The 288358-nt window shown below is 41.4% G+C and overlaps 3 protein-coding genes, 1 long non-coding RNA gene and 1 other non-coding gene across 5 annotated transcripts; 2 read left to right on the top strand and 3 right to left on the bottom strand.

Annotated features, from left to right (window-relative positions):
* Nucleotides 1–988: 988 nt before the first annotated feature.
* Nucleotides 989–11863, bottom strand: FAM8A1 (family with sequence similarity 8 member A1). The gene is made up of 5 exons (XM_027524823.1): nucleotides 11008–11863; nucleotides 9883–10003; nucleotides 7709–7832; nucleotides 7096–7235; nucleotides 989–4373 (listed from the first exon to the last, which is right to left on the bottom strand). Exons 1-5 carry the CDS (start codon nucleotides 11741–11743, stop codon nucleotides 4229–4231), a joined length of 1266 nt encoding a protein of 421 aa, XP_027380624.1. The 5' UTR covers nucleotides 11744–11863; the 3' UTR covers nucleotides 989–4228.
* A 22472-nt stretch (nucleotides 11864–34335) lies between these two features.
* On the bottom strand, nucleotides 34336–174493 carry CAP2 (cyclase associated actin cytoskeleton regulatory protein 2). The gene is made up of 13 exons (XM_027524018.1): nucleotides 174293–174493; nucleotides 150994–151115; nucleotides 146942–147042; nucleotides 120132–120209; nucleotides 82706–82849; nucleotides 82295–82380; nucleotides 75377–75482; nucleotides 52257–52446; nucleotides 50069–50244; nucleotides 48387–48510; nucleotides 48209–48291; nucleotides 43218–43358; nucleotides 34336–39181 (listed from the first exon to the last, which is right to left on the bottom strand). Exons 2-13 carry the CDS (start codon nucleotides 151112–151114, stop codon nucleotides 39071–39073), a joined length of 1461 nt encoding a protein of 486 aa, XP_027379819.1. The 5' UTR covers nucleotide 151115; nucleotides 174293–174493; the 3' UTR covers nucleotides 34336–39070.
* Nucleotides 174494–199983: 25490 nt separating this feature from the next.
* On the top strand, nucleotides 199984–200056 carry TRNAE-UUC. Its single transcript has one exon. It is a non-coding gene; the product is annotated as a tRNA-Glu (tRNA).
* A 27314-nt stretch (nucleotides 200057–227370) lies between these two features.
* RBM24 (RNA binding motif protein 24) lies at nucleotides 227371–239899 on the bottom strand. Its single transcript, XM_027524424.1, has 4 exons — nucleotides 239096–239899; nucleotides 237805–237928; nucleotides 236318–236372; nucleotides 227371–229526 (listed from the first exon to the last, which is right to left on the bottom strand). Exons 1-4 carry the CDS (start codon nucleotides 239261–239263, stop codon nucleotides 229163–229165), a joined length of 711 nt encoding a protein of 236 aa, XP_027380225.1. The 5' UTR covers nucleotides 239264–239899; the 3' UTR covers nucleotides 227371–229162.
* A 42893-nt stretch (nucleotides 239900–282792) lies between these two features.
* LOC113881932 lies at nucleotides 282793–285914 on the top strand. Its single transcript, XR_003508218.1, has 2 exons — nucleotides 282793–283218; nucleotides 284987–285914. It is a non-coding gene; the product is annotated as an uncharacterized LOC113881932 (long non-coding RNA).
* The last annotated feature ends 2444 nt before the right edge of the window (nucleotides 285915–288358 follow it).

The raw sequence follows: 288358 nt of genomic DNA on the forward strand, positions 1-288358 counted from the left end.
TCATGTCCAAAAATCATTCAATAAGTGCCTGGAAGACTTGCAATGCCTGAGGTCCAGGCCTGCCACTTCTAAGGGGTAGGGTTTTTTTTGTTTTTTGGTTTTAGTATTTTACAGTTTGAGGCGTTAAGAAAAAGTACAGTTCAGACAACTGAAGTTTTAGCTAATATGTTATGAATTTCTAATTATTCATGTAATTAGGATTTTATTACTTGAGATAAAAGTGTTGGACTAATGTTAGCAATTTATAACCAGTCCATGAACTTCCTGGTTTAACCTGGGGAAGAACTTATGGTTTCTTTAATATTAGGGTGTCAGGTGCTGGCCCTGTCTAATGGAAACTGACAAACTTGGTATAGTAAAATCGAGAAAAATGGAATGTGTTGGGTCTAGCTACACAACAGCTTTATGTCAGAGCTTTCATTTCCTTTTCATGTGGGGCGACTTTTAGAGACATCTCTGACCTCCACTGTAGTTCAGAGTGGAGTGGCTGGGTGCCTAACAGCACACTGCCTACAGGACTCAGACCACACTGTAGTTTAACTCCATTTAAGTTTACCTTTTATTATCTTTTTCTTTCTTGAGGAACCTGTTTTGTATCCTGTCGATCTAGTTTTGTTGTAATTGTTTGAATAGGGAATGCTCCTAAGACCGGAATAAGATTAAATCGCCCGGCTCTTTGACTAGCTGTGACTGAATTCTTGTTCCTCATGTGTCATGTGGGTCTTTAATACCTTGCATGGTGGCTGGAATGGTTAACAGCTTTTACGGAATGGACAGGATTAGTTTAACATCAAAAGCTTAGTCATCTACAGCTAACTTGAGTGACTTGCTAAAAGAATATACCTCAAAGTGGATGATCGTTTTTTTTTTTGGATAGACTTCTATTTCTGAAAGCACTCATCTCTTGAAGGCAGAGAATGCTAGAGCAGCTGTATTTGGAAGCAAGAGATTCTAGAGCAAACCTCAAAGAAACAGGCAAAACACAAAGCATTGTTGACCAGGTATTTATTGAGACAGTACAAAGTGGTGGCATATAAATTATTAAAAATAGAATGCTGAATTTTTATTTAGTAGGCAGGCCATCAGATTACTGCTTGTGGGTCACACCATACTATAAATGAAACTGCAAGGAAGTACATATACAATTTGAGATGAATTTTACCCAGGCAAGTACATACTGATAAATTCTGGCCTTTGGCATAGAGGGGTGAGAAGTGGCAAGTAAGTGAAATACTTGCCAGATTTTAGGAATACTGCCATTATTTAGGAATATTTTTTAAAAGGAAGAATAGCCTATTTTCATAGAGATAAGTATAGAAGGAAAATATTTAATACCCATGCTCCCATCAAAAAGCCCTTTATCCCCAAGTAGCAACAATTTTTCAACTCCTGTCTTTGTTTTGCGGGAACTATTTATGTCTCCATGCACCCAAGCAAGTTACATAAGGGAAAAAGTCCTTTTTTAAGAGTTGAAACAATTTTTACTGTCATTTGAAACAAACATGAAGACTTTTATAAATTGAAACAAAACTCTGAAATATAATGCATTTTTTTTCAATCCTAAATATTTGGGGGGAGATGCGGTGACAATTTAGGTAGAAAGCATTAGCTTCTGAACAAGTGCCATATGAGTATCGCAGCAAGTACTGGCCTTCTCTCTAGTCACAGATTTAAAAGCACAGCTTGCTCGCCACCACTCACTCTCACTTGCCTCAGCCCAGCATACACTTAGTGTGTCTGACTTTTCTCAAGGTCCTGGGGCCACTCAGGCTGCTTTAGTTAATGGGTAGATTTTCTAGATGCCTAAATTATCTGCCTGTTTTGTGGTTTTATGTATGGTATGTTCATTGAAATCGTATTCTCAGCATGACTTCTAATTTTTGTTCCTTTATTATCTTGTAAAAGTGATGAATAATATTTATACTATGAGACAGCTTTCTTTTTGCCTTTTTAGGCTGTGGAGCTTCAGTATGAGGCTGTACACAGAAAAGTCAGCATTTCTAAAAATGAAATATAATAAAGTATACAGAAAATAAAGAGGGCTCCACCCCAAAAAACCTTCCCTATTTTGTCATTTATTTCCCCTCAAATTTGGGAATCCAAAATCTCCCTAAGTGCTACATTCATAATCAGACTTGGGTTTTCATGTAAAGGCAGACAGAGTAATAATAATGTTTATTTTATAGGGCTACATAGTTTAACTTGAATCCTAAGATAGCTCTCAATGCATCTACATAGATATTAATCTGAATCACTTGTGTATAGCAGATGTGCAATATTTTAATGTATAAATCAAACTGGGTATTTACTTTTGTTTCACTGTATAAGTAAAAATAGCCCAGGTAGTTAACCATCCAATTATCTTAGAGGAAAGTATACATTAAAGATAAATTCCACAGCGATATGTAAGAGTACATTTCAACTTGAATTCCCAATCCAGGGCAAAGAGGTGTGTATATGTCAATAAAGTATACACTACTAATCAGTTAAGTATGTAACCATTTATGTAACATTTCCTAATAATCTACTCTGAAAAAGTTAGTGGATGGTTTTGGTTTGTTTACTGCGAAGGGCCGTAACACTTTATCTTCCCAGAAACGACAAGTGAATGATCTGTTCAGTATCTTAACACATTTAACTAACAGGCTTTCTGTGATGTTTTTCAAAATAATTTTATATTAAATCCATGGTTTATGAAATTTTACAATCAAAAGTATTAAGGACATTGTTAAGGTTTCTATAAACTGAAAATACATTTTAAATGTCAAAAAGACCCACTTTAAAAACTGATACAGTAATATAGCAATGTATTTATTATGACCAAAATAAAGCCTAGATTGATCCTGTAAGCACCTGAGATATGAACTGTTCAGTACAGCTTAGTGTTTTGGGGGGAGAAAATACAGCAAATGCAGAAAATGCCTAAGAAAACTTTTAGTTTAGCTATATCTCAACACAGCTAACTGGGCCATCTAACAAAAGCACACACACACACACAATTCAGCGACAGAATAAAATAGCAGCGCACACAGTATTACACATTTCCCTCAAAACATCATCCCTGACAGACTCCAAATGAGCTGGCGGCCTCAGAGCCAAAGAACTTCGAACACTGTCTGGACATGCTGCTCTTCCTTGCTAGAGAACAGTCCCTAAAGGGAAAATTGCTAAGTATCTCATAGGCTACTATTTATTTAATCATGAAATGCTAGGATGACTGAACTCCTTGATGTTTCAAAAGTTATGGAGTATAATAAAACTAAAACTAGTATGTGAATATCCTGTATATAAAGAGAAGGTATACTCAGAACACTGAAAAGCACTAATACTTCATGCTGCGCACATACTGGGAATATTGTTTTAGAGTAAATATGCCACAGTTTGATGGAACTAATTTCCCCCCACATATTTATAGTTTGATTTAGGGCACAGAAAACATCTGCACATGAATTTCAATTTACAGTGAAAATTTACCCCCCCCCACACACACACATAACACCCCACCCCATTTAAAGCAATCACTAACTTACCTTTTTCTTAAAAAAAAAAAAAAAAAAGCAATATGACTTAATACTTTTTCATCATGCAATACTTATCCTGAAATACATGTGTAGGCATTAAGAATAGCTGTGAAGTCATCACTCCTGCGGTAAACTGCAGTACAGGTGTTAACATTTCAGATCAGGGAACTGCTTGGCTGGCCTCAACCTTCCCCTTGTAGTTAACTCACCACCCCCTGGGATGGGAGCTAAGTGGATTATAAAGTGTGTGTCCCCACTCCCTCCCCACAAAAAGCAAAGACGAACATTTCCTCAAGACGTGTTAACTAAAAGAATAATGTGTTTACAAAACACAACTGGACGTTTTCCATCATTTTGGGATAAACCAAAATAACTTTTTAAAGTTTCATTTGGAGATTTCAAAGCTGAAAGTGCATTCAGCAAATTCTAACACCTTAGATGTATATACTGTCTGTTGATGATGACACCACTTGCCTTCTGTTCGATATACAAATTTTAACACTTGGACTCAACAGGTTTTTCTTCTGGAAAAGTTCTTTGGCATTCAGGTAACATCAATACTTTGAGCACAGTCACCTGCATCACACTGGATCGACTGCTTTAATTTCTAAATGAATTAAGGTAACCCAGGGACACTGATGGCCTTGACACATAATTTAGTCTTGTCATTATTCCAGAGAATATGGAATTCATGGCTTTTTGGGGCATCATCTGACCCCATTTCTTTTTACTACAATGGTTCCTGCTACAATGTCATAGGCTGTTCGATTATGCTGAAAAAACAGCAGTGTGATGAAAGCAGGGAAAAAAGAAGCAATAGAAAAATTCTTGATCAAAGCTCGTATAGCGGACCTAAAGAAATGGAAAAAAAAAGTTATATACCAACTACATATAGATTAGTAGACTATCAAGCTCAAAATGTATTTAAAACATTCAAAGTACAATTGAGAGTTTTAACCTTTTGTATCTAAATTACTTTCAAGTAGCATTATATTGGAGAAGGAAATGGCAACCCACGCCAGTATTCTTGCCTGGAGAATCCCAGGGACAGAGGAGCCTAGTGGGCTGCCGTCTACAGGGTCGCACAGAGTCGGACACAACTAAAGTGACTTAGCAGCAGCAGCAGCATTATATTATGATCAAACCACCTGGGCCAGTTCTAAAGACTTCATAACATAAAATTAGACTTTAGAACTTTCACGTGAAAAGCAATAATGTCTTAGAATGTGAGCTAAAAGCTTAGTATTTCCTAGTATTTTGCCAAAAGAACAGAGTAACTTCCCTTTACTTACCTTTTCTATGGTCACTCACTACTTTTAATATCTTTATTTTCTGTATGTTTTCACTGTCTTCTAAACTGAGTAGGTTTAGTACAGTACCATTTTCTACCTTCTGTGAAGAGCACCAGCATTTCAAATTACTGCTTTATCAGCTCTCTCTCTTTGCAGGGTCCTGTGGTTTATTTTTGGCTGTGCTGTGGGATCTTAGTCCCCTGACCAGGAATTCTACCTGCACCCACACCCTGCAGTGGAAGTGTGAAGTCTCAACCACTGGACCACCACAGAAGTCCCTGTCATCCTGTGATTAAGGAAAGCTTCAAAAAGCTTTCAACAGGAGCTTAGAATGGGGAATTATTCTAATTAGATTTTTGCCTTTTAGTGCACTGAACAGTTACAGAATAGCACAGCAGCTGAATGTGGGCTCTGAATCCAGACTGACTTGGTTTTAGGTTCACTTTCTACCATTAGTTGTGTCCAAACAGTGCCTGGTTTACAACGTGTTCAACAAATATTAGCCAACATTGATTCTCAGTAAAAGTAGTAGCCCAAGATTATTAGAATCACAAAAATAAGCAAATTTTGAAGATGTAAGCAAACCCCAGGCTTCTTCTAAAATCTCTTGTTTATATTTCTTTATATAACCATCTAACTCTGAATCATGCTGGCAGCAATTCCAGTCAGAACCTTGTTTTGCTCAGCTAATTACCATCTACTCACCTCCACAACTTCTATTATCCACTTCCATTATCCATTATTCCACTATCTGTACACTACCCTAATGGCAGAAAGTGAAGACAAACTAAAAAGCCTCTTGAAGAAAGTGAAAGAGAGTGAAAAATTTGGCTTAAAGCTTAACATTCAGAAAACTAAGATCATGGCATCTGGTTCCATCACTTCATGGGAAATAGATGTGGAAACAGTGTCAGACTTTATTTTGGGGGGCTCCAAAATCACTGCAGGTGGTGACTGCAGCCATGAAATCAAAAGATGCTTACTCCTTGGAAGGAAAGTTATGACCAACCTCAGTCCAGTTCAGTCGCTCAGTCATGTCCGACTCGGAAAAACCACAGCCTTGACTACCAGATCTCCTGACCGGCCTCTTGAGAAACCTATATGCAGGTCAGGAAGCAACAGAACTGGACATGGAACAACAGACTGGTTCCAAATAGGAAAAGGAATACGTCAAGGCTGTATATTGTCACCCTGCTTATTTAACATATGCAGAGTACATCATGAGAAATGCTGGGCTGGAAGAAGCACAAGCTGGAATCAAGATTGCTGGGAGAAATATCAATAACCTCAGACGACCAACCTAGATAGCATATTCAAAAGCAGGGATATTACTTTGCCAACAAAGGTCCTTCTAGTCAAGGCTATGGTTTTCCAGTGGTCATGTATGGATGTGAGAGTTGGACTGTGAAGAAAGCTGAGCACTGAAGAATTGATGCTTTTGAACTGTGGTGTTGGAGAAGACTCTTCAGAGTCCCTTGGACTGCAAGGAGATCAACCAGTCCATTCTAACGGAGACCAGTCCTGGGTGTTCACTGGAAGGACTGATGCTGAGGCTGAAACTCCAATACTTTGGCCACCTCACACGAAGAGTTGACTCACTGGAAAAAGACTCTGATGCTGGGAGGGATTGGGGGCAGGAGGAGAAGGGGATGACAGAGGATGAGATGGCTGGATGGCATCACCAACTCGATGCACATGAGTTTGGGTGAATTCTGGGAGTTGGTGATGGACAGGGAGGCCTGGCGTGCTGCAATTCATGGGGTGGCAAAGAGTCGGACATGACTGAGTGACTGAACTGACACCTTCCCCCAGCGCCAGATGCCAACAGCTAGCCATGAATACTGTGAGTATTACAACCTCTTTCACTTTAGAGCAGGAGCATGTCAAAACTCCTATTGCCTATTTAAGATGGGGGTACTGACAAGTGTTACCAGAAGGAAGCTTCAACGCAGAATAGTAACTAAACTCCATAACTACAGATCTAGAGAATATAAACAAAGCTAGGCCTGGAGCACTGATACAGACAGCACCACACCCCAATCCTCTCATTATTGTGGCCTCCAGTTCATAAAATGCTTACCCTTGAAGATGTGTATACTGAAAAGGAGTCAATAAATGTTACTGAAAAACATTCAAACTTTGTTTTAAACTTATTAAATGTAAGCCTATTATATGCCAAGAAAAACCAACATCCTAAAAGCACTTTTTTGTAAGTACCATCATTTGATAACGTTTAAGTACAGTAATTCATAAGTACGTAGTAGATTAAGAAAAGAACTTACGTTGTAATGCTAACATTTGAGGATGGAATCACTAAAACCCGACTCGGTGCAATAAGCACTGATGTATCACAGGTCACAACTCGAAGTCCTAGCAGGAACTTCCCTGGGGTAGCTCCACCTGCTCCCCAAATGCAAATTATCTAAGGAGAGAAGGATAATTGTAAAATAATTTACTGGCTCAACTATACCAATATTTTCCTGCCATATGATTCATGGTTTAACATTTTCAAGTTGGAAGAATTCCATAGAAATACTTTGTTTAATCTTTTAATGCATTTCTGCAGGTCTCTAACATCCTCAAGTACCACAAGATGTCTATTGCAGTTATTTCTCTATGAGCCATTATATTTTTTAGCAAGTTGGTTCTATGGAAAAACATTACATGTTCCACAACCAACTTAAAACATTTTTGGACAAATGACTGAAATGTATTACCAAGAAATTGTAAAATTTCTCTGCTCAGAAAATTTTAACTTGAAAAGGTACTATGTTAAAATTTAGAAAAAAAGACACCTGACAAATACAAGATTATAAATCTCTATTACAATATTTCTGTCTTGGGCTGATAATCTAAAATTATATTGTTAAATATTTGCTGAAGTCAGTGGCTTACCTCATAGAAACAAACTAATAACCTGTATATAAGTGCCACAACCATCATCTTCTGCAAGTCTTCCATTGATGTGTCTTCATCTATTTCTTCTATTATATAATGCATAGCAAACTTAGAGATATCCCTATAAAAAACAGTTTTGGGTTATAGAGAATGTGTTACCAGAGCAGTTGAACTGGTATTTTTTCATCAGTGTAAGCCATAAACTCTAATTGAAATCACAAACTAATGTTTTCTAATTATCTAGTTTCACAAAACATTATCTTATTCAACAAATAAGTAGCAGTACCATGAGTAAGCATTGTACTAGCTCTGGGGATAAAATGGCAAGTGAATGAAGTGGGCAAAGGGTAAAATAGAGAAGCACTGGGTACTTGGAAACACCTAACAGGAACACAACTTACTGGAGGCTTCGAAAAAATGACATTTAAGTTGAGATCTGAAGGGTGGAAAGAAGTTGGCCCCGCCTAAGGGAAACGTATGCAAGAGCGGGACTAATGAGAGGAGGACTTGGAGAGTATGATGGCAGCTACAGGCATTTCTGTGTGGCTCAAGTATTGTGTGAGGAGAGAGTGAGTAGAAAATAAAGCATTCGTGCTCAGTCATGTGTGACTCTGACCCTTCAGACTGCAGCCCGCCCGGCTCCTCTGTCCATGGGATTTTTCAGGCAAGAATACTGGAGTGGGCTGCCATGTCCTCCTCCAGGGGATCTTCCCCACCCAGGGATGGAACCCGCATGTCCTGCATTACAGGCAGATTCTTTACTGCTGAGCCATCGGGGAAGGGAGTTTAAGAAACAAGGGTATCTGTTAAAACATATGAAGACATTAAGACTTATGATGGCAATGAGAAACTACTGAACGATTTTAAGGCAGCAGAGTGGCAGAATCAGAATTTATGAGATTAGATGTAAGACAGGACATGGTAAACTGAGATATCGGTTAGAAGACTTGTTACAGTCCAAGCAAGTGATGATGTGACTGGGACTGCTAAGTCACTTCAGTCGTGTCCGACTCTGTGCGACCCCATAGACGGCAGCCCACCAGGCTCCCCCGTGCCTGGGATTCTCCAGGCAAGAACACTGGAGCGGGTTACCATTTCCTTCTCCAATGCGTGAAAGTGAAAAGTCAAAGTGAAGTTGCTCAGTCGTGTCCGACTCTTTGCAACCCCATGGACTGCAGCCAACCAGGCTCCTCCATCCGTGGGATTTTCCAGGCAAGAGTACTGGAGTGGGGTGCCATTGCCTTCTCCAGTGACTGGGACTAGGGAGAAGCAATAATGATGAAAACTGAAATTTTGACACAAACGAGTTGGTACTTGACTGGATGTGTAGGGACTAAGGGAGGGAGAGATATAATCATGGTAACCATTCAGGTTCCTGACAAAGGCCCTGAAATTGAACCACCAGGGTCTGAACTTAACTCTATTTTTGTAAATTTACCTTTGTAAATTCTGGGCTTAACCTTTTGTAAGTCTAAATTTCAATCTCTATAAAATGGAGGCATTAATCTCTACTTAATAGTGGTAGCAAGATTATGAATCCATACAGGGACCCCCCTTGTGTCCAGCGGAGCCCACGCTTTCCCTGGAGTCTGCCCTTTCACTGCAGGTGGTGCGGGTTACCCCACATGCTGTGTGGTGTGGCCAAAAAAAAATCCATACAAAGCCCAGCACGTAGAAAGTGCTTACCGAGTGATAACTGCTATTATGACTATTATTCTGAAAGAAAGACTATTCAAATAAATGGCTCACTTTGCAATTCATTTAGAACTTGCCTGATGTATATAGGCAGCCCCATTTGGAAATGGCATCTAGCTGATTATTAACAGTTTATGCCTTTGTCTTTAGGTACTCCGCTCTGAAAACAATTATAAGAGAAAAATTTGTACCTAGCCTAAGAAAATAGTGAATAAAATCAAAGCAGGGTTGGAGATAGCTTTTACCTACTTTTATAGGTGAAATTCTCCCCCATCTTGCAGAATTTATTGTTTCTCTCTTTTGTAGTTATTTCTTAAAACCAATAAGAAAGTAAACCTGACAAAGTTCCTATAAAGAAATTGTTGACCTTGGCAAACAAGTTATCCATACAATCACTGGCAAGCATGGAAAAAAACTTAAAACAAGACCTCTACACAGTAGATATTAAAACCTTTCTGCAAGTGGCCTTAACTTACTTTATTCCACTCAGGTGCATAATGCTTAAGACAATGGTCGCTTTTATAAAGAAGAGAATAAAGAAATCCACCATCTCTGCCATAAATCTGTGGGCCAAGGATGGAATAACATACTCTCTGCCTGTAAATTTAAAAAAAAAAAAAAAAGTTAAGAAAACTAATCGTTCCCTTGGAACCCAAGCTAGGCAATGAATGGGGAATGTAAAGTCAAGGTACAACTTACTGATAAAAAATTTTTATAACCTTGAAACAATTGACTTCAATAGGGCATGTTATTAAAACACAGCAATGCTACTTCGTAACAATTTAAAGCTATTTTTACCCCCTTAATGTTTAAAAATTATTTCACAGGTAAATTTCATTATTTAAAGTACTCAGTACATTTCACCAGGGATTCAATCGAGAACCGGGGTAATTACAAGCCTATGACAGAAACTTAAACCCTGTGTGGCTCATCTTACCCCTATTCATTTGTCTCGCTTTCTATGTATTTAACAAATTCAGTGATTAATAAGCTGCCATCCTAAATTCTGGATCAAATTCAGGCAACTAGGTCTTGTCCCATATTACCTGAATAAAATAAAAATAAACTAAAAGGTGTCAATAATTCAAAACATTCTAATATCCATACAGAAGTAAAGAGACAATACAGACAATATACAGGATTAAGCCAAGGTTCATAACTGCATTTGAATTCATGAAAATCTCTAATATCCGTCAGTTCCATTGTCGCTAATTCATAAAAGTTACCATATAAACTATAAATCCATGTCTGGATTATTACCAGCATTACCGGCCAACACCTCCCCTCCCCACAAACCGGCTTTGCCATCTGAGAATTAAGCCCTGGGTCTCACTCCAGAAAGTGGAGAGCAAGGTAACAGCAAGTGGTTTGAGGAGCAAATATTTCTTTACATTTGGAAGCGACTAGTCCGGGGAGTAAGGGAATGGATCCGGAGCGCCAGGTCTAAAGGAAGAGGAAAGTAGGGCCTCGCCGGACACCCTGGGAACTGAGACGCGGAGAAACAACGGCGAATGGCAGCAGCGGCGACAAGCGCAGGGCAGAGCCTGCGGGCTCCCGCCCCCCACCTCCCACCCCAGCACGTGCCCCGAAGAGCCTCTCACCTGCCTGCCGCCCGGTGTCGCTCGGGGCTCGCGAAGCGGCTGCCGGTCCCACCCTCGTGGCCGCGGCTGCGCGGACCGGCGGCTGCAGGTGAGGGGCGCGGGCTGCCGGGCCGGCGACCGGAGCCGAGGTGGTGATGCCTGCGGACGCCCCCGGCTCGGGCCCGGCTGTCGCGGCGCTTAGGAAGTAGAAGGGGTTGTAATAGCCCAGCTGCAGGGGCGGCAGGGCGGCTGCCGGGGGAGCGGCGGCGGCTCCGGCAGCCGGGAGGTAGCTGGGCGCGGGCGGCTGGGGGCTGCAGTAGGCGGGGAAGGCGGCCAGGCCGCTGTGCCAGGTGAGGTAGCCGCAGTAGGACTGCCACAGCCACTCGTGCACCTGCCGGGAGTACTCTCGGGCGCTCAGCCGCGCCGGCTTCTCCGGCGGGGCCGCGGCCTCGGACGCCTCACAGCTTGCCGGCTCCTGCAGCCCCGCGCTGGAGCCAGAGTCGGAGCCGGAGGCCGCCTCCCCGCGATTCTCGGGCTCGCGCGGCGGCTCCGATTCCTCAACCGCGGCCGCGAGGCCCAAGGCTGGGGGCCGGCCCAGGGCCTGGGGTTCGGCCTGCGGGCAGTCCCGGGACAGTGGGGCGGCGGCGGCGGCGGCGGCGGCAGGAAGGCCTCTTAGGGAAGGAACGGACTCCTGGTTCCCTCCGCCGTCGTCCTGCCCGGGAGGGCGGCCTCTGGCTTCCTCTGGCCCCTCCGCCATCGTGGCCTCAGCGGCACCCTCGGCGGTCCTGTCACTGCGCCGTCTCCCTTCCCTACTGGCCCCTCCCCAACAGCCCGGTGGCCACCGCAGCAGCCGCAGGCGTCAACAATCCGCCACCGGAAGCGGAAACCCCGCCCCGTGGACGTCGCCGGGGCGGGGCGGAGCTAGGAGGCGGGGCGTGGGATGGTGCTTGGAGCCGCCGAGCCGGTTATGGTTATCGAGGCGCTTCTCAGCTGGGCGTCCTGGGATTATCGCTAGTTCCGCTCAACTATCACCCCTCCGCGCCCCCCACTCCCCCCCGCCCCCACACACACCTCTTGCGGATTTTAACGAAGTTGAAGGCCCAAGGCTTCTCCAGATAGTCTCACGGGTTGTAGACTCCGGCTGCTCCTGGAGGAACAGCTGATGGAGGAGGAGTATTTCAGACAGAGGTCCGGGGGTCAGCGCTGCCTTTTCTGTTTGCAGCCGCGACAGTTTTGGTCTCTAAGCACAGGACCTGTTATTTATTTCCGCCTGCATTCATTCCAGTTAACTGGTCCCCTCACCCATTTGTACTCAAGGTGATACAAGGCATATCCTCAAAGGTTAAGAAATTAATAACCAAACTGGGACCTAGCAAGGTAGTATGGCTCAGCTGCAGCGATCTTGATTGTAAAAGAAAAGGGGTTTTGTTGATTTAAGAGCTAGATTCTGTCCTTGTCCTGGAGCTAACCTGAGTCTGCAATATCTTACTTTCCACTGCTGCAGACACAACCCTACCTCAGCAAAACTGTGCCTTTCCTCAGGCACGTTGTTTCAAACCTTTGGCGCCTGCCTTTCATTTTATGTTCAGGAAAGGCCTTGTTCATATCTCGGGGCTTTGGAACCTCCTCTGAGTACCGTAGCCCAGGCATGATTTCCCCTTCCTCCGAACTATATATGGCACCTTAACGTATTTATATTTTAGTATGCCTTCCGAAGTCCTTAAGTTGGTTAAGTGATAGGCATATATCTTTGTTTCCCCTGTCCCACACAGGAAGGAGATCCACAGGGGCCAGGTACTGTGGGTACAGTTGTCAGCATGATGAATCCCAGAATCATTCTTGACTCTGCTCTGGGAAATGAAAGTAAAAGGCTTAACTTTTCCCCTTAAGAAGCTAATGGATAGGTTAAAGGGAAAGACTTTGATGAAGCACTGGAAGACCTATTTAAGACAATACCAATATAGTATGTATCCAAAACAAGGGGAAGATCGTGGTGGCCTATAGCTAGGTTTATTCTTACAAATGTGGTTTTAAAAATCAGCTTTCCTGGTGGTCCAGTGGTTTAGAATCCACCTGCCAATGGAGAGGACACAGGTTTGATCCCTGCTCTGGGAAGATACGCCATGCCTTGGGGCAACTATGCCTGTAAACCCCAAATGCTGCCGCCTACGCCTAGAGCTGGTGCTCCACAAGTGAGCCACTGCAATGAGAAGGCTATGCACCGCAAGGAAGGCCCCGGCTCCCCCGTGCTGGCCGCAGCTAGAGAAAGCCCAAGTGTAGCGATGAAGACACAGTGCAGCCAAAAGTTAAATAATAAGTGAATAATATTTAAAAAGTCAACTGTGAAGAAACTGTAACGTTTAAACTTGCATTCCAAGTTTGGGTAGGGAAGGAAAGGGAAGAAAGAACAAATAAATGAAGAGAAAATGGAATGAGTGTAAATATCGTGATTATTGGAGACACAGACTTCGTTTTGAATACCACTGGTTAGTAGCACCTGGCATAGTGCTGCTCACATAGACATTTGTTATTAATCAGGACTCCGCTGCAGTTGTCAGGAATCCAACTGTAATTGATTTAAGGGATAAAAAGTAAATGAATTTATTGACTTGCATAGAAAGTTCTGAAATAGTTTAGATTTCAAGGATACCTAGTTATAGTTAATCAAATAGCTTCAGGGACCACCTTTTTCTTTGCTTTTGAGAAAGTAAGAGTGTTCCTGTTTCAGTAATAAACCTAATTCTAATTGGCTTAAGCCAAGAATAAAATTATTGCCTTTTGTAACCAACAAATTCAGAGGTTTTATATATTATAAGAAGGTTCAACAGTACATCTAATAGGCATTCCAAAAGACGGAAAAAGCAATAATGGCCAGTAATTTTCTAGAATTGAAGAAAGATGACTCTTTACATTGAAGCATCACATCAAGTCTTGGGAAAATAACATATACATACAACACATACATGATGAATTTAAACAAAGAGAAAAATAATAATCTTAAATAGGAGCAGTTAAAATATAACCTAACTAGAAAGAAATGGCATTTACAATGGAAGCCATATTGTCAAAAGTAAAAATATCCTGAAGATAGCGAAACATTTATAGTACAGAGGGGAAACTGTGGACAATCTAAAATGTTATAACCAAGTAAGTCATCAGTCAAGAATGAGGATGTGATGTAACACACCATTGCCAATCCAGACAACACCCTGAACAACCTTAGTACCTTCCTGTCATACTCAGCTAAGGACTGATGTCTCAGGGACATAAAAAAGGAAGTATTCATGAGTCTGTAAAATATAAACAGATTCTGGGAAGGAGGCAGTACATGAATCTCAAATCTCCATGAACCACCAATTCAAAACAAACTGTGTAGTGAAACCAAAAATGCATGGATGGGGCAATGTTTACAAAACTAGATAATAGATAACGCCACAGACCCCCAAATACAAGAGTATGAGATCAAACCGCAAATGCAAAATTGCATAGTGTCAATGCCAGAAAAAATCAGATCAAAACTGTGAAGATACTAAGAAAATTATATAAAATGTGAAAGAGAAATTGGAATTTAAAAACTTTCAGAAAGTAACAATTGGGGAAAGAATTACAAATAAGAGGAAAAAGTGGTTTCAGATAAATACTGAACTAGAAGGAACACCAGAGAAGGCGATGGCACCCCACTCCAGTACTCTTGCCTGGAAAATCCCATGGACGGAGGAGCCTCGTAGGCTGCAGTCCACCAGGTTTCGAAGAGTCAGACATGACTAAGCAACTTAACTTTCACTTTTCACTTCCATGCATTGGAGAAGGAAATGACAACCCACTCCAGTGTTCTTGCCTGGAGAATCCCAGGGACGGGGGAGCCTGGTGGGCTGCCGTCTATGGGGTCACACAGAGTCGGACACAACTGACGTGACTTGCAGCAGCAGAAGGAACACAGAAGTAAATACAGGTGATGCTCAAGAAAACTGGACTTTGAAGATGAGATTTTAAGTAAAACAGGTAGTAATGATTTTAGAGAAAAGATAAATATTGAGGACAAGTAAAGAAAATCCAACATATGGATTAAAAGTTCTTCATAAAACCATAGCTAGCTAACAGAACAAAACACATTATAATTCAAGAGAATCTTCCCTGAAATAGAACATATGTACATATATTCTATTTATATATATATTCACACATATATTCATATATGTATTTGAAGTCTCATGCTGAAAGAGTGTACTATGTACCTGAAAACACTCAGAATAAACAAGATATATTCTACGTAGTAAAATTACTGTACGTTTCTTAAAATGGTCATTTAGGTAAAAAAATATTTCTGAAAGAAAATTGGATTACCATAATACTTCAAAATTACTGCTTCATGTAGTAATACTTCATGTGAGGAGAAAATGGTGAAATATTTAAAATACTCAAAGAAAATGAGAACCAAGAGCTCTGTGTCCAGCAAAACTGACTTTCAAATATAAAAGTGTATTTGTTATCAAAACGAAAGAACTCAGACTATCATTTATTTGAGTTTTTCCTGAGGAGTGAAGCTCAGTAACCAAAATTACTCACAGTGACTTGAAATATTACATTTAGAACCAAGACTAAAAGAAGATTTGTCTCAGTCAGGGTCTAGTCAAGAGATAGAAACTACATAGTAATTTGAACCGAGGACTATGTTCAATACTATGAAGAATTATTAATAGAACTGGAATAAAAGGAGGCTGACTGCTAACAGGCAAAGAGAACACTTAGTGTATAGGAGGAAGAGTAGATACAGAGAGAAGCCACCACTCAAACTGAAATAGAGTGGCCAAGAAACACCCTGGCCCTGGCCCTGGCCCCTGACCCCACACCCCAGCCACCTCCTACTTGAAGAGGGCATAATTGTGGCTCACTGCTGTGGCCCCCATCGGTCAGTCAGTCGGTCAGTTCAGTTGCTTTGTTGTGTCCGACTCTTTGTGACTCCGTGGACTGCAGCACACCAGGCCTCCCTGTCCATCAGCAACTTCCGGAGTTTACCCAAACTCATGTCCATCGAGTCCGTGATGCCATCCAGCCATCTCATCCTCTGTCATCCACTTCTCCTCCCGCCTTCAATCTTTCCCAGTGCCAGGGTCTTTTCAAATGAGTCAGTTCTTCTCATCAGGTGGCCATATTATTGGAGCTTCAGCTTCAACATCAGTCCTTCCAATGAACACTCAGGACTGATCTCCTTTAGGCTGGACTAGTTGGATCTCCTTGCAGCCCAAGGGACTCTCAAGGGTCTTCTCCAACACTACAATTCAAAAGCATCAGTTCTTCTGTGGCCCCAATGGAACCCATTAAATCCTCCCTGGAGTTCTTGGAGAAGCTATCCAGAGAGAAATGACTTTATCAGAGTTCACTGCAAAGTGCCCAGAGCAGCCACTTTCAGGAAGGTGATATGCCAGCAGCATACCACTCCATGAAGCCATCTAAAACATGGTGTTTTTGGGGAAACTGCCCTGGGAAGCTGCTGCTTGTTGTGGGCAATGCTGGAAGGAACCACCGGCTCTGCAGGGGAGCCCAAAGAGATAAGCACACAAGAATCAGAAAGAGAAGCCTCTTCCTTCTCCAGTACCTCCATGCCTCCACTCCCAAGAGCACCCTCCATTAACAAAGCCTAACATTAAACCAGCTGATATTGGAGAAGTATTTGCAGAGTTCAGCTCCATTATTGCACAGCAAACAAAGATCTGGAGCTGAGAGCCACAAAGAGTATAATCTGAGATGGATTTATAATCTGAAATATTGGTACAAAATTACTGTAAAACTGGGAAGGAGTTTGGGAAGAGCATTAGCAAAAATTTAACTTTTCAGTGTATTGATGATGGCAATATTAGAGGAAATGGCAACCCAGTCCAGTATTCTTGCCTGGGAAATCCCATGGACAGAGGAGTCTGGCAGGCTACAGTCCATGGGGTTGCAAAGGGTCAGACATGACTGAGCACACACACACACATATATATACACATACGTATGTAATATGGGGTGAAATGAGTAATTATCATGAGTATCAAATATCTAGTTTCCTGCATTATTTTCACTAGCAGTGTTCACTGTTACCAGCTGGACTGCAGTTTGAAATACCAACTCCCACTTAAAGAAGCAAAGATTACTTGGAGAATTGGATGATTCTAGATCTGGGGCAGGAAATGTATAGAATCAACATAATATATCTTATACCAGAGAGCAGAGGAACTATTAAAGACTTCTAGGGTCACGTCCAGAGGACCCAGGAAGGCTAACTTGAAGAAGTTCTCCATCGGTCAAAGATGGGATAATTTGAGTTTCAATAAGGGTGATAATTGGAGAAGGCAATGGCAACCCACTCCAGTACTCTTGCCTGGCAAATCCCATGGATGGAGGAGCCTGGTAGGCTGCAGTCCATGGGGTCGTTAAGAGTCGGACACGACTGAGCAACTTCACTTTCACTTTTCACTTTCATGCATTGGAGAAGGAAATGGCAACCCACTCCAGTGTTCTTGCCTGGAGAATCCCAGGGACCGAGGAGCCTGGTGGGCTGCTGTCTACATGGTCTCGCAGAGTTGGACACGACTGAAGTGACTTAGCAGCAGTAGCAAGGGTGATAATTAGAATGGATTGACACCGTATAAATAAGTTTACATACATAAATTCATAATAATGTATAGTCTTACCAAAGAGATCAAACCTGAATCTAATCAATCCGACTTTTCCAACACCACTTTTCCAACACTCTGGATTCAACTGCCAATTTACAGGAAATAGAGGACAAAGACATACTGAAATACACCATTAGTGTGAAAATTGCTCAGTCATGTCCAACTGTTTGCAACCCCATGGACTGTAGTCCATGTAATTCTCCAGGTCAGAATACTGGGGTGGGTAGCCTTTCCATTCTCCAGGGGATCTTCCCAACCCAGGGATCGAACCCAGGTCTCCTGCATTGCAGGCGGATTCTTTACCAGCTGAGCCACCAGGGAAGTACATTAGTGTACAGTCTGCAAAATCCGGACTGTGGGGAACCCAAGTCAGACAGCTGAGTTCAGTAGATAAATTGTATGAAAAAGAGTGAGGAGAACCACTGGATTAAAGGAAATAAAAGACATTAGATTAAAAGGCATCAAATTATCCTAAATGATACATTAGAACAGTTAGACTAATTGATAGTTTCAGGACATTACATTAACAAAACCTAGAATACACATGCTTTTCAAGTGCACATGGAATATCCTCATGTTATTGTTGCTCAGTTGCCAAGTCGTGTCCAACTCTTCACAACCCCGTGGATTGCAGGCCTCCCTGTCCCTCACCATCTCCCAGATTTGCCCAAGTTCATGTGCATAGCATCTGTGGAACATCCTCATACCACATACTAAGACACAAAGTAAGCCTCAACAAGTCTGAGACTATATAAATTATTTCAGTCATCTTTTCTGACCACAAAAGCATTACTGCTACTGCTAAGTCGCTTCAGTCGTGTCCGACTCTGTGCGACCCATAGACGGCAGCCCACCAGGCTTCCCCGTCCCTGGGGTTCTCCAGGCAAGAACATTGGAGTGGGTTGCCATTTCCTTCTCCAGTGCATGAAAGTGAAAAATGAAAGTGAAGTTGCTCAGTCGTGTCCGACTCCTAGCGACCCCATGGACTGCAGCCTACCAGGCTCCTCCATCCATGGGATTTTCCAGGCAAGAGTACTGGAGTGGGGTGCCATTGCCTTCTCCGAAAAAGGCATTAAACAGTATGAAACTAGAAATCAACCACAGAAAAAGAAATGAGAAGAAAAAGATTACATTGCGACTAAACAACGTACTACTAAGAACCCAATGGGTCAATGATGAAATCAAAGAGGAAATTTTAAAATACCTTGAGACAAATGACAATGAAAACACAACCATACAAAATCTATGAGATGTAGCAAAAGCAGTTCTTGGAAGGAAATTCATAGCAATACAGGCCTTCCTCATAAAATAAGAAAGATCTCAAATAAACAACCTTACCTACTACCTAAAAGAATTACAGAACGTAGAACAAACACAGACAAAAGTCAACAGAAGAGAGGAAATAATAAAGATCAAAGATGAAATAAATAAAATAGAGATTAAAAAACAATAGAAAAAAATCAATAAAACCAAGAGCTGGTTCTTTAAAAGGGTAAATAAGATTGACAAACAGGGGTGTCAAAATTGACAAACAGAGGCCAGGCTTACAGTGAAGAGAGGACCCAACTAAACAAAATAAATGAGAAAGGAGAAATAACAACCAATACTGCAGAAATACAAAAAACCCTAATTGAATATTACAAACAATTGCATGTCAACAAATTTGACAACCCAGAAGAAATGTACCAGTTTCTAGAAACATACAGCTCACCAAAACTGAACCAAGAAGAAATAGATAATTTTAACAGACTGAAAGTGAAATGGAATCTGTAATTCCAAAAAAAAAAAGAAAACCCTCTCCACAAACAAAAGTCCAAGACCAGATGGCTTCACAGGCAAATTCTACCAAAAATACCTTTTCAAACTCTTCTAAAAGACTGAAGAGGAACGAATACTGCCAAAGACATTCTATGAAGCCACCATCACCCTGATATAAAACTAGACAAAGACACTACCAAAAAAGAAAGTTATAAACCAATATCCTTGATGAATAAAGATGCAAAAATTTTCAACAAAATATTAGCAAACCAAATCCAACAACACATAAAAAAGATCATATCCCATGACCAAGTTGGATTCATCCCGATGTCACGGGATGGTTCAACACACACAAATCAATCAGTGTGATACATCACTTCAACAAAGGAAAAGAAAAAAACCAATGATCATCTCAATAGATGCAGGAAAAAAATTTGGCAAAATTCAACATCCATTCATGATGAAAACTTTTTGCCAAATCGGGTATAGAGGGAACACATCTCATAATAAAAGCTATTTATGACAAACATACACCCAATATAATACCCAATGGTGCAGAGCTGAAAGCCTTCCTGCTAAAATCCAGAACAAGATATGAATGCCCACTCTCACCACTTCCTTCACATAGAATTGGAAATCCTAGTCATAGCAATCAGACAAGAAATAAAAGGTATCCAAATTGGAAGGGAAGAGGTAACATTGTCATTATATGCAGATGACACAATACTCTGTAGAAAACCCTAAAGACTCCACACAAAAACTTCGGGAACTGATAAACAAATTCAGCAAGGTAGCCAAATACAAGATTAACATATGGAAATCGGTTGCATTTCCTTACACTAACAATGAGATATCAGAAAGCGAATGTTAAAAAACAAAACCTTTTAAAATCATGTCAAAACAATAAAATATTTAGGAGTAAACCTGACCAAGGAGGTGAAAGACCTATATGCTGGGAATTAAAAAACATTAATAAAGGAAACTGAAGATGATTCAAAGAAATGGAAAGATATCCTATGCTCTGGGAATGGAAGAATTAATATTGTTGAAGTGGCCATACTATCCAAAGCAATCTACAGATTTAATGTGCTCCCCATCAAATTACTCATAACATTTTTCACAGAACTAAAACAAATAATCCTAAAACTTATGTGGAACTGTAAAAGACTCAAGTTTGCCAAAGCAATCCTGAGGAAAAAGAACAAAGCAGGAAGCATAACCCTCCCAGGATTCAGCCAATACTACAAAGCTAGGGTAACCAAAACAGGTTTTGTATTGGCGCAAAAACAGACATATGGATAAATGGGACAGAATAGAGAGCCCAGAAATTAACCCACACACCTATAGTCAATTAATCTTCAACAAACGAGGCAAAATACACAATGGAGAAAAGACAGTCTCTTCAGCAAGTGGTGCTGGAAAAGTCGGAGACAGCTGCAGGTGGATCAATGACGAGCAGGCCCTCCCATTGAAACAGCGGGACACCAGGGCCTTGCCCCTCCCCCACCATGCCCTCTGCCTGCCCTTTGTCTGTGGAAAACTTCAGTCAAAGAATAAGTTTCATCACAGAAGAGAGAAGTGTGGAAACAAAGGAAAACCGTCAAAGGAGACCAAATAATAACAATGTAGTCATTAAGCATAGTCAAGAACCTTTAGTTCTTTCTCAAGGGCTGTAGATAAAATTCTGAACCATATCTTGTGACGGGTCTTCTAAATGCTAAAACATCAGGTGCAGAAGTTAACTACATGATGACCAGACTGCATCCAGACATAAGCTGCCACAGTTCCAAAAACTGACCACGAAGAATCGGGAACAAATGAACCCTGGAACTGAAGATTGCTATGCTATGCTATGCTAAGTCACTTCAGTCGTGTCCAACTCTGTGTGATCCCATAGACAGCAGCCCACCAGGCTCCCCCGTCCCTGGGATTCTCCAGGCAAGAACACTGGAGTGGGTTGTCATTTCCTTCCCCAATGCATGAAAGTGAAAAGTGAAAGTGAAGTCGCTCAGTCGTGTCCGACTCTTAGCGACCCCATGGACTGCAGCCCACTAGGGTCCTCTGTCCATGGGATTCTCCAGGCAAGAGTACTGGAGTGGGGTGCCATTGCCTTCTCCAAGGAACTGAAGATTAACTGTACCTAAAATCACCAAGCAGGGGGGGCAAAAGATGTTATGGATAGAAGTGGGGGTGGCTACACGCAGAAATAGCACAGTCATCCCTAACAGTCATCTTCAAATTGATTAGTCAGACCACTATTGGTCAATTTGAAGATGACTGTTAGGGATGACGGTGCTATTTCTGCATGTAGCCACCCCCGCTTCTATCCATAAAATCTTTTGCCCCGCTGCTTGTCGGGGGGTGGGGGGAGTTGGCCTTTGGACAGATGTCTGCCATCTTCCTCCTGTCCCTCCAGTGACTGGCATCTGAAATAAAGCAAACTTTTCTCTTCACCAACCTAGCCTCTTTATTGGCTTTTAAGCAGTGATCAGACCCCACACACACTCTTTCAGTAACAGATTTTGGTGGCCCAACCTGGGGCTGGCTGCTGCTGGCTCCTGCTTTCATGGCACCTGACTGTCCTGGGTTTTTCAGGGGAGAACTGTGGCCATGACAGTGTATTAGCCTGTTGTTTATGGCTGGCCAGCCCCAAGTAGGGAACTGGGGGGACGTTCCTAGCTGCTGCAAAAACCATTTGTTTTGAGGATCCTCCCTGTTTCTCCCCTGCTCGGCACTGGTTGCCAACTTATGCTTTTCTTTTGTGGAATGGGAACTTGCACTTGGGACAAGCTGACGAGCTCCAAAACCAGGTAAATCCACCGGTGTGCACATGGGCAGCCTTCCCGTTTGTGAGTACTAGTGCTGTTTGGGCATTCTTGCCAATTGGTTCTGACTGCCGCTGAAGACTGTGAGCACTGCCTGCTATTTGGACATTTTTCCCAATTGCTTCTGATGTCTGTCTGCCTTTGAGGACCATTTTGAAGCATGAAGTGCTATTTGGGCATTCTGGCCAATTGAGTCTGACATCTGACTACTGTTGAGGACTGTTTATGTTGGGGAAGTGTTTGTTTGGGATTTCGTACGGGTCACCTTCAAAGAGTGTTTGTAATAGCTGTGTGAGTGTGTCCTCCATCTGTATGACTGGTACTCTTGTTGACATATATAATGGTCCATTCAGGTCCAATTCATTAAGAAAAATTTTACCCATGAAATTATGACTAAAAAGAAGTGATTTTTTTTGGGACAATGTATGTTTGGCAACAGTATCCTTTAAAGTCTGGAGAAGATACGTTAAGATGAAACTCTTGAAATTAAAACAAAAACAAAAACGGTTCATTTTGCATATGCCGTTAGGGAAAGCCAGCTTGATAAAACTTTTTTCAGACTCTGAGGAAACAAAAATATGCCTAGCAGAAAATCTGAAGTTAACACTTATCACGTCCTTGAAATATAAATACAGTCCACTTTGCCTGGATCTTCAGCCTTGGGTTAATAGTAAAAATTCAAATCAAAAAGAAAAAAGAAAAGGAGGGAAGCCTTTTAAAATTGAGTGTGTAAATTTGGCTATTCTGACTGATAAGTTTAATTGCAATGCCTAATTCATGAAATGTAAAAAAAAATGAAACAATGAGATCTCTGTTTATCTGGATGTTTGTATGTCTCAATATGTGTTTTTGTCCTTGGATAATATTGCTGAGGTTTATTTGTAAAAGAGCTGTATATAATTGGCCTTAAACAGAAATAAACACTTATAAATCAAACAAATCTAAATTTACCTGCTTTTGTCTTCTTGTAAGACCAAGAGGGAAACTAAAGATGTTTTGGTTTATTAAACATGCATGTTGTAACACTGAAGAAAAATTATGCTATGAAAAAAAGTTTTTTTTTTTTTAAGATTATAGAATATATTCTTAAGTTTGCCAAATAGAAAATGCTGGTGTAACATTTTAATCACTTGTTTCTTGGTTTTGTTAATGTATTCAAGGATTAAAAATTGTGATATATCAAAACGATAAGGGAACCATTTTAGTATGTAAAGCAAGTCGGATACGTGCTGTGTGTGAAGAAAAGGTATAAAAAATAGAGATGTTTTTGGTTAGAAAAAAACGATAATAATTTTGTCCTACAGTTGTTTGTTTCTGGATGAGGAAATACAGGACAAATTTCTTTGGATCCAGAAGATGATAAAAGGTTTATTAAAAAGGAACTCTGAGAAAAGAATTTTGTATGTTGTCAGGATTAAGATTAGACTGAATTTAATTAGGTAAATGAATTTTGTTATTAACAGTAAACTGATGCAAGACTGAATTTGGTTTTGTCTCTCTGTTAAGAAAGCAAAGTTCTCCTGGAATATTGATCTGATTTTGGTTAACACAGACTTCTAACGGAAAATAATTGCTTTGTTTCTAAGCATACTTTTGACCCTAATATTCAAGATGGAAAAATCGTCCAGTAAAGATGTTACAGAGTGTAACTACGCATGGTCTGTAGCACTGCTGCCTTTAAGGGTGTAGGTGATAAACTGTGCGGCCTACAAAGCATTTCCCTGTTAATCTCTGGGCCTGTTCATGGCATCTGATTAGTTTCCCCAGCATGGACAACTAGGCAAACACATAAATAAAAAGAAGGCCTAGCAATGAGGGGCGTGGGTGGGCCAGAGCAAGCGAAAGAACCACTCTGGCAACACTGGAAAAATATATTGATTATCAGTGCTTCCTATGAAAGGAGTTACAGTTAAAAGGGGAAAATGATGGAAGAAATTTTCACACACTGAGGTGTGGGGAAGTCATTCTGACTTTACTTTGAACTTTAGGCTAGCCAAAGCAGCCTGTTTGTGGCCTATGAAATATATATGTACATCTGCTTTAACCATTAAGAGAAAAATATATTCAGAGAAAAATACAAAGATGCATTTTTATTATTATCCTCATTGTAATGTGTCTAGTCATTTTCAAACATTTGTCCAGGTGCTATGAAAGTTTATTCCCAGTCTTGTTCTGTAGCTGTCCTTCCTCAAGATTGAGGAGGGTCAAAGAACAGTGGGGACTGAAATGGAGCAGGACCATATGGTCCTTGCCCCCCATCCCCCAGCCCCGACCATGTCTTCTGCCTGCCTTCTGCCTGTGGAAAAGTTTAGTCAAAGAAGCTTAATCAGAGAAGAGAGAAATGTGGAAACAAAGGATAACAGCCAAAGGAGACTAAATAACAAGAATGTAGTTATTAAGCATGGTCAAGGACCTTTAGTTCTTTCTCAAGGGCCCTAGATTTTATTCTGAGCCATATCCTGTGAGCTGTCTTATAGATACTAAAACACCATGTGGAAAAGCTAACTACATGATGACCAGACTGTACCCAGGACGTGAGCTGCTACAATTCCAAGAACTGGCCACAAAGAAACGGGAACCAGTGAACCCTGGAACTGAAGATTAACTGTACCTAAAACCACCAAGATGACGCTGGTCGGACCACTGATGATCAATCTGAAGATGACTGTTAGCGATGACTGTGCTATTTCTGCATGTGGCCGCCCCCCCACTTCTGTTTATAAAATTTCTTGCCCCACTGCTTGTTGAGGAGGGAGGAGTTGGCTTTTGGACAGATGTCCACTACCCTCGCCCACCCTCAGTTGCTGGCATCTGAAAGAAAGCAAATTTTCCTTTCCACCAACTTGTCCTGTTTACTGGTTTTTGAGTAACAAGCAGCTGGACCCACCACACTCTTTCAGTAACACCACCACACACAAAAATAAACTCAAAATAGCTTAAAGACTTAAATATAAGACACAACACCATAAAACTCCTAGAAGAGAACATAGGTAAATTATTCTCAGACACAGACCTAAGAAAACATTGATATGATCTAACTCCCAAGGCAATAGAAACAGAGACAAAATTTTAAAATGGGACCTAATCAAACACGAGCAAAGGAAACCATAAACAAAATGAGAAGAAAACCTACAGACTGGGAGAACATATTTGCAAATGAAGTGACTGACAAAGGCTTAATTTCCAAAATGTTAAAACAGCTCATACAACTCAATATTAAAAAGCAAATAACCCAATCAAAAAGTGGGCAGAAGACATAGACGTTTTTCCAAAGAAGACGCACAGATGCCCAAAAGACACATGAAAAGATGCTCAACGTAACTATTTGAGAAACACAAATCAAAACTACCAGGAGGTGCCACCTCACACCAGTCAGAACAGCCGTCCTTAAAAAGCCTACATATAAGAAATTCTAGAAAGGGTGTAGAGAAAAGGAAACCCTCTTACACTGTTGGGAGGAAAGTAAACTGGTGCAGTCATTATGGAAAACAGTATGAAGCTTTCTCGAAAAGCTAAAAAGAGAGCTACCTTATGACCCAGCAATTCCACCCCTGGGTATGTATCTGGACAAAATTATAATTCAAAGAGAAACATGCCTCCCCAGTGTCCATAGCAGCACTGTTCACAACAGCCAAGACATGGACACAATCTAAATGTCCATCGAGAGATGAATGGATAAAGAAGACGTGATATATATACATCTTTGTTATCATACACACATATATACATACAACGGAATACTATTTCCCTCTGTACACTCCCAAGGGGTGAAGGAGTGGGAGAAGTAAGGGTTGGGAGCTTGGGATTAGCAGATACGAATTATTATAATAGGATAAACAATAATGTCTGACTGTATAGCACAGGGATTCAATACACTGTGATAAACTATAATGGAAATGAAAATGAAAAATAATACGATATGTCTAATAGAATCACTTTGCGGTATAGCAGAAATTAAGACAACACTGTAAATCAACTATACTTCAATAAAATATTTTTTTAAAGACATCAAATTAAAAAATAAGAGTAAGATGATAGAGTCTAAATATATACTTAAAGAGTTTTAAAAATTGTGACTGTCCTAGTTAGGATAGTGACTACTTTTGGGTCAGTGAGGGGTTTGTGATTGGAATGGAGAACACAGGCTTATGGTGTGGCTGACAAAACTCTGATTTGGGAAGCGAATACACATACGTTCACCTGGTAAAAACCCATCAAGCTGTTAGTGAAAGTGGTAAAAGATGGAGAATTTTTCACTCACATACCTAAAATCTAAAGGACATACGTTAGTGAGAGGGAAATGGAACTCAAAAGCAAGGGATGAAAGGCAAAAAAGAAATGACTTTGAGAAAATAAGATCCTAAGGGTCTAATTCCTGAGCTAAATAAATTTGGGAGTCTGGAAAAGCATGGGGAATTGACCACATTCACTCCTTTTCTTTCCAAAGCACCTACTGAAGTGAAATAGAGGAATAAAATTACAGAATTAACAAGGTGGCTGCAGTTTTGCAAGACAGAAGGTCACTGACTTGAGGACAGGCTCAGAACTTGGAGGTACATATGGGTTCTTTGGGAACTGGAAGTGGAGTACAGTGCTCACAGGGAAATGATAAGTGAGTCTGTATGCTGAATGTGTGTATTTGTGTATTCATTAGCCCAGTTGTATCCAACACTTTTCGACCCCATGGACTATATGGACTTTAGCCCCCCAGGCTCCTCTGTCCATGGAATTTTCCAGGCAAGAATACTGGAGTAGGTTGCCATTTCCTACTCCAGGGAATCTTCCCGACTCAGGGATCAAAGCCCTGTCTCTTGCATCTCCTGCATTGGCAGGAGGATTCTTTACCACTGCACCATCTGGAAAGCTGAATATGTGACTCCTCACACCCCAATTTTTTCCTGTTCCTTTTTTTGAAATCCCATCAGCCAAACCCATGCCTCCCAAACTGAATATTGGAGTGTTCTTTGGAGAAACCAAATGGTGGCAGAGAAAGCCTTCTATATGTTGCCATTTGGAGTTCCAAGAGCAAAAGTTTGGTTTACCAGCTTATCACTCCACCCTGAAGCCTATTAAGAGTAGAAAAGCTTATGGAAAGAAGTCCCCTACACAAAAGTGAAATCTATAAATCTCAATCTATGAGTTGTGGAGCATAATAATTGATGAGTATTTGACAATTAAAAAGATAATTGGATAGATGATATACAGAAAACCTGGGGGGCTCCCCAGGCGGCACTAGGGGTAAAGAACACACCTGCCAATGAAGGAGGCATGGGAACCTGGGTCTCCTGCATCACAGGCGGGTTTATTACTGTCTGTACTACCAGGGAAGACTGAACTCTACTTCTAAAAAAGATCCTGCTGCAACTGCTGCTAAGTCGCTTCAGTCGTGTCCGACTCTGTGCGACCCCATAGATGGCAGCCCACCAGGCTCCCCCGTCCCTGGGATTCTCCAGGCAAGAACACTGGAATGGGTTGCCATTTCCTTCCCCAATGCATGAAAGTGAAAAGTGAAAGTGAAGTCACTCAGTCGTGTCCGACTCTTAGCGACCCCATGGACTGCAGCCTACCAGGCTCCTCCGTCCATGGGATTTTCCAGGCAAGAGTACTGGAGTGGGGTGCCATCGCCTTCTCTGAAAAAAGATCCTGAGGAGGCTGCAAAGGAAGAGCAGGCTGCTGCTGAGAAAGGCTGTCACCTAGGGAGAATTTCAGGGTGAATGGACTGCTCCAGCTCCTGGGCTGACGGCTACTCAGCCTGAGGGCACAGACTGGTCTCAAGGCGCACAGGTGCCCCCTGTGGACACAGACCAGCAGTTCCCTGCTGAGGACTGGAGCGCTCATCCGGCCACTGGAGTCTCATCCGCAGCTTCCACCACTCAGGACCCTGAATGAGGAAGAGCCACCTCCGAGTGGGGCTTAAGCTGTCCTCCTACAGACTCTTCAACAGAGAGAGGAAATAAGGATGACAGAAAAGAAACTGTGAAAAAAATAACAAGAAAAAAAAAAAAAAGACCCAGGACAGGAAACATTAATCACAGTTACTACTCAGCCCATCACCGAATAATATTTAGAGTCATAATAATATCAACACAGTTATTTTAACCAGAACTTGTGATGTATTTACTATGAGAGAACAGGAAATAGAGGAAGTGGGGGAAGGGATGTCAGCTCAGGGCTGATCTCGTTAAGTCAGTCAGTTGTTGACATCTCAAACTGGAACTTCTGTTCTGTTATTCTGAGTCATGGGATGAGCGTGTGACCTGAGCTCAGCAAGTTGGACGGGCTCACCTGGGACTTGGAAACTTGAACCAGTGACCCAGGGATGGCACAAATGTAATGCCAGCAGAGATCCCTGATAAGACTTTTGATTAGCTCTTGCTGCCTGCATGTCTTCCTTTAAGTCCAGAGACTGATGTTCTTCTAGTAAATTCCTCTTACATGTTAAGTTAGCAAGGGCTGGTTTGTGATCCTTCTACTAAAGAAACTTGATTGGATCCAGCTATTAAAAAGTCATCGATGGCTTTACCTGAGTAGTTCCTTGGGGTGAAGGGCGAAAGGCTGATTGAAGGTGAGGAAGTAGACACAGTACTTGCATTCTCATCTTCCAGGAGTTTATTTTGGAAGAGGAGGCATTAGGAAAGTAGCTAATAATTGTAAGCCATGTTTGAATCCATGAAGGAAATGGCAACTCACTCCAGGATTCCTGCCTGGAGAATTCCGTGGACAGAGGAGCCTGGAAGGCTACAGTCCATGGGGTCATAAAGAGTCGGACATGACTGAGCGACTAACATTTTCACTTTTTCTGTGTTAGGGTAACTGAAGAGTTCCTAAAAATTGGGCAGCTGTGCAGCTGTTGTTTCAGAATTGATTTCTCTAATCTTTAGTGATATTTAGTTTATCAACATATTTCAACTATTCTTTTTAGTAATATTGACAAACCCACTGCCTGATGGCAAATTGCTTTTGTCTGAGCTGATATGCTGGTGGAAAATAATTTGAAAAAAAGTATATAACCACTACCAGAAGTTTCATCTGAAAAGACGTTCCATGCACCAAATAAAAGATTAAATATTAAGATAATTTGATCTCTAACTTTTAGAAATACACATAAAACAAGGTATCTTTTCCTTCTCTAGCCAAACTTGGAGCAAGTCACTATATGATGCTTTTCTGCCCTCCAGCGGTTGTCACACAGCATTAAGAAATTTATCATCTGCTCTATAATATTGTTTAAGAATACATTCTCTTCATAACAGAATTTTAGGAATTCAAAGTGATTTATAAATGTGTCAGCATCCATAGAGGCACACGATATTCTTGAAAATGGGCAGACTCATAAAGCAACACTCTCAGTGCAAACTGACTTCAGACAACCAGTAGGTGGAGGAATTTCCAAAGCTAAGAACCACCACACTCTCCAAACCCGATTTCAGAACCTGAGATCTTAAAAATCATGCCTCCAATTTTGTCCATTTTATACGGACAGAAACCAAGAACTGTTGACTAGCTCTGAGTTGTGTATACATATACGCTGCTGTTGTTGCCTTGCTAAGTCGTGTGCAACTCTTTTGCAGCCCCATGGACTGCAACTCTTCTGCGGCCCCATGGATTGTAGTCTGCCAGGCTCAGGCTCTTCTGTCCATGGGATTCTACAGGCAAGAAAACTGGAGTGGGTTGCCATTTCCTTCTCCAGGTTATCTTCCCGACTCAAGGATTGAACGCATGTCTCCTGCTTGACGGGCATGTTCTTTACCATTGTGCCACCTGGGAAGCCCATATATATATACACAGTGCCCAGGAAATTCCAGTAAAAGGAAAGACTGTTTTAGGTTAGGATTAGATTTTACTTGTGAGATATGAGAACTGGGGGTGAGGTGAGAGCTTTTTAGGTATGAATGGTTCGATCCTTGGGTTGGGAAGATTCCCCTTGAGAAGGGAATGGCTACCCACTCCAGTGATCATGCCTTGAGAATTCCATGGATAGAGGTTACAGTCCATGGGGTTGCAAAGAGTCGGACACGACTGAGTGACTTTCACTTTCAACTTTCAAGCTTGAGATAAAAAGCTGAAACTGAGTAGGGTGACTATGATGTAAGGGAGGAAAGAAGCCAGAAAGAGAGCGCCCCGGTGAGATGTTGGAAAGTGTTACGATATACAGAAGGGTCAAGAAAGGGGGCTGAGTTTGGCTTTCATACAGTCAGCAATGGAACACTGTTACGAAACACAAAGAAAATATTTATAAACTATCGAGTGTTGATACATCATGATGTACATGAAAACCATTGATTTGCCTCTGTCTGCACGACTGAACAACTTCACTTTCACTTTTCACTTTCATGCATGGGAGAAGGAAATGGCAACCCACTCCATCGTTCTTGCTTAAAGAATCCCAGGGACGGTGGAGCCTGGTGGGCTGCCGTCTATGGGGTTGCACAGAGTCGGACATGACTGAAGCGACTTAGCAGCAGCAGCAGCTGCTGCTGCTCCTTTATTTATTAACACTGGAAGCAACGAACCCAAGGGGAAAAACCATGGAAGCTTTTGACCACCAGATCAATTTAGCCCTCATCTCACTAACTCAGATTCTTTCCTTGAAATTTCCCCCTTGACCTTGCACACCTCCTGCCGAACTTCTTCCTGAGTTCCCTCCACAGCCCCATTATTACTGCTTTTACATGGTTTTTCTTATCTTCATGATAAAGTGGGATTCCCCCTGAAGGCCGATTTGGAGTCATAACATGTAGGACATTAACTGAAACGTCGTATCAACTTCATCTAATGCCAACTCTGTTCTTGGCCCCCATCATCCTTTTTAAAGAATGAAAAATTCCATAATTCTGCTGGTTTCTTCTCCATTTTCTCCGTTATCAGAGAGTTTTGTTGATCTGTACACTCTTCTAAATTTAATATCCTGGCTCATTTGACTCTCATTTGCTAACCATGATGACATACGTGCTTTTTATACAGTAGGCTGCCCCACCGCCACTCTGTCAGCTTTGTGCCTAAATAGGCCATATCATATTTTTACCTATCAGACTGGGAACATCACTAAGATTGGTGGTACCCAGTGTTGATGAGATATGGAAAAACAGGTTCACTCATAGTTTGTGGAAGTGTAAGATTGCACAGCTTTTTAAAAGGACAATTTGGCAGTATCCATTAACATTAAAAACCCTAGACTTGTGACTCATTAATCCGCCTTTTAGAAATCTACCTTATAGAAATATAAGCACAAGGGTATAAAGATGCAAGTCAAGCATATTTCCTGTAGGATTATTTATAATATTAAAACAATAAAAAAATGAGCTAGTCATCAAAATTAAAAGATTAGAAAGCAGAATGATAGTATAACTTGTCAACAAATCCAATAACTAGTTTTCAGAAAAGAAAAAACAATACATAAAATTCTGGTAATGCTAATTAAGAAAAAAGAAGAAATTACAACTAAAACATTATTAAAAAGTATATGTTTTTTTGAATGTCTTTAAAATGATTGGATGTTTAGTAATCACTAAAAACTATGAGAAATGTAATAATCAAGTGCTCATGTTTAGTCTGATAAATTCAAACAATAATAAGAACAGAAAGAGTGAAGTTTTTTTCTCCTCTAACCCCATACTCCAAAGATAGCCTTTCTATATTTTTTTCTGTTATAATGATGATGAAAATAATATTGACTAAAACATCTATAATTTCTACTATGTGGTATACATATACTTAACTTATATGCAGAGTACATCATGAGAAATGCTGGGCTGGAGGAAGCACAAGCTGGAATCAAGATTGCTGGGAGAAATATCAATAACCTCAGATACGCAGATGACACCACCCTTATGGCAGAAAGTGAAGAAGAACTAAAGAGCCTCTTGGAAAGCGAAAGAGGAGAGTGAAAAAGTTGGCTTAAAGCTCAACATTCAGAAAACTAAGATCATGGCATCTGGTCCCATCACTTCATGGGAAATAGATGGGGAAACAGTAGAAACAGTGTCAGACTTTATTTTTGGGGGGCTCCAAAATCACTGCAGATGGTGACTGCAGCCATGAAATTAAAAGACGCTTACTCCTTGGAAGGAAAGTTATGACCAACCTAGACAGCATATTCAAAAGCAGAGACATTACTTTGCCAACAAAGGTCTGTCTAGTCAAAGCTATGGTTTTTCCAGTGGTCATGCATGGATGTAAGAGTTGGACTATAAAGAAAGCTGAGCGCCAAAGAATTGATGCTTTTGAACTGTGGTGTTGAAGACTCTTGAGAGTCCTTGGATTGCAAGGAGATCCAACTAGTCCATCCTAAAGGAGATCGGTCCTGGGTGTTCATTGGAAGGACTGATGCTGAAGCTGAAACTCCAATACTTTGGCCACCTGGTGCGAAGAACTGACTCATTGGAAAAGACCCTAATGCTGGAAAAGATTGAGGGCAGGAGGAGAAGGGGACGACAGAGGATGAGATGGTTGGATGGCATCACTGACTCAATGAACATGGGTTTGCGTAAACTCCGGGAGTTGGTGATGAACAGGGAGGCCTGGCATGCTGTGGTTCATAGGGTGGCAAAGACTTGGACAGGACTGAGCGACTGAACTGAACTGAACTGATACATATATTAATTCATTTACTCCCAAAAACAACCCAAAGGGAAGGTAAATACTATTATCATCATCACTACATTAAAGATAAACAAACCAAAGTGTAGAGAAGCGATTTTTCCCCTCAAAATCATATAGCCAGTAAATGATAAAACTAGGATCCATACTGTCAACCACTAACCCATACTAAATTGACTCATTGGAAAGGACCCTGATGCTGGGAAAGATTGAGGGCAGGAGGAGAAGGGGGAGCGACAGAGGATGAGATGGTTGCATGGCATCAGTGACTCATGGACATGAGTTTAAACAAACTGGGAGATAGTGAAGGACAGGGAAGCCTGGCGGGCTGCAGTCTATGTGGTTGCAAAGAGTTGGACACAACTTAGAGACTGAAGAGTAACAACAATACTAAATTGTCTCTCACCCAATATATACATACCTTTATGTACAAATATAGGGTTTCCCAGGTGGCATAGTGGTAAAGAATCCACCTGCCAATGTAGGAGACACAAGAGACTTGACTTCAAACCCTGGGGTGGGAAGATTCCCCCGGAGAAGGAAATGACTCACTCCAGTATTCTTACCTGGGAAATCCCAAGGACAGAGGAGCCTGGTGGGCTTCAGTCCATGGCATCACAAAGAGTCAGATATGACTGAGCACACTTATGCAAATACAGTTCTTTTAATTGATATATATTTTAATAGAAATATTCTTACAATGTTTTTCTAATACATGCTCATTTTACTTAATGTATTCTGTACACCTTTTAAATTCTTAAAAGGTATTTCTAATGACTGAATCAGTAAAAACATGGGCTTCCTTGGCTGGCATATTAATTTTGGTAGGTTAATGTTCTCTGATAAATAAATCCAACTGTGTAATAGCTTCGGTCAGTTCAGTTCAGTCGCTCAGTCATGTCCGACTCTTTGCGACCCCATGAATCGCAGCACACCAGGCCTCCCTGTCCATCACCAACTTCCAGAGTTCACTCAGACTCACGTCCATCGAGTCAGTGATGCCATCCAGCCATCTCATCCTCTGTCTTCCCCTTCTCCTCCTGCCCCCAATCCCTCCCAGCATCAGAGTCTTTTCCAATGAGTCAACTCTTCGCATGAGCTGGCCAAAGTACTGGCGTTTCAGCTTCAGCAACATTCCCTCCACAAGTTAAGTTTATCTCCCATGTAATTGCTTAAAGCAGGTCAGTGGGTGGCTGTCTTCCATATTGTGATTCAAGGACCAAGGCTCCTTCTGTTATTCTTGCATAACAGGAGCATATTGTTATCTGCATGATTAAGGCTGGTTGCCACATTCAGGATACGACTGGTAGAAGGGAAATGGAACATAAGAAAATATGTGCTCTTCCAAGATGAAGTCCTGAAGTGGGATTTGCGTTACTTAATACTCACGTTCCCTCAAGGAGCATCTATTCTCATGGCCATCAGACTGCAGTGGAGACTGGGAAATGTAGCCTAGTAAGGAAAGAAGGATAGATTTTGGTGGACAACTAAGTGACTCTGACACAGTCTTGTTGTATTTTGTTTAATTATATTTTAAAAACATTTGACACACTGATCTCATATTAAAAGAATAACGTCTTTAAAAGTGTCACAGGTATTTGTCAAGTGGGCACATCTCTGGTTAGTGGCATATTCAGAATGAAGATTGTATTTTCTGGTTCCATGCCAAAGCTCTTTCTAATTAGTGCAACACTTACTTTTTGTGAAGAGTTAATGAAGCTTGAACTTTTTTTCCCCCTGAAGATAAGTTTTATTGGCAATATGTCTGTCTAGTAGATGTCGAAGAGAGACTTATTTCTGTAAACTATACAGTATGGAATTAATTTGAGAAAATAGTTGTCTAGCCAGTTGGTAGAAACAGCCTGCAGAACGTAGACCATATTGCTGGTGTAATTATTTTAGATGCTAACAAAGGAACATTTTGATAACTCTCTAGAGAACCAGATTTTAATTGTTAATCTTAGGACATCACCCCCTGAATTCCACATCCAGTGAATGGGCTTATATTAACATTCTTCTTAAAGGCTTCAGATAATTACATGTGACCCATGAATGAACATATAGTAAAGTAGTGACCCCTTATTTAGTCAGATAATTTGCATGGGTAATTTGGATACCTGAGGTTTTCAAATACTGTTTCTTTCCCAATAGGCATATACAATTGCTTTCTTTTTGCTTACATTAGTCAGATAAATATAAAAATCTGTTTTGATTTGCCATTAGAGTTAGAGCTAAAAAAGTGAAATTCATGATGGTGGAGGAAACTCCTGGTTATTTTATCCAACTTTTCTCTATCTCAGGATATGGAAAAACAAAAATATATATATTATATATCTAAAACTTACACCCCCTTTAAATATGTTTCCATAAACTTGTATCATTTTCCTGAAGATACATATTGTACATGGCTCTTGTAAAATATTTCTCTGGACCTCTATACATCTTTTATAATGCTACAGGACAATGTCTTCAAATATCCATAAAGGATTATAGATTTTATCATGCTTGATTGCAGAAGGCAATTACTGCCCCAGAACTGACCGTCTGCATCTAACTAACTCTGATCTTTTCTCTATAGCTTTAAAGTTGAAGGGGAATATCGGCGGTATGCAGGGCAGGCTGCTGGGCAATGTGTGCCATTAGCTCACCCCTGCTAGGGATGTGTGCCATTCATTATGTGTGGGCATGACTATGCCCCATAGAGAACATGAGCAGCAAAGTAGTCTTCCCAAACGAATCTCACTCTTACCAAATAAATCTATAGAACTGTTATGTTCATGGGAAGATTTCCTATTTTAAGTTTACTGACTTAGGAGCTGAAATGAGGGTGAGGAGTTATTATTTAAAATAACAAAAAACTTTAAATGTATATCTTCTGATTAGCTTCCAGGATGAAATACTGACACCATGGGAAGTTACTAATTGAATTTTAATTAAAAAAAACCCTTGTGATATTGGTGAATGAGACTTAATAATTAGTATCATGGCTAAGTAAGCATGGTTGATGACGTATTTCATCTGGATCTTCATGTCAGCAAGAGGTATCTTTTTTTTTTTTAACTATGATGATCCTAAAAAACAATAAAAGTGGACTTAGAACCCAAATATTCAAAGTTGTAGTTTTAGGCAAAAATTATCTTTAAATATAAATACCTTGTTCTGGAGGGAAACCTGGAAAAAGTTCTCTACCAATAAGCAAACAGTCCTTCATTAGTTACCTATTCTGTGCCAAGTTACTAAACAGCACAGGAATAAAAAATCATTTGGAGAAATATGAATTATTGAGGGCTGATCTGAGTTGGTTTACTTTCCACTTGTAACACAGATATAAGCTTCATCACACACAGAAACATTAAAATAGTTAAACTTGCAAAAGAAATCTGTGAAAGACTATAAAATCAACTTGTCTCGGTTGAGGCAATTAAAGCCTTTAAAATTATAACTGTATATCAAGTGGTACAGAGAGTGCCAATGGTTTAAAATAATTCTTTGGAAATGAACATGTTTCATAAAAGTCATTTAAAAATATATTTTACTTCTGAAATGATCCTTAAAGATTTGGTATCAGACACAATGAAAAGACTCCAAACCCGTATTCAACCGTCTATTCTCCACTTCCAACTAAGCATCACAAAGATGTGCTGAGTTAAACACGCTCAAGACTGAACCATGGTTTTCTCCAGCTCATGGTTCTCTTTCAGTGTTTCCTATCACAGGAAACGGCTGATTTTACATCTATGATGAAAGGTATGAGGAGACTGACTCAAACTAGAAATGCAGATGAGGAAAAGATGCTATGTGTGGGCAATGTGCATGCATCTTATCATGTTGAAAGGAGTTGGGACAGGCAGACTGAAATACTCTCTGGATACTTGGAGTTAAGAATCTGGAGGCGTCATCTACATAGAGGTGATAGATGAAGTCAAAGGAGATGGCTGAGCAGTTGAGAGGAAGGGGAAGATAAAAGGGACAAGAGTATGAGAAGTATATTGTGTATCGCCAAATCAAAGGAAGTTTAATGAGGAAAGGGCAGCATCAAGAATCTCAGGGCTTCCCTGATGGCTCAGTGGTAAAGAGTCTGCCTGCCAACGCAGGAGACACAGGTTCAATCCCTGATCCAGGAAGACCCCACATGCTGGGGGGCAACTAAGCCCATACGCCACAACTACAGCCTGCGCTGCAGAGCCCGGGAGCCACAACTCCTGAGCCCACGTGCACAGCTTCTGAAGCCTGTGCACTCTAGAGCCTGTGCTCAGAAACAAGAGAAGCCACCAGTGAGAAGCCTGTGCATGGCAACTAGAGAGTAGGCTCTGCTCACAGCAACTAGAGAAAAGCCCATGCAACAACGGAGACCCAGCACAGCTAAAAATAAATAAATAAAATTATTGGGGAAAAAATTCTCAGTGGATGAGAAATGAGATAAAGCCACTAAAGTTAATGACCTTCGAGAGTTTCTTCTCATGGACAGAGGAGCCTGGGAGGAAACAGACCACGGGGTCGCAAAAGAGTTGAACACGACTTAGCGACTAAACAACAACAAACTACAATATGAAAAACAGGTAAGCAATGAGGATTTATTGTATAGGATAGGGAATTATAGTCAATATTGTGTAATAATCTGTAATGGAATATAATCTGCAAAAAATATAACTGAATCACTACTCTGTATACCTGAAACTAATCCAATAGTGCAAATCAACTATACTTCAATTAAAGAAAAAACTCGATTCTAAAATTTTCTGACAGTCCTTCCTACTACATTTGGCTTTATCTGATGTTTAGAAGAAGTCTGTTCTTCAGGGAAGCTGATGGCATACTGGATAAATTCTCTAATTCAACTAGAAAGACTCAGCTCTCTTTCCTAAAGCTGACATATGAGCAAAGGGCAAATCAAAGAGGAAAAAAAAATGTTAACACCCTGAATTCATCACAGTATTTAAACAATTAGAATTTTACTTTATTTCAGAATAAGTTTACTGTTGAAAAAAAAGATATTTACTAAAGCCACAACATTATTCTTTTGGACAAAAACTTTTATAGCAAAACTGTGGTACACGAGCATTAGTAATCTGAGTACTATATGGTTATAGAAGATATTTAAAAAACAGAAATGATGTATTCCAAAGGCTGTAATAGGCACAATATATATGCTTGTACTGGGTCTGCAAGCATTATACTAGAATGCACTACAAGTGATCCAAGAAGTTGCAGGCTTTCAGCATCAGGTACTAAAAAGATAAAAAGGATTATCAGAGTTACTCTTCTATGGAAAAAGCATGTACTATCAATAACACAAAGCAGGAGCAGCGAGCCAAGCCAACAAACAATTCTTTAGATTTTAAAAGTTGTAATATAACTATGGCTTTTTAATTTTCATTTTTGAGACTGGTTAGCAAGTCTGGCAAGTGGAAAAGAAGAAAGTCTATAATAAAACGTTAAAGACACCACTTACAAGGCATCTGATATCTCACAGGTTCAAAACTGGAAAACAACCACTGAGCTTGTTCCTAGAGCAAAATTCTGAGGTATTAGAAAAACTCAAAACAAAAACACCCTGCTTCTTCCTATCAATGTTTTTGCATAAAAATCTTTATGCAGAGAAGTAAAAGTTTCCCAAGTGACATGGCAGAAAAATATTTAAGATGAATCATTAGAGTTTACTTTAGGTTTTTGGTAACTGTAAAGAATACAGGTCTTTTCAAGGACCAAGAAACTGGATATGTTAGTATGGAACTTTATGTTTTTAAAGCAAATATGTATTCAGGCTGGCAGTGTATTCATGCTGATAAAGGTGGTAAAAATAAGAAAACAGAAATCATACCTTTTTAGAGCATACTACTACTATATATATGGAAATTGCCTAAAAGGTAAAAATGTACATCTTAGATTCCCGAAGGTTTTATTTTCAACTAGCAATTAAACCTAAGTGTAAAAGTGAGCCATGCAGTACCTTCACCTCTCAGCTACTGTGAAAATGATATGAGGGGAACAGAATTCTCTTTTTTTCCCTTTAAATATGTAATGCTCACAAGTCATCATGTGGAACTCAAAATCACACACAAAGGCAAATCATGAAGAAATGTTAAATATTTCAAAAGCCCTCAGAGGTGTGCCAGAAACGATGCCGCTTCTACAGCACAGAATCGTTGGAGGCCAAAACTAAAGCAGTAGGTGCCACTGCAACGTCTAGGTCCTTAATGCTGCTGCTATTCGTGTTTCTTTTTTTCATGTTGGGGTGGGGATTCAGGTCAGGGGCTTTGGTGGTCTCTCAGAAACCATGATTTCTGTAGGTTCAGTGATTAGCTTGGCTCCATCCCAGGCTGTTTTGAACTGTTCAGGAACAGGAAATTCTCTCTGGAAAAAAGCAATAAGAGCAAGATTATTTAAACCAAGGCTTTGCAAACTGATGGATGGCTGATTAGAGTCATGCTCAGTCACTCAGGTGTGTCTGACTCTTTGCAACCCCATGGACTGTAGCCCGCCAGTCCATGGGACTGTTCTTCTGTCCATGGGATTTCCCAGCCCAGAATACTGGACTGGGTTGCCATTTCCTTCTCCAGGCAATCTTCCCGACCCAAGGATCAAACCTGCATCTCCTGCATTGGCAGGAGCCACCAGGGAAGCCCTGTTACATGGTGGACAAAGACATTTTAGAGATCCCAAACCTGCATGGTCATATGACAGCTCTGTGACTGCCTGCCAGCATCCTCATTAATGCTAGAACTTACTAAGAACCAGGTGTTCTGTGGAACACCAGGTATGAATGAACTCAAGTTAATCCCTACAAGAACACCGCTGCTGCTGCTGCTGCTGCTAAATCGCTTCAGTCGTGTCCGACTCTGTACGACCCCGTAGACGGCAGCCCACCAGGCTCCCCTGTCCCTGGGATTCTCCAGGCAAGAACGCTGGAGTGAGCTGCCATTGCCTTCTCTGACAAGAACACTAAGAACTAGATATTATTGAAATGCCACCTACAGGAAACAGAGGCCTGAGAGGTCAAGCCTCTGAGCAGCCAGAATTCAAACCTTAGACATCCTCTCTTACCCATGACTCTGCACCAGACTCAAACATGCACAACCATCAACTGGGGACCTTGTTGAAAGGCAGACTCTGCCTCAGCAGATCAAGGACATAGGATGACAGTCTATGTTTTCAACAAGTCCCCAGGGGATGCTGAGGCTGCTCCCCAGTCACACTGATAAGGGCTTTGTCCCAGTGTTATATCTATCTACTCTTTGATTACTTATAAAAATGTGCTGCAAGTTGTATATACATTTGTTATACATCCTGTTTTCCTACTCTTTCCATTGGGAAATACACGCACACATGCCACCCAGATACACTACACACCATATCCTCCTCCCTCCCTCACACACTCACACATACACAAAGAAAAATGCAGAATAGGGAATTCCCTGGTAGTCCAGTGGTTAGGGGGCTCCCCAGGTGGTGCTAAGTAGTAAAGAACCCACCTGCCAATGCAGGAGACATAAGAGATGCAGGTTCGATCCCTAGGTAGGGAAGATCCCCTGGAGGAGGGCATGGCAACCCACTCCGGTATTCTTGCCTGGAGAATTCCATGGACAGAGGAGCCTGGTGGGCTACAGTCCATAGGCTCACAGGACATGACTGAAGCGAATTAGCATGCCAGTGGTTAGGATTCTGGGCTTCCATTGCAGGGGGTGCTGGTTCAACCCTTGGTCAGGGAACTAAGATCCCTCAAGCTTCGTGAGCCATAAAAACCACATGAGTTTTTTTTAAAAGCATTAAAAATTGTAGACTAGACAAAATAAAATTAGCTTGGGGTCTCTCCTTTCCGTAGATAGTGAGTCCCCAGTCGTTACAGAAGAGAGCAGAAAAGGAAGGTGAGGAGCAGTCTCCTTGCTTCTGGTTTTGTGGCCTCTCTGGACTTCCTGTACAAACCACAGTTTGAAGGGCTGGTGCTCATCTGTTGGTGAGATGTGATGTTTCAGTGGAAAACACACATGGACACATAGCTTCCTTGAAGTAGGATCCAGCTGTTTCTTTTGTAAGAGGCTATTTATTTATTTACTTTAAAGGGAAAGCCCTTTCTGTCATGAATTCTCAAGTGAAATTTGGAATGGAGTCTTTTCTTTTTCTTTTTTGGCTGCTCTCCTTGGACATGAATTTGAGCAAACTCCGGGAGATAGTGAAGGACAGGGAAGCCTCGTGTGCTTGTAGTTCATGGGGTTGCAAAGAGTCAGACACGACTTAGTGACTCAACAACAATTCCTTGGTTTGTGGGATCTTAGTTCCCTGGCCAGGGATGGAAAGTGGACCCATAGCAGTGAAAGCACCGAGTCTTAACCACTGGACCACCAGGAATTCCCTGCAATGGAGTCTTACCATGAAGCAAAGAAGCTACAGTCTGAATAAGTGTGTGTGTGTGTCCAATACCCCTTCTGGGGCTCTTCACGAGTAAACCAGGCTTGGCGTTTGCTCTTAAGCACCAAGCCAGGCGGAGAATGCTCCAGAGTGAAGGCCCCTCTTTGATCGTAACTGTACTACAGCTGTTCCCGATCTTTCTTGGCAGTGCCGTGATAGCAATGGGATGACAGATCTTCTCTGGGAGACTGATTTCTTTCGGATGAGTCATCCCCACCCTCCACTGCCAGATTACTATGCCCACAGCAGGACCTCTCTTAGCCAGGTGTGCCTGGCTAAGTTACGTTTTATCCCATCCTTCCCTGGTTCACTGCTTCCTTGTACAGTTAGGACCAGAGGGAATGATCTCTGGATTTATTTCTCTTTCAAGAAGCAAAGACTAGTAGGAAGAAATATTAATAACTTGCCACCAAATGGCAACAACCAGCAAGTCCACTACATTGTGTGACGCAAAAAGTGTATCTGTTTATACTTCCTTTTCAATGTGAGACTATGGGCTTGCACCTTTTAGAAACTGCTTTGGTGAGGAGAAGAGACAAAGAAAATACCTGGTAGCTTAGGTGAGTGTTTCTCAGAAGGCCACTGGATGGGCTGATGGCATCAGAATCATCTGGGATATATTAAACCACGGATTCCTGGACCCCATTCCAATCCTCCTGATTCTAACCTCTCGGTGCAAAGTTTGGGACCTGGTATTTTCATCATGTTTCCCAGCTGATTTTTTTTTTTTAATTGTTGACTGTGCCACGTGGCAAGTGGAATCTTAGTTCCCTGACCAAGGATCGACCTGCCTTGGAAGCACTGCATCTTAACACTGCATCAACAGCCAGAGAAATCCTTAGCTGGTTCTCATGCTGGGTTTGAGAACCACTGTACAAATAGGTTCACTTATTATTACCTCCTTTCCCTCTGCTTGCCCCCAAAGCATTTCTCCTTCTTCCCTTTTGCCCCTACCATGTGTCAGTCCCTCAGTCGTGTCCGACTCTTTGTGACCCTGTGGGCTGTAGCCCTCCAGGCTCCTCTGTCCATGGAATTCTCCAGGCAAGAATACTGGAGTGCACTGCCATTCCCTTCTCCAGGAGGTCTTCCCTACCAGAGACTGAACCCAGGTTTCCTGCATTGTAGGCAGATTCTTTATCCTCTGAGCCACCAGGAAGCCCACGCCCCCATCATACCAAAGGAAAATAACAAGTCCTAGTAAAATAAGCTCAGACACCTGGTCTACTATTTGATGATGATGATGATGTGTTAGTCACTCAGTCGTGTCTGACTCTTTGTGACCCCATGGATTGTGGCTTGCCAGGCTCCTCTGTCCATGGGATTCTCCAGGCAAGAATATGGGAGTGAGTTGCCATTTCCTTTTCCAGGGGATCTTCCCGACTCAGGGATTGAGCCCAGGTCTCCTGCACTGCAGGCAGATTCTTACCATCTGAGCCACGAGGGCCCTTACTATTTGATGAAAGCTAGCCCATTAAGGTGGAGAAGGCAATGGCACCCCACTCTGGTACTCTTGCCTGGAAAATCCCATGGATGGAGGAGCCTGGTGGGCTGCGATCCATGGGGTCCCTAAGATTCGGACACGACTGAGCGACTTCACTTTCACTTTTCACTTTCATGCACTGGAGAAGGAAATGGCAACCCACTCCAGTGTTCTTGCCTGGAGATTCCCAGGGACTCGGGACCCTGGTAGGCTGCCGTCTATGGGGTCGCACAGAGTCAGACACGACTGAAGCGACTTAGCAGCAGCAGCAGCAGCAGCCCATTAAGGTAATTATTAGGAAACCACTTTGAGAACCACAAATCCAGGACTGGGCACAGTCAAGAAACTAACAGGGGAGCCCAATTGTGAAAGGCCATTCTCTTGAGTTCCTTTCTTAACTGCACATTTTTCTACACAGGAAGCTCAAAGGTTGGTAGGTGACTAATCAGTCTCTAAGAATGTTAATCATGAAAACTTCTTTACAGTCTTCTAAAAGGTACTTACATAATCACCATCCTGAGGGATAAGTATATTCATTTCAGATGACTTGGCACTCACAATCTCACAGTCTAACGCATCTTCACTGAGGTATATGTGGCAGCCTTCTGTCTTATTAATGGAAATTGTTGGCACTTTCCCCATTACCTGAAATAGAAAAAAAAAATCTAGGGCCAAAGCAAATAAATAGAAATTCCAATATCCCCAAATAAGTACAGTCCACGGGCCTAAGCAAGCGTTAGGAATAGCTCGGTCAGGGCTGGGGAGGTTGGTTGACGACAGTGTCTCCAAGGTGAATTAATAGGTGTCATTTGGGGACAGAATGAATGGACTACACCAGGGGATTCTCAAACCTCACGGTCTCTTTCCTGACACAAACAAAGGGACTAATTTGAAAACAGCAGCTAAATGTTCAGAAGATGCTTCACAACCCTATTAGTGGAAATGAAGCATATATTTGATTTCATGATAAAAGAAACAAGATGCTTTTGCTTTTATGTGCTTAAAATTTTAGTTTTGACACATCTCTAGGAAACTTGGATGAAAACACGCATGAATACTGTCCTTTAAGAGTAAATTATTATGTAAATGAGTAGATTTTTTCCCTCAATCTAAGTAAGAATAAGTAAAAATCACTACAATTCTTCTCACATAAGTCCTTTGCTAGATAAAAATCACACTGGCTGAATGCGGAGCTTAAATGAGATAAAGAGTGTCTAGGTATTTTGAAATGTATTCATTTCAGGAGCCCAAACTGGAGACTTGGTTCAGGCCACTCATTGTATGGGTAAATAGTACCATACACAAGAGGAGGTGGTTCTTTGTATTATTACAAATATCAAGTGCTATAAAAATTCTGATCAGTTTAAAATTTCTTTTTTACAGTCCTGTTTTCAGACATAGCCACCCCCCACCTTGCCCCCCCACCCCCAAATCTCTACAGGGACAGACTGTTCCCCCAATGACCATATTACAACTCTATAATTTTCCTTCTTGTAATGGTAACTGAAGCGATAAAAACATCTCCTCTTTCACTCTGAAGAAAAGACTGGGTTGCAAATTAAAGAGCAAGGCTTGTGATGGTGCAGGTGATGTAAAGAACTCCTTGGGGGAGCCCAGCCAGGCCACCACACTGCTCTGTTTTCTCCTCTCCCCGTAGAAACTGGACACTGAGTTGGAACTGAGCCACAGCGAGGGAAAAAAAAAGGCAGAGGTAGTTTAAGGTCAGCTAAGCAACAAGGCTTTGCCATAAATAAAATAAAATAATACCTATATCTATATATCAAGAATGTGTCAGCAGTAATGTTTTGACAATTTCTAGATTTATTTTATAATGATGGAGAGCATTTCCATACTGCCCAGAACTGTATGAATACCTGGCAAGCAAAGGGAATGCAAGTAATTTGTCAGGGTGTCTTAGGCAATTCATTTATGAGACAGAGCGGGGTCTCATGAGGATAGCACAGTATGCAAAGGCGTTTTAGTTTTGTTTATTTATCACTGTATTACCTTACAAATGCTAGAACATCTATGAAAAATCTGAAAAACAGTACAATTTAAAAAAATAGTCCTGATAGGATAAGAACTGTCATTTCCACAGCATCTTAGTCAGTATTTCCTTAGAGCAAATTACATACAATATATGCCTTTTATCCCTTGTAGTCTGTAAACCTTTTGAGAACAGAGATTGTTTCTTATCAGGAGAACTGGACTAACAAGTAGCTTCTCTGTTGAGTGACAGGTGATATGTGACCTTGCCCAGGCCAATGCTGTAGCATGTAATGCATGTATCTGTATTAACTTTCTTCATTTTTCTATAAAAGTTTTCAAAATTTCCACATAATATCTTAAGTCTCTTCTCTCTCCCACAATTTGTACTATTTTTTGAATAACTGAACTAAATCACACGAATCCATGTCCTTTTCTTCCTTTCAATCTTTTAAAATTAATTAATTAGACACAGCCGTGCTGGGTCTTAGTTGTGGCATTCAGGATCTTTTTATAAAAAGTTATTTATTTATTTATTTTACTGTGCCGGGTCTTCGTTGCTGTTCGCAAGCGTTCTCCAGTTGCGGCGAGTGGGGGCTACTCTCTCGCTGTGGTGCTCAGGCTTCTCGCTGTGGTGGCTTCCCTTGCTGCAGAGCACGGGCTCTAGGCAGCATGAGCTTCAGCAGTTGCAGCACACGGGCTCAGTAGTCGTGGGTCCTGGTCTCTAGAGCATAGGTTCATCAAAAGTTCTGGCACATGGACTCAGCTGCGCCTCTGCATGTTGTATCTTTCCAGATCAGGGATTGAACCCATGTCTCCTGCATTAGCAGGCAGATTCCTCACCACTGAGCCACCATGGAAGCCTGGGCATTCAGGATCTTTAATTGCATCATGTGAATTCTTGGTTGCAGCATGTGGGATCTAGTTTCCTGATGAGGGTTTGAACCTGGGCCTCCTGAATTTGGAGCATGGAGTCTTAGCCACTGGACCACCAGGGAAATCCCCTTGAAATCTTTTAAATAGCATTATCGAAGTAAAATGTGCAAACATAAAATTCACCTACTTTAAGTGTACAGTTTAATGGTACTCAGTAAATTCGTGTAACCGTCACTTCAATTCAGTTTTAGAATATTTCCATCATCCCCCAAATATCCCCATTGCCCATTTATAGTCAATTTGTCCTCATCGCCAGGCAGCCTGCACTAATCTGCTTTCCGTCTTCATTGTGTCCAGGCCCTTTTAAAATAGTTTATTAAATGTTTTAAATAGGTAATGAAATTCACTTGGTTTGAACATCCAGAAGTTTGAGAAGTGTTCAGTAAAATGTCTCTCTCTTGTTCCTGAGCCAGGCTGCCAAGTTTCTATCCCTCTTGGACAGATAACCATGATTCATCCTTCCAGATTATTTTAAGGCTCATAGCTTCGAAAAAACTAGGATATATTTCAAACATGGGAGCACACAAAGAATAATAAAACAAATATGCATATACATATATATATGTCTGTTAACCAGCTTTATCAGAATTTAACTTTTTGGCTTATTTGCCTTATTTTTAGAGCTATAATCTTATACTATAGTAGAAAGGCCCTCTATACCATCCACCATCTCCCTGTGCTCCCTTCTTCCCTCCACAGACTTAACTACTCTTCTGAATTTTGTGTTTACAGTTCACAGCAGGCTTGGCTCCTGAGGTGAACTCGAGCCTACATGAGTACATTTCACATGTGCATACTGTTTTGCATGTCTTTGATCTTTATATAAAGGGACATATTATACAATGCCTGTTGTTCTGTAATTTGCCTTTATCACTCAAGGTTGCTTTTGAGATTTCCCTGTTTTTAAACATGTAAGTGTATTCAATTATTTTAACTATTATACAGTATTCTATTAGGTGGATTTATTTGTTCATTTACCAGCTGTTGGACATTTAAATTGTTCTGGGTTTTATTGCCATTATGAATAATACTGCAATAAACAGTTTTACACGTCTCATCAACATATGTATTGGAGCTTCTTAGGTGCACACGCCCAAGAGTGAAATTGCTCAGTTACAGGCTATGACTGTCTTTGACGTTATTAGATGGTGCCAATTTCTCTGCATGGTGAGTGTAATAACTTTGCTCTTTCAACACTGATGTATCAGGATTCTCGTGACAACTTTCATACCAGGAGACTTTTTAATATATAGGCAGTCCTCAAATTGCACAGTTCTGACATGCATGAGTTTCAGCTCACAATCCCTTTGCAAAGTAAGCACAGCCTGAATTCAAAACTGATGAGCATAAGAGGACATACCCAATTAATCTGCATTTCTTCTTCTAGTAGGCAGGTTATGCATATTTTCATGTATTTATCAAACACTTCAGTTTCTCCTCCTCTGAATTGCCTTAATATTCTTTGTCCATTTTTCTATTGGGTGGTTAGTCTTCTTCTATTTGATTTGTGTTAACTTTATAAATTCTGGTTATAAGTCCTTTTGGATAATCTGCATTGCAAGTATCTTTCTTCAATTCATGCCTTGTCTTTTAGCTTTGCATCTGATGTCTTCTGTTGAACACATATATTTTAATGAGGTTAAATTCATTTGTCCTTTTCTTCTATATTTTATTCTCAAAGTTTAAAAGTATTTCTTTTCACAATTAGGACTTCACTTTTCATGTACAGTATGAGGTAGAGATTAAATGTTTTTTCTCTGCATGGAGGGTCCTAAAATATATCTCCATGTATGTGCCAACTATGGAATGTACTACTTCAGTTAAAAGAGGCAGTGGTGAAAAGCTTAGTAAAGCCAAAGAGAACCATCTATAAAACTGGAAGCCAAGTCTAACAAACATTATCAGGAAACATCAGATAATAAGGGGTGATTAACAATATGAAAAGAGTATAATCAAAGACGGTAGTTACAGTTGGCCAAAGTAAGAAGTCATTTAGCTTTGGGCATATTATAAAATCCCATTTGGCTAAATTAAAATTGCTTAAACAGTGCAGATTTTCTTCTCTTTTGCAAATTCAATTCCAATCCTACTTTCCAGGTTGTTTTGCTGATAACCTCATTGACTCTTCAGAAAAACTTTATCCAGAATCACTTTTTTTTCCTGAGGGAAAAACATCCTCTTTGGCAGGGTACTATGATGCAAAGTGAATCTCTTACCATTTTGGTTCATTCATTAGTTGATTCATTCCAATCACTCACTCGATCAAACATTTACTGAACACCTACTGTGTGCTGGTATTATGCAAATTTATGGAACTGTAAAGATTAATTAGCTGTTCCTGAAATAGAAGTGGTAAACTTGTAATTGCTGTGCAAAACAGGGTGGGTTATAAGAGGGTGAAAAGGGGGAATTAACACTGTCCAAGAAGTAAGAGAGGGCTTCAGAGAAGAGGTGAAGACAGAGCTGTGTCTAGAGAAAAGACAGTAAGAGTTTTCTAGTTGGACATGGAGGGCCCCTTGTAAACAGAAGGGATGGTCTGGTGGTGGCTGGGCAAGGTTGAAAGGACCACTTACCTGCATTTGAATGTCCTTGGAGTTGATCACTTCCACAATGCCCACCACATTGTCAAACACCAGGCCAAACTTCTTACAGTTGTCTAGGAAAACAAAACAAAACAAAATCCTAAATACAGACAGCATATTTATAAAAGCAATTTATCATAATGAGTACAGATCCATAGTTCTGCCCTACCAATTATAATGGAATTTATTTTCCCTTTTATCTGCAGAGTAGACTTGCCGCACTTGAAAATGTAAGCCACCTGTCTCAGTGCAGTCTCTGAAATCACAAGGTCATTCCTGTCCTCTTGGTATTCCTAAAATTAAAACACAGGCAAATATTAAATATAAGGACAGACGGAAAATGAAGTCCACTGCATACTGAAGTTACTGTGGGGCATTCACCAATTAGAGCTTCTCAGTATGTTCTTTCTTCAGCAACCTTTTTCTTACAGACTAAACCACAGGACTTCCTGTCTCTGTGATGTTGGGAATGGTTACTTGGAAGGCAGGGGGGGGGGGTGGCGCGGGGGGGGGGGGGGGCGGCGGCGGGCGGGAGGGTAGGGGTCAGGGTCCACTTGTGAACAGTCAGGCGTCAGGCACTAACTAGTGGGTAGGGGCTGGGCCAGGGATGTGAGAGCTTTTGGTTAAGTCCAGATGCTGAGTCTGGAGTTGATACTGTAGCAATATCTGCAAATAGGAGTTGGGTACATAGACTAGCAATGGTCCAAGTCCCAGTGTATTTTCAGAGCACAACAACCTTTCTGGGGACTTTGTTCCTCCACCTTTAGGGAAGCCCCCTGGATTGGCAGGGTTTCCCTGATGGCTCACATGGTAAAGAATCCACTTGCAATAATAAAGAAGACCTGGGTTCAATCTCTGGGATGGGAAGATCTTCTGGAGAAGGGAATGGCTACCCACTCTAGCATTCTTGCCTGGAGAATTCCTTCCATGGGCTACAGTCCATGGGGCTGCAAAGAGTCCGACATGACTGAGTAACTAACATTTTCATACTGGATTGACAGGGGGTACCAGCTTCCATCCACATACAAAGTGTCCTGTCCTGCTCAGACAATGGTGAAAGTGATGGGTGACTCAGTAGGTTATATCAGCGCCTTGGTCAGTGGAACAGAATGAAACATCCTACAGTAGATCCTACAGTAGATGGGGCACAGATTAAAATTCACTGACAGAGGAGTCAGATTCATAGAGACAGAAAGTAGAAAGGTGGTTGCCAGGGGCTGAAGAGAGGGGGAGTGGAGAATTACTGTTGAAGGCATACAGAGCTTCAGTTCTGACAGATGAAGAGAGTTCTGTGGATGGATGGTGGTGATGGCTGCACAGCAGTCCGATGGTACTTAATGCCACTGAATGTACATGTCAAGGCTAAGATGGTAAATTTTCTGTCATGTGCACTTTACCAGAGTTTAAAGAATAATTTTGAAGAAGTTGAAGAAAAAATACATGAGAAGAATGAAAACCAAAAAACACTTATGGAAGCATTCAGAAAGGCCTTGGTTTCTAGAAAGCGACTTGTGTCTCTGTCTTTTCACTTAGAAATCCTTAGTGCTACTGCTAAGTCGCTTCAGTCATGTACGACTCTCTGACCCCATGGACTGTAGCCTGCCAGGCTCCTCTGTTCATGGGATTCTCCAGGCAAGGATACAGGAGTGAGTTGCCATGCCTTCCTCCAAGGGATCTTTCCGACTCAGGGATCAAACCCGTGTCTCTTACACTGCCTGCACTGGCAAACATGTTCTTTATTACTAGCACCACCTGGGAAGCCTTAGAAATCCTTAAGGCCTTGGCAAACAGTTTAGCCATTGCTCCTTTCATTGGAGTGTATCAGGAATACAGTTAAAGGGCTTCACTCACCACTCTCCATTTCTTCCCTTCCAGCTCTAACACAGGAGTGTGTTTCTTAGAAGGATGAGACTGGGGAGACTTGGGGCCTGGAGTGTGGCTTTTCGTAGGAGATGGAGATTGTCCTCCATGAGCCCGTAGGTTGGGATTCTTGTATGTCTTCTGGTCATCTGTAACATGCCGGAGTCCTGGGAAGGTAACACAGAGACACATTTCTTTACATCATATGCAAAGGGAAACGTCCCTACTTTTTGGATGAACATGATGTAAACGGCCTAAGAATTTTTAGTAATGTTATTTTAGCAGTTGAGTGTTTTCTCAAGGTTAGTATGCAGAGCCTGAGACCTGCATATGTTTAGAGTTGATATAAGCACTGTTAAGTAGTTTTTAATTGGAGGAACTTCTTTTTGGAGATAAGATGATAGATAAAATTATGCAAAAAAGCTACCTCACCAGAAAGAATTCGATGATTTACTTCTGTTGTGGCCAAATCATTACCTAGATATAGTCTAAAAAGTTAGGGCATTTCAGCAAACATAGGTCAGAATCGATTTAACGGTTATAAGTTCATTCTCTTCCTTTACAGATGAGGGGACAATGCAGCCAGCTGGAGCCAGAAAAACTGTTCAATTTTTTGGTCCTTGGCTCCCAGCCCAGCGCATAAGAACACTTATACCATAATTCCTATTGCCCATACAAAACAAAAATATATTTGCATAAGGTTTTTGGAAACATGACTTTATTCAGTTCAGTTCAGTCGCTCAGTCGGGTCTGATTCTTTGCAACCCCATGAACCACAGCACGCCAGGCCTCCCTGTCCATTACCAACTCCTGTAGTTTATCCAAACTCATGTCCACTGAGTCGGTGATGCCATCCAACCATCTTATCCTCTGTCGTCCCCTTCTCCTCCTGCCCTCAATCTTTCCCAGCACCAGGGTCTTTTCAAATGACTCAGCTCTTTGCATCAGGTGGCCAAAGTATTGGAGTTTCAGCTTCAACATCAGTCCTTCCAGTGAACACCCAGGACTGATCTTTAGGATGAACTGGTTGCATCTCCTTGCAGTCCAAGGGACTCTCAAGAGTCTTCTCCAACACCACAGTTCAAAAGCATCAATTCTTCGGCGTTCAGCTTTCTTTATAGTCCACCTCTCACATCCATACATGACTACTGGAAAAACCATAGCTTTGACCAGACGGACCTTTGTTGACAAAGTAATGTCTCTGCTTTTTAATATGCTGTCTAGGTTGGTCATAACTTTCCTTCCAAGGAGTAAGCGTCTTTTAATTTCATGGCTGCAATCACCATCTGCAGTGATTTTGGAGCCAAAAAAAAAAAAAAAGTCTGTCACCATTTCCACTGTTTCCCTATCTATTTCTCATGAAGTGATGGGACCAGATGCCATGATCTTAGTTTTCTGAATGTTGAGCTTTAAGCCAACTTTTTCACTCTCCTCTTTTACTTTCATCAAGAGGCTCTTTAGTTCTTCTTCACTTTCTGCCATAAGGGTGGTGTCATCTGCATATGTGAGGTTATTGATATTTCTCCCAGCAATCTTGATTCCAGCTTGTGCTTCTTCCAGCCCAGCATTTCTCTTGATGTTCTCGGCATATAAGGTAAATAAGCAGGGTGACAATATACAGCCTTGACATACTTCTTTTCCTATTTGGAACCAGTCTGTTGTTCCCATGTCCAGTTCTAACCTTGCTTCCTGACCTGCATACAGGTTTCTCAAGAGGCAGGTCAGGTGGTCTGGTATTCCCACCTCTTTCAGAATTTTCCACTGTTTATTGTGATCCATCAGTCAAAGGCTTTGGCATAGTCAATAATGACTTTATTAAGTGTATGATTAAAAAAAAGTAACCATTCACTATGAAGACAAAGGTAGTTCAATGATATAATTCTTTGACAAGCCCATACACTGCTTGAGGACAGAGGTTCTAAATACTTGATCTTGATGCCTTGGTTGGAGCTGGTGTTGGAGTGTCAGGGGCTGAAGTAGTGATACAGTGCATTGGTCAACTTGAAACTAGAATCCCTTGAGTTCTTTTTGATCCACCCAGAAGCCCACTGAGCCCACGATCTCATAGTTCCCTGTATACTGGAGACTGAAATGGAATGATGTATCCATCACCGTGGGCTCCAGGGGATCTGTGTGCCTGGAGCCAGAGGGAGACAGCCTCAAGGCCTGGTTTTCTCACCTTTTGTAATTGCCTCCCCTTGGTTAAGTTGTGCAAATAAAGCTGAGCGTGAAGGAGAGGACGGTTCTTTTATGCCCTCACTCTCAAAAAGCAGAGGTGGCCCTGGAGGAGGTGGGGGAGGCGGGGGTGGAGGAAGGCCAGGCCCAAGGGAGAGGACAGACAATGCTGACGCAGTTGATGCGACCGGACCCTGCGGGAGAGAGAAGATGGAAAGCACGTTACTGAAATGATGCCCTTGCTGAGAACTGAGATTCTGCCAGCATCACTGAGAACCTGTTGTCAGTGAGAGACTGGGGTTTGAGATTCACAGAGGGCACCTAGGAATACACCTGTGCATCATGGATCTGTTTCCAAAGACCTGGGACCGAGTGGGGGTTTGTCTTGGGAACACAGAGCATGACGTAGAAACTGCATGTGCAGGAGCTTGCCCGCTCAGTTCAGTTGCTCGGTCGTGTCCCACTCTGTGACCCCTTGGCCTACAGCACGCCAGGGTTCCCTGTCCATCACCAACTTCTGGAGCTTGCTCAAACTCATGTCCATTCAGTCGGTGATGCCATCCAACCATCTCATCCTCTCCTCCTGCCTTCAATCTTTCCCAGCATCAGGAAAACAAAGCCATAGGTTCATGTCCAAAGCTCGGGATATGAATGAAACTGGGCTTTGGCCAATTGATAATCACAAGAAAAGAGTGGCGCAACTGATAAGAGGATTCTTTGGGGACACGGAATAGCAACCATCCAATGAGAGGGAGGGAGGTGAAAAAGTTTCAGTGGTTAGCCTTCTGAGCAGCTAAGAAAAGAAATACTGAAACATTCTACAGGACTTGTTTTTCAAGTATGTAAGCCTCAAACTGAACCCCAAGTGAGGATCACATGTGACCGGCATGTCTGTCAAACACGCAGGTGATCAGGGCCCGGGATCCTTCTGATGATTTGGTTCGTCTAATGCTAACTGTTTGTAAACCAGAGAAAACTGTATTTTTGCCTGATCAAGGCTCATGCTTTCTCTCTTCTCTGCTATGCAAAGTTCAATCTTTGTTTTCAATATGAAGTTCTAACAAATTCAGATGTCACTAAAAGGTGATTGATAGAAAATAGAGGGATTTGTCTCAATGTTTTGAGAGGACCCCATAGACAAAGTTGTCACAGAGTTTAAAACTAGTAGGATAGAAACACACATACACTATAACCTGGTGTTATACACCGTTTTATTTTTAAACCCGGAGAAAAGCTGTATGCCTATGATAAAGAATGGTAAGTTAGTTCAATTAAAAGATCAGAAACTTTGAAAATTGAGAGTGATGAACATGCAATTGAGGCTTATATTAATATGTTTTCAATACCAAACACAATGTGTAAAACATCAACATTACTGCTAAGTATTAACAAAGACAGCAGACCCTTATTTTCATAAACATGGAAGTATTACAAAGTGTCAATATCAGGAACTTTTTACCTGTGGTACTTTTCGGTTGAAAAATCTACACTCTTTTCAAAGTACTTATATAATCCCTATTAAGTGAGAATTATCCTGAAAATACGAGGTCCTTCTCTTATTGAGAATGAGTATCTTTAAAACTGAGTAGGCTGGGAGTTCTCGTCTCTTGAAATTGTAATTTGTAATTTTTTTGTTTGTTTGTTTATCAGGAAGAACTCCTGATAAACGTCTGACTCCATTGGGATTCTTGGGTCAAGTAGAAAATAACTGCACAGTTCATGAGACAGACCAATTTTTTTTCAGTATCTTAAACACTCCCTATTTTGTTACTGGGGTGAAATGTGAGAATTTGCTGGGAATCATAAACAGCATAAAATACAAGATTTGCACATCTAACACTATTCCAGTCCTCGGTTCCAGACACTCAGAGCCACAACATATTACTCTTACTCATAAGCATATCATAACTCAGTCAGTGAAGGGCCAGGCCCCTCCCCCACATCTGAAACCCTGCAGCTTTAAAGATCTCCTGTTTTGTGGAAAGGGGAGACGGGCTTCTAAATCTTAGAACGACTTAGATGGTTCCCTCGCTCTCAGAATTCACAGCCTCTCTCCAAGAGCCATTAAAGGACACTGAAACCAATTAAGCCACATATTCAACTTCTTGGAACTATGATACATTCGGATGGCTGACCCGGGAACACCAAACAAAGGATTTACTGCAACAAATGTTGACTATAAAAGCCAAAAAAATAAGAGAACTCAGGACCAGTTGAAACTCTGCCTTTGGTTTATCCTTTGTATGTTCTGGCTCGTTTCTGGCTCCAGTAAGGGTGCAGCCCAGGCTCTATAGTTTCCAGGGTGACATGACAAGCAGCACTCAGGGGCTTTCCATGCACAGTGTCCTCGAAGGCAAATCAGGCATTCCCTTAGCAGGCTTGCCCTAGGCTGCGCCACACAATGAACTGATCTTTGCCACCTGCTCTTCTCCTGCAGGCATGTGGGACCAGAGCTCTCTGTGCTCTCCTTTGCCTGGCATGAGTGGCAGCTGCATCGACTGGAGTCACAGCCTGACACTGTCTTCAGGTGTTTCCTTAAGACAGGGGAGATGGTCAGGGAAGGGAAGGGAGCCAAGAATTCTGGAAAATCTCACACTTGCCAGGCACTGGTTGTTCCCACTCATTTAACAGATACTTAGTGCTCAGTGGGCTTCCCTGGTGGCTCAGAGGTTAAAGCGTCTGCCTGGAATGCGGGAGACCTGGGTTCGATCCCTGGGTCAGGAAGATCCCCTGGAGAAGGAAATGGCAACCCACTCCAGTACTCTTGCCTGGAGAATTCCATGGAGGGAGGAGTCTGGCAGGCTACAGTCCACGGGGTTGCAAAGAGTCGGACACGACTGAGCAACTTCACTTCACTCACTTTAATGCTCAGTTTAGGACAGGCTCAATGCCAAGGGTCCCCAAATTTATCTGAACTTTAGAATCATCTGGGGATCTGTTAGAAATTCCCAAGCAGGAACACTCTGGGGAGGTAGAACATGGGCCTCTGTACTTTCTGAAGCTCCCTGGGTGATTCCAGTGTGTGGACAAGTTTGGGAAGAAACACTCTATGCTTTGTGCTGAGATTAATCTTAGTCATCACAATATTAGTAAGATTGAAATTCCCCCTCTAACAGAAAATAAAGCAGGAAGTCAGAAAGGCTGACCAAATATTCAATGGCCAGTAAATGGCAGCAATATAATTCAAGCACATATCTGCTTGATCCTAAAATTTTCTTCAGGGGAAATCCTTTTTGCTATATTCAGGTGAAAAAAAAGTAGTCAATCAATTAAAAAATCAGAGGCATGGGTTACCCATGATATACGTGGGCTTCCCTGATGGCTCAAATGGTAAAGAATCTGCCCGCAATGCGGGAGACCTAGGTTCAATCTCTGGGTCCGGAGGATCTGCTGGAGAAGGGAATGGCTAACCACTCCAGTATTCTTGCCTGGAGAAGTCCATGGACAAAGAAGCCTAGCAGCTATAGCCCGTGGGGTCGGAAAAAGTCGGACACGATTGAGCAACTAACTCTACTAACATGTACATAGTGCTGCTCGTGGGCCTCTGGCTTGAATATCCATGAAGTACTGGGTGGTGGTGTAATAATTTAATTTTTATCCCCACTACTTGCTCCATCCCTCCAATGCCTCGGCAGCTGACCCGGCTCCTACAGCCAACTCTGGAGCCGGGCCTTATCCCATGGGATAAAGAAGTCTTCAGTATTGGCATCTCAGCAGCAAGTCACTCTTGACACTGGTTTGTTCAGACTCTGTACCCTCATTCTAGCAGTTAGACTCTTGCTCGTCCACTTTTCCTGAGTACCCACTGGTGCCAGTAATGGGGTACTTGCTCTGAAATTTATGATTTTAAATGGCTATACTCAGGGTACAAAAGTTAACTTATGTTGTATGAACACAGCACATAACCTAAAAATGCTGCTTTTGAAAGCTCTATCAAGATTAATTTTGAGAGCAGATGCTTGATTATTTACTTTTGAGTCAGGAAAGGGAGGCACAAAGACTTTTAAAAACGTCTGCAAATCCCTTTCTCTAAATTAATTTCAACTGTCTTGGGAACAGCTGCTTCCTCTGACTTTAAATATATGAATGATAACTATGAAATAATGAAACCATTGTATGTGGGCATGTGGAAAGCTTGTAAAGTTTTGGTTATGTATACTCTCCATATAATTATATTACATGTAATATATTTATATACTAAAATGAATCAGAATATTTTCATTAAATATTACTTGAAATAATTACTTATTTTATTACTTCGGAATTTAGGTTTTATTCTGAAAGGGAAACTACTTCTAGTTCTTAAATGAAATCTCCACACTGTTTTGCTGGTGTAATTAAACAACCACTTCTATCCCCCACAACACACACCATAGTCTTAGTTATCCAGTTAATTTGGAGAGGACGGGACTCCAATTATCCATTTTGTTGAGTTTGTTGAAAGTAGGACTAATAGGGTGCTTTTATATGGAGCTTTTTATGTCTTTGTGACAAAAATTGAGCAAAAAGTGAAATATAGCTATTTAAGCAAAACAAAAAAAAGAAATCAGCTTCAAAGAAAAATTTTCCATTGAAGATATTCTACTTAATAATTACCCTTTTGGGGAAATTTTCAACTTTCACTTTTTAAAGTCTAAGATTTTTCAAATTCAACCATAGCAAGAGCAAATGATCTGATCTAAATAGAACCTAACTCTTCAATAGATTGAAAGTGAATTAGAATAGACTCATTTGTCCATTCAACATTTGCCAAGAGCAACCTTGAAAGGAACTGGGTGGATGATGAGGAAGCAGGCATACGTCTTGTTTGTTAAGAAAGTCATGATCTAGTGGGAATGCTGAGCGCACAAGTCGTTGCAGATGGAGTTTCATGTGTTGTGACTCACGTGAACAGGAGTCCCTGGCGGCCCAGTGTGGGCTCTGGCTGGCTCTTCTCAGGACAGTGGGGTCAAGAGAGCCGGAGAATTGCTGGGGTGGCTTAAGCTGGGGCCATAGCATCAAATGGTCTACAGAGCACAGAGGTCCTGTAAGGAGAGCCCCTGAGGGACAGATGTATATACAGGTAACAGTGATCTCCAACTTCATGAACAGGCCTGGCGACCCACATCTTGGTCTGTGTTTTCACTGACTTCTTAAAAGCTAGAGACCAAGAAAATCAAAATATTCTGTGACAGTCTCTTGGAACAGGTGGATTCTGGCCCACACAACAGAGCTTTAGTTACGATGTTTCTTCCATGAAACCAGCTTAGTGACAGTAATATTCTGAGCTACCTGCCTTTAAGGATTTGTGGAGATCATAGATAAAGCGAGAAAACAGAACAGCTGACACAAAGTGGCTCTGTTTATGGGTTTTCCTGCCCACCTCACACCCTTTCCTTATGGCCACCACCTCAATGCCCCTTCATGCCCACGCAGATGACTGTCTTCAGCTTTGTGGTCAGGTTCTCTCTTTGGCTGTCCATCTCAGAGCCAGCTTGGTCCATTAATCACCTGGCTTACAGTTAGCGCTCTCCAGGTACATGTGTCCAATTACACACTAAAAAAAGTGTTTAGAAATCATAAAGCCATTTCAGTCACAAATGGACTTACATTAACCTGCTAAAACTACAGGAATTCACAGGATTTTATAATGGAACTTTTTGGCCAATGCTGTCTATTAGTTTTTCCAAAGAAAAAGATTCTCAGATGATCTTGTGTAACATGGCACATAAATAGGATAAGCCTCTCACATATCACAATAAGAGGGAGGGATTAAAAGAAAGAACTACAGTTTCATAACTAAAGACTGACTTTCCATATACATAAACTAGCTTTCATAGCAGTAAAAAATACTTCATGAATTCATGATTTAGGGTTGTTTATAGTTTAGATGTTAAAACTAGTTTCTTTCTATTTTCTGCAAGACGTACTTTGATTAAGAACTTGGTGAAATTGATACATTTCCAAATTTTTAAATTTCCATAAGTACTTACACATTTTACATTCATATTTATATCACACTTTTATTGGCAGACAACCATATTCAAGAAAAAAGATTGCACATAAACTAACGGATGATCATCCTCTGCAACATGAGTATAAACCAAAGTGAATTTGTGATTTTAGTCTCTAATCTCCTATTCTTATCACTTCCTATAATTTTGAGACTTCTGCCAAGGAAAACAAAATTTCTGGGGGCTTTTCCAAGAAAACAGAATTGTCAAAAAAAATATTACAATGAAGAGCTACATAATATTTTAAGCATATATTTGTTAATAATTTTTAAAGTCAATTTAGGGAATATTTTCTATTTCACCTATGGTAACAGAACACTACTTGAATTTCAAGTTTCCGTAAAAATACCAAGGGTACTTATAGACCATCAAAATGAAAAGATATTTCCACAATTATGAAGGAAATGTAGGGCACATTTTGATCACTTTTCTTGAGAAGCTAACCTCCCTAACTTAAGACATGTACAAGAGGAAAGATAACGAGAACCCAGATCTCATGGTTTCGCCAATGATCTCTGATGGTTTCCTCATCTCCATTCTTCCCACCCTCCCTGGACTCTCTGTATGTTACTTTGATGACCTGGAAAGATGTGAAATATGGCAGCAGATGAAAAAAGAACAAGAAACAAAGTCCCTTCAGAGAAGGAAAAACAGCTGTAAACTGGAAAACAGCCTGCAAATACCTTACACAGTCTACAAACCAGTAACTTAGAGTCTTTAAGCTTGTGTGTGCTTAGTTGCTCAGTCGTGTCTGACTCTTTGTGATCCAATGGACTGTAGCCTGCCAGGCTCCTCTGTCCCTGGGGATTCTCCAGGAAGGAATACTGGAGTGGGTTGCCATACCCTCCTCTAGGGGATCTTCCCAACCCAGGGATTGAACTCAGGTCTGCTGCAGGCAGGTTCTTTACCAACTGAGCCACCAGGGAAGCTTATCTTTATGCTTATCGTTTCCTAATTTATAGATCTGGATGTGACCCTTCAAAAACATAGGTGGTGATTTCTGCTTTACAATACCCAAAGCAGAGAAGTCTGACAAGAGCTGACCAAACCCTCAAAGCGGATTCCAGAAGAATACGTGGAACACAATCTAATTGCTCAAGTTGCATAAATTGTCTTCATAAGTAGCTTTAATGATGAGTTTGGCCTTTTTTTTTGCTATTGCTCCGTGGACCAAATCTGGGATTCCCAGATTGTCTTTTTTTCTTGTCTGCCAGCCATGGCAGCTTGAAAATACAATTTATCATAAAAAAGGAGAGATAAAATTAAATTTTCTATGGGAAAAATTTCCAGAGTTAAAGATAGCAGAGTATATCCCTCAAAGACACACACTACAGATAGGCAGCAATTGTAAGGCCAAGAGTGACATGGAGCGTGAATTATCTGGACAATGACTTCATTCGTCAGAAAAGCATAGGTCTGAACTATCACTGCAGTGAAGTTTTTGTTTTGCTTCTGGATTTTAGAGTCATAGAGAAATAACTGTATTTCTTAGGTTATCTGTACTTGGTAAACGGCAGAAGTTAGGGTGGGAGCTGAGGCCAAATGAAAGCTGTTATGGAGATGACTTAAGGGACTTCCCTGGCAGTCCAGTGGTTAGGACTTCACCTTCAGTGCAGAGGGTGCAGGCTCCATCCCTGGTCGGGGAACTAAGGCCCCATATATCTTGTGGCCAAAGCACCAAACATGAAACAGAAGCAATATTGTAACAAACTCAACATAGACTTTGAAAATGGTCCACATCAAAAAAAAAAATCTTTAAAAAAAGATGATTTATGTTTGGCTCTGTATTATTTGTAAACCATCTTTTTCTAAAGATGTTTCTTCAGTATGGACTATTTCCAAAGTCTTTACTGAATTTGTTACAGTACTGCTTCTGTTTGTTTCATGCTTTGGTTTTTTCGGTCACGAGACATGACTGACATTTGACTCTGCATTATTTGCTTCCCAGGTACTGCAATGATAAATAATCTGCCTACCAATGCAGAAGACTCAAGACACTCGGCTTCAATCCCTCGTTTGGGAAGATGCCCTGGAGAAGGAATGGCAACCCAGTACTCTTGCCTGGAAGATTCCAAGGACAGAAGGAGCCTGGTGGGCTACAGTCCATGGGGTCGCAAAGAGTCAGACATGGCTGAGAATGCACACGCTGTATTATTTACATTATTTACTTAGGAAAAGTAAATAGAAGCATCAACATCTTCTGAGGTTTACAGCTGAGGCACACTAAGATAAAGTAACTTTTGTCTTAATTTCAGTTCTAAATTTCACGGGAAAGGTCTGGGAAAGCATCTGTGATTAGCTCTGCTTAAATCAAGGATGCAACCTGGACCATAAGTCTGGGCTAAGCTCTAGGTTATATTCTACGAAGGGCTTATTTTACCTTTAAAAGACAATCTGTACCTTTCCTCCATCTCTTCATAGGAAAAGCTTTTTGGTTAATCTAATATTAGCTTGCATTTCCTGAGTTTATACCAACTGGGGATGGCAAGGAATGGGGACAGGTGCAGGGAAGGCATTTGCCGCTTCCTATAAGAAAAGGCAAGAATCGACTCCTTGGAAAAACCCTGATGCTGGGAAAGACTGAAGGCAGGAGGAGAAGGGGATGACGGAGGATGAAATGGTTGGATGGCGTCACCAATTCGATGAACATGAATGTGAGCAAGCTCTGGGAACTGGTGATGGACAGAGAAGCCTGGCATGCTGCAGTTCTTTTAGGGTTGCAAAGAGTCGAATACCACTGAGTGGCTGAACTGATTGATAAGAAAAGGCACTGTCGATTTCCATTGCCATCGCTTGATAAAAGAAATAAAGGAATAGTATTTACATGGCTCTTAAACAATGAACACAATATGTAGTTAGTGGAATAACCCTCTGGAAATTTCACTGTGAAGAAATATGATTACCAATTACTGTGTTCAATTTAGCAAAAGCTTTTGGATATTGTCTGTGTTTAACCCTGTATAGATGTGAGAGTTGGACTATAAAGAAAGCTGAGCGCCGAAGAATTGATACTTTTGAACTGTGGTGTTGGAGAAGACTCTTGAGAGTCCCTTGGACTGCAAGGAGATCCAACCAGTCCATCTTAAAGGAGATCAGTCCTGGGTGTTCATTGGAAGGACTGATGTTGAAGCTGAAACTCCAATACTTTGGCCACCTGATGCAAAGAGCTGACTCATTTGAAAAGACCCTGATGCTGGGAAAGATTGAGGGCAGGAGGAGAAGGGGATAACAGAGGATGAGATGGTTGGATGGCATCACTGACTTGATGGACATGGGTTTGGGTGGACTCCTGGAGTTGGTGATGGACAGGGAGGCCTGGCGTGCTGCAGTTCATGGGGTCGCAAAGAGTTGGACACGACTGAGCGACTGAACTGAACTGAACTGAAGGCCCTGTACTAGTCACTGCTGCAGATCTCAGGCAGAGTGGAGAAGGACGATGCTTTCAAAGAGCTCTCTCGGAGGAGAGAGAAGATACATCTGTGCTCCCCCACAACAGGAACCTGGCTCTTAGCCTTCGCGTCTCTGCTCAGCCTGTGCCTTTGTTTGGAAGGTTCTCACCCAATTTACTATCTGGAAAATTCTTACAAAATCTTCAAGGCTCAACTCAAAGTTCTCTTCTTTTTGTGGGCTTTCTGGAACTCTTCTAAGAGGAAGTTTTCTGTTTCCCTATTGCAAGGATCTGGTAGGAACACCCTTATTATAATACTTCACATTAAAAGTGAAATTATTTGTCTGTGAGTTCAGGTTTGGTCACCTCTTGAGCCGGAGCTCTGAAAAACCACTCATTATTCATCTTAATGTCACCAGTAATGCGCCGGGTGCCTGAAACACGGTAGGTACTTCATAAATATTTACTAAAGTGAACAAGTAACTGCTTTATAAGGTAGAAAGTGCCGAACATCATAGAAGAAGTACAGATCTTAAGTACTAAAGAAGTTCTGTTCCAGCCAGGAAGGGCAAAGTGATAAGCGGGGGGAGGTCAGAGAGGCTTCTTGGAGGGAAGATCATTCGAAATAGACCCTGAAAGATAGTTGGGTCAGATTTGACAGAGGGAAGCAAGAGGAAGGGGATTCCAGGAGGAGGGTACATGAGCTTTGTCATTACAATGAACAAATGCAACTGAATTGTTACTAATCACCCAAGAACGTACAGATCCATTTAAGCACTAAGTCTTTCAAAGCACTAGCTTCTGAGGCGACACACTTGTTGGATGAAACTACCAGTACTCAAAACTTTATTTGAGGACTGCTTTCAGACTGTTTGCAGAAACACACACACGCACCAAATAATCACGTAGGCCTTTGTATTCTGCTCCTTTTGACCAAAGAGTATTACCTGAATTAACCCCTCTCTAAAGAGGGTCTCAATAGCTTTTGGTCATTTGAAAAGATAAAATTCACTTGTAAAGAAGGAAAAATTGCTACCACTTAGTATCCCAAAAAGGATGGGCCAAAAACTTCATCTGCCATTGTCTTTCTCCTTGGAGGTGGGGAGGGAGAAGGAGGTGGATAAAGCCATTCAGCCCTGGCAGCAATTATTAGGAAGTAGAGGCATTCCCCTGGGAGTGAAGGCTAAGAGGTTGGACCCAGAGGTGTGGCACCTCAGGGGTGAATGAAAACTTGGAGGGCAGTGAGTGGGGGTATTGTATAATAGCTTGCTCTAGGCTGGGACTGAAAGCCAAGTTCACTCAAAGTCTCCTCCTATCCAGATACCTCCTAGCTCTGCTCCACGAAGCACTTCTGCCTGCACCTTTAAGCCACAACCTCCTGACTATGAAGGGCTGGAGGACAGAGTCCTCAATAGGACACCCTCAATTACACCACTGCCTTCAACATTAACATCTTAAAGAATCTGAAATGCACACATCTTAATTAAAATATTCCCGAGGTGATGATTTCAATAAATTGAGAACATTTATTAACTTGCTGGCCCCAGGGTTTAGAGAGTTTGAATTCTTGGTTATGAAAAAGTCCTAGTTAATAAAATAATCTTCATTATTAAATTAGGCAGTTTCAAAAGTCACTACTGGGTTGATTTAGGGAGATAAAGATTTAAATACTCTAAAAATATTTATGCATTCTGATTGACTAACAAAACTCAAAGGTATTTATGAGATAATAAAAACAGTCCTAAATATAAAAAGCTTGCATACAGCTTCATAGTACAGCTAACTCTAAACTGCTGTTTATGAAATTGTAGATATTTTATTTCTGACTTACACTTATTCTACTAAAGATACAATGAAGGTAAAAATAAAATCCACGAATAATGCCCAAATTTCAAAAGGCAGAGATTGAAGCTATAAGCAATAATCCTTCAAATCAGACACCTGGTCAATAAATACTGAAGATATCATTACACAAAGTCTTTTTTCCATCCTTACCCTCCCCCAGCTGTCACAGTTAATAGGCCAGCCTATTGTTCTTAGAGCTTTAGACCCTGGACTCTAAGCTCTCCTCCTCTTTCTCTGTTTCTTTGATTGATTTATTCCATTCTCTAAGTAACAGTGTACCACAGGGTTTTATCCTTCATCATATTCTCTTTTTTCCTGTCTTCTCTTGGAAATATTTAATTATCATCTCTAAGTCTCCCCTTTCACCGAATTTCAGACCTGCATTTTACCTGCCTGCTTCACCTCCCCATCGAGATGGACATCTCACCTGTGTCTCAAATGCAACATGGTGAAAACTCAGGTGAATATTTTTCTTGCTCTCAAAGTACTTAGTTCATGTCCTATGGGCATGTGCTGCATTCTCTGCTAAGAACTGCCCTTTCCGTTACTGTCAATTAGGGAACTCCTACTCATCCTTCAGGACCCAAATCAGTATACCTGAAACTAATATAATATTATAAGTCAACTACACTTCAATGAAAACACAACAGAACAACAACCACAACAACCCCGCCCCCCCTCCCCCCAACAAACAAAACACAAGACACAAATCAAATGTAGCCCTCTGTTGCCCTGCCTACCCACCAAGAAGTCTAATTAACAAGGTTTATGTCAACACGGGCTTTCCAGGTGGCGCTAGTGGTAAAGAATCCGCCAGCTAATGCAGGAGACGTGGGAGACTCGGGTTCAATCCCTGGGTTGGGGAGATCCCCTGGAGGAGAGCATGGAAACCCACTCCAGTATTCTTGCCTGGAGAATCCCCATGGACAGAGAAGACTGGTGGGCTTCTCTGACTCTACAGTCCATAGGGTCACAAAGAGCTGGATATGACTGAAGCGACTTAGCACACACACACAGTTGGCGATCTAGAGGTGAAGCCTTCACCTTCCAAAGCAGGGAGTATGGGTTCTCCAGGCAAGAATCCTGGAGTTGGTTGCCATGACCCAGGCAAGTCCCATAATTTCTGCAGGCTCTTTCAAGCTGAACTCAGAGCCCTTTACAACCTAACTTCATTCTCAATGCATTTCGAGTTCCTTTGTTAGTCAGTTCAGTTCAGCTGCTCAGTTGTGTCTGACTCCTTGCAACCCCACGGACTGTAGCACACGAGGTTTTCTGATCCATCACCAACTCCTGGAGCTTGCTCAAACTCATGTCCATTGAATCAGTGATGCCATCCAACCATCTCATCCTCTGTTGTCCCCTTCTCCTCCTGCCTTCAATCTTTCCCAGAATCCGGATCTTTTCTAGTGAGTCAGTTCTTCGAATCAGGTGGCCAAAGTATTGGAGCTTCAGCTTCAGTATCAGTCCTCCAATGAATATTCAGGACTGATTTCCTTTAGGATAGACTGGCTTGATCTACTTGCAGTCCAAGGGACTCTCAAGAGTCTTCTCCAACACCACAGTTCAAAAGCATCAATTCTTCAGTGCTCAGCTTTCTTTATCGTCCAACTCTCATATCCATACTTGACTACTGGAAAAACCATAGCTTTGACTAGACAGACCTTTGTCGGCAAAGTAATGTCTCTGCTTTTTAATACGCTGTCTAGGCTGGTCACAGTTTTTCTTTCAAGGAGCAAGTGTCTTTTAATTTCATGGCTGCGGTCACCATCTGCAATGATTTTGGAGCCCAAGAAAATATAGTCTTTCACTGTTTTCATTCTATTTGCCATGAAGTGATGGGACCAGGTGCCATGATCTTAGTTTTCTGAATGTTGAGTTTTAAGCCAACATTTTCACTCTCCTCTTTCACTTTCATCAAGAAGCTCTTCAGTTCCTCTTTGCTTTCTGCCATAAGGATGGTGTCATCTGCATATCTGACATTATTGATATTTCTCCCAGCAATCTTGATTCCAGCTTGTGCTTTATCCAGCCTAGCATTTTTCATGATGTACTCTGTATATAAGTTAAATAAGCAGGATGACAATATATAGCCTTGACGTACTCCTTTCCCAATTTGGAACTAGTCTGTTGTTCCATGTCCAGTTCTAACTGTTGCTTCTTGACCTGCATACATATTTCTCATGAGGCAGGTCAGGTGGTCTGGTATTCCCATCTCTTGAAGAATTTTCCACAGTCTGTTGTGACTCACACAATCCAAGGTTTTGGCATAGTCAATGAAGCAGAAGTAGATGTATTTCTGGAATTCTCTTGCTTTTTCTATGATCCACTGGATGGATCTCCATAGATCCAATTTGATCTCTAGTTCCTCTGCCTTTTCTAAATCCAGCTTGAACATCTGGAAGTTCTCAGTTCACATACTGTTGAAGCCTGGCTTGGAGAATTTTGAGCACTACTTTGCAAGTGCATGAGATGAGTGTAATTGTGTGGTAGTTTGAACATTCTTTGGCATTGCCTTTCTTTGGGATTGAAGTGAAAACTGACCTTTTGCCCTGTGGCCACTGCTGAGTTTTCCAAATTTGCTGGCATATTGAGTGTAGCACTTCCACAGCACCATCTTTTAGGATTTGAAATAGCTCAGCTGGAATTCCATCACCTCCACTAGTTGTGGTCACAGTGATGCTTCCTAAGGCCCACTTCACTTCACGCTCCAGGATGTCTGGCTGTAGGTGAGTGATCACACCATTGTGGTTATCTGGGTCATTAAGATCTTTTTTGTATAGTTCTTCTGTGTATTCTTGCCATCTCTTCTTAATATCTTCTGTTAGGTCCATACTGCTTCTGTCCTTATTGTGCCTATCTTTGCATGAGATGTTCCCCTTGCATGAAATGTTCTCTAACTTTCAGTTAAGAGCACACCTAACTCCTTCTGAGCAGTCTAGATCTCTTCCACAGGAGAATGAAAGGAACTGGACACCCAAAGACCCCCAGATGAGCTAAAAACCCAGGAGTAATTACCACCGTGGTGGTCAGGGAGACTGGAGAGAGCCACTCTCCATAGACCCATAGAGGAAATCAATGAGCTTGTGGTCCAGACAAACAACACACTAGCTGAGGTATCACCTATTTACTTTGATTATTAAACCTAAGGTACAGATTTGGTACAAGTTCTAAATGAAAATTTTGATATAAAAGATTGAGGAAATTTTTGCTTGTAAAAATCAAGGAGAAACCAGAGAGGCCAGAAGACTTGAAAATTTACGAGACATACATATTTAATGATGTGCTACAGACTCTACATTATTTATGAGTCAGGCTATCCTCTGGCTGTGTTTTAATTTGATCACCAGCTAACTGTTAAACTTTTGCTCTGTTAATGGACATCTGGCCTTTACATTGAGAAATAGGCTGAAAAGAAATATCTGCCTGGAGGAAAAGAAGTGATCACAAAGTACCCTGAAAAATCAAGCCCCACCTTGTCTAATTGTGACCACTGCCGGTGATTTCATTCACTGGAGGTTCAGGGGAGGTTAGGATGGTTGACATCTGGTGTACTGGATAGACTTTACTATTTCTTTCTTTTTTATTTAGATTTTTTCCAATGGGGACCATTTCTAAAGTCTTCATTGAATTTGCTACAATATTGCTACTGTTTTATGTCTTGGTTTTTTTGGCCATGAGGCACATGAGATCATAGCTCCCTGACTAGGGATTGAACCCACCTGCAATGGAAGGTAAAGTCTTAACCACTGGACTGCCAGTGGATGTCCCTGAGGATAGGTTTTAAAAATCCACATTATTAACAGAAAGAATTAAATCACCACAACACAAGGCTTCATGCACATTGATCTACGTGTAGTTTTATTCTATTCTATAAATAATTATACCCTGGCTGTTCTCAAAACTAATTTGGAAAGACACATAAAAGGACAAAAATATGTCAACAAATTTCACACCAGAAAGTTAAGAAAACAACCATGCTGTATCCTATTCATAGAATTCCTTTCATGACCTGGCTAGATCTACAGAGAACCGAATAAAAGTTGGAATGCTGATCTGGACAATTCATGGAAAGAATCAGTTATTTCAGTCATTATAAGTGTAAAGATTAGGTCTCCCTTCTTTTAGCTTAAGCTATCTGGTTTGCAGAACTGCCAACCAATATTACAAATCTGACCAACTGCAAGGGATAATATATACCAGTGTCTCTAAGGGGTTCCTGCCAAAAGATCAATTTATTCAACAAAGTGCATTTGAAACCCAGTGCTGAGGAGACTAAATGAATATGGAGAAAGAGTTCCCAATAATTAAACTAATGGAAAACCGCAAGTCATTTCTGGTGTAGAGTCTTTACAGTCCATGGTCATGTGAAGAAATGCTTACAGAACGAGAAGATTCCATTTACCACAGTAAATGTAACAAGAAATTCCAGACACATTACTAAACAGCTGCGTCTTCCCTTCAAACACACCCATCCCGATGCCAACACACTTGTGCGCACACACATGGACCTTCTCTCCAATCACCGTCCCGAAAGAGCGCTGGCCTCAAAGATTTATAGTTCGTGGGACAACTGAAGGGAGCAACAGTTGCCTGGCACAGCTGCAGTCTGAACGCAAAGGCTGGATGGTGGGAGCAGTACGTTCAGTTCCAACTGTTAACTCAAGGGAAAGATTTCTCAGAGTAATGCGTGCTTGGAAACTCAGCCCAGAACAGCATGTTGTTGGTCACTCAAACCCCACAGAGCTCAAATCTCAAGGGCCAATCTGAAAACAGAAGAAACGGGCGGTTCCTCAAAATACTTGAGATGTTCACAACCATAAGCCTTACGACTTTGCCCATTGAGATGGAATGGATTCCTTAAAGCTTCTGAATATTGTAGTGTCAGTGAAGGCCAACACCCCACCTTTCTGCATTCTCTCTGATCCTTATTGTTTTAGAAATACATACTTTTTGCAGAGTTGCGATCACTGGGCAAACAAATGAAATTATTTTTATTCATTTTTTCCTCCCAAAGACCATTTTATCAGATAATTCTAATGGCCTTTTCCTTCTTCTTTGCAAGAATGCTGTGCTACTCAGAGAATGAACTCGTTCGTGTCCGGTGACCAGGGAGGAAGGGTGGAGGGAAAGGGGCAGACTGGGAGTTTGGTATTGACACATACACATTGGTACGTTTAAAACAGATAACCGAAAAAGACAAAAAATTATAAAAAGAATGTTGTGATACTGGCTGTAATTGTTTATGATTTACTTCTCTGGTAAGTCACCAAGCCATAGTAAATGAGAAGAAATTAGTTTGATCTATGCTAGGGATTATGTTTTAGAATCTTTTATGTAGTTTTTAATAATTTAGATTTAAAATTAAAAACGACAATTTTTATAATATACTTTGTAATAGTTTTTTAACCTCAACTTTTCAGTTCAGTTCAGTTCAGTCGCTCAGTCATGTCTGACTCTTTGCCACCCCATGAACCGCAGAACGCCAGGCCTCCCTGTCCATCACCAACTCCTGGAGTTCACCCAAACCATTGTCCATCGAGTCGGTGATGCCATCCAACCATCTCATCCTCTGTTGTCCCCTTCTCCTCCTGCTCTCAATCTTTCCCAGCATCAGGGTCTTTTCAAATGAGTCAGCTCTTTGCATCAGGTGGCCAAAGTATTGGAATTTCAGCTTCAACATCAGTCCTTCCAATGAACACCCAGGACTGATCTCCTTTACGATGGACTGGTTGGATCTCCTTGTAGTCCAAGGGACTCTCAAGAGTCTTCTCCAACACCATAGTTCAAAAGCATCAATTCTTCTGCACTCAGCTTTCTTTATAGTCCAACTCTCACATCCATGCATGACCACTGGAAAAACCATAGCCTTGACTAGATGAACCTTTGTTGGCAAAGTAATGTCTCTGCTTTTGAATATGCTGTCTAGGTTGGTCATAACTTTCCTTCCAAGGAGTAAGCGTCTTTTAATTTCATGGCTGCAATCACCATCTGCAGTGATTTTGGAGCACAGAAAAATAAAGTCGGACACTGTTTCCACTGTTTCCCCATCTATTTGCCATGAAGTGATGGGACTGGATGCCGTGATCTTTGTTTTCTGAATGTTGAGCTTTAAGCCAACTTTTTCACTCTCCTCTTTCACTTTCATCAAGAGGCTTTTGAGTTCCTCTTCACTTTCTGCCATAGGGTGGTGTCATCTGCATATCTGAGGTTATTGATATTTCTCCTGGCAATCTTGATTCCAGCTTGTGCTTCTTCCAGCCCAGCGTTTCTCATGATGTACTCTGCATATAAGTTAAATAAACAGGGTGACAATATACAGCCTTGATGTACTCCTTTTCCTATTTGGAACCAGTCTGTTGTTCCATGTCCAGTTCTGACTGTTGCTTCCTGACCTGCATACAGGTTTCTTAAGAGGAAAGTCAGGTGGTCTGGTATTCCTATCTCTTTCAGAATTTTCAAGTTTATTGTGATCCACACAGTCAAAGGCTTTGGCATAGTCAATAAAGCAGAAATAGATGTTTTTCTGGAACTCTCTTGCTTTTTCTATGGTCCAGCAGATGTTGGCAATTTGATCTCTGGTTCCTCTGCCTTTTCCAAAACCAGCTTGAACATCTGGAAGTTCACGGTTCACATATTGCTAGGAGAATTTTGAGCATTACTTTACTAGCGTGTGAGATGAGTGCAATTGTGCGGTAGTTTGAGCATTCTTTGGCATTGCCTTTCTTTGGGATTGGAATGAAAACTGACCTTTTCCAGTCCTGTGGCCACTGCTGAGTTTTCCAAATTTGCTGGCATAGTGAGTGCAGCACTTTCACAGCATTATCTTTCAGGATTTGGAATAGCTCAACTGGTATTCCATCACCTCCACTAGCTTTGTTTGTAGTCATGTTTCCTAAGGCCCACTTGACTTCACATTCCAGGATGTCTGGCTGTAGGTGAGTGATCATACCATCGTGATTATCTGGGTCATGAAGATCTTTTCTGTACAGTTCTTCTGTGTATTCTTGCCACCTCTTCTTAATATCTTCTGCTTCTGTTAGGTCCCTACCATTTCTGTTCTATATTGTGCCCATGAGGGCAAAAATAATAGGAAATATATTTCTATCAGATCAGATCAGTTACTCAGTTGTGTCCGACTCTTTGCGACCCCATGAATCGCAGCACGCCAGGCTTCCCTGTCCATCACCAACTCCTGGAGTTCACTCAGACTCACGCCCATCGAGTCAGTGATGCCATCCAGCCATCTCATCCTCTGTCGTCCCCTTTTCCTCCTGCCCACAATCCCTCCCAGCATCAGAGTCTTTTCCAATGAGTCAGTCAACTCTTAGCATGAGGTGGCCAAAGTACTGGAGTTTCAGCTTTAGCATCATTCCTTCCAAAGAACACCCAGGACTGATCTCCTTTAGAATGGACTGGTTGGATATCCTTGCAGTCCAAGGGACTCTCAAGAGTCTTCTCCAACACCACAGTTCAAAAGCATCAATTCTTTGGCGCTCAGCCTTCTTCACAGTCCAACTCTCACATCCATACATGACCACAGGAAAAACCATAGCCTTGACTAGACGAACCTTTGTTGGCAAAGTAATGTCTCTGCTTTTGAATATGCTGTCTAGGTTGGTCATAACTTTCCTTCCAAGGAGTAAGCGTCTTTTAATTTCATGGCTGCAATCACCATCTGCAGTGATTTTGGAGCACAGAAAAATAAAGTCAGCCACTGTTTCCACTCTTTCCCCATCTATTTGCCATGAAGTGATGGGACCGGATGCCATGATCTTCGTTTTCTGAATGTTGAGCTTTAAGCCAACTTTTTCACTCTCCTCTTTCACTTTCATCAAGAGGCTTTTTAGTTCCTCTTCACTTTCTGCCATAAGGGTGGTGTCATCTGCATATCTGAGGTTATTGAGATTTCTCCTGGCAATCTTGATTCCAGCTTGTGCTTCCTCCAGCCCAGCGTTTCTCATGATGTACTCTGCGTATAAGTTAAATAAGCAGGGTGACAATATACAGCCTTGACGAACTCCTTTTCCTATTTGGAACCAGTCTCTTGTTCCATGTCCAGTTCTAACTGCTGCTTCCTGACCTGCATACAGGTTTCTTAAGAGGCAGGTCAGGTGGTCTGGTATTCCCACCTCGTGAAGAATTTTCCACAGTTTATTGTGATCCACACAGTCAAAGGCTTTGGCATAGTCAATAAAGCAGAAATAGATGTTTTTCTGGAACTCTCTTGCTTTTTCTATGATCCAGAGGATGTTAGCAATTTGATCTGGTTCCTCTGCCTTTTCTAAAACCAGCTTGAACATCTTGAAGTTCACGGTTCACATATTGCTGAAGCCTGGCTTGGAGAATTTTGAGCATTACTTTACTAGCATGTGAGATGAGCGCAATTGTGCAGTAGTTTGAGCATTCTTTGGCATTGCCTTTCTTTGGGATTGGAATGAAAACTGACCTTTTCCAGTCCTGTGGCCACTGCTGAGTTCTTAAGACTTGTTGAAAGATTTTGCACATATGATGTGATTGCTGAGCCAACATTCTCTTATATATTTTTTCCTCACTTTTAGTATCTGGTCAAAACTTTATCATACAATGTTTCCATGAAAGAAGTGAAGCAGCTGCTCTGCTTTATAACAGTCACCATTTTAAACTGAATTTGCCCATATCATAACTTATGCTCAATAAATAACAGCTGTCACTATTATTATGGCAATCCATGTCTCCTAATGTATGCTCTAAGGATTATATTTTATAACAAATAAACATTTAGATGTGAGAGCTAGACCATAAAGAAGGCTAAGTGCAAAAAAATTGATGCTTTTGAACTGTGGTGCTAGAGAAGACTCTTGAAAGTCCCTTGGACTGCAAGGAGATCAAACCAGTCAATCCTAAAGGAGATCAGTCCTGGGTGTTCATTGGAAGGACTGATGTTGAAGCTGAAACTCCAATACTTTGGCCACCAGATACAAAGAGCCAACTCATTGGAAAAGCCCTGATGCTGGGAAAGACTGAAGGCAGGATGAGAAGGTAGTTGGATGGCATCACCAAGTCAATGGACAATGAATCTGAGCAAACTCCAGGACACAGTGTGGGACAGGGAAGCCTGGCATTCGGCAGTCCATGGGGTTGCAAAGAGTTGGACATGACTGAATGACTGAACAACAACAAAATAAATATTTATACTTATATAGATATAACATTTTGTTTTATAGCATGTTTTTCAAATCGATCATGATGTCAATTTGTGGGTCTCAGCCAAGATTTTATTTAAAAAAGAAAGCAAAACACAAAAGAAAATATCTGAATGCATTCCACGTGGTAAGACAAAGTGTTTTGTGAAACTTGTAGTATTGTGAGGAGGGGGGTGTGTGTGTCTAAAAGGTATTTCTTACTATGGGTTGCCTTTACAAGTTTAAGGCTCATTGTTACAAAGTATGTATTTCTAAAGAACATAATGAAAAGATACATATTTACTCTGGAACAAAGGAAAACAACCACATTTATTTTTCTGTAATAGTCATTCCTTCTCTTTTATATTCAAAGCACAATTACTCAGTTTTTTACATTGCATTAGAGGTATGCAAACCGTTTAAAAAGGAATTTTCCATTCATTTTCCATGAGCACTATTAGAGAATTAATAGGCCAGCATTTGTTGACACAATTATTTTCCACAAATGGATTCTCATTCCTTTCCCATTTATCTAACTATGAAATAATAAGACATCCAAGGAGTCTTGATATTTAGTTTTCTGTTCTCTCATGATGTCCTATCTCCATGGCAAACATGTGACAATTCCCTTTTATGACAAACTGATCTATAGCCAAATAGCATTTCATTGGAAATTATGAAAAATAATTTTAATTAATCTACACAAAGACCTACCTACCACATATACTCATCCATATTAAAACCCTTCAAATGTTTTTGAACTCTCTTCACAGAAATCATAATATCGTGGGCAGAAGAAAAATAACCAGTATGCAATATCTTGCATTTCTTATGGAGAAAACAGGCCAAGCAGAATATAAAAAGAAGCATCAGTCATTAGAGGTCAAGGGTTGGGGAACAAATACAGGAGTTCCACACTCCCCTGAAAAATCACAAACTCTGTCTTGGTATTAATCCTGTGCTACTGACATCAACATTCAGCACGAGGGTTAGTTGCTGGTTATGACTGTGGGGACACTGAGCATTCCACCTCTAAACTGAATTCACAAATGCGCCACTTCATCTTTTCAACATTTATTCTGGTTAGACCATCCACTGTGACAACTGAAAGCTGTCTTTTTATTTCTTTTTCAAAAATAAAACACATTATGTATTTATTATTTTTAATTTGCACCAGGTCTTAGTTGTAGCATGCGGGATCTGATTCCCTGACCAGGGGTCGAACCGGGGCCCCTTTCATCAGGAGTGCAGAGTCTTACCCACTGGACCACCATGCAAGCCCCTAACATTCATTTCAAATGGAAGGAAGTTCCCACAGGAAGCCTTTTCATAACAAGTGCAGAGATTTTAAAGAGCAGGGAAGATCTTAAGAGTCTCCTAAGTCACAATTTAGTTCAAACAATTTACTGAGTACCTACTCCATGCCAGGCACTATGTGAGGACCTGGACACAGATGTTTCCAATCCAGTGGGCGAGATCTAAAAACATAAATTTTTATAATTCTATATGCTACAGACTATGCCTGAGGTATATTCAAGATGTGAAAGAAGCAGAGAGGAAGATCACCAACCCAGATAGGCTGCCAAAGGAGATCAATGAAGTTTCTTAAAGAGGTGATGTTGGAACTCAGTCTTAGAGAAAAGAGTTCCCCAGGGAACTTAGGTCATAGAGCATGATATATGTTCATGCTAAGTTGATACAGTTGTATTCAACTCTTTGCAACTCTATGTCCAGCAGGGCTCCTCTGTCTATGGGATTCTCCAGGCAAGAATACTGGAGTGGGTTGCTGTGCCCTCCTCCAGGGGACCTTCCCAATCCAGGGATTGAACCCATGTCTCTTATGTCTCCTGCATCAGCAGGCAGGTTCTTTACCACTGGTGCCACCTGGGAAGATCTAAAACTTGTGTGCTCTTGCAATGGCTGGGAATCGAACCAGGCCTCCCCCCATGGCAGGTGAGAATTCTACCACTGAACCACTAATGGTTATACAATAGATATTCAGGACATTGCAAATAAGGTTAAATATGAGACTTGCAAAATGTGAAAAACAACAGTGTGATTTGGTTCAATCTAAGCACTGCGCGTGCTCAGAATTCTGCAGGTAGTTTGGTAGCGCTGGATCAGTGAGAGCGGAAGACGAGCAACAAGGTGAAGAGGGCAAATATCAAATCAGAATCTTCTGTGGGAATTCAAGCTGGAACAGACTCAGGCTGGGGTTTTTAGGACTAGGATACCATTCAAATCACTAGGATTGCCTAAGTATTGAAAAATACTACTTAGTAAACTTTAAAATGCCAAAAGGAAATTTAAAACATTAAAAATTATATTCATAATTCTATCTGCTTAAAATTACAACCATTTTAAAATCTTGTTTCCTTCAATTTTACTTACACAGTTTCTTAATAAACATGTCATCTTAGAGCTCATTAACTTTTGCACTCTATTACTTAACATTGACTGGTACATCTCATCACCTGTAATCACCGTATCTGTTATTTTGATGGCTGCAGAGCATTCCACTAGGTTCTTACCACTGACAACTCAACCAATTTCTCTTTGTCTGTCATGCAGGCAGTTTCCAGGCTTTCCTACGCCAATGGCATTTTTTATAAGTAGCTTCTATATGTATATTTTACCTTATGTTTTCCTTGAGGTAAATTCTAAAATTACCAGGCTACTGAGAATGAGTATCTTCATAACCTTTTGTTAGCCAGGGGGAATAGGGCTGGGTACTTACTGTTTTGCTCCAAGTAAGGCCTGTGGTGTGGTGTTCCTTGATGTATGCTTGAAGCTCGCTCCAAATGTTCAGATATGACTTCACCCAATCCACATGACGTAGATCACTTTGTCATAAAAGAGAGTGGAAGAGAGGGCTGTTAGGATCTAAAATAAAAATTTAACAACACTGGAAGGCACGTGGCAATCTAATAACTAAAGCACCAGATGACTCTGGAGCAACGGTCTTTCTAGTCCAGTAACTGTGAACTGAGTCTGAAAAGAACCTCGGAAGGATATGGTCCAGGTCTGCCCTGAGAGGAGCCGAGTGCCCTGAGGTCTGGTGTGGAGCAGAGAGGCCCACGGAGAGAGCATCCACCTAACCCAGTCAGCTCATTCTCGTGCCATCTCTCACGGGGAGATGAACACGGAGGGGAGATCATTTCTTTCTGTACTGCTTCTGATGCAAAATGAAAAACAATGTGTTTTCAGGCAGGAGAATGGTACTAAAAAGAAAAAAGGTCCTTTGGCTTGTTTTCAAATAATTTGTGGAATTATTCGATTGAAAGTGTAACCAAATTGGAGAATTCTGGACTGATAAGGAAAGTTGCTATAGTAAGAAAAATGATTTCCTACAAATAGGTAACACTCAACAGTTGTAAAGGGACAATCACTTAGATTACCTTAAGTTGATACTCATAATGACAATGAAAGCAAGGCAGGGCACGGCCAGTATTTTTATTCCTATTTTACTCAACCAAGAAGTGATAAAATACTTACCTTTTAAAACTAGATTAACATATAGGATTGGGAGAACTGTTAGAAACATTAAACTTATAATATAAACAGGCAAAAATAGTTGCATTTCCTTTGGATAATTTCCAACCACACATTTTTTTCTACTTTGAATAAAGTAGTGGTAAATGAGAAAATGATGAAATCTGTTACCAAAAATTTAATCACAAACCTGGGCCATTAATCTGAAGACAATATTGGAAGGAAATCTCTATTATTTTGCCGTTTTGTCAATAACGACTTGTCTCTGGATATATTTTGCTTTCCTTGAAAAGTTCTAAGTACCATGAGCATATTTAGAACTCCAGAGTATTAAGTCATGCCATTTAAGAAAAGGAAAATGGGGAAATGAACTCATAACTATCTGCCCCTCAAAAAGGAAAAACATGAGTGATTTTGTTGCACATTTTTAGATTTACTGACTACATTAATCAAATCTATGAAATATTTCATTGTCACTTCCTCTCAATTTTACAGTCAAAACCCCAAATCCACATGTTTATCTATTATATGGTCATTTAATTCATACATGTGCATATGTACATATGTATGCACAATACAGTCTGTAGGCATTCTAGAAAAAGCAGGTTGCACATTCAATATACTTCTATTAAAAAGCTTAACACATGAAGTCCAAACCTGCACAGGCAAATTATTTTTCTTTTAACTATTACAGTATCATTTTAACTTGAAGAAAGTTCTAGCTAAACGTGTAGTAAGGAATAACAACATGGTCCCTTTTAACCCAAAGGCAGACTCTGTGCTTAGTTGTGTCCAATTCTTTGCAACCCCATGGACTGTAGCCCACCAGACTCCTCTGTCCATGGGGATTCTCCAGGCAAGAATACTGGAGTGGGTAGCCTTTCCCTTCTCCAGGGGATCTTCCCAAATCAGGGATCGAACCCAGGTCTCCCACATTGTAGGCAGATTCTTTACCATCTGTGCCACAAGGGAAGCCCGTGTCTAAGAGACAACAAATTGAGGAGGACTTAACTATACTTCAGGAGCTGACAACTCAGCCTCAGTTCCACTTCCCCTGGAAGAAGCTATGCGAGGGATGGGTGACTTTTCATGATTATGACTCAGAAAAGTCTTACCTCTGGAAAGTCAAAATAATTAACTTGCTCTTTTCATTTATTGACAAAAGAGCTGAGCAGCCAGTCAAGCCAGCTGAAAAGGCTGCACAGATGCGAGTCCACTGCCCACAGCCCTTCTGTGTACACCACAAGGAAGCCCGCCTTTATTCTCCTCCACCCACGGCTTGTCTGTCAGGCAGGCAGCCGTCAGCCTGCCACACTGGTGATACCTCTTCAATGAGTCTGCAACACCCTGCAGCCCTCACTGAGCCCACACAAAGTGCAGGCACTGCTGCCTTGGGTGTGCACATAAATGGGTGTGAGCAAGAGGCTGTGGAGCATTCTTTGTTCAGGTTGGCACTCCTGGAAGCTCCGTGGTGACTTAGCACTGAATGCATTTCCCCAGCACACTACACAGTCTTCGAGTGGTCCATTAAGTTTAAATGCATTGTCCTTGATGCTGTCAGAAGTAGATTTTCTACCTAATAGCTGATCAAGAGGAACAAATGCTGGACTTTCTTTGTGTGTGCACAAAAAAGTGCAAACTCTTAACTCTCTTGGCTGTACAACACCTGGAGAATCACTCACACCATGGCCCCCAAGACACACTCAAAAGTAGGGACTGGAGGACAGGAGCTGATGAACAGAGATAAAAACAAAAATGGCTTCCAAGGGTGATGTGCAAAAAGGCAGAGGCTCAGGAGGTGGCCAAGGCGTCCCGAATAGGCAGGTACAGGTGTGTGTCTGCATATCCCAAGAAGGGACTAGGTAAAGAGGTCTTTCATGTTAATGCTGACATACTTTTGCAACTTAAACTTGTTCTTTCCTGAACTGCTATTTTTATGTGGGCAGATTGTCTTGCATTTCTGATGCCTGTTCTCATTCATACTGCACAGTTCTGTAGTCTCTAACACAAAGTGGCAACATTTGGAGTTGTATCACTGGGCACTCAACCACAGTTCTATGCGTGCAGGGAGTCTGTTACTGAGTATCAGAGCTTAAGTGAAGCTTCCTTAGGGTGGAAGAGACCTCAGGAGGGAAAAAAGGTGTGTAGAAGTCAGAAGTCTCTAGAGCTGCTCTTCCCAGAAGAGCTAACAGAATAACTAAACTCTATGAGAGGAGGAGAGTACTGTGGTTGCTTTTTGTCTTAGTCTGTTTAGTATAATAGCTTTCCTGGGATATAACTCATATCCTAGGCAATTTCATCCATTCAAGGCATACAATTCAATAGCTAAGTTTAAACTGTGCAATCATTACCACAGTCAGTTTTAAAACATTTTCATCACCTCCCAAAGAAACCCAATACTCATTAGCAGTTACTCCACCCTCAGATCAGATCAGATCAGATCAGTCGCTCAGTCGTGTCCGACTCTTTGCGACCTCATGAATCCCAGCACGCCAGGCCTCCCTGTTCATCACCAACTCCCGGAGTTCACTAAGACTCACGTCCATCGAGTCAGCGATGCCATCTGACAACTGCTAATCTACTTTCTGTCTTTATGGATTTGCCGATTCTGGAATTTTATATAAATGAAATACAGTATGTGGTCTTTTGTGTCTGACTTCTTTCACTCAACATAGTGTTTTCAAGCCTCATCTATCAGTTCAGTTTAGTTCAGTTCAGTCGCTCAGCCATGTCCGACTCTTTGCAACATCATGAATAGCAGCTCACCAGGCCTCCCTGTCCATCACCAACTCCCGGAGATCACTCAGACTCACGTCCATCGAGTCAGTGATGCCATCCAGCCATCTCATCCTCTGTCGTCCCTTTTTCCTCCTGCCCTCAATCCCTTCCAGCATCAGAGTCTTTTCCAATGAGTCAACTCTTTGCATGAGGTGGCCAAAGTACTGGAGTTTCAGCTTCAGCATCATTCCTTCCAAAGAACACCCAGAACTGATCTCCTTCAGAATGGACTGGTTGGATCTCCTTGCAGTCCAAGGGACTCTCAAGAGTCTTCTCCAACACCACAGTTCAAAAGCATCAATTCTTCAGCACTCAGCTTTCTTCACAGTCCAACTCTCACATCCATACATGACCACTGGAAAAACCATAGCCTTGACTAGACGAACCTTTGTTGGCAAAGTAATATCTCTGCTTTTCAATATGCTGTCTAGGTTGGTCATAACTTTCCTCCCAAGGAGTAAGCGTCTTTTAATTTCATGGCTGCAATCACCATCTGCAGTGATTTTGGAGCCCCCAAAAATAGAGTCAGCCACTGTTTCCACTGTTTCCCCATCTATTTCCCATGAAATGATGGGACCGGATGCCATGATCTTCGTTTTCTGAATGTTGAGCTTTAAGTCAACTTTTTCACTCTCCTCTTTCACTTTCATCAAGAGGCTTTTTAGTTCCTCTTCACTTTCTGCCATAAGGGTGGTGTCATCTGCATATCTCAGGTTATTGATATTTCTCCCAGTAATCTTGATTCCAGCTTGTGCTTCTTCCAGCCCAGCACTTCTCATGATGTACTCTGCATAGAAGTTAAATAAGCAGAGTGACAATATACAGCCCTGACGTACTCCTTTTCCTATTTGGAACCAGTCTGTTGTTCCATGTCCAGTTCTAACTGCTGCTTCCTGACCTGCATACAGGTTTCTTAAGAGGCAGGTCAGGTGGTCTGGTATTCCCACCTCTTAAAGAATTTTCCACAGTTTATTGTGATCTACCCAGTCAAAGGTTTTGGCATAGTCAATAAAGCAGAAATAGATGTTTTTCTGGAACTCTCTTGCTTTTTCCATGATCCAGCAGATGTTGGCAATTTGATCTCTGGTTCCTCTGCCTTTTCTAAAACCAGCTTGAACATCTGGAAGTTCACGGTTCACGTATTGCTGAAGCCTGGCCAGGAGAATTTTGAGTATTACTTTACTAGCATGTGAGATGAGTGCAATTGTGTGGTAGTTTGAGCATTCTTTGGCATTGCTTTTCTTTGGGATTGGAATGAAAACTGACCTTTTCCAGTCCTGTGGCTGCTGCTGAGTTTTCCAAATTTGCTGGCATAGTGAGTGAAGCACTTTCACAGCATCATCTTTCAGGATTTGAAAGAGCTCAACTGGAATTCCATCACCTCCATAGCTTTGTTCGTAGTGATGCTTTTTAAGGCCCACTTGACTTCACATTACGGGATGTCTGGTTCTAGGTGAGTGATCACACCATTGTGATTATCTTGGTTGTGAAGATATTTTTTGTATAGTTCTTCTGTGTATTCTTGCCACCTCTTCTTAATATCTTCTGCTTCTGTTAGGTACATACCATTTCTGTCCTTTATTGAGCCCATCTTTGCATGAAATGTTCCCTTGGTATCTCTAATTTTCTTGAAGAGAGCTCTGCTGCCGATGCTGCTAAGTCGCTTCAGTCATGTCCGACTCTGTGCGACCCCATAGGCAGTAGCCCACCAGGTTCCCACATCCCTGGGATTCTCCAGGCAAGAACACTGGAGTGGGTTGCCATGTCCTTCTCCAGTGCATGAAAGTGAGAAGTGAAAGTGAAGTCGCTCAGTCGTGTCCGACTCCTAGGGACCCCATGGACTGCAGCCCACCAGGCTCCTCCATCCATGGGATTTTCCAGGCAAGAGTACTAGAGTGGGGTGCCAGTCTTTCCCATTCTGTTGTTTTCCTCTATTTCTTTGCATTGATCGCTGAGGAAGGCTTTCTTATCTCTTCTTGCTGTTCTTTGGAACTCTGCATTCAGATGCTTATATCTTTCCTTTTCTCCTCTGCTTTTCGCTTCTCTTCTTTTCACAGCTATTTGTAAGGCCTCCCAGACATCCATTTTGGTTTTTTACTTTTATTACTTTTACTACCTAATTTTTTAAATGGCTATACATTTTACTTATCTATTCGTCAGCTGATGGACGTTTGGATTGTTTCCACATTTTGCCAACCATAAATAATGCTGCTACGAAATCATGTACATGCTTTTGTGTGGACCTATGTTTTCATTTCTTTTGGAAATACATCTAGGAGTGGGATTGCTGAGTGTGACTGTTTGTTTGTTGTTGTTGTTTTTTTTTGTAGTAAAAAGTGTATTGGTATGTACTTCTTTTTTTTTTTTTAATTATTTACTTATTTATTTTGGCCATGCCAGGTCTTAACTGCGGCTTGTGGGATCTAGTTCCCTGACCAGGAATTGAACCTGGGCTTCCTGCACTGGGAGCACAAAATCTTCGCCACTGGACCACCAGGGAAACCCCAGTTGATATTTCTTTATATTTGTCCTCATTCAGTCCCATTTCCAATTCTAGCCCCAGTCTGAGGCTCTCTAGGACCTGTTATTTGTGCTGGAGACTGCATGTCCTTTTAATCTCCAGGCAAAACCTGCTGATTCAGCCTCATCTGTGAACTTTCAACAGCTCTCTGAATGGCCGCTGTTCTTACTGATATCTCTGTCCACCAACTCATTTCATCTGAACGCAAACTCTGGTCTCCCTCTCACTGACCTAGTTTATTGTCACATCTCATTTCTGTTCCTCACTTCTAGTTCCTTTCCTGAAACTCCCTGTCTTCTCTCTGCTCATTCACCAACTCTATTTTGATCAATGGGCTTCCCTGCTGGTTCAGACGGTAAAAGAATCCACCTGCAATGCAGGAGACCAGGGTTCCATCTCTTGGTTGGGAAGATCCCCTAGAGGAGGAAATGGCAACTCAGTATTCTTGTTTCGAGAATCTCACAGACAGAGGAGCCTGGCGGGCTACAGTCCAGGCGGTTGCAAAGAGTCAGACACTACTGAGTGACTCTCACTCACTCAGGTTTTGTCCATTTAGGGCTGGTCCGTCACAAATCATCACAGACCTCTCCTTATTGTGGTGATAGGTAATGGAGTGACATACATTCCTGCTGGGAGAGTTTATTCATTACCAGAGAACTGAGGCAAGACTTTCTAAAACACACATATTATCTGGATCATTGATTTCACTTTCTACTTTGCTTTACCTACACAGATGGGATTTTTCCTTAATGTTTATAGTCAATTAGCCTTTGAAAGGAATCAGTAGTGAACTATATGAAGTCTGGGGACAAATGTTTAAGGAACAATCAATTGAAGATTTGGTCAGTAAAAGAAGGTACGTACCTGTGTTTGTAGTCCTTTAAGACCCTGTTAGTGTAAAAGGTGGCCGCGTCGTTCATCTCCTTGACATAAGGACCGGGTTTGGGGGACTGAGAGAAGAGGGGCATCACCCAAGCATAGAAAGAAAAAAAATAAAGGATAAGAAAGAAAATGCCTTAAAGAAGAAGAGAAGCAATGGAGATGTCAATGGAAAACTGGAGGCAAATTTTGTTCTGTAAGGATCGGTGAAACGCTTCCTGCATCTCAGAACACAAAGCCCTGAACTTCAAGTGGGGTTAAGAAAGAGCTGCTGTGTTCAGCCTGAAAGGAACCTTCCTTTCACGAAGGATGAAGGAGGCTGGAGGTGGCCACAAGTTTCCCCAAACACTCCAAAAACGCGACGAGGCACAGGGGCGACATTCCAGCCGGACTCACCACGGCTATCCACCCAAGGGCAGGAATGCTTTCGCTGACAGCTGAGAGATGATTAAACATCGTACTCCCCCGGTTCCTCTCTCTGAAAGTCTGGATCTCCTGAATCTTTTCCGATATTGGTTTCAGAAGTGCAGCCACGTCGTTCTGTAAGCAAACATGGAGCACGGTTACTGGGGACCGACAGAAACGCAGTGCCTCCGTTCACACTGACCTAAGCAGGAGGACTCAGCACTTGTCAGGGGCTTTCAGAAGAGAGCGGGTTTTTTTCCCTTTATGGCCATACTGTATTTTCACTGTCTGAAGTATGAAAATTGCATGGATTTCTTATATTGTTAATGCTGCTTCCATAGGCATGGGGAAAAAAATCCAGCAGTACAGTATGGCCCCTGTTTTTTTTTTTTCCTTTTCAAATAATTTTTATATGAGGTTACATTGGTGAAGCTATATTTGATTGAGAGTGGATTTTATTTTTTTAATTTATTTATTTTTAAAAATTTTATTTTATTTAACTTTACAATATTGTATTGGTTTTGCCATATATCAAAATGAATCTGCCACAGGTATACAAGTGTTCCCCATCCTGAACCCTCCTCCCTCCTCCCTCCCCAGGCCCCTGTTTTGAAGACTTCTGAATGCAACCCAGTGAAATTGAGTGCAGATCAAGTTATATTTTCTAATGGAACACATAAATATATCATCTGATGGAATGATCAGAATAATACACACCTAAAATCGGCATAGGTAGAGGTTAGTAAACGGATATCTTCCTATTCCTGTGACACGAGGGAGGGAGAGTCCTTGAAATGAAATGACATGAGGGAGAATCCTTGGTTTTTACCATAATTATGATAACCCATGCAAAAAAAGTGGAACTCTTTCACTGAGGTTCTTTGTAAGAAGGTGATGGCTTAGAATATTTATGTTGGGTTGGCCTCAAAGCCTGTAAGATGTTATGGAAAAAACCCAAAGGAACTTTTTGGCCAACCCAGTAAGTGATCTCCAAGGTTTCTGCCAGTTTAAAAGTCTCTGATTGACAAGATTCACTGACCAGGTCTTTCCTATCACGGATATATAAACGCAAGCAAAACACTTTCTAATTGAGATCTGCAGGTGAACAGAGGAATGTTTTCCTTTGGGAGAAACAGAAACACAGGGAAAGAAAGCAAAGTGTTCTTAAAGTTCTCAGTGGACTTTTATTTTTTCTGTTTTATTGAGAAATAATTTACCTACATCATTGTATAAGTTTAAGGTGTAAATACACGCAAATCAAACCAGTGTAGTGGTTTGATTTACATATACTGTGAAGTTATTACCACAATAGGTTTAGTTAATCAATATCTACCATCTGATATAGATACAATAAAAAGAAAAGGAAAAAAACGTTTATCCCTGTGATGAGAACTCTGAGGATCTGTTCTCTTAACAACTTTCCTACAGATCACACAGTAGTGTTAACTACAGTCATCATGCTATAATTCATCCTAGTATTTATTTGTAACTGGAGGTTTATACCTTATTACTATCTTCCTCTGACCCCCCACCCCCACCCATAGCCCCTACTTCTGGTAACCACAAATCTACTCTTTTTTTTTTTTTCTGTGAGTCTGGTGGGTTTTTGTTTGTTTGTTTAGATTCCACATGTAAGACAGATCACACAGGATTTCTTTCTCAGACTTATTTCACTTAACATGATGCCTTCAAAGTCAGTAGACTTTTAAAATTCTTCCATATTGAAGAAGGTGGAAAAGAAAGGTTGCTTCAAAAGCAAGCCAGGTCTTGTGGAAAATTCATGAATACCTTCCTACCTTCTTACTTTCCCTTCCTGGCCATTATGAAGGAAAGGTCTTAAGAGATCTGAGGAAGACCCTGAACCAGGGTTGTTATGAGCTGTATTGTGTCCTTCCCAAATTCAAAATGTTGAAGTCCTAATCCCTGGAACCTCAGAATGTGACTGTATTAGGAGGTAGGATCTTTAAAGAGGTACTTAAGTTAAAACTGAGGTCATTAGTGTGGACCCTAAACCAATCTGACAGGTGTCCTTATAAGAAGAGGAGACGAGGATGCAGAGACTCAAAAGGGAAGATCATGTGATGACACAGAGAGAAGACGGCCATCCATAAGTCAAGGAGAGGCTTCAGAAGAAGCCAGCCCTGCCGACACCTTAATCTTGGACTACGAATCTCCAGAATTGTGACAACACACCTCTATTTGTTTAAGCCATCCAGTCTGCAGTACTTTGTTCTGGCAACACTGGCAAACTAAGGCAAAGATGTAATCACAGTATAGGTTTCCCAGGCGGCTCAGTGGTAAAGAATCCCCTGCCAAGGCAGGAGACTCGGGTTCAATCCCTGGGCCAGGAAGATCTCCTGGAGGAGGAAATTGCAACCCACTCTAGTATTCCTGCTCGGAGAATCCTATGGACAGAGGAGTCTGAAGGTCTACAGTCCACGGGGTACGACTGAGCGATGGAGCACACACACAGTGACAATACAGGAAAAGCAAACAAACACCCCAAACCCTCAATAAACAGACAAATAAAACCTCTCGAAACAGTCCCTGCCCCAAACACAGCTGTTCCACGTTTCTTGGCTAATGACAGCCAAAGTCAGGTTGAAATGCTCTTCCTAGAATTTCACTCTTTAGAAGGCAAACATTTCCCTCTTTGAGAGACTTTTTTTTTTTTTTTAGTCCAAATTCAACACCCAATCAAAGGTGTGTTATACAGGTTTCCCCAGAAGGCAGTTGATTTTTAATTATGGGAACACCAGTAGAAAGCATCCTAATTTTCTCCCATGATTTGCTCAGCCATGATGCTCTTGATGCAATGACATTTTTGAGAAAGGCCAGAATATTTGAATTGTTAGTGATAGCTGGCCTATTGCCCCAAGAGGAAAAAGAACCAGAAACTGTGTATTTACAATGTTAGCTAGATTTATTAAGGCCATCCTTGTTTATCTCTAACTTCCCAAGAACAAACTCTAAAGTCTGAGGAGACAGTATTCTGGAAGATATTTTATATTGGTTATCTGATGAAAGCACCATAAAGATTGAGAAAGTTTTCTTTTGCCTTAGTTTGGCAAATTGCGTGAAGAACTGTCCTCAATAAAAAAAAAAAAAAGCAATGCTGAGACAACTAAGCACAACAGCTACTTGCAAAACCCTAATAAACAGTACAGCTTTTATTCTGTGCCAATAGATTTCTCATGCGCTTTAAAGGAGGCTTACATTTTCCAGATCATCCTGAACTTTCACAGCTGGAATCGAAAACACAGAGAGAACATTCAAGTTACAGTGTGATTTCCATCAAGCCTGATCCTGTGGGATATCAGGGGGAAAGCGAATGGTGGGAGGGGGGAGGGGAGCTGTTAGAAGAACTCCCACCTGTTTATGCATCAAGCACATGAGCTTCCCAGGTGGTCCAGTGGTAAAGAATCCACCTGCCAATGCAGGAGACTCAAGAGATGTGGGTTCAAGCCCTGGGTTGGAAGGATCCCCTGGAGTAAGAAATGGCAACCCACTCTGGAATTCTTCCCTGGAAAATTCCATGGACAGTAGTTGGGCTACAGTCCATAGGGTCACAAAAGAGTTGGACATGACTGAGCACACACACACGCATACTCAATACTTAGAGTTTGAATTGCACTGAGGTCAGTCACCTCTATATCAAGGCTTTCCACTGATAGATTATTTTAGAGGCATCTGTTTTGTTTTTGTTTTTTTTTCCCCAATGGAATGCATTGGTGCTGGCTTTTCAGACAGAGCTAGAAGCTAGTGCGCTTTGGAATGACTTTATTTTTATCTACTTATTTAGACAAGTAGCCACGGACCTTAGCCATGGCACCTGGGATCTTTGTCACATCACGCAGGATCTTTCATGGTGGTGCACGGATTCTCTAGTTGGTGGTATGCAGGCTCAGTTGCTCTGCGGAATGTGGGATCTTGGTTCCCACACCAGGAATTGAACCTTTGGACCACCAGGGAAGTGCCTGGAATGACTTTAAATTGGCCAGTTTTACATGTCTCACCCAGATTACTTTCTAAAAAACTTATCACTCAAGTTTTTTTTTTTTAATTCCAAGAGACACTTCCCTGAAGGAAAATTATTTTTCAAGACTTATGTGAAAATTAGCCAAAAAAATCTCCCTTTCCCTTCTCCAGGTTTCTGTGGTTTGAACAGAAGGTCAAAATGGCCAAACCGGAGAAGATGCATGTGCAAACTGCAAGTTTCAGCGAGTGTTTTTCCAAGGGCTGTCTTAGCTTGATGGGACTGTACTTGGGAGAGTATTTAAGGACTCCATGTCTTTATGACCCTAGTTTCTAAATGCTTTAAAGTTGAAGAATTGAGACCCATTATCAGATTCATCTCAGTTTAGCTCCAGAAATAATTGTTTTGCAGAAAGTAAAACTAAAGAGCTTTATCAGCGAGCTTTGTAGAAACTTTACCCAAAAAGGAAAACCAAATTCCCACTCACGCTGTTTTGTAAGGGAGGGAACAAACTCTGGGAGTTTGACCTTAAAGATGTGCCATTGAGTAAAACAAAATAAGCTTGTTATTTCTGGAATCCATGGTTCTTGTGTAGTTCTATGTCAGGTAGAAAATGGATCAATCTGCTGTTATTTCTTTTAAAATAATTTCTTTTCTTGATTATCCTCTTTATGTGAAAATTGGAGAATAAAGATGGATAAACATAAGTAAACAATGTTGTTGTTGTTCAGCTACCCAGTCATGTCCGACTCTTTGTAACCCCATGGACTGCAGCACACCAGGCCTCCCTATCCCTCACCATCTTCCAAAGTTTGCCCAAGTTCATGTCCATTGCATCGCTGACGCCCTCTTCTCCTTCCACCCTAAGTAAACAATAAACACCCCTAAATCCACCACAAGGAGAAAAACACTGCTAAATGTTTATTTTTTTTCTTGTCGATATAATTACTAGAGATATCTTCAAAAATAGCAATGCCTTCTTTGTAAATAAGCTATTGAGACCATAAGGAATAGTCTTGAGTTGAATTTAAGAGGTTTAATTAAAACAAGCAGGCACAAAAAACAGATAAAAATCCACCCATATATTGGCAAGCTCTGTGAAACTATCATTTTTAGAAAGGATATTTTAAATATAAATGCTACGGAGATATTACTGTTACAACTCAGGCAAATTTAACAGCATTAAAGTAAAAATTGGACTTTTTAAATATTTGAATCCCACCAATGTTAAAAAATCCTAAGAAAGCTCATATTAAGCAGTACATCTTAGCCAACCATACTACCAAATATCAATCACGATTACTTTGTCTTAGGTGTTTTTGTATCAACAAATTTTACCAGTTGATTCCACTTGAGTACACATGAGTATATCACACAGAAAACATAGAAAGATACTCATCAAAGTGTTAACACAGGATTTTCATTCAATTTGATTGCCTAATCCATACATACTAAATTTTCTAATTAAGTATGTGCACTTCTTTTGTAATGAATGGAAAAGTTTTAAAGCATATTAACCAGTTTTGTACCTTTAATGGTGCAAAAAAATTTATATATAGGTCTATTAAATTTATAGATATAAAAACATTAAGACTTTCACCATTAGGGAAGTAGCTTCAGGAAAATATGTTCAGAAATTATTAGAATAAATTAATTATTCAGATGAAGAAGAATAGTTAACATTTTCTCAGGCAAAGGTTATCCAAATCAGCAAGTGTTTACATCTAAAATATATCATTTGGGCACATCCTAATAAATGGAGCAATTGTTTTCACCATTTTAAGTCAAAAGCAATTTTTTTTTTAAAATCAGAAGTGTTAATTTGCATTAACTTGCTTTGTAGATATTTCTCTAGACTAATTTCCCTTCATTGTTCCTCTAATTTAGAAATTTCCACTGTCCAGGAATATTTTGGAGGTTTCAGAATATCCTCATGATCATACTTTCAGAAACATCTGCACATTTAAGACAACTTGAAAATTAAAGACATCTGCAAAACTGTCACAGAAGTCAATCTAAATAAATTAAACCAACTGAGCTCCATGGATGTACATGATACTATGGTAGCTGCCATTATATTGCATTATAACAAATTCCTTGGAAAATATTTTTATATGTCCTTAAGAATTTATATTCCCTATGTGTCTTATTTTATGACTGTTAAACTCTTAAACTGACTGGTTCAAAGCTGGGAAAGGAGTATGACAAGCTTGTATATTGTCACTCTGCTTATTTAACTTACATGCAGAGTATATCATGTGAAATGCCAGACTGGATCAATCACACACTGGAATCCAGATTGCCAGCAAATATATCAACAACTTCAGATATGCAGATGATACCGCAGAAAGTGAAGAGGAACTAAAGATCCTCCTGGTGAGGGTGAAAGAGGAAAAGCAAAAAAGCTGGCTTAAAATTAAACATTAAAAAAATTAAGATCATGGCATCCGGTCCCATCACTTCATGGCAACTAGAAAGGGAAAAAGTGGAAGCAATGAGGGATTTTATTTTCTTGGGCTCCAAAATCACTGCAGATGGTGATTACAGCCATGAAATTACAAGACGCTTATTCCTTGAGAGGAAAGCTATGACAAACCTACACAGTGTATTAAAAAGTAGAGACATCACTTTGCTAACAAAGGTGCGTATAGTCAAAGCTATGGTTTTCCCAGTAGTCATGTACAGACGTGAGAATTGGACCAAAAAGGAGGCTGAGCACCGAACAATTGATGCTTTCGAATTGTGGAGCTGGAAAAGACTCTTCAGAGTCCCTTGGATTGCAAGGAGATCAAACCAGTCAATCCTAAAGGAAATCAACCCTGAATATTCACTGGAAGGACTGATGCTGAAGCTGAAGCTCCAATACTTTGGCCACCTGATGGGAAGAGCCAACTCATTGGAAAAGACCGTGATGCTGGGAAAGAGTGAGGGCAAAAGGAGAAGGGAGCAGCAGAGGATGAAGTGGTTATATAACATCACCAACTCGATGGACATGAATTTGAGCAAACTTCAGGAGACAGTGAAGGACAGGACAGCCTGGCAGGCTGCAGTCCATGGGGTCAGAGAGTTGGACATAACTTAGCAACTGAACAACCACAACAACAAAACACTTAAAAATATACTCAAGAATTCCAAAGGCTTTTTTGCTTTTATTCCTTAAAAATCCTTCTTAAAGAATCAAATTCTGCCATTTGCAACAATAAATGGACCTGGAGGGTATTATGCTTAGAGAAATAATTCAGACAAAGAAAGACAAATACTATATGTTTTCACATACATATGGAATCTAAAAAATTTAAAAATAAATGAATATAACAAAACAAAAACTGACTCATAGACACAGAGAACAAACTGGTTACTTGGGGAAGAGAGGTGGGAGAAAGAGCAAAATGGGGAAGGGAATTAAGAAATACAAACTATTAGGTTTAAAATAAACAGGATACATGCATGTAATGTATAGCACTGGGAATATAGCCAGTATTTTATAATAACTTGAAATGGATTTTAATCTATAAAAATATTGAATCACTATGTTGAATACTGAATATAACATTGTAAGTCAATTATAATTCAAATAAAATTTTTTTGGCTGCACTCTGTGGCATGTGGGATCTTAGTTCCCTGACCAGGGACTGAACCCACATCCCCTGCATCGGAAGGGGGAGTCTTAACCCCTGGAAGCTGGAGAAGTCCCCCACTATACTTCAATTAAAAACAAGTCTTCTTAAAGAGTAAAACGAATGAACTATGTTTGAAAATGAATTGCATTGCCCTGATACCTATGAGAGAGGCTTCCAGTATGCATAAACTCCTACTTAAATTTTTTATACAAATCTATCAACAACCCCTTATACTCATCAGCACATCCTCCCCCAGTAATAATATCTGAGAAATAAACTATTTCAGACATACAGGAAAACATAGAAAATAATGACAGGCACCTCTGTATATGAAAAATAATTTAATATTTCATTGGGGCCAAGGATCATCTCTGATATCCCTTTACTGACATTTCCAAAAAACAGCTGGAAATGCAGAGGTCTGGAGCACAGGACAGATATCTCTTCAGAAAGAACCTCAGGGGTAGCACTGAAGCTTGATGCCAAATTGTTGTACTTTTCTTATAAAGGTAGAATAGTTGCAAATCAGGCATTTTTAGTGTAATTTTTTTCTGCCAAAGCATTTAGCAAACCACAGGCTAAAGAGCCTTTTCTAAAGTAATTTTTTTACTTTTCAGACAACTTACACTGTTGCTTATCAATATACTTTAACTTCTCAGAATCATTCAAAGCCTTTTTTAGGGTTTTGGAGCCACTAACCCAACGAACAATGTATGTTTGTCAGTTCGAACTTCCTGTTTTTTTATTTTTCTTTGCCACTGTTCACAAGTGTGAACCTGATTTCTCATCATTTTTAATTTTTGTCCTAGACTATCGTAGGAAGCCCTCACTCTGAAACTTACATTTTATTATCAGAACAAGAACACAGTTTTGCTGACATGATACATAGGCTGCTATTTTCTCCAAGCTTTCAATGTGTCACCTGTCTCAGAAGGGTAGGTATGTGATACAAAAAGTCAAGTTCGATGGAAATCTAAAAGTTTATACAGTGATTCACAATAATTTGTGTCCTTATAATATCTCATCAATTCTTCTGCACTCAGCTTTCTTTATAGTCCAACTCTCACATCCATACATGACTACTGGAAAAACCATAGCCTTGACTAGACGGACCTTTGTTGACAGAGTAATGTCTCTGCTTTTTAATATGCTGTCTAGGTTGGTCATAACTTTCCTTCCAAGGAGTAAGCATCTTTTAATTTCATGGCTGCAATCACCATCTGCAGTGATTTTGGAGCCCAGAAAAATAAAGTCAGCCACTGTTTCCCCTGCTTCCCCATCGATTTGCCATGAAGTGATGGGACCGGATGCCCTGATCTTTGTTTTCTGAATGTTGAGCTTTAAGCCAACTTTTTCACTCTCCTCTTTCACTTTCATCCAGAGGCTCTTTTGTTCCCCTTCATTTTCTGCCATAAGGGTGGTGTCATCTGCATATCTGAAAGTGAAGTCGCTCAGTCGTGTCCGACTCTTTGCGACCCCATGGACTGTAGCCTACCAGGCTCCTCTGTCCATGGGATTTTCCAGGCAATAGTACTGGAGTGGATTGCCATTTCCTTCTCCAGGGGATCTTCCCGAACTAGGGATCGAACCTGGGTCTCCCACATTGTAGACAGACGCTTTACCGTCTGAGCCAGGTTATTGACATTTCTCCCAGCAATCTTGATTCCAGCTTGTGCTTCCTCCAGCCCAGCGTTTCTCATGATGTACTCTGCAGAGAAGTTAAATAAGCAGGGTGACAATATACAGCCTTGGCGTACTCCTTTTCCTATTTGGAACCAGTTTGTTGTTCCATGTCCAGTTCTAACTGTTGCTTCCTGACCTGCATACAGGTTTCTCAAAAGGTAGGTCAGGTGGTCTGGTATTCCCACCTCTTAAAGAAGTTTCCACAGTTTATTGTGATCTACCCAGTCAAAGGCTTTGGCATAGTCAACAAAGCAGAAATAGATGTTTTTCTGGAACTCTCTTGCTTTTTCCATGATCCAGCGGATGTTGGCTATTTGATCTCTGGTTCCTCTGCCTTTTCTACAACCAACTTGAACATCTGGAAGTTCACGGTTCACATATTGCTGAAGCCTGGCTTGGAGAATTTTGAGCATTACTTTACTAGCGTGTAAGATGAGTGCAATTGTGTGGTAGTTTGAGCATTCTTTGGCAATGCCTTTCTTTGGGATTGGAATAAAAACTGACCTTTTCCAGTCCTGTGGCCGCTGCTGAGTTTTCCAAATTTGCTGGCATAGTGAGTGCAGCACTTTCACAGCATCATCTTTTAGGATTTGAAATAGCTCAACTGGAATTCCATCACCTCCACTAGCTTTGTTCATAGTGATGCTTTTTAAGGCCCACTTGACTTCACATTCTAGGATGTCTGGCTCTAGGTGAGTGATCACACCGTAAAGAAAGCTGAGTGCAGAACTGATGCCTTTTAACTGTGGTGTTGGAGAAGACTCTGGAGAGTCCCTTAGACTGCAAGGAGATCCAACCAGTCCATCCTAAAGGAAACCAGTCCTGGGTGTTCATTGGAAGGACTGATGTTGAAGCTGAAACTCCAATATTTTGGCCACCTGATGAGAAGAGCTGACTCATTTGAAAAGACCCTGATGTTGGGAAAGACTGAGGGCAGGAGGAGAAGGGGACGACAGAGGATGAGATGGTTGGATGGCATCACCGACTCAATGGACATGAGTTGGGGTAAACTCCAGGACTTGGTGATGGACAGGGAGGCTTGGCATACTGTGGTTCATGGGGTCGCAAAGAGTCGGACACGACTGCAAGACTGAACTGACTATCTCATCTCCTGAATCTTGCTGCAACAACAGTCAGAAGATGATAAAAACGAACAAACTTAACCTTAGCTGTTCTTCATATTGAGATTTATAATTTTCATTATATAGGTTCTGATAGGAAGAGTCTTTCCCTGATAATACAGAAAGATGATAGTCCAGTCACAGAAAACATGTCTTTTCCATTCATGGATTGTTGTGCTGCTAACAACTGTGTGTGAGGCACATATGAAGCTCTAGTGCCTCTCTTCTGTATAACTGGACTTGACAAAATGCGTTCCGAGAAAATGCTGGAGTCATGGCAGGTACATGGGATTAGCTAGATTATTTGAGATCCAGGAAGGAAGCAGTGGTCAATAAAGGGCAATGATGAATAAAGACATACAAAATCATGGCAGAGAGAAACCAGAAGCGAAAATTAAGTTGAAAATCAAAAGCTTAACCTGGTTACCCACAATAAGCATAAGAGAGTAGACTGGATGGTTGAGAAGAATCTCATCTTGTACTTTGTCATTGTTTCAACTTACTTTATGGACCTAGCCGAAAAGACACCAACATTTTCCCTCTCTGGGTAGGTACTGTCTGGCTTCTGACAATGATGAATTTTATAATCACCTATAATTTTACTTTACGGGATTCTGAACATTAAAGCTGAAAAGCAATCTCACTGTGCTTTACCTGAACACACAGGACTTCACTAACAATTTCTAAAATTGGAGAGAATTGCCAAAAGCATTCAAATTTACCAGCTTTATAAGTCTTAAAAATAATATATCAGAAACTAGTTCTCTGAGATGGAAAAAAATCCAAATTGCTATACATTTTAAAAATTAAAGCATATTTGATGTACAATGTTGTGTTAGTTCATGGTATACAGCAAGGTGATTCAGTTATACATATATATTAGTTTTCATACTTTTTCATTGTAGGTTATTGTAAGATATTGAATATAGTTCCCTGTACTGTACTTACTATACAGTAAGACCTTGTTGTTTATCTATTTTGTATATAGTAGTTTGTGTCTGCTAATCCCAAACTCTTAATTTATCTCCCCTCTTTCCCAAAGTACTATAAATTTTTTTCTACCAATGTTTGTGGAGTATGGACTCTATGCCACTCATCATATTGATTGGTTTTCCCTAGTTCTGTCTGCTTTCTAATGATAAATCTCAGTTTAAACCACCAATGTCATCATCTGAAGGATCCCTGCACAGTCAGCTGCATTTCCTGGGTCATTGTTGTTCCCCTGGATAAACAGGCCCATGGTAAAGGGAGAGTTAGATCTTTCCTTTGAGATTCATTTGTGCAGGACATGGCTGAGATGACGTAAATCTTTAGTTTCCAGTTCAGTCTCAGGAGGTGCAAAAAATTGCAATAGTTGCTCTATGTCTTAAGACATCTCGCAAGGTGGATTTACCAATAATTGTACCAAGCTACTAATACAGACACAGGACTTGCCAGGGGGGCACCAGTGGTAAAGAACCACCTGCCAATACAGGAGACATAAAAGATGAGGGTTCAATCCCCGGGTCAGGAGTATACCCTGGAGAAGGAACAGCAACCCACTCCAATATTCTTGCCTGGAGAATCCCACAAACAGAGGAGCCTGGTGGGCTACAGTCCATAGGGTCACACAGAGTCAGACCTGACTGAAGTGACTTAGCACGCACTGATACAGCCCTCTAATCATCCTTAATCAGAAATCAGCTTCCTCTCTCCTTTTAAAAAAAGGCTGTTGAAACTCTTCAAGTTGTACACTTAATTTATTTTTCGGGCATGTGGTATGTGGGATCTTAGTTCCCCAACCAGGGATTGAACCTGAGCCTCTTGCGTTGGAAGCACAGAGTCTTAACCACGGGTCCACTAAGGAAGTCCCTCGGCTTTCTCTGTTAAGGTTAGTAGAATCTTTGTCCGATTCTACTGATTGCTGTTCTCAAGAGCCATGCTTCCCACAGTGCATCCAACAGAGCCCCAGTTCCAGTTTGGTGAACAGCTCAACACAAACAGGGCGTCCTGGTCGATGGGGTTTGAGAGGACTCTGCACACAGCATCTCCCTTTTGGCGAGTCCGGACCCACCTCAGAACACTAATGGAGTCACTAAAGAAGCCCATTTATCTCGTTTACCTTGATGCTTCTCAAGTTTCTTAGCTCACAGAACGTTTTGTTCCACCCACCCGTCTCCCTCCGTTTTGCAGGGAACTGGTTTCCTGTAGAACAGCCTCCAGGAAAGGTTGGCGGCGGAAGCCTGTGAAGCGGCTTCAGAGTCACTGGGCTCCGCCGGGCTGCTCACTGTGCGTGCGTTTGTCCTCTCGGTTACGCTGGTTCATTACCATGGAAACACTTTCAGGGCCATTTAATGGAGGCAAAGAAGTCTCTTCGCTCGCATTTCTAACACACACACACACACATACACAGGCTGTTTTCAGGAGCTATAATCATCTCTGAGAGGACTGCTGGCATGACCCTCCCCACTCTGCACCGAGAGTCTATCTCCTCTTGCAGCTTCACAGTCAGTCGTTTTTTGGTCAGCCCTGCCCCCACTTCCAATCACCACTGGCAGTCAGAATCTCTTTCCTCTCCTTTTTCCTCATCTTTTTTCTCTCTTCTTGCTCACACTGAACCTTGTGTTCGGAAAGGCAGACCATTTAGAAACAACACCCCTGCATCACAGTATTCCTTCTACAGAGCAAACTGAGGGCTAATGACATTTGCTTGCCCTTCGTCTTCAAGTCTTGACCTATCTTTTCCTATGTGCCGCCCCATGGCCATGCGATGCTTTTTTGTTACCCAGGAGAGATTTCTGGCTCCTTCCAAGTCCAGAGGACTCCCATAGCTTCTCCTGACATTAAGTCTCCCTCATGCCACAGATCACATACACTCGAAATCCTATCAGTGCCAGAGGATGGCTGTGTTTGGTTTCTCACACTGACCCCGAAGGGAAAGTGTGGCTAACGCCATGTGTGAAGCTACACCCCCAAGAAACAAAAAACGTGATGTACATCCAGAATTCTATGAGGCACATGCAAGAAGACCATTTTTGATCTTTGGCTCAGCTCTTTAGATAGAAAGCCTACAGCTCTTGACTGTAATAAAGTGGAGATGATTGTGTTCACACCTCTAAAGATATGTCTAAAGACTGCTACCTGTTGGTCCATTTATTTCTTCATTTATTTAACAAATATATACTGAGCACCCTATCTATGTGCCAGGGCTGGAGAGAAGATGGAGCAGAGTGGTAACAAGATAAGCTCTCTTATGTCCCTGTCCTCTTTTGTCCAAGTAGCGTGGGGAGTGGATTAGTCAGAATTTTCCATAGAAGCAGCACCAGTAGGATGTGACTACATACAGAGTTTTATAAGGAACTGGCTCATGGGATTATGGAGGCTGTCAAGTCCCAAGATCTGCAGAGTGAGTCAGCAAACTGGAGACCCAGGAGGCATGATGGCTTAAGTTTTCCCATCTGAAGCAGAGTTGGGACCCAGCACACTGATGTTCAGTTTGAGTCCAAACACAGAAAAAGCTGATAGCCCCAGTTTGAAGGCAGTCAGGCAGGAGGAATTCTCCCTTACTCAGGGGAGGCTCAGCCTTTTTGTTCTATTCAGGCCTTCAGCCCATCGGATGGGGCCCACGCACAACTGTGCTTTGTCTAGTCTACTGATTTAAATGTTAATCTCATCCAAAAAGCATCCTCACAGAAAAGTCCAGAATAATGTCTGCCCAAATATCTGGGCATCCCATGGCCCGGTCAAGCTGACGTATAAGATGCGTCACTGGGGGAAGACAGACAGTAAACGTAATGAATAACTAAATTATATGGTATGTTAGCTGCTAAAAGTCATAGGGAAGAAAATAGAGTCAAAAGAAGGGAATCAGATATATGTCGGGGATGAGTTTCAGTTTACAGTAGGGCCAGAGTCAGTCTCACAGGGAAGGTGATATTTGCATAAATAGCTGGACGAGGCTTTAGCCATGTGGGTATCTGGGGGAGGCAGACACAACCACCACAAGAGGAAAGAACCAATGCAAAGGTCCTAAGGCTGGAATGTGTCTCCAGAGCTCAAGGACCGGCAGGCAGGACAGAGGAGCCGCATGAGTGTGGGGAAAGTGGTGGGGTACCCAGTGGGAGGGGAAGAGGCAGAGAGAGAGGCAGAAATCATGAAGGCTGTTGAGAGGACTTTGGCTTTTGTCCTCAATGAAATGGAAATCACCAGAGAGTTTTGAGCAGAGCAATGACATGATGTGGTCTTCCTTTATGAGAATCACTCTGGCTGCGGTATTGAGACTAGACTGTCAGAGGGTAGGATAAGGTGGAAGCAGGAAGGTCATATTTGAGACTTTGCAATAATTTGCTATTTTATTTATTTATTAAAAAATTTTTTTTGGGCCCATGATGCACGGTATGTGGGATCCTAGCTCCCCCACCAGGGATTGAACCCGCACCCCCTGCATTATAAGGGCAGAGTCTTAACCACTGCACTGCCAAGTCCCAGAGACTTCAATAATTTGGATGAGAGATGAAGGTAGCTGCAACCAAAGTGACCATAGTGGAGATTCTGAGAAGTAGATTCTGGATTGGAGGTGGGTGACTGAGCAAAGGAGGAGTACAGAATAACTCCTTGGTTCTGGACTTGAGCAAATTCTAAGGACGGAGATGCCATCATCGGGACAAGGAGACACTGCAGAAGGAACAGGATTTGGCAGGAAGGCCAGGAGCGCCAATTTAGACACACTGTTTATCCTTAATCAACCTTTCCCAGGGGCTACAATTCATTACTATATGATCTGTGATGCAGCTGTTGATGTCCTTGGCTTTCCCTCCTCCCTCCGCTAGCTGAGTCTTTTTCTGGTGTCCACCCTTCAGCGTGCCTTTGCTTGGGAGCATCTTCTCACACTCTCAGTTCAGCACAATACATTGGATAAGTGAGCTGTTTCTCACATATGAGGATGGTGCTTTTGAACCCCAGTCAGCAAGGAATGAGCTCTGTGCTGTTCTCTCCCGGTGACAGCCTGTGCTGAGTCATCCACTCTGGCCAGCAGCAAACGTTTGTGAAGACAGTCACCATGGATTATGAGTTTGTTCTGTGGCTGGCGGTAAAATTATGTTTGTTAATTTCCCAAGCTAATTGCTCATTCTATCCTGAAACAAGCTGGCCCACAGAGCTACCCCATCTTTGGACCCGGCTTTATCTGTGCCATATTTTATCAAATTGGGGTAATGGATGGAGACACACTGTTTAAGATGGCTGATCTGGGATAGACCCTCTCATATGAGAGTACATTGGAGACCTGCTTTGCCTTTTGATGCCAAAGACAGTGCTTGTCACATAAGAGGTGAGTGAATGAATAAGCAAACTAATGTTGAAGTGATAAATAAAAATGAACCTTCTGAGAAAGACAGATGTAATCTGGGTATCAGAAATAAACTTACCTAAGATGTTAATAGTCTATCTTGTTTTGATATGTGTATTTCTTATTCTTAAGTGAACAAAATTATCAGACATTTTCTTTTACATTGTCTTCTTTTTTCCTTCATAAGCTTTTTTTCGGGGGCTTGGTGTCCTCTTTCCCTGACCTCATCATGCCTTTTTTTGTTCCTGTGAATGTGTGCTAAGTCACTTCAGTCATGTCTGACTCTTTGTGACTCCATGGACTGTAGCCCACCAGGCTCCTCTGTCCATGGGATTCTCCAGGCAAGAATACTAGAGTGGGTTGCCATGCCCTCCTCCAGGGGATCTTCCCTATCTAGGGACCAAACCTGCATTTCCTGAGGTTCCTGCACTGCAGGCAAATTCTTTGCTGTTGAGCCACTGGGAAAGCCCTTTTTTGTTCCTATTATCTGTTAAAATGTTTATTGAGCACCTATTAAGTACCAGGTACAATCCTATGTATTTGGAATACATCAGTGAGAAACGAAAGACCTTTCCTCCAGAGTTTATAAACAGAGAGCAAACAATACACTTATAAATACACATACTGTAAAAAAGGAGCAGCTCAGTAAAAAGGGATTGGGTGCTGGAGTTTTTAATTAATGTAAAAGAGGCTTAAGTAGAACTTTTGGCTGGCTGAAATATCTGACAGATTATTTGGTTAATTCTATTTGATCTAGCCCATCTGTCACATGCTAGCAGCTGATCAGAGTAGAATACGGAGCATCCAGGAGGGCAAAACAGGAACTAGAAAGGGATAAACGCTGCTTTCCCCTCTAACTATCTAACTTGAATTCCGCCACTCACAGGCTGTATAGTTCACTTTCAATTCCAGACACTCTTGACCTTGGCACGTGGTAGAGGATGAGATGTTTGCTGCTGATTAGAATTACAGAATAAAATCCACCAGCTGCAGTCTCAAGTCCCCATTTGATCATTGTGCTGTCTCACCAATCTTAGTTTTTTATTTTAGGTTATCCTTTGTCAGCTCTGGGTCCTTCTGTTTTCCAGCCCACAAAGTTAGTTTACGAAATATCATCTGTTCCTTGTTTTTTTTTTTTTTATGGTGACCCCAAAATAAAAAATTAAAATATGCATACACTGGCCAACATCATAAGAGAAGCTGATAAGTTTCAGAGAGGTAAAATATATAAACATTTTCCACAGTCGGTTTTAAACGATTTCTGTGAATATCTAAGAGGTACCTTTCAAGCATCAGCATTGCAAAGTACAAAATACAATTCTGCAAAGGACAGGCCGAAAGATCAAACTCTTTCCTTCCTCCTGGTACACAGAATGTTCCTCTCAGAATAAACATAGAGACAGGCTGGAGCTGAGCCACTGGGTTTTGGTCCTCACCAGGAGCCACGTTAGGAGCCCCGCACGTCTGCACAAGCCTTTCCAGAGGGAACCAGTACTAAATAGTAGATGCTGTGCTGTTGACTTGTTCAAAAGCCATTTCTCTTGTGGTTCATGGCAGCCATCCGTTTCATAAATTCTGGAATTAATTATTTCATATAAGTTTCCAGACTTTATGTTTGCAGGAGAGGACCACAGGCAAAAAACACATGTTACCCTCTAGTGGTAGAAGGTCCTGTTTGCTGGGGATCAACTCTCTGGCATAAGGGGCAGCACAGCAGAGGGCCTGAACAGCTGGGCACAGGTCAGCCCCGGATTCTGGTCTTGACTCCGCCCCTTATTAACCAAGAGAATAATATCCACCTCACAGAACAGGTGTCAAGCAACAGGTGATCCCCGCTAATGCCCTTCCTCCCTACACTTCTGCAGGGTATAATTTGAGGTCAACTGCGGTCACTCAAAGTGTACACTTGAGTGACACACACCAGTTACTATTCAGTGAGATGCCACGATGGGACTGATACAACGGTCTCCACCTCCGTAGCTGCTAATTCTTCAGCTGGCCTTTGGACTATGGTCACAGTTATGGTCACAGAGTCAGTAAGAACAAACGTTTTTAGATCCCTAGCCTTTAATGACCCCATGTGATGGTATTAGGGACTCTCTTTAAGGAAGCACTCCTACGGTCTTTTTATGATATCCTGGCCATGCTTAAAAATTATTTATATAGGTATTTTTCTCTTGAAAAAATTTAAATGGTCAACAGTCACAAATTCCCAGAGTTTTACTTCATATCATTTTGTAGGATTTTTCTATCATATTGGTCCTTAGAACCTATCTGGCCACAAAAATGGGCTTCCCAGGTGGCGCTAGTGGTAAAGAACCCACCTGCCAATGCAGGAGACGTGAGATGGGGTTCAACTCTGGAGTCAGGAAGATCCCCTGGAGGAGGGCAAGGACACCCACTACAGTATTCTTGCCTAGAAAATTCCACGGACAGAGGAGCCTGGGGGCTATGACCCATAGGGTTGCAGAGAGTTGGACACCACCGAAGGGACTTAGCATGCACACACACATAGGACATTGATGGATAGGAGGGGTGTTTAGGTTTTTAAGCTTTCACAGCATGATGGCACTGTGGATGGTGGGAACATGCACGTCCTCCTTCCTTTCCTTCTTCCCTCATTCCCCCTCATCCTCAGAAGTCCCTGCACTATGTGAGGGCCTGGCATGGAGGTATAGTTTCAAGGGGACTTCCATATAAGGTTCTATGAACCTCTGGTTTCTGATAATAAAGGGAAAGAGCATTTGAAACAGGGAAAAGAAAGTAAGGTTGAGAAGACCTGACTGCCATTCAGATTTTCCTTTCAAAATGCCTATACTTTTTTGGAAAACTGTGACCTTATTATAATTAATAACTCCTTAGTTATCATTTGACCCTTTTCCAGGGTCAGTGGAAATCAACCAAGAGGAAGAAAGCACTGAATACAAAAGAAGGAGTGGAGGGGAGAGTAGAGTTTGTCCTGCAGGAAAAGGACGCTGAGAAGGTGAGGTCCGAATCTGGCATGCCCATGGGATCCCAGGGCTAATTCTAGACCTGATTTCAGAGAATCAGCCTTGTGTCGGGTCAGAGTACCCCGGGCTACCAAGTCTGGTGGGGCAAAGCCGAGTGGGAACCAGAGGCTTGTGCTCTGGACTGGGAAGAGCCCAGCTGATCACTCCGGGTCTCTGGCAAGTTCTGAAACTGAACATCTGTGAGCTTTGATCTCTCCATCTGTAGATGGAGTATAACATTACTACCCTTGTGCTCTAGTGTGACACTGTGAAAATTAATAGGCGATAAAAGAATTTTGAGATTAATTAAAAAGTCCCTTATAAATATTCACACAAAAGGCCATCAGTACTTATACCATTTATGTTAGGACTGGGAGGGGGGTGGCTCAGAACAGGGAAATCTGTTTATTATTTCTATATGCCATTTTACTCATGTCAAATTATCTTCCTGACTTCACAAAATAAGTGCCGTCCCTCCTCTATTGGCCGTCTCATTGTCAAAAACAGCATTTGTGCCTTGCATTTTGCATTCAGAGGCTTCTCTGATGGCTCAGAGGTAAAGAATCTGTCTGCAGCACAGAAGATGCAGGAGACACAGGTTTGATTTCTGGATTGGAAGATCCCCTGGAAGACAGCATGGAAACCCACTCCAGTATTCTTGCCTAGAGAATCCCATGGACAGTGAAGCCTGATGGGTCACAGTCCATGGGATGGCAAAGAATTGGACATGACTGAGCACAGCACACACATTTTAGATTCATTCAGAAGAATCTTCACAGTAGAATATCATAAAGAATGATTTTCAAAGGCAGTGAAAGAAAATCAACTTCGGTTAAGAACAGTTTGGGTCCAAAGAAGCAACGGGATGTGGACCCTGAGAATAACACGCTCCATCCTTCATCTGTCACAGGGACAGCTCCAGCTGTCCACAGGCAGCTGCTGAGTGGTCCCAACACCATACTGTCTGTGGGGTTTTCTTAGACAATTCTTCCCTGGGTTGGGAAGATCCCCTGGAGGACGGAATGGCAACCCACTCCAGTATTCTTGCCTGGAGAATCCCATGGGCAGAGGAGCCCGGTGGAGGACAGTCCATGGGGTCTCAAAGAGTCGGACACAACTGAGAGACTCACTTGCACTCGGAGAATTCTCCGGTGCTGTCACGTCACACCTCTTGGTCAGGTGCACATGCGTTGCTCGCACTGCACCCAGTTCCTCGTAAAGCTACCCCCACACTTGACTGACACTCACAACACATATGCTCAGTCCCATATGGCTCCAACTTGATTTTTCTATTTGTAAAACACCAGGGAAACATGTTAGATGGAGATGAAAAGCAAGGTGTTTACAAACTGGTAAAGAAATACGATATTTATCCTGTCAGTTGAAATGAACCTGGCAGATGTATTTTTGGTTAAAATTAAAATCGTGAGCCCTATCAGGTTACCCCTGGCGATGCTGCCAGATGCATAGCGTGTGTGTCTGACAAAGAGGCACCGCTTGGTCATTTGAGCCAGACTGTGGGTTCCAACAATTCATGACAGGGGAGCTCATTACAAGGGCTTGCCTAAGGGGAGGGGCGTCAAGTATTGAATACACAGAAGCAGACTCATGAAAAGTGGTACAGAAACGAGTCTTTTCTACCTTTCCCGACCCACAGACATCCTCACTGTCAGGGGAGCATTCTGGAAGGAAAACAAATGGAATCAATCACCTTCAATTTTGGTCTGCAAAAACTGTTCTCAATTCAGACTAGCCAACAACATGCTCCCATGGACATAGGCATGGGAATGGTTCTGAGTTGCCCACTGTGCTCTCTGGACTTGTCTTCCCACTGAACTTCCATAACTCCAAACAGAAGTGGCCTGCATGTGTCCAGAAGACATACAGGAAAGACACAGCAGAGAACCTATAGGGCTTTTTCTAGGGTATGCTCTTCTGGTTTTATTCAGGCTCCTCTCGTATATAGTTTATTAGGATAGTCCACTTTTCTTATAACTGAACAAGGAGCTGGTGGTTCCTGATGTGAAAACAATAGTTCTGGCAATCCCAGAGGAAGATCTCTAATCTGTCTACAAGGCCAGCCTCTCTAAGGACTCTGCGGGCCCGCGATGGAGGCTGGATATCTGAGAATGTGACTTTGAGGGATCCTGGGGCTCCATGCAGCTTTGAATTTCCATCTTTTTACACCTTCCCTTTATGGGCTAGTATTTGGTTCTCTGGCTCAGGTGCCCGAGCCCATCTCATCCCATCGTAATAATGAATTCCAGTTAAACTGGACGCTTTGTCATCGCCTTATCTGCACCTAATAGGGCGAGTCCACTGTTCGTTATACCTCCCTGGAGTGTGGCCACCTGCATACCAACTAAGTCCTTTACATTGACATGTATACACATGGCATCTTAGGGAGCCAAAAGATTCTCACAGAACTGCCTATAAGAATGGGAAAGCAAACAAAGTAGGGAAAAGAGAAATTAAATAAAAGAGCTGTATGCTGTGTACCTTGGGGTACACAGATTTGAGGAAAATCTAGGGGATAGTAACCCCCTTGCCAATAAAATGATCTGAAAAAGACAAACAACAGGATATAAAAATGGGGACTTTTCTGGTGGTCCAGTGGTTAGGAATCTGCTTCCAATTCAGGGACGCAGGTTCACTCCCTGGTCAGGGAACTAGGATTCCCCAACTAAGCACGTGTGCCACAACTAGAGAGCCTGCGTGTAGCAACTACAGAGCCCATGAGCTCTGGAACCCATGAGCCACAGCTAGAGAGAAGCCCCACACCACAACGAAGAGCCACGTGCTGCAACAAAGACCCACAGCTAAAAATAAATAAATACATATTTAAAAAAATTAATTTTAAAAGGATACAACAAATATGTATGATAAATTTCATAAAGAATAAATACGTCAAAACCCCCAGTTAACAAACTGAACTCTGTGTAGTAGTTCTGCAACTTCAAAGGGAATGAGCAAAAGCCCCATGGACCTGGGACTATTCATACAAACACATTTGAATGAGGGAAATGAAAGACTCCTTTTATTTCCTGAAAGGGAATAAAAGTTTATTTAGTTAATAATAAAAATAAATAGGAGCAATTAAAATGCTTTTTTCCCCCTGAAATACATTAATGTTAAAGTGTTAAGAAGTAGACCACTTAAGCTTACCTTTTGGCCTAGCTGAAAATGTGAACAGACTAAACTTGCTTATTATTAAAACAAAAGAAGTTATTGACTGAATTAAAAAATAAAAGTCAACAATCTGTCGTTTAAACAAAACACATTTGGCACCATGTCACTTATAATAGGTAGGATGGGAGAGGACTGTCTAAGATTTAACCCACTTAAAGACAAGAGCAGAGATACCTGGGCTTCTTCCTGTGTTAGATGCAATTTCACAGACTTGAATCCTACTTATCTTGCAAGACTTGGTTAGAGGGGCCCCTTCTCTGTGACTCTGTCTCCAACTTCTCCAACCTTCAGGCAGTGTTCAAGATTGCCACCTACGAGCACCCATCAGCTCAGCAGAGATTACGATGTACCCCCTTTGGATTGATCTTTTGGCCTCATAAGACCTTGAACTCTTGAAGAAAGCAGCTGTTGGTGTTTCCAAACACAGCTAATCAAATTATGAATATGATATCTCTATTATAATGACAAAGGTATGGATTAGGAAGAGGACATTTCAGGTCCATCATTCTTTTCCCAGGACTTGGTCCTCCAGTATGATTGGGATATTGGATTTGTTGTGGGAGAGGAGTTTGGGGGAGAGCACTCACATGCAGAAACACTGCAGTGCAAAGGGCCTTGAAGGCCATCCTGCGGGGCCTAGAGACTTGATCGCGCAGGTCATGGGAAACAATGGCAGGATTCCAGACTAATTGTGTTTTCTATTTGTTCACTTTGTTTTGTAACAGTTCCTATGATGAGAGAATGGGGAACAGGTTGGAGGAGAAGTTTTGAGGCAGAGAAATCAGTTTTAAGAGGCTAAACCAATAGTGTTTGTCAGTGAGTGGTGGCATTTTTTTTTTCTTCTTACATCTTCTTTTTATTTTAGTTTTTTAAAAGGCATGCTTGTAATACCTTTACTTAAAAAATTTAAAAAGCAGGTGATCTTTTTCTATCTTTCCCCTTCTTTCTCTTTTCAACTTTTTTTCTTTTTCTCACCTTCCTTTATCCCTTCTTCCTCCTCCTCTCCTTTCTTCTCTCTCTTCTTTCTTTTTACTTCCTTCCCTCTTTCTCATACTTCTCCCCTCTTTTTTTTCCTGCACTAGGGCCCTGGGAACAGAGCAAAGGTTTTAGATCCCGTAGATTCTTGTGGTCAGAGTGTTGTCAGGATTCAGAGATGGGTTAGACATGAGGGGGTGAAGGAAAAGAAGTCAGGTGATGGGGCAGAGTGTTTGGAGTTCCAACACCTGAGACAAAGAACCAGAAGGCAGAACACAGTTTCTGTGTGTGGCTCTGAAAAAAGTGGATTCACAGCTCATGCAGGGTTAATCCAGACCCAGGATTAAGGAGTAAGGCCTGGAGATGGACAGTTGGCACCACTAGAGTAGGCGTGACAGTATCAGAGACATGGCTGAAATCGACCAGGGACAGACTATACTCAAGAAAATCCTCTTTGGCTGACAAAGAATGAAATTTTGAAGGAATATATACATTTAAAGGGCAGAGGAAGGAAGAGAAGTCAGACAAAGAAATTAAATGAAACAGACAACTTAGAAAGAATAAAGTTCACTCCCAAGGGAAGGAAAAACTTTGAGGAGAAGGACAGTCATTGATAAAAATTCTTTAAGGAAGGTGAATGGAATGAGGACAATTAGGAAGATACCACACCAACGAGAAAGGCTTTTCTGGTAAAATGATAAGGAGAGGACAGATGAAGGAGACTGAGCAGTGACAGAGAAGTGACGGAGAGGAAGGACAGAGTCTTCCTAAGATATCTGCTAGCAAAGGGAGGAAAGAGATGGTACAGGTGGTCAAGGAAGCCGTTTTTATCTTTTAAAGGAGAGAGAAATGATTTGGTTTGCAGATTAAACAGGAGTCAGTAGGGAGAGAAAGAAGGGAATGATTGATCAGATAAGGTTCCAAAGAAATTAGAAGGAGGGCAAATAAATAAGAAAACTTATAATGCTATCAGATTAAAAAAAGTATCCTGAATAAAACTCTACCAAGGATCACTACAGGATTGCAAAAGACACAACCTATCTAAAATAGTAAATATTTATGTCTCAAGCAACATAAAAAATATATATGATAACAGTGAGGAAGTTGCAAGAAGAAATAAAGCTAGTAATTGCATAACAAACTCTGTTCAAGACATGCCTGAATAAAGAACAGAGATAAAGCTGAACAAAGAAGAGAAACAAAAATGAAAATTGCAATAACCAGTATATGAGACAACTTGAATGACAGAATTGAAAATATTTTCTTTTCAATAGAAATAGGTGTACCATCAATATCTATCACATATGGGAGACAAAGTCATATTTAATAAACACATACGCATATCATTCATGTTGTTGTTTAGTTGTTAAGTTGTGTCCAACTCTTTTGAGACCCCATGGACTGTAGCCCACCAGGCTCTTAGGATTTCCCAGGCAAGAACACTGGAGTGGGTTGCCATTTCTTTCTCCGGGGAATCTTCACAACCCAGAGATCGAACCCATGTCTCCTACATTGGCAGCTGGATTCTTTACCACTGATCCACTAGGGAAGCCCAACAATACTCATAAATATTAGAAAAACAATATCAACTTAATTCTATTTAAGCAATATTATATGAGTAAAAATTTTTTCTCATAAACAATAGCAATAAAAGAGGCAAGCCATGACCCAACCCCTGTGGGTTAAATTTCTTTAGAATTTCACTTCTTGAAACAATCCTTTCAACCCAGCTCTTCAGTATTTCTCCTTAAGCTTAGTTGAGGACATTGGAGGGTGTTTGTTCTGCATAAAGAGTGATTATTATTTGATGATCTTCTCTACTCATTTTACTTTATAAATACAAAAAAATGTTTTATATGTATGGGCTAACATTTATTGGAGAACAGAATAAAAAATTAAGATATGGATCATAAGAATCTATGATCAACCAAAAGTAACTCAAAAATAGAAGAATGCCCAATTAAATAGTGCCATATATAATTATCGGATACAGTATATGTCCCTTAAAATTACACTGTTAAAATATGCTTGATATGAGAAAATGTGAATATTTAATTATGTTCTAGGGAAAAGCAGAAAAAATACTTTGACACAGAACTGAGGAGAGTGTGAAGTAATGTAAGTCATTTGAGCATAGTGTTTATTACCTTTAGAATTTCTTAAATTCACTTTTTTAAAAACAAAACCAAAAAAAATCAGGGACAAAATGGAATGATGTTCATCCTCTTTGAGGTCAAGAAAATGAGAAGGTCATGGAAATTTCAGGAAATGTACTCTTTTTAAATGAGCTAAATCTATCTTGAAGTCCCATTATTAATAAAATAAATGTTCCACGTAGGAAAAAAACAAACAAGATTAAAACCACAAAAAACCTTTCAGAGCAAAAAAAAAAAAAAAAGATCACAGGTGAAATTTGTGGTGACACTCACACATTGGGAGATCTTATAAGCCAATTATCTTGATGTTCAGGTAGGAAGAACATAATTTAATTAGCATTTTAAAGAAAATTAAAAGGAACCAAAAAGCCAAACGAAAGACAGACTGAGGTGATAAATTCATAATTAGAATTAGAAAAACCTGGCGTTCAATTTTTTTTTTTTTGCTTTATTGAGGGATACCAGACAAGTAATCTCTCTGTGCTTTATTCCTTATCTATATGGAAATAATAATACTTATTTTTATAGGCCAGGAGATGATTATGCTAAGGTCTTCCTATGGTCTTGTTGAGTGTGAATCTCCTTTTTTGCCAGAGAATATCTATCCAATAAGTACAGAGAGAAGACTCTCCTCTTCCAGTCGCACTGAGATTCTCTCACTGTAAAAAGCAATTGGGGTTGACTTTCCATGTACTCTTTGTTTCCACAAAGATAAGAGAAGGTTCCCAGGTATTCATTTAATAAGTGATCTGGGGAGAAGGTCTTAATCATCTTGAATGTCTAGGGTTCTGTTGGCTTTAGATGGTTAACTCACTCAGTCTCTTACTGAGCACCTACTATGGCCACTGGACACAGGGCTGGGTGTTCATGACTCAGCAGTACTGAATAATCACATTCTATTATATTAATCCCTCCCTGGTACTGACTGGCAGTCACTGAAGGCATTACTCACAACCTAAGTCAACAATCAAACTGTTGTGATGCCAGGGGCAACCTAAGAACATGATGAGTCAATCAATCTAGGGAAAACAACGAAGTTTAGGGTAACCTGACTGGAAATAAAGATATTAATAACAAATCAAAGGAAATAAAGGTGGTTTCACAACATGTTGTAACACCACAGACAGCCCTGTATTTCAGTTTCACTCCTTTGTCACTACCTTCTTACTAATTAACACCTACTTTCTAACACTTTCAGGGCCTTGGGGCTACAAATGATGGACAAAAACACAAAGAAGAAAATAAGCGCAGAGTGGTTCAGGGAAGTCATCTGCTAAAAAGTCCCCAGGTGCACAGCCACGTGCCTGGCTGACAACCTCCTCTCTCCTGACTGATATAAAAAAGGAGATATGCTGATCCTTCTCGGCTCTCTTTCTTCCCATTGCTCTTCTGTGACTCAACCAAGAGAGTACTCCAATCCCTATCAAATACATTTCCAGATATCAACAAAGGAAAGTTGACTGGAAAGATCAGAAACAAAAGTCCTGTCTCAAACACAGATCACTGAATGCTGTGACTCTTTGGTTGCTTGGGCTTCCCTGGTGGCTCGGCGGTAACGAATCTGCCTGCCAATGGAGGAGACGTGGGTTCAATCCCTGATCCAGGAAGATCCCCTGGGAAAGGAAATGGCAACTCACTCCAGTATTCTTGCCTGGGAAATCCCATGGACAGAGGAGCCTGGTGGGCTACAGTCCTTGGGGTTGCAGTCTGACACGACTTAGCAATTGAACAACAACAACATTAAAAAAAAAAAAGATGATTCAGTCTCAGGTACAGTATTAGAGAATTATAGAATGATTCTGAATGTCTCTGTCCCAGACCAGAGAAATCCCGTCAAAAGAGAAAAAGGAAAGGCAAGAGTTCTCATTTTCCCACAAAACATATTTTAACGATAATGAATTATCCAGTATGTCTCTATAAAAAGATCCTTCAAATTCTAAAAATGTCAAGTAAATTTTTATTGATGACTATTTACTATAGCCATTATCAGTTTCAGATAGGTAAGCTATGATATATATATATATATTTTTTTTTTTTTTTTAACTGAATGGCATATGCAGTTAAAATTCATTTGTAGTTGCTCAGCCGCTCAGTTGTGTCCAACCCTTTTGCAACCCATGGATTGTAGTCTGCCAGGCTCCTCTATTCATGGGATTTCCAGCAAGAATATTAGAGTGGGTTGCCGTTTCCTTCTCCAGGGGATCTTCCTGACTCAGGAAGGATCAAACCCATATCTCCTGCATTGCAGGTGTATTCTTTACCACTGAGTCATCATGGAAGCTCTAAAATTCAGTAGGGACTCAAAGTTAACAATATATTTATAACCTCTTTATAGGACTTGGAGCTACATTCCCCCGTTTTAAATAATGATAATGTTTTAGCTGTACCTTGGTTTTTATTATGTGTAGTTTGCCCTCTCTGTGCTTCATTTGCTGTCAGGTTGGTAACATGTGAAGTTTCAAATTATATCCTTGTCCCTGTTCCAACTTATGACTTTCCAAAAGGAACACTAAACACATTCAACCGTAAGCTATCCAGCCAAAGGAAATGATGGGACTCCTGCTGTTTGAACCACTGAAACCCAATTTGGGTGAGGTGCTGCCCATTATTCTATATAGAGAATCCAGATGGACGAAGATGGGATCAAGCCTGAAGTTCTTCTGCACTGCAGTCACTTCGGTTCTAACTGTGAAATTACCAGTTTTAGAGGACTGATGCTGGACACTCACAACAATGTCACCGCCTCAAGAAAGTACCACTCTTCACAATTTACATGAAAACTCTATATAGGGAAATCTAATTGGAATATTTTTCAACAGCATTTAAATACCAGGCCAGCTGGATCTCCACAGCCCATGTGAATTGAATCAGCACACTTCTCAGAACCTATATTCTATCATCACTGAATGCTTGAGCTACATCTGTCACCCAAATCTGGCCATGCTCATTTCTTGTCATTCACTCTGAACATCCAGAAACGAAACATTCAGTGGTAGCCTCAGAGGCACTCGTTTCGTGACAGCGTGCAGCAGCGAAACGGCATCCTTGAAATGAAATGCCTTCCTAACCCCAGGCCCCCTGTTCTTCCTCTAACTTTCCCTTTTCCAAATTCCCCTGAAGAACACTTTTTCAAGGCGAATCTGATGTGGCTGATCCACAACTTACATTTTAGCAGTTATACCTTCAACTGATATCTCAATCCATACCATATAAATCTCCTAATTTCAAGTTCTTTTTTTTTTTTTTAAGATAACAGTACCACTAAATAAAAATGTCATTTCACCCTGTTCTTCCGTTCCCTTCCTCTACTACTGGAATCTATTAACCTAGCTTTTATTCCTCAAACCAACACAAAGTGTCAGAAGCCAGAGCTGGTCTTTTTTTAATCAAACGTGACATCAAATAAAATATAGTTAAGACCACAACGAGTCATGAAAGCAAAGACACATCAACTCTCAAGCTCCCTGAAGCTCTCAGAATCTTGTTGAGGGGATGGAAAACATGCACAAAAAGTAACGGTGGGATGTTCCTAAAATGTCATGTAAACCAGTTACTTCTGTGTTGACAGAAAGTACTGTAACGGTGCTGGGACGTTCAAAGCTATGAAGAGACCATCAGAAGGCATGTTGAATATGTTCCTTGACAGAGGAGAGTAGGTAGGAAAGTTCAAACAATGGTCATGGTGGTAAAGAGCGCAGAAATTATAAAGATAAGTGCAAAGTACAGAAATATATAAATCATGATAAATAACATCACCCAGACCCTATTTTTCCAAAGTATTTTCTCCTACAAATGAGCTAATGATAGATGCAGAAATGCCAAATGCTGTGACTGCTATATAGCAGGGGATCCAGTAAACGTTTGGTTAAAAAAAAAAAAAAAAGACCCAAGAAATAAATTAATAGAGTGGAGGAAATTAAAGAGGGCTGGAATATGTAAGGTAAACAGGGTTTAACAAAGATCTGAAGTAACTACTTAACAGGCAAATTTACCTAATAAGCGATTCCAGATATAGAAACACTAATCCTGGCAGCAGTTAATCTACCAAAAACCTGACAAGAACATTCTTTTTTCCTTTTCAGTTTATGAAAAGAGGTAATCGTCCAGGAAGAAGTACATTCTCTAGGTGTTTGCTGCCAGCTGGGGGGAAGCAAAGTGGGAAACAGAAGGGGGAAAGCATGTGTGTGTTTTCTTCTCTCCATTAGTTTGGGAAATGCATCTTCACTAAAAAACATTGTCATCAGTAAGACGCTCTCTTGTTCAACTTAGGAGAGGGGCTGGGAAGACATTAAGTGGTGAATATGGGTCTTTATTATTCTGGCAATGTTGGCCTGTTCATGTTCAAAATTTATGTTTTAAAATCTCTGGAAGGCACAGTGCATTTCAATTAGTGAGACTATACAGTAGTTTGTCTTCTCCTAAAAATAATTATGTAAAATTTATTCTGAGTTATTTGTAATTTTAGTACTTAGGGAAGTGTCTGCATTTTCAATTAAGAGCTAAGTATACAAATTAAAAGTGCTGCACAGTGTAGCTTAAATCCAGCCCTCACTGGCTGGTGCACATAAACACTAATATCAAATGATGGTTTTGTCATGTGATCCAACCCGCAGCACATACAAATATAGAACATGACCATAAAAAGTAACGGACCATGCCCTCTGCTAAGTAATTTATGACAGCGGATCCAGACTGGAATGCCAGCTGGAATTACCTTCTCCCTGTCTGCTATTTTCGCATATACAGCTTTGTACAGATGATAGAAGCTACGTCTTGCAGAGAGGACTCATGTTAAGGCTGCTGAAATGACGAACAAGTAGCAAACCCAAAGGCTAAAACATGTTTGGCTTTTAAAAAGATTTGTTGAATGATGTTAAACCCCTTTTAAAATCAATTTTTGAATCAGGCTGTAAGAGAAAAACTTGTAACCCTACCAATTTTGAAATTTCAGATTTATGGTGTCTAGCAAACAGATAGGAAGCTGTACAGTGGAGAATGAAAAATAGTTGATAATCATGTTATGAAAAATGCAATGTGATCCCAAAACTTGACTAAAGGGAGAATGAAAAATTCCCTAGTCATATACGTAGCCCTAACCTCTTTGCAGAATTTGCCATTGAGGCAGTCTGGAACTGTAACAAATTTAGTATGAAATAGTGGATAAAACAAAGGATATTATCCTTCTTTATTAACCTTTACCCCCTTGGATAATCCCCCAAATCCCATGTGTGTGATAACCACCTCACTTCCTTTGGGCAGTCATTCATTATCTAATTCATGTCTTACACAAAGAGAAATGAGCTAATGTGCCTTATCAGATTAAAAAAAAAAAATAGTCACCATGAGTGATGTCCAACAGGACAGGATCTTAGCAAATCCCTTCTGCCTCCATAGTCCTGGGTTTCTAAATACCTATAAAGCTACTAACCCACAGTCACAGCTCACAGGCTCATTCACAGCTTTATGTTGCTAAAGCAAACAGTCTGGGCAGAAGAATGACAGCATTACCCTCCTTTCTGATTATCCTCCTTTCTGCATCCTGATAAACTAATGATTCGCTTTCCTGTTGGGATTCAGCCCCGACTGGGTAGCTTCAAGCTGTCAACTCAAGCAGACCCTGATGATATCACACAAACCTCTTCCTCTCCTTCCTTCCCGGGTGCTTCATTCTTCATGAACCAGCATCAACATCCAGCCTACACATGGAGCCCGGGTGTAATTACCAAGGCAATTTTCTGGCCCTGGAAAGGCTCATATGAAAAGCAAAGGCTTCTTTTTGCCTCACTTCTCCAAATACAACACAAAATGCTATTCAGAAAGCTGCTGGTTACAAAAAATTCAATCCTGTAAGTCTCTGTAACCCGTTTTTACCTGCTCATCATAGATTGTACTTGGGCAGACATTTCAGTTGGGTTTAAGCCTATCTCTTCAGAAATTAAAAGCATGCATTGCCTTTGAGTGCTTTTGAGTTGATAGTTAAGAGAACCACCCACTTAGTAATATCAGTGAGTCCAAACTTATGCATATTTATGAAGTGAGACAGTTAATTTGGAAAAGGCCATAAAGTGAGTCACTGATTAGGTTCTAAGATGCTACTCCTTTTTGAAACTCTGAACACTGGGAAATACTATTGTCAAATGAAAACATAACTGACCATGACACAAAAGATGAAAACTTGTTACCTTTTATTTCTCTTGCAGTTTTATTTTTCTGTTTTCCAGATAAATGTAGAATTACATACTTAAAAAACCATTAAAAAGACTTGTTCAACACATATAAATAACAGCAGTTACTTAACAGAATATTTTCTCGATACTTTTACATGAAGACAGAAAGCTTTAAGGCAATATTTTAAAGTAGGCATTTCACTTTGTATTAGGGCCAGAATTGCTCTATTGCATTATGTTACCTGTCATGCCCCCTAACAATAGAACTTGGCAGTACTCATTGTGGCCAAATCTTTCAAGATTCAGCAATCGTGACTAAGCTATGCTGTGACATTTTCTGGGCAGGGACTTAAGGAACACTCGGGAGTTTGTCTTTGTTCATTCGTTTGCTTTTTCTTTACAATTTCCAGACCTGCCACTAGCCCCACCTAATTTACTCAAGGCATGTTCTGAGATCAAAGTCACATGACTACTTTGCTTGCCATTTCAAAATATTAGACAATAATTTGACACCTTGTGTTAAACAATACAGAGGCAAAAAAAGGGGGGGATGAACTCACTCTAATTAAAAGAAATGTTGAGATCTCTCTATATATGTATCTACATCTCTAGATCTCTCTATACTCAAGTACAGTGAAAACAAATTCAGTGGTTAGATTGGAAAGTTTTCTTGTCTTTCTCTGGATGCCTCCTAGGGGATTAGCCCAGAAAAACCCACTTGAAAGTTTAGAAAGATATTTCCACTAAGACAGACTTCATTTTAGTCAAGCCAACTTACCCACTCTGGCAGACTGGCTAAATGCTCACCAAATCCATGAATTTCTCCTTCCCAGCATACAGGCTGATTAAATTTCCCAGCCACCCTTGCAACTACAAGTGTCCAAGAGATTGAATGAAGGCAGAGGTGACATATGCCACTTCCAGGTCTGACCCATAAAACCTTTCCAGGAATGATCCTGCATTGTCTTTCCTGAGTCAGTGGCCAAGGACTTGGAGTCAGGAAGGGGCTAAAAGATAGAAGATGCCTGGTCCCTGAATGACCATATGGAAGACTGTCAATCAAAAACACCACAGCAGACCTCAGGCAAGCAAGAAAAATGAGAATTAGGCACTTCTGCTTAAAGCAGTTGGACTAACCTAACTAGTACTAAAGTCTCCTATTCAATCACTTGACCTTTGCATATTTTTTCTCATTCAATCCTCACAATAACTCTATGAGATAAGAACTATTATCCCTATTAAAAATAAGGAAACATGGGCTAAGAGAATTTAACTGCTTTCTTAAGTGGGTAACTTGACAAGTTGGTTTAGAGTGGCTCAGTTCAGTGGGAGTTTCTTGTGGACTTTATCAGATTAATTTGCAAGTAGCCATCCAGGAAAAAAAAAAAAAAAAAGATCCTTTTTGTTTTTCTTGCATTTGGATTCACAAAGCTAAAGAGTAGAAGATCTAGGGTTCAAATCCAGGTAGGCCCAAGTCCAAAGATTCTACCCTTGACCACCCTCACAAATTAATACATATATATTTTTAATCTCAAACCTATGGGCATAAACCCATAAATAATTGGAATCTCTCAGTGTACCTAAGTAATTAGCTTAAGTACTAAGGTTAACTACTAGGCTTTCTTGGTTGGTTTAAGATGAATAAATTATCAACACATTGGATTACTGCCCCACAGCTTAGAAAATCCTTACTGAGTGAGTGCTCTGGCAGAGCACTCTGCTGGGCCATGCATATCACTAGCTGGAGGAACAGACAGAAGGGGTCTCTCATCCTCCTTTCTCTTCTAATTTCTTAGACTCTTTAAATAATGAAAGGACAAAAATTAGTTTTAGATTCCTGCTCAGTGCACAGGAAGGCACTATCTCTTTATTTTTTAAAAAATAATTATTTATTTATTTGGCTGCCTCAAGTCTTAGTTGCAGTACGCACACAGGGTCTTTGTTGCATCATGTAGAATCTTTCATTGAGGGGCACGAATTTTCTAGCTATGGTGAGTGCGGGCTCCTGAGCACATGGGCTCAGTAACTGCACAGCATGTGGGACTTCAGTTCCCCAATCAGGGATCGAACCTGTGGCCCTTGCATAGCAAGGTGAACTGTTAACCACGAGGCCACCAGGGAAGTCCCAATATTTCCTTTTATTTATTTATTTTTTTAAACTAATTTATTTATTTTAATTTGGAGGCTAATTACATTACAATATTGTGGTGGTTTTTGCCATACACTGACATGAATCAGCCACAGGTGTCCCCCATCCCATACCCCGCTCCCACCTCCCTTCCCATCCCATCCCTCTGGGTTGTCCCAGTGCACCAGCTTTGGTTGCCCTGTTTCATGCATAGAACTTGGACTGATCAATGTATACTACCATTTCACATATGGTAGTATACATGTTTCAATGCTATTCTCTCAAATCATCCCACCCGCACCTTCTCCCACAGAGTCCAAAAGTCTGTTCTTTATATCTATGTCTCTTTTGCTGTCCCGCATATAGGGTTATTGTTACCATCTTTCTAAAGTCCACATATATGCATTAATATACTGTATTGATGTTTTTCTTTCTGACTTACTTCACTCTGTATAATAGGCTCCGGTTTCATCCACCTCATTAGAACTGATTCAAATGTATTCCTTTTGACAGCTGAGTAATATTCCACCGTGTATTTGTACAACTTTCTTATCCATTCATCTGCTGATGGAAATCTAGGTTGCTTCCATGTCCTGGCTATTGTACACAGTGCTGTGACCAATATTTCCTTTTAAAATGCAAGTCAAATAAAGACAGAAAAAGAGGGCAGGTGGAAGAAACTCTTTCTTACTTATGGAGGATTAAAAAACTCAGATTTCCTAGTCTTTTTAATAGAACAAAATCAACAGGCCAGTCAATGGCCATAAATCATCTTCCCTTTAGCTGGAAACCTAGGGTTAATTTCTTCCACTGTGTACCAGTACACATTAATTTCACGCAAGCACACACTCACACAGTTTCATTGTCAGGTTCTCAGCAGCATAAGACGTGTTGAAGAAAATATGGAAGTGTCTGTAGGTGGGAAGGCACTCCCTGCTGTAGTTACAGCACAACAGATGTGGGCCTTGACCACAAAGGTGCTGCCCATCTGTCCGAAACAATGGAGGGGCACAGGCAGCAGACCTCCCAAAAACCCCTGTGACAAGCCTTCCGAGTGGTGCCCATCCAGGACTTTAGAGGCACTGGGCTAGCAGAAGTTACATTTTCAGCCGTGGCCAAAGTTTTGGGGTCACTCACGATAGAGATGAGAGATCAAATTGCCAACATTCATTGGATCACAGAGAAAACAAGGGAATTCCAGAAAAACATCTACTTCTGCTTCATTGACTCCACTAAAGCCTTTGAGTGTGTGGATCACAACAAACTGGAAAATTCTTAAAGAGGTGGGAATACCAGACCACCTTACCTGACTCCTGAGAAACACATACGTGGGTCAAAAAGCAACAGTTAGAACTGAACATGGAACAATGGCCTGGTTCAAATGGGAAAGGAGTATGATGAGACTGTATATTATTTCTTTCCTGCTTATTTAACTTAGAAAGAGGAACTAAACAGCCTCTTGATAGGGGTGAAAGAGGAAAGTAAAAAAAGCTGGCTTGAAACTCAACATTAAGAAAAAAAGATTATGGCATCCAGTCCCATCATTTCATGGCAAATAGAAGGGAGAAAAGTGGAAGCAGTGACAGATTTTATTTTCTTGGGCTCCAAAATCACTGCAGATGGTGACTGCAGCCAACAAATTAGAAGACACTTGCTTCTTGGAAGAAAAGCTATGACAAACCTAGACAGCATATTCAAAAGCAGAGACATCACTTTACTGACAAAGATCCATATAATCAAAGCTATGGTTTTTCCAGTAGTCATGTATGGATGTAAGAGTTGGACCATAAAGAAGGCTGAGCTGAAGAATTGATGCTTTCGAACTGTGGGGCTGTTGAGAGGCCCTTGGACTGCAAGATCAAACCAATCAATCCTAAAGGAAATCAACCTTGAACATTCATTGGAAGGACTGATACTGAAGCTCCGATACTTTGGCCACCTGATGCAAAGGCCCAACTCATTAGAAAAGACCCTGATGCTGGGAAAGACTGATGGTAGGAGAAGGGGTGATAGAGGGTGAGATGGTTGGATGGCATCATCAACTCAACAGACATGAATTTGAGCAAACTCCGGCAGATAGTGAAGGACAGGAAAGCATGGCACGCCGCAGTCGATGGAACCGCAAAGAGCAAGACGTGACTGAGCAAATGAACAGCAACACATGGTAGAGATGATTAAAGATCGTCTCCCACATCTCTCCCAGGTGATGGGAGACGTCTCCATGCCAACAGCACTTATTTCACCTCTCTCTATTAACTATAAAAATTTTCTACAGTTTTATTTTACCACATAACTCTTATAAATGACTATGCATTGCAGCTCTTTTTATGTGTAGTATCCATGAAGAGAACTTTGGATGGTGAGTAAAGTAATGGGCCCAGGTCCAGATTCCATGGCCAGGGCATTAAAATGTATCACTGAACTTCATTTTTCATGCTCGCAAATTAGAAATATCCTATTTTCCCTGGACCCAGTGAAGAGCTGAATGCACCAAAATTCTACACATATAGAAAAGGGGTTTCTTGGCCATTTTTTATGTGAGACTCCTTCTATCAACTGGGAAAAGATGGGCTTGATAAATTGTCACTAGAGTTCTTTTTTTTTTTTTTTCATGTTCTAGTAACATTTAATTCAAAAAAGCAGGCATCTGAGCCATGGGCCATAGTTTGGTAGCACCTGGTCTGTAAGACCCAAAAAGGCTTCCTGTATATGCCTTTTTTTAAGTGCACAGTTCAGCAGTGTTCAGTATATGCTCACTGTTATGAAACAGATCTCCAGAACTTTCTCATCTTGCAAAAGGGAAACCATCTATCTATTCAACAACAATCTATTTCTCCCCACAGCTCCTGGTAATCACCATTCTACTTTCTGTCTCTGCAAGTATGACTAATTAAGATCCCTCATATAAGTAGAATTGTACAGTATTTGCTCTTCTGTGTCACTAGAATTCTTAGCAACAATACTGTAAAGATTAGAACAATCTTTTGCCCAAAGATCATTTTTATAAATTACAACAAGGGGAGAGAAGAAAAGCATGAGATGTTCTGCACATGTTTCACAAGTTGTTCTATATCAGGATCACTGTAATAGGTCTGTAAGAAAGAGGGGTGCTTGCAAGGTGCAAGATGGGCTGACTCATAAGTACATCATGAAATCAATGCAGTGGGTGACAAATTGAAAAAGAAGAAAAGAACAGAGCAATAGAATTGACTATGTGAAATACATCATAACAAAATGCACATTACAACTGTTGTTTTGTGTAACTGGATGGTGAAATAAAATACTCTTTTTCCTATAGATCAAGGTTGAAAAATTTGAAATCCTTTGTAATAGAGAGTATAAGAACCATGTGTCTTAGTCCAAAATGAGACAGGAAATTTGGAGTTGGATGTCATCACTGTCAATCAGGGCTGTAAATCACTAAGATTTTGCGAATGTTTGTTAATGCAGCATAACAGCCTGCTTTGATATAGACACGATAGGAAAAAAGAACACGAGCTTGGTATTTGTCTACAAAAAGATTTTGTGCTGGTGGGCATTTCAGGTGGGGACACCTGAGTCTTGCTGCTCAAAATGTAGCAACAGACCAGCAGCAGCAGCATCACCGAGAGCTTGTTAGAACTATAGACTCCTGGGCTCTATTCTAGACCTGTGACCCAGACTCTGCACTTTAACAAATCATTGAATCCAGACTGACTCGGATGAAGATTAGAGTTTGAGAAGCAGCAATCTAGCAGTTTTTGATAACAAAGAAGTACAAAGTATGAACTAAAAATTAGTAGTAAATACTTCCTTAATTACAAATTAGTTGTGAGACTAGTAAAAATGAATAGAATACAGGCGACATAGATAAACTGACCCTTTAAATAGGTGATGTCGAATGTCACTGTATAAATTTGGTCATAATAAGACTGTAAAGGCCGAAGAAATGTTTTGTACTATAATCTGGATTAGAGACAGAACTTTCAGTCCTATGCATCTCATTTTCGGGATGTGTCTCACAGTAACTGGTTCTGTTGCTTGCCTGTTTTCTATCTTACACTGCCCATTCCCCGGGCACCCTTGGTTCTCAGGATACACTCTTACCTCTTGGGGTTGCTGGTACTGAGAGGCCATCAGAAGAAAAGCTCTCTGGGCCTGGAAAGCACTATGCACCATTTCTGCCTGGGAACAAAAACAAAACGGCAACAGTTTAATGGTGTGAGTACCTGCACAGAGACTTACCATATGATCCAGCAGTCCCATCTCTAGGTATATATCCAAGAAAAATGAAAATGCCTGTCCACACAAAAAACTTGTAAATAAATGCTCACAGCATCATTATTCATAATAGCCAGAGAGCAGAAAGAACCAGAGTGTCCATCAACTGATGAATGGACAAACAAAATGTGATATATCCATAACAATGGAATATTACTCTGCAATAGAAAGAAATGAAGTGCTGATCCATGCTACAACATGGGGGGAACCTTGAAAACATTATGCTGAGTGAATGAAGCCAGTCACAAAAGACCACATTTGTATGATTCCATTTATATGAAATGTCCAGAATAAGCACATCTACAGAGAGAAAGTAGATTAGTGGTTGCCAGGGGCTGGCGGGAGGGAGGAATGGGCAGTGACTGCTAATGAGCATGGAGCTTCTTTCGGGGGCAATGCAAATGTTGCAGAATTAGACAGTGGTGATGGTTTCACAACGTGGTGAATATACTGAGGATCACCAAATCATATACTTTAAAAGAGTGAATGTTATGATATGTGAAGTATATCTCAATGAAGCTATTAAAAAATTTTGAGCCTCAAAGTGTAACTATTTTCCAAAGGGTGTCTCTGCTATCCTCTTTCACACCCTGATTTGTTCTACACTTGATAATGGAAAGAAAACTGTCCCTTAAGCTATCCCCATAAAGATACGGTCACCTGGGACTTTCCTGATGGCCCAGTGGCTAAGACTCTGTGCTCCCAATGCAGAAGATTCAGGTTTGATCCCTGCTTGGGGAACTAGATCCCACGCTGCAACTAAAGATTTGCATGTTGCAACTAAGACCTGGTACAGTCAAATAAATAAACAAAAATAAATATTTAAGATATGCTCACTGAGCAATAGTAGTTGCTACAACTGTTCAGTTAGATGGCTCTGGAGGAGACTTCAGGTCTACCTGGACTCAACACCCTAAAAGGAGTTGAGCAGGTGGGAATGTCTTCAAATACGTGGTACCATATTCTCTTATCCTTACCATCTACTCAGTCTTAACTAGTTGATTAATTCTTTAATTTTTTTAAATTCAAAAAGTTACAGAAGAGTATCAAGAAGAAAATAATTCCAAATGTTTATATCACACACAATTAGTTTTTAAGAAAAGTCATACAGTTGTTTTCATAAGACAAAGCACAATGATTCAGAATATTTGTTTAAATCCCATAAGTTACAAAGATTAAAAAATTTTTAAAAATACCTCGTAACCTAGAAATAATCATTATTAATACAAGATGAACATCACAGCATCCATCTTTAAAAATCCATATGCAGACAGACATTGGTAAAATGGGACCATACCCTAAGTACTATTTTTTAAAATGAAAGTATAAATTTTCGTTATAATTGGATACTAAAGATGAAAGAGAAAGAACTGATAAGCTTCAAATAAAAGTTTCTGCACTATAATTATGCATCATTCTAAATGATCTAAATGATCATTCTGGACTTCCCTGGTGGCCCAGTGATAAAGAACCCGCCTGTCAATGTGGGAGATGCAGGTTTGATCGCTGGGTTGGAAAGATCCCCTGGAGAAGGCAATGGCAACCCACCCCAGTATTCTTGCCTGGAGAATTCCATGGACAGAGGAGCCTGGAGATTACAGTCCACGGGGTTGCAAAGAGTTGGACACAACTTGGCAACTGAGCATGCACACAAATGATCATTCTAAGATAAAAATATAAAATATTAAGAGACTGGAATACTTATGTATTTATATTTTAAATGACATAATGCAATTTTAGATGATACTAATTGACTCCTTGTTGGGAAAGACAAGAGCACAGGTCTTTCCCACTTCTTTCTACCTCTGGTCTCCATTTTTCACTTTGTTTTAGTTATTATTCTTACTGTAATGCTAACCCCATAGCTCCTGAGAATTACTTCTACATTTAGACATACCTAGTGGTTCTCACCAGTTGTTTTACCATGGCTTCTCCATTTCTGAGTTTTGATTTTTTTTTTTCCTGGCTAGACTCCCATTATCAAGTATGTTCCTCAAAAAGGTCTCAAAGTTGCTTAAGTTCTTCAGTCTGAAGCATGTCTCCCTGTTGTCTATACATTTTAACAACATCTTGGCTAGATATAACATCCTTGGGTCTCTCTCTCTCACCACGTGCAGAAAGGACAGCAGTGACTGTGGCAATGCACAAATCTAAGCCAGCTTGACTGTTTTCTCCTTTGTAGGAAACTGACTTTTCTATTCTGACACCTGAAGAATTATTTCTTTATCCTTGAAGCTTAACAATTTAAGTTATGTCTGGATTTTGAGCATTCTGTGTTATATTTCTTGGAATAGATTTGGTCCTTTCATTTATGGTACATTTTCTTACATAACTTTATCTTTCAAAATATGTTTTGTTCTACTTGTTAGATTTTCTACTCAGGGGTTCAAACAATTATCTTCATACTGTATAATATTTGAATGATTTCATACCTTTTAGATTCTCTCTGCCTTTCATTTCCTTATCTGTCATCTATAATTACTATGATTATATCAATACTTTTCTCTATTGTGATACACAGATATTCAGTAGGGTCTCATATACATTAACATTTCTAATTTATATTTCATTTCTGTATTAATGTTGTTTTTGATTTCGATTCATTAGACTTCAATTTCCCTTTGTATTTCATTCTTACTGTTCTATCACCTTAAGCTATGCTGTGTGCTCACTCAGTCACGTCCAACTCATTACAACTCCACAGAATGTAACCCACCTGACTCCTCTGTCTGTGGAATTTTCCAGGCAAGAAAACTGCAGCAGGTTGCTATTTCCTTCTCCAGGGATCTTTCCGACCTACGGATTGAACCTGTGTCCCTTGCATCTCCTGCACTAGCAGGTGGATTCTTTACCACCGCGCCATCTGGGAAGCCCCTGAAAAATATTTTTAAAATATGCTGCTGCTGCTGCTAAGTCGCTTCAGTCGTGTCCGACTCTGTGCGACCCCATAGACAGCAGCCCACCAGGCTCCTCCGTCCCTGGGATTCTCCAGGCAAGAACACTGGAGTGGGTTGCCATTTCCTTCTCCAATGCATGAAAGTGAAAAGTGAAAGTGAAGTCGCTTAGTCGAGTCCGACTCCTAGCGACCCCATGGACTGCAGCCTACCAGGCTCCTCTGTCCATGGGATTTTCCAGGCAAGAGTACTGGAGTGGGGTGCCATTGCCTTCTCCGAAAAATATGCTAATACTCTTATTCAGTTTTAAGAGTCTAAGTTACACTCTAATTAAGCCACAGTGAGAAATCTGTTTCTGTTCATTGTCTCATTTCCTCTGAGACAATGAACTTTCCTTTGCCTGCTCTGTTCCTCTCTGACACACTATTTCTAGTAACCCTGTGGGTGATTCCTTGAGCATTTTGCCACCTTACTGGAGACTGGTTTATTTTCCACTTCAAGCAAAAGTGTTCTTCCTAATCTTCTAGGGCCGGATGGAATAGGAGACAGGAAAAGGGAACGCTTAACTTTTCTCATTTCTCATCCAAGGGTTTTTTTTTCCCTCTTACTGACAAGAAAATGCTTAAAATAAAACCAAGATTTGTAGATCATTTACATTTAGAATGACAAATTCATCATCATATACATAACAGATTAAATCTTATGAATATTTAAATGAGGGTATATTTTCCTTTTTGGAGTACACCATCTCCTCTTTGTCCTGGCAGCCTGAGTGTTGGGATTATGTTGCTCAAAAATCTCAAATTTTGGATATTCCTTAGGGAAATAGAGGATTTTCAAATTTTACTGTCCTAGAGACCATTATGACCTCCTGAACATGAAGCTCAAGAGTAGCATGAATGCTTATCTATACATCAAAACATTTATTTTCAGTGGTTCAGAAGGACTTTTGTCAGTCTCTAATAACCACATTTCCAAATAGAAGCTTATGAAATAAAACTTTCCATGGCTTAGACATAAATAAAAGAACTGCACTTCTCCCACAGTGATGATACAGAAGTATGGTCCTCATCTATGGTAAGCCTTGTGGAGTCATCTGAATCATAGTTGCTGTGGGAACAGCAATTTGGGATTGCCTGACTTCTACAGTTAAAACTGCAGCTCAGAGATGGCATTAACAATATTTTTGTAGTTATCCTAAGATGAACACAATCACTGCCCTTTTTTACTTTCCTGAGCAACAACATTTAGCTCTTTGTTAACAGAACAATTTTCTGGCAGGTCTGATTAGGTGAAGATGGCCAATTTCATTAATTAGTCTCTCCCCCCACATGGCCTTTCACTCAGCAACAGCGGTGGAGGTTGGAGGACAGAAAGGGTGAATATTTAGCTATCTGCTTCCACTCTCCCTTGGTGTAGACAAATCTTTCTGAGGATTCAGCTGTGTACTTCTTCCGGCTCCCTGGAACTCTGGGCGTGACTAGCAGACTCTAAACTACATTCATTTTTAATCTAATCCATTCACATTTCAAAGAATTTTTATTCCATCTTTGAGGCATTCTGATCTACCTGCTTCTTACTTCTGGAAAGTTCCATGAGTCCCCTCAACCAGACAGCATCAGTAACAATTCCTCTGAACCTGCTGAGTTCTGATAACTTGAAAGGAAGAATTTGGCTCACTCAGGCCGTTCAAAACATTGTGAAAGAGAAAGTCCAACGTAGGGATTTTCAGTAACGACAAATAATTGAGGGTTTTGCTGAGTTTGTTCTTCACACATGTGCCAGGCTCGGAGCGCCTCAGTGACCTTTGTGGGTATACATGCGCATCTATCTGCCTGTGAGCACGTGTGTGCAGAGAGGAAAGGGACAGTGTTGGTAAGAGACAAAGTTGTGCATTTTGCTTGAATTCTATCAATTTTCACTTAGGTGACTAGAATTCTTGGACAGACAGGTTGGGGTATGATCTTGGCCTGCAGTCTGAGGGGAAAGAGTAGGAGAATGAATTTCAGTCATCAGTTTAAAGCAAGCCTCGGGATAAACAGACACCAGTTAATATGACTTATTTTCATTTAATCCCCCTGAGAGAGAACTGGCTCCCCGGGGAAGCCCAATTGGTCTCTGGACACCCATTAAAGCTTCGCATTATTTCATTGGGAAATCTATAGGCCACAAAGCACCATGTGGGTGATAAAATGAGCAAGGTGCAACTGGGAGAAAGGGCACAGGTAAGACTTGGAGGAGATGCAAAAAGCATCCAGCTAGGATGCCTGTGCTGAAGGTATTTCCAGATCTTATGACTGTATCAGTCCTCTTCTTGTGAACCAGACAGCAAAGGGAAGGGGGTCCTCTTTCTCTGACTGAAGGTCAAGGGAATGGGCATCTGCTCATCAGGTGCAATCTGGGGGCTCTGGGAAGGTCACTATCAACACCACCTTCACCTTCCTCCCCAACGAGTCTGCCAAAGTCCCGTATTTTATAATTAGAGGTGCTGTGTTTTTAGATCTGATTCCTTAGGACCCTTTAATCTATCCTAACGGTGAAGTCTCTTGAGTTTCATCCAACAAAAAGGTAAAAGAGAACCTGACAGATGAAAGCAAGGCAGGAAGATGAGCTGACAAAAAGAAGTGATGGGAAGCCAAAGCCAAGTTTCACCCACTTCACGATTTTGCTTCAAACAATACTGAAGATGCTTAATCTTATAGACATGAACACAAGCACCAACCGTACAAAGTCAGGTTATCAAAGCTGTCTGGATTGACATAAAGAACCATGAAGAAGGCTGACACCAGCATTTCTCCACTGGTTTGCATTAAGTTTGCATTATAGTCACCTGGTGAAAGAATGTCAAAGTGAAAGTCGTTCAGTCATGTCCGACTCTTTGCGACCCCATGGACTGTAGCCCCCCAGGCTCCCCTGTCCATGGGATTCTCCAGGCAAGAGTACTGGAGTGGGTAGCCTTTCCCTTCTCCAGGGGATCTTCCCAATTCAGGGACTGAACACAGGTCTCCCGCATTGCTGGCAGGTTCTTTACCAGCTGAGTCACACAGTCACCAGGAGGCTCTGTTAAAACAGAGATTGTCAGGATTCACCCCCAGGGTTTCAGATTCAGGAGATTTGGGTGGGCCCAAGAATTCACATTTCTAATGAATTCTCTAACAAATATTGCATGCTGTAATCGCTTAATTAAGTTTCAGGAGAGTTTCTGTTGATTCTTTTCAACTTTCTACATAGATGAAGGTCATGTCATCTGTGATAAAAGACAGTTTTATATCTTCCCAGTCGGGGTGCATTTTAGTTCCTTTTCTCACCTATTTGCGTTAGCAAAAATTTCTAGTTTGATGTTGAAAATGATTGGTGAGAGGGGACATCCTTGCCTTGCACCTGATCTCTGATTTTCTTACCATTAAATATGATGTTAGTTCTCAGTTTCTTGTCATTGTAAGAAAACTCCATAAACTAGGACTAGAGGGAAACTTTTAAATTGAGAAAGTTTCCCTCTAGTCCTAGTTTATGGAGTTTTTATCATGGATAGGTGTTGAAAGTGAAAGTGAAAGTCACTCAGTTGGGTCTGACTCTTTGCGATCCCATGGACTGCATGCAGCACACCTGGCCTCCCTGTCCATCACCAACTCCCGGAGTTCACTCAGACTCATGTCCATTGAGTCGGTGATGCCATCCAACCATCTCACCCTCTGTCGTCCCCTTCTCCTCCTGCCTTCAATCCTTCCCAGCATCAGGGTTTTTTCAAATGAGTCAGCTCTTTGCATCAGGTGGCCAAAGTATTGGAGTTTCAGCTTCAACATCAGTCCTTCCAATGAACACCCAGGACTGGTTTCCTTTAGGATGGACTGGTTGGATCTCCTTGCAGTCCAAGGGACTCTCAAGAGCCTTCTCCAACACCACAGTTCAAAAGCATCAATTCTTTGGTGCTCAGCTTTCTTTATAGTCCAACTCTCACATCCATACATGACTACTGGAAAAACCATAGCCTTGACTAGATGGACCTTTGTTGGCAAAGTAATGTCTCTGCTTTTCAATATGCTGTCTAGGTTGGTCATAACTTTTCTTCCAAGGAGTAAATGTCTTTTAATTTCATGGCTGCAGTCACCATCTGCAGTGATTTTGAAGCCCAGAAAAATAAAGTCAGCCACTGTTTCCAGTGTTTCTCCATCTATTTCCCATGAAGTGATGGGACTAGATGCCATGATCTTCGTTTTCTGAATGTTGAGCTTTAAGCCAACTTTTTCACTTTCCTCCTTCACTTTCATCAAGAGGCTCTTTAGTTCTTCTTCCCTTTTTGCCATAGGGTGGTGTCATCTGCATATCTGAGGTTATTGATATTTCTCCCGGCAATCTTGATTCCAGCTTGTGCTTCTTCCATCCCAGTGTTTCTCATGATGTACTCTGCATATAAGTTAAATAAGCAGGATTATACAGCTTATTTTATACATTGTCTGTATATATACAGACAATATACAGCATTAAAGTACTCCTTTTCCGATTTGGAACCAGTCTGTTGTTCCATGTCCAGTTCTAACTGTTGCTTCCTGACCTGCATATAAGTTTCTCAAGAGGCAGGACAGGTGGTCTGGTATTCCCATCTCTTTCAGAATTTTCCACAGTTTATTGTGATCCACATAGTCAAAAGCTTTGGCGTAGTCAATAAAGCAGAAATAGATGTTCTTCTGGAACTCTCTTGCTTTTTCCATGATCCAGTGGATGTTGGCAATTTGATCTCTGGTTCCTCTGCCTTTTCTAAAACCAGCTTGAACATCTGGAAGTTTACGGTTCACGTATTGTTGAAGCCTGGCTTGGAGAATTTTGAGCACTACTTTGCTAGCGTGTGAGATGAGTGCAATTGTGCAGTAGTTTGAGCATTCTTTGGGATTCCCTTTCTTAGGGACTGGAATGAAAACTGACCTTTGTCCAGTTCTGTGGCCACTGCTGAGTTTTCCAAATTTGCTGGCTTATTGAGTACAGCACTTTCACAGCATCATCTTTTAGGATTTGAAATAGCTCAACTAGAATTCCACACAGAAGAACTATACAAAAAAGATCTTCACAACCCAGATAATCAGGATGGTGTGATCACTCACCTAGAGCCAGACATCCTGGAATGTGAAGTCAAGTGGGCCTTAGGAAGCATCACTACGAACAACGTTAGTGGAGGTGATGGAATTCCAGTTGAGCTAGTTCAAGTCCTAAAAGATGGTCTATACGGTCTATGGAATTCTCCAGGCCAGAATACTGGAGTGGGTAGCCTTTCCCTTCTCCAGGGGATATTCCCAACCCAGGGATCAAACCCAGGTCTCTCACATTGCAGGTGGATTCTTTACCAGCTGAGCCAGAAGGGAAGCCCAAGAATACTGGAGTGGGTAGTCCATCCCTTCTCCAGCGGATCTTCCCAACAAAGAATTTGTTATTGTTGTTAGTCGCTCAGCCGTGTCTGACTCTATGTGACCCCAGGGACTGTAGCCCTTGCGGCTCCTCTGTCCATGGGATTTCCCAGGCAAGATTACTGGAGTGGGTTGCCATTTCCTTCTCCAGGGGATCTTCCTGAGCCAGGGATCAAACCTGAGTATCCTGCATTGCAGGCAGGTTATTTATCGCTGAGCCACCAGGGAATAGGTGTTGAATTTTGTCAAATGCTTTCCCTGCATCTATTGAAATGATCATGTGATTTTTCTTTTTCTGCTGATGTGACAGATTACATGAATTGATTTTTGAATGTTGAACCAACCTTGCATACTTGGGGAAAAAATCCAACTTGATCATGGTACACAATTCTTTTTTATACCTTTTTAGATTTAATTAGTATTTTGCTGAGGATTTTTGCATCTATGTTCACAGAAATATAGGTCTGTAGTTTTCTTATAATGTCTTTGTTTTATTTTGGTAGTAGGGTAATGCTAGGGCCTTACTAAGAACCCAGTGCTCTGGCTTATTTCAAAATGCTTCTTTTTGCCCTCCACCTGCCAAAAGCTCAAGCAGATTTTTCTCCAGGATTTACTGTGGGAACCTAGTTGAGTTGTTAGAGGTAAATCTCAAAATATTTGGGGGCTGCCTATGAATGGGTTCCCCCAGAATTCTTAACTCTGAGTTGTCTGCATTGAGCTTCCAATAATTTGCCAATTATAATTCAGGTTTTTCTACCTCAACAAATACTCCAATACTTTAGCCACCTGATATGAAGAGCTGACACGTTGGAAAAGCCCTTGATGCTGGGAAGGATTGTGGACAGGAGGAGAAAAGGGCAGTAGAGGATGAGATGGTTGGACAGCGTCATTGACTCAATGAACATGAGTTTGAGCAAATTCCAGGAGATAGTAAAGGGCAGAGGAGCCTGGTGTGCTGCAGTCCATGGGGTCCCAAAGAGTCAGATACAACTTAGCGACTGAACAACAACTGGTTCCCTTGACAGTTTCAGTCATGAGTCGCTGCTCCATTAAGCCCAAACTTCACCTGTTTCTTTGGTCTCAGGGACAGCAGTTTTCCCTGTGTCCTCCTTTAAGGACCCAACAAGAGTTGCTTTTTCAGAGTTCAGCTTTTTCCTTGTTATTTGGATGGAGTGGTGACTTCCAGGCTCTTTACATGCAGAACCAGAAACTGAAATGTCCTTCTTCAGACATTTTGGAACTTCCATCCCAGCTTCATCCTTCTGATGACAGAGCATTTCCCCATGACCTGCCTTGTGATGTATGCACATTGGATTATGGAATCGGAGTGGGGCTGGTTATGAACAGCCATGCGAGAAGGGCTTAGGGGCATTATCTGGAGGAAAGGATGGTGGGACTGTGCTGACAGGGGGTCACCAAGAGACTCAGTGATAAACACTCTATTTTTCCTTGGATTGTTTCAGTTTGTTAAAAATAGCAAAGTTCTCTAAAGAAGCTTTTATCCTCAGTGCATGAGACTTTCATTCTTTGTGCTTATCACTGTTATTTTTATCATATTTATCTGGGGATGCTTGAAGGGGACTAAAGCAACACCCAAACTGCCTCTTTATACCATCACTGCCAAGAATAAAACATGCAAGTACACAGTGTCTCTTCACTATGACATCTTTAGTTCCCATGAACTTTGTCCTATTTTGCATGTTTGGGAAACAGCTCTCTCTTCCCTATGTGCCAATAGGAAAGGCACAAAGAAGCAAGCCAGGATTACTATTAACAAAGAAAATTGGAGGCATGCTTGTGCTAAAACTTGTTCTGATGGCAAAATCTGTTTTGTCAGCCATATAGTCCAATGATATAAGAAATGAAAAATCAGATTAACTGCTACTTGTTGTTGATCCTGGAATTGCCACAGTGACACAGAAGGGCCAAGTTTTGCTTAGACTACAACTGTCCCCTTGATTTCGGTCAGCATCTCCGTCTCTCCGTTGGTATGTGTCACTTGTCCTTATACATACGGCCCTCACAGATCAGTGTGGATTCTATCTTAGCAAGGAGGACTTTGAACAATGTCCCAGTGAAGTAAGTATGCCACGACATCAGTGGCAGTTAACTGAGTAGTGGGATTATGAGTGGTTTTTAAAATGTTTTTCTTCATACATTTATTGTCAAAATTTCTACCTCAAACATTTAAATTTTACTATCAGAAAATAATTATCAAAAAGATGTGATGAGAACACAATCGAAGTTTATTATTTAATTTCATAATCAGAAAGTTCTGAGTACCTTCTCGGGGGAAACAAGCCGAGAATGACTAATGACTGTAACAGGCGACAAGGTGATATTTGGGTGGAACAGACAACTAACGTTCCGTTTTGAAAGGAATGGGCTGCCAATAACCGTAACTGAAAGGTAAGTTCCTCATCTGGTTAGCCTGACAAAACATAAGAAGTATTCTCATTAAGAAAGGGCATGTATTCTTTTTTTTATTTTGGCCGTGCACTTGGGATCTTAGTTCCCTGACCAGGGATTGAACCCACATTCCCGGTGTGGAGTCTTAACCACTGGATGGCCAGGAAAGTCCCAGGAATGTATTCTTTTTTTGAAGAAATGATTTCCTTCTTTCTAGACCTCAGGAAGCACAATGCTTGGTACCCAGGCATTCTAACCATCGTCCCCCTTAACATGGCTCTCTGGCTCAAGACAACCACAGCTTTTTTTTTTTTTTTTTTAAATTTCTAGTGTGCACACAATAAAATGGAGTCTAAATTTACAGTCTGACCAGGAGAAGGAAGAAGCAATGTCACACTCCACTTATTTATAAATATGTTGGCAACACTCCATTAAATCATAAAGACAAGTTAATTTAAAGACTCTGGCCTGCTCAAATACCTACCAAGTCCCAGTCAATTTCAGGCTCTGCCTTAGCCAAAGCATATATCAAAAGGACAATAATTTTATATTAGGTAATTGTTATAAATTAGTATTTTTACTGCCCTTACAGTTGACTGTTTTTTTTTTTTTCCCCAATGATTTCACTTTCATTAGCAGAGAAAGAATGCATCCTTATTGAATAGAGCTAAATAGTTTTGCAGCCTAGAAAGGAAAGATGAGTAGGTAGATTGAAAATGTCAATGTGAGACTACTAGGCACATTTTATTAAAAAAAAAAAAAAATTCATCCAGGCACTGATAATAAGAGAGGTTCATTCTTCATTAATAGGACTGTTGCCTTGGCAACTTCCAGCTCACATAAGTAGTTTGCATCAGCCACAGTGCACAGTTCTGACACTAAGGAACAGCTCCAACATGTCCTTTCTACATTCAGGCCTGAAATCGTCTATTACATAGCTCAGCTGCATTATCGGTTTCCATTAAAGTAACACCCCATCCAGAACATGTCCCATCCAGCCCCAGAGAACCAATTTAAACAAACTTCATCCCGTGTCAAATAAATAAAAGGTAGAACTGATAAATGATCTTCTCTGGCAAAAAAATACAGGGGGACATATAGCTTTGTTTTTATCTTCTTGCTAGTGTAACAGAGGGCAAAGTTTTTTAAACAATTAATTCCATGAATAATAATGTGCGTTCAAATCATGCATTGTATCCCTAAAATTTTTATTTTGCTAGTTTGTAATTATCACCCAACAGCCTAAAGCACTTTTAGACACTGAGAGTATGAATCAGTACAATGTGTGTGGTGGGCAGGAAGGGCGGGATGTGGTAGGGGGGACAACAGTAAGTATTAGGGAGCATTTATCACTGACCCAGCTGTACCAATCCTTGGACTTTACCTTGAGAAAATAATTGTACAATTATAGAATAGTATTTGTATAAGGATATGCACTGTAACTTCATGTATAATAAGGAAAAAATGAAAAAAAGTAAAACGTCAGTAATTTTTTAAATGATTATAAATACAACCGATTGGATGGACAAGAGTTTAAGTAAGCTCCGGGAGTTGGTGATGGACAGGGAAGCCTGGCGTGCTGCAGTCCATGGGGTCACAAAGAGTCGGACACGACGGAGAGACTGAACTGGACTGAAATACCACTAGATGCCCATCCTTTCAGGGAAGAGACCAGGTGAGACAATCGTGGAGCCCAGGTGTACGTCGTTTCAGAGTCACACCCTAGGGCCTTAATCGTCCTACCCTCATCTGGGCTCTGCATCCTTGTCCATATTATTTCCTCCACCTATGATTTTGATTGTTTACATCAATGATGGTATAACCATGCAATGAAATACTATGCAGTCATTAAAAGTGATAGTATAGACCTCACCTTACTGACATGGAAAGATGCCCAGAACACATGGTCGAAACAAGCAGGTCACAAACAACAGAATGTGTAGAAAAGTTTGTAAAATCTATAGTATAAAACTAATCACTGTAATTTTAAAAACCCAATATAAAACTTTTCTAAACAATTAATTGTAGCAGATGACCTTTTAAAAAACCAACTGTTTGAAATAATTAAAACCAGTGAGTATTTCTTAAGACATCAGAATAGAAAAAAAGAAAACACTACTGTGTGTTTAAATCTGTTTGCTTTTCTGACAGGCAGATTAAGTTTGTAATCGGAACAAAATTCTTCTCTGAAATTAATTTCATTTTCAAATTTAGTCAATGCATAGTGACAAGTCCCACCACTTCATGGGAAATAGACAGGGAACAGTGGAAACGGTGTCAGACTTTATTTTTCTGGGCTCCAAAATCACTGCAGATGGTGACTGCAGCCATGAAATTAAAAGACGCTTACTCCTTGGAAGGAAAGTTATGACCAACCTAGATAGCATATTCAAAAGCAGAGACATTACTTTGCCAACAAAGGTCCATCTAGTCAAGGCTATGGTTTTTCCAGTGGTCATGTATGGATGTGACAGTTGGACTGTGAAGAAGGCTGAGCGCCAAAGAATTGATGTTTTTGAACTGTGGTGTTGGAGAAGACTCTTGAGAGTCCCTTGGACTGCAAGGAGATCCAACCAGTCCATTCTGAAGGAGATCAGCCCTGGGATTTCTTTGGAAGGACTGATGCTGAAGCTGAAACTCTAGTACTTTGGCCACCTCATGTGAAGAGTTGACTCATTGGAAAAGACTCTGATGCTGGGACGGATTGGGGGCAGGAGGAGAAGGGGACGACAGAGGATGAGACGGCTGGATGGCATCACTGACTCGATGGACGTGAGTCTGAGTGAACTCCGGGAGTTGGTGATGGACAGGGAGGCCTGGCGAGCTGCGATTCATGGGGTCCCAAAGAGTCGGACAAGACTGAGCGACTGATCTGATCTGATAGTGACAAGACACTTGGCAAATTGGCCCCTCTCAAAATTCTCTAACTTGCTTTTCTAACACTTAAGGAATCGAAAGCATTTTACCAACATGTTTAAACTAAATCCTTTGACTCTCAAAGCCAGAAGTGCTGCATGGTTGCTGAATTTTGGGGTCTATACAAGTAAAGGATACTTGGCTGCTGCAATGAATCAGAAAAATTAGAGGTAGCAAGTACTCCTTATCCTAGAATGCACTGCAACACTAAGCACTGTCCTTTCACTTTGGACTATTTGAGTCGTATGCTTATTTAAGCTTCATGCATGTGTGTATGCCTTGAGTCTCTGAGTGGGTAATGAGCTCTTGGAGACTAGGCCCCCGGGTGCCTACACGTTGTTTATTCGCGAAGTCGTGTCCAACTCTGCAACCTCATGGACTGTAGCCCACCAGGCTCCTCTGTCCATGGGATTTCCCAGGCAAGAATACCAGATCAGGTTGCCATTTCCTTCTCAATGGAATCTTCCCGACCCAGTGATTAAATCCATGTCTCCTACATTAGCAGGATTCTTAACCACTGAGCCACTTGGGAAGCCCAGTGCCTATACAGAAGGGCCTTTATTACACCAGAAGCTCAATAACTACCAATAAATAATGAATGATTTGAAATTCTTAGAAAACGGTGTGGCACAGCAGAGAATCCATGAGCTTCAGATCTTCAGAGAGGCCTGAGATGGAATCCAACTCTACCCATTGACACAGGGCTATAAGCAAGTTATCCAACCTTCCTGATGCCTGGCTTCTTTATCGCGAATTTACCTACCTTAAAGTGTTCTCCTGATGATCAAGTAAAGCTATGCATCGGCATCTGTATGAAGTGCTTAACATAGTAGGTCCTCAATAAATGCTAGTTCTCTTTCCCCTTCGCCTCTCTTACTAATACAGAAAATTTAAATATGGCAGGGAAATGAAATAGATCTCCGGTGACCATAGAATTCAGCCACAAACCAGATTTTGTTCATCCATCAACCGTACAGGCCTGACAACGACTGAGATCTTACGATGGAGCACTCAATCCATGAAAGTCCTTGCTGAACACTGGTTCCCCAGGGCCCCATGGATTCTGCGGCATCTTGGACTCCTGACCACTCCGGACCAGCACGCAGCCAAGCTGTGTGGAACCAACACTACTTGGTACCCCTGTTTTCTCACTTGTCTTTTGCTGCTCAGTGAACTTCTTCCAGGCAATACCTCGATTCCAAGATCTTTTTCTTAAAATACCAAATCTTCCTTTCCTTTTCTTCTGATAACAGTTTACACATGCTTGTTACAGAAGTTCAAAAGACATGGATGTTTAGAATGTAAAGATTTTGGCAAGTCTGGCCCCCAAAAATGACTACTCTCAGCAATTTAATAAGTATCCTTCCAGCCTTTCTTCTCGTAAAAATATATATACATATAAACATTTCATCATTTTTAAAGCAAACTATATAATCATAATGTTTTTAAAATATTTATTTTTATTTATTTATTATGAATTTGGCTGTACCGGGTCTTATTTGCAGCACGTGGGATCTTTAGTTGAGCCATGCAAACTCTTCATTTTGGCAGATGGGATCTAGTTCCCTGACCAGGGATTAGACCCAGGTTCCTGGCATTGCGCGCCTGGAGCCTTAGCCACTGAGCCATCAGGGAAGCCAGCAGACTTCACTTTCCAATAAGGCAAATCTTTTGGTAAGTGTATACATCATCTCTCTACCCTTTCAATTCCTGTTCTGTTATCCTTGGAAAAATTTCTTCTCTCCTTTTTTATTGGTCCCACATGTCAATTCTGAATTTATTCTGATAATCAAAGGAGAGTAATTATATACTCACACAAAGAAAAAGAAAAATCCTATGCACGGTAGCAAAAGTAGAAAGGAACCAGGTCCATCGTCAGTGGTAAGTACACAGAATCTGCACAGAAATCTTTATCTGGTGCTAAGTCCTTCTCTAATTAAATGCGCACTCCCCCAGGTATCAGCATTCATAATAAATGAGTGTTTTTCATTTAATATTATTGTTTTCCTGCTTCATGTAACTAAAACTAAAATCATGGTGGAAGAGTCATTGAGTCATGTTTCTTCCCCAACATTCTGCACTACATGGTGCTACTCAAAAAACCTTTGGTGAAGACTTTCTTTTTAATTTCTCATCTCTCACAGACTTATAGTTTTGTAAAAGAAATATTAATAAAAGAGCCTTACTAGAAAAATGAAATAAAGACACACAAAGCACAAGTCCAAGTTTCTTAAATTATCAGATTTGCTACTGCTAAGTCGCTTCAGTCGTGTCCGACTCTGTGCAACCCCATAGACGGCAGCCCACCAGGCTCCCCCATCCCTGGGATTCTCTAGGCAAGAATACTGGAGTGGGTTGCCATTTCCTTCTCCAATGCATAAAAGTGAAAAGTCAAAGTGAAGTGCTCAGGCGTGTCCGACTCTTAGCAACCCCATGGACTGCAGCCTACCAGGCTCCTCCATCCATGGGATTTTCCAGGCAAGAGTACTGGAGTGGGGTGCCTAGCAGCCTTTAAAATGACTCTGTTGGATTGTTATAAAAGTTCTCAATGTCTTACTCACAATTTCTGTACTCATTTCGTGGCAGACCATTAGCAGAATCTGTGGAAGGCAGTGGTTTGTGTACCACACACAGAGTAATACTCTTCTGCATCTTTGCATATGAAATGAACCACCCGTCCCTTACATTAGGTCTATAGGCAAATGTTTTCCAAGTTTCTAAGAACTAACTTACAGATGAACTTTGGGTTGAGAGTCCTCATCTAAAAGTTTGGGAGTGTCTGACCTGGATATATTGAGACAATCTACTGAATTTTTCACTTCCCAGGTGGCTCAGTGGTAAAGAATCTGCCTGCCAAGAAGGAGATGCAGGTTCAATCCCTGGGTCAGGAAGATCTATCCCCTGGAGAAGGAAATGGCAACCCACTCCAGTATTCTTGCCTGGGAAATCCCATGGAAAGAGCAGCCTGGTGGGCTACAGTCCGTGGGGCCACGAAAGGGTTGGACACGACTTAGCTACTAAACAACAACAACTGAATTTTTCACTTTTCATCCAGATATTTAAAATTATATAAATACAACTAAAGACTCTCGAAACCAGGAATAACTAATTATTAGAAATATGATGCCATGAAGTCCTGGACAAAAATTCAATTTCTCAACTGGCCCTTTTGACTCCCAAGTTATTTCTTGCCTGATAGCTATCACTTTAATGATTGGAGGGGAAAGCAACATGGTAAAACCCAATCCAAACAGAAAAATCAAACAAAATCCAGAGTTGTCCTTTTTCTAACTCTGACCTTCAGTTTAAAATACTTACAGTAAGGCTCACAAAAATATACTGTCACAGACAGAGCTCATGGGATTTCTACTGGACTACAAGTCAATATATTGATGGATTTTCCTGTTACTTATGAATTCCCACCTAGCTTTCTTTTTTAAGTTTTTTAAAAATTAATTTATTTATTTTAATTGGAGGCTAATTACTTTACAATATTATGGTGGTTTTTGCCATGCTGCTGCTGCTAAGTCACATCAGTCATGTCCAACTCTGTGCGACCCCAGAGACGGCAGCCCACCAGAATCCCTGGGATTCTCCAGGCAAGAATAATGGATTGGGTTGCCACTTCCTTCTCCAGTACATGAAAGTGAAAAGTGAAAGTGAAGTCGCTCAGTTGTGTCTGACTCTTAGTGACCCCATGGACTATAGCCCACGAGGCTCCTCTGTCCATGGGATTTCCCAGGCAAGAGTACTGGAGTGGGTTGCCATTGCCTTCTCCGGTTTTTGCCATACATTGACATGAATCAGCCATGAGTGTACATGTGTCTCAACATCCTCAACCCCCATCAACTCCCTCTCCACCCCATCCCTCTGGGTTGTCCCAGTGCACCAGCTTTGGGTACCCTGCTTCATGCATCGAATTTACACTGGTCATCTATTTCACATATGGTGATATACATGTTCCAGTGCTATTCTCTCATTTCGTCCTACCCTCGCCTTCTCCCACATAGTCCAAAAGTCTCTTCTTTACATCTGTGTCTCTTCTGCTGTCTTGCATAGGGTCATTGTTACTGTCTTTCTAAATTCCATAGCTTTCTTAAACTGCCTTAGAGCTCCAGTCTTTCAATGGCTCATTTTCCTCAACTATAAAAGCGGAATGAGAATAAAGAGAATGAAGAGGGTACTAGATACATTGTCAGGGCTACGATAAAACCAGGGCTTGTGTGTGCGTGTGTATGCATTCACGATAAAAATCTATAGAATCTATGTTTCTCTTGCTAATTCATGACATACAACCTGGCCTTGATTTTCTTTTAACTCCTCATCTATAATACTGCTTGATCCAAATTCTCAGCCATAGTACATTCATGTGTCCACTGATTCAGTAATTTGATTCTTTACACATTCGGTTTCATTCATTCATTTGGCAAACATTTATTAACCACTTACTATGGATAAGTGCTGGACGCTAAGAAGGGAAGAGGAGAACAGCGTACTTCTGGAACCTTGAACTAGTCCCCAACACTCAACAGGTGGGCCTGAAGGGATAAATCATACCATCTTTTCTATACGTTGAGTTGTTTTAACCAAAGCCATTGAAAGTCAACTATCAGCATTCCAAGTACCTTACCATTTAAAATATTTATTTTGCAAAGTGTTTTCTGAAAAGGAAAGTATTTCTATTGCAAACACATACACAGAGTAATAAATTATTAACTCACTGAATACCCTGTTTTTTTTTTTCACAGCACTAAAACATCTTATATATTAAAAAGAATTGGCTTGTAATATGTTATGAAAGTGTAAACTGCCATGTTTCAAAACTTACAATTTTCAACCATATTCTAAATACAACTGAAAAGGGAAAAATATACTACAGGTTAAAAAGCACAGTTTGTAGTTGCCTTATGCACACTAAGGAATCTGCAAACACATACACTACGATTAGAGTGACTCAGGTCAGAGTGCCCATCTATTTGATCAAGGCTGTTTTTTCTTATATGTAGCTAATACACTATTATAAGGCATTCTTAGCTGAACAGTAGATATACACGTGTGGAGGGGCATGTCTCTGTGTGTGTCTGTATGTGTGGTGTGTTTTGTGGGTATGGTTGCTAGAATAGCAATAATAAGATAATCTAAATGAGATCAGGTCATTACTTTTAGACAAAGTATTAATTTTCAGACGCTGAAGCAGCCTCCAGGCAAACAATTAAATTATCCTGAAGTCTAGATAGAAAACAACAATAAATGTTCACATTATTGGCATAGTTTTAGGAAGAAGGAAAGACAGGGGGGAAAAAGAAAAAGGCAAGAGAAAGGAAAAGGACCTCTGTTGTGCAGTTCTAAGTGACATGATTAAATTCTCACATGGAAAACAATCTTCTGAAAGGTATTTCGGGTTTTTTTTTTTAACTTTTTATTCTATATTGGAGTATAGCTGCTTAACAATGTTGTGAGAGTTTCAGCACAACAGAGCAACTCAGCCACACATATACATGTATCCACTGTCCCCCAAACTTCCCTCCCATCCAGGCTACCATATAACATTGAGTAGAGTTCCCTGTGTTATAGAGTAGGACCTTGCTGTCCATCCATTTTAAATATAGCAATGTGTACACAGAAGTCTGAGTACGTTCAGAACACATCTCCGCATATTTCAGTTCTTACATTTTGCTTACACCAGTGATCACAGACCAGAAGAGAATAATCAGGGCTGGTGTTCCACAGGTTTCCTTTAAGAAGCAGAAAGAAAAGCACAGGTCTCATCTTAACCTGAGAGATTCATGGAACCCAACTCATTGTCTCAGCAAAATATTATGAAGATATTTATTTTTGGTGGAGTAAACAGGGAGATTCTGGTGATTAGTGATGCCTGGTGTCTCTTCAAGAGATGCTGAGATTCCAAGGCCAGTTCCTGATAAAGAGCCTTCCCTAGGCTTAAAATGTGCTATGAAACTAGGATGTTCAAGGGCAGAGACGGGGATTAGATGTTCTAAAAGCAAACATCCTTAAGTTAAAAACAAAGTATGTATTCAGTGCTGAGAGTCAAAATTCTCCACCTTCTTGGAAAGAAATCATAACAGAGATGGATTGATCTGTGATCTTTCTGAATTCTGCCAATTTGGTGTCAACAGCACAGTGAGGGATGACCAGGCTGAGAGCAGGCTGGTTTAGTGACTGGGGAGAAGCAAAGACCCATGAGGGACACAGTTCTTCTGTCCTAGAGGTCACTGTTCTGCTGCCTCACTCAGCGCTGCTCTGAGGAGACACATGAAAGACATGAGTTATGGTGATGTTCACTGTAACTCCTCTCCTCACCTGCTGCGCCCAAGTCCACCCTTTTCTTGACCTATTGTGGAAATTTGGTAGGGGGAATGGTGCCAGCTGTTGAGTGCAGAGGACAAGAAGAGGTGGCAGATACATGCCACTGCATCTTACTAGTGATTCAGTTGCCTGCAAAGGCAGCGAGACACAGCTGACCCTGGGGAGTCTAAGCCAGGCATCTCCCGAACCACAGATGGAGATGTTGGAGACCAGATTCCTCCTCTGCCATGGGGTCATGGTTCTGTATACAACATGGCACCTATATCACCAACCTCTCTAGGTTGCAGTTTCTTTCTTTGAAGAAAGGAAGAGAAAAAGACAGGTAGAGAGGAAGAAAAGAAGGAAGAGAAGGGAGAGAGGGAGGGATGGAGAGAGAGAGGGAGGCAGAAAGACAAAGAAAGAGAAATGAGGATGTATATTGGAGGGCTTCCCTGATGGCTCAGATGGTAAAGAGTCTGCCTGCAATGCAGGAGACCCAGGTTCAATCCCTGGGTCAGGAAGATTCCTTGGAGAAGGAAATGGCAATCCACTCCAGTATTCTTGCCTGAAAATCCCATGGACAGAGGAGCCCACAGGACTACAGTCCATGGAATCCCAAAGAATCAGACATGACAGAGTGACTAACACCTTCAGGTACATTCTCTTTCAGAGAGTTGTCCCTGGGTGTTAGGAGATAAAGAAGAGAAGGGAGAGAGGGAGGGATGGAGAGAGGGAGGGAGGCAGAAAGACAAAGAAAAAGAAATGAGGATGTATATTGGAATGGATGGTTTCCAAGGTATTTTCTTCTCTAATAATTCTATCGTAACTGGCTAAGACTGTAAGACAAAAGATCCCTGATATAAAGCCTGTTTGAAACCTAGATGCAGAATTCTTTGTACAAGTAATTTTTTGGGGGGGTGGGTCTCTGCCATCTGGAGAATGTGACAGATGTCACATGATCCTTTGAGCTTGAGATTGCCAAGGTATACTTATGTTTAATTATAATAAAAATAAATGTTCAGATTAAAACTATTAGCAAGAAACTAGTCAATGGGAGGGCCAACTTGACTGAAGGCAAGCAGGAGACTGAGGAGGCTGGATCTGTGTGGAACGGGCTGTTTCACTGCTTTTGTTGTTCAGTTGCTCTGTCGTGTCTCACTCTTGGTGACCCCACCGACTGTAGCACGCCAGGCTCCTCTGTCCTCCACTATCTCTCGGAGCTAGCACAAACTCATGTCCATTGAGTCAGTGATGCCATCCAACCATCTCATCCTCTGTCGCCTCCTTCTCCTCCTGCCCTTAATCTTTCCCCAGGGTCTTCTCCAATGAGTGGGCTCCTCACATCAGGGAGCCAAAATATTGGGAACTATCAGTCCTTCCAGTGAATATTCAAGGTTGATTTCCTTTAGGCTTGACTGGTTTGATATCCTTGCAAGAGAGTCCAAGGGACTCTCAAGGAGTCTTCTCCAGCACCACAATTCAAAGGTGCTGAGCCTTCTTTATGGTCCAATTCTCATATCCGACATGACTACTGGAGAAACCGTAGCTTTGGTTTTTCAATAAACAGAACTTTGTTGGCAAAGTGATGTCTCTGCTTTTTAATACACTGTCTAGGTTTGTCACAGCTTTTCTTCCAAGGAGCAAGTGTCTTTTAATTTCATGGCTGCAGTCACCATCCGCAGTGATTTTGGAGCCCAAGAAAAGAAAGTCTGTCACTGTTTCCATTGTTTCCCCATTTATTTGCCATGAAGTGATGGGACCAGATGCCATGATCTTAGTTTTCTGAATGTTGAGTTTTAAGCCAGCTTTTTCACTCTCCTCTTTCACCTTCATCAAGAGGCTCTTTAGTTCCTCTTAACTTTCTGCCACAAGGGTGGTATCATCTGCATATATGAGATTGTTGATATTTCTCCCATCAATCTTGATTCCAGCTTGTGATTCATCCAGCCTGGCATTTCGCATCATGTATTCTGCATATAAATAATTCTCCAGGCCAGAATCCTGGAGTGGGTAGCCGTTCCCTTCTCCAGGGGATATTCCCAACCCAGGGATCGAACCCAGGTCTCCCACAATCCAGGCAGATTCTTTACCAGTTGAGCCACCAGGGAAGCCCAAGAATACTGGAGTGGGTAGCCTATCCCTTCGCCAGCAGATCTTCCGACCCAGGAATCAAAACAGGGTTCCCTGCACTGCAGGCAGATTCCTTACCAGCTGAGCTACCAGGGAAGCCCTTAAGTTAAATAAGCAGGGTGACAACATACAGCCTTGACATACTCCTTTCCCAATTTGGAACCAGTCCATTGTTTCATGTCAGGTTCTAACTGTTGCTTCTTGACCTGCATACAGGTTTCTCAGGAGGCACCAAACTTGTGCTTCTGATTGTTTTTTGTTTTTTGGTGGGGGCAGGAGGGTTTCTACATAGACCCAGCTTATAAAGCACCAAAAACGCAAATGGTTGTTCTCTTTGAGTACAAACGTAAAGGTTTTCTAAAATTGAAGAAAGAATATGGATACAATTAGTAAAATAAATATATAGCCATTTTTACTTTATTTATTCTAGGCATAGGTCCATGTCAAGGAAGAAGTAAGAACTAGTAAGACCAAGAAGGACAGATTCACGGAGGCTGCAAGGTCTTTTTATTTGTATTTTTTATTTTTTGTATTTATTTATTTGGCCACACCAGGTCTTAGCTGTGGCATGCAGGATCTTTAGTTGTGGCATGTGGGATCTAATTCCCTGACTGCGGATGGAACCTGGGCTCCTATATTCAGAGCATGGAGTCTTCTTAGCCTCTGGACTGCCAGGGAAGTCCCTCAAGGTCTTTTTAAATGAAGGAGTCTGATTTTTTTCTATATTATCATAAAGCAGGATGATACGTTATCTTTAGTGTTCTGTGTATCCTTTTTCTGACATGTTTCCTTCTGCTTGTTTTGCTTGTTTGAGGTTCTTTCCCTGGCATGGCTCAAGATTTGTTTTTTTCTTTATATTGGTGATGAAGCTGTTCTATCTCAAGCTCTTCATTTGGCAACTGAGTAACTCCCTCATGCTTTCACACTGAGACAACGGGTGAGTCACTCAAAGGGGCTCTGAGAGCCCTTGGAAGTGATGTGGTCCAGTCTCATTACTGAGAAGGGTAAGGACTAGCTCAAGGTCATGCTATAAAAAGTAAGAGCCAGCTTTGAAATCCAAATACAAACAAGAGATCATCCTTAACTTACACCCCCTTTGGACATGTTACCTAACCAGCAAGGCATAAAATGAACAAGACATTCTGTAGATGATTTAAGTAAGTAACAAGTTCTAGGAACATCTACAAGAGTAACCACAGCCCATTAAAAGTAGAGCTATAATAACTGTCTAAATAGGTCCATCCTTTATAAAGTCCAGGAACTCAAAGCTATAATATTGTTTAATACCATTTAATCTTACCATATGTAGCGTATTATGCTTTTTTGCTGAATTTTATTGCCCTTTTGTTCAAATTGTGGGTCTCTCAGTTTTATTGAACAATTAATAAAAGAACATTTCTTTTGTATCCATCTTAATCATGACAAGAAATAAATGTTCCAGACCTTTACAAACATTAATATGTAAATTCTATAAATCTCCAAAAAGGGCTTGAGTTAGGAAGAGCTATAAGATTTGTAGTTGTTTCATGATGCTCAAATCATTTAGAAACAGACCTAAGATTAGTTCCATATACCATGAATAACAACAGGACAGCTTTGTTTAAAAAAAAAAACAAACGACATTCATCCATTTAAGGATAAATGATTGTTGACCAAGGGCTTATAATTCTGCAGGCCCAGTTTCTGGGGGATCTTTTTCTTTGACATTGAGGACTATATTTACCCTAAACATGTATTATAAAATTGTGCATTGTTTGTTTATCTCTTAAAAAGGGTGCAAGCTGTGTCAGCGTTCCTGGGTTGAAGGGTAATTTAAATAAGCCCTTCAGTTTATGCTGCATACAAGGCGGCTTTACAAGATCTAATCTTTTCTAAACCTGCTATGTTCTTCGGTTCAACAGAGCTTCCTAATTGTAGCTATTAGTTCCCTTTTTTTGTGGTCTGTTCTGTCAATAGACTATTGACTGTTCAGTAAATTAAGCCCAACCAGCAGCCAACACATCAAGACAGACGTTAAATCATAGCTCGGCTGCCCTTTTTCATTGTTAGTGTCTGTGAAACAGCTTTTACACGCAGGGACAGGAGTTAACGTGATGGACATTTGTGTCATTCTCAAATTTCCATACTGTACAATCAGGTATGTGGGTTTTTTCTTTCCCCTAAGCAACAGGTGTGTTCTTGGAACAAAGTTCAACCCCTACTTCTGGCTTATGGGAGAGGCAGCAGCTGCAAGCTTAATGTCAGTGACACATGGTTCTATAAGAGAGAAAAAATAAACTGCTTGTTTAACGTATTAAAGTCATGGGCAGATGGACAAAAGCTGCCTGAGCTTTTCTTTGTGTTATAGAAACCGAGTCTACACTTTCAGATGACAAGTGTTTTTCTCTCTTTCTCTTCTCTTTCTTCCCTTCTTTCTTCTTTCCCTACCTTCCTTCCTTGTTAAAAAACTAATGAGTGAAAAACACAAATTTCTTTAAGCATTATCTATTCATTATTGAGAATATTCCTTCCTTTGAGTCATGCTGTTCTCAGGCTGATGAGCAGGGAGAAGAAAAAACTTCATATAAATCAAGCTACTCTTTATTGATAACTCACTTCGTTCTACAAAGAATTTAAAGGAACTGTTTACTATGCAGCTTGAAGAGAATTACTTAGTATGCAAACCTTACATTTCTTAAAATGCAAAGTTAAATATACATATTTACAGGCTTCATTATTCCCCAGTAAAAGAACACTACATAGAATTTTGTGACATTACTAATAAGAATTATAATGTACTGTGTACCTCAGAAGTACACATTATATATAATATAATGTCAATATTAATGGTAACAATACTAATTATAATAATTATTATAATAGTTTTCAAGAGAGTAAACTGTTCTTCAATTATATCTCTTTAAGGTCTTGGGGCTGATACTCCATTTTATATGTTAGATTTCAAGTACAATCATGAGTCAACATATCAGAAGCTCAGCCACCATGTTACTGCAGACCAGGTTTCTGTAAACACAGACATCAAGCTCAAGAACAAACCAGAGCAATTCTAGAGTTCTGTGATATATCTCAAGTAGGTCTTACTACACAGACTTTTCTAGAACTCCTGCATATCAGAGCTTCCTTTCTTTTGCCTGTGAGGATTTCAACAGGAATATTTAATAAAAAGGTCCATGAGACTGATCTTCATTTCTCTTAGATGTGATGAGCAAATACATTGCAAATGTGATGAGATAAATGCCTATTTAATTACAATTCTGGAACCAAGGGTATAATCTGAGTTACCAGATCCCCTGGAAGACTGGTATTGAGTGTTGCATATAATGTCTAATTGAAGAAGGAGCAAAAAGAGTGTTGTTTTTTTTTTTAAACTGCAAACCACAACTTTATTCAAGAATCAGATTTTCTGTGAGTCTATACTGAAAATGGTTTTGCCGGGATGCTTTCTTGCTGAGAAATCTATAAGCAGATGGATTTTTAATTCAATCCTTGCAAGAAACAAAGGCAAATGAATAAAAAGTACCTGAATAAATTTTTTTTTTCTTTTAGGTTGTTAATTGGTTTGGCTTTTATTTTCATTAAAAGGACGCAAACAATGTCTAGCCTCAGGGAAAATGCTAAAGATTTTTTAAATGTATAGAAAGTGTCTAAACTGGGAGGCTGGCCTAGATAGCATTAAAAGTCTCTACCAATCAAATTCTACAACTCTGCTTTTCCTCAAGCTGCAGTTTAAAAAACAATTGTGGTAAAATAGACATAATGCAAAATGTATCACATTAACCATTTCTAAAGCATACAGTTCAGTAGTGTTGAGTATATTCACATTGTTATGCATCAGACTGCCAGCATTTCTTCTGGAGTTTAGTATGCATCACAGAAGTAAAACAATACCCATTAAACAAGTTCCTGTTTTTATCCTTCCCTCTAGCCCCTGGCAACCACCATTCTACTTTTTGTTTCTATGAGTTTGACTTCTCTAAATACCTCATATAAATGAAATCATAAGTACCTTTTTTTCTTTTTCCGGCCATGTCACGTGGCTTGTGGGACTGTAGTTCCCCAACCGATGAGAGTGCCAGTTCCTAACCAGTGGACTGCCAGGGAATTCCCCAATACAGTGTCTTTTTGTGACAGGCTTATTTTACTTAGCATAACGTCCTCAAGGTTCATCCATGTTTTCATTGTGTGAGAATTTCCTCTTTTATGAAAGAATAATATTCCATCGTATGCACAGACCACATTTTGTTTATCCATTCATCTGTCAACAGAAACGTGGGTTGCTTCCACATGTTGGCTACTGTGAATAATGCTGCTACGAACATGGATATACAAATATCTCTTTGAGATATTGCTTTCAATTCTCTGGGGTCTATATCCAGAAGTAAAATGGCTGGATCATACGTTAATTCTGTTTTTAATGTTCTGCCATATTGTTTTCCATATGGGCTGCACCTTTTACATTCCCACCAGCAGCACACAAGGGTCTCATTCCCTCCATCCTTCGCCAGCCCTGGTTATGACCATTATTTTAAAAATATTTTAATAGCAGTCAATCTTACCACAGAGTACAACAGAGGAAAGTACTCACATGGGTCTCCACGTCACCAGCCAGGATCCTACTCTTCTTTAAAAACTCAGCCACCATGCTGTTCATCAGTTTGTCGAAGGCCTCCACAGAGGGTGCCACACCTTTAGAAAGGAACATTGTGTTATTCCCTGGTAATTTAGTGAAAGCTGGAACTGCTTTGCCATAAGTAATAGATAAGTCTCATGCCATCCACATCATTTTCTTTCTATTCACTAATTCATTCATTCACCCAATCAGTACTTATTAAACACTTCTCAATGGCTCAAGAAAGCAGTGTTTTCCTAATTTTTTTGTTTTCCTCTATTTTTGTCCTCCTGAATAAGTACTTTCTTTTTAAAAAATCTTTTAATTGGAATATAATTGCTTTACAATGTTGTGTTGGTTTCTGCTGTACAATGAAGTAAATCAGCTATATATACACATATATCCCCTTCTTGAGCCTCCCTCTCACCCACCCAATCTCACCCTTCTAGGTCATCACAGAGCTGAGCTCACTGTGCTATACACAGCAGGTTCCCACCAGCTAATTATTTCACACATGGTAGTGTATATTCATCAATCCCAATCTCCCAATTTGTCCCACCCTTTCCTCCCTGGCTTCTGGAGCCACATGTTCATTCTCTACATCTGCATCTCTATTCCTGCCCTGGAAACAGGTTCATCTGTACCTTCTTTCTGGATTTCATACATATGCATTAATATACAATACGTGTTTTTCTCTTTCTGACATACTTCGTTGAGTAGGTACTTTCACCTGCATGCTTTCACTTGATTCTTCCCCAAACCCATGAGGTAGGTAGCACTGTCACACTTTGACCGACGAGGAAATGAAGATGCAAACAGAGATGTGACTTGTTAAGGGCTATACACCAAGGAAGTGGCAGATCCAAAAACTGATCACACCTTCTGAATCCAAAGCCAGTGTACTTACTTCTACACTGACCTATCCAAGTTCTATAATGACCTTGCAAATAGTTACCAAGATTATTCAGGACAATTAAAAGGTAATAATGAATGCTGGGCAAAGTAGGAAGACAGTTGATTTCACACATTTATTTACTTCCTCCTTCACTTCTCAGGGGGAGAGCAACATTGAGGGTGGGTGTAAAAATGACTGGTGCGCTAACCCACAGTGAATTCTGATCTGCTAAATTACTCTAAAGCTAAAGGGGCAGTGGCCCAAACTGGGGTGCTCTGTATTTCTTTCCCTGACTTTTCATTAAAAAAACTTTTGTCTAAGTCCCTGACAGCATCTCTAATATTGAGAAAGATAATACTGACAAATTCAGCAGTACAGCCTTATAAGATTCAAAGTCAAACTTAGGAGTCCCATTCTTATATTGGACAGAAATATCCAAGCTCATAAATGCATAGGATAAATTTCCTTCCTTTTCCCTGGTTCCCAGTTGCCCTTTCCACAGGCCCAGAGAGTGATGGAAACAGCTGTGCACAGTTCTCTGCACCTACTTCTAAGTCTCACTTCTAGGCAGGGTACTGAAGCTGAGTTATCATCCTAAGTTTAAAATGCAGTGTGTACCAACTTCTATAACATAAAAGAGGTGCAAACCCAAAGATTCCTCATGGATCCATTTGGAAACAGATAAACCTGTTTGTTGCCATAGAAGAGGTCTGAGGGGTCTCTGCTTAGTGTTTAAAGTGGGAAAAGGTTTTAAAATGTGATGGAGGCCTCTACATAGCAGAAGGGACAATGATAAAAGGGAATATTTTTCAATTTCCTTTCATCACTCAGCTCTGCTCACACCTCCTCCGGGCAGCCTTTAATGACCTGTCTTTCTCCCAAGTCTGCATCCTTTGAGCATCTCTTAATCAAAGCATTTGAGGCCCAGAATAGTAATGCATTGAGACTAAAGATTTTGGAAGATTTAGGACTGTGTATAATTCATCTTAGATGCCCCTGCATCTACCACAGTACTTGTCAATTGGCAGGCATGAAAATATTTCTTCAAGAATTGAGCCTAACTTACCTGATTGTCAAAGTAAGCAAAAAACACATCATAAAACACAACATAACACCAGTCTCATAGGGCAGTTCTTTGATCTGTGCATACTATGGATCTGTAATGAACTGGTTCCTTCTACAAGTTTCTTTTTAAATTAAAAAAATTAACCTTAGTTATAACATTATTGTAATGATGGTGTTTACATTTGAAGGTGTAAATGAAGGTGAGAAGATTGTCTTTAAGGATTTGTTAAAAATAAAATTTAGAAAATTACCAAAGCTGACTAATTTAGAAGAAGTGGAAGTGATGTTGTTCAGGATAAGAAAAGATTTTAAGGATGGACATCATTCAGACCTTTTACTAATTATCCTACTAACCAAGTACCTGTCTTCATTTCATACTATCAATAGGATAGTAAATTGCTGGCTAAGTTTTTTTTAAGAGAACTTTAATAACTGGTTTGGAATGTTTTGTTATACTAGAAACTGTGTTTAAATATTTAAGTAATTTAAGTATATGCCTTCCAAATTTGCTTAGCTTATTAATTTCCCCAGGAAATTCTTCTTCTATGAAGAAAGTACAAAGAGCAGTCTAGTACCTCTGTGTGTAAGTGAGGTTTGAATTATTGGGGTTTCTTTTTTCCTTAACTCAGCAACACTACACAGCCTCCTGGGAGTTGGAGTTTATTTTATGTATTCACAGGCTTTATATTTGTGGGCAGCAATCTCAGAAACGTCTTTTGATCACCTGATGCCAAAGGCATAAGGAAACAAAGTCACTGAAGAACATGAAAATATTTCCTTACAAATAAAGTCTATTGAATCTCATATTCCAACTGTATAGTTAACAAAAAGAAGCTTAAAATGAAATCATAGATGTGTCTCATTTGATGCAGAAAAAACTTACAGGCCCCTGGCAGCTTTCCCTTAAACAACATCCCCTTTCAATTCATTCAGGGCATTTTAATTTTCATTATGTTTGAGGGGTAGGGAGGGGGGAAAAACCCAGCCTGTGCATTTGTGTTCACACAGTAATTTCTGTCCCAGGGCATGTAATGCAAGGCACAGCTCCAAATACGCTTGAAATTCTAGAAGCACCAATGTGGATCTTGCCCAGTGAAAGCTTTTTTTTCTGAAGCCCCCTCTTCCCCAAGGCTTTTCTCAAGCCCCAAAAGACTGACAAAATTCAAAATGGGTCAGATATGGAAGCAATGGGTGTGAGACAAGAATAGAGTTGCCAGATTAAATACAGATTGTCCATTTATATTTGAATTTCAAATAAACACAGAATAAATTTTAAGAGGAAGTATGTATCATGCAGTATATCCCATGCAGTATTCAGAATACACTTCAACCAAAAAAAGGTAGTTTGTCTGAAATGCAAATTTAACTGGGTGTCTTGTATTCTTATTTGCTAAATCTGCAACCTTAGACAAAAAGAATTTGGAAAAATTACTGTAGATAACAGATTTGACCACGCATAGTATCTTTTTAAAGAAGTAGTTAACTTTTTATATGTTTGTTCACATTATTTTTTAACTCTTTTTAAAAATGTGTGGCATTAGCATATAATTTTTAAAACATATTTGGTGAGGAATGGTAAACGTAAAGCAATGTGATGTGATCATGCTACCTCGAAATAATATTTGGTTTCACATCAGATTCTCTTCCTTCAAAACTGTAGTTCTTACACTTAATGACTTGTTCTCTTTAAAATTAAAATGCACAGAATGATAATTTCTTCCAATTTACAGTCTAATAGAGAACATTAGCTTCTTTTTGATAATGACTTAGATAATATACTTAGTCACTGAATGTGGAAGAGCAGTATAAACACTAAAAGAAAAGAATAATAACATTCAGCTCATGCATTGTACTGTTAACAGGCACAGATAGAGGTAATTTTTGTGGACTGTGGATTGAGACTTTCTTTTTCTTTTTGGGGGGGATCGCTTGCATCTGGTTAACGTCATGGTCACATGGAAAGGAAGAAATGGAGGAGTTAAAGTTCATAGAAATGTTTCATGAAAACTCAATGATGGAAACAAAGTGACCCACAAAGAGACCAGTAATGACAACTGTGCAGTCCTACCTCCGTTGACACCGTTAATTTCCCCGCAGTCCCCAGGAGGCCTGTGTGACCCTGCAGACAGCAACTCCAGCCGGCCAACAGCCCGCTCCAGTCTTTCCATGAGCCCCTGCATCTCTGCCATCCTAGGAAAATGCCGGCACAAATGGAGGCCATGTGAGCATCAGGGAGGATTAGCAAGCTGACACCATTAAACTTAACAGCAGCGAGAAGGAAAATAAAAATTATTTGGAATGGCTATGGCTTTAATTACCTCGAGAGTATTTTTATATGTCAGGGAAATAGGTGAAATTCAAAAAAACATAAAACTTACAGCAGAATAAAAACTAATTACATTGAGCTCATCTTATTTTCTATTCAATTCAGGGATGTTTATAAGAATCATATTGCAATACACAAATATTCACTCTCTATACCATTATCATGTGTCTCCATGGATGCTTCTTTATTCTACGATGAATTGATGCATAACATTTACTTAAAAGACTGTGAACCATTGCACTTGAAAATATGTGGGTTATTTTCAAGTATCTTTTGATATTGATTTCTAACATAATTCCATAGTGATAAGAGAACAGACTCTGTATGATTTCAATACCTTCAGACCATGAAAATTTTGTGCCTTGTTTTATGTCCCTGGATATGTTCCAGTTTCTCCTAGTTTATAGCCTATGGGAACTTGAATAGAATTTATATCCTACTATTGTGTGAAAATTATATAAATCTTAATTATGTTGAATTGGTTCATGGTGCTTTTCAGGTCTACTATATCCTTCTACTTTTCTGTATATTTGTTCTCTTAATTTTTGAGAGTTTGATACTCAAACTCCAACTAAAAATCTCAATTTATCTACTTAAAAATAATTGTAATATATAAGAACTATATGTAACTGTGTTCTGTATTTTCCAAGTCTCCTATAAATGTGCTATCATACTTTCATAATTTAAAAAATAAGGAAGAGAAAAAAATCCCATGAACATATATCTCATAATTAACATTACCAACATTCCTGCTAAATGGTGTCAGCATGTTTTATCTATTTCCAATAATTCTGTTAAAGTATAATTCTACAGGGGACACTAAACCCAGTGATAACCCTTGCTTACTCAATTATCTTAAACCAAAGAGCCCAGCACAGAAGAAGTATGCGTTTATCAAACTGTATCATTTGGCAACAGATGCCATTCCCTCCAAGGGCTGTCTTCTACTTATTATCATTGGCTTCAGTGTTAATTGTTTTAAATTATTTTTTAATAGTGTAGGTTTTAGTTTAAAATAATAAGAATGAGAGAACATCCCTGGTGGTCCAGGGATTGGGAGTCTGCCTGCCAATGCCAGGGACACAGGCTCAACGTTTGTTCCAGGAGGATTCCACATACCATCAGGCAACTAAGTCTGCACTGCAGCTAGAAAAATCCAGCAACGAAGACCCAGCAGAGCCAAAACTAACAGTAAAAAATACATGAACAGATAAATAAAATAATAAAAATGGTTATTTCCATTTTCCGCTGGTTATTTTTAGAATACAATTTAGATTTTGTTGGGGTTGTTTTTGGACACATGGATCTTTAGCTACCCAACACTCCTGGCTGGGATAAATTGGTTTCGAAGCTAAGGGACTGAGAATAAAAGTGGGCTGGGTATCTACCCCTCCTGCGTTCAAACAGATCTTCGATAGCTACACTTAGTGTACATGTGTGTGTGTACTCAGTCGCTCAGTTGTGTCTGAGTCTTTGTGACCCCATGGACTGTAGCCCGTCCAGGCGCCTCTGTCTATGGAACTTCCCAGGCAAGAATACTGGAGTGGGTAGCCATTCTTTCTCCCGGGGATCTTCCTGACCCAGGAATCCAATCTGGGTTTCCTACATTGGCAGGCATATTCTTTCCCACTGAACCACCAGGAGGCCCACACAGGATATACTTTAAAATTACTGGCCCTGGAATGTAATGTTGTTAAGGCCACCTCTGATGAACCCAATCTAATTTGGCCAGGTTCATCAGATTCAGGTATATGTACCATAACTGACCGTACCAACCTATGACTGCTTTGGGCAAAATCAGGCTGCTGCCCCAGAGAGAGGAAGACATGTCTCATCTCAATCAGTGTCTGGACTTCTCACTCCTTCTTTTCAAGTCTTTACTGAGTCTGTTACAATATTGTTTCTGTTTCATGTTTTGGTTTTCTGGCCATGAGGCATGTGGGATCTTAGCTTCCGAAGATCAAACCCACACCCCCTGCACTGGAAGGCAAAGTCTTAATCACTGGACTACCAGGGAAGTCCCACTTCTTCTCTTATGAACTCTCCAAGTATCATCCTGAGCCAAAGAGGACTAGCACACTCCTATACCAGAGACAACACTTCTCCAGAGTGTGGAGAAATCTCATTGCTCTAAGATGTGTAAATATTTTCCACTGCTTCTGGGAACCAGGTAAGGTGTTTCTTTTTTGTATTTTGTATTCCATTAGTTCTGAGCATAAGCTTAATGACATGCCACTGCCATTTTCTAACAGCGAGGTTATACGCATCAAAACACGTGGATGGCTCTGTAAGTCTGTGTCCCAAATGTCAGATGGTCACCAGATACAGACAGGGGAGTTCACTGTCTATTTTGGAAAGTCATCGCCTCTGAAACTGCCAGCAGCTACTCTTTAAAAATATGGGGCAGTGTTCTGTGTGCAGCTGAAATCAGCATCTAATCCCAAGAGGATTCAAAATTAGAAGTTTCTCATCTATTCTCTTCTTCAACGTCAGAGCTTTTGCTTCCATCGCAATTGAAAAAAAAAAAAAAGAGGAGGGAGAAGAAATTTATTTGCGCTCTTTATGTAATTTAACAAGGGAACTGGGTATCCTGTAGGTGGGTGAAGGCCAACTGAGAAATGATAAAAGCCCCTGGATCTTTTAATAGTTGCCCATCTGTTCACAGTTATCTATGTTCCCTGTTACTCAACGTGCCAAATGTTACCACCGTGGACCTCGCCCGTGATACAAAAACAATGTGTTTGCTTTGTTAGCAAGGTCTCTCTGCCCCTCAATGGAGAAGCACTAACCACCCCCAGCCGCTCCCAGAGCTGTTCGGGAAGGCCTGGGACATTTCACACATAGGACTGCTGTCCCTGATGGTGGCTTAATCAGCCTCCCTGACAAGATTCAAACTCACACTATCTCACAGTGCTCCATATGTTGAAAGACAACAGGAGTGAGCCCATAAACTGCAGGGCCGGGCAGATTGGTGTGGAATGCAGTCTAAAAGCGAATCAGATGTCACTTCATGTAAGATCACCAGGAGCTGAAGTCTGGCCATGGCCTCTGAAGAGGTCAAAACAGTGCTCATGCAAGGAAGCTGGAAAGATGCCTCTGGGTTTTAAATTTTAGACCGGTATCTAAGAGACATGCAGAACAAATAAAAGAAAGACGACACCAGGATATCAAAAATACACGAGCATTCCCAGGGCAAATGACGGAGTCCAAGACGGCTGTGCTCTCTTCTCCTCCCCACTCACCCCCCACCCCCGCACTGCCCCATACCACACCACACACACACACACACACACACTTCCCCCACATGTGCGCTCAGCTGGCAGCTGGGCTCTCAAGAATGAAGAAAGGACAGACCTACAGATTCTCCACATTCCTCCCAGGCAGTTCCATTCGCCTTGGTTCTCCAAAGTGGATTTAGCCACGTTCAGATGAGGAGGTGGGGAGCCAGGAATGAAGAATTAGGCTGAGGAAGTGGAGAGGACGGTCAAAGCAAATGTAGGCAGCAGGGTCAGAGGAAGTAATGTGTCAAGGCCAGGTGGACAGACAGATGAGCCTGGGTCAGGAAGCCAGCAGAGGAGGGGGACAGGGCAGAATGGCTGAAGCTGAGATATTCTAAGACTCTGAGGAGATGCAAAGAGAAACCAGATACACAGCTGGACAACCAAGAGACTGGCTTAGACAATACAGCTCAAACTTGGCCTCCACATTTTCTAGTCATTCTAACTCAAGTAGAAGCCAACTCTAAGCTGAAGTTCCCCTATAACCTACAGCTTACAGAGAAGAAGCCCAAACATTTGACCAGAGAGTGAGGATGGGTGGGAAAAAAAAGGGAGAGGAACATGGAATTACATGACTGTCTCTTTTGAATGTTTAGGAAATTATACTTGAGATGAATCTTAATTTCTTATTTTGTATTAATTTTTAAGTATTTTATTTTGAATTTCTTTATAATGGGAATGGTAACTCATCCTTGTCATTTTCTCTTATCTGAATTACCCCTTACTTTTTAAAAAGTTTTTTATTTTTATCAAAGAATGCACATAACGTAGAGTCAATAATTCTACAAGGCTTATCACAAAAACCACAACAGTCCCCTGAATGCCTTCTTCCATTTTTTGCCTTAAGAGTCAACCATGTTCAATTATTTCAGCTGTTTCTTTTAGTAATTACCTCCTTATCTCTAAGTAGCATGGTTCTATCTCTACATCTTGTTTGTTTCCTTCAGTTTTAGGCATTATCCATTGAGTTCCCTCCAGAAACATGAGGGTTTACTTTTCTCTTGCTTAATCTCCACCAGCACATCAATGCACATTTCCTCTTGTCCCATCCTCCCAACACTATGATATCACAATTTTTCTGTGACTCGTCATCAGTGTTAAAACAATTATGACTATTCACAGCTGAGTCATGAGGTATGCTAAGATCGTGTTCCATTTTTGCACAACCTGTTTTCCTACAGCTATGATGTTCAGCTTCTCAGTTTTCTTTATACTTAATCACTCATCTCCAAGCTTTTCCAGGAGTTGAATAAGTCTCCTTTCCACAGGGCCAAACACACTCGGAATTGTCTTAGCTGTTTCTTTTCAGAGGCATCTCTTCTGGAGATCACTCCAACTGCAAGACTGTTCTGCAGGCCTGCTACACACCTGTCCCCTGGGGTCCGCCTCTACCTTCACTCTCCCCCCTCTCCCTCCAGTGCAGTATCACCTGTTGCTTGAATTTTACATCTTCCTCTTTCTTGAGATACTTTCTTAACTGGGAAGAGCATTACCCTCGAAAACATGTACATAAAAGGGCAATTTTTTTGAGACCTTAGCAGTCTGATAATATCTATACTTTGCCCTCACATGTGACTACTGGTTTGGTAGAGTATAGAATTCTAGGCTGGAAATTTTCCTTGCAATCTTGAAGTTTTCACTCCATTCTCTTCTAGCTTCCTAGGCAGCTGCTGCTAAGTCCAAAGCCATTCTGATCCTTCTTCCTTCGGATGTAATCCGTGTTTTCCTTTCTGGAGGAAGTTTATGGGATCTTCTCTTTATCCCCAGTGTTTTGAATTTTCATGATGATGTGCTCTGTTGTTGATCAAACATTTTTTGTCCCCAAATATTTTCTTATCAATGATTTTCAGGAGTGTAGAAAAGATTGGAGAATGAACAGTGCATATAGTTTGTCTCTGGGTGAGTTAATAAAACAAGTCTATTTGTTTTCAAACAAAGAAGTTAGCATTCTAAATATTTAAACAATTCAAACTTCTCTTACATCAACTGCATACATTTACAAAAACTTCATACAGCTGATCAGTATTTTCTCATATACTGTTCTTGGAATAATAAGGTGTTCTGGAGACAGTTTCCTAGGAGGAGAGGTAGCTGTCATTGTTTTTATTTACTTATTTATTTGTTTTTGGATGTGCTGGGTCTTCGCTGCTGTGTGGGCTTTTGTCTAGTTGCGGCAAGCGAGGGCTACTCAACAGTTGCCGTTTGCGAGCTTCCCGTTGTGGCGGCTCCTCTCGTTGCAGAGCACTGGCTGTAGGGCACGTGGGCTCACTAGCTGTGGCTCCTGCGCTGGAGCACAGGCTCAGTAGTCGTGGTGCATAGGCTTAGTCGCTTTGAGGCATGTGGGATCTTCCCAGACCAGGAATCAAATTTGTGTGTCCTGCAGTGACAGGTGGATTCTTTACCACTGAGCCCCCAGGGAAATCCAGCTGTTAGTGTTTAAAAATACTATTTTTTTTTCCCTCATTGGTCATCTTATAAAACCCATTGTTAAATTGCAGATATTTAGTTCCTAATATTATTTACCTTTAGGGCTTCTCAGGTGGTGCTAGTGGTAAAGAACCCACCTGCCAATGCAGGGAGATACAAGAGACATAGTTTTGATTCCTGGGTTGGGAAGATCCCCTGGAGGAGGGCACGGCAACCCACTCCAGTATTTATGCCTGGAGAATCCCACGGACAGAGGAGCCTGGGGGGCTACGGTCCATAGGGTCGAAAAGAGTCCAACATGACTGAAGGGACTTCTCACACACACACACACACACACACTGTCCAATTTTATGTCCAGTGTCCAATGTTATGCCAATAGTACAATGACTACACTTAAAACATAGGAGAAACAGTATTCCTATCCTTTTTTTCATAGTGGTTTCCAGAATGGGAGAGTTCCCTACACTTTTTAACCTTTTTATAAAGTCTCAATTGTTTTGCTCATCTTTAACTGGGGTAGCATAGAGGTGGCCTGGCTTTGGAATTATTAGCTGGAGGACTTTGGAAAAAGAGTTTAATTTGGTTTTACTTTAGTTACCACCTGTACATAGGATTGCTATAAACATGCATACCAAAACATAAAAAGTCTGGCACGAGGTCAGTGACAGACATGTCAGCTACTGTCATGAAAATCTCCCATCTCCACCTTGCTCTCATGGGAATAGTTAGCCTACACACTGCTACATCAAGCTGTCATGAACTTGAAACACTGAGCAATCATCTAGAAGATCTAAACAACGGAAATGACTAGCTGAAAACTTCAGGTCAATACACCTTTATCATTATTTTTTTCAACATTTCACTTTCTTCTGTCAATGTACTTATTCCTTCAACATTTCTAAAAGAGATTTTCTCAAGTCTATGTGTAATGGTTATTACAAAAACAAAAATTTTCCTGTGTAATTAGTAATTTTATAGTCACAGTTTCCCCCCACCCCAAACATTTTTATATGACTTTTGCTTTTAGTTAGTCCTCTGAGGACATCTCTGTGGAACTATTTTTTTGGGAAAAAAAAAAACAACACCCTCCTTCATCCCTCCTGTTTTCTCTATCAAACCATCTTATGTTCGGTGGCAAGAGGTCTGCTAAGTTCCTAGCTACTCAGTCTAACCAGTTATGAAAAGCAGCTTCCGTAGCTACCTTGAATACTGACACCCCCATGGCACAGAGGAAGTAGTGATAAGCCCAGAATAGCAGCCTGCTGCTGCTGCTGCTGCTGCTAAGTCGCTTCAGTCGTGTCCGACTCTGTGCGACCCCATAGACGGCAGCCCACTAGGCTCTGCCATCCCTGGGATTCTCCAGGCAGGAACACTGCAGTGGGTTGCCATTGCCTTCTCCATTGTGTGAAAGTGAAGTTGCTCAGTTGCATCCGACTCGTAGGGACCCCATGGACTGCAGCCTACCAGGCTCCTCCGTCCATGGGATTTTCTAGGCAAGAGTACTGGAGTGGCTTGCCATTGCCTTCTCCGAATAGCAGCCTATTTGTCTGTACTACACCCTTGGTATCTACGAGACAGACTGCTGAATGCAAATGCCTCCTCGTGCCATTTTTTCTGCTAGCACATGTATACCTTGCCTCAAAAGGAAACCAGTACAAGCTTCCCATGGGCTGAGGTTGTATCTCACTTTCTTTGTATCTCCCACTGAGTCTGCATGCTGCTGGGTGCATGGAGAACTCTATACATATTTTTTGATTGACTAATTAATTGGCTACCCCTCACTGCCTTTCCCTCGCCTGCCCACTCACTGGTATAATCCTAGATCAGGTGGAAAGCCAGATTTTTGCAGAAGAAATTTCCATTTAAAAGGAGACACAAGATTAGTTTTTCCTACGGAGACCTACAGTGTCTTCCTCCCGTGATAGGAAAGAGCATGCCTGCTCCCTCCAATGTGAACCTTCGGTTTTCCATAGTTCATTTTGCTGTTGTTGTTTTGTTTGCTTTTTAATTTTTAGTTGCACCCTGTAGGATGTGGGACCTTAATTCCCTGACCAGGGGTCAAATCCATGCCCCCTGCATTGGAAGGGAGAGTCTTAACCACTGGACCACTGGGGAAGTCTCTCTATGGCTCTTTTTCTTTAGGTTTTCAGAATTTTTAAAAAACTCCATATTGTCTATACAGTTTTATAAATTTCCCACAGCAAATTCATAAAACAAATAAATACTACTTTGGGAATATTTTCAGGTTAATAAAAGAGCCAAGTCTTCTGGGTTGCTGGTTTAAACTTCTAACTAGACCAAAGATGCAGAAATACTCATGGGGAGTTTCTCCTCTATAAGAGAAACCCAGATCCAAGGGATTTCAAAGATCACGAGCCTAACATTAAATAGAAAATAGACTTGAAGTGACAGGAAATTGAAGACTGTCAAGCTTTTTCTTAGGGTAAGGCTGGGCAGTTGGCTTTTATGTGAGCTCTCTGCAAACAATAAAAAGTCACAATGGACTACTTTCTCTATGCTGCTGCTGCTGCTAAGTCGCTTCAGTCGTGTCCGACTCTGTGCGACCCCACAGACGGCAGCCCACCAGGCTCCCCCGTCCCTGGGATTCTCCAGGCAAGAGCACTGGAGTGGGTTGCCATTTCCTTCTCCAATGCAGGAAAGTGAAAAGTGAAACTCAAGTCTCTCAGTCGTGTCCCACTCTTAGCAACCCCGTGGACTGCAGCCGACCAGGCTCCTCCGTCCATGGGATTTTCCAGGCAAGAGTACTGGAGTGGGGTGCCATCACCTTCTCCGACTTTCTCTATAAGTTCACCCAAATTCAAAAATATTTGGTTAACTATCTTCACACCAGACTTTCCTAGATTGTGGTTTCTCTTTATTGAGACTATTGAGACAATTATCTGTTCTTTCCTCTGTAACCTACCAGTCACTGGGGGAAGTGATCCTGTGGTTCACTATTACTAATTAGGGTAATGGTATGTATAGAAGAAACAAATCATGGCATTATTCATCCGTTCATTGACTGGCTCACTAAATACGCTGTATCATTCATCAAGATAGTCCCCACTATCTGCTATGAAAATACTCGTACATAGAAAATCAAGAGCAATTAAAATACACATCCTTCCAGCTGTAGTGGTAGGAGGCTGCAAGCAGACACTGCTCAGTCAAGTCAGAGAGTTGTTCCATAAGACACACATTCACATTGTCAAGGTACCTGCCTTCATCTTTCCCTTAGTCTCCAAAGGGACCGTCTGGAGCCAGTTTCTCACCAAACAGCAAAAAAGTCACCATTTTTATTATTTTTTAAATATGTATTTATATTTTTTATTTGGCTGCGCCGGGCCTTGGTTGCAGCACGTGGGATCTTTCAGCTGAGGCATGTGGGATCTAGTTTCCCAACCAGGGTTTGAACCCAGGTACCCTGCATTGGGAGTGGGAGTCTTAGCCACTGGACCACCAGGGAGGTCTCAAAGCCACTGTTTTCTTTTTACTGCAAAGAAGTTTCAAGAGTCTTTAAGCTCTGAAACAGTGGAATCAGAAGAGGAGAGATCAGAGAGTTACATGAATAAAAGAGCACTTTAAATTTTTCACAGAACTGGAGAAAATGCGTATGATCCTGGTTAGCCAACTGATTCCTATAAAGCCTCTAACAATGTTCCACTGCAGAGAAAAAAGCAAACAAGCAAACTTCAGCTTGATTTTCAAAAGGCCCTCACCCTACCACTACAACTCACCAGGTTCCTAAGAGTCCATCAGTGAGACAACTCACCCCTTCCCAAATACAACCCCACAACCGTTCTATACTACAGTCCTGCCATTTCCACTTCTCGAAGGACCCCTTCAGGCCCTGATGCACACAGGCTTTGAATCCCAACCCTCTAAGAGGTCATCCCTCATCCTACCCATCAGAGATAACCTTCCTGGAAGTACTTCCTGTCGTGTCCACCAAATCCAGAGTTGGGTGCAGAAGGACGTCATAAACAAACCACATAGAGAAATGACCTCCTCAGCCCATTTGCCCTCTCCACACTGTGGCATCACTCCCCAGAACCATCCCTGTTCAGTCTATTAGTACAAATACTTCTTCTCTAAGTTGGAATCTCTAAAGATGAGAGGCTAGGACTCATAACTTGACTTAGTGGAAAAAGTATTTTTGGTATCAGAGAATCTTAATTTGAGACCCAATCCCTTTATTGACAACCTGTGTGACTCTGGGTAGACTGCTTAACCTGAGTCTCAGTTTTCTCACTTCCAATACACGAACTCATCCCTTCCTCTTCATTCGGACTTACGATAATTGTATGTGTCTTGAGCAGAGTTCCCGGGGCTACATATATGGATGAGACACAGATTCTATTTTCAAGGCACCATGATTTCCCTAGGGAGCAGATGGTTTGGCTGTTAAGGACAGCTGGCCCTGAAGAACACCAGGACACAGGGCACTGGGCTATTTCAGCAGAAGAGAGTCCAGCGGAATCAGAAACCGTGTGGGACGTCTAACTATATCTTAAAGGCTGGTGCTGTGCCCTGACTTGGGGTGATGGGGCTGTGTAAGGACAGAGACATAAAATCACAGACTCTGAATGCTAACTGGGACCAGAACAGATCCCTAACACATTCCATTCCTGAAGCAGGTGCTCTCTTAGCTAAGCATGAAGTAAGGACCTTTTGCTGGAGACCTATTGCTCTCCCTTCCCACCCACTTTCTGCACTCCTATGGTATTGAGGACTCTTTCTATTCCTGAGCTTTTCTATTTGCTGTTGTTTTGCTCTGCTGAGGCCATGGAGGAGGGAGAGGTCAAAGAGAGGCTTCTAGGACTTCCCCCCAGGGCCACATTCTGGCACTGGGTAAAGAACGGTGGAGTCCCCTGGCCAGGCTGCCAGGGCCCAGGCAGGGCTTCCATGGACCTTTTGTTCCTCCTTAAAGTAAGCGTATTGTTCGCCTTGTACCCAGAATACACAAAGAACACCTGAAACTCAATGAGAAGGAGACAAGTACACCAACTTAAAAGCGGGCAAAATATTTGAAGAGACGTTTTTCCAAAGAAGATATGCAAATAGCCAACACTGCCTATAAAAACACTCAACATCAAGTCACCAGGAAAATCCTAATCAAAACCACGACGACACCAGGTTATCTTTTCTATCTGTAACCACCGGGTTATACCTTCACTAGGGGAACTGAAAATACCCACTAGGATGGCTACAATCAAAGAGACAAACAACATCAAGTGCTGGTAAGGTTGTGAAGAAATTGGAACCTTCCTACATTGCCGGTGGGAATGTAAAATAGTGCAGCTGCTGTGGAAAAAGGTTGGAAGTTTCCTAAAAAGTTAAGCACATTTTTACCATACTGTTCAGCCATTCTATTCATATTTACCTACTTAAGAGGGATGAAAACATATATCCAGAGATGGCCTTAGTGGTCTAGAGGCAAACACTCCCTGCTCCTAATGCAGGGGGCCTGGGTTTGATCCCTGCTCAGGGAACTAGTGGAGAAGGCAATGGCACCCCACTCCAGTACTCTTGCCTGGAGAATCCCATGGGCAGAAGAGTCTGGTAGGCTGCAGTCTATGGGGTCGCACAGTCGGGCATGACTGAAGGGGCTTAGCAGTAGCAGGGAACTAGATCTCACATGCCATAACTAAGACCCAGTCAAATAAATAAACATTAAAAAAAGAAAAATGTGTGCACACACACAAAGACTTGTACACAAATGTTTATGACAACATCATTCACAATGGCCACACACACACACAAGATGGAAACAACCCAAATGTCCATCAACTGAAAGATGAATGAACAAAATGTGGTCCATCCGTACAATGGAGTATTATTCAACAATAAAAAGGAGTGAAGTATGGACACATACTACAACATAAACAAACCTCAAGAACACTATGCTTGGTGAAAGAAGCAGACACAGAAGACCGTGTATTGTATAATTCCATTTATATGACTTTCCAGAAAAAGCAAATCTGTAGAGACAGAAAGTAGTTTAGTGGGTGCCTTGGGTTAGGGAGGGGCTTCCCTGGTTGCTCAGAAGGTAAAGAATCCACCTGCAATGTAGGATACCTGGGTTCAAATCCTGGGTTGGGAAGACCCCTAGAGAAGAGAACAGCTACCCACTCCAGTACTCTGGCCTGGAGAATTCCATGGACGGGGAGCCTGACAGGCTACAGTCCATGAGGTTGCAGAGTTGGACACGACTGAGTGACTTTCACTTTCACTTTGGGGCTGGGGAGAGAAATGGGGAGTGACTGCAAATGGGTACAAAATTTCTATTTGAAGAGATAGAAACGATCTAAGCCAGGATTGTGGTGGCTGTTGTATAATGCACTAATAATCATTGAATTGTGCACTTTAAGTGGGTAATTTTACGGTATGCAAAATTATACCTCAATAAAGCTACAAAATGGAGAAGGAAATGGCAACTGACTCCAGTATTCTTGCCTGGAGTATCTCATGGATGGAGGAGCCTGGCAGGCTACAGTCATGGGGTCGCAAGAGTCATATACAACTTAGCAACTAAACCACCACTGCCACCAAAGCTACAAAAAACAAAACAAAAATAAGTACTTCTTTTTCTAAAGAGGTGGTTGAAAACTGGTTAAATCTGAGGGATTCTGGCACTCTCATCTCCCTACAAAGTCACAGGTAGTAATTAAACTTGACCAGAGGTTGCTCTGAATGGCCACACCCCTCACTCCTGGAACTAGTTGTAGGGGCCAAAATACTTGACGTTCAAAATACTTGACCACTTCCATACTTGACTTCGATTTACTACTTATGACAAGATCAGTTTTTAAATAGAGCTGTGGACCACCAGAAGATGCAAAGTTCTTTTTCGCTCTTTGGACCTGGGAGCTTAGAGTAAAGGGGAAAGAGAGAAAGAGAAGCAGAAAGGAAAGAATGGTGAGGGATGGGGGAAAAGTGGAAAAAGGGAGTAAGAAAGGAGGAGGGGCTCCCAGAGACCATTCAGAGGGAATATGCTCACCACAGCCTGTCTCTAAACTGTGTTCAAATGCAAGAGGCAACTCCTGACCCTGAAGGATAAACAGCAGCAGGAGTATTGAGAAGGGCAATCAACACTGGGAAAAGGAATCCATTTGGGAGTGCATTTCTGGGCTTGTTCCTCTTTTCTCTTCAGAGGTGACTTGCAGTTGGAACTGCACACAGGATACAAGCAACAAAAACTCTGAGAGAGGGCTTCCCTGGTGGTCCAGTGATTAAGGCTCTGCGTCACCAATGCAGGGAGTGTGGGTTCGATCCCTGGTCGGGGTAGTCATCCACGCTGCATGGTGCGGCCAATGAAAAAACAAACAAAAAAATCTCTGAGAGAACCCTCCTCTTTTCAATCAGAAGCCTTGAAAAGGAGGCCCATATAAATGGAAGGATGTCAGGGAAAGTCTGGATTGCTTGGGTTTTTTCCCTTTTTTCTTTTCCAAGAGTGGCTGCCCATCAGAGAACTGTATGGTAGAAGAGCAAGCAGCAGCACAGACAGCTAAAATACCTCCCCAAAATCCTAATCGTATTGCCTGAGGAGCAGGGAAAGGGCCCTTTGTGATCCAAAGAGTGTAGTCAGAATCCCTGTCATTCTCCCCTCTTATTTTCTGTTACTTCTTTGTCCTAAGGATGGCCCCTGTTTGGGGAAACTGAACGGCAGCAGCAGAAGTAGCTAACACCTCAACAGAAACCTAGTCCTTCTGGCCAGAAGAGCAGCAAAAGGATCCCAGGGGAAGGGGAGTGTGGGAGGAATCTCAGAATGGAGACAGCTGAAGAAGGGGGTCCCCTGACGTTGTACATGAACCAGTGGACACCCCCCAGTCTCACCCCTGAGCTATGTATGTGTAGGACAGATCCAAAGGCTTTGAGAACTGAACTACGATTTAAGTTCTGCTCAAATCTCACTGCTCAAGTCCCAGACTAACCCCTAAACAGTGCTTCCATGGGATCCAACGCAACAGAGCAAAGGCTTTGAAAACTGAACTGATATTGGAACCATTCCCACAGGATGCAAGATAGAACTGTGTTGATTGCTTGGTAAAAGAAAACACTGAGCATTTCAAAAGGACCCAGAGGTCTCACAACATAATACTCAAAATGTTCAGAATTCAGTTAAAAAAAAATTATCAGTAACATGCAGGAGACCAGGAGAACATGGTCAACCCTTAAAAGAAAAGACAATTATCACATGCCAACTCCAAGATGATACAGATGTTGAAATTATCAGATAGATTACAGAAGCTGTTTTTAACTATGTTCTAAGAAATGAAGGTAAACACTCTCAACATAAATTGAAAGATCAGAGTTCTCAACAGAGACACAAAACCTACAAGAAAGAAACAAGTGAAAATTTTAGAACTGAAATATACAATAACAAGTACAAAATGTATGGGATGGGATCAAAAGCAGCACAGAGATGACAAAGAAAATGTCAATAAACTTGATGTAGATATTATCCCATCTAAAGAAGAGAAAAAAGTTGAAGAAAAAAGTGCCGCCGCCGCTGCTGCTGCTAAGTCGCTTCAGTTGTGTCCGACTCTGTGTGACCCCATAGACGGCAGCCCACCAGGCTCCCCCGTGCCTGGGATTCTCCAGGCAAGAACACTGGAGTGGGTTGCCATTTCCTTCTCCAATGCATGAAAGTGAAAAGTGAAAGTGAAGCTGCTCAGTCGTGTCCGACTCCTAGTGACCCCATGGACTGAAGCCTACCAGGCTCCTCCGTCCACGGGATTTTCCAGGCAAGAGTACTGGAGTGGGGTGCCACTGCCTTCTCGGGACAAAAAAGTGAACTGAGCCTAAAAAGCCTGTGGGATAATACAAAAAGGTTTGATATTAGTGTCACTGGAATTTCTGGAGAGGACAAAGAGACTGAGGTAGGAAACATACTTGAAAAAATAACAGCCAAAAACTTCCCAAACTTGGAGAAAGCTATACATTTACAGATCCAGAGTGCTATCTGTCTGGTTATTATACACATACATATACACAAATGCAATGCATTACAGAGAATGCCTCCAAGTGAAGAACAAGAAAAATGAATAAAGATATTAACATAACTGCCTGAAAATAAATAAATAAAATGTACTGGGCTATCATCCTCTTTGGAGAGGTGTCACAAGTATCAAGAACTTGACCTTTCAAAAATCTCTGAATCTAGTAAAATAAGGAGTCACTATCAAGCAATGAATCAGTTAATTTATCAACACTAAACCTGCAGAAATGGTTCGCCACATCACAGACTCTTATTTTCAATCTTCAGCAGTATGTGAACCATAAACTTCCAGATGTTCAAGCTGGTTTTAGAAAAGGCAGAGGAACCAGAGATCAAACTCCCAACATCCACTGGATCATCGAAAAAGCAAGAGAGTTCCAGAAAAACATCTATTTCTGCTTTATTGACTATGCCAAAGCCTTTGACTGGGTAGATCACAATAAACTGTGGAAAATTCTTCAAGAGATGGGAATACCAGACCACCTGAGCTGCCTCTTGAGAAATTTGTATGCAGGTCAGGAAGCAACAGTTAGAACTGGACATGGAACAACAAACTGGTTCCAAATAGGAAAAGGAGTATGTCAAGGCTGTATATTGTCACCCTGCTTATTTAACTTCTCTGCAGAGTACATCATGAGAAATGCTGGGCTGGAGGAAGCATAAGCTGGAATCAAGACTGCCAGAAGAAATATCAATAACCTCAGATATGCAGATGACACCACCCTTATGGCAGAAAGTGAAGAACTAAAGAGCCTCTTGATGAAAGTGAAAGTGGAGAGTGAAAAAGTGGGCTTAAAGCTCAACATTCAGAAAACGAAGATCATGGCATCCGGTCCCATCACTTCATGGCAAATAGAAGTGGAAACAGGGGAAACAGTGGCTGACTTTATTTTTCTGGGCTCCAAAATCACTGTAGGTGGTGATTGCAGTCATGAAATTAAAAGACGCTTACTCCTTGGAAGGAAAGTTATGACCAACCTAGACAGCATATTAAAAAGCAGAGACATTACTTTGCCGACAAAGGTCCGTCTAGTCAAGGCTATGGTTTTTCCAGTGATCATGTATAGATGTGAGAGTTGGACTATGGAGAAAGCTGAGCGCCAAAGAATTGATGCTTTTGAACTGTGGTGTTGGAGAAGACTCTTGAGAGTCCCTTGGATTGCAAGGAGATCCAACCAGTCCATCCTAAAGGAGATCAGTCCTGGGTGTTCATTGGAAGGACTGATGCTGAAGCTGAAACTCCAATACTTTGGCCACCTGATGCAAAGAGCTGACTCATTTGAAAGGACCCTGATGCTGGGAAAGATTGAGGGCAGGAGGAGAAGGGGATGACAGAGGATGAGATGGTTGGATGGCATCACCAATTCGATGGACATGAGTTTGAGTAGACTCCGGGAGTTGGTGATGGACAGGGACGCCTGGAGTGCTGCAGTTCATGGGGTTGCAAAGAGTCAGACACGACTGAGCGACTGAACTGAACTGAACTGAATTGAGACTCTTATTTTTGGTCAGAAAATGGAAGCAGGATGAGTTTCAAAGGGATTTTCAAATTCTTACGTGTATACAACCTAAAAGAACTTTGTAAATCCCTCTTTCACATTTTTAGGTTGACATGTAAAAATTTCCACCAAAATGTGAACTGTTGTGAAGAATGTAGCTGCCAGTATTCTGTAAATATTGACATGTAAAACTAAAACTATTTTATCACTTGCTGAAATACATCCATTGAAACTCATCATCATTTACTTTAAAAGAATACATAAAGAGGTTGTTCTTTGACAGTCATATTTCTCCGTTAATTTACATTTCCATTCTTCTCACTCTATAAGAGTTTATCCTAGATTTACATATTTTATGCTTTAATGTCTTTTATTCATTACCCTATCATACTTTTCTGTATCAAAAGTATGTATATATATATATATATATATATATATATATATATATCTCAGTTCAGTTCAGTCACTCAGTCATGTCTGACTCTTTGTGACCCCATGAATCACAGCACACCAGGTGTCCCTGTCCATCATCAACTCCTGGAGTCTACCCAAACCCATGTCCACTGAGTGGTGATGCCATCCAGCCATCTCATCCTCTGTCATCCCCTTCTCCTCCTGCCCCCAATCCCTCCCAGCATCAGGGTCTTTTCCAGTGAGTCAGTTCTTCCCATCAGGTGGCCAAAGTATTGGAGTTTCAGCTTCAACATCAGTCCTTCCAATGAACACCCAGGACTGATCTCCTTTACGATGGACTGGTTGGATCTCCTTGCAATCCAAGGGACTCTCAAGAGTCTTCTCCAACACCACAGTTCAAAAGCATCAATTCTTTGGCGCTCAGCTTTCTCCATAGTCCAACTCTCACATCTATACATGATCACTGGAAAAACCATAGCCTTGACTAGACGGACCTTTGTTGGCAAAGTAATGTCTCTGCTTTTGAATATGCTGTCTAGGTTGGTTACAACTTTCCTTCCAAAGAGTATGCGTCTTTTAATTTCATGACTGCAATCACCACCTACAGTGATTTTAGAGCCCAGAAAAATAAAGTCAGCCATTGTTTCCATTGTTTCCCCATCTGTTTGCCTTGAAGTGATGGGACTGGATGCCATGATCTTCGTTTTCTGAATGTTGAGCTTTAAGCCAATTTTTTCACTCTCCTCTTTGACTTTCATCAAGAGGCTCTTTAGTTCTTCACTTTCTGCCATAAAGGTGGTGTCATCTGATATATATATGTATTTAAATTCAATGGTAAAGAGTGCTCTCCTAGTTGTTACCACTGTAACTCTTACTAGAAGGAACTTACCAAAAACAAAACAAATACTACAAATATTGACAAATATTAGTAAATGTAGATAAAAGGTATTTTTTTCATTGAAAACCTCTCTCTTTAGAGCTCTTATTTTTCAATTGTCTCATGCATATGGGATCAGTATACTTATTGCTAGAAAGAGTCAAGGTTGAAAATCAATTTGATTCTCAATTTTTGTTTTTATCAATGTAAATCCTGGCAAACTATTCATATAATGAGATGCAAATGGATGAAATTTTGTAATAGAAATGTCACTCAAATTTTTTGAACTCCTTGAGTTATATACTTAACATCATATGGTGATGAAATATTAAAATTATTTAAATCATCAATGTAAGGAAAAATTTAGGGAGACTGAAATTTAGTTGAGTAGCATAATTGCTCATCCTTCTGGGTTATTTCAGTCATTTCTGGTCCATGACTCTGCTGTTGTAATTAAAAGTTAACATGTAGAAAATTGATAATAAAGCAAGTAATAATTGTGTATTGGCATGCAAATATCGAGAAGATTCCCTAGAGAAGGAAATGGCTACCCACTCCAGTATTCCTGCCTGAAGAATTCCATGGACAGGGGAGCTTGGAGAGCTAAAGCCCATGGGTTGCCAAGAGTCAGATATGACTGAACAACCAAGACTTTTTTCACACAAGTAACATTTATCCTGTGGAACTTCACTGGACTTCCCTCTTTCACCGTGGAAGAAGCTTGCTTATATCTGTCAAGCAAATTCATTTTAGCATTTTAAAATAGTGTTTTTCCATGCTTCTTAGGTGATGAGAAACCAGATATTACAACTAGAATTTAAGTAGGATGAGATTTATAATAGGGTATCAGATTAAAGCACTTGGTTTAGGGGAATGAATAAGCTGGGATTATACCACTACTGTGTATGTCAATCAACTCTCTTTTTGGTAATTAAAATACATGGCACATTCACACAGAAGACACATGTGTGCCAAGACACATGGAAAAAAAGTGTCCAAAGCAACAAAACATGGGCACCAACCCTAGTGTCCATCAATAAGAGAAAGGATAAACTGTGGAATATTTGCCAACAATAATAACATAGTTACATGCAACAACATGGATAATCCTTGAAAACTTAGTTTTGAGCTTTTTAAAAGTGAGGTTATAATATACATATACCCTTTTTATAAATTAAAAAAAACACAGACACAAAAACGAAGGGACTTCCCGGGTGGTCCAGTGGATCAGAATCCTTCCAACGTGGAGGACACAGGTTTGGTCTGCGGTCTGACAACTACGATCCTGCACGCCAAGGGGAAGCTAAGCCCACTTGCCACAGCCACTGAGCCCACGCTCCAGAGCCTGTGTGCTGCAACTAGAGAAAGACTGAGTACAGCAATAAAGACCCAGCACAGCCAAAAAACCCCTTCAGTGACAGAAACAAAATAAAAGGTCCCTCCTAAGGAAATGTAAAATAAAAGATATGGTTTTAGAAAAACAAGCAAATGTAGACAAACTTGATTAGGAACATATACATGTCACAAAAGCATTTTACAATAAAATCAGGAATGGTTAACACAAAATCCAGTGTAAGGATGGGTACAGTGAATGTCATAGGAGAAGGGCATAAAGAAATATACAACAGTATGGGTAGCAATCTAGTCCTCTTTTTCTAGCCTTCTGTTTAACAACTTTATTGAGATATGGCTCGCATATGATTATAGTACTATAATAGGTTTATAATACATATGCATCTTGGAAAGGTTGCAACTTGAAGGTTTGTATGTAGGGGACTTACTGTACAATTCATCCATCTGAAGTATACCATCTGATGATGTTCACAACCATCACTAGTTTTAGAACATTTTGCCAGCTCAAAAACAAACCCTGCACCCTTCGCTATCACCCCCACCCCCACCATCAACCTCCACACCTAAGAAACCACTAACCTACTTTGTCTCCATACATTGCCCTGTTCTGAACATTTCCATATGAATAGAACGATACAATGTGTGCTCTTTCTTGATTAAATCCTTTCACTTAGAATAATGGTTTCAAGGTACATGTAATCAGTATTTCATTCTTTTTTATGGCTAAATAAAATCCCATTGTATGGATATATCACATTTTATTTATCCATTCCTCAGCCTATGGACATCTCAGTTATTTTTAATTTGGTTGTTACGAATGGTGCTGGTATAAACATTTATGTACAGGTTTTTGTGCCAACATGTGCTTTCATTTCTCTTGGATGTATATACTTAAGAGTGAAATTGTTGTTTCACATGGTAACTCTGTTTAATTTTTGAGGAACTGCCCAATTGTTTTCCAAAGCAACTGTACAAGAAATATTTCTACCAGCAACATATAAGGGTGTCAAGGGTTCTAACTCCTTCACATGCTCACCAACACTTATCTGACTTTTCAATTCTAGCCATCCTAGTGGGTGTGAAGTGGTACCCCACTGTGGTTTTGATATGCATTTTCTGACGAATAATGATGTTGAGCTATTTTTTCATGTGCTTATGGCCATTTGTATATGTTCTTAGGAGAAATATTCATTCAGATATCTTGACAATTTCTATATTGGGTTACTTTTTATTATTGAGTTGTAAGAACTCTATATATTTGGATACAAGTTCCTTATCAAATATAGGATTTTAAAATATTTTCTCCCATTCTGTGGGTTATATTTTCACAATTATCTAGTTCATAAGCCCTAGTTTTTAAGGGTTGAAAGCCCTAGTGAAAGGGCTGCCATGTTAAGTTGCTTCAGTCATGTCTGACTCTTTGAGACCCCATAGACTGGAGCCTGGCACGTTCCTCTGTTCATGGGATTCTCCAGACAAGAATACTGGAGTAGGTTGCCATGCTGTCCACCAGGGGATCTTCCTGACCCAGGGATCGAACCTGAGTTTCTTATGTCTCCTGCATTGACAGGCAGGTTCTTTACCACTAGCACCACCCGGGAAGCCCGGGACAGGGCTACAGGCAGTTATTTGAATATTATGTTTACAGTTTACATAAACTTACCAAATTATTTTATGTATATCACATAATTGAATTAAAAAGGAAATGTCATACATAAAGATGTCTGTTAGGAAATATTCGACACAAAATACTGCAATGCCCAAAATAAGTTAATGCTACTCTTGAAGGTATTAACTTAACTCCTGGGTATGACTTAAGTGAAAAAGTGAAAGTGAAGTTGCTCAGTCGTGTCTGACTCTTTGTGATCCCGTGGACTGTAGCCCACCAGGCTCCTCCGTCCATGGGATTCTCCAGGCAAGAGTACTGGAGTGGGTTGCCATTTCCTTCTCCAGGGGAATCTTCCCGACCCAGGGATTGAACCCTGGTCTCCCACATTGCAGGCAGACGCTTTAACCTCTGAGCCACCAGAGAAGCTCCTGGTATGACTTAAGCCCCCAGTTAATCTGGCCCATTGACCCTTTCGAGAGGTGCCTCTCCAGGCACTTCCCTGGAGGTCAGTGGTTAACATTTTGCCTTCCAATGCAGGGGGTGAGGGTTCAATCCCTAGTTAGGGAGCTAAGATCCTACATGCCTTGTGGCCAAAAAACCAAACTATAAAACAGAAGCAATATTGTAACAAACTCAATAAAGACTTTAAAAATGGTCCACATCAAAAAAAGAAAAAAATCTTAAAAACAAACAAACAAACAAACAGGTTCCCCTCCAAACTCTACACATGGTAGGAGGGAAGAGTAAACTACTACCAATGTGACAAACCTGCCCCCTTTCTCCAGCTGCTTTTGTGTCTCCCATCCTCTCCCAAGCTAAAAATGAATTTTACAGTTTTTACTGCCTGGAAAAAAAAAAGACTATTTCAAGGACAGGGGAGCTTGGCAGATGCTACAGTCCACGGGGTCACAGAGCTGGATAACAAATTTCAATACTGATGAAAATTATATGAACTTCAAATTTCAGTGTCCACGAATAAAGTGAAATACAGTCACATCATTTATTTAGTCATTTTCTGTGGCTGGTTTTAAGCTACAACAGCACAGATGAGTAGTTACTAAAGAGACCACAGAGCCAAGAAAGTCTACAAGTTTACTATCCAGCCCTTTACTCTAAACCTTACCTTATATCAACAAGTTAAAATATTTTTCACTTCTACAATGAGCAGCAAAAACCTATTTCCTACTAGCCAATACTGCCTTGACATTTACCTTCATGATTTCTCAATTTTTTCCTCTTTAATTTTAATAAATATTTATGATACCTCAGTTCTAATTTATTAAGGACTTTTAGATTTGGAGATCAAAGAGTAGTGTTTCCTTAAAAAATAATGTAGTATCTTCAAAAAGTCACAACCACACTCAAACCGTTGGGTTAATCATTTTAACAAACTTTTACTGCCTGTTCATTAAAGGGTTGGAGTCAAATACTGCTTGGTGCAGTAAAATCTTTAAAAAAAAAAAACCCACCCTTGCCCTCAGGAGGCTTACAGTCTAACTGGACTTTAATAACTATAAGAACAATTCCCCCAAGGATCACTCCACAGCCGTAACCTTACATTACATGGGCTTAGATATTTTGCCAAGAATTCTAAGCCATGTTCCTTAAATTAAAAAAGTCTTATATAAGCAGTAAAGAAATAGTACTCTGCAAACAATTCTGGTTAACTTCTGTGGTTTAAGTCCCATAGACTTCTGCATTCCTCTGACTATATAACCAGAGGTTCTTGATCTTCTCTGCTGTGTTCATCTCCGCTTTGGCTGTTTGGACCTAATTCTAGTTCAATATCCATATTCATTCCTTTTAGAGAATGCAATCATTCAAATATCGCTAAACCCTGCAGCCTATTTGTGATGTCTGATACCACTCTGATGGCAATAAAGGCAAGGCTATATGCATATGTGATTATTAGTCTCCAAAGCGAAGATAACGAAGCTGCTTCCACCAAACCCCTCTACCCAAGGAAAGACCCAGTGGTGGCGAGGTGACCTCTTCGGAGCTGTCCCTCAATGCCTCAGTGGCCAGTACATTTTTTTAAAGTGACTCAAGACCTCAGGTCAGGTTCTGCAGAGAAGCCAGGTCCATTTCTTTCCAGCACTTCCTGGCTAGGATCAAATTCAGTCCAATGACAACCCCCCTTCCCCAATACTCCGCACCCCCTGAGGCTCAGAGCAGAGGGGGCGAGCACCCCCAAAGTTAGACCCGCCTGGAGTGCGGCTGCGAGGCCTCAGCCACGGGTCCAGCCCCGAGACCGCTGCACGCCCGCACCCGCCTTCCAGCCCGGCCTGCGCGGCGCGCACCGGGCAGGCGGCGGGGGCGGGGAGCGCCGCTGCGCTGACCCAGATGGGGTGCCCCCCTCACGCCCGCACCCCCGCGTCCGGGCCTTGCACCCAGGCCCCGCGGCCGCCCGCTTCTCCCGCATGCGGGCCAGCAAGCGCCTTTATTCCCCGCGCGCCTCGGCCCGGGCTCCTCTGTACCCCACCCATGGAGCGCAACTTCCGAGCGCGGCCGCGGGGTGCTCCCCCCACTCCACCCCGCGCCCCTCCCGGCCCGGCCCGGCCCGGCCCGGCAGCTCTGGATTACCTGCCCTCGGGTTCTGCGGTCCGGTGCTGGGCGATGCCAATCCGCGCTCGGCCACTCGCGCGCCCTCCTCCCCCCCTCCTCCTCCTCCTCACCCCCCCTAGCAGGAGTCGGTGTCGGTCACGCTGCTCCCGGGGAGAGTGGCCGGCGGCTTCCGGGAGCTCCAAATACTGACTCGCCGAGAGGGAGGGAGAGGGAGAGGGGGGTAGGGAGGGGAGCCAAGCTCCGCCGGGGGGGAGTGGAAATAAAGGGGAGCGGAGGGGAGAGAGGGGATGGAGGAGAGGAGGGGCAGATGGGCCGTGGGAGAAAAGAGCGAGAGGAAGAAGGCAGAGGGCGGCAGGCTCAGACAGGAATGAATTCGCTGCATCAGGCAGCCTTGCAAAGAAGTCTGGAAAGATCCGGGAGGCTCCTGGCTGAAGAAGCCGAAGATTGGATCCTCAAAGGCTTGTGCAGAGAAAGGATGGGTCCTTGGGGAGCTACAGACCGGCCAGTGTTCTCCCCAACCCCAGTAGAGGGATAAAGTTCCTGGCTGGAGAGGGAGGTGGAGAAGCAACACTTCAGCTAGACACAAAGTTCAGATGCATTCATATTTTGCAACAACATTTTAACAATGTATTTTAAAATGTACTTTACATACATCTTTTTGTAAAAATTGCCTGATTGGTTAAGGATAAAAGTGCTGTGCTTAGTGACCTCCTAAACTGTAGTCCGCCAGGCTCCTCTGTTCATGGGGTTTCTCCAGGCAAAAATACTGGAGTGGGTTGCCAAGCCCTCCGCCAGGGGAACCTTTCCTACCAAGGGATCGAACCCAGGTCTGCCACATTGCAGGCAGATTCTTCACCGTCTGAGCCACCAGGGAAGCCCACTTCCTGGTACCCTAAACCAATTTACTTTTATTGTATTTGTGGCCATTCCCCTTGGTATGTTGACTACAATTACAAAACTGGAGATTTTTACTTTTTTTTGTTAACGCTGTTAGAAAGAAAACATTGATTTTCAATTTTCATTAGTTTATTTCAATCTGAAAAAGTAGACTTGAAGCTCTTCATTGAATGAATGCTAGGAAAATAATTACAGAGAAGAAAGGGGGGCGGGGTTGCATTGATATTTCTTAAAGCAAAATTTCTAAGCAAATACTAGGATGAGTGTCTAAAAAGCCAGTATTTTCTCTCGGTGTTAAAATTGCATGTAATTTGGTTCTGTGCATGACAAGGCTATTCTGACCCCAGAGGTCACAACTTAAGGTTTTTTCCTATCACACACTGTTCTTTGTCCAACACTGGTGATGAGGGGTGCCTTCTTGCTCCCCTTTGTCTGGAAAGAAGGGAAACAGAATGACATTGTTTATGTCATTGATCACATCGCTATGTGAATGGATACATTACACATATCCAGGATCAGTGCTGTCCCTGCTGTGCACATGCCTTGCATTTGATAGGTACTCAATACATTTTTACTGAAGAATGAATGAACAGACGAATCTTTAAAAATATATATACATATATATATGTTCCAGGAATACAAAAATTAATATATCCTTAAGAACCAATTTTTACAGGTTCACAGGAAACTTCCAAGTTTCCAGTTTAACATGACTTTTTTTTTCTCTAGCATTAACTTCAGCAAGCATTAATAGAGCATTTCTTTTGGCTAAGTGTATTTTACACTGGAGTATAAAGTATTATGGAGTATAAAGGTGAATGAATGAGGCACAAATCCTCCCCTTGGATTTATAAGCTAGTAAGAAGATAAAGAGAGTATAAAAATAAACACAGTGTAAGGAAGACTTTAAAACATGGTCCAAGAGAAGTATGAACAAAGTTTGTGGATATGCAGGGGAGGGAGGTTTTTCCTAGTTCCGGGAACCAGAGAATGCATTCTGGTGGAAGTAAGAGTTGATCTTTCAAGCAGAAATAGGACAGTAAGAAAGGGCAGTGGGGGGAAGGGCACTCAAGATGAAAGGACAACAGGGACAAAAGTGGAGAGGTGATGAAGGATGGGACATGTATGAAGGAGAATCCGTGAACTTATATGAGAGCAGAGTTGTGGGACCCAGATCTGGGGAAAAAAAGGTTAGGCCCCAGCAGATGGAGACCTTCAGTCTTAGCCTAAATTCTCTGAACCCTAAGGGGCAGGCACTGGGGTATTACTGACAGTTTTGGATGAGAATCATGACACAGTTGATTTGGTGGTGCCATCCAGGACTGGAAAGAGATAGGAGACAGAGAAGTTTTCTAAGAAATAATTCACTAGTTTGATTGGGAAAGTAATGAGTCTTAACCTGGTGCCTGAATTCTTCCCTTCACGAATTGCACCTGGCATAGCATCTGTCTGCTATGTGACAGATGCCTGCATGGGGTGGGGGGGGACATCCCCCCACCTCCAGTCAACTCTTCTTCCTCACAGCTCTCTAACACTTACTGTCCATATTTTCGAACTAGATTCAAAAGTTCCAAGAAAGCAAGGATCATGTCTATTTAAAGGTTCAAGGCTATCTTCTCAAGACTGACACTTAAGAAATCATTGAGTGCATATTTATTGGTACATTTTTCTTTTACAGAATTAGTTCTGAAGGTGGTAGAGTTGGAAAGAACAGGGCAGACACGGGGTTCTTCTAAATCTTTTTGGATCTTGAGATTCCAGCCCAAAACCTTGCCTTTCTCCTTACGAGATGATCTTATTATCTGCTTTACAACGATGCTGGTGCCATGTCAACCTCTACACCCTTTCGTTACATTGCATTTGAATTAAGGTCCCCTTCATTGCCTAAGCTAACAATATTCTTGTTTTATTCCACCTCTGCATTGCATCTGAGACTCCTCCTCCCCACTGATTTTGTCTCTGGATAACATTCTTGTTGCTACCGGCCAGGCTATACTAGAAAGCTGATAACGTGACAGACACGTGGGGAACAGGGGGACCCATCACTGGAATGGTTCCACTGTTCTACATTTCTTTATATAGTATAAAACATTTAAACTGACAATTTTATATGAAGGGGCTTTGCTAGGATCTCCTACCCTCACGGCTGCTGACATACTGAGACCAGATTATAGTCCCTTTGCTATTTTACCTGAATCCCCTTTTCTGTTTTCCAGTAAGAGATCATACCAGTAAGTGGAAAACAGCTAATGAACACAGGGTTCTTTTTTTTTTTAATGTTTAGTTTTTAATGCAGATTTTTAATGAGTGAATGGCCAAGGTTGCGTTTTTAAAAAAATATTTCTTTGGCTGCACCCATCATGTCTTAGTGGCAGCAGCTGAGCTCTTTCAGATGCAGCATGCAAACTCTTAGTTGTGGCTCATGGGATCTAGTTTCCTGAGCAGGGATCGAACTCTGAATCCCTGCACTGGGAGCATGGAGTCTTAGCCACTGGACCACCAGGGAAGTCTTCACAGCTTTTTTTGGAGCTTTTCCAAGCCCATGAGGAAGAAAGAATAATAACAACAGGTCTCCACAAACACTCTTCAGGAGTTTTGAAGAAAAAACATTACCAATGTCCAATGAGACATTGCATTTCATTTTAATGACTCCCAGGTGGAAAGTTATCAATGGTAATTTATCAGCAGCTGATCCACACATAGTAGGTACTAAGAATAACCACACTCTAAGCAAACAGAGCCTGAGAATAGTAGATAAAAGTTACACTTACCATGTGAATGAGTTCTTTACATTGTTTCTTCTCAAATAGGGAATGGGGAGAGCTCAGCTCTTGCATCCTGACCCTCTCCTCTCCATTGGAAGTGTGTGTTCCAGAAGTCAAAGACACTAAAAACAAATTTAAAATAGTCCAAACTTTTGCCATGTGAAGGTCCTTAGTAAAGAATTCTATCTAATTTACTTCCATCTGTCCTGACCCAGCATCTGTAAGACTCCTTAATGTCTACGACTTGTGGTCTGATTGTTCCCTGGTGTGCAGGAGTTAAACTAAGCTTTCATTGGATGGAGCAGTTACAACTGTGCCAGAGCTGGCCACACTATATAACCTTTGCATCATCACCTCCATCGCCCACCTGCCCCTCCACCACCACACACAGCCCCAGCCTCCTCTGGCTACACCTTGTTCTTGGTCACATAGTTCTAGCACATGGAAATAAATTGGAGGTAGCAGCATACCTCTTCTTCCTAAGGTAAGGATTCTTAGTCATTATTTTGATGATTCTGTCCACCCACCAATGAGGGTGGGGATGGGGGTAGGGGGTGGAAAAGACGAGCATGAAAGGTGAGTGGATGAACTATAAATGGAAGAAAATGAAGGGGAGCAATGCCAGTTTCCACAGCACTACAGACAATAAAAATAGCACTTTTTATTCGTTCAGTGAAGAGAGATTCTTAACCCGAGATCCCTAGACAGGCTTCAGGAGTCTGTGAGCTCCATAAGGCATGTGCAATGTTTTAGGTTTTATGCATTTATCTGGGAAGCTACTCTACAGCTTTCATCATGTTTTTCAGAGTCATCTATGTCTAAAAATTGATCAAGGTATCAGTGATTTTACAGAAGTGCAGAGAAGAGGTTCCTTCCTGCTTTTTCTTTCCAAGTCCCTCCACAAAGCCAGCATCTCAGGCTTAGGTGAACAGAGTCTCTAGCTCTCCAGAACAAAGGTGTGATCAGCCTTGCTGATCAGAATCATCCTGGCCAACCATGTTTGGTATGTTCAGTCTTTGGGGAATATCTTCTTTATTTAAACGGCATCTTGTGATGGCCATACCTTAACTCAAAGGGCTAACTCACTAATTGCAGGCATCAAGGAGAGCATGGGGAACGGTTCAGCGGTGTTTGAGATGATGAAGAGGGCTGGTGGACACCAGCCTGCTCAGACCACCGGGCATGTCTCTATTAACCCATTTTGCTGATAAGACTGTCCCTGCATGAAAATTTTATGTAGTTAGAAATAGATAAGACTGCTGGGCTTAAACCTAAGGATTCTTTTTATATTCCGCTGATTTGTTGGAGTTATACCTAAATACTCCAGTCCACATTCATCTCATCTGTCATTAAATACCTTTGAAATTGAGTACATTTACAGTTTATTCATTATAATATATAGAAATCACTCTCTTAAAATTTTTTCCAGGTCTCATCTATCTATATTTAAGTGCCTCAAAGCAGAACCATACACAGTTCAAATTTACTGTTAATCATTCAGTTCAGTTGCTCAGTCGTGTCTGATTCTTTGTGACCCCATGAATCCCAGCACACCAGGCCTCCCTGTCCATCACCAACTCCCAGAGTTCACCCAGACTCATGTCCATCGAGTCAGTGATGCCATCCAGCCATCTCATCCTCTGTTGTCCCCTTCTCCTCCTGCCCCTTATCCCTCCCAGCATCAGAGTCTTTTCCAATGAGTCAACTCTTCACATGAGGTGGCCAAAGTACTGGAGTTTCAGCTTTAGCATCATTCCTTCCAAAGAAATCCCAGGGCTGATCTCCTTCAGAATGGACTGGTTGGATCTCCTTGCAGTCCAAGGGACTCTCAAGAGTCTTCTCCAACACCACAGTTCAAAAGCATCAATTCTTCAGCACTCAGCCTTCTTCACAGTCCAACCCTCACATCCATACATGACCACAGGAAAAACCATAGCCTTGACTAGACGAACCTTTGTTGGCAAAGTAATGTCTCTGCTTTTTAATATGCTATCTAGGTTGGTCATAACTTTCCTTCCAAGGAGTAAGTGTCTTTTAATTTCATGGCTGCAGTCACCATCTGCAGTGATTTTGGAGCCCAGAAAAATAAAGTCTGACACTGTTTCCACTGTTTCCCCATCTATTTCCCATGAAGTGATGGGACCGGATGCCATGATCTTCGTTTTCTGAATGTTGAGCTTTAAGCCAACTTTGTCACTCTCCACTTTCACTTTCATCAAGAGGCTTTTTAGTTCCTCTTCACTTTCTGCCATAAGGGTGGTGTCATCTGCATATCTCAGGTTATTGATATTTCTCCTGGCAATCTTGATTCCAGCTTGTGCTTCTTCCAGCCCAGCGTTTCTCATGATGTACTCTGCAGAGAAGTTAAATAAGCAGGGTGACAATATACAGCCTTGACCTACTCCTTTTCCTATTTGGAACCAGTTTGTTGTTCCATATCCAGTTCTAACTGTTGCTTCCTGACCTGCATACAAATTTCTCAAGAGGCAGCTCAGGTGGTCTGGTATTCCCATCTCTTGAAGAATTTTCCACAGTTTATTGTGATCCACACAGTCAAAGGCTTTGGCATAGTCAATAAAGCAGAAATAGATTTTTTTTCTGGAACTCTCTTGCTTTTTCCATGATCCAGCGGATGTTGGCTATTTGATCTCTGGTTCCTCTGCCTTTTCTAAAACCAGCTTGAACATCAGGAAGTTCATGGTTCACATATTGTTGAAGCCTGGCTTGGAGAATTTTGAGCATTACTTTACTAGCGTGTGAGATGAGTGCAATTGTGCGGTAGTTTGAGCATTCTTTGGCATTGCCTTTCTTTGGGATTGAAAAGAAAACTGACCTTTTCCAGTCCTGTGGTCACTGCTGAGTTTTCCAAATTTGCTGGCATATTGAGTGCAGCACTTTCACAGCATCATCTTTCAGGATTTGAAATAGCTCAACTGGAATTCCATCACTTCCACTAGCTTTGTTCATAGTGATGCTTTCTAAGGCACACTTAATGTAATGCTAAAGAACCTAGATAACATATTGAAAAGCAGAGACATTATTTTCCAACAAAGGTCCATCTAGTCAAGGCTATGGTTTTTCCTGTGGTCATGTATGGATGTGAGAGTTGGACTGTGAAGAAGGCTGAGTGCTGAAGAATTGATGCTTTTGAACTGTGGTGTTGGAGAAGACTTTTGAGAGTCCCTTGGACTGCAAGGAGATCCAACCAGTCTATTCTGAAGGAGATCAGCCCTGGGATTTCTTTGGAAGGAATGATGCTGAAGCTGAAACTCCAGTACTTTGGCCACCTCATGCGAAGAGTTGACTCATTGGAAAAGACTCTGATGCTGGGAGGGATAAGGGGCAGGAGGAGAAGGGGACGACAGAGGATGAGATGGCTGGATGGCATCACTGACTCGATGGACGTGAGTCTGGGTGAACTCTGGGAGTTGGTGATGGATAGGGGGGCCTGGCGTGCTGCGACTCATGGGGTCGCAAAGAGTCAGACACGACTGAGCGACTGAACTGAATGCTAAAGAAAGGGCTGCCCATAGCCTCCTCCTCTTGGCAGATGTTAACAAATAGCCTCCATTCATCTGTTGGCCAGGTGCCCTTGTGCAGGGCACACCTGCATAGCTGTACACAGTGGTCCTAACCAAGGAGAACATGACATGCAATCCATGGTCAGTAAGCAGTTTTTATTGATTTGCTTACTGAAACAAATCCAGATTTAGTCAGAGCTCAGAGAAATAGACCAGTGCATTTGAGATAGTACAGAAAATATAACTGTTGTCCATGATGTTTAATATATTTTTTAAAATTCTAACTATTGAGAAGAAATAAGATAATGAATTTGAAAATATGATGAATGTGAGAAGTAACAGATTTAATTATAATTTGTTATAATTACTGGAGAAGGAATGACAACCTACTCCAGTATCCTTGCCTGAAGAATCCCATGGACAGAAGAGCCTGGTGGGCTACAGTCCATGGGGTCAAAAAAAGTTGGACATGACTGAGTGACTAACACTCAATCAGTAATTATAAAAATAAATCACAGTAATAAAACATAATAAAACAAGATTCAAAAGTTTAGAGGCAGCCTAAGGGAGAGATTATCCAAGAGAATTTAACAGACCTGCTGCTGCTGCTGCTAAGTCACTTCAGTCGTGTCCGACTCTGTGTGACCCCATAGATGAAGCCCACCAGGGTCCCCCGTCCCTGGGATTCTCCAGGCAAGAACACTGGAGTGGGTTGCCATTTCCTTCTCCAATGCATGAAAGTGAAAAGTGAAAGTGAAGTCACTCAGTCGTGTCCAACTCTTAGTGACCCCATGGACTGCAGCCTACCAGGCTCCTCCGTCCATGGGATTTTCCAGGCAAGAGTACTAGAGTGGGGTGCCATTGCCTTCTCCATCTCAATATGAATTCAGAAAGAGGATAGAGAAAGATGCCAACACAGTATTTAATTCTGAGTATAAAGAAGGCTTGAGAAATTGAATTGCCTGAGACTGATGGTTAAACAAGGCAAGTTTATCTTTCATTTTAATGGAATATCTTAAAACTAAAGAAAACAGGAAATTCCCTGGCAGTCCAGTTGTTAAGACTTGGTGCTTTCAGTGCCATGGGCCCAGGTTCAATCCCTGGTGGGGGAACTAAAATCCCACAAGCTGCATGGTGCAGCCAAAAACAAACAAAAAACCAACCAACCAAACAAAAAATAATGAAAATACACAGCAAAAATAATCATATCATCCTAACACGACACACTGGTATTTTTATGTTCTTCCACTTTTCATATTTTTTACATGATATACTTTGTTGCTGTAAGTTTAAAGGTGAAGTCAAAATGTATAGCTAAAATAGAGAATTTTACTTTAAAAAATAAAATTAGTTTATTAAGTAGAACACACTTGCCTAATTTGATCATAAAAGAAGTAATGCTTACACAGAACTGCTGTAAGAGGAATAGCTCATGATGGGGAAGAAAGACTGAAGAATGTAAAGAATTCTACCTAGAATGTGGCCAGAATTAACAACCCTCTTTTAAGTGATGGAAATGCCAAAATATCTATCCACAACAACAACATTCAGTTAGGGAACAATCTAAAAAATATGCATTGTCTGGAAAAAACTTTCATTGTTCAAGATAATTCTAAGCAGTAAATATAATAATCAGTGGTCCATTATGAATTTAACATTGTACAGATATATTATAGATGCAGCATGTATTAAATACAGAGTATGTTTAACACATGTAAACTAAAGAGTGGATTGATCTGCAAATTCATGGACTCACTAAGCAGCAAGTGGAAAATTCCAAAACAATAGCTCTCTCTCATCAGGTATATTCCTAGTCAGGGTGCCTGAAAACATTTTACAATGGACGACTCTAGATATCCAAGTTTCTGCCTGTTTTAGTTCAACAGTCATCAACAAAACAGGAAAGATTAACTTTTAATAATTTTCCTGGCTAGCTCTCATACTTGGAAAATAGTATTCTATTGAGTTCTGTGGATTCCTCAGGTTTTTTGGAAATAATACAATCTGGATTAAGTATTTTGTAATGATCCAAGGGAAAAAAAGAAAAGAAAAGAAAGGCAGATTTAAACCTGATACTTTGTTATGACACCTCAAGAGTTTTGTTGGTGTGTTCCTGCTGTTTCTAGTCAAATGCAAGGGATAGACTCGAGTTATTTAGGTGTCTGACCTACATGAAAGGAAGACCTATGAGCCTTCTTACCAGTTCTGGTCAGAGCAGTGAGCATTTGTCTCCTCTTTCTCTCCCCCTCACTTCCCACCCTAGATCATCTCCATCATCTTGTGACCAAAGGAGAAAATAACTCCCCAGCTGTCAGTGGCTTTCTCAGCTGCCAACACAAGAACCTGAGCATACAGAGGAATTAAGGACAGAGAGTCAACATGCACATTTCTGCTTATACCACGTGGGCTTCTGCTGGTGGTCATGGTGGGTACCTCTGCCTACATCCACCAGTGCTCCCTGAAGCATGTCTGAACTTACCGTAAATACTCAGCTTTTTGTTGTTGTTATTATTCTTTTAGTTTTTGCATAACTGTCCTTTTGAATATCCCCATGGACCACTGGCAGCTAGATTTTATATGAAACAGAGAGAACATACTGTTCACTTTATGCCATTTCAGAAATTCTCTGGGTCCTGTTGGACCTGTTAATAGTTAGTGGACCAGTGGTAGGTGGAAGGGAGGAGGCTCTGACTGAGGAGCTGGGATCTGGCTCAGTGTTGGCCCTTGGACCATGCTTCTAGGATGGACCACGCTTCTACTTCTCAAGGATCAATAGGGCTGCAGACTGGAGAAATGGGAGGTATGCGACAGTGAGGGAAAAGGTGAAAATACTTTAGATCCATCTGGCAGTGCATGCATGGAGGGAGGCCTGGAGCAGGCAGCAGAAAGGGCTTGGGACTCTCTACAGGGTAGACAGGATGGATGGAGCCAGAGCCAGGACCAGCCTGTGGTGCCAGCGTTGGCTGGCATGGGTGTGGGTGTCTTGGTGGGGGCAAACCAAGGCCTGGGATAAAAACCTCCAAGTTCACCACCTGTGACCCTGTGGCAGGTCTCCCTATGCAGTCCTAAATCTAATTGGAAGGAATTTAGAAGAGCTCCATTTTCTATTTCCTGTTTTAAGGATAATGAAAGCATGAATGGGTGAAATTGTGCATTTCTGAAGCTTTAATAAGTATCTATACTTTTGCGAATTTCTCCCAGTGTTGATGAAATAATAGTAGATGAAATAAAATCAATGTAACCTCTGCAAAGGAGAAGGCAATGGCACCCCACTCCAGTACTCTTGCCTGGAAAATCCCATGGACGGAAGAGCCTGGTAGGCTGCAGTCCATGGGGTCACACAGAGTCGGACACGACTGAAGTGACTTAGCAGCAGTAGCAACCTCTGCAAATACCTGTGGGAAAGGTTGATGGGCGAGAAAAAGGATTCTTTCTTTGGCTGTGTCAGGTTGTAGTGGTGGCACTTGGGGGTCTTCAATCTTTGTTGTGTCATGAAGGATCATTTTTTTTTAGGGGTGTCATTTGGGATCTTTAGTTGTGGCACATGGGATCTAGTTCTCTGAGCAGGGATGGAACCTGGGCCCCCTGCATTGGGAGTGCTGAGTCTTAGACACTGGGCCACCAGGAAAGACCCAGGGAAGGGAAGGATTCTACAGCCCAGAATGGAGTATAGTTTATAATTCCAGTTTCTAACATGATGAGGAAGGAGAAGATGTGGGGTTTAATTCTAAGTTGACTTTGGGGAGAAAAAAGTGATTAATTTCTTACCTCTCACAGATGCAGCAATGAAAATCCATTCCTCACTCAAATGAAACTCAATCTTCAGACAAGTCTTGAATGATTTACTACAACCTCATAAAAAGTGTCAAAGAGATCTGTAAAACAAGACCAGTTTGCCTACATTCTTTAAAAAAGTAACTATAGAAAAGTCTGAATAATTGTGTGGTACTGTTCAAACACGTTTGACAAGCCTTCTACAATCATAAGTATGCACTTGGACTTTTCTTGTCTTATGTATTTTCTTGTATTTAGATGCTTCCCAGTGGTGCTAGTGGTAAAGAACCCACCTGGCAATCCAGGAGACGTGAGCTCGATCCCTGGGTCAGGAAGATCCCCTGGAGAAGGAAATGGCAACCCACTCTAGTATTCTTGCCTAGAGGATCCCCCGGACAGAGGAGCCTGGTGGGCTACAATCCATAGTGTTGCAGAGTCAGACATGACTGAAGCACTCAACTACACAAACTCTTTTAGTGTCATGAAAACTCATATTTTAAAATCAAATTAACTGTATTTTTCTTTATTTCAACTTCTATACCTCAAAAAAGATTCTAGTGCCTGATTTTTCCTGAATTTGGGAATACTGCTTAAATACTGATGTGGTCATTAAAAAAGATTGCAAAGAAAAGTAACTATAATCATAACCCTATTGTAATCTAAAAACAACTCATGTCAGGAAGTACTGTGTGGCTGAAATATTTAGTCATTGCCTCCTTGATCATGTCTAGCAAGAACTTGAATAAAACTTACAAAGAACAGCAGTGACATAAGCTTTTCAACTATTTCAGTCTGATTTCAAATGTCCATTGAGAGATTTTTGCCCTCCCACCCACCCAAATGGCAACCTACTCCATTATCCTTGCCTGGAGAATTCTATGGACAGAGGAGCCTGGTGACCCCCAGTCCATGGGGTCTCAAAGAGTCAGGCATGACTGAGCAACCAACATATCCACCCAAAAACACGGAACTGGTTGCAAATTGGAGCAAATGCTGACACAGATTTGCATTTTCCAGGGTTCTTCAAAGCACAAGTAAGAGCTCCATGGCCTCCCACTGAGTGGCCAAAAATAGCCAATTTTCCATGGTCCACTGGAAAGTTGGCATTTATCAGTGAGGGAAGCTTATTCATTATGTAAGAGTACATTCTGTAGATAGTTTTTCAACTATCCACATAAAATCCAGCCTATGTGCCAAGGTCCCAGAGCTCATCTTTCCCTGGTGTCCAGAGCAATGATGACCAGGTTGTGTTTTGAGCCTGCTTGAGGATGGCTGATTCACTCTAGCATTTGCTCTGTGTATTTTAAGATAGACAGCCAGTATAATTCAATAACTCTTCCTGGTCCTGGCTTTGGAAGTGTGCAGACAGCAGATTTCATTTTGTCCATTAGTTCAAACCTGTCATGTTCAAACACCTTCAGCCACCCTCTAGAGAGCAGTGCTGTCCAAAAGAACTTTCTGTAATGATGGATGTGTTCATCTAAGTGTGATCTGAAGAGCTCGGGTGTGCTTCCCTACCCCATCCCACGCACTTCACCTCCCAGAGCAGAAATGTCTACCACTGCTGCCAGGAATCATCTTTATCAGGCCCCCTTTGGTGAGGGCTGAAAAGTTAAAATAGCAACCAGACAGGGAAAGAATGAAGAAACAGATTTCTGGTGACAAGGGTTCTAGAGTTGTTCTGCCCAATATGGTAGCTTCTGGTCACAGGTGGCTATTATAACTTTTATTGACTTAAGTGAAAAATTCAGCTCCTCACTGGACACATTACAAGGGCTCAATAGCCACATGAGTTAGTGGCTACTGTTTTGGACAGTATAGTGTTTGGCTGTCCTGTAGGATATAGAAGAAAAATATCTTTATATTTTCCACGTGAAGTGCCATTACAGGATGAGTAAAGCACAGAGATGATTTTATATACAGAGAAATTTTTAAAAATTAACTTGTTTAAAAAATTTCAAATAATTTATCTGGGTTGGGAGACCTGAATTTATTTAGAGTAGTGAGATTTTTTTCTTTAAGTCTTCTTGCTTGTGCTTGAATCTAGGAGGATGTTCACAAACCAACCGGGAGGATATTGAAGAGCCACTAGAGAAATAGTTGTACCACCCTTGAGAACCACTGCCTCAGAGGACACTTTAACAAATGCCAGGGGTGAGAGGATTGGGAGGGATTGCCTCCTCTGTCTTCTACTTCTACCAGGTCTCAAGGCAAAGAGAGCTCATTTCTGCTACCTGTCTCGGGGAGGAAAGCAGAGTCTAAGTGGAGTGGATTGTTAAATGGAGTGGGTTGTTCCTGGGTTATTTGCCTTGGTACACAACAGTTTTTGAGCCAATCTTTGACCTGCACACGTTAATGTTTATTGAGTGCCTACTACAGCCCAGATACCATGCTTTACACACAGCAATTTTCCTTTTAAAATATTTATTTGTATTTATTTATTTGGCTATGCTGGGTCTTACTGTGACACATGGGATCTTAGATCATGGTAGTGGGACACAAGATCTTTAGTTGTGGCAGGCAGGATCTTTTTTCTTTTTCTTTCTTTAGTTGCAACATACAAACTCCCAGTTACGTATGGGATCCAGTTCCCCAACCAGGGATAGAACCTGGGCCTCCTGCATTGGGAGCTCGGAGTCCCAGCCACTGGACCCCTGGGAAGTCCCCACATTGATTTTCTTAATCCTCAAACCAGCTCTCTAAGACAGACACCATTATTAGTCATTTTCCAGAATGGCGATTGAAATAAGTGATTAAGTAAATGATGGGATCTGGCTTGACTCTCAGATACCACCCTATACTTCCCCCAGGTGACCAGTAGAACTACTGGGAGGATCAGAAAGGGACTCAGCAGGACTGAGGATTTTTAATGTGAAGGATAACTCTGCTGTTAAGTAAACAGTATTATAGAAAGTGTTATCATTTATAGCATTAGGAAATATAAAACTAAAACAAAATTGATTTAGCTATAAATGTAAGTAGCATTCTTGGGTCTATTTATTCTTATGAATATGCTGTTTCCTGGGGAGCTTAGGGAACAGAGTTGACAACAGTTCCTATTTCTAGATTTTTTAAAAGAGTAAGTTAAAGAAAAAAAAAAAAAAAAAAAAACTAAACAGGACTCTCAATTCTTGAAAAGATTGCTGTGGATGCAAGAAGTACCATGGGTCACTATGAGGGTTAACTAACCGAACCTTCCTAGTACTTCTTGAGTCTTCTATGACCCTTGAGCTGTAGATTCCATAAGAATAGTTTTAAGCTGTTAATAAAATTCTGTCACTACAAACTGCTGGTTCCTGTTTGCTCCTGATAATCAGAATACTATAGGAACACCTCAAATGTTTCCACTTATTTCAAAGGTGTGTGTGTGTGTGTGTGTGTATGCTAGTCACTCAATCGTGTCCAACTCTTTGCAACCCCATGGACTACAGCCCACCAGGCTCCTCTGTCCATAGAATTCTCCAGGCAAGAATACTGGAGTGGCTTGCCACTTTCTTCTCCAGGGGATCTTCCCAACCCAGGGATCGAACCTGGGATTTTGCATTGCAGGCAGATTCTTCACTGTCTGAGCCACCAGGGAAGCCCATTATTTCAAAGGTATACTGATTGCAGATTTAAAGGAAGTCTAAAACTGAAATCAAGTTCAATGAAAAACATATGTTTTCTTTTCAATATTTTGGGGTGAGGGCATATGTGTGTGTGGTTATCTAATACATAAGACCTTAGTAATAATTGCTGAAAGATTTGTGATACTCATTTATTAAAAGATTTCCTGGAAGCTAGAGATTCTATTTTCTCAAATATTCAGTACTCAGTATTAATTTATGCACCAGGAGAATCTGAACAGATTATGCAAGGCTTATATAATTGAAAGACCTCCTTGGGGGGCATTTCTTGAATTTGACCCCCACCACAAGTATACTTTCTACATAAATATTAGACTATATATATATACATAAATATTAGACTATATATAATATCAGGGCTTCCCTGGTGGCTCAGAGGTTAAAGAGTCTGCCTGGAATGTGGGGGACCCGGGTCCAGAGACCTGGGTCCAAGCCCTGGGTTGGGAAGATCCCCAGGAGAAGGAAATGGCAACCCACTCCAGTACTCTTGCCTGGAGAATCCCATGGAGGGAGGAGCCTGGTAGGCTACAATCCATGGGGTCGAAAAGAGTCGGACACGACTGAGCGACTTCACTCACTCACTCACTCATACATAATATCAGTCGGCTTACACACTGTAAAATAAAAAGAAAAAAAAGAAAGATAGTACTGATATTAAAAGTATATATTTAAAAGTACCAAAAACAAGGAAAGGGGGGGAAATAAGAAAACCTACTCCACTCACAGAATGGCTGTCTCTTTGACGAGTTTTCTTGGCTCCAAGGAAGTTGATGAATGAAACATTTATAAGGGAAACAAAAGATCTTATTAAATTATGAGAAAAAATTTACTTGCAAGATAGGGATGATGAGCAGAGCTGGGGGGAATAGCCATATTTCCATATTCTGTTCTTTGGAAATGGAACCTGGAGGTTCTCTTGAAAAATGAAGTGATGTCTTGAATAATTTTAAATGTTAATTAAATTGGAATGTATAGGAATTGGTTAAATCATTAAAAATAATTTTCAAAAAAGAGAAACTGTGAATTTTATATAGTACATCTAAAATCAATAAGTACCAAGACATTTAACTCATTAATTAATAAAGGAACCAATAAGATGTTACAGCTGGTTTCAAGGAGAATTTCAAAGGTGGAGGTACAGGAAAATTATGAAATAAATATGCAAATAGATGCAAAAATTGTCTATGTCTGCAGGGTAAGAGAGAGACAGCAATTGTCTCCTGATGCTCCAAAATTTATTTGTGGGACTATTGACAAAAAATATTTGCATTGCATTCATTATCTACAAATTACAGAGCTGTAAAATAGCTCAAAGGCAATGAAGGACACAAGCCCTCTAGAACCAGATAGTCCAAAAGAATGTGCTCTAAACTGAACATAGTTTTCCGTGAAAACCACTAGTAACATGAGTTTGAGCAAGCTCCAGGAGTTGGTGAGGGACAGGGAAGCCTGGTGTACTGCAGTTCATGGGATCGCAGAGTCAGACACAACTGAGCAACTGGACTGAACTAAACTGAACCTTTCAGTACATTTCAAAGGCCATCAGAATTTTTTCCTACACAGGTGATATGAGATCAGGCAGAATTATTCCCATGACTATCTAAAGTTCTTCACATTTCTGATGTATATAAAGCCTTATCAGATTTGATTTCATTCCAAATACACAGAGCAATGAATTACATCTATGTTTTGGAGGGTGAAGATTCATTGTTTACTTGGGAGAATGTCACCAGCAAAGCCCTCTAACAATTCCTGGTAAATAAAAACAGAATCTGGGTAATAAAATAAAATCTTTTTCCCCCTTCTCTTTCCTTTGTGCTTAGTCATTCTGCTTACTCACAGGGTGCTGTGTGCAGGAGGCCTTGCACCCATCACTTCAGGCCAGAGTTCCTAGTGGGAAATGGCTATATCTGGCAGCACAGCTCTCTCAGCTGTGTGCAGATACCACCTCTTGATTCAAAATGGCAGAATTTATAAATTCTTCTATACTTGGGAAATGTTATCTTTTTGCTTAGAACACCAAATTAATTCATGTCTCCCACATGAGCCATTAATTTTCTGAATTTTTCTCTTTTGACTGCCAAGAGTTGCATATACTTTGCAGTCACTCCCTCTCTTCATTTATTCTCCATAATTTTTTTTCATCTTGAAGTTCAAATTGCATTTCTACCACCATTAACAACAGTAAAGAAATTGTTCAGATGTAGCTCTTCTGTTCCAATCAAATCTGTTTCTCTTAAGTTGATTCATATTCTCAGACTTTCAAAGATGTGCAAACGTTTATGTCATTACTAATATACAGGCAAAGCTTCAGCTGTACCAAAGGCCAGATGTAAAATTAGAGCAATGAACTAATTAGCGTTATATGTACTAAAAGAAACTGGAAGTTATTTTTTGTATTTACCACTTGAGCATGGGAGAGTGGAACTTGTCAAGTTTAAAACCCAAGTTTAAAAGTTTAAAAGCGTTGACAAGGTTCCCCTGAAGACTTATGAGATTCAAATAGTATTACTAACTGGCAGCATGCAATGTCATCTTTAAGAAATATAAAAACTGGCACCAGAAAACCAATGGCACTACATCTGGGGGAAAGAATTGAGTGCATTTTGGCTTTTGAGTTTTTCATCACAACAAAATTACTTCTCTTCTGACTGAGAAACTACAATTGTAGTTCTGGGAAAAAAATTTTTTTTTTTCTTGAAACAAATTCTTCTTTTAGAGAACTTAGATTGTTTACCCTTAACTTAAAATTATGCACCCTAATGAAACTTTATACAAAATTACATTAGTGTCTGTACTATTTTTCTGCAAAATTTCAAAGCTGATGGTCTTTGTTGGGCTGTCATTTCTACTTCAGTGTGCCTGGTTGAAGAGACTTCTACTTGTAGGGAAATGTAGCACTTGGGAGGCTTTGGTCTGCCTGCCTTTCAAAATGCTCTGCAGAGGTTGTTGGGAGTAAGCACGGCAGAGTGGAATGAAAGTGGCTCTAGATGCATTTTGCCATCTATTTTTTCTCTTCTCAGTTTTTTCCCACATGCTAATGCTGGCTACTAAAAGCATGCTTCATTCCTTATGCCTAGCAACCGATCTACTTCAGGAACAGACAATTATGTTGCAGCAATGAAGAGGAATCAAATCCCATCAAAGGTTAAGACAAATTCTCAGCTAGAACAGCCTGGGTTTGAATGCCAGCTCTTGCTTTTAAGCTGTGTGGCCAGGGACAAATCACTTCATTGCTCTACTCTCAGTTTCCTCATCTGCAGAGCAGTCATGATAGTAGCAGTGCCTACCGCAAAGGGTTATTTTAGAGATTAAATGAGCTCGCTTTGTAAACTGCTTGGAATACTGCTTGGCACTTGGTGTATGTTATATATTTTGAAGTAACTAAATTAAAATAATTGCTCTCAATTGTGAAGGCTAGAAACAAGGCAACTGTCCATCAATAGGAGGCTGGTATTAAATCAGATATAGTACATTTCTGCAGGATTATACAATGTAAGTATTAAAAAGAATGTGGTAAGTTCTCCTATCTTACATGGGAAGAGCTTCAAGAAAAAAGATACACATGTGCTTTTATATATACTGTGAAAGTGAAAGTTGCTCCGTTTTGTCTGACACTCTTTGCAACTGTATAGTCCATGGAATTCTCCAGGCCAGAATACTGGAGTAGGTAGCCTTTCCCTTCTCCAGGGGATCTTCCCAACCCAGGGATCAAACCCAGGTCTCCTGCATTACAGGTGAATTCTTTACCAACTGAGCTATCAGGGAAGCCTGATATATACTGTACCATGGCCCCAAGTCATGGCTTAGAAGAAGATGAGGATTGAGGATGTTTAGTGCTCTCAGTTCCCAAAAAGAACACTGATACTATATTTAATTCAGAAGATACCAGCAAAGTAATTTAGAATATCTTATATTTGTCTTTATTCTTCTAGGTAACGAATTTAAGTTCACGTCCTTAATCTTTCACCATTACCCTTCCCCCTTCCCCCACCCTGCCACTAATAAAACCATAAGGAACCAGACTTTTATTGAAAAAGTAATAACTGAAACTGGATTTTTTTTAGCAGAAAAAAGGGTATATTATTATAGTAATAAAAAGAATAAGCCTCCCAAATCCCCAAGTCTCTGTGCCACTCAGAAACAACTGCTGATTGTAATTATCTCTGTGTTCTTCCACAGCTCATTGTGTTTGTGTGTGTGTGTGTGTGTGTGTGTGTGTTTGTGAATTATATGTTCACTTTGGGAATTGGTTCACATCTCTAGGCCTCAATTTCCTACTCTGCAAAATGAGGATAATACTTGTATGTATGGTAATTTTTAAAAATCTTGTATTGTTATATAGCCCCAGAGCCTAGAATAGCACCTGGAATATAATACATGATCAATAAACATTTGTTAATTAACCAAATGAATTAAATGAGGTAATATAAATTACTTGAAGGCAAGAGGTGGCCAGTATATCTTAGTTCTCTTCTTCTGGCTCCAGGAAGGCATTTGACAAGGTTCTTCCTGATACATATATCCCTTATGAAGAGTGGATTATGGGCTAGAGGCAAACATGAGTAACTGCTTCAGTGACTGTAATCAAAGGTGGATTAATGGATCACTGTCAGTCTGGTGATAGGTTTCAAGATTTACAATGGGATTCTGTCCTTTGCATCCATTAAACATTTTTGTCATCTACTTGGGGAAGAGTATAAACAGTGAGGTCCATCACATATTTATAAGAACCTAAGCTGAAAGAAAGGATATACTGGAGAGAAGAATCAGGAGACTTTGACTGATTAACCCAAGAGACAGAATTAAATAAGATGAGATTTAGCAGGGTAAATTTAAGGTCTTACATTTGGGTCCCCAAACTCTAAAACATATGAATGTGATGGAGACTTTGTTTAATAGCTTGTATGTGGACAAGCCACAGAAGTTTTTGTCTTCAATAACTCAAAATGTATCAAGTTCAAATATTATGTGTATTAATCAGTTCAGTTCAGTTCAGTCGCTCAGTCATGTCTGACTCTTTGCGACCCCATGAATTGCAGCACGCCAGGCCTCCCTGTCCATCACCAACTCCTGGAGTTCACTCAGACTTACGTCCATCGAGTCAGTGATGCCATCCAGCCACCTCATCCTCTGTCGTCCCCTTCTCCTCCTGCCCCCAATCCCTCTCAGTATCAGAGTCTTTTCCAATGAGTCAACTCTTTGCATGATGTGTATTAATAAGGTCATGCAGTTTTGAGTTGCCTTACTAGAAACGAGGCATAAATTCAAGTTAAGGCATAAATTCATAGTTCCAACTTATTCTGTGACCCCTGGAAGGCTATGATCTACTCTTAAGAGTAGCACTTTCAAAACAATATACGGAAACTAGTTTAAATTTAGAGACAAGTAATCAAAATCATGAAGGACTCAGCACTATGTATGCAAGGTTTGATTAAAGGAAAGGAGAATTTAGCCTCGAAGAAAAACTTAGATGAAGATAAAATATTGCTAGGTTGTTATATGGGAAAGAAATTAGATTTGATCTATAAGACACCAAGAGGTAAACTATCTTTAATGGGGAGAATTAAAAGAGAGATTTTTGTCTCAGTCTAAGGAAGAATTTTTAAGGGTAAAAACTGTCCAAAGATGGGATAAACAATAATGGTTTTCTTCATGGTAAAAAGAATATGTGTCCTTTTAAGAAAATCAGAGAACAAAAAATGTTGAAACATAAACACTGTTATTATTTGGAAATCTCACCATCTGTTTAATCTCAAGCATGCTAATGCACTGTTGAAAAAAGTTTTGCATTTACTAGTTCACTGAATTTGGCAGATGTTTATGCAGCGGTTGGTCCAGAGCTCAGCAGTGAAGTTATAGACAGGCTGGCACTTAGATTAAATAACATTGTGGGCCCCTTTCAAATCTGGGAGCTTATTATCTTATAAATGCCAGAAGCATTGATTCTATTGAGATCATAGGCCAGGTTGGCTGTAGATCTAGGCCTTCTGTGAATATGTGAGTGTTAGCTCAGTCCTTGGACTCTAACAGCTCCATCCACAGCTGGTTAACTAGAATGGAAGGCTGATGCAGTTGCCAAGCAACTCAGATTTGGATAAATATGGCTCCCTTTTCTGGTGTACCAGCTAAGTGGATAAACAAACATTCTTTTGACTATGACTCAATCTTATCCTACGAGTATACTTTTAAAGAACTAAGGCAGATATTTAGGTAACTCAGAACAAAAATTTCTATGAATAATCTAAAAATTTTAAAGCCCAATGTCCTGACCCATGTGAATGGATGTCCTCAATCCTACATTTTAATGTGTAAGTAGAACAAAGGCTCAGCAACACATTTCTCCTTGAACAGACAGTAGATGAGGTAGCACCGGGAGATAGAAAAGGAAGACAAGAGAACTGGTGGTGAATGTGCAACTGTATTTCTTCTGCAATTTGGAGCTGACTTGTGAGTTGGGATGTCTTTTTTTAGAATCTTGGACCACAGTCAGTAGCTGCTAGCAAGACAATGAGGTCAGTTTCTGGCAGCAATGAAATGGTTGTTTCCCCAACTAGACTCTGAGCATTTTGAGGGCATTTATTTTTGTATTTCATAATGTCCACAAAGCATAGAGTACTAGATATTAATTCATTATGATTACAGATCAAAGTTGTCCTTGACATACACATATTCACTTACGTTTCCCAAATTTATGGGAACAAAATATACATACTATACTAATATACATACCAATAAAGATAACTGAAATGAAGCAAATGATTTCTCTGAATATATTTATTATTGTTTGAGCAAGCTCCAGGAGTTGGTGATGGACAGGGCAACCTGGTGTGCTGCAGTCCATGGGGTTGCAAAGACTTGGACATGACTGAGCGACTGAACTGACTGACTGATTGTGACACTTTAAAGCTTAAGCTAAGAAAAACATTTTTTCCTGAAACAGTGGTGAAATGTTGTTGTTTAGTCATGAAATCATGTCCAGTAGCCCACCAGTCTCCTCTGTCCGTGGGATTTCCCAGGCAAGAATACTGGAGTGGGTTGCCTTCTCCGGGGGATCTTCCCTACCCAGGGATCGAACTCATGTCTTCTGCATTGGCAGGCAGGTTCTTTACCACTGAGCCACCAGGGAAGCCCTGGTGAAATACTGATTATTCATATACCAAATCTTTTCTCAACAATTCACTGCCATGCTTGTGTTTAGAAGATGGTGACATTTCAAAATATTGTATTTATATTTCAACATTTTTCTTTCCAATTTTTAAAAATGACATATTCTTTTTACAATGAATAAAGCCATCATTGTTTTATAATAATAAAAAAAACCCTCAGAAATTTCTAACTATTTCCAGCGTAGAGAATGACATTTGTCTAAATCATGCTAAACTAGCCCCTGCTGATACTCATATGGCAGTGGGTGAGAAATGAGAATAGAATGGAAATCCTGAACATTGAGGCTAAAGGCTCTTAGTTCAGTTGGCTGCTCTAGAGTTGGCCTGGATTGGAGGACTGGCAGCCACACTTCTATCATGGTGGGGGAGCCTGCAGTGGCTGCTGGCTACAACTTTCTTCCCATTTTCCCACTCCACACATCCTACTCAACTCTTCCCACTCCCACCCCTAATCCACAGTCACTCCTGTAAATTTCTAAGAGCTCTGCATTGCCAACAGCTTCGGGAGTCACCAGATCCTGAAGGCATAAAAGGAAGGGTATTGAGAAAACTTTACCCTGTAGTCTTGAAGGTCAAATTGTTTGAGAGACGAAAACTGGACTGCATAAATATAAGAAGAAAATCAGAGTCTCTGAAGACCACCTGGCCTATAGTAAGTTCTTTCTGTAATGCACATATTAGAGATTCTGTGTTGTAACTGCCACAAGTCTAGGGGTTAAGCCCTGTCATCATCCTTATTTATTGGCAAAGACATGGAGAAGCAGAAAGACAAAAGGCTGAGCCGAGATTCGTTTTCTCATTCTGCTGGACACAAAGCCATAACACAACCTTTTAAGACAGATTTTGTAGAGCAGAGAGAATTAGTAAGAGAAAAGTCTTTGTTTAATTTAAATCACTACCATGTGACTGTTGCCTGTCTTATATGGGCAGAGATGACTTTACTTAGACCAGGGCCTTCCCATTTTTCTCATTCCTCTCAAAGATTCTAAAGATTATGAGCTCTGTAAGGGCAAGATCACGTCTCAACCCCTTTTGTATCCATGGCACCTACTACAGTGGTTGACACACAACCTGGAGGTAGAGAACGAAGCAGATGGTGGAGGCCCGTTATTATTTCTGTAAAACAGTGTGAAGGAGTTCAAGTGTATGAAGCCCTGGGGTTTTGCTTTCCCTCTGCCACTAGTTGGCAGTGCTGGGAAAGTGACTTAGCCAATCGGTGCTTTGATTCTCTATGAATAACATCAAGTAGGTTGAGTCGTGTGTCCTTGACAGTATCTTTCACCTCTAAACTTCTGTGACTATAGGAAGACTTATGCTTCCCTAAAGAACAGAAATATTCTGCTGGAATACTTAGTTCATATCATCAGGAGTGTCTTCCAGCTCTTACATAGCTCAAATTCAGTGTCCATAATTTACCATGTTGGAGGAACCTCATGCTCACAACAAGAAATTAAGAAAAGCAAACAGTTAACAGGCCCAGGTATCGTTGACAAATAATCATGGGAACTCTGGAATCAACTTTCAGATAACAGCAGCTATTTACCATAATTTGGTGGAAGTTGAGTCATATAATATGACTCCGTTATGTGTAGCAAGTAGCTTTCCTTTTGGAACAAGATTCTCTATCATGTGGAAAGGATTCTACTTACTTATGGAGGTGTGAAAATGTTAACTTTCAAAATTTAAAGAATATAATCTCCTCTTAGGAAGATGTTGTGCCAAGGTAAGATGAGAAGCACAATACCAGTATGTTTGTATGTGCACATAGGAGAATTTTTAAAGATTCAATTAATTCCTAATTCAAGACGTTGTCTTAGTAACTACTATTTCAAGATGCTCAGTGCCTGCAACATAATTCATAGCTTCACCAAAGCAGGAGAAAAATAGAAAAAGACAGAATCTTAAAATACCCTTGCCAATTAAATTCTGAATTATTTTTGACTTTGGGAATAGTCAGTCATTTTATTTAAGCCGTTAAGAATGATAAAGGATGCATTGATTCTGCATGTTTCCACTTACATTTTCATTATTTCATGATCTTCGGTGTGTTTGGGGGTTTCATCTAATTTCCTCTACCTCCAAATCCAAGGTATTAAAAATAGATAAAAAGACCAGCTTAATACTGGATCTTTACCATGAAGGCTAATGACAAAATAATGGCGTTCATGACCCAAGTCACCAAATCCCCACCATCCCAGGCAGCCTCAAGAAATGTGTAAGATATGTGGTGAAGCCACAGACCACACACCAAAACCAGCCAATTCTTTGTTTACTCTTTGTAATGAGAAGTTCATTGTTTAAGAGTGCAGAGATCAAGACTACTGCAAAATTCATAGCAAACCTCAAAGATTAATTTAAAATTTCAACTACTGCTCATCATTAACCCTCTTGGGGCTTTCCAGGTGGCTCAATGGTAAAGAATCCACCTGCCATTGAAGAAGATGCGGCTTTGATATCTGGGTGGGGAAGATACCCTGGAGAAGGAAATGGCAACCCACTCCAGTGTTCTTGCCTGGGAAATCCCATGGACGAAGAGGCCTGGCAGGCTACAGTCCATGGGGTCACAAAGAGTCAGATACAACTTAGCAACTAAACAACAAGAACAAAATTAAGCCTCCTATGGTAGGTTCCTGTGAAAGGTCTTGTTCATTGACTACTGAAAAGCTATTCCCAGGACTTGCCTAGTGGTCCGGTGGCTAACACTATATTCTTCCAATGCAGGGGCCTGAGTTCTATCCCTGGTGAGGAACCTAGATCCTACAAGAAGCCACAACTAAAAGATTCTGCATGCCACAACTAAGACCCAGCACAGCCAAAAAAAAAAAAAAATTAAAGCTACTCCCCATTCCCTTTCCCCTGACATTTCTACTCCAGACGCTTAAAAGTCAAACCGCGGCTTTTGTAGCTTTTTGTTTAGCTACGGATGGTGACAGGATAGCACTGTTATAAGCAGAATTCTGCTGGGCATTTCTAGATGAACTTGCTGTCCCCATAACAAGGGACAGGTGTTCCAGCAGGACCTTTCTCCTTCCCCCATCATTTCAGTCTGGAATGCAGGCATGATGGCAGGCCCTTTAACCCCCATGTGACCAGCAGGAGGCCACCAACGTAAAGAAAAGGCCAAGAAACTTTCAAAGACTCATGCTGCTGGATTAAGGCCAGCAACTTCCTCCATTCAGACTTTTAATATATATTACAAAAAAAGCTTATTTGCTTAAGATCCTACAATTGTTTTTTTTTTTCCACAATAAAAACATTTGTTAAATCTCGTGTTTTATTTTGTGAAAAGCATGTGATACAACATATAATACATCACTTAGTTGAGAGATATAATTATTATACCCAAAGACTTTATATATTTTTCATGGGTTTTCCAGTTCATGTTTTATATTCTTTGAAATCTGTAAGGTTTATGAATACTCTTTCATAGGGAAAATATACTTTAAACATTTCCACTGTTTTTCCTAGTCTTCTTTGAGTATAATTTCAGTATGATAATGTGATTCTCCAAAGTGATAGCTGGCATATCCTACAGATGTTCTAATAAGTGATAATATGTACAAATTAGTGTTATATTAGTGATATATCTTGTATTTCTTAGCCCTCAATGTGTTCAGTCGCTCAGTCACGTCTGACTCTTTGCGACCCCATGGACTGTAGCCCACCAGGCTTCTCTGTCCATGGAATTTCCCATGCAGGAATACTGGAGTGGGTTGCCATTTCCTTCTTCAGGTATAACTGGGTTTTATGCTGCTCACAGCCAAAGCATTCCTAGCTGATGGAGTGTTTCACCTGTAACATTTATAATTCCCTCAACACTCCAGATGGCAGCCATTATTACCCCTGCTTTATAACTGAGAGAAAGTGAGGCACAGAGCCTAACTGAATTGTCTGAGGCTACGAACGATCTCATCACTTTACTAGTGTTTCCAATTTTTAAAAAGGTGTCATGGGGCTTCCCTGGCAGTCAAATGGTTAAGACTCTGCACTTTCAATGCAGGGGGCGCAGGTTCAATCCCTGACCAGGGAACTAAGATCCCACATGCCACACAGTGTGGCAAAATAATAATAATAATAATTAATTAAAAAAATAAAAACAGGACTTCCCTGGTTCAGCCGTTTGGGAGTCCGCCAGCCAAAGCAGGAGACATGGGTTTGATCCCCGGGGAGCAGCTGAGCCCACGCACCACAACTATTGAGCCTGTGCTCTAGAGCCCAGGTGCTGCAATTTCTGAAGCTTCGAGCACTCTAGAGCCTATGCCCCACAACAAGAGAAGCCTGTGCACTGCAACTGGAGAGTAGCCCTCAATCATGGCAACTAGAGAGAGCCTGTGTGCAGCAACGAAGACCCAGCATAGCCAAACATTAACAACAATAAATAACTCTTTGAAAACAAAAAAATAAACAGGTGTCATTTACTGGCTAAATATGTTTCCTGCACTTACACGGCACTCTTCTACTCTCTGTTTCTGTGTGTGTGTGTGTTGTGTTGTGTTTTTCCTACTTGGAAATTTTGGCTCTAGTCTAATTCTGCTACAGGCTGTCTTTGAGATTTCACCTCACTTTCCACTCCTTAAAATGAACTTCGATTAAAGTTCAGAAGTCTACGATGCCACCATGACCTCACAACTGTGAGTTCACAACACTATAGATTCTGTCTTTTGTTTGTTTTCAAGCCCAGATTGCTTTGCCTGTGGCAGATATGCAGTAATTATGTTAAGTATGGTTTAATTAAATTCCACTCTGAGGACGTATAAAAGAAATCTCAAGTACCATGGGGAAATATTAATTCAAGCTCACAAACTAGATATTGAAAATTATGTTCCTTAGAAGAAATATATACCATACAAGTGCAAGATTCATTAATCTACTCAAGAAATACTTGTTATATATCTCTTATGGTCTAGTCTCTTATAAACACGGGGCTGGTCGTGATTTTATGAGGAGCTGGCATTACAGTTGGGGGATATATATGAGGAGTTACAGGACAGCACAGAAGTGTAATACTTCAAGGACTTATGGGAGATTTCAGGCTTTTTCAGACCCAGGCAATCCCAGTCTGGTGAGATGAAAAACTCCACAGTGGAAGTGAAGGCTGAGCTAAGTTTTGGAGGATGGTTATAGATTCTGGCAGCAAGACAGAGGAGATGGGGTGGGAATGACTCTTGCTGAGAAAATATGTCCAAGTCCGTTCAGGCAACATAAGAACTTGTCTTGAGAACTGCAGATCTGGTCTGTATGGCTGGAGTATATAGGGCATGAATGGAGTTGGGGAAGAAGCTAAAGAACTAAGATGGAGCCTGGGTGGTAATAACCACACTGAGGGGAACGGATTTACTTTGGCAGGCAATGTGGTGCCAGGAATATCATCAGATTTGAAACTTTAGAAAGGGTGCTGTGTAATGTGAATTTTGTAATATGGTCAATGTCATACACAGTAGCCTCTTTGTTATTCCATGCCCATAATATGACTGATATTTATATAGTCTATGAATAACAGAGATAGAGGGTGGTGAGAAGATGCAAAAGAAGAATGTTTCAAGGTTCTACAGGTAAGATGATGAGCATTTGAACTAAGTCATGGAAATGGGGATGGAAAAGAATAGTCACAAGTAATTTGAAGAGGTACAAAGATAACACTAGATGACTGATTAAATGATGGTGGGGCTAGTGATCAATGCAAAGAAATAGAGGAAAACAACAGAATGGGAAAGACTAGAGATCTCTTCAAGAAAATTAGAGATACCAAGGGAACATTTCATGCAAAGATGGGCTCGATAAAGGACAGAAATGGTATGGACCTAACAGAAGCAGAAGATACTGAGATGGCAAGAATACACAGAAGAACTGTACAAAAAAGATCTTCACGACCCAGATAATCACAATGGTGTGATCACTGACCTAGAGCCAGACATCCTGGAATGTGAAGTCAAGTGGGCCTTAGAAAGCATCACTACAAACAAAGCTAGTGGAGGTGATGGAATTCCAGTTGAGCTATTTCAAATCCTGAAAGATGATGCTGTGAAAGTGCTGCACTCAATAAGCCAGCAAATTTGGAAAACTCAGCAGTGGCCACAGGACTGGAAAAGGTCAGTTTTCATTCCAATCCCAAAGAAAAGCAATGCCAAAGAATGCTCAAACTACTGCACAATTGCACTCGTCTCACACGCTAGTAAAGTAATGCTCAAAATTCTCCAAGCCAGGCTTCAGCAATATGTGAACCATGAACTTCCAGATGTTCAAGCTAGTTTTAGAAAAGGCAGAGGAGCCAGAGATCAAATTGCCAACATCCGCTGGATCATTGAAAAGGCAAGAGAGTTCCAGAAAAACATCTATTTCTGCTTTACTGACTATGCCAAAGCCTTTGACTGTGTGGATCACAATAAACTGTGGAAAATTCTTCAAGAGATGGGAATACCAGACCACCTGATCTGCCTCTTGAGAAATTTGTATGCAGGTCAGGAAGCAACAGTTAGAACTGGACATGGAACAACAGACTGGTTCCAAATAGGAAAAGGAGTACGTCAAGGCTATACATTGTCACCCTGCTTATTTAACTTATATGCAGAGTACATCATAAGAAATGCTGGACTGGAAGAAACACAAGCTGGAATCAAGATTGCCAGGAGAAATATCAATAACCTGAGATATGCAGATGACACCACCCTTATGGCAGAAAGTGAAGAGGAACTAAAAAGCCTCTTGATGAAAGTGAAAGTGGAGAGTGACAAAGTTGGCTTAAAGCTCAACATTCAGAAAACGAAGATCATGGCATCCGGTCCCATCACTTCATGGGAAATAGATGGGGAAACAGTGGAAACAGTGTCAGACTTTATTTTTTGGGGCTCCAAAATCACTGCAGATGGTGACTGCAGCCATGAAATTAAAAGACGCTTACTCCTTGGAAGGCAAGTTATGACCAACCTAGATAGCATATTCAAAAGCAGAGACATTACTTTGCCAAAAAGGTCCGTCTAGTCAAGGCTATGGTTTTTCCAGTAGTCATGTATGGATGTGAGAGTTGGACTGTGAAGAAGGCTGAGTGCTGAAGAATTGATGCTTTTGAACTGTGGTGTTGGAGAAGACTCTTGAGAGTCCCTTGGACTGCAAGGAGATCCAACCAGTCCATTCTGAAGGAGATCAGCCCTGGGATTTCTTTGGAAGGAATGATGCTAAAGCTGAAACTCCAGTACTTTGGCCACCTCATGCGAAGAGTTGACTCATTGGAAAAGACTCTGATGTTGGGAGGGATTGGGGGCAGGAGGAGAAGGGGACGCCAGAGGATGAGACGGCTGGATGGCATCACTGACTCGATGGACGTGAGTCTGAGTGAACTCCGGGAGTTGGTGATGGACAGGGAGGCCTGGCGTGCTGCGATTTATGGGGTCGCAAAGAATCGGACACGACTGAGCGACTGAACTGAACTGAGGGACATGGTGACCAAGAGTGAAACACGCAGGAACCAAGCACAAAGAGAAAGTTTTGTGAAGCCAGATGATGAAATTTGCTTTGGACACGTCTAGAATGCCATTCAGTGTCTGAGGGCAAGCTGTTCAATAGAACATAGGTGCTTAGGTTATAGGCAGTCACGAGCACTTAGGGCTTCTCTGGTGGCTCAGACGGTAAAGAATCCACCCGAAATGCAAGAGATCTGGGTTCAATCCCTGGGTTGGGAAGATCCCCTGGAGGAGGGCATGGCAACCGGCTCCAGTATTATTGCCTGGAGAATCCCCATGGACAGAGGAGTGTGGCAGTTGCAAAGAGACATGACTGAGCAACTAAGAACAGCACATGAGGCCTTAACACAATGGTTCTCAACCCTTTGAAAACCAGTTTGTTTGTTTGTTTTTCCTCCACACCACAAGGCTTGTGGGATCTTAGTTCCCCAACTAGAGATTGAACCCAGGCCTCCAGCAGTGGAAGCTTAGAGTTCTAACCACCAGACTGCCAGGAAATTCCTTTTTTTTTTTTAACATCTTCTTTATACAACAAATAATAATGCCCCTGTAAATCAGATAATACACACATATAGTAAATATTTTTTAAAATTTATTTATTTGGCTGCATTGGGGCTTAGTTGCAGCACATGGGCTTCTCTCTAGTTGTGGCCAATGAACTCGAGTGTTCAGCAGTTGCAGTGCGCTGGCTCAGTTGCTCCACAGCATGTGGGATCTTAGTTCCCTGAACCAGGGATCAAAGCTGTGTCCCCTGCCTTGGAAGGCAGATACTTAATTACTGGGCCACCAGGAAGTCCCTAGTAAGTTTCTTAAGAATCCAAATAACACTAGGTAAAGGAGAAATTAAAAAAATCAGCTTCATTTTTAAATGGAGATTTAATATTTACATGTTCCAGCATGGCTACATTTATTGTAAACAGAGGTTAGTCCCTTCACAATGTGTTTATTCGTGCTTCCATTTAACAAGTCCTCACTGAGTGCTTCCAGGTTATCAGTACAATTTTAGGCACTGGGAAAACTGCAGGAAAACAAGAGAGACAGTCTCTGTGCTCATGGAATCTACATTCTCTTACAGGGCTAGGGCTTCCCAGGCGGTGCTAGTGAGAAAGAACCCGTCTGCCAATGCAGGTTAGACATAAGAGACATGGGATTGATCCCTGGGCCGGGAAGATCACCTGGAGGAGGGCATAGCGAGAGTACTCCACTCCAGTAGTCTTGCCTGAAGGATCCCATGAACAGAGGAGCCTGGCGGGCTACAGTCCATGGGGTTGCACAGAGTTGGACATGACTGAAGCGACTTAGCATGCACACACAAGGCAAGCAAATAAATACTATAATTTCTTATGGTGATAAGAGCTAGGAAAAAATAAAAGACTGTTGGGATAAAGAGTGATTGGGAGGGAGGAGGGTTACTTTGGATGCCCAAGTCAGGAAAAGATATTGAAGATAAGAAAGAGGCAGCCAGGTGGAAGAATCAGCAATATCCTAAGATGGAGAAAGTTGGCTGTGTCTCAGGACCAGAAAGAAAGCCCACGTAGCAGAAGTGTAGTGTTTTAAAATGAAATCACAGGAGTAAGCACAGGTCATACAACACAGGGCCATGAAGGTCAAATAGGAAGTTGCAGTTTTGTTCTAAGGGCCATAGGAAACCGTTGGAAAATTTTAATCAGAGATGTGATGTAACCCGTGTTTACAGTTTTTAAAGTACATTCTGGAGACTTCCAATTATGACAGCAAGGCAGACTAGATGTCCCAAATGAAATCTAATCCAATTAAAATGTGAAATGAATCTCTCTCATTAAAAACAACTAAAAATTCTGGATAATTTTATATGTTTAATGCTTTCAAGATCTAGCAAATAAGTAAGGGGTTTGCAGATGCCAAAATGAAATAACACCAGAATCCTAGTTGGTACATCCCTGAAACTGGCTTTTATCCTAAGGGTATATGCTTAACTTTGTTGAATTTAATCTCTAATTCGATTGATGCTCAGGGCACAGAGAAGGAGATAAAGTCTACTGTCCAGTCAAGGCAGGAGTATTGTCATTTAGGCACTAAGTCATGTCCAACTCTTTTGTGATCCCATGGACTGTAGCCTACCAGGCTTCTCTGTCCATGGGACTTTTCAGGCAAGAATACTGGAGTGGGTTGCCATTTCCTTCTCCAAGGGATTTTTCCCCACCCAGGGATCGAACCCACATCTCCTGCTTGGCAGGCAGGCAGATTCCTTACCCCTGAGCCACCAGGGAAGCCCTGGGAGTATTGTAGGGAATGCCTATATAAAGCTCACATCCCCGAATACTGGATGTTAAAAAGTGAACAAGAAATAAAACCACAGTGCAGAAAGAGAAAGCAGGCACTCCCATACTTTGTTGCTGGGAGTATAAAATAGTATAACAGCTTTGAAAGATGATCTGACTGTTCCTTATAAAACCTAGCATAATCTTACCCTATAACCCAGCAATTCTACTCCTGAGGTCTTTACCCAACAGAAATGAAAATATATGTCCAAAAACTGATTTGTATGGAAATGTTCCAGAAGCTTTATTTCTAATAACCCTAAACTGGAAACAGCCCAAGTGTTCATTAACCCAAAAATGGATAAGAAAATTGTGGTATATGTATACAGTAGAGTACTAGCTAGCACTAAAAAGGAACAAACTATTGATATATCTAACAACACGAATAAATCTCAAAAACACTATGCTAAGTGAAAGAAGATTCACACAAAAGAACACAATTGATTCTATGTATATAAAATTCTACAACAAGCTAAATTTATGTAAGGAAGAAAAAATCTGAACAAACTTTTTTATATCGCTATGGCTGGAGATAGGGGACACGGACTGACTATAAAGAGATGTGAGAAAATGTTCTGATGTTATGTTAGTGTTCTATCGATATATTGTGATAGGATTAAAGCTTATAAAACAGAAGAATAAAAATTTGAATGTTTCATTTCACTTAAATTTTATGGATGTATATATCCATGTATATGAGATGTCTGGATGGCATCAGCGACTTGATGGACATGAGTTTGAGTGAACTCCAGGAGTTGGTGATAGACAGTGAGGCCTGGCGTGCTGCAATTCATGGGGTAGCAAAGAGTCGGACACGACTGAGCGACTGAACTGAAGTGAACTGATATCCATATATACATATTTATATATTGGGTTGACCAAAATGTAGCATTGTGTACATTGTCATGCAGCCCACTTCTGCTACGGTGGGCTTTCTTTCTGGTCCTGAGACACAGCCAACTTCTTCCATCTTAGGATATTGCTGATTCTTCCACCTGGCTGCCTCTTTCTTATCTTTAATATCTTTTCCTGACTTGGGCATCCGAAGTAACTTTCTTCCCTCCCAATCACTCTTTATCCCAACAGTCTTTTATTTTCTCTTAGCTCTTATCACCATAAGAAATTATAGTATTTATTTGCTTGTTGTCTGTCTAGCCTTGTGTGTGCTAGACAGAATGTACACAGACATGTAGCACAAAATGTTTGGGTTGGAAAAATCCAAATGAACATTTGGCCAACCCAATACATTGCTGTTTGATAATAAAAATAACAGATCACTCCGGCTACTTTGCAGTGAATGTGAATGGACCAAAAGGGTGAAGGGAATCCAGCAAGCAGGCGACTGCAGTGAACTACGTGAAGCGTGATGAGAGCTTAGCCTGGAGTAACAGCAGTGGAGGTCAGGGGAAGTGGCTGAGGTCATGATTTAATTTGGAGCGGGAGCCAACAAGAAATTGGATATAAGAACTGAAGAAAGACAGGAAATAAGAATGACTGTTAATATTTTAGCCTATATTATTAGGTGGACAGAAATGTCATTAACTGCGAAGAAGATTAGGAAAGTGAAAATTTGATTGGGATGCACAAAAATTCTCTTTTCTGACCATCTCAGTTTTGATAGCTATTAGATATTCAAAGTGAAGATACAAGGACTTCGCTGGCAGTCCAGTGGTTAAGACTTCACCTTCCAATGCAGGGCATGTGAGTTCAATCCCTAGTTGAAAGTAAAAGTGAAAGTCGTTCAGTCGTGTCCAACTCTTTGCAACCTCATGGACTATATAGTCCACGGAATTCTCCAGGCCAGAATACTAGAGTGGGTAGCCATTCCCTTCTCCGGGGGATCGTCCCAACCCAGGGACTGAACCCAGGTCTGCTGCATTGCAGGCAGATAGATTATTTACCAGCTGAGCCACCAGGGAAGTCCTCAATCCCTGGTTGGGGAGCTAAACTCCCGTTTGACCTTTCCTCTGGATTATTATACTACTTACCTACTTTGTAGCTTCACTTTTTTTTCTTTTCAAATGTGGATCATGTTTAAAGTCTTTATTGAATTTGTTACAGTACTGCTTCCTTTTTTTTTTTTAATGTTTTGACTTTTTGGCCACAAAGCATGTGGGATCAACCCTGGATGGGGATTCATTAAAAGACTTTAAAAATTCAATAAAGTCCAGTGAATTTAAAAATTCAACAAAGATTTTAAACATGATCCATACTTTTAAAAAAACTAAAAAAAAAAAAAAAAGGTGACAGTACAAAGTAGTATAAGCAGTATACACAGTGGATAAGTAGTGTAATAATCCAGAGGAAGGTCAAGGCTTGAGACATAAGTTGCAAAGTCTGAGCATATAGGTGATGGATTTCATCATTTGTAATATGAAAATACATGAAATGTTTAAATGTGTATAACAGCTAGCTGGTTATATAGATAGTGGTATTCATAGGAGAATATCACATAGCCATTAAACAAGGGTTAGATTCACAGAGACAGAGACTAAATATGTTCAGGATAATTGTTAAATTAATTATCTATTTATTGAAATATAGCTGATTTTACAATATTATGTTCATTTCTGCTGTCCATATTGTTAAATTTTAAAAGCAAATGATACATATATCATATAATTTGTAAAAATAGATCACATATGCATGCTTGTGCATGGACAGAAGGTTTCTGTATATAAACAGGTGTCAATGGTGGTTACTTGTCTGGAGGTAAAGCTGAGGTACGATGTGGGGAGGGTGGATTTTGCTTATTTTTTTATTATTTCAAATTTTACCTCAAATGTGCATTTTATAAATAAATATCAGGTAAATACATAGGTGGGGACTGTGGTGGTATTGTTGTTTTTCCCGAGGGGCTTCCAGTTATGACAGGACAAGAACCAAACTAGGAAAAGTCAAAATCTGGTTTCTTCACTGACTCTGTGTGATGTGGGACCAGTCAACTCTTCTATGTAGGCTTTACTTTTCTCATCAGTAAAGCATCATCATTAAGTAAACAGTTCTCTGCATTCAAAGTCCCATCTAAGTCAATTTTGGCTTATGCTATATTCAATTCAGGCTTAATTATTGACACTACACGCCAACACATTGATTCAAATACTCTGCTTTACATCAGTCTGATCCGATCCAAATCTACTCAATTCATCCAATCTTAATCAATCTATCCAGTACTACTTCATTCAATAAAGCATCTATTGTAGATTGTACTACAGTTTACCAGCATCTGTTTGTTCTTCCTGGGAGAAGATTCTATGTTCTCAACCCTCTGAAATCATGCTTGGCCAATGGAGTATGAGAAGTGATATGTATCACATTCATTCAAAAGTTTAAGAGGAGTTTGTGCTTTTTAATTTATTTTTGGCCACACTGCATGGTTTGTGGGGATCTTAGTTCCCTGACTGGGGATCAAACCTGGGCCCATGACACTGAAAGTCCATGTCTTAATCACTGGACCACCAGGGAATTCCTGAGGAGTTTGTGCTTTGCTTCATCTTTTTCCCGTCACCAGCCACATACCAGATAGTCTCTGCCAGGGTATCCTTGGTTGTGGTGTGAAGATGAATGAAACAACATGGCAGCCAAACACAATGGCCTTGTAGCTTGAGTGAGATTCAACTTTGTTATCATAAGCCACTGAGATTTGGGAATCTATTCACACTGCACACCTTTGGGGGCTGATCAACGATGGGCTGAGTCTTCCCATCATTTTTTTTCCGTTTCTTCCCTTGAAAGAAATTCAAGGCCATAATTTACTAAAATATCAGGGATCAGCAGCACCCAAACCATACCATTCATGAACAAGGCAATCCAAGATAGGTCCTGGGAAGGAGAGCACATAATCTTGATGTAGTTCACCTTTGTTCCAGAGAGAAACACATTTCTCTCTCAGCGAGTGATGAGGAAACAATTTCTGTCATATTATCCTTTTAGTTTAGTTGAAAGTGAAAGTGAAGTCATTCAGTCATGTCTGACTCTTTGTGACCCTATGGACTGTGGCCCGCCAGGCTCCTCCGTCCATGGGATTTTTCAGGCAAGAATATTGGAGTGGGTTGCCATTTCCTTCTCCAGGGGATCTTCCTGACCCAAGGATTGAACTCGAGTCTCCCACATTGCGGGCAGACTCTTTACCGTCTGAGCCACCAGGGAAAAGTTGACACAATTGCAAATCTACACTTATGTATAAATTAGCCATATTATAAACAAAGACTGTCCCTTGCTCTATCCTTTAGGATAGAGCCCCTGCCCTTTAGGGGAAAATCAAACACTCAACGTTATACATACAGACCTGAAAAGCTCTAAGTAAAGGCAGTTCCTTTCTATTGTTCAGCCTTCTGTAGTGAGAGTTGGAGTCTGTTCCTTGGTCCAGATGGCTTTTCTGAGTCTCCTAGAAAGATAGTGTCTAATGGGAGGTAGATGAAGTGGAGTGGAAAAGCATCCTGGGAGCAAAGACCTAAACTAAGATATCAGGTTCTTGGAATACTTTGGAATACTCTTGGAATATTTTTTGGCAGCATCATTTGAATGACAATCGAAACGTTTCATTAGGAATCTCATGACTTTTTTTTCTTAACTTCTCCTGTTTGTTCATGAAACTGTACAAATATTTTTTCAGATAGAAAACAAGGGAGTTATAATGTTTAGTGTTTAGATACTTCTAAACACTTGTTATAGTGTTTCAGTTCAGTTCAGTTCAGTTCAGTTGCTCAGTCGTGTCCGACTCTTTGCGACCCCATGAATCGCAGCACGCCAGGCCTCCCTCTCCATCACCAACTCCCGGAGTTCACTCAGACTCACGTCCATCGAGTCTGTGATGCCATCCAGCCGTCTCATCCCCTGTTGTCCCCTTCTCCTCCTGCCCCCAATCCCTCCCAGCATCAGAGTCTTTTCCAATGAGTCAACTCTTCACATGAGGTGGCCAAAGTACTGGAGTTTCAGCTTTAGCATCATTCCTTCCAAAGAAATCCCAGGGCTGATCTCCTTTAGAATGGACTGGTTGGATCTCCTTGCAGTCCAAGGGACTCTCAAGAGTCTTCTCCAACACCACAGTTCAAAAGCATCAATTCTTCGGCACTCAGCCTTCTTCACAGTCCAACTCTCACATCCATACATGACCACAGGAAAAACCATAGCCTTGACTAGATGGACCTTTGTTGGCAAAGTAATGTCTCTGCTTTTGAATATGCTATCTAGGTTGGTCATAACTTTCCTTCCAAGGACTAAGCGTCTTTTAATTTCATGGCTGCAGTCACCATCTGCAGTGATTTTGGAGCCCAGAAAAATAACGTCTGACACTGTTTCCACTGTTTCCCCATCTATTTCCCATGAAGTGATGGGACCAGATGCCATGATCTTCGTTTTCTGAATGTTGAGCTTTAAGCCAACTTTTTCACTCTCCTCTTTCACTTTCATCAAGAGGCTGTTTAGTTCCTCTTCACTTTCTGCCATAAGGGTGGTGTCATCTGCATATCTGAGGTTATTGATATTTCTCCTGGCAATCTTGATTCCAGCTTGTGCTTCTTCCAATCCAGCGTTTCTCATGATGTACTCTGCATATAAGTTAAATAAGCAAGGTGACAATACACAGCCTTGACCTACTCCTTTTCCTATTTGGAACCAGTCTGTTGTTCCATGTCCAGTTCTAACTGTTGCTTCCTGACCTGCATACAAATTTCTCAAGAGGCAGATCAGGTGGTCTGGTATTCCCATCTCTTTCATAATTTTCCATACTTCTAAATATTGGCATATTTTTTAAAAAAGATACAGTGCTTTAAATTCATGGCCATTAACCTTACTAGAACAACTGCTTGTTGATCCTATTCTGTGTCTCACCACAAGCCCGTTCTCCTAGACTTTTTCACCTCCCTTCTCAAAACACAAAATTTTGGTACTTGTGCTGCTTAAATTCTGGGGGCATGAAGACCCAAAATAAATCACCATGCAAATATACTTTTCAGATAGGTGATAAAGATAATAACAAGGAATAAAGAAGGAAAGGGGGTAGAAAAGGAGAGACAGAGATAGGAAGCGGGCAAGTCTGGGAAGCTTTTCTGATAAGATGCCATTTAAACACAGAACAAGAATAAGAGAGGTAAGCCACGTGGGCACTTGCAGGAGGATCATTCCAGGCACGGGAACTGCACGTGCAAAGGCCCTGAGGCAGGAGTGTGCCTGGTGTGTTCAAGGAAGACAGTGCAGCTACAGTGGAGAAAGTAATGGGCAGGAGTGGCAGGAGATGAGGTCAGGGAGGTGGCAGGGAGCAGCCAGAACACACAGAACCTTGCAGAACATGCATTTACTGCCCTTGCTCTTAGATAATGACATTACTATTTACGTACTGCATTGAAAAAAACGGAACCAGTCACAAGAGAACTTGTCCCTCACCACCCCACCTACTACCCTATCTGTATCTGTGCCCTTACAATTTGTCTTCTCTCCTCTGACCATGGAAGACTGCCCACACTCCCGCCTCAGCTCTTGAATGCTAGCTCACCCCCTCCGCATGTCGTGACATCAACACTGTTCTACCTGTGGGTGGCTTCCTACCCTACCCGCAGTAAAACCCTAAGTCGCCATCTTCTATAAAGTTGTATGGTGTTCTGGCTGCTCCCTTCCATCTCCCTGACCTCATCTTCTACCACTTCTCCCCCTTACTTTCTCTGCTCTAGCTACACCGTCTTCCTTGCCCTTCCTTGAACACATCAAGCACACTCCTGCCGCAGGGCCTTTGAACATGCAATGCCCTGTACCTCAAATGATCTTCCTACAAATGCCCACATGGCTTACTCCTTATATGTTCTTATTCCTGGTTTAGATGTTATCTTATCAGAGAAACTAATAAGATGCCACTACCCTCCTTCCTACCTCTCTCACCCTCAATTCCTTTTCCTTTTTTATTCTCTATCATTACTTTTTCACCTCTTATATTTACTTGTTTGTTTATTTTTGGTCTCCTCTCCTCCAAGAATATAAGTTCCATGAGCACCAAAGTTGTACTTTTTTTCTACTCCTATGTCCCCACTGCCTAAGACAATATCCAGCACTTATTAAACACTTAATATTTGTCAGATGAATAATTAAGAAAAACAAAATATAAAATCTTTATTGAGTGCTTACTCCTTGCCTTTATTAATGCTTTACATTATCATACTTTATGAGGAAAGCATCATCCCCCTCTTACAGAGGAGGAAACAGAGACTTAGGGAGGATATGGAACTTGCCCAAGGTCACTCGCTGGTACGTGGTGGAGGCCAGTCTCAGTCCCACATCCATCTGCCTCCAAGTCCAAGTGCCTAGCCATCATACACTAATGACCTTGTCCTGCCATGATTCTGGCTAACTCCCTAGTGAGCAATCTATTAATGTATTCTTAAATTAGAAGCTAAAAGTAAGGAAGAATTAATAATTAAATGTTACCATAAAGAAGAACTAGATAGATCTAGAAGATGATGAGCTCTAAATGGAATGAAAAATAGATTTGGGAATTCTGTTGATTTTCAATCTTCCATATTGGGTCTAAAACCAGGCAGATAACATTTTTATGCTTAAACAGTGACCTAATATAAAGCCTAAGGCCCCCAAATAACTCAGTGCCCTTGACCGTTCTTAAAGACAAACAAGAAAACCTCTGGTCAAGTTTCTTTCCTTCCTCCCCTGTCCCCTCCCCCTTTCCTTTTCTTTCTTTTTCTCTCCCTCTCCGTCCCCCCACCCCTTGTGTGTGCTTAGTCTCTCAGTCATGTCTGACTCCTTGGGAGTCCATGGACTGTAGCCTGCCAGGCTCCTGTGTCCATGGGAGTCTCCAGACAAGAATACTAGAGTGGGTTGCCGTTCCCTTCTTCAGAGGATCTTCCTGATCCAGGGATCAAACCCGGGTCTCCTGCATTGCAAGCAGATTCTTTACCCTGTGAGCTACAGGGAAGTTCCCTTTTCTCTTTCTATTGAGGTATAAATGGCGCACGGGTCAAGTGTGTTTCTGACCAGCCTTTGACCCCAACAAATGAGGCTGGCAGAAAGGACTGCTGTGTGTTGAATGTATCTTCTAAAATTGCTTCTGATCTAAGCTATCTGGTGGTGTCACTGGAAAGTTCAGAGAGTGCTGCGTCACTCTGAGCATATTCAGTTTCCCTGGAACGAGGGCCTCATTGGCTCTGTCTCCCACAAACAGCGACATATCTTATTAATAGGGTTCTTTCTCCACAGGGCCATGGATTATTGATGGATCTCACTGTTAAGCGAGGCCCCTGTTGCCTTAGACAAATATGACACAGCTTTTCAGCCTCACTTCAGCAGGCCCAGATGTCTCCTCCAGTAGCCTACTTGTGTACTTACCCCAGGCAATGTGAGGGTGGCTGTTATTTATGCTACCTCTTAGAGGAAGAGCAGCTTTTCCCTGGCTGAGTGTGTAGAGTGGGTGGGAAGGGACCTGGCCATTGTCCTCATTGCTCTGGAGAGACATCACTCTCGGGTACCTCTCAGGTTGACCAGGAAGCTCTCTTTAGACTCAAATCTTTTTTTTTCAATTTTAATATATTTAACCAGCCATTTTATTTTAATTTTTAAATTGACGTAGTGTTAGTTGCTCAGTTGTGTCTGACGTTTTGTGACCCCATACACTACTCTATCCATGGAACTCTCCAGGCAAGATTACTGGTGTGGGTTGCCATTTCCTTCTCCAGGGGATCTTTCCCACTCAGAGATTGAACCTCGGTCTCCTGCATTGCTGGCAGATTCTTTACTGCCTGAGTCATAGGGACCCATTGTCTTAATTATGGCCTATTGGCATCAAATACCTTCTCTTCAAGCTCTTTCTCATGTCTTTCTTTTCCTCGTGTAAGTATTTTAATACAGGCAAGAATGCACTGAAACATGCAAAGGGCTGGAAGCTCTACTGTAAGACAGTCACCAAAAAAATGCTTTTTAGTTTTTTTCCTAGCTTCTTTTCATACATGCTTTAAGAGCTGCCCTGTTAGGAGCACAGTAGGACGGACCTGCATGAAAGTCACTGTCACTGTAACTGGAAGAAGGGAAATCCTGAGGTTCCCTAGTCAAACCTCTTACAGATGAGGAAACAGAGGAGAAAGATAGACTCTTCTGTCTTTGCCCAGACGCATAATGGCAATTACTGGTGGGGCAGGAATTGAACTTGTAGCCTTTGACCTCTCCCTACAGTGTCCTTCTAATTGTATAGGCTGCTGGCTTCCTCAGGATGTTGGTTCCTGCTGTTAGTGTCACGGTCACTCTGTGCTCCATGGACCTGGCTAATTTTCCTCCAGTGCATATCCCAGCCCTAGGAATTTGGATTCATAATCTAACATCTGGCTAGCTGGTTATCAGATTTAGAAAAACTGTCAGTCTCCTAAACAGTTGTGATAAATTATATCTAACAACTACTATACCCTGCTGACATCTGAAATTTCTATTTGATTATTCAGTTCAGTTGCTCAGTCGTGTCCGACACTTTGAGACCTCACAGCTTCCCTGTCCGTCATCAACTTCCAGAGCTTGCTCAAACTCATGTCCATTGAGTTGGTCATGCCATCTAACCATCTCTTCCTCTGTTGTCCCCTTTTCCTCCTGCCTTCAATCTTCCCCAGGATCAGGGTCTTTTCCAATAAGTCAGTTCTTTGCATCAGGTGGCCAAAGTATTGGTTATTAAAGCATTTGATTATTATTAAGACTAGTTTATATCAGAAGTAACCTTTTATACAGCTATATCCCAGGGCTCTACTACTCATAACTCAGCACACCAATTCTACATTTCAAAAATGAGCAAACATAGCCACAGAAAGGGGAAGAGAACTTATTACTTACAGATTAGGTATTAGAATGAAAAAGGCATTCAAGGTAAGTGAATCTACACTGAAAAAATCTTTATTAATATGGCAGGGTTTTTAAAAAAATTTTTTTAATGTGGACTATTTTAAAAGTTATAATTTGTTATAATATTGATTCTGATATATATATATATATATATATATATATATATATAATTTTGGGGGGGGATCCTGAGGCATGGGAGGATCTTAGCTCCCCAGCCAGGGATCAAACCCACATCCCCCTGCATTGGAAGGTGAAGTCTTAACTATTTGACTGCCAGGGAAGTCCCTAAGATGGTAGTTTTAAAGATGGCACCAAATACTTTTTATTCCTCCCATCAAGAGGTAGGGTCTAAGTCTTCTGTCTACTAAGTGCAGCATGGTCTTCGTGACTTACTTGGAATCCACAGAACACAGCATAAGCAGTGCTACGTAACTTCTCAGGCTGGGCCAAGAGAGGTAACTCAAACTCCTTGGTCAGTGAAGTCTGAAGTGTTGTGCAGGAAGTCAGACAGCCCTGAGACTGCCATGCTCAAGCTCATCCTGGAAGTGATCCTCCAAGGCCCAGCTATTTGGGTCACTGTGCATTCCAGACACCTTGGCCATTCTAACCATGACTGCTGGTCTAGGGCAGACACTGTATAGCAGAGAAGGGCTGTCCCCCTCTGAATTTCTGACCCACAGGACAGCAAAAATGAACAAATGGATGTTTTTTATTTTGTACGCCTCGGTTTTGGGGTGGTGTGTAACACTGCAATAGACACTGGAACAGTTCAACAGCTCAGTGTTTCTTTGTTCAGATTTCCGATTCTTCACACTATGGTGCACATTAGTTTTATTTTCCCACCCTTAGAGAACAGTTTGCATCATTCTTCAATCCACTTGCACGTTCCCATAGTCTTTTTATAGCCTTTACGCTTGCATTCATGTCCACACTGACATCTCCTCTGTGTCTTTAGAATCTGTAAACACATACTAGCTATCTAACTCAACATAACCGAAATCACAAAAGTGATTACAATTTTATGGTTACCACTGCAAATAATGCCTCTGAAATAATTATAAGAAAGATAACTGATCTATAAAATAGTGAATATTTTAGTTTTAATAACCAGTTCCCACCACTTTAGTTATAACTCCTACCTTATTCTATCAGAGATTTTTAAAAGTTATTTATTCAAAGATCTCATAAAAATGAATAATGTCAAGGGAATGTTAGCTGTCATACATTGGCTATTCCACAGAAGCCAAATCGCAGAAAGATGCATTAATAGTATATTTAACATGCCTTACACACAGGGAAGAAGCTTCCAGGTGGTGTTAGTAGTAAAGAACCTGCCTGCCAATGCAAGAGATATAAGAGAAGCGTTTCGATCCCTGGGTCCAGAAGATTCCCCTCGAGGAAGGCACAGTAACCCACTCCGGTATTCTTGCTTGGAGAATCCCATGGCCAGAGGAGCCTGGAGGGTTACAGTCCATGGGGTCACAACGAGTTGGGCGTGACTGAAGTGACTTAGCACACATGCATGCATACACAGGAAATGCCCAGTAATACCCAAGGAAGATGAGATTTCAGTGTTTCTATCATTGTAACAGAAAAGGAAAGTGGAACACTGTCAAGACAAAAAAGAATACGAATGATTCTGAAAAATAATTATGACTTTAGTGTTTCAATTGTAATTTATAGAATCCACTGGCTGTTTGACCTGTCTTCCCTGGAGTTATGAAGTACTGAGTTGATAATATTTGGAACTTCAGGACCTCAAATATGATATCAATTCATCATTTAGAGTTATAGAGCTTCTATCCTTTTTAAAAAATATTTGTTTTCAGTTTAGTACAATCACTTTACAATGTTGTGTTAGTTTCTGCTGTACAACAAAGTAAACTGGCCATATGCATACATCTAACCCTTCCCTCTTGAACCTCCCTCCCATTCTTTCCATCCTACCCCTCTGGATCATCACAGAGTACAAAGCTATGAGCTTCTATCCTTCTAACACAGACTATTTTTTACCAGGATCCATATTGTTATCTAATTAGCAATAGCCAGAAAGAGTTTGCCCTTTGTAACTTGGAGATATGTGTGTGTGTGTTCAACTATTCATTCTGGCATATCATAATCAATGCAGGCTTTTATAGAATATATTCAGATATGGCAATTGACCTGATTGAGATGACAGTCAAAGTGAGTAAATCCAGTTCAAACGGACCTTGCTTGTTGATTTTCCCCTCAAGAACCTGGACTTAATTAAGTATATAAGAAGTTCCCATTTACTTCAAAGCATAGTGGGTATGTATTTAGGACAATCAAGAGATTTACTTTCAATATTGGTTGATATCATTTTTGGAATGACACTCTTGTTAGCATACTAGCAACACAAAGATAGTTTAACAGATTTGCTCAAATTTCTGAGGTTATTGGCCAGCTCCAAAGAGAACCTAGGGATTACCCAAGACATTTTACTTTTGGAGTATTTCTTTAGGTTTTTTATTTTTTTCAGTTGTTGTTTTGTTTTTAACATTTGTTTGGCCATACTGTGCAGCGTGTGGGATCTTAGTTCTCTGACCAGGAATTGAACATGCCACCTGTGCATTGGAAACTTGGGAGTCTAAACCACTGGACCTCAAGGGAAGTCCTGGAGCATTTCTTGAGTGGGAATAAATGAATGATTGCCGCCAAACCAGAAACTCCTAGCTGCCTAGCAGTGTAGCATCCCAAAAGTTTTCCCTCTTTTTCAGAGGTCCTCAAGCCTTTATTATGTATTTAAAAAAAAAATTCCCTCAAACTAAAATTATATTATTTCTCTCAATCTCTCAGAATCCATCATGGTAAGAAAATCTGATAACCTCACAGAACCACTAATATTCTCTCAAGAGAATTACCATGAGGTGTGACAATCACATTGACTACAAAAACTTAGAATCAGCTATAGGTATTGGTGATAGGCAAGTAAAACCAAGGAGTTTCCAATATGAACTGAAATTTGTCACCAGCTTCTGGCATTCACCTTTCTGTACACAGTTGGGATGCCAGTTAACATTTTATGCCACTGAGAAGGTGTTACATAAACTTGGTGAGGCTGTTGCTGCAGAGATTCTGCATTTCTAAGGGGAGAAATCTCTTGTTTTGGACAATTAAGTGCCCTGTGGTTCTCTTTGGCATTTCTCTGTGCAAGTCTCTTAGATGTCTCATCTTTTCAGAATTGCGTGAGTTGATTCATGCAGTGCACCAGGTTGGAGGAATGCAGAGATGAATTTTTTTCTTGCTAGATTTCAGGGCTAATTTTGCAAATGCATTGTTATAATGGTTATGTTCCCTCCCCACATCAGCGTGCTGAAATGTCTCACTCTGAGAGAACAGAGAGACAACTACTGTGCCAAAAGTGGCAGCTGGGGAAGATTAAAAAAAAAAAAAGTACAGATAAAGGAAACAAGGGCTGAAAGGTAAGAAAGACAGCTGGGAGATTTAAGAGACGTGGCTTCTAAGCAGCTGAAAGAGACAGGAGTCCAGAGAGAGAATGTTTGCAAGATAAGAGGCTTTGTGCAATCTGGAGAAATATGCCAAAGATGATAAGAAATGCAGCTGTTAGGAAAGTGTGAATTATCAAGATTCCCGGTATGCCCTGGATGGAAAGCCATTCCCCATGTGTGCTTGAGGGGTGAGCACAGAGACTTCTTTCACCGGTCAGTCTCAGTCCTCAAACTCTGCAAATACGTACCTCCCACTCAGCCATTCCCAAGCTGCTATGGCTCCTGGTTTGGGCACTATTTCTTCATCAAGTTCTCCTTTCCTCCTTTGTCTTTTCTTAACTGGCATGGAGACAGTTAAGCTCACTACTCTAGCTCATGCATGGCAGATGACTTGAACCATATACCTTTAATATCCATATTCTCAATTTAAACTCCATGTTGTTATTATTAAAGTTGGCTATATTTATTACAAGTATATAACTATTTGACATTCTTTGACATATACTCATTCGATTTTATGATCATTCCTAATAATAAATCACAGTATAATACATTTTCCCCAAAATCATAAATGGATGGAGGTCAAGATGACTAACAGTCATTATAACCCTTAGTATGCTGCTGCTGCTGCTAAGTCGCCTCACTCGTGTCCAACTCTGTGCGACCCCATAGATGGCAGCCCACCAGTCTCCCCCGTCCCTGGGATTCTCCAGGCAAGAACACTGGAGTGGGTTGCCATTTCCTTCTCTAATGCATGAAAGTGAAAAGTGAAAGTGAAGTCGCTCAGTCATGTCCGACTCTTCGCGACCCCATGGAATGCAACCTACCAGGCTCCTCCATCCATGGGGTTTTCCAGGCAAGAATACTGGAGTGGGGTGCCATCGCCTTCTACGTAACCCTTAGTATAGTGACTACATAAAGGTTGACCACAGAAATTAAATTCAGAGAATGAGCACAAAGGCATTTGTGCTATGCTATCTTTATATGTATCTTTATATATTTTAAAGGATTCTAATCATGTAAATAACTTGCCTCAGGGTCCTTAGATTTGGTTTTGAAGGGTCTATAGATTGAAAGCATGTTTGTTAAACTTGCCTTAGAATTTCTGAGACAATTCCTAGTGACACAGAAAGAGACTGCTAAAATAATCCTGTGGCAGTTAATCTTTGGCATGACTCAGACCTGGGTTTCAACTCACAGTTCTATCACCTTCAGTTACGACTTTAAGGAAATTATATCAGCCTCCAAAACAAGTGAAGATAATAACACCAAGTCTATAGTGAGACTGTGAGGATTTAAGATAATGTAAGCAGTTATTTATAGTAGCCAAGATAGGGAAACAACCTAAGTGTCCATCAATAGAGAAATGGACAAAGAAGATGTGGTGTATATATACGCACTGAAATACTACTCAGTCATAAAAAAGAACGCAATAATGCCATTCGCAGCAACATGGATGGACTTGGAGGGCATCGTGCCAAGTAAAATAAGACAAATGTTGTGTGGTATCACTTACACCTGGGCTCCAAAAAATACAACAAACTAATGAATAAGACAAAAAAGAAGCAGACTTAAGAGAACAAACTAGTGTTTACCAATGGGGAGATGGAAGAAAGGAGAGGCAAGACAGCGAAGAGTAAGGAGAGTGAGAGGTACAAAGTATTAGGCATAATATAGGCTACAAGGATATATTGTATAACACAGGGAATATATTCAATATTTTATATATGATAACTATAAATAGAGTAGTAGTGTTAGTCACTCAGTCATGTCCGACTCCTTGCAACCCCATGGACTATAGCCCACCAAGCTCCTCTGTTCATGGGGTTCTCCAGGCAAGAATACTGGAGTGGATTGCCATTCCCTTCTCCAGAAGATCTTCCCAACCCAGGGATCAAACCTGGGTCTCCTGTATTGCAGGCAGATTCTTTATCAAGGGATTGAACCCATGCCCCTGCATTTGGAGTGAAGAGTCTTAGCCACTGAGTCACCAGGGAATTATGAATAGAGTAAAACCTTTAAAAATTGTGACTCATACTGTATACCTGTAACATATGTCCATGGGATCGCAAAGAGTAGGACACAACTGAGTGACTAACATTTCATATTTCGTATTTTCAGGTATAGAACAGTGATTTACAATTTTTAAAGATCATGTTCCATTTCCAGTTATAAAGTATTGGCTATATTTTCTGTGCTGTACAATATATCCTTGTAGCTTATTTATTTTGCACATAGTGGTTTGTACCTCTTAAATCCCTTACTCCTATGTTGCCCCTCCCCCTTCCTTTCTCCCCACTGGTAGCCACTAGACTGTTCTCAGAGTGCTTGTTTCTTTTTTGTTTTCTGTTTTAATATTTATTTATTTGGATGCTCCTGGTCTTGGTTACTGCAAGCAGATAGGATCTTTAGCTGCGGCATGTGGGATCTAGTTCCTTGACCAGGGATCTAACCCAGGGATCCAATGGGTTGGGAGCCTGTAGGAGTCTTGGCCACTAGACCACAGGGAAGCCCCACATGGAATGTTTTTAAATTATCGATTGATGAAGTAGGCAGAGTACAGAAAATTTGGCATTAGATTTTGTAATACTGGTCCCCACTGATTAGCAGGTACACAAACTACAGTTAGATGTCAAGTGAAAGGATGAAAGAGTGGATTTAGTTGTAACTGGGAATGAATCGGACTTGTTCACAGCAACACTGAAAGCTTCCTCAGCCCCCTGGAATCTGCTACTCCCATTCTTTTCAGGCAATCATATCTATGTGCAGGAATTTTGCCTCCACTAATTCAGTGGTCACTTGCTCATATGTCACAGGAGATTGAGGACCAGTGGCTCTGTCTGAGGAACCCAGGGGAAGCACCTAGGGTTCATGAGAAAGAACAGGTCCAGAAGCAGGTGGTGAGGTGGCCGGCACAGAGGAGGTGGTTTCAGGCCACCCCACCTTGAAATCCGGTTCTGTGCCATGCTGAAGCTGTGGCTTGGGGCAGGCTGCTCACCGGGCAGTTGGGGATACCATTGAAAGTGAAAGTGAAGGTCGCTAAGTCCTGTCCGACCCTTTGCCACCTATAGTCCATGGAATTCTCCAGGCCAGAATACTGGAGTGGGCTTCCTTTCCCTTCTCCAGGGGATCTTCCCAACCCAGGGATCGAACTCAAGTCTCCCACATTGCAGGCGGATTCTTTACCAGCTGAGCCACAAGGGAAGCCCAAGCATATTGGGGTGGGTAGCCTATCCCTTCTCCAGCGGATCTTCCCAACCCAGGAATCGAACCGGGGATACCATTAGTTACTTCACATTTAAGTACCTGGTACCCGACGTGTGGTTAGCGGTGCAGGCCGCATCCCTTCTTCAACTTGGTTACTTCTCCCAAAGACCCATCAGTAGGAGTGACCCGCATTGAGGCAGAAACCTGTGCAAATAGAGACATGCAGAGCTCACCTTTCTTCACCACACGCAATCTGTTCCTGCGTTGAAGGAAACTATACTGGTTAGCAAGGTAAGTACATTTCCCTTTAATCTCCCCCACCTTTCGCTCTCTCTCTTTTTTTAAAGCCCCTTGGCATGTGAGATCTTATAGTACTGCCCCCCCCCGCCCCCCACCAGGGATCAAACTGGTGCCCTTCGCAATAGAAGTGAGGCGGCTTAACAGCTAAGACAGCCAGGGAAGTCCTGTGCCACCCCCACCCCCCACCCCAACCCCCCACCCCCACCGCCGCCAACTTGTTTGCTTAAAATTGAAAGTGACAAGGGACGAAAGGGTGCTGTCCTATCCTTGGAGGGCCAAGGGCCATGACGAAGCTCCGTCTGGGACTACTGCAGGCACTCGTGTCTGCTTCTAAACTTTCAGTTACCAAGAATATACCTTTTTTAAAAAATGTCTAAACTTTTCGGAGCATAGTCAAAAATTCAGCTGTTGTTCTGTATTGAATTAGAAAACTAGATAGCTGATCAGTGTAAATAAATAAGCTGCTTCTCCTCACCCCCAGACGAAGTCTCCTGCCGCCGAGCCCCCTCGCCTCCCGGCTCCTGCTCTCATGGCCCGCTTACAGACAGGTCCCCGCCACACGCTAGCTGCCCACAGGCAGGTCCTCGCCACACGTGACCCGCTTATAGGCAGGTCCTCGCCACATGCAAGCCCTTGCCCACAGGCAGGTCCTTGCCACACGTGACCCGCTTAGGTCCTCACCACACGTGACCCGCCCACAGGCAGGTCCTTGCCACACGTGACCCGCTTAGGTCCTCACCACACGTGACCCGCCCACAGGCAGGTCCTTGCCACACGTGACCTGCTTAGGTCCTCACCACACGTGACCCGCCCACAGGCAGGTCCTTGCCACACGTGACCCGCCCACAGGCAGGTCCTTGCCACACGTGACCCGCTTAGGTCCTCACCACACATGACCCGCTTATAGGCAGGTCCTCGCCACGTGTGAGCCACCCACAGGCAGGTCCTCGCCACACGTGATCTGCCCACCTGACTCCCACTCCATCTCATCCCCTTCCACCTTGCTTTGCTGCTGCTGCTAAGTCTCTTCAGTCATGTCCGACTCTGTGCGACCCCATAGACGGCAGCCCACCAGGCTCCCCCGTCCCTGGGATTCTCCAGGCAAGAACACTGGAGTGGGTCGCCATTTCCTTCTCCAATGCATGAAAGGGAAAAGTGAAAGTGAAGTCGCTCAGTCGTGTCTGACCCTTAGCGACCCCATGGACTGCAGCCCACCAGGCTCCTCCATCCATGGGATTTTCCAGGCAAGAGTGCTGGAGTGGGGTGCCATTGCCTTCCCCGCCACCTTGCTTTAGGGCACGCTTTTTTTCTTTTCTTCATTATTTTCTTCTACTTCCTTTTCACACCCCTTCTTTCTCAAATTTCAAAATGGACACAAGACAATGCAGAATGGAAGTGCGTGCTCCTTAAGATGCTCCAAAGAATCTTTTCTATCTTCTTCACCTCACCTGAGGCACCTTGAGCACAAGTGGTGCAGCTTAGAGAGTTTCAGAAAGTTAAACATGTTCATACCTGGTTGCGACTGTCAGGTGAACCTAGTTTAGAGATAAGAGATAAGCCTCGTTATTTCTGGGCTTCCCTGGTGGCTCAGCGGGTAAAGAACCTGCCTGCAATTCAGGAGACATGGGTTCGATTCCTGGGTTGGGAAGATTCCCCTTGGAGGAGTAAATGGCAACCCATTCCAGTATTCTTGCCTGGAAAATCCCATGGACAGAGGAGCCTGGTGGAGGACAGTCCACGGGGTCACAAAGAGTAGGACCTGACTGAGGGACTGAGCACAAACGCACATACTTGGCAAAAGGTTTTTGTGTTTCACGCTCACTCTGGAAGTCAGTTTGAAATATTTGCCCTTTTATGAACATATTATCTGAGCTATTAAATGAAAAGAAATTACGATTGCTACTCAATCCCTCCTATGATGTAATCAGAATGACCTCTGAGAGTGGAAACAGGAAAAACAATGCACACACTCCAACTCACTTAAAGTATATTGATAGCATATCGATGGCTTAGAGGTAGTATCTTGGATTTTAAAAAGCTATGACATTCATCTCCCAAGAGACAAGAAACTGGAAAGAAGGGTACTGTATTTAATTTTTGGCTGTGCTGGGTCTTCGTTGCTGCCTGCAGGCTTTCTCTAGTTAGAGAGAGACTGAGCTGCTCTCTAGTTGCAATGCCTGGGCTTCTCATCGCAGTGGCTTCTCTTATTGCAGAGCACAGGCTCTGAGGTCTGCCGGCTTCAGTGGTTGTGGTGCTTGGGCTTAGTTATCCTGTGGCATTTGGAGTCTTCCTAGGCCAGGAATCAAACCTGTGTCCCTTGCTTTGGCAGCTGGATTCCTGCACTGGTCCATTAACCAATGGACCACCAGAGAAGTCCAAGAAGGGTACTTTATAGACTTTCTTTCTGAAAGAGTTGGTCAACAATTAGCAGATACTGTGCAATTTTGAGACAGAATTAATACATGATATCAAAGCTTAAAGTCCTTTGTATTTAAAATTTCTAAAGTGCTTATATATGTATTATCTAATTTCTTTCTCATTTTGATTTGCGATTGGGATTTCAAAGTCTGGAATGTAAATAATTTAGCTAAAGTCATTATTGAACTTACAAAATTCAACTTGGACCAGATATCCAAAATGAAACCTCTTCTGTATGAAGTGCTTAAGCAAAGGGAAGTTAGAATTTCCATGGAAACAACCTGGAACTCTTGAAGGAAAAAAAGAGCACAAAAGCGTAAAAATGCATTTACTTATTTTTTTGGTTCTTCTTCACCTCTGCCCCTGTAAACTTCAGACTGTCCTCTTAATAAACGCTTTCAAGCCTCAGAGGGAATTAAGAACAATATTTGACAGGAGTGAGGAAGAAGCTAAAAATATAGTTCCCTGTGAGAGAAATATATTCCATAATCTTTTCATCTCCCCTTCCTTCCCTTAAGCAATCCCTCCATCTTTCAATGTGATTTTTGTGCCACTCACACTGCACAGCAAGTTTAGCTGTGACTTGGTCAGGAAGAGGAAAGATAACACCGTGAAATAACGATTTTGCCCTCTTTTGGAAGAGTCATTTCATAGAAGACAACAGAGGTCTATTTCCAAATTAATATTGTGTATATTGCCACAGTATAACTTCCATTTGTCTAATATTCAAAATTTCTAAAATGCTCTCATATCAGTTAACTCATTTGATCAGTACAATCTGAGAGATTAACAAAGCAACATGTTAGGTCTTATCAGCTTACAGGTTACCACCATAGCGGGGTACAAGATCACCCTGCTGGTAAGTAAAGAGGACTCATCCAGCTCTTTGAATCTCAGACCATCGTGTTCTCCAACTCTATAAATATAACTAGCTTCCTGACCAATGGAGACCTTGTGTCATGGGTATGCCCCCCTCTTTATTAGAAATTAAGAACTTTTACTTACTTTTAGAAATATGTGCTCTAGCATTATTAAGTAAAAATCTTGTCCTCTCTGTAACTGCTAATATTGATATTCATATAGATCAGTAAATACCTCCAAGGTGTAGTCAGGTGTACATGAACTTCTGGCTTCCCTGAGTATGGCTATTTCTGACAAGCTTTTCCCAGAATCATCTGACCTATTTTTAATTGATAAATCAAATGTTTCATTTTAAAGCTCAGCAATCAACACATGACTTACAGAGGGCACAAGTGACTTTTCATACATCTGAAACATTAAATGTAGAGCTTGTCTTTTGGAGTAAAATGATCACTGATGCACAGACTGAACTAAGTAGTTTAGAAATTATTTTACTGACCCCAGATAATACCTTGAGGTGCAATACAATCTCTCCCAAAGTATTTGGTGGTGTCTAATTTTCTTTGGAAAATTAAAGGCTATTAAGGTTGAAGATTATGGTGGCTCTAAATAGGATGATAGTTATCATCAAGTAGAAAGCATGCTGGAATCTGTTATAACTTTGTAATTTTCAAAAACTAATGGAACTCAATAAAAGATATTATGTCATGGATTTGGAAAACATTAAGACCTAGGGACCAGCAGACAGTCCATTCCATAATTAACGTAACATGTACACTTTAAGACAATCAATATGACAGTCAAGGCCACATCACTGTGGACAAAAGTTTAAAAATATAAACATTCCAAGAGGTGATTTCCTCTTTGGTTAGCTTTTGCTATAGAACATTACAGAAACTACTGCCAGTAATCGTTTATCTAGATAAATAGTAATACATTTGACTCTAAGTATAGAGTTTGCCAAAAAGTTTGTTTGGGTTTTTCCATAACATCTTGTAGAAAAACCCAAACGAACTTTCTACCCGATAGTTGATATACTTTAATAATTAAAATAACCATGTAAGATGGGTATTTCTGTCCTAAAATTATAGATGAGAAATCAATAAAAACCTCAGCCTAAAAGTGGAGTACAAAAAGCAACGTGTTTTGGTCACATTGCTAGTACACGGTTAGAGGTTAGTACCAAACCTCAGTTTACCTGAGCCCAGCATCACTCCAGCTTTGAGCTGACCATTCCCCCTATAGCCCTCTCCTTCCAAACAACCTTCACCTAACCAAGTTCCAGTGCCATGAATCGTCCTTTAGGGTTCACTACTGGGGAAAGACCTGTATCATGTGCTAAATGTAAGGCAGATACTGAGTTACTGAAATTTACTTAAAAAGTATAAAAAGAAGGCATCTGGGAAGCTTTCTGCTCACTGAAAATGCTACCTGTAAATCACATCATTAGTTCTAATTAAAGGGCAACATCATTCCATTTTTACCACAAAAGGAGAAACAATCAACGCAACAGAAGTTGTTAAAAATTATATTTAATACAAGTGAATAGATTAGAAGATCTGAAATGTTATAAAGCAATATACACAATGAATAAATAATTTGCACAGGAGAGTCATGTCTACATTACATAACACTGTCTAGTATGGGAATACTTAAAGTAAATCCAGTGATAATGGAGAAAGTCCATAAAAATGCTAACCTGTCTTCCCTTGTATGAAATTGTTCAAGTATAAAAATCCAATACAGTGTAAAATAGTATTCAATTTAGTTTAATAAAAATTGCAAGTATTGCAGTTTCAGAAGAAAAACGTAAAGCAGCATTTAAAAACTACATAAGTGTTAAACTAATGAAGTACCAGTAAATGAGACTGCATGAGCAAAAATCAGAGAAGGAAGCATGAAACTAGCAATAGATCCTGTTAAAAAAAAAAAAAACCCTAAAAACTAAAATAAACTAAAATGTGTTAATGTAAGAGTATTCTCTTATACAGTGCACATATGAATTTAAATAAATCCAAGTCAACATCTTTAGTTGAATAGGTTAATATTTAATATGCTACATCTAGACCTACTAAATAATTTATGCCATGAGATGAATACATAATTTTACAGTGTCACATCTAAAGTTCCTTTCTTTAGAGTGCAGCATAGTAAAACTTAAAAATAAATATCTTAAATAGCATTACTATTAAGGCACAGTATAAACCACATTATCATTAACGTTGAAGAATTGTCATCTCAGTAACCTTGGTGTCTCATGTACGGTATTCACTAATAAATAGTTTTAAATATGACTCTGAAATAGATACTAAAAAGTGTAAAATTACTTAAAAAGGGAAAAAAATAAATGTCCTTAAGACAGCTCTTAAGGGTTTAGAGTCTGCAAACTTTGCCTGCCTTTAATCATAAGCCACGAGTCGACACAATAAATAGAAAGAGAAGGCGGTTGTATGTAGTAAAAGCCTGATCCTATTTCAGAATCAGAATTGCTGACACCAGCAGATACAAGTTTCCCAAAATTGAAACAGGATGGGGAGAGGGATTAGAATGTGACAAGCTCATCAAACAAGCACAAGTGATGTGTTCTTTCCAGAACTGTGTGTGTTATTGATTGTCTGTACAGCTGTTGCACCCATTCATTCCACATCACCTGTTTCACAGTCCCACTCATCCACTGGGTGGATGAGAAAATAGCTTTGGTGCCTGTCCACCACTTCACCCACTGCCACGCTCCTAGATTGTTCGATGCCCATTTTTTTTTTTTTTTTGGAGAGAGTAAGAACATCACCTTCTTACTTGAGAAAAGTTCTCTAGGCCATAGTGACGGCTAAAAATGACAATCAGTGCTTTCACCATTTTTTTTTTTTAAATCTGCTTTTAAATGTAATTCAAGCTACATATTGCTCACTCTGTATTCCCTGGTTCAACTAGATTCAAATAGCATTTTCTAACTGGTAAAAGGCAGTTTGCTTCCCTGATACTATAAAAAGAGCAAAAGTAAAAATCCCGTTATAAAAGTGAAGTTCCATGGTTTCCTCCTGCCACCATTTCGTCGCGGCCTTGTATTTACTCAGGCTCTTTGGGATTGATTTCCAAAAACTGCGCCCACTCCCCTTCCTTCTTATCTCTTGCACGTCTAGAATGACTACTGGAGTATATAAAAAAAATCATAATTCTGCTTCACAATAGCATAGCTTTTTTTTTTTTTTAAAGCTGTTAAGTCAATGTTAACTCTCATTAGCTACTGAAAACTGGGACAATTTGGAAAGAGAAAGCAACTCGACTTTGATCAGGGGCTGCGGGCCTATTGCATCCGGTCTGTTTGCAGCTGCTGAGGCTGGTACTGGCCGAAGGCGGCGGCGGCCGCAGCGGCGGCGGCGGCAGCGGCCGCGGTCCCAGGTGCGGCGGCGGTGATTGGCTGCTGCACCGCGTAGCCGTAGCCCCCGGCCGTGACGTAGCCCGCGGCGGCCGGGGAGGCTGCGTACGGGTACTGATCGTAGGCGGCGGCGGCGGCGGCGGCAGCGGCGGCCGCCGAGTACTGTGCGTACGCGGCTCCCGTGTAGTCGATGTAAGGTGCGGTGGAGGCGGCCGCGGCGGTGGGCTGGACGTGGGGGATGACCACTCCAGGCTGCACAAAAGCCTGCGGATAGACATAGTGTGCAGGTATCCTATTGAGAAATGGGAAAAAAAAGAAAAAAAGTCAGGCAGGAATGGCCTCCTGGGTTGAGCCTGGCTTCTTCCGAGATCAGACAAACTCCAATTTAGTGGTTATTATGAGCATAGGGTTGCCACAATATCGACTTGCCATTCATCGGCGAAAGGAGTCTGGCCGGAGCCAAGATCATGGAGTGCCCCAGAAGGAATTCAACAAGGAAAATAGGATACCCTCCCTGCTGGAACTTTTTATTCAGAATCATTTTGGAACCAAGAAATAACCATGGAACCAAAGTTTTAGGAAAAAAAAAAAAAATTCACGGTTCAGGAGGGCCTCGCACAGAGGAGGTTATTTCCTAAGTGCTGAATTACGACTTCAGAACATTTTGTGATGACTTTGTACAACAAAAGCGGTTCAGCCAATGGAAAGTTTCTTAAGTGTGAACAGAGGACTCCAAAGGGAATCCGTGATTGTTCAGTTCTGTAAGGGTGATGGCCGGTTTCTCAAAACGACAATCAATTTCCACAAAATCTGTGTTTATTATCATGGCAACCCTACTGGAAATTGCTATGCAGACTCAGCACACATTAATCTCTCTGCAACCTCAGTCACCCTTATTAAAGATAATAATAAAAAAAAGAAGCAGGCGACAAAATAAAAAAAAAAGGAATTTAAAAGTTCACAAGTGTGGTAAACACAGCAGAATCACACTTTTTCAAACGAACTGTAGTGCAGCTCACTATCACAAGAGGCTGTTGTGGGAAGCTACAGAAATGCTATTAACATTCATGGCAGTGATTCCCAAAAAGAATGTGCAGCACGCTTTTGGTCTTTCTTTCTTTCTTTTTCTCCATAAAATTCATAAAGACACAAGGGTCAGTCAAACCTGTTTGACTATCAGGCAACTGTAGGTCAGCCAGCTTGTTTATCTCTATGACAGACAGAAGGGGTTTTGGGGGAAATGATGAGGTTGAAGGAAAAGGTAGGGACAGGGAAACACAAACTAAATATTTCTCAATATCAACTTAATAGGGTTACAATAGTAAGACTAACTTTTTTTTTGCATCTAATAACTCTTGTTTCACCTTCAAACTCAACAGAAACAGATTTATTAGCATATCTGTTTTAAATCTTCCCTACTGGTAGATATTTTATACAAAATCAATTCTATTTTGGTGTATTATCCTATAAAAAGTTAACGTGAAACAAAATTAAGTACCTTTTAAAATTACACATTCAGAGGTCACATACAAAACACACTCCAGTGGCCTTACTTAAAAGTTAATGTTGTTAAAAAAAATTCACAAGAGGTATTTTTGAAACCCATGCATCTCAATTCTCACTCTTGCCATTCATAATGGCTCAGTTAAAACGCTACCATGAATACCTGATTTATTTTCATCTTTCTTTAGAATAATCTCCATCAAAACCCCTGTATTTCCAAAAATACGACACCATAATGCCATCTGCTTGTTGCCAAAAGCAACATATAAGAAGTACAGCACGAGTGAAAATTTTTGAATTTTAAAGAACCCAAAACAGAAAACTGCATATTAGGATGTTTAAAACATAAACTTTGCTTTGCCTTTTCAGAGTTTTACTGAAAGCACTCATTAAGGAACATCCATGGAAAAGATGAATTTATCACAGAGGGTAATGAACTTTGACCCCAATGATAAAAATACACTCGATTTTACTAGACTTGGAGATCTTTCCCAGTGCCAGAAGAAACGACGTCATCAAGTGTTTCTGAGGACACTTAGAGATGTTCTTAATTGCTTGTCAGAAACCAGATGCATGGTCATGCACACACTCAGAACTTCTCTGCAGGTCAGGTGACTGACTGGCTCACAGCGACAGGTGTGGCTTTATGAAACACTGTCCCTGGAGGCTGCTGTGTCCACGATGTGCAGACACGGATAAGAGAGCCTCACTCACGCCAGTTTACATGTGGTGATGGACAGCAGGGGCTGCAGCCGGGCTATTTTTGATCCTGTCATGCGACAAGGGTTTCCAGCGGGTAAAATGTCTTTATAAGGCCAAAGTAAAACATCTATCAGCTGCAAAGGCCAGCCAGTATGAATCTCACTGATACTGGAACATTAACCCATGTGCTCCCAAAGTTCCAGAGACAACAGGAGGGTTGCTAGGCTTCTATCTCTGAATAAAGGTGGTAACTAAAAATAAGTTTAGCCTACAAAAAGGTAGGATCAGTGTGTGTGTGTGTGTGTGTAGAATGTTTTAACTGGTAAGATAGACAGGGTTTCTTACAGGACTCGTGTCTGCATTTGATTTTACATTAATAGCTTTCATTTGATGCTGCCAACCAATGAGTATAAAGTTCCCAGGAATATCAGAAACCTACACAAAGTCTGGCAAGGGTTAGGAAGCCATCTGGAAGGCAAATGAAACCATGGAGTTTGTTTTTTTTTTTTTTTTTTAAGGCTTTAGGGAAGGGAGAATCCAGAAGACCATGGAGAGACTGAAATATCTCAATTCAGGAAGGGAAGCAGAATCCGACCAAAGCGAGAGGTGGGGCTTCTCAAGCAGTTCCTGTTTGTATTAATAGTCTGCGGAACCCATTAAGGCAGTTTGGAAATCTCCTTCCCACTAGAGATCTACCAACATCCTTTCCCTCAATGAATCATAGAATGTACATGTCTAGTAGCAATAAGGGGTTTCCCTGGTGGCTCAGATGGTAAACAATCTGCTGCAGTGCAGGAGACCTGGGTTTGATCCCTGGGTTGGGAAGATCCACTGGAGTAGGGCATGGCAACCCACTCCAGTATTCTTGCTGGAGAATCCCTGTGGACAGAGGAGCCTGGCGAGCTCCATGGCGTCGAAAAGAGTTGGACACAACTGAGCGACTCAGCACAGCACAGTAGTAATAAAATCGAAGAGCGAAGCTAACATCTTGGACAATTTTCACAGAAAATTTACTATGTTTTCCTTTTCTTCCTGTCTCTTCATGTCCCTCTGGTGTCTCTCTGTGACTTTGGACATCCTAAAGGGTTTCTTCTTCCAGCCTATCGCATACACTGCTGACCCAGTCTGCACCTCATACGTCTGTTTAAAGTAACCTAGGTCCCTAACATCCTACCAAGCTAACTGCAAACTTCTTAATTAAACTTTGGCATGACAGGCCTTTTATACTCTGGCTCCAAAATACTCCTTCCAGTATTTCTTCCCACCTTTCCTTGAATCCAGGTCAGCTGGGCTCCTCAAGGTTTCATGGACACATCACAGATACCCAGAGCTTCACCTTGGCTCATGACATCCCTTGGCCAGGGACGCCAGCCCTCATTCCATCTCTACCTGTTGCAATCCCAATCCTACTCACCCTAGCTGTATCACTCACCATGTCTAAAGCCTTCAAGAATTTGCTTCACCTTTTTAGCCTCACATATTTCTGATAAGTGAAATGAACCTAATAGTTCCAACCCTGAACTGCTGTGCATTAAATAAAATTATCAGTGTGAAGAGCCTACAATGAAAAATATACTCACTGCAAGAGTTCCCTAGCCTCCATCATGTTTTAAAATCTATTTCAGATTCTACCTCTTTCATGAAGACTTCCTAGATCCCACCGACGTGACGTTGCTCTGCCTTATCTGAAACCATATGGACAGCCCTTCTGCATGCTTCTCAGTTTTCTTACTAGATTATAAGAGAGAGCACAGTTGTGTCTTTGGGGCTACAGACTGACACAGAGGAAAGAGTATGGCTTTGGAAGTCATGCAAACCGTGATTCTGAACCTAGAATCAGACTCTAGCACTTAGTAGCCATTGTGGGAAGTTAATTAACCTCTCTGCATCTCAGTTTTTCACCTGTGGAAAGGACATTAACAGTGTCTTTATCAGATAATTACTGTGATAATTAAATTACATAATTTATGTAAATCCTTTATCAGTACCAGGCAAGTAGCAGATGTTTGGTTAACTGTCCCTCCTGCCCCACTTAGTGGACAGTATAATACTTATTGTGCATTAACGCAACTAGAATAAAACTTAGCACTTAAAGGAGGACTGAGTAAATATTTAAGTGTGTTTCAACTTGGTCTAAACTAGCCTGGAATTTTCTACTCACAGATCCATAATCTCTCCTCTCCAAGATTTCAGTATGAAAATGATTCTTTCAAATATAAAATATTTATAAGATGTAGTTTGGCAAATTCACCAATTTCTATACATCTGCCCACTGTGTTACATCGGAAATTCCTTCAGGCCAAGATTTTTTCTTTAAAAGCCTAGAGTAATGTAGGGGCCATTTAAAGACCATATAAAAAATAGTTCTAGAATTTCAAACAATTCACTGTTAAAAATTCTCAAACTTCTTTCCAGGCCTAAAAATAAGAACATGTGGCATTCAAATAGAATTGAGGATGACCAGGTGTGATTTGTTAGGTACAGACTCTGGGAATTAGAGCAGTGTTAAGAACCCCTAAAAAAAAAAGAGAAGCCTTGCTTGGTCTATCTGGAATGCTATCTATTTCTAATAAGAACCTCAAGTTCAATTTATCCAAACAGTAATAATCACCATCCTTTATAAAGACAGCTGCTATTAGAAGGGATGAACAGCTAAAGGTTACTATCCAAATACACTTGATTTAAAACTTCCACATGACACATTGTTTGTTCTTATTTCCCTTATACTACTTTCTTTCTCATGGATCCATAAGGACTATCACAGCCAGTTCAAATTTCTATGTCTGCCTCTCAAGACCCTCCATAGAAGTCTCATTTCTCCACGTACTGAGTCTTTTCTCCTCTTTGCTGATGTTCCCCTATCCTATACCCTTTAGACAGGTCCCTTTTTTCCTTTCACCTGTCCAGACATACCACTGGTCCAAGTCTTGTTCCAGTCCCCACAAAGCTTTGTCCAACTCCTCCGACTCATCTATTTTCTTGCTATTCAGAATTCCTCTTGTACTTCAAATAATACCAAGTAATTTAGCAACGAATAGTCCCTGATGGGTTTGTGTTAGTTTCATTTCCCAAACCAAAATGCAGTCTCCTTATTTTGTACCATCCACTAGCATCGAGAAAAATACACACATGCTAATACCGGTTGATCAATTTAGCTGTATAGCAGCTGTCTCGGGATTAGTAACGTGAGACCATGGTTAAGTTCACCGTCACTTCTTAAGATGTCTGTTCTCCCCAGTTCTACCTTGAACATAGTCTAGACCAATGAGAAGTGGTATCCACAGAAGTAGTTGGACCCATCAACTACTATTTGTTGTCGATATCCAGAATGATTTAGATGGGGCATCATTATGGATACACGAAGGCCCTTTCTAATCTTATTGGACAAAAAATTCTTCTATGGTTTAAAAAAAAAGTAAGGGTTGGTAGTAAGAGTGAGAATCTTGATATGGTTAAGAGAAGGTTATAAAGAAGGTATTCATGGAAAATATAACTTGAATCTTCCAAGTCAAATTATTATTGCTTCTTTGGATCTACTCCTGGTAGATATCTATCTTTGCAGATAGAATCTAACCTTTCAGGTTACACATGTAGCTGTTCAGGTGCTAAGATGCAGAAGAAAGTATTAATATTGTTGAGGATGAAACACTTCTAAACAGTTAGAATATTCAAAAGGAGAGCGTAAATTTCTGGCATTAGTTACAGCCAAGTGGATCAGGTAGAAAACAGCCAAAACAGACCCTAGGTGTTCAGAATAAATTGAGGTGCTTGGGGATTTTCCCCCCCATATAGTGTCTGAATGGAAGGGAAGTTGGGGAGCTTGGACAGGGAAGGATCGTAATCACAGAACCCAGAGAACACAAATATAAGCCAGCTGTTCACCCGAGTCAGATCTGAAAGGCGAAGGTTAGTGCTACTCTGCTCAAAAAAACTGGCCAGTGTTAATGAAATCTGATGAGAGTTGTTGAACCTTTAAATTAGAAGGCCTAAAAGTAGATACACACTGCCAAAGAAAGAACCCCATCCCCAGAAAAACGCCCCAGTAATACAGAAACTTAGGACATGCAAGCGATGAATCTGTGTTCTTACAGAGGGAAATCACACCATTTAGCACTCACTACAAAAATATGGTTAAGTGGAAGTTACAGGCTACAGCTGAAAAGCAAGGAAATAAAAAAAGGCCCTTTGCTTCCCATGGCAGAGTCAAAAGTCAACACCCGTCAACACCACCACCAAAACCAAAAACACAAAGAGCCCCTTCCCCGAGGAAAAGAAAACACTTTCACTACAGCTCTTTTCAATTAAGTAAAAAAAGCACACAGTTTAGCTATCAACACCACTTCATGACTGTAATAAAATAAAGCACACGGAGGTCTATTGACTATGGTGAAAAAATAAAACAACACCAACATCCATGCATCGTTAATCACCATCTGAGCTTGTGTGTCTGAGTCTACTGGTTACAGAGTTTAATTCCAAACAGAACTATTCCACCTCTTATCATGGTATCCTTCTGATCAGTTAGCTTAACAGTATACGAGCCCTGTCAGGTTAGAAAGAGATAAATACAATTGAGTCAAGTTGAACAGCAGTAATGGTGTTGGGACACAATCGTCTGTACACAAGTCATACCTGGTATTTTTGTTTTGTTTTGTTAATCATAAGCTCAAAATGGGTCTGGTTGGGAGGCTGCATACTTGGTCAGATAACTTGACTCATCTAAAAATATTTACATTATCAGCATTCAAAATACACAAACATATATAAATATGTAAACTGGGAACAGTCTATAACATAATGGTCTGGTCTGGATATAATGAAAATGAAGGTTAACAAATGATAGTCATATTGAAACTTAGGCCTGATTCATTGACTTACCCAAAAGGTCTTTGTATAAGGGCTGGATGAAGCTGTTGAACACCAAAGGCAAAACCTAACAATAAAACATACCACATTCTCTATTTGTGCATGTTAGGCATTTATTACTTCTACAAATAAAATGCAATCACACCTTTCACTTAGTAAAGGTAATCACTCTTTTAATACTTTAGAGAAAATATTATAAATAGGTTTTTAAAATTCACTTTACTAATGTTATTGTTAATTTAAATAAAATTTTCAATAGTCTTCAAGTGGAAACTAGAAATGATCCCCAAAGTTCAGTTGACAGACATAGAGTAAGACCTTAGAAAACCAGACATAAAGTTCTTGTGGAATGAAACCAAGAACAACAGGACTTGATAATGAAGTTACACGTGGCAAATCTTCCAACAATTCTGAATCATGATCTATAAAAAAGCCTTTTTAATTTGGAACATTCTCAAATGTTTTGGACAATGCTTTGGAAGATTATGGCTTTTACAGATTATAGTATTAAACATTTACCAAACAAACTCTTTTCTGGACAGCAAAACAACACACACTGTATTAGACAGATAAATGTTTTTTAATGCTCATGAATATTTGCACATGCACACCCTTTCTTGACAATCTACTTTCCCAGCAAATCTGTTTGGATTGAAATGTCTACCTCTTTCCAAAATTTCAGATGGACAGACTTAAGAATGAAGAGTATACGATTTAAATTTGCATGCCCAAGAAAAAGATTACGTTTGTTCAGTAGTCGATTCACAATTACTTGTGCGAATGCAAAAGACAGTGTGGTAAGTAATCCAAAAGATCATGTTTTCACACAGACGAAATTCTCTCCCTTTTGGTGACTAACAGCTGTATGACTTCAGAGTAAACCATTTCTCATCTCTGCATCAGTTTCTTCATCTGTAACGTAAGGGTCCTGAAGTGCATGGAATCTCTTTATTTTCTGTCATTACAAATATGCTGTGATTTTATTTTGAACATTTACCATCTAGGCACCACCACTGCCCCTTTGTTTCTTTTGGGTCAGTGTTCTGGTTGAACTGCCCACTCTGAGCACAGGGCAACTGGTGGCAAAAGAAGAAACACCACCAAGCAGAGACGTATAACCAGCTGGAGTTGACAGATCTGGCCCATATCATCCACACGGGAATGGGCAACAAGTGGCCAAGAAGAGGAAAATGGAGACTTAACTATGTATACAGAAAACAGAGGAGTCAAGCCCCAGTCTGGGTGTGTACAAACGGAACCCAACCCCAAGATCTATTTTTTGCCCACAGGTACATTTCAAGTCAAGAAAGGAGTCTTTTCAACTCTCATCTATCTTTCATGTCTTGGTAGAATAACCAGCCACAGATCAACTTTACTCAACACATCTTCAGATGCTCAGGGAACTAGGGTCTTCTCAATCAGGGATTCACCCTATTCAGAAGTGGGGGTCTCTATTGGGGGGAGGGGGAGGTGGAGGTGGGTCCAGGGATCTTTCTCACCTGGTTGCATGATCCTTGGTTTTGCTCCCAAGTATGCCAGGTTCACGTTGGCCTTCCTGCCATCAATGATGGGGTTGGGATCCTTGCAGGCTCTTTCAGCAGCAGCCCGGTCAGCCATGGTGACCTTAGCAACATACACACAGACATACACACAGAGCTCTAAGTCAACCCCTGAAGAAAGCAAGAGTCGCACTGGAGAAGTTATTCTTATTGGTAAAACTGCGCTGGTTCTTTAACTTTTTCTTTTTTTATGGCAGTGGGGGTTGTGGGGGGAGAGGAAACTAGAATAATCCTTGACCCTCCTTCCAAAACACACAAAAATAAGAATACAGAGAGGCGGAAAAAAAGAACCACCGCCTCCCCCACCTCTAAAGTTCTAAGGGTGCTGGTAGGGCCTAGCAGAGACTCGGAAGCCAGAATTCGGTCTCAGAACTCCTCCAGATTCCCCCTCCCCCGACCATTCCCGTGTCCCTACCCGGCCCGGAGAGCCAAGGTTTGCTTTCAAGAAAGACTAGCCTCGCGCCCGCCCGGCGTTCCCAACCCCGCAAATACTCCTCAACCACAATAGCTATTGTCCTGCGAGGGAGCTCCCTGCTCCTCGGCAGCTGAATTTGCACGCTGAAATCTCCGGGAAGCTTAACTATGCTCTCTTTCAGTTCGGCAAAAAGGCAGAGCCTCATCTTTTAAAAAAAGTCATCTTTGCAATTACGAAAAAAAAAGGGGGGAGGTAGTGGTGGTGAGGGGGGTGGCCTAAGAAGAAGAGTCCCAGACCTCCTGGAGTGTCCCTTCCCGGCCCCAGCCGGAACGCCAGGAAGACACACTCATTTTTACAAAGCGCGCTTACCCACCAGCCTCCAACCCTGGAGTGTAATTATTCCCAGGGGCTGCGGCCCCTCCCTCTCAGATCTCCGCACCCCCCAAATCCCGCAGACATCACAGTTCGCTCCCTCCCCTCCACCCCTGCTCCGCCTGTCCCCCGATCCCGCCACCGCGCTCTCGGTACCCCCGGAACCCTTCGAGGCAGGCGCCGGCCCTCCGTCCCCAGCGCCACGGCGCGCAAACTTTCAGTTCAGCCGCGGGAGCGAAGGGGCAGCGCCGCTCCAGTTCGCTGGGGTCCTCGCACGGGCGCGCCGAGCCCCTCACTCCAAACTCCAACCCCTCCGGCCCAGCGCCACTCTGTTCTCTCCCCGCCCCCGCGGTCCTCAGTTTCCCCGCCAGGCTCTCGGTTGCCCCCTCCATACACGCTACCCCCGCTCCCCCCAACACCCCCCCCCCCATCCGCGCAACTTACAAATCCATAGCCCCGGGACTTGCCCGTCTGCCGGTCGGTGATGACCACCGCCTCCTCGATCTCGCCGAAGACCTCGAAGTACTTGCGCAGGCTGGCGTCCGTGGTGTGGTAGGGCAGCCCCCCGACGAAGATTTTGGTGTACGTCGTGTCCTTCTGGGTGGTGTGCATCTTCGCGCCCGCCCCGCGGCTGGGGCTCCGGCTGCGGCTGCGGCTCGGGCAGCGGCTGCGCGTCCTCCTCCGGCTCCGCGTCTCCCACACCCTCTCGCGGCCGCCGGGGGCTACGGGCGAGCCTGGGGGCGAGGGTGGCGGCGCGGCGGCGGGGGCGAGCGGCCCGGGGGCGACCGAGGGCGCGGGGCGCGCGGCTGCCGAAGTCGCCAGCGGCCGCCCGGGGAGACCTGACTTCGCTCTCTCCTCCCGCCCCCCCTGCCGGTCACGGTACAAATCCTCCGAATCGTCTGGCTGAGGCTCCGGTTCTGTAGGATGTGCAAACGCTTTCCACTCACCCGGCTGGGAGGCCAAAATGTGAAATGAGAGGGGTGGTCCTCAAGCGAAGATCAGGGTGCGTTTAGAGGTAGATTTTTTTTCTTTCGCAGAAATTAGGTAGGTGTCTCGGGTGGGGCCTGGGGAGGGTCGGCAGTGAGAGCGTCCAGGCGCGGAGGTGGGCGAGCAAGGGGCGCGGCGGCGGTGGCGGGGCCCCGGGTATTGGGGTGCGGGGCGGGGGTCGGTGTGGGGGAGACTCCGCGCGGCTTCGGCTCCGGATCCTGTCTCTCCCGCCGCGGAAGCTGGAAGACAAGTGGCGAGGACGGCTCTCCACCTCTCTGCTCCCTTCCCCCCGCGGGCCGGGGGTCGGCGCCCGGCTGGGGAGGGGGCGGGCCGGACGCCTGCGATTGGCCGCGGCCGCACCTGGGGCGCCCGGCGCCGCCGCCCCCCAGCTGTTGGGAACAGCTGCTTCTCTGCCGGCGCGGCGCGGTGCGGCGCTGGAACCGGCGCTGGGGCAGGGCTGGGGACGGCTGGAGGCCGCCTGGCCCTCGGCGTCGCCAGTCCTAACCCGTCAAAGTCCCGGGGACTCGGCGCGGCCTCAGCCGGGACCCGGGGCGCGGGGAGCGCGCGGGAGCAGGGAGCTGCGTCGCTTTCCAAAACAGCGACGCGAGCTCTGTGCGCTCGGCCTCGGCGACAGGGCCGGACACCCAGACAGACGAGCTGGGGGGCCGGAGCCCTGGGGCGGTTTCGCTGGAAGGCCAGTTCCCCAACCTGGGTGCTGGGGCCCGCGAGCTCCGCCGACGATACCCGGAATTGGATGCTCTGAGGTCTGCAGGGCGACAAGGAGGGCCCCCAACTTCCCTTGACCCCAAAGAGCCGATGCTGGGGACAATCAGCGAGATAGAGCCAGGAGGAAAAAAAGCTCTGGCCCTCGGGTGTGCCGGGGGAGCCACTAGCTTTCATTGCTCACCGCCCAGCCAAGCTAAGCAACGGTAGACACCTGTCTGTCAGACACCGCCTTCTCTTTCAAAGGACCACAAATTAGTGTTTCACCTCACAGTCACCAAATTTGTGCTTCCTCCTTAACTTATTCCTCCCTAGCCTTTCGGGATGATTGGTACAGATTTCTCATCATATGTTACCCCCACCCCCACCCCCCGCCAAGCAAAGAGTTAATCTATTTTCTTCTATTTGAATTGCAAGAATGTTTAGTGACTTGATCTCAACTGTTTTATCGGGGATGTAATTGTAAGAGATGTAATCTTTGAAATCGACTTGTTACATAATCACTGGTTTCTACACAGCAAACCTTTAAAGCATTTGTGGAAATACAGACTTGAGTGCAGCTCATATGTATTTATTTTTTTATATCGACTTTTTGCAGCTTGTTTTAAAAATCAAGATTACATTCAATTAGGCTGTAAAATCATGATCCTATTTGAGGTTTTGATGAAGATATTTAACGGGAGCAGAATGTGTCTCCCTGCCCCCTCTTGACACATAGTTTGCTGTTAAGTCATTTCTAAGAGTGTTCACTGAAGTCCACCCAGTAATTGCACCTGGACCACAGCATTTATTCCTTTCAAAGCAGCTCAGTTCAGAATGTTAACCTATTAGAGTCACATAGTCCTGTTCCTCTTGCCAGGGCACCTTTGCAGTCTGCCCAAGAGGATGAGATGTACTGCATTTGCAAAAGCTAATAGGAATGCAAATATTGTTGTGAAAAATGTTAAGTTCTGTTTTTTATCTTGCTGACATCTGCATGAGGTTGGCTTTTGAAGGTCATCAGTTTCTTCAAGTTTGAACCCCCAGTGAAAGATAGACAGAAAGAAATCCAAAATTTCTTGGGAAAAAAAAAAAATGGTTTTAAAACCAATTGAAGAAAAATATTTTACAGGCGCATAAGAGCCAGAAAGTGAAATTGTAAACAACATCCTCTCCTCATCGCTGAAGTAAAATACAGGTTTAAAAGGAACTGTGTGTACTGGTACGATAAAGATGATTTTGAAAAATTAGAAAAACAAAGCAGGCTGTGAAACAGAGGAGGCATGTTTTTTAATATAGGACATCTATCTTGTGGTGCCACTTAAGAATTACTATACTTCCAAGTGTTGGCCACTCAGTCAAGTCTGACTCTTTGCAACCCCATGAACTGTAGCCCACCAGGCTCCTCTGTCCGTGGAATTCGCCAGGCAAGAATACTGGAGTGAGTAGCCATTCCCCTATCCAGGGGATCGTCCCCATCCAGGCATCAAATCTGGGTCTCCCTACGTTGCACCCAGATTCTTTATGGTCTGAGCCACCAGAGAAGCCCAGAGGCTCAGGCAAGACATCTTTTGTGAAGGGAAGTTACTTACAGAACAGACTGACTTTGGCTGTCTCACTTTTCTTCCTACCCAGACAGGGAACTTACCCCAGAGGGACTGTGATAAGGGAAGAAGTGTGTCTGGGAGGGTAGCCAGCAGCTCTGATGTTCACTAGGTAAAGTGGTGAAGTCTACAAGGAAATTCCGATCCTACACTGGGATAACTGTGTCACAGAACTCAGCTTCTGGAAACAAGATGCTTCCCATGCAGTTGTCCCAAAGAAAATAATTCAGCCACCCTCTTCCTATCCCATGTAACCCCTGCCTGGTGTTGCTTTTATTTTTTCAGTCCAACAATATTTGATAGTTTGGTTTGAAACTTCCTTCATTTTGTATTAAATATTACCTGGATATCCCTGATTTTGAACTCCAGAGATAATGAAAGCATTACTAATAATCTAGTGTTATGTGATTCACTGAAAACAAAGATTAAGCAGAATGGAGATTCCTTATTTTCCAAACCAATTTATTTTTTAAAAATTTGTTTTATTTTTTACTGGGCTATAGCCGATTAAGAATGTCGTGATAGTTTCAGGTGAACAGCAAAGGGACTCAGCCGTACATATACATGTATCCAAACCAATTTAAAAAGAAGCCGTAACTCATACTGGGCTCGGCTTGACAAAACATCAAGCGCCCCCCAAAGGCCGGCACTGGGCTAGGGTGAGGCTTTACGGACACTGGGTTTGTTTGACAACTGCACAAAGGTGGGTAGAGTTACAATAGCCAGATCCATTCTCGTTGGATTTATGAACCTGAGCCATCAGACCATGTAGCCCTGGGGACATAAAATCTTTCTGAATTCAAAGTTTCAAGGTTATTAAGTACCAAATATTTCTGTATAATTACCCTTCATAGATTCAGGTTTGAAAAACAATACTTGGATAATCCTTTTGCTTTCTCAGCTGCCTTTGGCAGAGAAGAACACTTGTATATTCACAGACCTCATGCAATGTGATGTGTGCTTCTTTGGAAAGAAAGAGTCATAAAATACTTTAAAAGTTATAAATAGGTTCCAAGCTTGTCATATCCCAGCGACTACATGTGTATAGCCCTGTATTCTTGGTTCCCACTCCATGGCAAGACTGGTATGATTTTATTACTTACAGTGAATTATTGTCCACTTTGTTAAAAATCTTTATTTGACTATTAAAGGCCAAAATCAAAATTACAAGTTTCACATTCATTTATCTATTTCAGCCCCCGCCCCACTCTGCTCCCTCTTCCTCTTAAATTAATCATGGAAGTCAACTCCTATGAAGAATGTTGAGAAAAGAGAGTAATAATATTTCACGAAGGGAGAGAAGCATTATACTATTGTGGTTTAAGGAGATGCCTACTTTAGAAGTAGTATTGCTCTGGACAGTAGGTCTTTTCCAGGCAGGATTGGTGGCTTAGATGTTACTGGATCTCCTGTAGGTCAGTTAAGTCCTCTGCAGGGTTCTACATGGGGCTTCCCAGGTATTGCAATGGTAAAGAATCCACCTGCCAGTGTGATCCCTGGGTCGGGAATATCCCCTGGAGAAGGAAATGGCAACCCACTCCAGATTTCCTGCCTGGAGAATCCCATGGACAGAGGAGCCTGACGGGCTACCGTCCATGGGGTCACAGAGAGTCTAGACAGGACTGAGTACATCCACAATCACATCCATTCCCAGGGTTTGACATACGTAAACACCGAAGAAATACCTACCGAATAGAATTGCTGTCTTAAAGACATCTACTTGCAAGCTTAGTGAAAGAAAATGCATTCTTCATTAGCACCAACCACTTGTAAAGTATTTAGGCCAGGCACTTTTTTTTTTTTTTAATTTGGAAAACAAAAATATGGCCTCCTTGAAGTCTTTTGTTTTGATTGTTTGGAAACGTTTACCTTTTTCTGAGAGTCTGTGTGAGACCTCTGATATAAAACTAACAGGTTTTCTGCCCTTTGGAGAAGTCCCATGATCAGATGTATTTCTGTTTCTCTGGGTGGGTTGGTAATTTTCTCTTAGTAACAGATAACAAATGTGTGTAATAGGTTATGCTGCTATTTTTGTGTGCAGAAGAGTTGGCAGTCAGAAACCTAGTCGGTTCAGCTCAGATCCACCTCTGGGAGAATTCTAGCATGCTGCATTAAACCACATCTAAGCTGGTAAGAAAAGTGAAATGGAAATTCGTAACTGTTATTCAATCATGAAAGTCATAATGCCGCTTTTACATCAAGCATCCGGAAAATAGAAAGAAAAGGTCACTTTGGAGGATGAGAATAGGGCAAAATTGAAAGTGGAGGGAGTGTTCACTGCCAACCTCGCCTTTGGGATAGTTTCACTCTGCCTTAGGTGTAGAAGTGGCTTTAAGTGTTCGCACACTTTGAATTCTGTTACATAAATCTGAAAGGGAAGGATGAGAGTGCAAACATTTGAAATCCACTCTGTGTTTCTTCACATTTTAAATTCAGGGTGCTGCTTTGGTTTTAAGTCTTTAAACAGTGAGCCTTGGAGCTGCCAAGTTATTTTAAGGAGCTGATGAACACTCCAAAAGGATTGAATGACTTTCTCTTGATGACAGATTCATTCTAATGATGTTGCTGAGAAGCAGAGGACGGTGTGGTGGAAATAGCCTTGGGCCCAAGAGCAGGAGACCTAGGGCCTAGTCCAAGCAGTCATTAACCAACTCTAAGACCTGGTTTGGTTTACTCCGTTTACCAAGTACAAATGCGGGGGCTTCCCTGGCGGCTCAGTGGTAAAGAATCCAGTGCAGGAGACACAGGTTCGATCCCTAATCCGGGAAGATCCCACATGCTTCCGAGCAACTAAGCTTGTACACCGCAACTACTGAGCCTGTGTTCTGGAGCCTGGGAGCCGCAGCTACTGAGCCCACGTGCTGCAGCTCTGAAGTCCACGTGCCCTAATGCCTGTGCTCTGCAATAAGAGAAGCCCGCACATGGCAACGAAGAGTAGCTCCCACTTGCCACAACTAGAGAAAAGCGAATGCAGCAACAAAGACACAGTACAGCAAAAAATTAAAATAAATAAATTAATTATAATATATATATATATGTAAAAAGTATGAATGTCATTGGAAAAATGGTAGACAGTGCCTCCTGAGCAAATATGCCCTAGAACGGAGAACACTAGCCTGAGCCTTTACTTATAGATGTTTAGAGGGTCACCTCAGATTTATGAGACAGCCCCATGTTGGCACTCAAGTGTCATTTATTTACTTTTTAATGTAAACTACTTGAGGTTATTCGGTAAGATTGCTATTTTCCCTGCTAATGAAGGAAAGGCATATTTATGGCAGAAAATTATGAAAAAGCATAAAGATATACACAGAAAATCCAAATCACTCACAATTCTACTCAAAATAACATAATATTTTAGAATGCCTAATATCAGGTTTGTCTTGTACATAAATACACACTTATAAATGTGCTAACATAAGTTACCCTTACATTCTGTTTTACTGTCAGCTTTTGTCATCTAATCAGTTCAGTTTAGTTGCTCAGTCTTGTCCGACTCTTTGCAACCCCATGGACTGCAGCATGCCAGGCTTCCCTGTCCATTACCAACTCCCAGAGTTCACTCAAACGCATGTCCATTGAGTCTGTGATGCCATCCAACCATCTCATTCTCTGTCGTCCCGTTCTCCTGCCTTCAATCTTTTCCAGCACCAGGGTCTTTTTCACCTAATAGTACATGGTAAATAATTTTGTCTATTAGTTTCAACAGTTTATTTAAAATTCCTAAACAGCATTTTATCATGTCAATGCCCCCAATTTATTTAAGCAATCTCCTTTTGTTGGACATTTTTATTGTTTCCAACTATTCCCTATTATAAAGAGCTCTGAAATGAACATCCTTGTTGATAAATCTTTTTACACATTTTTTATTATTTCATAAGGCTGGTTCCATAAGGGAATTTATTTTCTCCATGGCTGAACCCACAACTCCTAGAATAGTGCTTGGCACTTAAGAAGTGCTTAAATACTTGTGGAATGAATGAATAAATTCTTTCAAGTTTATATATTAGATTGAAGTGTGTGTTGGTTGCTCAGTCGTGTCCAACTCTTTGCGACCCCAAGGATTCTAGCCCGCCAGTCTCCTCTGTCCATGAAATTCTCCAGGCAAGAATACCAGAATGGATTGCCATTTCCTTCTCCAGCGGATTTTCCCCACCCAGGGATTGTACCTGGGTCTTCTGCATTACAGATGGATGCTTTACCATCTGAGCTACTAGGGAACCCTAAATTTAGGTATTTTGATATGCATTGCCAAATCGCCCTTCAAAAGGTAAGGCAGATTTTACTTCTAGCAGGAGCCTATTAATGTCAGTTTCTAGAATCCTCATTGACATTGCTGTATAAAATAGAATAATTTTGTTTGTAAGTGAGAAAAATCCTAACTCACATTGACGCAAGTAATCAAAAGGAGCTTTTTGTCTCCTGTAATTGGAAAGTCCAGAGGCAGGGCAGGCTTCAGGTGTGACTCAGCCCCAAGGGTCATGTTGTCACCGAGACGATGAGATCCTCCTGCTTCATCATCCATCCTCTGCTGTTTGGCTTTGATCCTGAGCCCATTCCCTCAAGACGGAAAGTTGAGTGCTGGCAGCTCTCAGAGCCAGGAGCCTCCTTGGTCATAGGCAGGGGGAACTGAGCTTCTTTTTGCCCAATTTTCAAACCAAAATCTGATCTTCCTTTTGATTGTACCATCTTAGGTTGCAATTTCACCTTTGAACCAAACTTAAGCCGAGGACTCTGATTTGCTGCTTTTCTTAGGCCTGGCTTCCATTCTGTTTTCCCGTCATGGGACGATGCATGCCTCAGGCAGCAAGATGGATGACATTGACATGCCTCAGGCAGCAAGATGGATGACATTGATTTGCTCAGACTCAGGATGGCCTTCCCTGGTGGTTCAGACGTTAAAGAATCTGGCAATGTGGGAGACCTGGGTTCGATCCCTGGGTCGGGAATATCCCCCTGGAAAAGGAAATGACTACCTACTTCAGTATCCTTGCCTGGAGAATTCCATGGATAGAAGAGCCTGGCATGCTATAGTCCATGGTGTCTCAAAGAATCAGACACAACTGAGCTACTAGCACAGCACACAGAATGGCCCAGAACTGAGGAAGCCTACTGAACTGAATCCTACAACAGAATGGTTATAATCTTCTGGGTTCTTTTGGGAAGAAGATATACTGGAGTGAATGTTTTGGAAGCAATAAAAAATTACAGTAAGTATTAGCATTTATTTTAAAAAATATATTTATTTTCTGGGGTAAAAGTTTTTCTCATTGCTTGTTTTTCTATACACTATTGGTTTTTGAGGACTGTCTTTTTAAATTAAAAAAATTTTTAAAAAAATTTTTTTGGTGGCACTGGGTCTTCATTGCAGTATGAGGGATCTTTCTTTTTTTTTAGTTGCAGGTGTGTGGGCTCTTTGGCACGTGGGATTTTCAACCTAGGCATCGAACCCAGGTCTCCTGCATTGGCAGGCGGATTCTTTACCACCGAGCCACCTGGGAAGCTTATTCTTATATTAGGCTCTGCCAAAGAGACAAGTACCAATAAATGAGCCAAAAAACACACTGAAGAGTCAAACACAATCAGAGTTTCTGTCAGATTCTGGCAATGATTCTGAGGCGATCTTGTACAAATAAAGAAAACTTTCTGTACTGTGTTTTAATCACATAAACAGTGAAAATAAATATATAAGGATTAATATGCATGAATATATGCATAATTATGGTTACGATATCTGTTTCTTTCTGTTAACAAAGCAAAGCAATTCATCTAATTATACCCATAAAAACACAGTGAAACAACCCAAACATTTTATGAAAATAATTTATTTTGGCTTATCTGTTCTGTTTCTATTTATGTTACACTGCATGAAAGCACTCAGCCCCTATTTGGATATGGAACAATGTCGTTTTCAATGTGCACTGAGATTCCTCGTCAATATAGGCTATCACAATTAAATCCTTTGTCTTTTAATTTAAAAGGATAATTCAAGAGTGAATCACTGATACACAAGTTATTTAACTTAAGTAACAAACTGCACAGTTGGTAATTTTTCTAATCCTAGAAAGATGTTTATAAAATATTTTCCCTCACAGCTTTAAAAACAGATTTTTTTTCCTAATTGTATTTTTCTTCCAATTTCAACTTACCTTTTCTTTTTCTTGCACTTTTATGGGTGAAAACCCATCATTATTTTTTTCTTAGGAAAAGACCAATAAGCAATTTTACATGAAAAAAACAAACATTTTCTTAGGCTGCTTTGTACTTTATAATAAATATCATAGTACTGTGTATCAAAATAAATTAGCTTAGGTCCAACTATTGTATACATATATGGCCTTTAATTATTTAACTTTTCTTAAAAATATGTTCCTTATTGAATATATATATATATTTATATACATGAATATAATATCTACCTATTTCCCTCCTACTCATATTGATTATTTCAGTCATATCGGTAAGCTTGGGAAGAATAAAACAATTATGACTGATAAATATTGTAGGTTTGGAGGTTTTTTAAATGTTGAAAAGTGAAGTAAAGTGGAAATGTCAGTTGCTCAGTCATGTCTGACTCTTTGCAACCCACGGACTGTAGCCCACCAGGCTCCTCTGTCTAGGCAAGAATACTGGAGTGGGTAGCCATTTCCTTCTCCAAGTGATCTTCCTGATCCAGGGATCCAACCCAGGTCTCCTGTGTTGCAGGTGGACTCTACCATCTGAGCCACATTTGAAGTTGAAAATCCAAATCTCCCTCTGTTTTCCTGGAACCATTTTGGATACTTCTATCACAAAAGTCTAAATGGCAAAATACATTGGTTAGGGATTTCCAGAATTCTCCCCAGATCATACAAATCCACAGACAAGATGAGTTAAGAAGATGGATTGCTCTATGTTATTTCTTTTTTTAGAATGTATTTATTTTTAATTGAAGGATAATTGCTTCAATTAAATCAGTATTGTGTTGATTTCTGCCATACATCAACCAACATGAATCAGTCATAGGTATATATATGTCCCCCTCTATGTTATTTCTTACTGGCATAAGGCAGAGAAGCACTTTTCTGAAAAGTGTTTGGTGTGTATGATGTTTGTCAGTATCCTGATTTCTCTGCCACTCTTTTACTAATATTACTTAGGCTATACTTGTATGAGGGCGTGTTCTCATTTTCAGTAGGGTTGTTGAGTTAAGCCTCATTGAGAGGCAAGATTTGAACGAGGACTTGAAGCATTTTTCTAGAATTTAGGGTAAGAGTATTCCAGGCTGAGGGACAGTGTCTAAAATATTGAGGAACAGCAAGGGACCAATCAGCTGGAGTAAAGGGAGTGGCAGAAGAAAAATATGGGGGTCTGGATCACAGGGCCTAGGAAGCCGTTGTAAGGACTTTGGAGTCATTGCAGGATTTTGTGTGGGGGTGTGATGTGACATCACTCTAGATGTTAGCTGAAGACTGTTAAGAGGTGATCATAATCATTCAAGGGATTCCCTGGTGGCTCGGATGGTAAAGAGTCTGCCTGCAATGAGGGAGACCCAGGTTCAATCCCTGGGGCGGGAAGATCCCCTGGAGAAGGAAGTGGCAACCCACTCCAATATTCTTGCCTGGAAAATCCCATGGATGGAGGAACCTGGCAGGCCACAGTCCACGGGGGTCACAAAGAGTTGGACACGACTGAGCGACTTCACTTTCACATTTTTTTCTTTTTCCATAATCATCAAGGTGAGAGGTGAAGGGGCACAGACTATGGTGGTGGCAAAACTGGGGGGAATGGAGGACTTCCTTGGTGGTCCAGTGGTTAAGACTCCATGCTCCCAGTGCAAGAGACCAGGGTTTGAGCCCTGGTCAGGGAAGTAGATCCTGTGTGCTGCAACTAAGACCGGATGCAGCCAAATAAAAAAATAAAGAAGGAGGGAAAAGGGCAAGATTCCCGAGACAGATTGACGGTTGAACCAATGAGACTTCCTAAAGACTAAATAGGAGATGTGACCATAAAAGGAAATTATGGATGATAGCAAAGATCTCACCCTAAGCACACGCCACAAAAAACCCTGACCTTCAGACTGGGGATATAAGGAGCTGTGCGTTGAAAGTTGTAACGACTCATTGTGACTATCTTGGAGTGTCATTTAAATATATATTAACATACATTCATGGGCACAAATTAGAACATGACCCACTGCTTCTTTGAGGAAGCAAAAGACAACCAAAGATTGTTGTGTACTATGAATAGATTTTTATGGAGATACTTTATTTTATTCTACCTGTCAGGATAAAGAGCAGGTCAGACAGCCTTCCAGCTTACCAAATGTTACCAAGCCCTGAATGCTTCAGCCTCAACATAATTATATCCTTTTTATTTATTGATAAACACCATATGTCTGTCATGTCAGAGATCGGAGAATGTCAAGGAGTCATTCAGTAGACTTTGCTACAAAGCCTCCCTCATTATCCTCCACTTGATTCATTCTTGCTGTGCCTTCACAGGTCTGGGGACCTCTGTCTCCAGGGGATTCACAATCGTGTATTCAATTCAAAGCATGTTTTGATAGTTGAGCCATTGGTGGTATCACTAATCTGCAAGTCCCTCCTTTCAATTATTCGCCCTGATGTAGAGAAGCCATGATTCAGACGATTCAAAAAAAGGGAGAGAAGATAATAAAAATTATTTATAATTAGTTTGAAAATATATAAATCGCCCTTGAAACACTTTGCACTTGCTGATTATAGTTTATACAGTCTAAATTTAAAGTTGATTTGCATCTTCTGAGCCTACTTGAGCTTAGAGAGGAGGGAATCTTATTTTGTATGGCAGATGGCAGGGTGATACTGTTTGGGGATTAAAAAGAAAATATATTGCATTTCCATTAAAAAGGGGCTTTATTTTTGGTATAAACACATGGGAATGCATGGGATGATAATGGTGGTGATGATCATGAGAATAATAGAACAATAACAGCTAATAACTTATTGAACTTTTAATATGTGCCACATACTGCTGTAGACACTCCACTTCTATTAATCCTCTTAATCCTCATATGAGGTCTATATTATTATTACTCATATTTTACAAATGAAGGAACTGATGTTCAAAGAACATAGGTAGCTTGCTCCTGGTCACATAGCCAATATGTGGCAGAGCTGGGATTAGAATCCAGATGGTTTGATTTCACGCTTTTAATGACTGCTGCTGCTGCTGCTGCTAAGTCGCTTCAGTCGTGTCCGACTCGGTGTGACCACATAGACGGCAGCCCACCAGGCTCCCCTGTCCCTGGGATTCTCCAGGCAAGAACACTGGAGTGGATTGCCATTTCCTTCTCCAGTGCATGAAAGTGAAAAGTGAAAGTGAAGTCGCTCAGTTGTGTCTGACTCTTAGCAACCCCATAGACTGCAGCCTACCAGGCTCCTCCATCCATGTTAAATCATAAGAAAATACCAAAAATAAAATATAATACATCACATTGCTTGATAGAAAGGGAAATGCCTAGGTGTCATAGACAAGAAACTCAGAGCCATGACAAAAAAGGAAGGGAAAAAAGGAAACTCAGAAAACTAAGCTCAGTATTTGTAACAACTGTCTCTTGGAGGCAGCTGTTAATTTCAGAAAAGGCAGCTGAGAGTTTAAGAAAATCTCTCCAGAGCTTCCCTGGTGGTCCAGTGGTTAAGAATCTGCCTTGCAATGCAGGGGACACCGGGTTCAACCCTGGTCCAGGATCTCACATGCCGGGGAGCAACTAAGCCCATGCACCACAACTACTGAGCCCATGCTCTGGAGCTCCCATGCGGCAGCTACTGAAGCCTGCGTGCCTAGAGTCCGTGCTCGTCAACAAAGAAGCACTGCTGCAGCGAGAAGCCCGTGCGCCACAGCTAGAGCGTGGACCCTGCTCGCCACAAATAGAGAAAGCCCGTGCATGCAACAAGACCCAAAACCAAAATAAAGAAAAAAGAAAAGCTCTCCACTGACTCACAAATCTAGGAGGACAGAAAATGAAGATCCTGGTCTGCTAAGGATGAGCAATACCTCGGGAACCCTCACCTAAGCTTTGGAACCCAGAAGAACTATATCTTTAGAGTAGGGTAAACCACAAATGGACCAGGTTTTTTTTTTTTTGGACCAGTTTTGAATAATCTCAATCTTTGGTTGGATTTAGGTGACCTGGGATTGCAAGTGCCTTAGCCTGTTAGAAGCAAATATGTCTCTAGAGGAAAATAATATCATCTGAGATCAACTGATGTCCACACTCAATAAAGACTGACCAGTCACATGAGGATCCAACATGATATGGAAAAAACGCAAGAGAAATCATTTAAAATAGAAATAAATCTGTAGAAAATGGAGTATCAAATGAGGGTTTAGAAAGTTCAGAACATTTTTAAAAATCAGATAAGAATTTTGACAGATGAACGGAAAACATAAAAAGAATCAAATGATAACTTTAGAAGTAAAAAAATACAATGGTTGAAATTAAGAACTCAGTGGATGAGTTTATTAGCAGATTAGAGTCAAATGAAAAGAGACTTAATAAGTGGAAGATAAATCACAAGAAAATATCCATGCTGAATCCCAGAGCAACAGCATAATAACAAAAAGTGGAAAATACCCATAAGAATATAAGAGACAGGACATATGGTGAAAACATTAGTCCATGTATTATTGCAGTTCTACAAGAAGAGGAAAGAGGTAATGGGGCAGAAGCAATACATGAAAAGACAGTGGCTGAGAATAAAAACGAACAACAAGAAATCAAGAACCCTGAAAGACATCAAGCCACAGATTTAAGAAACCCTCAGGAAAAATAAATATAAAGAAAACCATGTCTAAGCACATCACAATTAAATGTGAAAAATAAGAGAGAGAAAAAAAATCTTGCCATAGCCAGGTGGGAAACAATAAAAGTAACAGTTGATTTTTCAACAGAAGAATGGAAGCCAGTAGAATGATATCTTTGAGGTTCTCGAATGTAATAACCAAATACTGGTTTTGGCTGGACCCACCCAGACATCTGGAGCTAACCGGAGGTGACTCTGCTCCATCTGTCTCTCATCCTCCTCCTGGGTATAGCAGGCTTTGAGAATGGTCTTATGTTATGGCAGAGACATAAGAGAGCAAGCAGATATATGAAAGCACATTTTAAGTTTCTGCCAATGTCACATCTGTTAGATACCACTGGCCAAAGCAATTCACCTGACTAAACTTCTAATCAAATAACAAGGAAATATGTTCTGCTGCTGCACAGGAAGGGGTCTAAAGGCATGTGGGAAAGTATAATACATGGATAAGATAAGTGGTAACGAACTGGAGACATCAGTGTGAAGAGCTATGTAGACGATAAGGCTTGTCGTCTGTTTCTCTGGACAGAAACAAATCAGGAATATCTACCTAACTAAACCTAGCCATTCTTCTGAACAAATCTCAAGAGGTTTGATAAGAGGTGTAAAGAGTGTTCACTCTTTCAGTTTATACTTTCAGAAAATAGATGCTTCATACCACAGGTGATTTAACTATTAATATAACAGCAATTTCAGCAGGACAGGAGGTAAACTCAGTGAAGGGGAAAATTTGTGTTTACTCTTTGAAACATAGGACTGATAGTAAATTGGAATAAAGGAAAACAAGTAGATATGAATTTGAGTAATATCTTTGTTATCTAACTAAGAAAAAGCACTATGCAAAATTGAGATTAAAAATATATAAACTTATTCCTTCCCAAACTTAGCCATGCTAAATTGAACTTATAGTTCAAAAAGAATATGGCAGAGAAGTATGGAAATGATTGAAGTTTCAACATAAGACATTGATGCCACCCCACCCCCCGATCCAAGAAGAAAGAAACCAACCAAAATCTAGTATATATGGGCTTGAGTCACTTGTACTTGCTTATGTAGGGGCAGAGAAGGGGAAAATGGCCAGAACAAAAGAAATTAGCCAAAAATGGTTCTTGAAGGGACTTCCTGGGTGTTTGAGCCAGTGAGAGATAAAGCAATGCTTATTAACAGCCCACTATGTGCCCTGAGCAGTGGCAACACATTCCTTCTGAGAATCTGCCCCAAGCGTAAACATCCTGTGATATTTGGGTTCTTTTTAAAAATTCATGGAAATTTTGCTTTCTCCTCCCTGTCTTTCTGCAAAATAAATACATGCCTATTTTAAAATTAATATTAAGTTACCTATCTTAAGTGTGTTGGTCACTCAGCCATGTCTGACTCTTTGCAACCCCATGGACTGTAGCCAACTGGGCTCCCCTGTGCATGGAATTCTCCAGGCAAGAATGCTGGAGTGGATATTCATTCCCTTCTCCAGGGGATCTTCCCTACCCAGGAATTGAACCCAGGTTTCCTGCACTGCAGACAGATTCTGTACCATCTGAGCTACCAGGGAAGCCCATATTAAGGCAGTATTTAAGATTTAAAAGAAGTGGCATAGTTATGCTACAGCTTTGGGTATTTCCTAGCATGTGAATTTATTTTTTGATGTGGACCATTTTTAAAGTTTTTATTGAATTTGCTACCATATTTATGTTTTGGGTTTTTTCTTGGCCATGGAGCATGTGGGGTCCTAGCTTCCCGACCAGGAATCGGACCTGTACCCCCTGCATTGGAAGGCAAAGTCCTAACCACTGAACCACCAGAGAAGTCCCCAGAAGGTGAATTTATATTCCCAGGGTTAGGTCATTCTGTTTAAGAACCTCAGGTTATACTGTCAGCTTGGGGGTCAGAAGGACTAGATTTTATTCTTGTCTCTGCTCCCAGTTCATGCTAGTGTCAGAGAACTTACTTGAATTGCCTAGACCTCTGTTTTCTTGCCTATAGGAGACAGGACTAGACCATCTCTAGAGCTCCTTCCAGTTTTGAGCCTCTGTGGACCTCTTGCAGGTCCTCAGCTTACTCAGTTCAATGTTGGCATTTGCCTGTGGGCAATATTCTCCTGAGTTCCTCCAGCATCACTCAGTCACGTCTGGAGTTCATTTTCGTGATCCATCCTAGAGAATGAGAGCCAGTTTTCCTTAACCAGCTGATCGCACATATTGGTAGAGTCTGCTTTACAGTCAGCCAGGCATGGTTTCTCATTGTACGGCAGCACTGATACGGCAAACCAAGATAGGATAGGAAATACGCGTTCCGAACAATCAAACTAGAGACAATGCCGCTAGAGTTTTTGTCTTTAGTATACCAAATGGACATACTTTTTACGGGGAGACTGATGGACTGGCCTACTGACAGATATAGGGGTCTGGTTTGGGGTTTGTTTTTTTATTTTCAATTCCATCGGCTTTGAAACTGAGAATGGAAATGAGACACTTGCATTAATAAAACAGCAAGGTAGCGTTGGGACACTTAAACAAAAGAAATCGGACCTGGGAGTGAATTACTTATTTATGGCCTCTCCTGTCAAGCTAACGATCCTCTTATGAGACCTGGCATGCTCTCTTTATTGGTCCTTACGGCAAGTGGGAAGGGCTCTGTAATAGTCCATGGTTTAGGGCAATAGTGAGCTGGTTGTGTACGTGGGAGTGTCATTTGGTCCAAAGTTTCTTATAAAGAAACTCACACTCTCTCCCTCTGTTCTTTCCTTTCAAAAAAAAAAAAAAATATATATATATATATATCGGAGAAGGCAATGGCACCCCACTCCAGTACTCTTGCTTGGAAAATCCCATGGACGGAGGAGCCTGTTAGGCTGCAGTCCATGGGGTCGCTAAGAGTCAGACACGACTGAGCGACTTCACTTTCACTTTTCCCTTTCATGCATTGGAGAAGGAAATGTCAACCCACTCCAGTGTTCTTGCCTGGAGAATCCCAGGGACGGGGGAGCCCGGTGGGCTGCCGTCTATGGGGCCGCACAGAGTCGGACACGACTGAAGTGACTTAGCATAGCATATGTATATATATATATATATCTGTACCAGGTCTTAGTTGCAGCCTGTGGGATCTAGTTCCCTGACCAGGGATTGAACTCAGGTCCTCTGCATTGGGACTGTGGAGTCTTAGCCACTGGACCACCAGGGAAGTCCCCCTCCTTCTTTCCTTGAAGATATTCTGAAGGGACTTTTAAAGGCTCAGGAATTTCACTGTATATCCAGGAGGCAACAACAGAATTAAACCAGAGTGGAACAAGGCCAGAGGTCTTAATTCCACAAAGGAGAAACTCCTGAGGAGCTGATGGCAGCCTGGTTTCTTGAATCTGTTATAACTTACCTGGGAGAAGAATAAGTGAACGTAGGGCACCAGGCAAATCTTCTCCGTCAAGAGCTTGAAGTGCTGAATCACCTAAACGGTCTCGTCTATCTCTGATTTCTCCTATTATCCCCTAAAAAGCCTACAGTAGTTCTCCTGCAACCTTGATTAGCATCTTTTAAACAAAGATCACCTTGACTCTGACGTGATCTCATAGAACAGTTGTATTTCACCATCTCTAATGAATCTTTAATAGGATTTTTACATACCTGCATATATGCATACAAAACCTGTCTTGTTATTGTCTCATCTACTTAAACAGTGTGGCTGTACATGGGCACACCCCGTATGGAAAGCATTTATATGGACATACACGCATTTTGTCATGGTATAAAATCAGTTCTGCCATAGAGCCATTTTCTACTTTTCTTGTCAGTAGGAGGAAATGGTCAGGTTTTAGGACTGATAGAAGAAAATCCCACAGAGGAAAGACTAGTCTCCCCATCTGCTCTTTACCAAGAAGTCGTGGCATCCCACTCCAGTATTCTTGCCTGGAGAATCCCATGGACAGAGGAGCCTGATGGGCTACAGTCCATAGGGTTGCAAAGAGTCGGACACAACTGAAGCAACTTAGCTCATGCGTTCCTACCCCGACCTGAGAAGCTATGATAGGTTACCTCTTCTTGGTGCTGACAACACAGATATTGGAACTGAATGTTAAGGAGAAAAATATACACCAACTATTTCATTCTCATGGATGCCTAATCAAAACCGGAGCTTTCTAGAATATACCCTGCGATGCTATACATAGTTATACATGCACTATATTTTCTTTCTATTTTTCTTTATTTTCTTCCTATTTTATGGCAATCACATAAAATAAAATTGATCATAATCCTGTATTTGTAAGACATAAGCCTGTGGCAGTAGTATAAACAGCAAGTATAACCAATGTGAAGTCACATGTTTTATGCATCCCAGCTATCAATAACAAAAAGCAAATTTCAATTAACCCTGTTGGAAGAATGACTGAGTTATCTCCGTATTTGCTTCAGAGAATGTGTTACAAAACCAATGTTGTATGAAGAGGCAATCAAAGAGTGTATAGTCAGAAAAGTGTAGAAAGAAATATTACAGACATGTGTCAGGTGATTAAATAATAAAATGTGTCACTTTGGGGGCTTTTGTCTGCTTGAATTTGCATTTATAGTTCTTCCTTATACCTGATTCTATATTCATAAGTTTTCGTCATGTTTTTAAAAACAGGACTTAAAAATTATAGAAGCTCCACCGCATCATAAAACCTGGATATTTTCTGGCAGAAACAAAACATAATTTATTATCTCAATAAATTAGCCCAACACAAAAATAATAATTCTTATTACTTGGGTGCTTGCTTTGGGTCTGACATTATTTTAGGCACTTTGTGTAAATCTGACATTTGATCCTTAAGACAACCCTATGGGAAGATACGATTCTCATTTCAGAGGGTTCCAGCAAAATGAAGTTGTTTACTCAAGGCGACACTTGGGTCAAATTGGTTCTGTCTGATTCTGCAGCTCTTGCGCTCCACCCAGCATGCTTTGCTTCTGTCACCCTCTGTGTTCCCTAATATCTCGTTTAATTGTGTTTTTCTTGAGTTGTCTGTCTGCTGCTTTATATTTGTGGTCCTTGATTCCAGCTGTAAATTCTTTAATAAAAAATACCACCCAAACTTACAAATCAACTGCAACACAGGGCAGAGAACTGAGGTAGAAGCTTTTAAATTCTCGACAATCAAGTTGATTAGAAGTCACAAATCTGGAAAATGTCCCCAAGAGAGGTACAGAATCAATTATTCTTCTCAAGGATGAATAAAAACAATTTTTTTTTTTCTATTTCAGTGCAATATGCTATCACATGGCACTGTGGAAGAGAAAAACTGATTTTCTTTCTTTTTTGCTTAAAAAGCATTTGATTTAAGAGAACATTTCTATCAATGATTTTTAAAGAATGGTATCTGTGTGCAAGCAAGTGAGCTCAGTTGTTCAGTTGTGTCCAACTCTTTGCGACCCCACAGACTGCAATCTGCCAGGCTGCTCCGTCCATGGAGTTTTCCAGGCAAGAATACTAAAGTGGGTTGCCATGTCCTCTTTCAGGGGATCTTCCTGACCCAGGGATCAAATCCCCGTCTCCTGAGTCTCCTGCATTGGCAGGCGGGTTCTTGACCACTGAGCCACCTGGGAAGCCCCATCGTGTTTGTGTGGGAACCAACAAAGACAGCCTGGGAACAACACACATATGAGGACACTTTATATATGACAGAAGTGTCCCTGTACATCTATGAAGAGAGGTGAATATTTTAGTTCAGTTCAGTTGCTCAGTCGTGTCCGACTCTCTGTGACCCCATGAGTCGCAGCACGCCAGGCCTCCCTGCCCATCACCAACTCCCGGAGTTCACCCAGACTCACGTCCATTGAGTCAGTGATGCCATCCAGCCATCTCATCCTCTGTCGTCCCCTATTTTAGTAGACAGAATTAAAAATGTAGCCTTACTACATAACACTTTTCTTAATTCTTATTGATGTATAGTTGGTCTACAATGTTGTTCTAGTTTCTTCTGTACAGTGAAATGAATCAGCTTACACATGTTTTGAATTTTCTTCCCGTTTAGGTCACCACACAACGCTAAGTAGAGTTCCCTGTGCTATACGGCATGTTCTCTTTAGTAGTTATCTATTTTACACATCCTATCAATAGTGTTAGAAATGTAAAAGGAGCAAATACGCAGTTTGAAGCTACAGGTAGGCTTTGGGTTTTGTTCTGAGCCCTCACTGCTGGCTGGTGAGTACACGTGTGAAATGCTAGTTACCATAGCAACCAGCCCAGCAAGATTTTGCCCCCCTGCTTTGGCTTATGAATCCAAATCAATAAATGTTTATAAATATCTCTCCAATTGGCCAAAAGAAGTAAAAACACAAGCCAGAACAATCCTTCTGTCCTGTGAATGTGAGTCATAGATATGTTAGCCATGTTCTGGGGACAGAAAAAAGGTTGTCCATAAAATAAACAATTGGCCACATCATCTGCTTTGCAAGCATGCTTAGGAAAGACCCACTGAGCAAAAATCCATTTCACATGCTTACTGACAACAGGAATACAAAGGCTGCACATCCAAGGGTCATGAAGGTGAAATTATAGAAATCCCAGATGCTGGGTCTGAAAGAGAACATTGATGTAATTGGACCTGAATGACTATACTGAAATTCCAAAGGAATAGGTAGAGGCATTTTCCTGCATTTGTGGATGATATGTTCTCTGTGAAATGCAAGCAGAATCATACAAAAAGTGGGGTTTGGTATCAAAAGTCCCAGCAAACTCAAGTCAGGCCACCAACTATTGTAAGGTTTCTTTCTATAGCATTCCAAACAGATGGTCAGACAGCCTCTCCTGGGATATTTTTAGTGAAAGGGAAAGTCATTTTCCTGTAATCTCTATCTAGTAGCTGTTAAAATTTCTTTCCAGAGCCAAAATCGCCTCCCACTCTCATCCTTAGCATCTCTCCACTGGTCTTAGTTTGTTCCTTGGCACAACAACAACCTAATCCATCTGGTTCCCTGTCGGTGACAGCCCTTCAAACCTTTGAAGACAGCCACTGAGTCTTTCTTTAAACCTTCTCTTATTACTGGTGTGGTTCCAATATCATCCCTCTCCTGGTTTCTTTCATCAGAAAGCTCATAACCTATCAGCATCCTTCTCAAAATGTGGACTCTCAGAATGAGCTGTACAAATCCCTGGAGGTGGGTTAAAGTTTCAGTGAAGCTACTGCTTATGTTTTATCTGTGGATGACATGGCTAAGTTTATGTTCGAGTGTGTGTGTCTATGTGTGTGCACATGCATGCATGTATGTGTGCCTGTCTAGAGCCATACTGCACTGTTGGCATATATTAAGCTTCTGGTAGGCTAAAACATACAGGGCGCCCCATCTCAGAATAGGAATGAATTATATAAATATTTCTCCCAGGAAGAACCAACTAGGGTAGGGATTCCTTGGCAAACCCCTAGGCAGTGAAACAAAAAGGAACAGCCCTTCTGATGGTGCTGGCAAATATTTAGCTGGCTGATGTAAAGTGGAGAGGTAACTGTCCACTAGGTGTGGTTTGGAGGATCTTAGTCTCCTGCCCCCAAATGCCTCAATTCATCCAAAGTGTCTGGTTGGCTGGAATGTCACCATTTGGAAATGCTGAACATTTTTGGACATCCCACCCCCCTGCAAAGATGTATTAAATCACTAACAATTTAGTGTGAATGAATGAGATGATCTATTTCTTTCAGAAAAGAGAATTTGAGGCAATAAGAAAGCACCAACTTGGTGGATGTGGAGGGAGGGAAAAGGCATTCAGTGTGGGGAAGTGTTTTAGAAAGAAGTGATAAGATGCTCCAGAGCTTTGCAGGTTTGCTTTGGGCCAGCCCTGCTCCAGTGGGAATGTGCTCTGTGGCATGGGGTGGGGGTGTCACACACCAAAATGTACACCTGGGAAAGAAACAGGAGGGTAGAAGAAAGACTACACTGCCAGTATAATAATGGGTGAACCCAAGACAAGGAAATGGTTGGAACATGGCACCCTGTGGGTCCCACTAAAGGAATGGCCACAGAGTGAAGTGAAGTGAAGCTTGCTCAGTTGTGTCCGACTCTTTGTGACCTCATGGACTGTAGCCCGCCAGGCTCCTTTGTCCATGGAATTCTCCAGGCAAGAATAATGGAGTGGGTAGGCCTAGATAACATATTGAAAAGCAGAGACATCACTTTGCCAACAAAGGTCTGTCTAGTCAAGGCTGTGGTTTTTCCTGTGGTCATGTATGGATGTGAGAGTTGGACTGTGAAGAAAGCTGAGCGCCGAAGAATTGATGCTTTTGAACTGTGGTGTTGGAGAAGACTCTTGAGAGTCCCTTGAACAGCAAGGAGATCCAACCAGTCCATTCTAAAGGAGATCAGCCCTGGGTGTTCTTTGGAAGGAATGATGCTAAAGCTGAAACTCCAGTACTTTGGCCACCTCATGGGAAGAACTGACTCATTGGAAAAGACCCTGATGCTGGGAGGGATTGGGGGCAGGAGGAGAAGGGGACGACAGAGGATGAGATGGCTGGATGGCATCATCGACTCAATGGACATGAGTTTGAGTGAACTCTGGGAGTTGGTGATGGACAGGGAGGCCTGGCGTGCTGCGATTCATGGGGTCACAAAGAGTCGGACACGACTGAGCGACTGAACTGAACTGAACTGAGGAGGGGATAGCCTTTCCCTTTCCCAGGGATCTTCTTGACCCAGGAGTCAAACCTGAGTCTGCATTGCAGGCAGATTCTTTACCATCTGAGCCACCAGGGAAGCCCCAGCCATAGCTTAGCTCCAGCTAAATCTTGCAAAGGAGGAATGCAGGCCATTTATTGGCAGATCTTTCAGATTTTCGGAAATCTGGAAGTTCCTGTAAAATCTTCTGGTTAGAGGATAATGGCCAAGACTCTGAGAGTCAAACAAAATTTCACATCTCTTGTGAAATCTCAAAAAAGGCAAATTTAGAGAAACAGAGTAGAGGTGGTGGTCACTAGGAGGTGAGGGGGTGGGAGAATGGGGATACATTGCTCAAATGGTGTGAACTTGGAGTTAGAAGATTAACAATTCGGGGATCTAACGGACAGCGTGGTGATTGTAGGTAATAATTCTGTATCCTGTACTTGCATGTCACAGAGAGTACATATTAAATATGCTTAGCATGAAAAAGAAGTGTAATGGTATGATGGGTTGGAGGTGGTAGCCAGTACTGCTGTGGCCATCATTTGCAATTTATAACAGTATCAACTCAGCATGTTGTATACCTTAAATTTACACAGTATTATGTGTCAATTTCTCTCAATGAGGTTGGGAAATTTTTTTAACAAAACAAAATAAAAACAGAATCCAAATATCTCCACTGCCAGACATGGCCTAGGCTACAGATTTGTAGTCTTTAACATGATTAGAGTCTTTGTAATAGGATCTCTTAGGGGCTTCCCTCAGAGAAGGCAATGGCAACCCACTCCAGTACTCTTGCCTGGAGAATCCCAGGGATGGCGGAGCCTGGTGGGCTACCGTCTATGGGGTCGCACAGAGTCAGACATGACTGATGTGATTTAGCAGCAGCAGCAACAGCAGCAGGGGCTTCCCTGGTGGCTCAGATGGTAAACAATCTGCCTGCCAGTGCAGAAGACCTGGGTTTAGTCCCTGGGTCAGGAAGATCCCTGGAGAAAGAAATGGCAACCCACTCCAGTATTCTTGCCTGGAGAGTCCCCATGGAAAGAGGAGCCTGGCAGGCTACAATCCATGGAGTTACCAAAGAGTAGGACTGGATTTAGCAACTAAATAACAGCAGCAACAATACGATCTCTAGCTACATTCTATTTCAGTGAAGCAAGTGGCAGAGGCTCCAGAAATAGCAGTTTAAACAAGATACAAGATCCTGCCTTACCACCCCTTAAACCTGAGAGGGACTTCAAGGAGTCTACTTGGACAGCTTGAAGTGTGTCTCGTGGAGCTGGAGGGAAAATAATGCATGTCTGGTGATTCGTATTTGGACAATCAAAAAGCAGGAAGTTGTGACAGTGGTGGAACAGAGAATTCCATGGAAAGCAAATAGCACTCTGCATGCTTGTGTGTTACCAAGCAAGTTTGAAAAAGTTATGGAAACTATCTGAGACAGAAGAACTAGATCACAGACTGCTTTTGGACAGGTGGTGAGGAGGGAAAAAACACTCAGAGATGTCTTCAGCCCATTCAATAACACACACACACAGACACATGTAGGTGGTTTTTCTTTTCTGAAACTTCTTTATCAAGTTAAAGTATCTTGGAGATTTCTCTGCATCAGTATCAGCCTTATTCTTTTTTCCATTTGCATATTCAGTTGCATGGATTGTATCTGGATTATATGGTTTTCTCTCATCTGCATATTCAGTTGCATCCCAGGCTCCCCTGTGAATGACTAAAGTGTAATTGCTGACAGCCTGTGCACTTTTTATTTTGAAAGCTGTTACCAAATTGCTTCCAGCCTGCTAATATAAATATACAGGCCCACCAGCAATGCATGCTGCTCAGGGTGTGGCCAGTGGGTCGCTGGCAGGAGGGAGCCTGTTAGGAATGCAAACTCTCAGACCTCACTGCAGACTTGATCTATCAGATTCTGCAGGTTAAGCCCATCTCCAGGTGGTTCCTCTGAGTGTAAGAATTAAGAAGTACTGTTGACTTTTCACGGACATGTCATTCGGTGTCTAATTATGGTTTTATTTTGCATTTTGTTTAATATGAGTAAGGTTAAGACTATTTTTATGTACTTAAGAGCCATTTTTAAAGTCTTTCTGTTAGAAAGATGTTATCTCCACATCTGTGATATGGGTTGTAGTTACTTTTCTGTGTGGTGGTTGTCTTGCATTTTTTGTTTTTTCTTTGATGTGCAGAATTTAAAATTTTTACATGGTTAAATATATCTTTTTATAATTTCTGTGTTCTGAGTCAGAAAAGCTTTTGCCACTGCATAATTATTTAAAACATTTTTGTTTTCTTTAATACTCTATGGTTTTATTTAAATATGTTTTCTATCTGGAATTTATTTTGGTTCAAGAAATGTGATGTGGGTTTATTTAATTTTTTTCCAGGTGACTACCTTCTTGTCCTAATACCATTTATTGAATAGCTTGAAATTTCCCCATTTATTTGAAATATCACCTTTAGCATACACTAAATTATCCTTTGTGAACTTTCCATCAATTACTTATTGTATCATGCCACTTTTTGATTAACCAAGATTCTCTACTGAATGGCTGAATATGTTCACCCATGGCTGTGCTTCTTGCTTCCAAATGATAAATAAAATGATCAAAACTTATTCTTGTATCCCATTCCATCAGAATTCCTGTAGGTGACAACCCATCTGATAGGGAAATGCAGGATAAAGGCTTCCCAGCCTTTACAGGTGAATATTTTGTTTCATGTTTTTCCCTTTCTTTCTTTGTGTTTTTGTCCAGGCTGCAAAGCTTTTGGGACTTTAGTTTCCTGACCAGGGATTGAACCCCGGGCCTCGGCCATGAGTCCCAACCACTGGGCTGTCAGGGAATTCCGTTGTGTTTTCAATAAGGCCTCAAAACAAAGAAGTAATTGAAAGGGATACGAAATTCTAGAACAGGTTGGATTTTTAGAATGTATTGTTTTATATCACAGAACCAGTGCATTACTGTGCTTTCTCAGTAGTTACAAATTAGGAAAGTTATAAATTTGACTTAATTCTCCCCCTTCGATTTTCCAGTTTCAGAGCTGTTCACTGATGATTTAGAACTCTTTCTATTGCTGTCATTGTTTTTATCACCTTCTTGCCTTTGATGTATTCTTTTTTCTTACATCAAAACCTTAAAGTACTTAAAAATAAGTTTCTTGACATTCTTCTCAGCATGTCTGTCTTTAAAGAAATTTCTGTAGCAACCCTGATAACAACTCGAAACAGGAATTGGACCACAAACGTACCACTTAAAAATAGGAATATTGGTTTTTGCTGGATGTTTTTGTCATATTCCCTCTGATTATGAGAGTTATTTTCTTGGATGATATAAAATGAGGACACAATGACCAGAACAAAGCTGGTTCCTTGTGATCTCAAGACATTCCTACAAGCACACTTGTGTGAATGTTAGCAGATGACTTTATGTGAAGTATTGGTAGTTTTCCACTAAGAAATGAAATTCTGGGAATTGAAGATTCTTTCTTAAGGGCACCACACATTTTAATCAGAGCTTAGTTTGGAAGAAGAAATTCTGTTAACTTCAGTAATAAGGTGGCGGTATTATTATCCCTAATTTTATCATAAGAAAATAAAATTCAGAGACATTAAGTCACTCACTCTAGGTCACAGCCCTAATAAGTGTTTAACACAGGACTCTAGTCCACATCTGATCAAGTTCAAACCGTCTCTCTTGGCTGGGCTGTATAATAGAAAGTGGACGAGTGAAAGGCAGGCAGAGAGACGGATGGATGAAATGATCCGGGGAAAGGCTGGGAGGAGGTCTTTGGCTACAGAAAATGCCAAGAGTGACCCAGAGCTGTTCTTTTAGCAGACAGAGCTGAGATTCCTTGATGGATAGTAACACTGGACTTCACTTGTCCTGCCTCTCTGTTTTGGGGAGGAAATGGAGGAGAAGCGAGAAGCCGCAGGTGTTAAAAATTCAGCAGGAGTAGGTGTGTTATGAAGAGCTGTTTTGTAGATCTACCGTGATGGGAGCTCTCACTGCTGTTCCAAGTGGAAACCCAATTGAGGCTGTGCTTAGAAATGCAGCCAAGGAGAGTCCTGATCACAGAGGGGAAGGGGGAGGTTTAAAGGAGAACAGCCCAGAGAAGAGAGAAGGGATTTTTGCATTTGGCCTTGGCGGGGAAACCAAGCAAATGTTTGGATACCAACTTGCATGACAGTATATGTGCTCAGGTGCTTGTTCTTTCTAGTCCATTTTGGCTGAGCCACCAGGCAAAGCACTAAGAGGTGAGCTCTCTGGGGGCTGGAAAATGGGGACTAGAAGAGCTCCAGCTCCTTAGAAACAAACATACCAATCCCTGACTCCAAGTCTTTTGAAAAGAAAATCCAGCCCTTAGAAAATAAGCAGCCATTGATAAACTCGGGGTAAATCTTGTCTAACTGGCAAGGCACACAATGGCTCCTGGCTGGGGGTGGGGGAAGGCAGCGGCTGAGTGTGTTTGGACCATATTCCACCTTTCAATGGCCCCTCCGCCAGCTGGAGGCTTTACAAGGGCCCCCACTCAGGCCAGCCAGCAGGGAGTTAAAGTAATCTAATTTTAATTATGTGACAAAAGCATGAAGAATCATTTAAAGGTCTGTCGAAGGGAAAAATGGCTCCAGTCTGCCAGGGCTCCTTAGATGGTAATAAAGAAACCCATGGGCTAAAAGCAGGGTTTTGGTGCTTAAAAAAATAAAACTCACATAATAACCAGATTGTACACTATTGAAACAGAGGCAGGCAGTGAGGAGGCACCACAGCTCTAGCAGATAAAGACAAAGGAGACTATGAGACAGCCGGCTGCATGATAGTAATTCTAAATTGTTATTGGGGTTAAGTAGTCTCAAAAAAATAAGGTGAGTATTCTCCATTTGTCTAAAGCCAAGGAAGAGAGCATTTCTGTGCACTGTAGCAAAAAAATAATTTTTTTTTTTTTCCCCAAAAAGCGCTTTCAAGTACATTGCCCAATCGGATGTTCAAAAACATCATCTTGATCATCAGGTCCTTAAAGTTCTTAGTTTTAAATAAAAAGGATTGATTTTGAGATCTCATTTGTTTTAGTTTACCACTGGCTTTCATTTGTGTAACAATGAAGTGTCCTTTTGACTAAATGCTAAATTCTCTAGCGCTACTTTGAAAGCCTGGGGGCCTAGAGCCAAGAGGTCGGTATTTCTTTGAAGCACCTGGACTGGACGAAAAGATCCTGGAAACCTGGAGGCACTCTACTGCTATAGAACGTCTTCAACATCAATAGAATAAATGAGAACGCAGTCTTGAAATCATTAAGCAGATTAAGACTCATGGCTTCATCAAAGGTATTGCTGCATCTTCTTCCAAGTCAGCACAGAATTCTGTCCAGGCTCAATTCCAGGTAAACGTAGTAAGGTTTACTGAAAAGTTGGTCACAAATGGCATTGGTCAGAAGATCGGTGGGGACCTCAGAGAACTGGGCAAATAGATACAAAATTATCTTGCTTCACCGTGTTTCTATGTCATCTGTCTTTGCAGATCTCATTGAGGGGGAAGGTAGTCTTTCTGAAGTAGTCATTGTCTTTCTTCGGTCCATAGTTTTCCAGTAAGAAGGAGAGCAGAATCGCTTCCCCCTTTTCCCCAGGGACCATGTGAGTCAGGATAATGTTAGGTTATGCTTCAGTAACAAAAATGTATTTGTGCTTGTAACAGGTTGACGCAGGCTTTCCTTGGCAGCTCTCATTCAAGCAGAGACTTTGGAGGCTAGGCTTCCATCTTATTGCTGTGCCATCTGCATCATACTTCCAAATCACCGTGGAGAGGGGAAGGGAGGAAGCACTTGGCGTTGATATATCCAGGCTTGGAAGTGACAAACGTCACTTCCACTTGAAGTTCATGGTACTGATCTAGTCATTAGATACCTAACCCAGCTGTAAGGAGTTAGGGAAATGTAGGGATGCCCACCCCTACTTGGGGGATGTTAACTCGCTCTGTCCCTGAGGATTCTATTCAGCATCATTTCCCACCAATGCCCTTGTCCACTTACTGTGAACCAAATGAAAAGAAGCTTTTCCAGTTGAGCAATCAGGTTTATACAAGGTAGATGGTGGTCCGCATTACTACTGAGAGAAAGTTTTCCTTGCTTCTCTATTATGACTATCTACAAGATATTTTAAATTCTAGATTACATCTCTAATAGAGCACAGGCATGACCTTGGAAATATTGTGGTTTGATTCCAGACCATCACAATAAAGATAAAATCACAATAAAATGAGCCTCAGAGATTGTTTGGTTTCCCCGTGCATATAGAAGTAGTGTTTACATTATACTGTAGGCTATAAAATATACAAGAGCATGCTGTCTAAAAAACAATGTACCCACCTTAATTTAAAAAAAATTATTGCTAAAAATGTTAAGCATCACCTGAGCCTTGAGCTAGTTGTAGTGGTGACAACAGAGACCACTAACGAAAGCATTTGATTATTTCAATATTACCAAACTGCAACACAAAGGCAGGATGCAAGCAAAGGCTTTTGGAAAAACGTGGCACCAATAGACTTGTTCAACGCGGGGTTGCCATGAGATTTCCATTTGTAAAAAATGCAATACAACAAGTGTAAAACACAAGACTATGTTCTTGCTTTGCCTTTCTCTCCTGATGCTGAAAAATCAACTAGTCATGGTAACAGCTTTACTAATAGAAATAGATATAAAAGCTGGAAAAGTGGAGTGCTGGCCCCAGGACCTTGCATCCTGTGTACAAGGGGAGCAGAAAGCCTCTGTTCTTCCTGTGCTATCTGAGACTCACTAATTCTGGTGTTGACCCCTTTGAGATCCACTTTGTATTGTCTGACCAGTGTGATTCCAGTCTCGACCTCCTCCTAGCTTCCAAAACTAGGCACGTTCTCCGACGGCCTTTCCAACAAATAGGCAGAAGCTAGCTCTACTTTTCGGAGAAGGCGATGGCACCCCACTCCAGTACTCTTGCCTGGAAAATCCCATGGACTGAGGAGCCTGGTAGGCTGCAGTCCATGGGGTCACTAAGAGTCGGACACGACTGAGCGACTTCCCTTTCACTTTTCACTTTCACGCATTGGAGAAGGAAATGGCAACCCACTCCAGTGTTCTTGCCTGGAGAATCCCAGGGACGGGGGAGCCTGGTGGGCTTCCGTCTATGGGGTCAGACAGAGTCGGACACGACTGAAGCGACTTAGCAGCAGCAGCAGCTCTACTTTTAGGTCTTGGTTCCTCTTGATCAGCCTTGTCCTGCTCTGTAGCTAAGACAGAGAATGAAAGTCCTCTCTCCCTCTCTTTTTTAATATTTTAATTATTTGGCTGCACCAGGTCTTCATTGCGGTATCCGAGATTTTTGACCTTCGTGGTAGCATGCAGAGTATTCAGTTGCAGCATGGCGGCGTATGGAATCTAGTTCCCAGATCAGGGGTTGAACCCCAGGCCCCATGCATTGGGATCAAGGAATCATAGCCACTGGACCACCAGGAAAGTCCCAGGAAGTCATCTCTTGATGTAGCTCCAAGCGATTTGCTCACCTGTCTTCCCTCCTTACCATGTTTCTTCTTTCAGATCACAGATTTAGAGTTCTAGAGCAGAAAGGGGAGATAGAGTCTGTCTAGAACACCCCCGTCCTCAAACTGTATTGACCAGCCCATCTCTGTATTTTTGCCATATTTCCACCTTGGTACTCACGTGAATTCTGGAAACAAGATTTCCCTTCATATCGGTCAAATGACATTCCCATGCTTTTATTCAATATATATTTTCTCTGAGAAGACTAACAGCAACAATTACATTTATAGCCCAGACATTGGTTAGGGGGTAAAATGGGGTGAGGTGTAACAGAAATAAGTCCCTATGTTCTTCCTGTGTTCAGAGAAAAATAAACCTATTTCCAAGCTTTTTGAGCATTTTTATGTGTGTGTATGCTATTTGTGCTTTCAACTGAGCAGCACTGACAGTTTAATGATGGCAAAACAACATTAACTGTTTTCCCGCAACACTATTAGAAGGAGCGTGTTTCAGAGCCAAGGATGATACAAGTGTGGGAGTGCATCTTCCAGAGCCTCTTCTAGCAATCGCAGCAATCTGAGCAAGCAGCACACTTGCTTCCAGACTAATGGAAGTGTGTAAACCAGAGGATGGGTCATGGGGGTGAGGAAGGAGGTGAGTGCCAGGGGGACCAGGGGTCCTTGCCTTTAACCTTGATTTTCTAGCTCAGGATGCCAGAGGTGGGTTCATTGATTTTTGTAAATGGACAGACAGGGGAGTTGTTTTGTTGATGGAGAAAAGAGTTTATTTGACTTTTAAAATGATGGTTTTAAATGGTTTTACACTTTGTCATCATCTTGCCACAAAGCCCAATGTCTTTTCTTTTTTTTTAAGTGGAATATAATTGCTTTACAAGGTTGCATTACTTTCTGCTGCACAACGAAGTGAATCAGCTATATGTATATATATCCCCTCCCTCTTGGACCTCCCTCCCACCTCCCCATCCCACCCATCTAGGTCATCACAGAGGACCGAGCTGAGCTCCCTGTGCTATACAGCGGCTTCCCACTAGCTAGCTATTTTACCCATGAAAGTGTATATATGTCAATGTTACTCTCCCAATTCGTCTCACCCTCCCCTTCCGCCCACCCCACGTCCACATCTCTGTTCTCTACATCTGCGTCTCTATTCTTGCCCAGCAGATAGGTTCATCTGTACCATTTTGATGGATTCCATTTATATGTGTTAGGATACGATATTTGTTTCTCTCTTTCTGAATTACTTTAGTGTATATGACAGACTCTAGATCCATCCACATCTCTATAAATGACCCAATTCCATTCCTTTTTATAAAGCTTAGTGTTTGCATGCTACTTGAGCCCTGGGTTATCTCCTCCCCTTGAGCAGTATGATGTATACAGTAGGTACTCCATAAAAGCTTATAATTTCCTATGGCTACAGTTGTGTGTACACAACACACACATATCCTTCATCACTCTTGAGATTTTCACAATGTATTAATTACAACACCTGGATTGAGTGACTATTTTATGTGTAGGACTATTGTAGATACCCCCTGAAGATAACAGAGTCATGCACACAGGATCCTGGAGCTCAAGGATTCCAATAAAAAAAATCTGTAGTCATTTTAAAATCTATTAAGTGGAATGATTGGTACCTTTTATAATGTACCGTTCCAATTCAGAAAGTGATGATATCATTCCATAAGAGTCTTTATCAGTAATCCATTTTTTTCTCAAACGTTTTCTTCTTCATTTCAGGCTTTCATTTTGGGGAGTCAAATAATTTCCCCTAAAACAGTCTCTGCCTTCATGCCCCATGCTGGCCCCTTTGTTATTTTTATGACATGGACGCAAAGAAACATAGAGCCAAAAGGAAGGTTGGATGTATATGCCTTTCCAGTTTTCTCTTTGAAATGTGTGTCATGTTACTTTCCATTCCGTTATATATATTGTGCAGCTGTTCAAGTTCTGGACGTGCGGAAGGTCATTGGTATAAATAGGACACCTCACCACATGCTCCCAGGACTTTTGGAAGTGAGGGATCTCCTGCAGTGAGTACTAGTCACCATCACTAAGATGCAGATTTACTGTTCCTCTTGCTCCATAGTCACTGCAGATGGGAAAGGTGAAAGGGATTATGAATTGAGGGGAAGTGGGGAGAGAACTGTGAGAAGTGAATTCCTTTGCCAAGTTGTGTCGGACTTGGTGTTTCCGAGGTTCAGGTGCTTGAAAACGGCTTGGAAAAAAGTTCCCAGTGAGTAAACTGGTGAAATGCCCTTGGTGGTTTTCAGGCCCATCTCCTAATATGATTAACTGACTTTAGGAGAAAAGAAAAACATAAACCAAGGTGCTAATCACCCGGGATGAAGTCTTTAATCACAGAATGTCTTCAGAGGCCTGGCATGTGGTCAGGTTGGCTAAAGTTAAGGTCTGTATTAATTTCACCTGTGTTTGTAACTGCCATCTATTTTATTTTACTTTTATCTTTTGGCCACATAGCATGTGGGATCTTAGTTCCCTGACCAGGGATTGAACCCACACCCCCTGCATTGGAAGCATGAAGCCTTAACCACTGGACTGCCAGGGAAGTTCCTGTAACTCCCATATATTTTAGAAATACTGATTAATTTTTCTTGTTTCAGAATATATCTTACATTTAATGTATGAATAATAGAAATAGCTTTTTAAACTTTGGAGCCAGCAAACAGGAAAATTCACAATGGAAAAGAGTAGTGTATTTGGCCACATAAAGAACATTTATTTATTAATTTATTCAACAAATATTTAATGAACTCTCATTTTGTGACTAGCTTTGTGCTCAGGGCTTGAGGCCTTGCTAGGCTTAGTAATTCCATCTCTGCACGTTGAAAAATAAAATAAAAACACAACACAAATGTAGTAGGAAAATATTCCCATGAAATTGATGAATTGCTCTTCTTTTTACTGAAGTTAAGTGAAAAGTGAAAGTGAAATTCGTGTCTGAACTCTTTGCGACCCCATGGACTATACAGTCCGTGGAATTCTGCAGACCAGAATACTTAAATGGGTAGCCTTTCCCTTCTCCAGGGGATCTTCCAAACCCAGGGACTGAACCCAGGTCTCCCGCATTGCAGGCAGATTCTTTACCAACTCAGCTATCAGGGAAGCCCTTACTACTTCAGAAGAGGTTATTAAAACATTGAGAAGATAATAAGAAGAAATTGACAGGTTAAAAATCTAAATGGAAATGGGGCCGAAGAGGACTAAATGGGGACCTGAGCTCTTAAAAGTCCTGTGTCGTGAGGGTATTTGCTCAGCCAGGAAAATGTTGGCTTACATTTTGACAGTTTCCTGATGCTAATGGGACAGAAAGTGAAGAGGAACTAAAGAGCCTCTTGATGAAAGTGAAAGAGGAGAGTGAAAAACCTGGCTTAAATTCAACATTCAAAAAACTAAGATCATGGTATCTGGACTCATCACTTCATGGCAAATACAAGGGGAAAAAAATGGAAACAGTGACAGATTTTATTTTCCTGGGCTCCAAAATCACTGTGAATGGTGACTGCAGCCCTAAAATTAAAAGATGGTTGCTCCTTGAAAGGAAAGGTATGACAAACCTAGGCAGCACATTAAAAAATAGAGACATCATTTTGCCAACAAAGGTCCGTATAGTCAAATCTATGGTTTTTCCAGTAGTCATGTGAGGGTGTGAGAGTTGGACCATAAAGAAGATTGAGCACCAAAGAACTGATGCTTTTGAATTGTGGTGCTGGAGAAGACTCTTGAGAATCCCTTTGACTGAAAGGATCAAACCAGTCAAACCTAAAGGAAATTAACCCTGAATATTCATTGGAAGGACTGATGCTGAAGCTGCAGCTCCAATACTGTGGCCACCTGATGCGAAGAGCTGACTCTTTGGAAAAGACCCTGATGCTGGGAAAGACTGAAGGCAGGAGGAGAAGGGGACAACAGAAGATGAGATGGTTGGATGGCATCACTGACACAATGGACATGAGTTTGAACAAACTTGGAGATAGTGAAGGACTGCTGCTGCTAAGTCACTTCAGTCGTGTCTGACTCTGTGTGACCCCATAGACGGCAGCCCACCAGGCTCCCCGTCCCTGGGACAGGGAAGCCTTATTTCTCTGAGAGTGTTGTGAGTATATTGCAAGATAAAAGAAATGAAAAAATGAAGCATGATATTATAATTTGATCATTTCCAGTGTCATTGACAACAAATTTTATTGGTATAGGAGAAAGGATATATTTAAGATTGAGAAAGGATATATTTAAGTTCAAAAAAGTAAATAAAAACTTTACCTCTTGAATTTGAATTGGAAGACATATTGATATGCTTTCATGATGTATTTTAACTTTTGAAAATTAAAAAAAAATTTTTCTAAAATATTTCTTAGTTCTATCTGTAAGAAATAACTGGGCTTCCCATGCGGTGCTAGTGGTAAAGAACCCACCTGCTAGCACAGGAGATGTAAGAGACGCGGGTTTGACCCCTGGGTTGGGAAGATGCCCTGAAGGAAGGCATGGCAACCCACTCCAGTATTCTTGCCTGGAGAATTCCATGAACAGAGGAGCCTGGTGGGCTACAGTCTGTCAGGTAGCAAAGAGTTGGACACGATTGAAATGATTTAGTGCTCATGCATGCATAGAAATAGCCAAGAAAATAATGACCAACTTCATAACAATGTAAACCCGAGTGGCCAGATTGTGATTGTACAATTTCATTTCCCAATACTAGGAAGGAACTCCTTGGAGAGATGACTTCTAGGTCTGGGTCAGAAAAGGCATAGGGAAAATCTGGAATATCTTTTTGAATCAGAAATCAAGGCAGAAAGGACAACAGTAAAGACATCTTACTAAGGCATGTCAAAAGGACTTAGGAGCCAAACTAAGAGGCTCTCCTTGACTAACGACTGAGATATTTTAACATTAATAAGGATAATAATTGCAGTGGATTGAAACATATATGTTAAAATCCATGAGTTCATAAAGATATAAAACACAAGTTAAAAAAAAAAAAAAAAACAACTCGGACTAATTACCAGTTGGTCCCCTTTGGAGAATGCTGGTGATCCAACACATTAATTTAAAGCCAATAAACAAAGGGAAATATCAGGCATTTATCCTGATGTTACTCTATGCACTATATTGGATAATTAAATAATAGAAAAGGACAATTTTATAGAATTTTTTCAACTAATAAATCACTGCAGATGGTGACTGCAGCCATAAAATTCAGAGACACCTGCTCCTTGGAAGAAAAGTTATGACTGACCTAGACAGCATATTCAAAGCAGAGACATTACATTGCCAACAAAGGTCTGTCTAGTCAAAGCTATGGTTTTTCCAGTAGTCATGGATGGATGGACTATAAAGAAAGCTGAGCACTGAAGAATGATGCTTTTAAACTGTGGTGTTGGAAAAGACTCTTGAGAGTCCCTTGGACTGCAAGGAGATCCAACCAGTCCATCCTAAACGAAATCAGTCCTGAATATTCTATGGAAGGACTGATGTTGAAGCTGCAATTCCAATCCTTTGGCCACCTGGTGTGAAGAACTGACTCATTTGAAAAGACCCTGAAGCTGGGAAAGATTGAAGGCGGGAGGAGAAGGGGATGACAGAGGATGAGACGGTTGAATGGCATCATTGACTCAATTAGCATGAGTTTGAGTAAACTCCGGGAGTTGGTGATGGACAGGGGAGGCCTGGTGTGCTGCAATCCATGGGATTGCAAAGAGTTGGACACAACTGAGCGACTGAACTGAACTGAACTGAGTAAATGAAGGATCAACAGAATATTATCATTTTACATCCCTTAATGAATTAATGGATCTATGTATTAATCATCAGTGGCAGCAAACATCACACAAAGAGAAACAACTAAATATTGTATTTATTGATGGAAGATTGCACCACTCTTATAAAGCAGTCTTTAAAAAAGTCATCCTGAATCTTGTCAAGTTATGTATCCAACTAGCCATTTATAAGAAATCACAAAAGAGAGAGAAACATTTTAAAATACCATGAAGATGTAACGAGTAAATCCAAACAGGGAAACTTCATATGAGACGTCATCTGTCTTTCCCCACAACAACAGTAACAAATTCAAGTCAATAAAACAATGAAAGAGGACCAAGAGATTATAAAGGACTCAAGTGGCATCGTAACCACTGCCATTGGTAGCCCTTAATTGGATCTCGATTAAAAAAAATTGTAAAACAAAAAGGCACACGTTAATGCATTTGTGAAACAATTGGAAATGTGAATAGGTACTAAATAGTTGATGGTATTGAGGAAAGTGCTTGTTGCTCTGTCGTGTCTGACTCTTTGTGACCCCATGGACTGCAGCCCGCCAGGCTTCTCTGTCCATGGGATACTCCTGGCAAGAATATCGAAGTGGGTTGCCGTTTCCTTCTCCAGGGGATCTTCCCAACCCAGGACAGTTGAGTATGGGTCTCTATGCAGGTAGATGTCTCATTACAGGCAGATTCTTTACTGTCTGAGCTATTGAGGAATTTCTGGAAATTTATTGGGATGTGATCATTATGGTTATTTTTAAAGACTCCTTATCTTTTGGAAATGTATACTGAAAATTTTACAGACAAAATTTTAAAGTAGATTTTTGTTGTTGTTGTTGGCTGCATTGGGCAGCATGCAAGATCTTAGTTCGCTAACCAGGAATGGAACCTAAGCCCCCTGCAGTAGGTACATGGAGTCCCAACCACTGGACTGCTAGGGAAATCTTGGACAAAATTTTAAAAAGAAAGAAATCATCCCAGAAATAGTAGAGAACTCATCACAGATGTGAAAGAGGCAAAATGAACTTCAGGAATGTTTCATACCCTCCTACCCCACCCCCAAGAAGTCAGAGTTTATTCTGTTGATTCATCAGTGAACAAGCAGAGCCTCCTTGGGAGGTGGATCTTTAGTGGATGAGGAAATGGTCCCACATTGACCTAATCTTGGCTCTGACACTATGCCCCCTATATCAGTCAGCTCAGGTTACCATAACAAAATACCATAGCCTGGATGGCTTCAGTTCAGTTCAGTTCAGTTGCTCAGTCATGTCAGACTCTTTGTGACCCCATGGACTGCAGCATTCCAGGCTTCCCTGTCCATCACCAACTCTTGAGCTTGCTCAAACTCATGTCCATCGAGTCGGTGATGCCATCCAACCATCTCATCCTCTGTCATCCCCTTCTCCTCCTGCTTTCAATCTTTCCCAGCATCAGGGTCTTTTCCAGTGAGTCAGTTCTTTGCATCAGGTGGCCAAAGTACTGGAGTTTCAGTTTCAGCATTAGTCCTTCCAATGAATATTCAGGACTGATTTCCTTTAGGATGGACTGGTTGGATCTCCTTGTTGTCCAAGGGACTCTCAAGAGTTTTCTCCAACACCACAGTTCAAAAGCACCATTCTTTGGTGCTCAGATTTCTTTATAGTCCAACTCTCACATCCATACATGACTACCCGAAAAACCATAGCTTTGACTAGACGGACCTTTGTTGGCAAAGTAATGTCTCTGCTTTTGAATATGCTGTCTAGGTTGGTCATAGCTTTTCTTCCAAGGAGCAAATGTCTTTTAATTTCATGGATGCAGCCACCATATGCAATGACTTTGGAGCCCAAAGAAATAAAGTCTGTCACTGTTTCTATTGTTTTCCCATCAATTTGCCATGAAGTGATGAGACTGGATGCCATGATCTTCATTTTTTTTGAATGTTGAGTTTTAAGCCAGCTTTTTCACTCTCCTCTTTCACTTTCATCAAGAGGCTCTTTAGTTCCTCTTCAATTTCTGCCATAAGGGTGGCAGAGGTTATTGATATTTCTCCCAGCAGTCTTGATTCCAGCTTGTGCTTCATCCAGCCCAGCATTTCACAAGATGTACTCTGCATATAAGTTAAATAAGCAGGGTGACAATATACAGCCTTGACATACCCCTTTCGAAATTTGGATCCAGTCTGTTGTTCCATGTCTGGTTCTAACTGTTGCTTCTTGACCTGCATACAGATTTCTCAGGAGGCAGGTCAGGTGGTCTTACAAATGAAAATTCACTTTGTCACTGGGAAGTACAAGATCAAGGTGCTACTGGCTGGTTCGGCTTGTGGACAGCCACCTTCTTGATGTGTCTTCATGTCCATATCATGGACTTTGATGGACTTTGCAGGACTCTTCGGCTCAGTGCTGGGTCCAAACCAGGTCTCTGTATCGGTAGCCAAGTACCTAGAAGGATCCAGCTACATGAATATTCGCTGGGCTTCATCATAGCCCATATGGTTTTGCGCTGTTTGCCAGGGCTGAGTGAATTAGATCAAACCAAAGAGGAAAGCCCTGCGGGATATTGCTTTTTGCTAGTTCTTTCTCTCATGTGAACAAACACTGAATATACTCAATCATGAGAGAAGTGGGGAAGGTTGTTTGGTTTTGTGTTCATTTTAATTTTGTGAGAATTTTTCTATAGGGATCATGCCCAAACATTTAACTCACCTGTTTTTTAACGTAAGGATGTGTGTGTGTGTGTGTGTGCGCACGCGTGTGAGGAACCCCATAGATGGTAGCCCACCAGGCTTCTCTGTCCATGGGTTCTCCCAGCAAGAATATTGGATAAAGAACATGAAACAAATCTAACGTAACAACAGATTCTACCAGGAAGACTTCAATATTAGGAGCAGTTGACAGGCTGGGAGGAGGAAGAAAGACAAAAGAAATAAAGAGAAGGCCCAGGGCAAATCTGGAAGGAGGGGGGTGGGACCGTCTTCAACCACTATTGCAAGAGCAGAAGAGAGGGGAGAGGCCTTATAGGTGGTGCTGGATAGGATGCGAACAAGCTGCAGAGTTAAATGTTTCCTCTAGAACTGGTCTTTTCTCCTCTTGCCAGGTGAGACCTGGCTTTTCCTTTGGGAAAATCAGACCCAAGGGAGTAGGAGATGGTACCTGCAGATGCCCACCTGAGGTGTCAAGCTCTCTTCCATTCCTTAGACCTGCTGTATACGTGGAACTTTTTTCCCAGCCCTTTCTCCCCTGCCTGCTCACTCCTCCTACAGAGAACCTGATCCCAAGATGCCTGGTAAAGCTTCACAGGGATAGAGCTGAAGTGTTCTAAACGTGATAGCCTGGTGTTGGAGGTTTCTGCCCAGGAAAGAAATGACGAGTGGCATTCACTCATATAAATGGCATTCTCCAATTGTCCAAGAGTAATTGTTGACTTTTTATTTTTTGGCCACGTGTCCCCAGATCCTTGGAATCCTACTTCTCTGACCAGGCTTGCCTCCTCCCCCACCCTATTTTGCCATGGAAACTCGGAGTCTCAACCACTGGACCGCCAGGAAAGTCCCTAACTGTTAATTATTGACAGGTGGTTTGGATGTGACTGGATCCTCTCCACCTCTCTATTGAGCTCTATTTGGATAGTTTCATCTCCACATTCAAAGGCTTATGCTGCACAGATTCCTGAATGTGGCTTCTTTTGGGGACAGAGCACCAGCCCTGGGTGGAGTAGCGTCCCTAATAGCATTTCCCACCCGCCAGGCTGTGTGCTTTTATGCAGATTCGTTGAGTGCTTTCCTTTTCTGTAAATGTCTGATCCACAACAGGACTACCCCCTGCCCGCTTTCATCTTGCTCGGCTCTCACAGAGCCCTTTTAAGGTAGGGACCATGTGGCAGCTCTGTCACAGATAAGTTGGCCTCCTTCTATCAAGAAGTTAAAAGCCTGACAATAGCCCTGAAATTTCTAGAGACAAATAGTTCATATATTTTCAGTTTGATGGCACATTAGTCATGAATCGTTGTTTTCTCTGAATGTGATAAAAGATCAGCTCAAATGAGCTTCTGTACAAAGAGGAGTTTGATAGGATATGGGAATTGCTTATATCATCAAAGGAAACTGACAGCCAAACCCACTTGAGAAACTATAATGAGAGACCAAAATGTCTCAAGGATCTGTGTTTTGTCTCTGCTTCTCTCTCCTGTCGACTTCTTTATCACTACACGCTGGCCCACATTTCACATCTTGCTGTTCCCACAACTAGAACGGGACCGGGACTGACTCTCTCTTGGTCCCAAGGTTAAATAATCACAGCCAGGGAAGGGCTGTGATTGGTTCAACTGGCGCAAGCACGTCACTCCTGGAGGCAAAAGCCCTCAGATATCTGGAAAAGTTTTATCAAATTGTATTGAGCGGTTGACTTTAAATCATCTCTTTTGTGCAATGCAACTCTTGATGATTTCCCAGTGCACATGTTGCCTTTGGAAAAACGGGTGCTTTGATTACGGTGTTTGCTTCCCTCAACAGAACCTTTCTGGCACGAGTGGAAATATCCATTTCAGCAAAGACATCTGCCATTTTTTTAAAGTGGGTGGGATATTCTGCTTAAAATCCTGTGTTAAATGCTATTATTTAAAGAATATTTAGTACTGCAAATAATTTATAGGTTTAATAAGACTACATTATCGTTTCTAGCAAGAAAAAAGCTGTTTTAATATACTTTTTATTTATTGAGGAATTAAAGCTGAGGTTTTTAGCGGGGGAAGTTGATTACAGCAGCTCTGGGCTAAGTCCCCATATTTTAAAATGGGAATGAGTGCTGGTAGTATATGTCACCATCTTTGAAAAAGCCAAGTATCGATTGCAACAGAAAAGCAGGCCGGATTCTACCATTAGGTTCAGCCTTGTTGCATTCAACCGTCCTTCACAGATCGTAATTGTCTTGTCCACTCCCCACTTCCGTTTCGTTGAGGATGACGAGCACTTCATTTGCATCTACTCCTTTGCCTCCTTTGAGGGATGCGGACTGACTCTGAAAGACCAACCTTGATCTCACGGAGGGTGAGACGTAGAGGCAGACAGGCCTGGATTCAAGTTTTATACACGGCCACTTCCTATGTGGGACTGAATAGGATACTCGACATTATAAAGTTAGTATGTTCTCATTTGTAAAACTGGGATGATGCTATTACCCAGAGTTGTTTGGGGTATTTTTTTTTAACCTTAAAAATGTTTTTATTGGAATATAATTGTTTTACTATATTGTGTTAGTTTCTGCTGTACAGTGAGTCAATCAGCTGTATGATTAATGTATACCCCTCACTCTTGAACCTACCCCCCCACCTCCCCATCCCACCCCGCTGGGTCATCGCAGAGCCCTGAACTGAGGTTTTAAAGGACGGCACATGATGACTTGGTAGAGTTGTATTTCGTCCCAGCCATGCTGACTTCCTTCCCTTTGCTGGGTCATCTGACTCCCTCTTGGTCCCCTCTGCTCCCCCAGCACGGGGTGGGCAGAGGGCATTGAGGGAGAGGCTGACCACACCCACGTTAGCCTGACTTCCAGGGGCACCGTTAACCCCAGGGATCCCTTTCCTCTCTGTTGCTTTCACATGAACTGCAGGTCACTGTCAGTCGGCTGGCCTGTCACAGTGCGAGCACCGCTCTAAAATGGAGTGTCCACCTGTCCTGCGAGTCCAGCTCCCTAATGAGGTGAGAAGCCGGCCTTGAGCACAAGACTGCCCTTTTAAAACCTATGACTTGGGACTCCCCTGGTGGTCCAATGGTTAGAACTTCCAGTGCAGTGGTCAAGGGTTCAGTCCCTGTTTGGGGAACTGAGATTGCACAGGCTGCAGGGTGAGGCCAAAAAAGAAATCAATAAACCGCATGACTTAGGCGTTTCAGTCCTGTGTCCTCTCACCTTCCTTGTTTACTTTTTCTCTCTCTCTCTCTTTTCTATTTTAAGGAGGAGGTTGGGAGTGGGTAGGGAGGGTGTTATGGGATTTTAGCTCCCCGACCAGGGATTGAACCCAGGCCCGCGGCAGTGAGAGCACAGAGTCCTAACCACTGGACCACCAGGGAATTCCCCCAAGTCAACTTTTGTGTTCATTCCAAGAACCCATGTCCTTGGAGAACATTTCTTAGAAGGAAGTAATGGCGTTGGTGTAAAAGCATAAGCATGATTGGAGGGACTCTGCTCTGTGACGTGAGAGGTTGGCTGACCTGGGCCCCGGGAGTGGCAGGAAAGAGAAGAAACCAGCCATCAGAAAGAGCACCATGTAAACACTCAGGCACCAGCATCCTCATCCAAGAAGCTGCTACGAATGTCAAGCGCGTCGTCGTTGCTGAGGCAGGCTCAGAGGCCAGCCAAGCTCTGGGCTGTGCCAGTGGAAGGATGAAACGCTGCTGTCGTTTTCTCTGCTCATTAACGTCCAGTTTCCTGAGGTGACACGGCTCCTAGTGCGTGAAGAAAGCAAACGTGTCTTTGTCCTTCTCTGGCTCTTCATGTCAAGCTTAGCTTTACGACAGATGAGCCCAGGCTCATTCCAATGACTTATCCATGTCAACAAAAATGGCAGAAAGAATCTTTAGGGCAGGACCTACACTTAGACGTGGATGAACACGGGATACGCTGTGGCATTTGGACCTCTTGGATGGTCAAGAATCCTGCCCTTTCCAGTACAACTGAAGGGATGACAGTGACCGGCTGCCTCGGGAAATTCTATGGAGGTTCCTGAGAATGTCCACAGGCGCTGTCAGCAGCTCCACCCAGACCTGTCTGCTGCTGAAACTGTATATTCGTCTAGCCCAGGGCTCAACCGCCCAGGCCCGGGGCCAAGGATGGTCCTATTTCTGTTGAGAAGGGTCAGGAATGCTTTCCATTTAATCCTGTCTCAGATAACATTCAGATGCTTTAGCCCATAAAAATAAATTCAATTCTTGGAGGTCTAATGTGTGTTTGGGTCTTTATATATAGACGGTGGGGACTATATTTCAATATTGGCTTTAATAGAAAAAGCAGGCCCTGCGTGTCTGTAAAATGAAGCCATTGAAGCCATTTTAAAACCTATAATTATCTTGATAATGCAATAGAATGGGAGATGCAATAGAATTCAATAACATAATGTAGATTTTTAAAAATTCTAAAGACAATATTTGGATCGATCATTTAAATACAGTTCAAACAGGCCTAACTTTATTTCTCACTTAGAAAAAGGTAAGAAAACCGTTTCTGATTGCTGTCGATCCAGGCCATGAATGAATAGCCATTCCTGCCACAGGAAAATTGAATTTCTCTAGAGACCTTTGCATTGTGGCAAAGGCAGCAACTTATGAATTTGTCCGGAGCGCCACCTAGTGGAGAGAAGTATTGCTGCAGAAACCTCCGCGGGTAATGGTGTTTAAATTTCTTCTCAAGAGAAATCAGAATTTCTTGTTAATAGAAACAATGTGAAACCCTTTTTTAAATCTCTAGTTTGTAAACGTAAATCTCAGTTTTCTCTAACCTGTAGTCTGTAAATGATTTTTCCAATCTGTTTTTGTTGTTCCGTCATTCTTTGTGCGACTTCCCTGTCCTTCACCATCTTCCTGAGTTTGCTCAAACTCGTGTCCATTGAGTCAGTGAAGCCATCCAACCATCTCATCCTCTGTTGCTCCCTTCTCCTCTTGCCCTCAGTCTTTCCCAGCATCAGGATTTTTTTTCCAATGAGTATAAATGTTTTACCTCAGTAAATACATCATACTGAATGTAACCATTTCTTAGGTAAGTCAGAATCCGATCGTGCTTTTTGAAATGAGGTCACTGGTTGATTAAATTATAGGTTATAATTATTTAAGTGGCACATTCAGGTATATATGTGTGTGTGCGTGCATAGGCATGTATACACACATGTGTGTAGGGTATATAGTCACTTCCTTATAAAAGCATGCAGAATGTGCTCTGCCACCCATTGGAAAGTTTGCCACTCATTCGAAATGACCCTGACACTGGGAAAGATTGAAGGCAGGAGGAAAATGGGATGACAGAGGATGAGATGATTGGAAGGTATCACCGACTTGATGGACATGAGTTTGAGTAAACTCTGGGAATTGGTGATGGGCAGGGAGGCCTGCTGTGCTTCGGTCCTTGGGTTTGCAAAGAGTCAGAGATGACTGAGCAACTGAACTGAACCGAACTTGCCACCAAAACTGCCCCGCTGTGAGCCCCCGGGAGGGTAGGGGCCACTGCATATGGGGGTTTGTAGCCTGTGGCTGCAGATTTAAAGCTGTGGTTCTCAACCTTGACTGTATTTTGGAATCCTCAGGAGAGCTTTCAAAAAACAGTGATGCCAGGTCGCACCCCCAGAGACTCTGATTTAATTGGTGTATAGAAGGTGCTGAGTATTGGGAATTTTAAACACTCCCCAGATGATTCTAATGTGCCCTCAATAACTTCTCCCAAGTGCAGAAACGGCAGTATCACTCCTCTGAGAGAGCAGAAGCCAGCAAGAAGGAAGAGGGTAATGAAAAGGAGGCTGGGAACTTGCCTGCAACCTCATGGCCCTGGTGGCTCAGAAGGTAAAGAATCCACCAGCAACACAGGAGACACAGGTTCAATTCCTGGACATAACTGAGCGACCAACACATACACAAGTACCTGGTTATTAACTGGTTACCTAGTGCTGTTAACTGGCAATTAACTGGTTACCTGGTGCTACTCACCACCCAGTGTGAGAACAGTGTTACGGGTATTCTTCTAGCCTGCCAGTCACAGGTGGTTGAACGAAAGGAAGAGCATGAGGACATCAGAAAGCTCCAGAAACGAACCTCTCATTGGTTTACAAGCTAGCACTGAAAAGTGTTCACAAAAGGGAAATAAATTAATAAAGAGTATATGTTTAATTTCAGTAGTAATTATATGTGTACAAATAAACATATCTTCCCTCCTAATTACCATAAAAATTATTTTAATGATATTCAGTGTTAACAGGGCAAGAGTGAAACTCATCTTCCATTGACTGTATCCGCTTTGGAAAATAATTGAGCAGCATGGGTCAGGGCTGATAAAAATGTTTCCTGTTTATCCGAAGAGATGATACAAATGAGCTTACAAAACAGAAAGAGACTCACAGACTTAGAGAATGAATCTACAGTTGCCAGGAGAAGAATGAGGAGAAGGGATAGTTAGAGAGTTTGGGATGGATATGTAGACATTGCTGGATTTAAAATGGATAACCAACAAGGACCTACTATACAGCACATAGAACTCTGCTCCATATTATGTGGCAGCCTGGATGGGAGGGGAGTTTGGGGGAAAATGGATACATGTCCATGTACGGTTGAGTCCCTTCACTGTTCATCTGAAACTATCACAACACGGGTTAATCAGCTATATCCCAATATGGAAAAAAAAAAAAAAAGTTTCCTGTTTAACCACCTAATTCCCCTGAAAATCTGAGGAAACATTTTATAATATGGGAAAATCTACATGGATGAAAAGGTTCATCATAATTATTCTTAATAGTACAATATGAGAAATAGTCAAAGTATAAACAGTAAGAGAAAGGTTAAAAAGATAAATCACATATCCATTGGGTAGAACATTATGCAGCCATTATAAACATTGTTAGAAATGAAAATGTTTCGTATCAAAATCTTTATGCTCTAATGCTAAGTAAGGGCTTCCCAGATGGCACTAGTGGTAAAGAATCCGCCTGCCAATGCAGGAGACCTGAGACTCAGGTTCAATCCCTGGGTTGGGTAGATCCCCTGGAGGAGGGCATGGCAACCCACTCCAGTATTCTTGCCTGGAGAACCCCCACGGACAGAGGAGCCTGGTGGGCTACAGTCCACAGGGTCGAGAAGAGTCAGACAGGACTGAAGTGGCTTAGCACACAGCACAGGGGATGAATGAGGGGCAGGAATGGAGAGTCCTGGGGCTCTGCAGGCACCTCCAAGCTCTGATTCTGTAAAGTGCTCTTCCTCCCTAAAGAAAGCAGGTGTTACTTAACAAAAACTCCCCCAAAGTGCAAGGAGTTGACCAACCTCAGCCAGATGGACAATTCCAGGGAAAAAAACCACCGCAAAATGCCAAGAAGACACAGGAGCAGCAGAGAAAGAGGATCCCTGAACGGGATGCCAATTCTGTTTGATGAGTCAGGAGTGGGACCTAGAAGGTACAGGTTTTGAAAAGCACCCAGAAAATGTTGGGAACCAATGAAATTTGACAACTGGTGCTCCAGATGTCCTTTGCTTATCTCCTGCCAAGTGTAAGGTTTCACAAAGTCCTCTCTCATACATCCTGCTCTGCCCACACTCATGCCTCTGGCTTTTTTTTTTTTTTCAGGGCTGAGCTATTTGCAACAATCTATTGAGCTTCAATCTGTATTTACCCACTGCATCTCCCATGCTGGTACCGGAACAGTGGTTCCTAAACTTAAGCGTGCGTCAGGATAGGCTGGGTGCTGTGACACAACACACAGATTCCCAGATCCCATGACTGGAATTTCTGATTCTGAAGGCTGGGGTTGGGGATGAAAATTTGGATTTTTCATCAGGTTCTTGGGGGAGGCTGTTCCTGGTGGTCCGGACACTTTGAGAAGCGCTGTACTGGAAGGGTCATCCTAAAGCAGATGCTGAGTTTGTCCGTCACCTGAAGACTTGTGTGTTTACAGCAGAAAGCCCAGCCACTGAGCAGAGTCCAAAGACACTGTAGCTTTTCCAGAGACTTCCTTCTCCTGTTCACATCTCTGGCTCAAGCACTTCCCCGTGTGCACCAAACACTACCCCATGCTGCGTTCCTTCACACTTGCAGTCTTTGCAGATTCAAGTCTCTCTCCGGAGAGATTCTTCTATTTCTATACTGGGTCAACTCCCACTCATCAGTCAAGATTCTGCTGGAATGTCACTTTCTCCACGAAACCGTCACAGGATCCTTCAGAAATAGCATTTTTCTCTCTCTGCTTCTCTGTGCCTCTGATTTGGAATACAGCACATTGCATTTTTTTTAAAAAAAGATTTCTTTGATATGGACCTTTGAAAAAGTTTTTACTGAATTTGTTGCAACATTGCTTCGTCTTTCTTTAATGTTTTGGTTTTCTGGCCAAAAGGCATGTGGGAACCCATACCCCTTCTACTGGAAGCTGAAGTCCGAACCACTGGACCTTCAGGAAAGTCCCCCAGTGCATTGCATTTTGATCCTCTGAATATCTCGATTACCTGCAGAATTCGCTAATTCATCATCAGCATTTCAAATAAAGATAAATTATATTCTTTATTGCTTATTCTCTATATCCCAAAGACCTAGCACAAAAGACATGCTAAATTCACACTTGTTGCCTGAAAGATGGGAGAATCAAGGACACTAGTTAGGCAAAGGGTTGTTTGATTTTTTCCTAAAGCCTAAAAGTACTTAAAGTGAAAAAGCAGAATCATTCTTTAGATGGCAGTTGAGCTATCAGTTACCTAGCTCTGGAAACTGTTTAAGGCTGGACACTGTGGGAAATACACAAATTTCCATAATGAACATCCTTAGAATACTATACTCTCTACAGAAGGATTAATGTCACGTTTTCCATTCCTTGCCCAAACCTCCCAAAAAGACTTTAGTATTTAAAATCTGATGCAAAAGAGTTTGGGTGTGATTTCTCTCTCCTCTAAGCAAATATACAGCAAATAAAAAATTTTCATCTGACAAGAGAAATGGTTTGATAATACCCATCACATTTGAAATATAGGACATGTAATTTGGAGGATAGAAGCCCCAAATCTTTCCTTTTTATTTATATTAGTGCAAATATTTTAGGGCTTAAAGACAAATACACGGCCACTGGAGAAACTTAGCCTGGTTCACAAAAACAAATTACAATCATCCATTTTCAGGGCTCTAAAATATTGGCTGCTGCTTCTACTGCTGCTAAGTCACGTGTCTGACTCTGTGCAACTCCATAGACGGCAGCCCACCAGGCTCCCCCGTCCCTGGGATTCTCCAGGCAAGAACACTGGAGTGGGTTGCCATTTCCTTCTCTGAAGCATGAAGGTGAAAAATGAAAGTGAAGTCGCTCAGTTGTGTCCGACTCAGCGACCCCATGGACTGCAGCCTTTCAGGCTCCTCCGTCCATGGGATTTTCCAGGCAAGAGTACTGGAGTGGGGTGCCATTGCCTTCTCCAAAAATATTGGCTAGGCTGAGGAAATTCCAAATTTATAGACGATTCTGAGTGAAGATGTTTTTCTCTCACTGGTTGGTATTTTATAATACGTGTCATCGTGTTCAGCCTTGTAGGATTTATATTAGGAATCATACCTTCAGATAAAAGCCGGATCAAGGAAAGGGGTTAGTTGGCAGAGTATTTGTCAGTGAATGATTCACAAAAAATGAGTTCGTTTGTTCTGAGTTTCAATCTTCTTTTTCAATAAAGACCTTGACCAAGGGCTTGGAGATCTGCCCCTGCTTGTTTGTACTTCAAAAGGGCAAAGTACTCGATGTCACGAGGGTGAGGTGAGACTGGCCAGCTGAGAAACATTCTGGGATGTAACCACTAATTCAACTTAGAGTAATCATTCATTCACTCATTCAGCAAGTTCTTATTGGTGGCCAATTGCTTGCAAGGCCCCCTTGTTGGCCCTAAAGATACAGCAATGACAAAACAGACACAAGTCTTCTCCCGTGTGGGTCTCACACTCTAGCTGGGGAAAGAGGAGTAATAAAATGTGTGTGCGTGTATGTGCACGTACATGAACGCACATGTGTGTGCATAAACCACCCCAGAATAAAGCTTCGTGCTGGCTAAAGAACTATGGGAGTGGCTAGACTACAGTTTTCATCCAGGGAAAAGCTCATTGGCTGTCCCACCTGGAGAGGGGGAAGAATGACCAATCAGCTGTCTGGGGGAGGAGCCTTCCAGGCAGAGGGAACAAAATGTACAGAGATTCCGCGGTGGGATCACATAGAGGGACTAGTGTGATTGGAGGGAATGAAGGGAGAGTATTAGAAAATGAGATCCAAGGGAACAGGATGGTGAGGTGGGCGCTGGAGTCTGGTCTTACATGGCCTTGTAGACCTCTATTTTGGCTTTTACTTGGTATGAGGTGAGAAGACTTTGTAATGTTGAGTAGCAAAGCGATAATAAGATCTCTCCTATTTTAGAATTGTCAGTCTGGCTGCTGTCTTCAGAGTCAACTGAAGGGAGAAGGGGCAGAAGCCGGGAGATGAATTAGAGGGCTATGACAACAATTCAGGTGAGAGATGGGTTTGGCTCAGACAGGGATTTAGTGTAGGTGGTGAAAAGTGATCAGACTCTGGATATAATTTGAAAGAAGAGCTGACAGGATCTGCTAAAGGCCCAGGTAGAAAACGTGAGAGAAAGAGAGAAGTCATGGATGCTGTCAGGGTTTGTTTGGGGAGGAGTGGTAAAGGGAATGGTTTTGAGAGGGAGAGAGCTCTATTTGGAACATGTTGAGATGCTGATGGCACAGCCAAATGAAGCCTAGACTTAAGGAAGATATAAATTTGGCGTCCTCTGCATGTAGCTGTTATTTAAAGCCATCAGACAGAATGAATGCTAATAAGGTGAGTATTGTAAAGTAATAATAATAAGCAGAAACAACAATTAAATAGAGTTGGGAAACCTGAAGGAGGAGCTCTCACACCCTGGGACATGCTTGACCCAGCAGGAAGAAAAAGACTCCTTTCCCGACAAGGACTCTGCTGACTTTCTT

The sequence above is a fragment of the Bos indicus x Bos taurus genome, chromosome 23, assembly GCF_003369695.1.
Source record: "Bos indicus x Bos taurus breed Angus x Brahman F1 hybrid chromosome 23, Bos_hybrid_MaternalHap_v2.0, whole genome shotgun sequence".
In the NCBI taxonomy this organism is placed as follows: domain Eukaryota; kingdom Metazoa; phylum Chordata; class Mammalia; order Artiodactyla; family Bovidae; genus Bos; species Bos indicus x Bos taurus.

Coding starts and splice junctions, on each gene's coding strand:
- FAM8A1 (XM_027524823.1), bottom strand. CDS start 11,743: ATGGCGGAGGGGCCAGAGGAAGCCAGAGGCCGCCCTCCCGGGCAGGAC. Junction 10,004..11,007: donor CGACACCGGGCGGCAGGCAG/GTGAGAGGCTCT, acceptor TTAAATTTACAG/GCAGAGAGTATGTTATTCCA. Junction 7,236..7,708: donor TATTAGTTTGTTTCTATGAG/GTAAGCCACTGA, acceptor TTCTCTCCTTAG/ATAATTTGCATTTGGGGAGC.
- CAP2 (XM_027524018.1), bottom strand. CDS start 151,114: ATGGCAGAGATGCAGGGGCTCATGGAAAGACTGGAGCGGGCTGTTGGC. Junction 50,245..52,256: donor AGGGGAGGCAATTACAAAAG/GTGAGAAAACCA, acceptor TTACCTTCCCAG/GACTCCGGCATGTTACAGAT. Junction 39,182..43,217: donor TCCCTCAGGATGGTGATTAT/GTAAGTACCTTT, acceptor GCTTTTTTCCAG/AGAGAATTTCCTGTTCCTGA.
- RBM24 (XM_027524424.1), bottom strand. CDS start 239,263: ATGCACACCACCCAGAAGGACACGACGTACACCAAAATCTTCGTCGGG. Junction 236,373..237,804: donor ACCAAGGATCATGCAACCAG/GTGAGAAAGATC, acceptor TTTTATTGTTAG/GTTTTGCCTTTGGTGTTCAA. Junction 229,527..236,317: donor CTTATACAAAGACCTTTTGG/GTAAGTCAATGA, acceptor ATTTCTCAATAG/GATACCTGCACACTATGTCT.